This window comes from Mastigoproctus giganteus, chromosome 5 (assembly GCF_048544385.1).
Source record: "Mastigoproctus giganteus isolate SK-2022 chromosome 5, ASM4854438v1, whole genome shotgun sequence".
Lineage (NCBI taxonomy): Eukaryota > Metazoa > Arthropoda > Arachnida > Uropygi > Thelyphonidae > Mastigoproctus > Mastigoproctus giganteus.
Genome location: NC_143579.1, coordinates 204894645 through 205168584, shown reverse-complemented (window position 1 = coordinate 205168584; position 273940 = coordinate 204894645). Strand labels below are relative to the sequence as shown.

The 273940-nt window shown below is 37.3% G+C and overlaps 1 protein-coding gene across 1 annotated transcript; it reads left to right on the top strand.

Annotated features, from left to right (window-relative positions):
- The first annotated feature begins 48907 nt into the window (after positions 1 to 48907).
- LOC150086026 (ankyrin repeat domain-containing protein 13D-like) lies at positions 48908 to 253455 on the top strand. The gene is made up of 16 exons (XM_090373656.1): positions 48908 to 49056; positions 62809 to 62944; positions 79463 to 79587; positions 100544 to 100589; positions 111558 to 111611; positions 136857 to 136946; positions 149266 to 149455; positions 167148 to 167214; positions 179576 to 179734; positions 199447 to 199614; positions 207443 to 207545; positions 222170 to 222331; positions 232923 to 233053; positions 242936 to 243084; positions 245749 to 245823; positions 253426 to 253455. The coding sequence occupies exons 1-15, from the start codon at positions 48961 to 48963 to the stop codon at positions 245768 to 245770; spliced, it is 1698 nt and encodes a 565-aa protein (XP_090229782.1). The 5' UTR covers positions 48908 to 48960; the 3' UTR covers positions 245771 to 245823; positions 253426 to 253455.
- Positions 253456 to 273940: the final 20485 nt, after the last annotated feature.

Here is a 273940-nt window from a genome sequence, read left to right as displayed (position 1 = left end):
CAAAGAAAAGTTCAAGTTGAGCAGCAGAAAATACCTGCCGCATAAATATCGTTTACATGGTAAGTATTTTCTACGCAGTGAATACATCGTTTGTCTTCATTACAGCACAAAACTAATTTGTCGTTACTGCGACTACTGAACGTTTGTATAGCAAAAAAAAAAAAAAAAATGAAACAGCAGCAGAGATTCTTCAAAACAAACTGTTATGTCTTCTGATACTGCTTTCAAACTTACATCTATTATGCGCTATCCTGTCAAGAATTATCACGTCTTCTCTCTTAAATTTCAACTTCGCTAATCACTTTTCGGTGTAGATATTTTTTATTTGCAGTATTTCCTATATTGTGGATAAATGTGGCATTGACTCAATGAAAGACAAGTTTTTTTGTTTTTTTTAAATTTCCTTTAAAATTATAATTTCGAATAAGAACTCCAGGAGTATTATCCTTACTGGATTAATTTAAATAGTGAACGTAGCGTTACTGTTATGTGGTTCCTGTGGTTCCTCACAAATCTGTGTTATATACTCTGCGAACATCATAAAGCCAGTCGATGCGCGTTGTGTGAGTAGTGTGCTGTTTGACTGGCCTCTTCTTTACTGGAAGGTGCAATCACCAGGAAGGAGCCACCCAGCATCCGTCCACTGGCACGAGGAGCCGGAACAGGGAGTAGAAAAACATCTGAAGGGCCGTCCACATTCTTTCAGGAGCGAGAGTAGGAAGAGGCCAAGGAAAGAGCAGAGAAGAGACAGGAAAATTGGACAGAGACTTCGGGGATGGCAGAGTGTAGGCATCCCCCAGGCGAAAAGCAGCAGGAATAGTGTAGGTGCAGTTGGGGAAGTCCTGGAGAAGGACTGTGAGTAGGGAGAAGAGAACAGGTAAAGTTCAAATTAAAGAGTCAGAGATTGCCACAATGGCGAATCACGGAGCGGCGTCGGCGGGACACCTAGTTGGGTGGCCCCTAAAGATCATCCCGCCCAGGGGTACGCCCTGGGCCCGCAGTAAGAGTGAGTTAGGAGCCCAATTCGCAGTTTTATGACTGGGAGTTTCCCGTGCTAGGTATCAGTTGCTGTGTGGAGGGTTTTTTTTATGAAAACCCCAAACACGAAAGGTATCAAAACCTATAGTACTTAGTATCATGCATGGGTTGAAGGAGAAGTATGGGGGGAGGGGGATGCCGGAAACTTTGCTCTAGAGACTAAACAGGGGTTTCATCGCTTCAAGCCTCCAATAAGCAAAGTGGTGGTATTTCACCGGTTGAGTTGGTCCAGGAGTAGTGTTAGGAAGTTGCAGGTGATGCCAGCGACGACGAAAGACCTCGTTGGCATAACTGGTCAGTGCACGGAAGGCATCGTTAGACTCCAATAATGTCCGCTTAACGCTTTAGCAGAAACCAAGAACTCAAATTCAGCAACCAAATGGCGTGCCAGATAACTATATTCTGCAGAAATATCCCAGCAAACAGTTAAGATTTCTCGATAAATTGCAGTTAACTAAGTGATAAAATATTACATTAACAAAGAAAATCTGTCACCGCATGAACATTAACCATTACAAACCGAGAAAACCACCACAGAGAATTAATATTCCTGTTGTAAGAATCCTCCATAACGACAGACTAGACTAGACTAAATAATTAGTGATTCTTAGCGACCTGTTCTGTGCGCCCTTAACACCTTTTTCTTTAAAGTAGCACACGAAACTTCTGTTATTTAGTTTCTTATTCAGTATATTCATAAAATTATCATTTCCTCTCCGTGTCCTTTTAAAGCTATTGAACTGAGATGTATCTACATTCCTCCAAAGATATTCATTATGCGGGGCAATAAACCGAATGTTTTTCACTACGCAGTGATAACAACGTTGTCAAGTGTGGAAGAGCTGGCAACGTTTTCGGATTTCCCGTTCATACGTACGTAATGAATGGCTAAACATCCATCATCTTAACTAATCTTCAAGATGTTTCTGGATGTTTTGCCAAGTCAGGGGCGGTGTTGATGGGACTCCAAAAAAAAAAAAAAAAAAAGTTAATGAAGGACTCCGCATTTCTTCCTTTAAAAACCAGCATTTCTTCCAACAAGATACTTGTTTATTATAAGGTAGGTCCTCGCTCAAGGATACCACTAAGAAGAAATAAAATGTAGTTTGGCGAGTCCATATTCAGTCAAGAGAAGTCAAATTTCTCTTGGTAGATTCGAATGCTAAACAAATTATGAAGAAACTGTTCTGTTCTGTCCTGTCCAATGATATTTTGCAATCTGCGTCATCGTCTGTGCGCCTGTAGCACAGTGGTATAGTCACCATCCTCCCCACACCTGGTGAAAAAAGGCCTGGGTTCGAATCCCGCCGATGATGCGAGGAACTTTATGGGATTTTTTCACTCCCTGGCTAAGTTAGTCGGTCTCAGGCGTAGATAGCAAGGTTCCCCCACCCCAGAAAAGTGGGGGGTTTCGTCCAGTAGGCAAATCGACCAGAGAACACACGCAATTTACAGACACAATACACTTGGTTAGTTGAAATCAAATTTCCAGGTGACCCTAATAAAATAGTTTAGATATTTTACATCATGTTAAACCGCTGGTCCTGGAACTTTTATAATGGTCTCCAACTTTTTACTACAGATCATCGGCTGCCACCCCAGCATATTATTTTTTATTATTATATCCATTTATTTATAACAATGTTCTCGATTATTCTAATCCACAGGTACATTTTATTTCCCTGTTTCAAATCACCCACTTTTCTCAACTTCCTTATCTCTAAAGTCATTTGGTATTTAGTTTCTATGTCAATCTATAGTTTTTATATGGGAAACCTAAAGTTTCTATATGTGTTCAACACTAAAACTAAATCTTCAGACGTAAAGGTTTATCTTTATGTCACAATATAGTTAATATTAGGACATTATCATTGCACACAATTAATAGGCTCACATATACTACAGACATCGAACAGCATTTGGAATGATTTAAGAGCTGCTCTAAATTACTTCACGATCGTTTCGTTATATTTTTAATAAATACAATTTGGCAAAAACAGTAACATTAGACCTTGAATTAAACTGTTTAAAGGATTATTTTACTTTATTTCACTTAATTTCGTTTTATAACATGATTTACCCGTCACCTTTATTTTTAAATGTGTCAGTAGCTGCCAAATACTGAACGATCACTAATTCAAATTCATTAATAATTTGCCATTATTTAAAATTGATATTGTCTCCATTACACTTTACACTGGTCACTTTAACTGCATATCAATAAGTTTTATATAGTAACCACCAATGTCAACTGAAGGGTCAGCGTATTGTGTCCATAAACTGCGTGTGCACTGAGTGGACAGAAATCATGGGATACCTACCTAGTAACGGGCAGGCCCAACTTTCGCCCGGATAAGGGCAGTCACATGGCGAGGCATTGAATCCACCAGTTCACGAAAGCGTTCCACAGGTATTTCCATCAATGCTCGCTGCACCGCTGTCCATAATTCCGTCGCATTCCTGGGTGGAGGATCCAAAGCTCGAACGGACCTTTCCACAACGTGCTCCACCCACAGGGTTCATGTCCGAGGAACGGGGAGGCCATTCCATGGTGGTAAAATCTGTGGAATGCTCTTCGAACCATGTTCTAGTCACCACGGCTCTGTGCGGAGGCGCACTGTCCTGCTGGAAGAATCCATTGCCCTATGAGTGCACGATGACCATGAAGAGATGCAGATGGTCCGCAAGGATGGACACGTAACTTGAAACGTTCAGAGAGGCGTTTAGAGGTACCAGAGGTCCCAACGTGTGCCAGTTGAACAAGCCCCACACCATTACCCACCATCCATTGCCTGAACAGTTCCTTGTTGACATGTGTGTGTATAGCTTCATGCGGTTACGCACCCTCCCGTCCGCTAGAAATGGGACTCATCCCATTTCTAGGAAACGGGACTCATCGGACCAGGAGACCCGTCTCCAGTCATCCAAGGCCTAATGTGAATGTTCTTTCGCTTAGTTGAGGAGTCCTGAGTCGTGGTGTTAGCAATGGGACTCTGGTGGGTCGGCGACTCCCATAACCTATTGTCGCTAATGATCGTCTGATGGTCTTGGTAGAAACGTTTCTAACACCTCCCTCGTTGAAGTTGGCGGTGATTTGTGCCACTGTCGATCTCTAATTAGCTGAAATAATGCGAGACAGACGTCGATGTCCATGTTCATCCACCACCTTTTTCTGCCCACAGAGCTGCACACGATGAGATGTTATTCCGGAAATGCCGTATTCCCAATACACTCTTGATACTGTCGAACGGGGATAGTGAAATTTCTGTAACACCTCCGCGATAAAGTGACCCGTGCGTCGGGCACCCACTATCATCCCTCTTTCGAAGTCGGTTAACTCACGATGTTTATCCATACATACTGACATCGAATTATCATCTACGTGAATTCAGTGATGCACTGTACTTATATACCTGCCAAGCGGTGGGTTCGTCCGCTAGCGAGAGGGGTGACAGCGTCGCACTGCCCAGGAACCAGGTATTTCCATGAATTCTGTCATTTCGGTGTATTCTATGGTCGATTTGCCTGCTTGCTGGACGAAAAACCTGAACTCACGGGAGATAACACATGCTGTCCTAGCCTGAAACCGATTACGTTACGATTACGTTAAGAGTACGTTAAGATTTTTTCCAGAGTATAATTATATCTATACTTTAATTTTACTCATTCATTATTTCAAATGATTACGATAGCTATTGGGTTATTTATACAGGGTGAATTTTAAAACGAGAATCCATGAAAATGCGAATAAAAAAGTATTGTAAAATGAGTGCTGCAACTTAAAAATAGAAATGCATGTTCATGGTGGAACTTTACCTCAAACCTGAGTTTTAAAACTGCTCAACATAAATTCTGTATGCAATTTCGATGTGATATCAAAATCTGCGATATGGAAGCTTTTGTAAATGTCAGGGAGACTAGGAATGTGAATGTTGTGAGTCGTATTCGCTTATCGTCTAGTGTTACTGAGGAAAGTTTAGCACGGGTTAGAGAAAGCCTGTCAGTAAGTCCACGCAAGTCACTACTGATGTTTGCACAACAAAATGGAAATTTATTTATGCAGTTGTCGTGCAGCGTGAGGAAGTAAAAAGTGCATGTCATGCAGCAACTTTTGCCACCAGACTGTGGAAAGAGAAGCCATTACTGTGATTGGTTAACGGAAAAAAGTGGCTGAAGATCCTCAGATGTCAGACTGTGCTTTCTTCTTCAATGAGTCCTGGTTTCATCTGACTGGGTATGTAAAATATTTGAATGTCCGTTTCTGGTAGAAATCAAATCTCTCACCGATACACTGACCTAGCCCACGAATTCTTGCGAGGAGAGAGTTAAAAGTTTCGACAAGATAATGCAACAAGTCACACTTCACGTTGTCTATTGCTAAGCTATCCCTCTTGTTTGTATGTAATTTATAGTACATACAGTAATATTAAATAAAATAACTACAGCGACTCACTTTATTATGTGGTGAAATCCGGAAAGGTAATAAGACATAATTTTAGGCTGAATCTAACAGATTTCATGATGAACTCAACTTAAAAGTAAGCACAACAAAGGGTACTGTATGTGACAAAAGAAAAAAAATTACATTTGTCACAGGCTTGCTACGTCTTGAAAGTAATCAAAAAAAAAAAAAAAAAAAAAAGAGAAGAGGCTCCAGCTTTTTGGTGAAATTTTCAAGAAGGAATGAAGCAGGAAAATGCCAATCTTAGATAATCTTTTTTGGGTGAATGTTCAACAAATCTAAAAATGATTAAAAAAATAAACATTTTTCTACCAGTAGCTCTTATTTTTTATCAAATCAATTGAGGAAGTAATATAAATTTTATTCACGATTTTGTTATTTAACAAAATCAACCTTTAACCAAATCAACCAAATCAATGTGTTTAACCTTTTTCTCAAGTCCATCATTTTGAGGAAAGCAAGACCATGCACCATTCTTTACAGAAGCGTAACGATGGGGAAGCAAGAATAATCCAATCTCTCCCTACGCAAAGCTAAACAGTAGCTAGGAGGAGGGAACTCAAAATTACCTTTCGTCATCAAATTTCTGCTGAAAATAAGAAAAGGGTCGTAAAAATTAACATTCGCATCCGGGTGCTGTGTCCCCTCGCTATATCATTAGTTCTTTACTTGTCATTATGGCAAGCTTAATTTTATAAGTTACTTAAAGTTTCTGTAGTAGCAGATTGTACCACAGCCCAATCTCATACCCTGCAGGAGACAAGGCAGGGATTCTTTCCACTGGTCAATGGTTTCCGTGACTAAGAAGTATTTCAAATTAAGTATCCCACAAGTGCAATTTGGTTTGCTTTCTCCCGTATGAAATGCCCACTGAGAGCAACGTTTTCTTCTCTCATCTGCTAGAACCACTGCACTAATCATTTTCTAATTCATACAAAAATTTTTAATATTCTTTTCCTATGTTTGCTTCTTTTCCACGTTTTCGGCGCTTTTCTTATTGTCTGTAATTAGAGCAGGACAATCTTTCCTGAGTTTCGTTCAAGCCACGTTTTAAATGTTGAGTGGAAGCACAGAAAGAACGCAGTACTTTGTCATTTATTATCTGTATTTTTAAAACAATTTTTCTGAAATGTGTATTGGAACAGCATCGTTCTTCAATAATGTATTTGCCAAAAAAAAAAAGGAAACTTCTGAACTGCACTTTCTAAACCGCAACATTATACCTAAAATGCAGGGAAAAAACTTTATACGATTTAATTTCTTCGATTGGAAACCGTAACATTAAATCGAGGAAAATAATACATTACTTATATTTACTTATATGAGACCACAAAGTCCGGTACATGAAAATGTATTTGAAATGCAAGGAAACCTTAAATCGGTGCTTCGGCTGATGCAGCCACATTAACTTTTAAATCACATTATAGAAAATGTCATAACAAACCATTCAAGTATGTATTCTGCAATTAAAAGACTATCCATACATTACGTTACGCATCAATAGATAAGAGGCTACCCATATACTATCGCCTCAATTTGCGTAATTTTTGAACCCTCCCTCTTCATATATACTGTGCGATCACTGAATTAAAACCACCCCATAAGTAATGGACTGTTACCGCATAGCTCTCAGCATAAAAAAAAAAGCCAAACAGCTTCTTATGCTAGAGCAGTGGTAATTTGCATCTGGTCGTACAAATCAAAGTGATAAAGTAGCGGTTATGGGAAGCAGTAAAAATTTCATGAAGTTTTAAAAGAGCACGATTGTGGGAGCTCATGCGTCAGGTGCTTCCACATCGGAAATGGCACGTCTTGTCGGTTTCTCACAGCCCGCTGTGGTTAAAGTGTACAAAGAATAGTGTCGAACGAGTCAAACCACCACCTGCCAACAGAACTATAAAGGAAGGTGGATGTTCGTGGTAAGCAAAAGGTGTAGAGCATTGTACTGGCTCAACGACACAACATTATCGTGCGACAGATGACATCGCAATACAATATCCCAAATGACGATGCGCTGCACACTCAGACGTATGGGGTTCCACAGCAGACGACCCAAAAGACATCCTCTCCTCACCTCTGATTATCGTCGACGGTGAATGCTGTGGTGACGATAACAGTCTAGTTGGACACTGGAGGACTGGAAACGAATGTGCTGGTCAGATTACTCCAAATACGCGGTGCAACACGCCAACAGACGCCTTCGTGTGTGTCGCAAGCAACACGAGTCCATGGACCCAGTGGGCATGGTGCCCAATATACACGCAGGTGGAGGTGGTTGCTTTAACATGGGGCATGTTTTGTCGGCAAGAACTACGGTCCCTGGTGTGTATGGTCCAAAGCTTCATTGGTGAGGTCTACCGGCAGCTCTTTAGACCATGTGCACCCTGCCACGTTGCATTTTTTTCCGAGATAAAAACGAGATCTACCACGACGATAATGCTCCTTGTCATCGGGCTCGCACTGTGCAGGACTGGTTCAAGGAACACAGTGAAGATATATCACCCATTATGATTGGCCTCCAAATTCGCCACACCTCAATCCAATTGGACACCTGTGGGATGTTCTGGAACGGGAACTCTATTCAGAAAGCCTTGCCGGCAGTATGTCTGCAAATCCCTACGGATGTCTTTTCAGACATCTAGTGAAGTGAATGCCTAAGCGAATAGTGGCTATTATCCGAGCAAACGGTAGCCCAATACGGTATTAGGTAGGTGGTCATGATTCAGTGATCATTGAGTGTATTATCATAAAATCTGAAACCTCCATATAATTATGTCATATTTGAGCATCCTACCCTTTCACAGTTCTATAAAAAATAGAAATGGATATTGAAAGAAATATTTCTAAAAAAAAAAACAAACTAAACACTGTTTTTTGGAAACAAAAATTTTTTTCATTATTTCAAAAATAACGCTCGTATAGTCTAAGCTGTCAGACATTATTGTATATGTATTTCAACTGGTACCTAATGACTCCAAACAAGACATTAAAGATAGCTGACAGTCTACATCTCTGAAGCATGCACATAAGGTGCATTACCTGGATTTTTTATTTTTTAAAATTTTTTTTTATTTTGCAACATTCCGTTCACTACCAATGTGACGCATAAAAAAAAGTATTGTTCAGACCAGCATCCTTTTTACGTACTCTCGATAAATGTATGAGGGCTCTTCAATAAAAAATAACCAAAATTTTTTTTATGAATATCCGTACTTCTTGCTATTTTATAAGCTGCGGAATTTAAGACCATACCAGCCTTCATCACACAGCAAACGCATCACATGAACTCGTGCACACGGTATAATCTTGGCGATCGGTCAAGTTTATGCCTCTTCAGTTTCACAACTGACATGACACGCGCAGAACAGTATGCTGCTCTCAAATTTTGTTTCCGTCTCAAGAAAACATCAGCTGAAGCATATGAAATGTTAAAAGAAGCTTATGGTGAATCTACGCTTCCATATGGCACGGCTGACTCAGAATGTTTAAAGATAGACGTGTTTCAATCACAAAAATCGGCAGACCTGGAGCTCCAACCACTGCTGTCACCACAGAAACCATAAACACTGCTTCTGTAATCGCGAGAGAAGATCATATAACAGCATAAGACGACTGGCACGGATGTAAATAAAGCTCTGTTTGGAAGTCTACGACATCGACATTAGAACACCGAAAGAAGTAAAAGTTGTGGCTTCTGCAGGAAAGGTTATGATCATCTCATTTTTTTTTTTTTTTTTTACATTCAAGGAATGGTTTACCAGCATTTTATGCCATATCATACGACTGTTACGGGACCTTGTTACAGAACTGTACTAAAGGATAAAAAAAAAACTTTGAGAGATCACATTCGTCGCAAACGACCACAACTGCACGCAGGTGGGTGGATGTTGCATCACGACAATGCGAGGCCTCACACTGCTCATACTGTCATCGAGTACTTAGCCAGCATTAATGTCAAATGTGTTCCTCCTCCGCCCTAAAACCCTGACCTTGCACCATGGAATTTTTTTTTTATTTCCAAAGTTAAAGAAGCAGCTGCGAGGAAAAAGTTTCCAGTTGTCAGAAAGTGTAAAGACATCAGAGGCGATTCTCAAACGCATTTAATAGAAAATGACTTCCACCAATGTTTCTGAAGAATGGCAGAAACGTTGGAGCAAGTGCATTTAATTTTTTGGCAAAACGTAAGTGGCAATTATGGTGGTGTAAGGTCAGCTAAGAGTGTTCACCTGTACTGGTTGCAATTATATCTCAATTGTGAAAGGTAAATTGAAATATCTCGCAAGAAATAGGCCCTGGCCGCCCGGCAGGTGTCTTCACTTTCACCTGCCTACTGGCATACACAGTAAACTTTTCATTCATCTCTGGTCCACTTTGTTTTCCACCACAAGCGATGAGATGGTTGGTTGATTGTCTCGGCCTCAGTTGTCAATTTATGTAAGCCTCCACAGCAGCTCAGGAACCTCACACCTGTTTCGGCGACGTGAAAAAGAGGGGTGGCTCAGCTGAAATTTTATTAGGCGGTTCGCTCTGCACCACTGTGACGGGCTATCGTACACTGAGTGGACAAAAATCATGGGATACCTAGGAATTGAGTCCACTAGTTCATTAAAGCGTTCCACAGGCATTTCTGTCCATGCTTGCTGCACCGTTGTCTATAATTGCGTCGTCCACAGCATGCTCCACAAGGTTCATGTCCGGTGAACTGGGAGGCCATTCCATGGTGGTAAATCTGTGGAATGCTCTTCGAACCATGTTCTAATCACCACGGCTCTGTGCGGAGGCGCACTGTCCTGCTGGAAGAGTCTATTGCCCTATGAGTGCACGATGACCATGAAGGGATGCAGATGGTCTGCAAGGATGTACACATAACCTGAACCGTTCAGAGAACCAGAGATCCCAATGTGTGCCAGCTGAACACGCCCCAGACCATTACTGACCGTCCACTTGCCTGAACAGTTCCTGGTTGACATGACGGGTGCACAGCTTCGTGCGGTTTCCGCCAGATACGCACTTTCCCGCTCGCTTGAAATAACTGGGAACGGGACTCATCGGACCAGGAGACCCATTTTTAATCATCCAAAGTCCAGTGCCGATGTTCTTTCGCCCAGTTGAGGCGTAGAGTCCTGTGTCTTGGTGTTAGCAATGGGACTCTGGTGGGTCGGCGGATCCCATAACCTATTGCCGCTAATGATCGCCTGATGGTCTTGATAGAAACCTTTCTGGCACCTCCCTCGTTGAAGTCAGCGGTGATTTGTGCCACTGGCGATCTCCGGTTGGCTGAAACAATGCGAGACAGACGTGGACATCCACGTTCATTCACCACCTTTCTCCGCCCACAGATCTGCCCACAATGAGATGTTATTCCGGAAATGCCGTATTCCCGATACATCCTTGATACTGTCGAACGGGGACAGTGCTATTTCTGTACAACCTCGGCGATAGAGTGACCCATGCGTCGGGCACCCACTATCTCCCTCTTTCAAAGTCGGTTAATTCACGACGTTTATCCATACTGACATCGAATTACCGTCTTCGCGAATGCAGTGATGCAGTGTACCTATATACCTGCCAAGCGGCGAGTTCGTCCACTAGCGAGAGTAGTGACAGCCAGTGCTGTAGTCGTAAAATTAGCAGAAGGTATACTCTATGAATGTTACGAAAAGCAGATTATACTGTGCATATTAATCGAATTCCAGAGGGTATACGGCGTATACCGTATACGCCGTATTTCAGTCTTTGAAAATCCAGAAGGTTTACGCTATTCACCTTAAAAAAATTAAGAGGGTATACGGCGTATACCCGCATATATCCTCCACTACATGGTGACAGCGTCGCTTTGCTCAGGAACCAGGTATCCCATGAATTCTATACTTTCAGTGTATTTCAATGGAAATGGGATATTGTAGAGCCCACACCTATAAAAGACAAAACTTGTAGTGCGGGTTCAAAGAAGGGCACCCAGACTGGTAATGAATGCCAATCGATGCACACGAGAAGAATGGCTCAAGTGTGGATTGCAAAGTTTGACAACTGGAAAACTGATTGTAATGTCTAAGGCAGTAAAGGAATTTAATGAAATGAACGAGGCGGGTCTGTTCTCATAGGTGAGTCAAGAACCAGGGGATACAAACATAAAATCTCAGGGAATAACCGAAGACTGCATCTCATGAAATCACTTATGAAGAACGGGTTTTCGAAGACTGGAATGAGTGCCTCCCGACGTGGTGGAGGCAATGAGTTAAAATTCTTTAGATAAATTCAAAGCAAAAGTGGATGGAGTTACCTTGTGAGAATAAGAATAGAAATAAATCCTTGAATTTATTTAAGCTATCAACAATCCACAAAGAAAGATGGAAGTTTGTTCCAGCAATTAACCACCCGCTGGCTATAGGCAAATTTCCGCACATCTATTCTACAACTGTCTTTCCTCAATTTGAATTTATGCCCTCTTCGGTTGGTAATCTGAGGAAGTGGAAGAATCCCATCAGAATTCAGCGTGCTCAACCCACTCAAGGCCATATACACCTCAATCAGATCACCTCGCAGGTGCCTAGTCTCCAGCCGCTGCAATTTACAGAACTTAAGCCTCTCTTGGTATGAGGATCCCTTCATTCCCCTCACCAATCTTGTTGTTCTTCCCTGTACACGCTCAAACAAATCTACATCCTTCCTAAAATGAGGCATCGAGATCTGTATACAGTACTCAAGGCGTGGCCTGACCATAGCCTTATACAAAAGGATAATCATCTCCTTTTCCCTGCTAGCAAAATTCCTGTATATCATTGACAAAACCCCATTACCTGCACTTCCAGCCTGTCTGCATTGCTCAGAAAACTTCATATCTCACTGCACAATTACTCGCAGGTCTTTTTCATTTTCTACCACCTTAAGTGTAGTACCACACAGTTGGTACGTTCCTCTGGGGTTACTTATACCCATATGCAGTACTTTGCATTTCTCAATGTTAAACTTCAGTTGCCACTTCTCAGCCCATTTGCCCAAATTTTCTAGATCCTGTTGCAGTAGTACACTGCCATTACTGTCATTAATAACCCTGCCAACCTTTGTATCATCTGCAAACTTCGACACTAAGCCTGATATACCTTCGTCAATATCATTAATAAATATACAGAACAACAGTGGGCCCAACACCGAACCCTGTGGAACTCCACTAATAATATTAGTCCACGAAGAGCAGCGTCCATTGATTACCACCCTCTGTCTTCTTCCACTCAACCACCCTTTTATCTATTGTGGCAACTTACCTTTCATACCATTCTGCTCCAATTTGTACAGTAGTCGTCCATGCGCAACAGTGTCAAAAGCTTTCCTGAAATCCAAGTATATGATATTAAAATTATTTTTTGCATCCAGTTCCTTTGTAACCACATCACAGTAACCAATTTGTAACCAATCAAATTTGTCAGACAAGACTTTCCCTTAACAAACCCATGCCGTCTGAATTTTTGCTCCAGTCTTGTCTAGATGATCCTGCAATGCATCTTTAACCAGTGACTCCATTATTTTACCCGTTACAGAAGTTAAACTAACTGGTCTGTAATTACTCATGTCATCCTTCGATCCCCTTTGTGAATTGGGGATACATTTGCACATCTTCAGTCTGTGGGGACCTCACCTGAGTCCAAAGATGCTCTCATAATTATGGCCAAGGGTTTTCTTAGTTCCTTTGCCGCCTCCTTTAATATAACTGGATAGATCCCATCCACCACAGGTGCCTTCCTTATGTTTAACATCAACAATTTCTCCTCCACTTTTCTCTCAGTTATTACAAAATCATTAAGCACCCTGCTACAATTTGATAAACTTCTGGCATTTTCAAACCTTAATAACTCATGTGTAAATGTAGATGCAAAATACTCATTCAGTTTGTTTGCTATCTGAGCAGGATCATCGACAGTCGAACCATCGATATCAAGTGGACCAATCAGATTCATCCCCTTCCTTTTAGAGTTTATATATAAGTAAAGAAATACTTGCTGTTTTTCTTAGCATCCTTTGCCAAAAATTTCTCGTAGTCTGCCTTCGTTTGCCTAATCTCCTTTGTGACTTGATTACAGACTAGCTTATATCTGCCAGAGGGTTCTGGGTCGCCTGATAATTTATATGCATCCCATGCATTTTTCTTCTCTGCCATGAGTCTCATTAGTTCATTTGACAACCATTTAGGCCTAAATCTTGAACAATATTTCTTAATAGGTATGAAACGTCTAGTAACTTCCACGATTAATTCCTTGAATGCTTCCCACTTAGAATTTGCTTTTGGTAACATCATCAGTTGGTCCCACTGTACAGAATTTAAAAACTGTCTGAGGCCACTGTAGTCACCTTTACGAAAGCAAAAATCCTTCCCTTTACCTCTGATGGTAGTTAGATCCTTAAGTAAATCCCACATCAGTACACTGTGATCACTGACACCCGGTGGTTCCTTTATCTGCAAATTCTTAATACACGAATGATCACTGCTGATAACCAGATCAAGAGTATTACCCTTTCTGGTTGACTCTCGAACATGCTGCTGCAGAAAACAATCATCCAATAAATCCACAAAAGTCTTACTAGTGTGCGAGTAACCAACCCACAAGTTCCAGCCAATATCTGGGAAGTTAAAATCCCCCATTATAAGACATTCTGATTTATTAGTCCACTCTATTTCTCTGTACAATTGTTCGTTGTACTCATTCGATTCATTAGGCTTATAACACACTGCTACTCTTATTTTTGCTTTCGCAGTGCTTATATCACACCAAACTGACTCAACAGTGCACTGTCCATCTATATCAACTGGATACACAGACCAGGTTGAAAAAACTTCTACCCCATGAGCCTTGCACAATCTCTACAGGGTCCAATTGATTGACAAGGCTCTCATCATGTACTCCCTCCTATCGTGTCTTGGCAGAATTGCAGACACTTTCAAATTTAACCCTAACTCACGACTTTTTTTCAACATTGACCTGTACTTTCAATATCATTATTATCATTATCATTATTAGCCATATGGTGCAAGGAAGCCTGAGGCTTTTGCTGCACCAGGCAAAAAAAATTCTGAGTTACCCTGAAAGAGAGAGAGAATCACCAAGAAAGAGAAGAAAACTTGTTAAGTAAATCTGCAGATCTCTTTCTCTTAATGTCATTGGTACCAATGACATTAAGAGAACTGTACAACAATATCTCCCTTTGGGCCATTAAAAGATGATATCTGCTTTACAACATCATCAACTTTTGCCTCTGGCAGACATACCCTGGTCCTGTTCCATCTATCCTTTTTACACAATATGGTCAAGTTCTAAAATCTGACCATGAGAGACTAAACGATATTATTATACCGAGAAACTCTACCTCTGTCTGAGGCGGTTTGGTTTCTCCAGTAATTAGACAACGATCTACATATTTTAAATCTTTCTTACTTAAAAGTATTCCACGTAATGTCCTCGAGTTTAATTAATAACTGAAAAAGCGTTTCGATTTTAGTAATAGAGAATTCACTATCCCATTTACAAACTATTCCTCATTTGAATCCTAAATAATATATTACCGAAAAAATGTCGCTAAATCAATTTCCAAATTTACTTGACTTTCCAACAGTTTCCAAATTTCACTGACTTCGTTATTTTTTGGATCAAGTGAATGATGCCATCTCATGTTTTACTTCAAACCTGTAGTTTGTTGTTTTGTTAGTTTGCTTTTGTGTTAAAAAGAACTTAGGTCATTGAGCGTACCTGCATTGTGTTTGTAAATTTCATAAATTTTATGTTCGATTGCCTGCTCTTTTCTGGATTAAAAACTTGAATTTCCAGGAAGAAGAACCATGCCGCCTTCTCCAGAAACCGACTAACTCGGCCAATGTGTGGAAAAATCTAACATCACAATCGATCCAAGAAACAATATAAACCAAGAAAAGAAGCAAGTGCTTCAAAACCTCTACCAAGTGTGGCAAAACCTCTACCAAGTGTGGCAAACCTCTACCAAGTGTGGTCAATTCCTCTTATCTTAACGGAATTCGAACTCGGGACGTTCCCACACAGTGTGGAAGGACAGCAATCTTAACCACTGTGACGCAAGGGCTAAATGTGCGGAACCTGATATATTCCTTCATCAGGATAGAACCTTTAAGTATATATAATTTTTATACCAGTGTGCAAGCACTCTGTGAGGAATTTCATATAATTTAAAGGCGGGGTCTAAAAGAAGAACGAATCTATCCTCTTGGCTTCACTGTGTAACGTAGGAGCTATCCAGACAAACGTGTACTAAATCAAATAAGAAGGGCGCGGAATCATTCAAGAAGGGTGGGACTCTTAGGAAATAATAAAAGAAATAAATTTGAATTTTTATTACAAGTTTTTTAAGAAAAAATATGCAAAACTTTTTAAATTCTAAACTATATGTAAACAACAGCAAACCAATTTCGTATATAACAAGCAAATATTTATACTTTATATGAATAAATAAATATTTATTAATAAATAAATAAGTATAAATATTTATACTTTATTTGAGGTTGTCACAGACATTCTCTCAGATATGACAGACAAGCTGTTCTTGCTACCTGGGAGTCTAAAACGCTGATGGAACTGATATTCGGGTGACACTCAAGTCAAGTGGACCCAATTTCGGCGAAGTCCGGACGGTCTATGACAGCCAAATCCTCTACTTGCACCTTCACGATGGTGGGACTGTTAGTAATCCTGGGTATAACCTTCATGCACAAGTACATGGTGGGTGACCACCCAGGTGGGAACCAACGTAAGCAGGGGTCGAGGTGTGGGGCCCACACCACATGGAGAAACGCCGCCCCTCTTATATCTCTAATAATAATAATAAAATTTTAAAAATTAAAAAAAAAAAAAGATTAGGCTTACTAGAAATGTAAACGTAACTTTTGTAACAAAGTTAATACCAGAAATTCCTTCAACGAAAATCAAAATTCAATAATGGTTTTTGTAGGAAATCCTTGCTACTGTTCTAAGTCAAGTCAAGTTTATAACAAGTCAATAAATTGTTGTTTTTTCCTTAATGTAAAATTCTTTGACAGTAGCTTGATATGGGTTTCTTATCCATCTATACAGGGTGAATTTTTTATTCATCAAACCATTTTAGTTGCATATGTTTTTTTTAAACCCTGGGGTCCCGAAACAGAAAAATTTATATTAAATTCTTTAAGTTGGACACTTTGGAACTTGGCCATTTTAACACTACACATTACAAAAGCCTACTGTATGCGGCATAAAATTTTTACTGTGAAAGGGTTTGAATCTTTTATCGCTAAACTAGAGAGAAAATTATGTGTCGAGTCTGGTTTTATTACTAAAACCAAACTGGATACACAAAGAAAAAGTTTGGTATTTAGTAAGCAATTTGAAGAATCCGGTTCTTTTTGAATTACCAATAACCAATTTTTTGTCGGATAAAAATGATTTACATTTATTGAATCCTGCAGGAGCGCATACACGACCCCAACCCCTTCCGACTATTGCTCCTTTCAAAGAGAAACTATGTAGGAGAAGAAACTATGCTAAGGAAAGCTTTAGTAAGGAAACACCAGGTAGGGACACTAATGGTCGTCTCTCTCCTATTCTAGACTTGACACGATATCCACAAGGATTTCGAAACGTCGTCAAAAACAGGCATATAAAATAGTTTACTGGAATTTTTTGTAATTTATTGTTTTTCATCTATTTTCGATATGCTTAATCATTTCTTCCAGACACTTAGGTAGACGCGTTAGCACTTATGCATAAATGCGTCTATTGTCTTCATCATGTCAGTCCGTCTGTCTGTCCTTAACTTCCAGTAAGCGGATTTTCATTAAATTTTATTTTTAAACTTTCTAAGAAGGTTTTTCAATTTTCATTAAAATCAGACTAACAGAAATTCGGAAATTAATGTTTTCCCCCGTCCGTATGTAATAACTAGACTTCCAGTGAATAGATTTTCATGAAATTTTATTTTTTGGGCTTTTTTGAAAGATTTGTCAACCTCTCCCAAATTCCATTAAAATCGGACCAATAGAAATCCGAAAATTATTATTTATATATTTTCATACATATCACATAGGCTAGCCATACTATATAGATATAGGCATGAAAAAGATAAAGAATGCGAAAATCCTTTTTGTTATAATGAATTAAGCAAAATTATAGGCCAAACTGAAAAGGCAGTTAGACAGAAGGTAACTATAACGCAAAAAATGATTAAATTAAAATAAGCAGCGATAGCCAGCATCAGATAACGGTGAGTAATTTTGGTTATAGGTCCAAAAAAAGGGTAGGGCAAATATAAAATTCAAATCTGATGTTAGCTAAAAGTAAAAATTGATATGAGATCAGGTACTTCATCAGGGGACTACACCCGATTATGTATCAAGGACTGCGTTTCTATACTTGTCCATACCTGTGGAGGATAAGGAAATTTAAGAATAAAACTCAGTGAGGTCAAAAGAGGGGTAAAGTAGTATAACTCTCACAAAATTGGGACAAGGTAGTCCCAATGCAGTGTATAAAAAATGATATATGCTTTATAGCAAAATAGATTAAGGTGAATTAAGAAGTATAGTGGTAATAACATTAAAATAGAAAACCAAAAAAATAAAAAAAGTGTTTATAATGCAACAAGATGCAAAAATAAGTGGTTATAAGCGAATTACGCAATTTAGAATAAATTCAATGAGAATATGTAATTTAAGGATAATTATGTATATAAAATTTAGGATTTAAAATTTAGTGCAAGCAAATGGTATAAAGCAAAGGAGTGAATTGAGGATAGGGAAGGAATAAAAGTGTAAATAAAAATAAAAGGTAGGTGTGTTTTTTTTTTATTTACACTTTTCATACACACGCAATATATATATATATATATATATATATATATATATAAGCTAAATTAAAGTAGGATATTTGCCAGTAGCATGGCAAACCAGTGGAGTGAAAAAGAACTTAGCCAAATAAAATAACATAAAAATATATAGGGGGGGGGGATTAAAGAAGAAGAGGGTAGTGTTGAAGCTGTTGTTAGGTTGGTTTTTAGGAGAATTAACAACTAAGGCCATATTGCCCCAGGGATATGCAGTGGTCATTCCCTGACCTTTCCGCATCCTCAGTATTTGGTGGTTACGGGCTCGAACCCCGGTCTAATCAAGAAGCGTGTGCACGCACTGCTGCTCCTGCCCACCTGGCTACGGAAGCGCCAGTGTTGAAGCAGCGTTCCTAAAATAATTTAGAAAATTAAGCCAATTAAAAGAAATTTAGAGGCGCCCCCTTGATGGCACCCGTTTCCGAATTATGTGAAATCTCATTTATTAATTATTATTTTCAATTTATTTGGTCATGTAATGTTGTTAATCTACGTTTTCACCTTAGTGAGATTTCACATAATTCGGAAACGGGTGCCATCAAGGGGGCGCCGCTAAATTTATTTTAATTGGCTTAATTTTCTAAATTATTTTAAGAATGTTGCTTCAACACTACAATCTTCTTCTTCTTTATCCCCCACCCTATATATTTTTCTGTTATTGTTATGTTATTTTATTTGGCTAAGTTCTTTTTTACTCTACTGGTTTGCCATGCTACTGGCAAATATCCTATTTTAATTTACCTTATTATAAGCAACATGTAGTGGATTGTGCTTTTCTGCTGCCACTGATGTTAGCTTTCCTACTATTTTTTCTTATTTACTTTTAATATATATTTTTATTAATTTCTATTTTTCTATTTAATTTTGGATTAATTGGAATATATATATATATAGTTTATAGTTTGAGGGGGGGAAAATCTAGAATATAGGTACGAATAACCAAGATTTGCATCATAAAAGTCTTATTACCTTTTGTAATTATTTTGTAATTTGTAAAGGATTATGGCACAAATTACTCTGCTTCTGGTTTAGATCAACGCTGATTAGCATTCTATATATATATATATATATATACTGGTGTTCAAAGAAAGTGCATCATCCCTTAAAATTGTAATTGTCGTCGGAATAACGTAAGTACAATATATGGCAATATTTTTTACAGATTGCATCAGATAAGATTGACACACGTAGGTGATGACGTAATATTCCGTCAGCTGTTACTTTCAGCTAAATAAGTACGCTCTGCAAGAGTTGCAGTCATTCTTTGCTTGTATCACGATGGCGAGTTACGTGCAGTTGACGCCACGAAGAAAGAGTGCAATTTTGCTTTACGTGAGGAAGGATGTCCTTCCCGTCATATTGCTTATAGAGTGTCTTGTAATCAGTCGACATGAGTAGATTCCTTTCCAAACTCAAGAATACTGGTTTTGCTTATAGGAAAAAAAAAAAAGGAACGGGACGCAAACGGGTCTCTACGCCAAAACAGGACAGCGTTTTGAAGCGCTTATGCCTTAAAAACCGTAAAGCTTCTTCGTCTGAGCTGAAAATGGAATGGGAAAAACATACAGAAGTGGTAAAAAGTGAGGTAACAGTCAGAAGATGCCTCTTCAAAAATGGACTTGTAACCCCTCATCCTAAGAAGAAGCCCTTCCTCACACACAAAATGAAAAAGGCCCGATTAATTGATGTAAGGAGCATGTCAAATGGACCCCCGAGCAATGGAAGTCTGTTATTTTCTCGGATGAGAAGAGATTCAACCTGCATGGCTCTGATGGGAGACAAACGATTCGCCGTAGATGTGGTGAAGAATACCATCCAGACTTTATGGTGTCTACAGTGAAATTCCCTAGCAGCCAAATGATATGGGGATACATTTTGTATCTCGGAGTAGGTCACCTGCAGTTTATAAAAGGTTCCGTAAAAGCCAATGGATACCTGTCTATATTGGAAGGCAAATTGCTGCCAACCATTAGAGACCATTTCAACTTGCCAACCATTAGAGACCATTTCAACCTGCCAAGTAACTGCATCTTTCAGGACGACTTTGCTCCTTGTCATCAGGCAAAAAGTGTAAGTTGGCACTTCTGTAGTTACTTTAGCTTCATTTCTGCATTAGAGGTTCGACAGTAATGTGTTTACATTTGTTACAAGTGAAAAAATGGTTGGAAGAACGGTCCATTACAACTGTTAGCTGGCCAGGAAACAGCCCGGACCTGAATCCTATAGAGAACTGTTGGCATCGTGTGGAATCTGCAGTTGCCAGAAAGAAACCAAAGACCCTTCGTGAACTTCAGGAAGCCAAAATTCATGTTTGGAACCACGAACTATCAGTTGATTATCGTCAGAAATTGATCTTTTCAATGCCTCGACAGTGTGCTGCTGTCATCAGGGACAGAGGCGGTTCAACTAATATTAGTTTGCACCTGGTGCACTTTTCATTTTGTTTTTCATTTAAAATGATAAACTGAAGCAAACTGAGGGCTTCTTATAACATTTCAGCCATAAATTTACCAAATTTATGGTTTTACCAAAACTGTTTTATAAAGGTTGCAAATGCTCATTGAATATTTTGAGAGCACCTGTCCAATATTACTTAGCTTTGCCTTAACTATTAATAAATATCTTTTGTTTATATTTCTATTTGTGATGCTAGTCATTAATGTAACATACAATCGCGAAGATGGGTTAGAAATGTGAAATTCCTAGTTGATGCACTTTCTTTGAACACCAGTGTTTGTGTATATATATATATAATAAATAAATACATAATATAGTTATATATATTTTTAAGTAAAGGCGTGTACTACCTTTATTTGACATTTCTTTAGAATAAGCAGTCAACTTAGGCAAGCATAATTCTAAAAGGATTGCTTAATTAAACAGCTAAACCAATGGGCAGTATAACACATAAAAAATAATATTTTCAATATAATTAGTTGCAACCGAGAAGCTTTTTTGAAGAGACTTCATTCTCACAAGCTTTTCGACATATCGCTAAAATGTTCATCTTAATGGCGCCGACTGTAATATAGTTGGCGCCATTAATTAAAACAGTGTAAAAAACCATTGAATGAAACAACACCATATTTTAATACTTGAAATATCATAATTATATATTATTACGGAATGCAACTACCAAGAACCACAATTCCTAGGCTATCCATAAAAGGCTTATTATTGAGAGTTATGGCAAATATCGCTTGGCTTCTATCTAAGCAAACATCTAATTAGTATTTAGGTGAGTTACGCTTCTGCATTTTAATTTTCATTTAAGTGAGACTTACCTTTATCTGACGCTACAGTCAACAATTCAATTACATTGAAATGGCTTAGTTGAACATCAAATCGATTAACAAAATACCACATAAAAAAGAAAAATCAGTCTTTCAACATAACTGAATTACAGCGCTTTGCACCTACACTCACACAACTATTTCAATAACCACTAAAATGTTTTAGCATATGGCACCGACTACGAAAAAAAATAAGTATGGTGTGAGATTTAAAATATGATTATGTAACTTAAAAATACAAACACTGTATTGAAACTTTAAAAACACAGAAACAATAATATATAATCTACATTGCTAATAACCTATATTATTAAATAAGAAAAAAGTAGTTATCACTAAATAATTTACATAAAAAATACTGTTACCTCATAGGTTTAACTGTGCCAACGCATATTATAAAAATAATAACAATAATTAATTAATATATGCATTTTAAAATACAACTGACCGAATCTTTTAACCTCTAATTAAAAGAGACAAAGAGAAAACAGAAAGCAGTAACTGGTTGAAGTTTTAATAAACCATGAGAGGCGTGTAAAAAGAAAAAAAAAAAAAAAAAAGAGTTGCGCCCTAAGAATTAAAATGACTGTTCTCAAATGAAACGTTTCTTCCTTAACATTCTCCCTATGTATATATAAGATAGTTGGTTCCTGGTTCTGAGACACACAAGAAATAAAGGCCAAAACAGTGTTGCAGGAGTTATCAACATTTACTTTTCATCCAACTCTTGCAATGATGATCTTGGAAAATCTCTTCTTACAATAAGAAACACTTTCCACTCGACGTCCCCTCACCCAAATAGTTTACTAACAGAAATAGATTAGAAGAACCCTGGAAAACCGCTTTGTTGTTGTACTGTTTTAGGCGCATCAGCAACTTAAGACATATTGCACTGTATATATGTCTGCAAACTGTGTGTGTTCTGTGTTAGATTTGCTGTTTTCTGTAAAAAAACCAGAGTTTCTAGGAGAAAAAAAATCACACTGTCCTTGCGTGAGATCGACTAACTCAGCCACATTGTGAAAAAGGCCCATAAAAGTTCCTCGCGTCATTGACGAGATTCGAACTCAGGTCTTTTCCACCCAGTGTGGGGTGGACTGTGATTATACCAACTGTGCTGCCCACGAGGGTACCAAAAATCGTGATGCCAAGAAGTCTCCAGGTCCCAGTGACATAATTATCTCCACTTGTTCTTAAAACCTGTATTCCGAAGTTAGTAGTATCATTATTGTCGGCCGTACAATGCATAGAAGTCAGGGGCTTTTGCTGCACCAGAAAAAAAAATAAATAATAAACAAATAATAAGTAAATAAATTAATTACTGGCCTGTGTATATTTATTTACCTTTATCTGTAGACCCGTTGTTGCCTACAGGAAAAGGGAAATATGTGGTATTTTTATAAGACCTTTGAATTTCCCCAAATCATCGGTACCAACCACTCATGGAAGCAACTTCTTCCAATGATCCACAATTCGCTGTCTCAAAGAAAGCTTTATGCAGTCTGGTCTATAATTTTTCCTCCTTAGTTTTAATTTATACCTCATGATCCTAATATCTTTCAATACACTGAAAATTTCACTCTATTGAAGAATACTTATTGATTTTACTGTCCCATCTGAGAGTCTTATAAACTTCAATTATATTCCTTCTACAATGTCTGTTTATCAGGTTCTGTAATCCACATTTTCGAAGTCTCTCACATAGAGATGCCTCTTTAATCAGTCTCACCAAGCGCATTGTCCGTCTTTGGACCTTTTCAAGCCTCAATTTTTATATACTTTTTTTTTTAAAGTCGTGGCCTCCATACCTGGACTCTGCTTTGGTTTCGTCTTTTAATGCCATCTTATTTCACTATTTTTTTCCCCTTCTTCAGGAGAACAAATAGTGAAATTTACCCAATCTTAAGAACGGTGGCAAATCTTTATCTTCCAATTTTCGTCATATTGTGCTTATCTCAACCCATTCCAAATTAATGAAGAAATCCATCAATTCCCACCTCTCACTATCTTGAAAGCTTTCTTAATAATGGCCAATATGGATTCCATGAGGAGAAGCTGGATAGCTTACTACTGTCCATTTTTTATATATATTCAGTATATAGAAGAGAATCTTGCGGTTCACAGCTTTGCCATTCATTAATTTGCTTATCAGCATATGTTCTTGAGACCTTGTTTTCTAAATCATGTACAGTGTGGTGATATCGTGGCATATGTTACGAATATACACTGGTGTGCATAACTTAAGGACCAGTCAGGTTTTCACCTGTAGCGTCTCATAGGAGTGGCCTGAATATGGGAAAAGCATACCAAAGGAATCTCGTGAGGTACCGAAATGATGAAGGAAACAACACAGACACAACAATTGAAACAAAACCGTACAGAGGGACTTTATTCAAAAATGGCAACGTAGCACTGGCTGCCATGATACACATGCATCACTGCCAAAGATGGAACAAAGGGAAAAGGTGGTCCCAGTAGGAGATATGGCCACCACCAATTTGTGGTTGCAGGCTTTGCACCTCCTGTCCATAGAACAATGTTGTTGATAAGTTCTTGCGGTAACATCGACCATTCCTCTGTCAGCGCCATCTTCAGCTGGTGAACATTTTCTGGTGGGTGTGGACGTGCCGCTAGGCATCTCCGCAGAGGGTCCCATATGTGTTTGAAAGGATTTAGATCCATGGAACGGGCAGGCCAATCCATACGAACAATGTCCTCACTTTCCAAAAACATATCAACAGCGGCAGTATGATGGGGTGTGGCGTTATCATCCATAAACACGAACTCGGGGTCAATGGCACCTAGGAACAGACTCACATGGGGAAGAATTACCTCAGTACAGTAGCGTGCACCGGTTACAGCGTCGCCTTCCAGTATATGGAGTTATGTACGTCTATCCAAGATAACTAAAAAAAAACAAAACTATTATTTTTAAGGTCACCCGAATAATTAAATTCATCTGCCGTACTGTGTACTGTGTGTCATATGTCTGTTAATTGCGTGTGTTCTATGGTCGATTTGTCTGTTTTGCTGGACGAAAATCCCCAGAATCTGTGGGAAAAACTTTGCTATCTACGCCTGAGACCGAGTAACTCAGCCACTGAAAAAAGTCCATTAAAATTCCTAGCGTCATCGACGGGATTCGAACCCGGGCCTTTTCCACCCGGTGTGGGGAGGACGGTGACGATACCACCGTGCTACCCACGCAGACCCATCCAAGATAACGCCTCCACAGACGAGAACACCTCGACCGCCATATCGATCCCTTTTATTGAAGTTTGCGGTGTGATACCGTGTGCCAACCTCCAGCCAGATTAGCTGACGTCCAGAATCGCTGCTGAGACTGAATCTATTCTCGTCAGTAAAGAGTACCTTACCCCATTGCGCTGCTGTCCAGTCCTTGTGTTCGATGCACCACTGTAAACAGTGTCTCCGATGGACAAGTGTTATAGGGACACAGCGTACTGGCCGTCGGGCAAACAGTCCAGTTTTGTGGAGTCGCCTGGCCATAGTAAACCGCGATATTCTGCGTCCTGTGTTCCCGTGCAGCTGATTTGCAATGAATCCCGCTGTCTGGTGTTGGTCCCTCTTGGCCTGTAAGAGTATATAGCGGTCATCATTAGGCGTTGTTGTTTTTCGTGGACGACCATCAGTGGTCCTTTGTAGCACTATATGAAACCAATCGAACGTCTTTAACAATCGTGCTCACATTCTGTAATTTGCACATAACTGCTGAACTGCTGCTTTTATCTGCTTATGTGAGGCCTCTCATCACCATTCACATTTTTGCATGTGCACCAGCTTTCTACTGAACGGCCAGAGTTATGTAAATCGCCACAGGATGTTTCGTTTGATTTTGTGGTTGTAACCTTTAGAAATAGTGTTGGTCCTTAAGTTTTGCACACCAGTGTAGTTGGGGAAGGACGTTACGTGGTTGTTTTCCATTAAGATTATTACTATATTTAATATCACTGATATACCACGTGAAATTAATAATACAATTTATTAAGCTATTCGCCTAAACTATTATTAATTAAGGTGACGTTTCGGGCATCTTACCAAAAACCATCATTAGACCATGCTGTTAGGGAAACAAAAAATATAAAGGGTTACAAATTTGAATATTTTACAATATTACAATTACAAATATATTTTCTAAGGATATTTTTTATAGATTCTGAGGTTAATTAAGTTAATTATTGTAACAGTAATTCAAACTTAATTAAATTTGAATTACTGTTACAATAGAAATCAGATATTAAATTAGATAAATCTTAAGTAAATACAATGAGATTAAATTCTTACCTGCTGACAGACTCCTCTTCCAATGCTCCCGGGGACTTGATGTGCATACAGGCAAGAGGTGCTGCCAGCAGTTAATTAATAAGTGAGGAATTAAGTCCAATAGCCAATAGAATCTCTTTGTATTTACTAGGATTTGCCTAATTTAATATCTGCTTTCTATTGTAAGAGTAATTCAAACTTGATACCTTAGAATCGTATATTTGTAATTGTAACGTTAATTGTAATTGTAATACTGTATTTGTAATTGTAATGTAATATATCCAAATTTGTAACCCTTTCTATTTTCTGTTCCCCAACAGCATGGTCTGATGATGGATATTGGTAAGATACTTGAAACGCTACTTTAATGTATAGTAGTTTAGGCGAATAGCTTAATAAACTATATTATTAATTTCACATAACAAATGAATGGTATTAAATATAGTAATAATCTTTATGTTACTCAACTGTGAAAAAATTCCTTGGTCGCTGAGACATGTCGCAGACATTCTTCAAGGTATAACCGGTTAAACGCTTGTTGCCTTACATTCTAAAACGCCAAGAGAACTGATATTCGGTTCCCACTCGCGATTCAAGTGAATTGGACCGAATTTCATGAAGTCCGGTTGTTCTGAAATAACCAAATCGTCTGCTTGCACCTTCACGATGGTGGGATTATTAGTAACTCTGGATATGTCTCACGTGCAAGACGTGAAACACTGCACCTAGTACACTGGAGGTGTGAACCAACGTAAGCAGAGGTCTAGGTATGGCGTCGATGTCACACAGAGAAATGCTGCCCCCTCTATATCGCCAGGCAACAAGTAGGTAGTAGATGACTCTCATCGTCCAGTACAACAAGTAGGTAGTAGATGACTCTCATCGTCCAGTGCAACACGGCCACTTTGCTTATTGGAGACTTGAAGTGGTGAAACTCATGTTTTATTACTGCAGAGCAAGCTCCAGCAACATCTCTTCGATCATGCAATATAAATGATGTCTTTTGAGGTTATTATGGGCAGCATTGCGAGATCCATTATTCCTTACATTTCAAAGGTAGAGTGTAACACGATATTCTCAGGCCGGCTATTAGATAGTCCAACGGTCTAACCGTTGGACTATCTAATATCCGGCCTCAGGCTTCCTTGCACCTCACGCTAATAATAATAATAATAATAATGTCTGTCAACTGCGAGTATCCTATGGTCACTTTGCCTATTACTATGGATGAAAAACCCAAGTTTCCGACGGAGGGGGGAGTTAGGTTTAGAGGGAATCTTTCAATCCTTGCCTGAAGCGAACTAACTCAATTACGGAGTGGGAAAAAAAAAAAACAAAATCCTAAATACGATTCGTACAATACTGGAGGACAACATATTCCAATGATCATTTGTACTTAAGCTTACCACAAAAAAAAAAAAAAAAAACGAAATAAAAATATATGCATATATAAAACAATCATTTAAATTTTTATTAGAAATCAGAAAGTTTAAAAATATGCATTGGAGCTTTTTTTTTTCAGTTCATATAAATACATGTAAATTTCCGAAAATTAAAAAATAAAGTTGAATGAATATATTAATTGTAGTTATATTTTATAAGAATAATTTGTTTATTTTAATTTTCGTTTGAATATAAATTAATGAATCACTGAATGTGATATATTGACATTTGGTATAACCTCGTGTAATCAGACGACAGACACATTACACAACAAACGATCCGATTGTCCTGACATCTATCGACCACGCGCGTTTTACTTCGAGGAGACGACAACAGATGTCGGTATTGACAATAAAAAGATCATGCACTCGCGAACACATCATTTAGGGATAGCTATATTATTATTATTGATATTCTGTTAAAGTTCTTTTTATAGTACGATACAATCCTCAGGGATCAAAGAAATTCACAGTTTAATTACAGTTGTATGTGGTAACTGATAAACTAGCCCACAGTTTGATAGAGAAGGTCGTGCGTTATTATTACTTTTCTTTTCTTTTCATAGCAGCATATGGATTCGATCGCACAATATGCTCATTAGATAATAATCACGGACTTGGCTTCAGGACCATGTCCAGCTGCTACAGTGACAACTACATACATATGCCGATCATACTTTACAGTTCAACCAATTGAACCGTTTCCTGATATACTCTTTCATGTATACACTAGGTACGTTACCCTACCAAAGGTATTCGGCCACCCCTGTGGTGTAGCCAACGAAATGCATGCAAATCAGAAAAAGTACGTAAAAAGGTTTAAAGTACGTAGATGTCACAGAGATGCTCAATCGTCGGATGGCCATAAGAAAGTTCGGAGGAGGTGGGCATCATGTATTACGACTGCTTCTCGTGTTTCGGACTCGGACCGTTAGTTACAGTGCCAAAGCATCCATGCTGAGTTGTACACTGACGCCATGGACAATTCCATAGTGTCAGAGCGTGGATTCTGTGCTCTGTGTTCCTAGGATGGTAATGCTCCATTCCTGCAAGCAGTTGGAACACCTGGTTTGAGAAAAACGAAACCCAACAACTCGCCTTGCCTGCCCAGAGTATAGACTTGAATCCAATCAAACACATTTAATTGTTCGGATTGAGAGGAATGTATTGTCCGGGACGGGATGCAACCAATGCGCCCACAGCTGAACCAAAGGAGAAATGGACACAAATTTTTCCTGTCTGCTACATGAGCTCTAGAAATATATCCTCTTAACATTGCAGTTCGTTTTCTAAGTGTATTAATAAATCCAACAAACATCTTAGATTTAAACTGTTTAAATAAAAATTGAAACGTTTTATGCCTAGTTAACCGGTCTCAGGAGAGGGGCGCATGGTTTTACATACCGGAAACTCTGGTTTTTGTTCAGCAAACAAGAAACTGAACGAGAATATACACAATTACAGACACAGTACGCTGACACCTCATAGCCTTAGTTTCTTTAGCGCTTAATACACACTTTAGATTTACCAGTAGCCAAAATTGCAGGTTCCACATTATCTTCAGATTGAGAATACTGTATATTCAAATATTAAAGTTAAAATAATAAATTTAATGATGTTAAGCATAAAAGGTTAATACAAATGTATAGTTGATTTTTAGGTTCATCTCATTAAGCCAGCTTTAACATATTAAAAACCATTCAGTTTTCATTAAAAAAAACGTTGACAGAATAATTTCAAAGAAAATCAAAACTACGAATCTGATGTAACTGAAAAAGTTAAAAAATGAAACGAAATTAATACGTATATGGGTGATTAGCGAGGGAAAATGCCTGTGTTTTTGAATCAATAACACTAAGAATCACAATGTCATTAAAAAGAAATTAAGTGCAAGTAATCTGAAACTTAAGCCAGAAAGTTATCTATACCGCCACTTCAATCTGAAATGCAAATGCCTTTGCTTGCAGGCTGTCACACGAAATAAGAAAACTAAGCACTGTCTGAAAATTTAATCAGGACATTGGTCTTGAAATAAATCTGAGCTCAAGAGCAAACCTAGAATTCCATGAATCAATCCGATCATTGCAATCATTTTCAGATTTCACAGTACACTCATCTTTTATAGACAGTTGTAAATAAATGTTTGAATAATGCTGGGGAAAGAAGTTGTTATTTTACTTTTTAAAATAATGCACTGGATATGGAAAACAAATCTCGTGGAAAAAATTAGATTAAGTTCAGGAATTTCAGAAACAAGGGGAAAGCATAAGAAAACTACCAGGAAAAGATAAAACCCTGATTTACTTTAGAAGAATACTGAAGGAAGGATAGCATAGATCTCCTGAAAGTATGAAATGTGGGAGGGCGTTATGCAAAGAGGGACCCTAATGCTCATAGTGTAGGTTTACCAAGCGTTGGTTTCCGGAACAGTCCCTGGACTCAAGTCCATGGACTTGAGTCCACTGTTCCGGATGTGGCCTCGAACCGCAGAAAACAAACTTTGCTTTCTTAACGAGTTGTCCTGGTATTGCACTGTTTTCAAATACATTTATTTTAGACTAGTGGGTACATTAACCACTTAGAACTGATATTACATAGGCAGAAAGTTAATCTTCAATTGTTCATTCTTTTAAGTGTCAGATTGATATTTTTGTGGTCGTTTGTTTGAAAGTGGTGCAATGCCAGCCCAACTTTGCCTTTAAGGCAAAGTTTGTTCTTCTGTCAGCATTAAGATCACTGTATTAACCAAAAACTTTAAATCCTGTTGGCTGCCGAATTTAAATAATAAATAATAAATAATAATAATAAAATAGCATGGCATTCACTAAAAAAAAGCTGAAAGGGATTGTCATACCCAAATAAACACGGGGGGGGGGGAATACATGTATTTTTATATTATCCTCTTGACAACAACTAAAGTGTGTAAGAAAATTACATTCTAAAAATAAAACTGGAAAAAAAAGTAAAATGCATGTGGTAGGCTCAAAATTAAATTTAAAATCTCCAAGTGTATTACGTTTCTAATACAAAATATTTAATCTCATGAAGTTTCAAGCTGAATAAGTTACAGCTCATCATCAGTGAAAATAACACTAGACAAATAAATAGCTGGAACAGACAAAATAAATGATCATATCCCATGAAAAGCGCCTTCCTAGAGCTGGTTTGATTGTTTTGTAAAGAAAAATTCAGGGAGAATGGTGGCTAAACATTTTCATTAAATGATAAATTAATCTTTGGTATTCGGCGTTTTATGAATGTTCTTTATGAACTATTGTTATTCTTTGGGCAATTACATTTCTCAGATAATTTGAACAGCCTCTTTCAACAGAGTAAGGAACAAAATGGAGGTCAAGAACAGATTGAGACCATAAAATAATCAGAAATGTTCTGAAAATAGGTAGCGACAAGCGAATCAGATAAAATGGACTCCGTGATAGAAAGAATAAAGGTTAGTGCAGTGATTTTTCTCTTTCTGACTATAAGGGTCGATCGATTGTTTGGTTTGCAGATAAGCCTTTATTTCTCCTTGATTCGTTAATGTTTCTTATTCAAAAATAAACGTGCTTAAATATACCACATTATCAGGAGGTTTCTAAATCACCAGAGTCTGATATAACTAAAGGTTAGATTCAAGAGCAATAATGAAGTTTATTAATACATGTGCATTCATCACGGAAACTTTTTTTGTATAAAGTAAAGACATAATTTTAAAGCTTTTCTACGTTCTAAATACTCAACCCTTTTAAGTTCAACATATATGTTCAATATTTAAAACAAAATGGATATCAGATGAACTAATGAGGTTGGTGGCAGAGAAGAAAGATGTATAGCATAATTATAAATTACCATGAGATATAGATTTCTACAGTAGGTATAAAGCAGTCTGTAATTAAGTTACTTGGACAGAGGGAGTAGACATATTAAGGCAGAGTTTGAGAAGTCTTTAACTCAGAATGCAAAGAAAATTAGAAAGGAACTCTTGGCACGTTAACTCTAAAATGAAAGGGATGAATCACATTGGCCCACTGAATAGAAATGGCATAGCATTCATAATCCTGTACAAATTACTGATAAATTGAATAAATAAATATTTTGCATCTACTTGTAATCGTAATATTGATAATTGTAATTTTAATATTGGTAATTGTATTCAAATTTGTAACCCTTTCAATTTTTGTTCCCCCAACAGCACGGTCGGATGATGGGTATCGGTAAGATACTTGAAATGTTACTTTAATGTATAGTAGTTTAGGCGAATAGCTTAATAAACTATATTATTAATTTCACGTGGTATTATATTTAGTAATAATCTTAATGGATAACATTTTTGTAAACTAACTATGTTGCCAAAAGTATCAAAACATTAAAAGAAAATGCAATAATGATTTACAGATGGGATTTTAACATAGTGCAAGGCGTCTTTGGCCACTAATAAATTACTTCACGTTTGTGGAGCATATTCCACACGGTAATAGAAATAATTTTTCATTCTTTAGCGGTTGGGTAGGTGATGTTGCACTTCACAAATCTTTCCAATTGGTCGAGTTTTATCAGGGCTCTGAGCGGGATTCCCTGCACATGTGTCACATTATTCTCTGTAAACCAAGTTGTTACGCACTGAACTTTGTGGTGGGGGAGGGGCATTGTCCCAAGGTCATAAAATTAAGTGTGTTTTGGTAAAACACCTGCAGTTCCTGCAGTGGAGCCGTTTTTGAAGATGTCTTAATATCCAATCTTCAAAAATGACTCCTTAATATCGATATTACGCAAAACTTCATAGTTCAAAAATCGTGGCGTTATGCCGCTCCGACATAATACCACAAAATCAAGCATCACCTTGCTTCACAGTTTGGACAGTGTAGTACTTTTCAAATCATTCTTCCGGTTGCTGCCACTTCCAAATTCTTTCAACAGATAAAAACAGTATAAGTCTCTGCAGAAAGTTATTTTTCACTCCCGTACCATTTCCTCCAAAACATGACACCAACGGTGTAGCTATCACTGCACATTAACGTTCGTGACAGAAAGTTTGTTGCTGGTAGTTTGTTGCTGGTAGTTTGTTACTTGAAATCCCTGTCTTTTCAACGCTCTGTGTACAGAACACATACTGATAACTGCTACTACAGCTAAAACACATCCATTTATTCGAATACTTTTTGTCAAAAATAAGACATTCGAAGAAGACCTATTTGTAAGTGGTGGTGGTGGTTCTGCCCTTGGAACCATTGTCTGTGCAATGATCTGAGTAGAGTATGCATACTGATAGGCTAGTGTACAGTAAAAGCGTTACATACGTATTGACACATATTGAAACAACGATAATTGTTTGCATATCTCTTGGCGAACAATTGGACATCCTGCTCAATATTCAACTTTAGCTTGGCGAACTCCTTTCCACTTGCACCCAATGTTTCAGATGGAGCTCTTCAGAACGTTCAGCAGATTTTGATTCTGTTATACGTTAAAGGAATGCCTTATGGCATTTCATTGTTCACATTAAAATTTGCCGAGATCATTTCTATGTAGTGTGTGATCGCAAATTGCTTAACGGCTCTCGTTCGCGAGATGACAGTAACTGGGCTAAATCACTATATATACAGATGGTCCTCGCGGGTAGCAAACTGGCCATAATCACTGACCTCCCAATTTCAGTTTAAAATGCCCGGTTTCTAATTCAGGAAAAGGCGAGAAATTTTCATGGGCATTTTTAACTTCGTGGCCGAGTTACTCGGTATAAATCAAGGACAGCAATTTTTCTTTTTCGTGGTAAAACGACTACATTACGTAGTCGTTTCTCACCAGAGACCTAAAGTAACTAATATCGTTTTTAATCGAAAACAACACTCAGTATTTTTATTTATTAAACTCTTGCAGCCACTTTTGTGACTGGCTTTCAAAAATATTTGGTTCTATCATCAGAATACTGTTTATTCACAACTCGACACAAGGCTCTTGTTGTCTGATGATGGAACCAAATAGTTCCGAAACTGCTACGATTTTAGTATGTGCAGTCATTTCTTGTTAAATGATTATTTTTTAAAACTTTAACGAGTGAAGATTAAAAATTATAAATTTTAATTCTTTTTCTTTTATAGTACACACCAGCCGTTTCACTTGTTCTGTGCCAGAAGACCCATGACAATCCAGATCTGCAGGAAAAAAACCGCTCGTGTGTGGCCGCCTGTGAGCTTTAATCATTATGATCCAAAACTAAATTATGATAATAGGGTCCCCTATAAATGATTAAGTCCACCCATATATTTATTATGTCTGTAAATTACGTGTGTTCTCTGGTCGATTTGCCTGTTTGCTGGACGAAAAAAAACCCAGTTTCTGGGGCGGAAAACCTTGCTATCTACACCTGAGACCGACTAATTCAGCCACGGAGTGAAAAAAGCCCATTAAAGTTCCTCGCGTCACCGACTAGATTCGAACCCAGGCCTTTTCCACGCGGTGTGGTGAGGACGGTGACGATACCACTGTGCTACACGCACAGACTGATCATCATGATCGTCATGCAACAGTAATAATTCTCATTATTTCAATTTTAAATCATAGGAGAGCTATAGCCCCTTTTTAAAAGCTTCAAACTGTAACCACCGCCACCACTGTGTGCAACCGGTATACATAGTTCATTTTGAAGCAAAATGGCCTATTTCTGATTATTAAATGATCAGTAAATTTTGAAATCTCCCCTGCGCTCCCTCATAATGTCATTAAGGAAGATTAGAAACGGGAGTGCCCCAATATCGATCTCTGAGGGACTCCACTTCCTATGCCAGTCCAGCCTGAGGAATATTCACTTATGGCTATAGTAGAAAGAGACTTTCTTTAGTCAGGTCTAGGCATTCAGTAACTATTCTGCAAAGTACTCAAGCTACAATTTTACCCCATCTCATCGAGAAATTGGTACTACGAATTAAGTGTGTAAAAGGCCTGCACGGACAACACAGTCGTTATAATCGCCTTCCTCCCCACACCGAGTTCGAATCCCGTCAATGACGCGAGGAAATTTCATGGATTGTTTGCATTCCTTGGCTAAGTTAGTCGAGATCAGGCATGAATAACAGGTTTACCCCGACACTCGGGTTTTCGTCCAGCAAAACAGGCAAATCGACCAGAAATCACATGCAATTTATGGATGTATATATGAAAAGATGAGATCTTTCTCTGTTGGCTCTAATTATGGCAGTTTTTTCATGTGAGTGAAAGGTGTACGAAATGAGAGAGAGAGAGAGAGAGAGTGTGTGTTAAGCAAAGGCAACTAAGGCGTCAAGTAAATTGCGTCTGTAAATTGCGTATGTTCTATGTTGACTTGCTGTTCTGCTGGACGAAAAGCCCAGTTTCTGGAAAATAAACCTTGAACTCTCGCCTGAGACTGACCAACTCAACCACATAGTGAAAAAAGAAAAAAAAAATCATAAAAATTTCCTCGCGTCATTGACGGGATTCTAACACAGGTCTTTTCTACTCGGAAAGGGGACGACTCTATTTAATCCTCTGTGCTATCTGAGGGGACAGAAAGAGGAGCAGCTAGCGAATAATCTTCAACTGCCTGCTGAGACTTTCTTCTCTGTACTGTCTACCTCCTACCTTTTAGCTAGCCTTTGATCCAAGTAAAGATCTCATCAGTAATCACAATTTATATAACAGCCTTTGGTGGAGAACAATATCAAAAGCTTTACTGAAATTGTTTCTTACATCCAGCTGTTTTATGACTTCGTTATAATACCAAATTAGAATGTGCAGGAAAAATGTCTTCACAACCAGATGCTGTGATCCAAAAAAGGCACCATTCCTATTGCGATGATTCGATATCACATTCTTAACCATAGACTACATAATCTTACACACTACCGAAGTCAATGGTCTGAAGTTTCCGAGTTTCTGATCATGATTTTCGCGCCCTCGTGGGTAGTAGTTGTTGTCGCTGTTGGACTTGAGGAGCATCGACAACTAAGGCCATGTTGCTCCGTGTATATTGTCTTTAAATTTCGTGTATTCTGAGGTCGATATTTTGCTTGCTGGATGAAAAACAAGAGTTTCCAGAAGAAAAAAACGTGCGATCCTCTCATGAAATCGACTAACTCACCACGTTGTGAAAAAGACCCATAAAAATTCCTCTCGTCATCGACGGGATCCGAACTCAGGTCTTTTCCAAACGGTGTGGAGAAGAGAACAATCCTACCAACTGTACTACAGGCAAGAGCTTGTGAGTAGTATAGTTGGTATAATTACTGTCCACCACACCGGGTGGAAAACACCCGAATTCGAATCCTGTCAATGATGCAAGGAGGTTTTATGTGTATTTTTTCAAAGCGTTGCTGAGTTAGTCGATCTCAAGAGAGGGAAACCCGTTTTTTTTTTGTCTAGCAACGGAAATCGACAACAGAATACACGCAATTTACAGACGCATTATGTACTGCGCAATGTAGTCTAAGTCGCTGATGTGCCCAAACCCCTATAAAAACCAATCAACCATGTCTTTCACCTTCTTTGTTGTTTTAGGGAGACATCTCTAGGAGATCATCTTGGAAACCAATGATGACCTGATTAATATGCTTTAGGAGGTGATGCACTCAGCTGCAGCCTTTTTAATATAACAGGATGTATATAGTGCACCCATGGAACCTTCCTTTTCCTCAGCTTCAGTAATTTATCAATTAGATTCTTCTCCACGTTCATTTTATCCCTTATTTTACAGAAGTCCAACTCCATGTCAAAGTTGAATAAAGAGTTTGCGAAGTATCCATTCAACTCGTCTACCACTTCTGTCGGGTATTCTACGATTCTGCCCCTTTGATCAAATAAGGAACTCGTCTAATTTAATCTCTTCTTTTTTTTTTTTTTTTTTTTTTTCAATTTAGTTATGAGCAGAAATCCTTGCCTCCATCTGAGTTCTCCTACTGCACTGTATTATTCATTGGGTTTGCATCAGATTGAAAATTTGATTCCGTATTCACTAGCAGTAAAGAAATAGACAGTCAATTTTGTGTTAAGGTGAGTTTATAGGGAATCCAGAAGCATCCTATGCATTTGTTTGATTATGAAATGTTGAATGCTCATTTATTGAATTTTCTCTATTGAGAATTGCTGTTATTATGTTGGTTGTGCTTGGTGAAGCACTTAGAGAAGTTATCAGCTTGTCAAGAGCACGATTCAAGACTGGCTAACTCAGCCACGACACTTGAGACCGACTAACTCAGCTACGGAGTGAAAATATCTCATAAAAGTTCCTAGCGTCATTGACGGGATACGAACACGAGCCTTTTCCATCCAGTGGGAGTAGGACGGTGACGATACCACTGCACTAATCGCGCAGAAGACTACATCAGAAGTCAAAAACATTTAGTATGAGAAAGATACATCGTGGAACATATTTTATTAGTTTTTATTCATTCTAGAAACCGATCATTTCTCGCTACATTATGCTTTTCTAAAGTTATCATTCAGCCATTTTAGCAAGTATGATAATAAAGTCAACAACCATAGCCTTCGAATGTTTGGAATTTTTTTCTGTAAACCTGGGCGCTCTCTCTCTCTCTCTCTCGGCTCATAAATTCTGATGGTTTATTTGATGTTCGTCCACATCTCGCCAACTTACCATACTCAATTTACTTAAGCGATATAAACTATATGTACTACAACCTGATGACCTTGTCCACTTCAGTTTTTTTTTTTTTTTGAAACGAGCCAACTGTAAATCTTTCTACTCGTTTTCTAGCAATGCTGGCTCTTAGTCCAATGAACCGACTCCCTCCATTATTAGTGCAGTGGTTATGATCACTGTTCTTCAACATACTTTAGTAAATAACCCCAGGGGCTCACATCTGGTGAGTATGGGTTTGCCACACCCAGGGTCCTGAGCTGAATATCATCATTCTTCTCTTTCTTGGTGATTTCTCTCTCTCTCTCTCTCTCTCTCTCTCTCTCTCTCTCTCTCTCTCTCTCTCTCTCTCTCTCAGGGTAATTTAGATATTTTTTTTTGGCTGTTCAGCATAAGCCTCAGGCTTCCTTGCACAACAACAACATTAATAATAATAAATAGGGTGGGATGGCCCAGTGGTTAAGACACTGGACTACCAGCCTGATGGACCCGGGTTCGAATCCCATCTTGGTGGACGCGAGCACTGCTCTATTACGTTGGAAGCCCGATATAATAATAATTAAAAAAAAAAAAAAAACATCGCGAAAGTTACTCCATTGGACTTAACTTCCCCAAGGGCGGAGTGACGGCTCAGGTAGATAGTGTCGCCATCTGGTGTCACCCACGAAAACTAAAAATAAAATAAAAATTAAAAACGCTACTGAACATAAGCCGAAGCTAAACAAGGTCACCTTCATAGATGAATGATGTTGCAGAGAAATATTATTCATACTGTATCGAGTGTGGCACAGAATAAAGTCACTCACGTTCAGGCCTTAGGCAGAGGGGTCAGTTCGAAAAGTTGGAGAGAGTCTTCCGAGCAAGACAGTGGAGCAAGTGGCGCTGTCCTCCATAAGGCTACCACAAGAGAAGGGCAAGACCATCCAGCCCCACCAACTAGAAGTGCTTCCTCTGCAACTGCGCTAGTGATCAGCCAGGAAGGAAAAACACGCCAACGCATGAAGTGGAGCATTGAAATGAATACAGTACATACATCAAGCGAGCATATTATGAAATAACAAGGCTAGAGAACGAAATGACAATGTAAAGGTCGCGACTACATACTGGGTGGTTGGAACGATACCCGGATATTCAGGTCACTGACCAGCGATTATCGGACCTAAGAAGGACCATCGTCACGAAGAACCTAATAGCTCCTGCCATCTTGGAAAAAATCAAACAGAATCTAAGCAATCAACTTAGATTCTGTTTCTACAACCCAGAATACAACCCAGAGAAGCTGAAGTGGAAAGAGACGAAGTCATGATATCCAGAACAGAAGAGGAATGAATAACAGAATTCGAAGGGATGGACCCCACAAGAACTCATGTGATACCTAAGCAGAGGGTGTAACGCTGGAGGCTATCCACACAGCTGTATACCGTGCTGCCATAGCAGTTACCAGGATTAATGGAAAAGAAACGAGGGTCCAGCAGCAGAAGAACCGAAAACAAAAGGAACCGCCAGCTTGGGAAAGAAAACTTGAGCAGAAGATAGAAGAATTAAGAGTCAAGATAGGTCAGTTGACCCAGTACCAACAGGATAATAGAAGTAAGAAATTGATTGGAAAGGTGAAGAGCATCCTCAACAGAGACAGCATCCACAGCAAACATGAGACTAGAAATCAGAGAATAGGAGAATACTTGGACACACTGAAACGGAACCTCCTTGCACTCAGCAAGAGACTACACCGATATAAAGAGAGCTCCCAAAGGAAAATAAACAACCGAATCTTCGATGAGGACCAAACAGCCTTCTACAGAAAAACTGGTGAAGATGACAAAGCAGGAAACGGACCATCCGAGAAGAACACGATCGAGGAGTTCTGGGGAAATATCTGGAGTAGTGAAGTAAGACCTAACAGCAGAGCACCTTGGATAGAAATGGAACGGAAGAAACCCAAGGACATACAAGAGATGAGAGAGTGGGAGATCTGAGAAGAAGAAGTAAAAGAGTCGATGAGGAACCCCCACAACTGGCAAACCCCAGGAATTGATAACATCCAAAACTACTGGTACAAGAAGCTCACATGCTCACCACAAGCACCTAGCAGAGCAGTTCACTCGAAAGATAAGGCACCGAAGACAATCACGAAGTTTCTCAACGAAGGAGTCACATATCTGAAGTGAATTTCTGGTATCTTCGGCTTTAGACGAAGATACAAGAAACCCGGCGAAATACAGGCCAATCACCTGTCTCCCAACGATATACAAGATCCTGACTAGCTGCATAACCAAGAAGATATCAGACAACTGAGAGAGTCAGAACATAATGGCCAAACAGCAGAAAGGATGCAAGCGGAGGAGCAAATAATGCAAGGAGTAATTAACCATAGATGCCGCAGTTATGGAGCAAGCCTACAAGAAGAACCGCAACTTATATACGGCCTACATCGATTACCGCAAGGCCTTCGACTCCGTACCTCATAGATGGCTAATAGAGACCTTGAAGATCTACAAGGTCAATCCGATAGTGAAAAACTTCCTAGGAGCAACAAAGGCGAAAGAGAGTACCACCATTAAGGTCGAGATCATCACCACCAGACCAATCCCCATTAGAAGAGGAATCTTTCTAATGGGGAAGGAGCTACTCTGAGCTCACTGTTGTTCTGTCTAGCACTCAACCCGCTATCCACCATGCTTAACGGCAGGAAGTATGGATATAATCTCAAAGAAGGAAGAAAGAACTGTACACCCTCACCCACCTGATGAACATGGATGACATCAAGCTCTACGCGGTAACCGAGAAGCAACTACTCCGGCACCGAAGAATTCAACAAGGACATCAGGATGGAATTTGGTCTAGACAAATGCAAGACCCACACACTGCACTAGGGAAAATTAGTTGGCCAAAACTACCAGCTACTGACTGCTAAAGAGATCGAAGCTATGACAAGAAGGAGAGACCTAGAAATACCTAGGGATGACGCAGGCTCAACAGTTGGAGCACAAGGAAATCAAGAATTGCCTGACCGAAAACTATCATCAGAGACTCAGAAGCCTGCTTAAAGCAAAATAGAACGGAGAGAACACAGTAAAAGCCATAAACACCTATGCAGCTCCAGTACTAACGTACACCTTCGGGGTCATAGATTGGACTAACACAGAGCTAGAAGATATCATGCAAAAGAAGAGGACAATGATGACCAAGAGCCGCCTACACAACCCGAAGTCAGCAGTAGAGAGAATAACAATAGCTCGAAAAGAGGGAGGAAGTGGCCTGATAGTCCCGATAGAGCAACAGAAAATAGCGAGAGTTAACCTGAAGGATTACTTCGAGAACAACACAGCACCATTCCATAAGGAAGATAGATAAGTGGTATATCCCACTCAACTGAAGCGAGGAATCCCCTCACGCACAAAGGGCACAAGGAACGAAGTTAGAAAGATGGGCAAAGAAGACACTCCACAGCAGACACTACAATGACCTCTATCAAGATCACATCGATATCGTGCATTGATTCCAATGCACGGCTCACAAGCGGGACGCTCTTCCCCGAGACTAAAGGATTCATGCTGGCCATCCAAGACCAGGTAATCAACACCAGAAACTATAGAAAATACATCGCAAAGGAGCCTGGAATGTTAGATGACACATGTCGACGATGCCACCTGGCCTCAGAAACGATCCAACACATCACCGCGGGTTGCAAGGTGACTGAGTACACTCATAGACACGACCTGGTGGCCAGGATAATACATCAGAAACTAGCGAGGAAATACCAGTTGACCAAAGAAAGTGTACCATACTAGAAGTACGAACGCCAGTACTAGAGACCCGAACCCACGAGCTGTACTGGGACTGCGCCATAATAACGGATAAGACCATCCCGCACAACAGACCGGAAGTACACGAACCTGAGACATGAGGTCAAGGAGATGTGATATATCCAAGAAGTATCAACCATCCCGATCACCGTGTCAACCACCGGTATGGTACCAAAGATTTTACATAGCAGCCTAGCAGCAATAGAACTCCCAGAGGATACCTACAAGGAACTCCAGAAAGGCGCAATCCTGGACATCTGTAGGATAGTCAGAGATTTCCTCGACGAACAGTAACACCAGATATTACAACCACCCTGTGTACTTAGTAGCAATACCCGTCACGGAGTGGAATCCCCCAATCAGGGAGAAATAATATAAGAGCAACAACAATAATAATAAAGTGCATGAAGTGGAGCATCGAAATGAATACGGTACACTTTCTTTGGTCATCATGCAAGCATACTACGAAATAACGAAGCTGGAGACCGATATGACAACTTACAGGGCGAGACTACATACCAGGTGGTTGGAACGATTCCCTGATATTCAGGTCACCGAAGAGCGAATAGCGGACCAGAGAAGGGCCATCGTTACGAAGAACCTGATAGCTCCTGCAATCTTGGAAAAAATCAAGCAGTACATGAGCGATCAACTACAAAGTATAAAAATACGAAACCAGAGGACGAAGAACATGCCACCACCGAAGCAAAGGAGGAACAGCAAGAAGAAATACAACCCACAGCAGCTGAAGTGGAAAGAGATAAGGACTTGATATCCAGAATAGAGGACGAGTGGAAGAAGGCCCTAATATAATTCGAAGGAATGGACACTACAAAGATTCACGTGATACCTCTGCTTCGGTATCACGTGATAGACCACTTTAGTCGGCACATAATACCGCATTACCTCGACAGCAATGGTGCAACACTGGATGCCATCCACACAGCCATGTATTGTGCTGCGATAGCAGCCACGCGGATTAATGAAGAGAAACGAGAGGCCAGCAGCAGAAAAACCAAAATAGAAGAAACTGCCGGCTTGGGAAAGAAGGCTTCAGCAGAAGATAGAACAATTAAGAGTCAAGATAGGCCGATTGACCCAGTAGCAACGGGGCAATAGGAGTAAGAAATTAAATGCAAAATTGAAGAGCACCCTCAAGAGAGACAGCGGCCGCAGCAAACATGAGACAAAAAATCATTGAATAGGACAGTACCTGGACAAATTGAAGCAGAACCTCCTTGCACTCATCAAGAGACTATGCCGATACAAAGAGAGCTCGCAGAGGAAAATAAACAACCGAATCTTCAATGAGGACCAAAGAGGCTTCTACAGGAATCTCGTAGAAGACGGGAAAGAAGGGAACGGACGACTCGAGCACAAGACGATTGCGGAGTTCTGGGGAAACATATAAAGCAGTAAAGTAAAACATAACAGCCGAGCTCCATGAACAGAATTAGAACACTAGAAAACCAAGGACGTACAAGAAATGAGAGAGTGGGAGATTCGATAAGAAGAAGCACGACAGGAGTCTCTGAGAAGATGGGAAAGAAGGGAACGGAACACCCGAGCACAAGACGATTCAGGAGTTCTGGGGAAACATTTGGAGCAGAGAAGTAAAACATAACAGCCGAGCTCCATGGACAGAACTAGAACACAAGAAAACCAAGGACGTACAAGAAATGAGAGAGTGGGAGATTCGGGAAGAAGTAAAACAGATGGTCAAGAACTTTAAAAACTAGAGAACTCCAGGAATAAATAACGTTCACAACTACTGGTACAAGAAGCTCACTTGCACCAAGCACCTGGCAGAACAGTTTACTCGAATGATAAGGCACCCAGAGACAAACCCGAAGTTTTTCACTCAAGGAATCACATATCTGAAGCCTAAAGACGAAGATACAAGAAACCCGACGAAATATAGGCCAATCACCTACCTCCCAGCAATATACAAAATCCTGACCAATTGCATAACCACGAAGATATCAGACCACTTGGAGAGCCAGAACATAATGACCGAACAGCAGAAAGGACTCAGGCGGCTGAGAAAAGAATGCAAGGAGCAATTAACCATAGGTGCCGCAGTTATGGAACAAGCTTCCAAGAAGCGCCGCAAAATGTACACAACCTACATCGATTAGCGGAAAGCCTTCGACTCTGTGCCTCATTGGCTAATAGAGGCGCTGAACATCTATAAAGTCAATCCGATAGTGATAAACCTCCTGGAAGTAACGATGGCGATATGGAGTACCACCATTAAGGCCAATCCCCATCAGGAGACAAATTTTTCAGGCAGATACCCTGAGCCCATCATGGTTCTGGCTAGCAGTTGACCCCTATCTACCATGCTCAACAGTAGGAAGTACAGATATAACCTCAAACAAGGAAGGAAGAACCTGTACACCCTCACCCACCTGACGTACATGGATGACATCAAGCGCTACGCGGGAACCGAGAAGCAGCTCCAGGAACTACTCCAGATCACCAAAGAATTCAACAATGATATTAGGATGGAATTTGGTCTAGACAAATGAAAGGCCCACGGATTGCACCAGGGAAAATTAGTCAACCGAAACTACCAGATGGAGACTGATAAAGAAATCGACGCCATAGCAGAGGGAGGGGCCTAAAAATACTTAGAGATGATGGAGACTCAGCAGTTACAGCACAAGGAAATCAGGGCCTGCCTGACCGAAAAATACCATCAGACTCAGAAGCCTGCTGAAAGCAAAGCTGAATGGAGAGAAGACAGTTAAAGCCATAAACACCTATGCAGTCCCAGTGGTAACATAGTCCTTCGGGGTCATAGATTGGTCTAACACCGAGCTGGAGGATATCATGAGAAAGACAAGGACAATGATATTCAAGAGCCGCCTACATCAACCGAAGTCAGCCTTGGAGACACTGACAATTGCTCGGAAAGAAGGAGGAAGCGGCCTGATAGACCTCATCGATCAACAGAAAACAGCGATTGCTTACTTGAAGGATTACTTCCAGAAACTCAGCAGCACTCCACCAGGCCATAAGGAAGACAGACGAGCGGTATACCCCACTCAACCTAAGCAAGGAGCCCTCCCCAACCGGGAGGCACAAACGAAGCTAGAAAGGCGGGCATAGAAAACACTCCATGGCAGACACTACAATGATCTCCATCAAGATCACATAGATAGAATTGTTTCCAATGCATTGCTCACGAGTGGGACGCTCTTGTTCGAGACAGAAGGATTCATGCTCGCCATCCAAGACCAGGTAATCAACACTAAAAACTATAGAAAATGCAACGCCAAGGAACCCGATATATCCGATGACACATATCGACGATGCCACCTGGCATCAGAAACGATCCAACGCATCACTGCAGGATGCAAGGTGATCCCTCAAACTGAGTACACTCAGAGACACAACCAGGTAGCCAGGATAATATATCAGAAACTAGCAAGGAAGTACCAGTTGATCGAAGAAAATGTATCGTACTGCAGGTATTTACCCCAGGGAGTTCTGGAGATTCCAACCCACAGGCTGTACTGGGACCGCGGCATAATAACGGACAAGGAAATCCTGCACAACAGACCGGACGTAACCCTTGTGGACAAGAAGGAAAAGGCTACCTATCTGATTGACATAGCGGTACCCAACACTGGCAACCTGCAGAAAACTCATGGGGAAAAATCAGGAAGTACACGAACCTAAGACAGGAGATCAAAGAGACGTGGCATATGGAACAAGTAATGACCATCCCGATCATCGTGTCAACCGCAGGTATGGTGCCAAAGACCCTACATAACAGCCTAGCACCAATAGGTCTCCCAGCGAACACCTGCAAGGAACTCCAGAAAGTCACAATCCTGAACACCTGTAGGACAGTCAGAGAGTTTCTCGACCAACAGTAACACATAACAACAACCACCTTATGTACTTGGTAGCAATACCAGACACGAGGTGGAACCCCCAATTAGAGAGAAATAATATAAGAATAATAATAAAAAAAGGAAAAGGTTATCACGCACTATGAAGGGAAAGCTGAGCACTGAAAAGGCCTAAGTCAAAATTCTGACTTCTCGGAAGAACTATTATCAGTTTTTTTAAGCGACTTATCTGAGTTAATCGGTCTTGTGAAAGTTTTTTTTTTTTTTTTACTGAAATTCTGATATTTCTTTCAACAGATTGGGAAACGAACCGAAGAATGTATGCTTTTATAGACACAGCTCATTGATGCTTAATGGATATCGTTGCCTTTACATTTAGCACACATCGTTGTCTCCTTAAAAACCATGTGAACAAAGCCGGATTCAAATCTCATCGAGAAGAAACAGCTGTAATGAGGTTTTTTTTTTTTTTTTTTCGCACCGTGATTGAGTTAGTTGGTAGTCAGCGAGAGTTAAACAAAAAAAAAAAAAAAACCTGGCACATGGGACCACCCGAGAATTACTTCATCTATCCGTGTGTATTAAATTCTTATATTGTGTATATTCTGAGGTTGGTTTACCTGTTTTGCTGTACGAATACGGGAGTTTCTTGTTTTCCTTGCTGTACTCGTCTGAGCGACTGACTCAGCCATGCAATAAAAAAGCTTATAAAAGTTCCTAGGGTTATTGACAGGATTCGAACCGGGGCATTTTCTACTCGGTTGGGAAGAACAGTGATTATAACCACTGTTTTAGCCACGCAGACGAGAGTTGCACAGTGTTCTCGGAAACTTGAGACCTCGTGGGTAGCACAGCTGGCAGAATCTCCATTCTCCCCACACCAGGTGGAAAAGACCTGAGTTCGAGTCCCTCCATGACGTGGGAAATTTTTATGGGCCTTTTTCACAAAGTGGCTGGGTTAGTTTGTCTCCGGTGATGGTATCATGGTTTTTCCTCCAGGAAACTTGGGTTTTTTCGTCCGGAAAACAGAAAATTGACCCCAGAACACACGCAATTTACAGACAGTAAAGACAAGCAATATGGCCTTAGTTGTCGGTGCTCCTAAAAGCCTACATCAACAACAACAGAAACTCAGGCTTTTCCTTTTGCAAAGTAGGCAAATGGACTGTAGAAGTTACACAACGTTCCGGCACAATATGCCGAAGTCACATATAGCCGTAGTATTAATAGTTTCAAATGATGCAAGAAAGCAAGCGCTTATACAGCATTATTTGAAAAGGAAAGTACACTTCCCGCATCAGGTGTCCATTCCTTTAATAATAATTTGTGTAGTTCTTCCTTAAATTTATTCGAACTTTCCACTCCGACAACACCAGAAGGAAATTTTTCCAAAAATCAATTACCCGCTCTCTGAAAACAAACTTCTGCACATCTATCCTACAGACATCGTTTCTCAATTTGAATTAATGCACCCTCATGTGTGTAGTCTGTTTTACGGCACACATACGAACAAGTCTGAACAGAAGGAAGAATGACATCAGTATTGAGCTTGACGTATCCATTCAAAGTCATAAACATCTCACAGGTGCTTAGTCTCCAAACTGTGCAATTTGTGGTTCGGCAGTCTTTCTAAGTCTGAAGTCTTTCTGAGTAAGTCTGAAGTCTTTCTTCCTAATCTTGTTGCTCTTCTCCGCACCCGTTCCAAGAAATCCACATCCTTTCAAAAATGAAGCTTGCAGAACCAAAGACATGGCCTAACTATTGCCTTATATAATTTCTTTAGTGAAAAAATTAAACTAGAACAAGGATCAGGAAATGACAGATCTCTGATTTGGGACGTTTGGCAGTGAGGAGTAAACATGGCCAATCTACTTTTCTTGGATCAATCATTTCACTGAGGAACCTAAGTACGCCAAGGATAAAATGGCCATTACTCCATGCTCTTTCAGCTACACATGAGGACGTAGATCTAAATTTAGTGCTTGATGTACAACCAATTCCCATGTAGAGGGAATTTGTTTGTTCGATGGGACTAGATTCTGCTTCCTCCAAAAGTAAACATTTCTCATTATTGCATTATGGTAAATTGCACACTCGTTAGAAAAACATCATTTTCCTTCACGTAATCGTTGCAAAATTCCAGGAAGCATTCAAATATCTGTATCACTTAATTCTTTAATAAATTAAGGGTGATGTTGTTTCTCACGGAAATTGTGGTTGTGTTCGGCGCCAAGCAACTCAGGCTGAAAAAAGGTATTTTATCAAACGTTAAAACAATTGCCTCTACGGAGAGGCAGTGTGTTATTTTTTTAATAGTATGTGTGTGTGTGTTCTTCGGTCGTCTTAATCTGAGCTTCCAAGCCTATGACTGATAAATCTCCGTTGTTGTGAAAAAAGCTTATAAAAGTTTCTCCCATTGAGACTGGATTCAAACCCTGGCTTTTCCACACGGTTTGGAAGGGCATGTTCGTAACCTCTGTACTAACCACTGGGCTTCACACAGAGATTTTTGGTGATTAATTTCTCTAATAGTGGACACAGTGACTTTATTTTTCTGTGGCGGAAGTTTTTTTTTTTTTATTTTTTTTTGTGTTAATGACTTAAGAGTTATTCACACCGGCACATTTATAATCTCATTACACCAACTAGCATCTGTTCTTAATAGAACAGTGGTTTTTTTTTTTTTTTTTTTTTGTTCAGTTCTTGGGTTTGGGCGGCCCAAGTCTGGACAGCTGGCACTCAATAGTATTGCACTTCCTCTGTTGAGTGTTGAATTGTGCTTCGGCGCTCCAGCTTTTAAATATAGTACCAGGTCCGGCTCCTCGTGCCAGGGACGAGTATCAGATTGCAGTTGAAAAGTCCAGCTGCTTTCTGCTTTCTAATGGCAAAGTGACCTGACATAAACAACATACTACACTCACAAACATATCTCTCTTATATATACTTTTATTCTTTCCTATACAAAAATCATTTATACACTTGACTTAGCTTACGAACTTAACTTAACTTAAAAAAAAAATTTTTTTTTCCCTCCCATTCCTCTTCAAAATGTTTTGTCTTCTTATTTCTTAGCTATCTTTTTATTTATCAGGTCCACTTTACAGATTTTCTGTTTAAAATGATTTAGGTGGAGATGGGCTTTTGCCTGGGAACCACCCTGACACACACACACACACACACACACACATGTTCTTAATGGAACTAATATTTTGAAATATCCTCTTCTCCGAGAGTAATTCCATATTTTTTGGTGGTGGTTAGTACTGCTTTATTGAATCTTGTTTTGAAATTGAATCTTTTTGCTTTAATGGTATTTCGCTTCTCATTATCCCCTTATGCTTCATTACTGCTTTTACATCAAGAGCATTTAACAGTGGACAGCAATTGCTAAAACGATTTTTAAATACATTCATATGCCTCTCATAGGCCATATGTAACCTCCTCGCAACTTCCGATAGAATGTTGTAAGTGCTGCAACACAATTAGATAAGCAGACAAACAACATCTAGATTTATCACGAATTAATTTTTCTGATGTATAATAGTAAATTCCGAATACCTTATACACGAAGTTTTTCATATTATGGTCCGCGGACCCGGTGAGGTATGTAGAGTTACTTAAGGGGCCCGCGCGAAGAATGCAGAAATTTGTTATCAATATTTAAAAACTAAAATGATAAATTCGATCATAGAAAGAAATATTCTTTCTATGATATTGCTAAACGTGATATTGTTAATCATGTGGATTTGCGAAAACATTTTCAAATTTAACCCCAGGGGCTCACATCTGGGCTTAGCAAACCCAGGGTTCTGAGTTGGATATCAGAACCCTGGGTTTGATATCCAGTTCAGAACCTTCACTATAGAATTACTTCTCTCTCTCAGGGTAACTCAGGAATTTTTTTTTTTTTTTTTTTTTTGGCTGGTGCATCATAAGCCTCAGGCTTCCTTGTACCATATGGCTGATAATAATAATAATAATAAAAAGTTAAAATGGGATCCTCGCGTAACTGAAGTTTTAGATCGACTGTTTCTCATTATCTTATGTTTATCCTTTACTATAGAGTTATTGATTTTATCCGAGAGAGGGCGATGGATGGTGTATTAACATATGTCGTACGAGACGGTGATTTTGTTTTGTATTTAGTTTGAGAAGAGCCGATAGAGAAATCTTGAGTTGGGATGAAACGTGATAAAATATCTCATATGTTTCTGTTGCTCGAGTTATACGGTTTCTTTATTCATATGACTTTACAGTTTTTGGAAAAGTAAAAGGGATTGCAATTGAGCATGTCACCGGTCAGGTTTGAAACAGAGTTTCCATTACATTGGCTAATTTGGCAAAACAACTACAAAGAACTTGATACAGTATTAAAAAAGAAGGAGGTAAGACAAGGAAATTAATAACCGAATAAAATGGTATACTGCTGAGAAATGGCTTCAGAACCAATGGTGAAGGTTGTCTCCCTTAGGGATCATATGTAAAAACCACACATAAAACACTGTTGAATCCCCCCACCACATGCAGAAGTAGCGCATGCATATGTAAAATAAGCGCGCACTTGGGAAAGGGAGGAATGACCGCTTAGCTTTTCCCACACTTAGTATAAACAAAAAAAAAAAAATAATAAATATATAAATGATAAAATAATTTTCTTTAGGTTAAGTGGTTCTGATCTTCAAACCTCAACCCCTAAGGAAAAAACCGAGTGCTGTAGTAGTGCGAAATGCATCGCAAAAAGCTTTTTTTTTTTTTTTTTTTTTTTGTCCAATAATACAAACTGATCTATAAGCCTAGTAAAACTCAACAGTGGTGCAACTAAGTTTTTTTGGTAAAACTTTAGTATCCAGTACTCCTTAACCGTGGCCACCTACTGGTTTTTGCTTATTATTATTATTAGCTATATAGTGCAAGGAAGCCTGAGGCTTTTGCTGCACCAGCCAAAAGAAGAAAAAAAAATTACTGAGTTACTCAGAGAGAGAGAGAGAGAGAGAGAGAGATCAGAAGTAGAAGGGAGTCACCAAAAAAGAGAAGAATGATGTCCAGCTCAGGACCCTGAGTGTACTAAGCCCATACTCACCAGATGTGAGCCCCCGGGCATTTTTCACTAAACAAAAATGAAAGTCGAGGGGCTCACATCTGGTTAGTATGGGCTTGGCACACCCAGGGTCCTGAACTGGATATCATTATTCTTCTCGTGGTGATTCCCTTCTACTTCTGACTCTCTCGTCAGGGTAACTCAGAAATTATATATATATTTTGGCCGGTGTAGCAAAAGCCTCAGGTTTCCTTGCACCATATGGCTAATAATAATAATAAAACACGATCCACCCCCTTACAAGTGTTTTTTTTTTTTTTTCATTCTAATTACAACAATTTTTCTCAGTTCACAACCTTCACGCAACCTTCTGTCCATCACGTATCGTTACACGAGGGGTACCGATACTAAATTTTAGCCATTTTTTTTTTCCCCTTGGTGAAGGGGGGTTGCAACAGAAAATATTCATATGTTACAAAAAAAAAACTACTTGAATCCAATTTTATTTTTTGTTTGAGAAGCATATGCACCCTTGACAACCCCCTCACCCTTCCCAAATACATCATTTATATAACAAAAGGGCACTATAATTAGCAATAAACTCAGAAATCTTTTATCAGCAAATTTTGGAAAAAGTATATTTTAGGAAACACAAGATTATTTTTACTTCACTCCGTGGTGAAGGTTAAATTCACTTGTCACTTAAAAAAAAATTGTATTACATTACAGTATTCTTAATATAAAAGTTAACATTAATACAGGGTGTTTCAAAAATGATGGTCAAAAATTTAAAGGTGAAAAGTACAAACTAAAATAAGCAAAAAGTCCCAGTGAACATCGAGCTGCAAATGAACTGTTTTCAAGATAATGCACATTTTCTGTTAAGATCTGCCACTGACTATGGGAGGACTAGTTTAGCAAAAAGCTCTGAATCGGTGGTTTTATTAAACATAAGATATATACATTTTTAATTTTTGGTTTCAACACCACAGGATTTTAGAGATGTTACATGATGTTCTTTTTAACACCCTTTCCTCAACATCAGGTGTTATGCTTCTGGGCCTACCTGCTTGTATTCCATGTGCAAAGCACCCATGTTCTCTGATGAATGTGTGCCTGTTGGGCTGCCTTCGCACGGGAAATGCTTCTTGGTACAAACATGCAGCCTCGAGTGCACTGCCATTGGCTTTACCATACATGAAGCGCATGTCCGCATACTCTTCGTTGCTGTAACCTCTTTTCATGTTGACTATCCTTTGACAAGTACTAGTATGCCTGCTACATCTTAGAGCATTGATAGAGGGAGAAACGGAGAGAATGAGCATAACCTAACCTAAACAAACAAGTCAGTGGTGGATCCCAATTAGAAATGTGCAGTATCTCAAAAACGATTCACTTAAGGACCCATGTTTATTAGGCTTTTTTTTACATATTGTAGTCTGTACAGTTCACCTTTAAATTATTGACCATCACTTTTGAAACACCCTGTATATTAGGAGGTTTGCAGGGTCATCGAGAGCTAGCATGGGCCCTTGGGCAAATAGCGTCACTGGGCTTTATCTGTAGAGGACCTGGACTCCAATTGTGGATCCCCACAATGTGCATATGCAGAGCAACTTAGCTCCCTTTCCAGTTCCCTTGGGTGTTGGAGTTTAAATAATTGAGACATCTGGATATTTTACTGTAGCAATAGCAAAATATTAAGAGATGTCCTGGATATTCCTGTGTCAAACAAGTTAATTGAATGGTTTATTTGTGGGAAAATAGGTAGAAATCCCGGGCAGGAAATAAATAGAAACTTCTATCTTTGATGTTTTTAAAAGGTGCCATGTATTTTGCTAGTCATTAATAAGAAAGAAGGCATTTCTCAATGCAAAGCACAAATAACTTTATAAAAAAAAAAAATTTCGGTAAGACGCCTAACTAGAATCATAAAAAAAATTGGTAAAAGTATCTTACTGGAGACCTCAGTATTTCATGTACTTTTTCAGATAACGTCACGCTATGTTATAAGCTTGAAATTATAATCTTTAATTAGCCCTGCATGTAACTGGTACCCATCTGTGAGCAGGTATTTATTTTCTGCCCTCTGTCCTAGAATGTTTTGACTCGTCAGACTCATCAGAGTTTTGCAAATTACAGTGTCTGGAGACTAGGCACCAGCAAGGTGATCTGATAGAGGTGTATAAAGCCTTGAATGGTTTGAGCATGCTCAATGCTGATGGGATTCTTCCTCTAGCTCAGAATAATCACCTGAGAGGGCATAAATTCAAATTGAGGAAAGACAGATGTAGGATAGACGTGCGGACATTTGCCTTTAGCCAGCGGGTGGTTGGTTGGTGGAACAGACTTCCATCCCTTGTGGTGGAGGTTGATAGCCTAAATAAGTTTAAGGCTCAGCTGGACAGGTATTTTGAACGAACAGAGGGGTGAAGTGGAAGTGGGTTTTTTTTTTTTTTTTTTTTTGGCTGATGCTGCATAAGCTTGCTTTCTTGCATCAAATGCCTCTACTAATGCTAATGCTAATAAATAATGCTCCTCTAGTAGAGGAGACTACTGCTATTTATTCTCAGTGGACACCAACCACCCAGATGGCCATTTCAAAGCTAGTTGACTTCATCATCACCCATATCATATTATGCCTTGCACATTTAATCTTCAAATACTGTATCATTCTGTACACCATTTGGCATCTCTCATATTGTGGAATGACTTTGCAACTGTGATGGCATGTTGCATTATCAGGGTAGCTGCCTGCCCACCGATGATGAAGCCAACTAGCTTCGAAATGGCTGTCTGGGTGGTGGTGCCCACTGAGAATAAATAACAGTAGTCTCCTCTATTAGAGGAGTATTATTTATTCGAAGTAGTGCAATACCTGGTATCCTGTTTCATTGTTTAATTTTATCTCACAATGTGAGATAAAATTAAACAATGCCTTTACACTACGTATGTAGTTAAAGTTATGGGTAAACTATGGTGTATCTACACCCATATCATATTATGCCTTGCGCATTTAATCTTCAAATACTGTAATTTTGTATCTGTATTTAACCTCTTCAACATCATGATCCAAGTTTTCTCTTTTCCTTGTAGCCTCTTCATACTACATCTTCTTAGGCCCTGCTCAGCATTTCTTCATTTCTAATCCTGTCTGTCCATTTCCCCCTCCAGACCTTTTCCACACCAATAACTCAAATCTTCAATTCTTCTAATAAGTGTTAACTGACAGTGGGGTTGCCATTGGTTGGCTGGGACCGCTTTAAGTAATAAATATCAAATAATATCAACCCCCCTCCTTCATATTCAGTCCCATAAAGCATGATTCTCCATACAAAACATTTAACTAATCTCTTCCTTAACTCATCCATTCTTCCTCTAAATATTTGTTTACTCTTCTCTAATGCTATCTTACCCATTGCAGTTCTAGTTCTGATTTCCTTACCACCTCTACCATTGCTTATTAGCATAGTGCCAAGATACCTGTAATTTATCCACTTGTAATAAATATCCTCTTATCCATTTTAATAGTTATTTCATCTTCACCATCATAACCTTATTCTTTTAAAAATTTGTTCTCATCCTGTATTCTTCACGACTTTCCTTAGGTCTTCCCTACAAAATCTATAATCTCTCTTTTCTACCATATCATCTGAAAATCTCCCTGCCTTTGCAGATTTCCTCTCTATCTTTATACCCTCCCTTGCATCTCTCCTTCAGTTTTCATCACCTCTTTTATTATTGACTCTACAAATATATTGAACATCATTGGGGGAAACAACACTTTTATCTCAACCCTCTACTTATATCTAAATTTCCTTGTATTCCCATATCCATTGACATTTTTCCAATTTACCCCATCAGAATTCATTATTGGTGTTCTTCCAAGGGCAGATCCAGGCATGCATTCACCACTTCTCCTTATCTTCAGCCCTCCTCTTCATCTCCCTATATCCACCATATTCATTTAGTTCATCTATCATAGTTTTCCTTAATCTCCTTCTGGGATCCCTTCTGCTGAAACTTTCCCTCCATCACATCCTTCGTCAATTTGCCTTACAACACATGTCCAGTCCAGTCCAGTCCCTCTTCTGCCTTCTTATTTCAGTCAAATATCTCTTCTCATTCTAAAAACCTCCTCATTTCTCACTTTTTGAACCCATCTTATCTTTTCCATTCTCAAAACTTTCAAATCTTTTAATAGTTTCCATTCTCAATGTCCATAAAGTACCACACTGTATACCAGATATTGAACCAATATTTTTCTTAAACCAATTCCTAACCTCCCATATAATATTATTTTTGCTTCTCAAAGCTTTTTTACCTATGATATTCTTATTTCTCTGCTTCTCTTTGCTTCTTCTACTGGGTGCACTATGATCTCCTCAATGTGCCAGTAAAAACCAAAACAACAACAACAGCTTGTACCATTAGGCTTCCCAAATACCTATACTTACTCACCCACCTGTTCTATTCTCTCTCCTCCTACTTCAGTAATTTAACTCACATCTTTTTCTTCCCACTCTCATAATCTTTGTCTTCCCAGTTTTCATTCTTATCACAAACCTATCACAACTTTCTTTTTGCCTATTAAATAATTTCTGCAATCCTTCCTCATAACCTGGCATCAGTGCTATATCATCAGCAACTCTAACACTCTCAAAAACCTTTTCCCCATCTTTACACCATATAGTTCTCCCTATCCATGTTTCTGTTATTAGATGCCTCTTTAACCATTTCTTCTACCTATATATTAAAGTCAGGGTCCGATAAAACTTGTCTCTCACGTTTTCTCTCTGCACTTTCACCTTGTCCTACCCTAACTAATAATTTTTGTCCCTACTATAAATCTGCTGATTATTCTTCTGTCCTTTCCAATATATTCAGTAATTTAATCCACTCTGCAAATCTATAAAACATATATATACATTTTTGTTCACTTCCTAGGTATCTTTCTGTCTACATTCTCCAATTGTATCCCTTGTCCCCCCCTCTTGAAATGAAACTCTCCTCCCATAATTTCTCCATCCTTATCATCCTTCTATTTAATATGCTTAGCATTATCTGTGCTGCATGCAGTGCCAGATTTCTAGTTCTAAAATATTCACTTCACTGAATGGCTTTTCTTTTCTATCAGAATCATTACTCTGATCTTCTGGCCCTTGCTCATGCATTAACTACATAATTCTGTTAATTATCTTAAGGCCACTTTCCCTATTAATTTTATAAACTACTGGAATTCCATTAATACCAGCTGCTTTATTTCCTTTTCCCTGTGATTACCTCCTACTTTTATCTGATGATATGGCTCAAAGTAATGCTTGTACTCACCTCATGAATTCTTGTTTGTTGCCACAACAGTCGATGTTGATAAGATGTTCTGAGGGTAGCAATGTTTCAAATGAGAGAGAAACATGGGATACAAACCTAATTAACTTCAAGGGGTGTTTCAGGGTGTTTCAAACTATAGAACATAGACTAAACATAGACTAAAGAACATAGACATAAACTTTCAAACTATAGACAAACTATAGAACAAAGACTAATAGATTAACAGTAGCCACTGGCAGAGGTGAAAGTGATTCTTGCACTGCTTCTATTGGAATGAGCAGAAGCCTGAAAAACAAGGTGCAGGATATTTCAGAGACTGCTGGGAGTCATTCTTAGCTACCCAAACACATGGGTTGTGTTAGGGTAGCTAAGAATAGAAACAGGTGCATGTATACTTGCGTGTACACCAATGCTAGGAGTTTGGTAAATAAATTTGATGAATTTGAGGTATTGCTCAAAAGCATCAAAGGCGGATATTGTTGGAATATCAGAGACGTGGTGTCACACAGATATAAGGAATGCAGAACTGGAATTTGGGGAATACAACGTCTACAGAAAGGATAGACAGGATAGGAAGGGAGGAGGGGTTATGCTATTAGTTAAGAAACACATAAAATCCAAGGAAGTGAAGCCAGTGGACATCGCTGGACAGTGCAGTGTTGAGTCAGTTTGGTATGTAATAAGCAATGGGAGATCAAAATTGAGTGTAGGAGTGTGCTATAGGCCTAATGACTCTGATGAGTATATCTATTTTTTTTTATGAAAACCCCAAACACGAAAGGTATCAAAACCTATAGTACTTAGTACCGTGCATGGGTTGAAGAAGAAGTATGGGGGAGGGGGGATGCCGGAAACTTTGCTCTAGAGACTAAACATGGATTTCACCACTTCAAGCCTCCATTAAGCGAAGTGGTGGTATTTCACCGGTTGATAAAAGTCATCTACCACCTGGGCACAATTAGAAACTCTACAGGGAAATAGAGTGGGCCAGTACATCAGAGAGTCTTATAATGGGGGGTTTTAATTTCCCAGATATTGACTGGAATTTGTGGGTTGGTCACTCACACACTAGCAAGGCTTTTGTGGATTTATTGGATGATTGTTTTCTACATCAGCATGTTCGGGAGGCAACTAGAAGGAGTAATACTCTTGATTTGGTTAACATTAGTGATTCTTCATGCATTAAGAATCTGCAGATAAAGGAACCATGAAGAATCACTACTGATAATCAAATCAAGAGTATTACTTCCTCTAGTTGCCTCCCGAACATGTTGATGTAGAAAACAATCATCCAATTAATCCACAAAAGCCTTGCTAGTGTATGAGTGACCAACCCACAAATTTTAGTCAATATCTGGGAAATTAAAATCCCCCATTATAAGACTCTGATTTACTGGCCCACTCTATTTCCCTGTACAGTTTCTTATTATACTCAACAGAGTCATTAGGCCTATAGCACACTCCTACTCTCAATTTTGATCTCCCAATGCTTATGTCACACCAAACTGACTCGACACTACGCTGTCCAGTGATGTCGACTGGCTTCACTTCCTTGGATTTTATGTATTTCTTAACTAATAGCATAACCCCTCCTCCCTTCCTATCGTGTCTATCCTTTCTGTAGATATTGTACTCCCCAAATTCCAGTTCTGCATTCCTTATATTTGTGTGACACCATGTCTCTGAAATCCCAACAATATCTGCCTTTGATGCTTTGAGCAATACCTCAAATTCATCAAATTTATTTACCAAACTCCTAGCATTGGTGTACACGCAAGTATACATGCACCTGTTCTTTTTCTTAGCTACCCTAACACAACCAATGTGTTTACTTGTACCCCAATGATTCCCAGCAGTCTCTGAAATATCCTGCATCTTATTTTCCAGGCTGCTGCTCATTCCAATAGAAGCAGTTATGAAAGTTAGTGGATTGGGAGAGAAAGTGTGTTGATTTAAGGGAGTGGGTAATGTATTGAAAACTAAATGAGTTTTTTCAACTTTCCGGTATTCCTTCTGTGAGAGGCTAGAAACTTTTCAACCTCCCCTCATGTAGTTTATCCTTCGCTTTATATAGTGGGATTATCACTTCTTTGCCCCTACTGGCAAAGGAACTTTGCCAGTAGGGGCAAAGAAGTGATAGAAGCCTCTCTTGCATTTTTAAGAGAACTTCATGTCAGACTGTACAGTTATCCCTAGATATCTTTCATTATCATCTGCTTTGCTTGGTGTTATTGAAGTTGTATGTTATTTTGGTATTACTGTTATCCAAATGCAGTACCTTTCCACCCCAGGTGGAAAATACCTGAGTTATAAATGTGGCAATGATGCAAGGAATTTTTATGGGTATTTTTCACAGTGTGACTGAGTTAGTCGGTCTCATTGGTAATATGGTTTTCCTTGTGGAAACTTGGGGTTTTTTATCCAGCAAACAGCAAATTCACCACAGAACACACAGTTTATAGATATATTATATATGGTGCAGTATGACCTAAGTTGCTGATGTGCCTAAAACCCTACAACTACAGCAGTACCCTGCATTTATCAATGTTAAACCTCAGTTTTCTTGAAGTACCATACCCTGGTTAATGTTATTAATCATCCTTACACACCCTTGTACCAATAACAAATTCAGATATCAAACTTGAAATACCTACATCAATAACATTAATAAATATTAAAAACAGTCCAATGTTGCACCCTGTGGTAACTGACTCATGACATTATCCCAAGAACAGCAGAAGCCATTTGCAGGGTTAGCTCCCAACAATTTGGCTACATCTGAATTACTTATCGTGTCATGACTGTTAGTTATTGATGACCCAAATTTACTGTTGGCCCCAGTGGACATCACCACAAAGATACTTAGGTCAGTCTGTCCTTGGCTTATAACAATTTTTTGTTTCATACCACTTAATGATATAGACAGGTGATGAAGCGACAGTGGCATATTGTATCTCTCTATGTTTGTTGGTCAACTCTCCACTGACTATATGTGATTGTTTTGCACTGCATGAAATATACCTGTGCTATGATTCGATTGCTCAAGTCTGATGATACTTGCAATTAAGCAAGTATCGTCATTCCAGATCTAGATACTTCATTCCATGTGGGGCATAGAGGCTCCGCCACTACCTTTCACTGAATTCTGCTGCTGCTACTTCTTCCTTAATCACAACCCATGATTTTCCTGTGTTCTTCATCTCTTTCTTTACTGTTTTTTTTTATATTATCTTAGATTTTTCTCATCCCTGTAGGTTCCACTACCTATTATTATAGTCAGCAGTGCAGCACTGAAGTTGAACATATAGGTGTGAGTGGAATGGGAAAAATACTGTAAATGAAGAAAAAAATTGTTGACTCTATTTCTGATGAGGTTATACAGCATTTGTGCATAATTTTTCTAGATTATATGATAATGTGTCATATATCGTGTTATTTGATGTAAATATTGGCTTGCCTTCCTCCAACCCATATTATTATGTAACAATTTTTCATTCTGTTGCTCAAGACACTCCCACCTTTAATACATCATAGCATTTCATCTGACTATCCTTCCTTATTTTGATCTTTATAAACAATATTAATAGTAATAATATTTTGTTTAATTTAGAGCCATTCACGCATTACATAGCATGGTTTTTTTGTAATATATGAAAGCTGAAATATGGATATACTAAATTATTTGTTAAATGAAAAACACTTTACACTACTTTTGTGATAAAACTTTATTGAAAGCTAAATTTTGGGAAATTTAAATTTGCCTAGCAATAGTTTCCCAAAGTGTAATATCAAAAATGTCACCTGCAGATTAATTATTTTAAGCATTATATAATTATTTAATTTTATTTTAATTATTATTTAATTATTTATTTTGAATGTACATATGGGATTTAGCTTTTAAATTGTAACTGTAATTTTCCAGCATTTAGCGTTCAGTAAACTAAGTTTTATCACAAACATGGTGTAAGGTGTTTTTCATGTCACAAATAATTTAATGATTTTTTAACTTTTTGACCCACCACATTACATTTGTAACAATGGCTTTGATCCCTATTATAAATTTTTAAAACATTGTTTATACTAAGGCCACCAGAGGAGTTCAGAATTTTATTGTGAGCTGTTTTGTTGTAGCTCATATAGAACACAGTTAACAACACCTCAGCAACCTCTCCTTATTTTGATTTTGATAAACATTAAATGAAAATATTTTGTTAGATTCAGAGGCCATCACACATTATGTAATGATTTTTTAAACATTTTGAGCCATCTTTATGATTCGGTACCTCTAAACATCTTCATGCTTCTTCAGCCTTTTAAAAAACATGCAACTGAAGTGCTTCTCAACGTTTTCTATCTGCCATTCTGTAAGAACTCTTTATCGTATACACATGGCACATTTGTATGCAATAAAGACATACACAACACCCTTTACAGCTACAAGCCAGTGGTTTACAAATATCTGCGTGCCTTTTATGTCACCCAAACTCATTAAGTTGAATTGTAACTTTACTCACTTTGTATTTTTACTTTCATAGCACCATTTTGTTATCTCTCCACTTTGTTATTAAATCAACCCCAGGGGCTAACATCTGGTGAGTATGGGCTTGGCACACCCAGGATCCTGAGCTGGATATCATCATTCTTCTTTTTCTTGGTGATTTCCTTCTACTTCTCTCTCTCTCTCTCTCTCAGGGTAACTCAGAAATTTTTTTTTTTTTAGCTGGTACAGCATAAGCCTCAGGCTTCCTTGCACCATATGGCTAATAATAATAATAATAATATTACTATTATTATATAATAATACCGAAGCAGAGGACAAATAGAACCTTGTGGAGAGTCACAGACCACCTGAATCGGTACATAATACCGTATTACCTCGACAGCAATGGTGCAACACTGGAGGCCATCCACACAGCCGTATATTGTGCTGCAGTAGGAGCCACGAGGATTAACGGGAGAGAAGTGAGAGACCAGCAGCAGAAGAACCGAAAACAAAACAAAATGAACCACTAGCTTGGGAAAGAAGACTTCAGCAGAAGATAGAAGAATTAAGAGTCAAGATAGACCAATTGACCCAGTACCAATGGGGCAATAGGAGTAAGAAATTAATTGGAAAAGTGAAGAGCATCCTCAAGAGAGACAGCATCCACAGCAAACATGAGACAAAAAATCAGAGAATAGGAGAGTACTTGGACACATTCAAGCAGAACCTCCTTGCACTCAGCAAGAGAACTGTGCCGATACAAAGAGAGCTCCCAGAGGAAAATAAACAACCGAATCTTCATTGAGGACCAAAGAGGCTTCTACAGGAATCTTGGAGAAGACAAAAAGATATGTGGGTTACACAGTCTTGTCATCCATCAACCAGACATAATTTGTCACAGTTGAATGAATTATATGAGCCCCTGAGCGAAGAATAACAAAATGAATGGCCATGGAATTCTATCACAATAATTAGACACAAAAATTTGAGAAAACTAATAGAGTGGACCACGGAAAGTTTACATGTGGACAGCGTGTTGCTTACCACTGGAATAAACTGCATTCCTAAGTGATCAAAGTTGAGATTCTGGGTAAATTAAAGGAACATCTGGACTAGTACCTTCTGAACTTGCTAAAAATGGATAATAGTTGTAGGGACAGGTTTTTTTTTGTGTGTGTCTTTACTAATAATAATTCATTTGACTAAAATTCAGTGGATGCTGATACCCGGTCAACAGGAGTTACATCAATGAGTTTACACAAATTATTTTAGAGCTTAGATGAGGTTGTAAACAAGTTGTCAGTGTCAATGAAATCAGGCTGTTCTGAAAGAAGCCTAATGGAACTTTCATCGTGAAGGAAAGAACTTGTTCGAGCATAAATCATCTATGAATCAACTTCCTCCTTCTGGGGAGCATTGTCACTTAGAATCTCAAGTTTGAAACTGATACTTTTTTACCACTATGAGAACCAAAGAGCATTGAAAAACTTTGGTTTCCTGTGGTTTTTAAGTTCAAAAAAAGAAAGGCTTCCTGGACCTTATTCCGTGTGTGGTTCTCTCATCAGTTCTTTACTGCAGCAAAGATTTATCTCAGTAAGAATGACATTAGAGAAGGCACTGCAGATGGTCAGCAGTGCTACATGCTACCCAGGCAACCTTGATGAAATCAGTTTGTGATGGGATGTTGAAAATGGAATAAAAAAGGCCATATTCTTTTCCCCAATACAAAATAAATCTTGAGGTCCATGGATCAGAATGTAATTACTAATCCAAGCAATGCCACTGTGTGAGCCCATTCATTAAATGCTTAGATACCACAAATGGAGAAAAGACCCATCTTAAAACAATGTTGAAAGCAGTTGAATGCCAAGAATATAATAGAGAACATTACAGTTGCCTATGATGAAATAATTTCCCGCTACATGATAGCAGTAGTAGTAGTAGTAGTAGTGGCGGCATTTGATGCAAGAAAGCAAGTGTATGAGCTTGCGATGGAAGTTATGGTTTGAATGTATCATCAATTTCCCTGGATTCCAAGAGGAAACATGCACAAAAGTTTAGGAAAGGATTGTTCAGTTTGGAATTAGAGCCATATGATATTGAAGAACTATTGATGCCACTGCTGAAAAGTTCAACATTTCACACCTGGTTCAATTGAATGAATTTAAGGCCTCAGAGGAGTTACTTGATGAAAAGACAGAGAATAATAAACCAAGAACTTCGACATTGTTGGATTTCTTCAAGCATGGGAGGCAAAGAAGGAGCTTGTTATGATTCCTGATGCAGAGAGAGTGAAATAGATATTCTCAATGAACTTGGACAATATCCCAATTGCATAGAGCTCTTTCTTGTAGCCAGTGCTTGGAATGGAAAATTTTACAAAATGGAATGCTCATCAGGATAATAGATGCAGAAGGCAATTAATGCATATATATATACGTGACATTAGGGCTCACATCTGGTGAGTATGGGCTTTGGCACACCCAGAGTCCTGAGCTGGATATCATCATTCTTCTCTTTCTCTCAGGGTAACTCAGAAATATTTTTTCTGGTTTGTAGATCAAGAGGGAATCAGCTTTCACTGAGTAAACTGTTATGTGTATTTTAGGTTTAAATCAAAAAAATTATTATTATTTAGTTTTTATTGCTGTTATATTTATTCATAAAATGGGTTTATTGCCCAAGCTTATGATTTCCTTAGAGCTAATTATCACTATATACATGCAAGCCAATTGCATCTTATCCATTACACTTTTAATTAACCAATTAACAACTGACATTGAGAGCCTACTATATTGGGTTTTTGAATTAAAAGCATTTTTTGTGCCTGTGTGAGAAAGAAATTTTTTAGTAATGTACTGTAAATTGTATTTCAAACAAGTTTTATCATTAGCAAGATATATTCTTGCTGTATCTGTGATCTACATTCAGTCTTAATTTAATCATTCTCTTTATCAGAAAGATAATTCTTAGAGCTCTCCAGAAGTGTGTAGCGAGTTTTTCTTGATGACATAGTTATTAAAGGGCTATTTTCAAGTTAAACCCAAATAAACAAACTTATTCTGGAATAAAAAATTATAACTTTGCATTTTTAAATATGAAAGAAGCATAACTTAGATCAACTCTAATAATAATCATCATATGGCATGACTCTGGTAATTAGACCTTTATAGCAAAGTGCAATATTGCAGTATTCTTGTTCATATTAAAACTATAATTGTAAGTTTGTAATTTTTATTATGAATTGTGTGGATGTTATTTGATTTTGATTACTGTTATTGTTAGCATGATATTGAAAAACAAGATAGTCGGGGTAGAACTCCCTTGATGTTGGCTGTAACTCTGAACCACATGGAATCTGCTCGTATACTTTTACATCACGGAGCAGATGTTATGGTAGAAAATAGAGAAGGCTATACAGGTAATAAAATTTATCGAACTTTTCTTCTTGTGTTTTTTTTTTTTTTTTTTTTTTTTCAAATAATTTTGGAAATTGCTTTTCAAGATCTGCTTGTATGATCTGTAAAGAATTAAGAGGACAAAAGAACTGAATTTTTAATTTGTTTGTAATCACACAAAAACTCATAGGTATTGTTAAACATTTTGATCATGTTTGACAAAGATTTCTCAAATTTTTGTTAGAGAAAACAAGGAGATATAGGCCTACTTTTTTGGAAAAGTATTGCGATATGTGAAAAGTATCATTGCATCTGAATAGGCTGAGTGGTTTTGGATTAAAAAAATTCTGTAAAAATTAAAATAATTTCCTACACAAGTGTTCATCAGGTTTGCCATAACCATTCTTCCAGTGATGTTAGTGAAAGTCTAAAATGCTGATGCAGATGATACTCAGGTTTCATTTGAAAGTTAAGTGTGGAAAAAATTGGTAAATGGTCATTTTGCCATAGATAAATCTTCTGCTTACACTTTCACTCTGGTTTAGCTATTTTAGTAACCTGGTTTAGTAACCCTGAGTATATCTGCCATGTGTATATTCCCTAATACTGTGAATACCCAGTATATTGGAAGTAACCACCCAGACACAAACAAAAGTTAGATGGTTTTGAGGTGGAGTCCAGATTAAATGGAGGAATGGCCAATCCTCTGTGACACCATGCAGTCCTAGTTGTTAGAATTCTCATCACTTGGTATAATATTACTAATTGCTTAATGGAGGAGTAAATAGACCAAACCACTTTGGGTCTCCAGAGCAAAGCTTCAGCTTTTCCTTGTCTCTTTTGTCATGCAGTATCCTCTTGGGATTATGACGGGCATTATGGCAAGACTCAACAGTATTTACATATCATGGCATAGCTTTAAAATAATTTTTCAGGCTGACTGTTATGTTGCCCACTAGACAATCTATTGATAATGCTTTAAAAGCAGAGCTCAGAATGAACTGGAGTGCATTGGAACGCTGTTCGGGTTCATCACACATACTTCAGTGATAGTGTACATATTTGATTATTAAATATTAACAAGAATTCAATTTTGTAAAATTTTTCATTTGACCTCTGTCAAGAGGCATCTGGATCAGCTAGTGAATAATTTACTGTCTCTGCTCTGCCAGCTGTGATTGTAGGGAATCTGAATAGTGTGCATGCAGGACCACTACCAAAACCCTTGGTTTTGTGATATGCCAGTGACTTTGCTCTTGGTTTCATATTTGCAAGATTTTAATTATATGTTGTTTGGTTATGTTGGTTAATGTTGCTGAAGAAATTTAGAATTTAAAATACTATAAAACTTTTTTTTTTTTTTTTTTTTTCTAAAATGATTCCATGTACCTGGTCTAAAAGAAAATCTTATTGTATCAGATATATAAATATCTTCTTCTTCTTCTTCTTCTTCTTCTTTGGTCCTTACCTGGCAGCTGGGGGAGGCGGTTGGCCACGCAACCAGTATGCTGCTGTAGGTGCCGCAGGGTTTCGGACTTGCTCTGTGATGTTCTTCCATACCTTACGATCCATGGCTTCAGTTCTGGCCTGGTTAAGGTCGAGACGTCGGCTCTTCAAGTCATCTTCCACTTGCTTGGCCCACGTTTTCCTAGGCGCGGTCCGTTGGATGCTCCATTGGGTGGGTCGTTGTCTCCAAAGGAGTGTGGATGGTATTCTGTTCGTGCCCATTCTATATACGTAGCCAAACCATCTGAGCCTTCGCTTCTGGATTTGGTCGGCAATGGTTGGTTGCTGTTGGCATCTGGCGCGGATGGTATCATTAGTGATGCGGTCGCGAAGAGAGATGCCCAAGATCTGCCGCAGGCATCGCATTTGGAATACCTCGAGTTTGTTCAAATCTAACTTGAGACAAATCCATGTTTCCGATCCGTAAAGAAGAATGGGCAGGATCAAAGTCCGGAAGAGTCGGATTTTAGTCTTTGTGGAAATGTTGGTCCTCTTCCACAGACACCATTTGAGCGAGGCGAACGCAGTGGCCGCCTGTCCAATTCTGCTGTGGATTTCCATGGTGGATGCAACTTTCTTCTCCTGGACCAGCGACCCAAGGTATTTAAAGTCCTGCACTTGCTCGATCTGGACGCCTTCAAGATAGATGGTGGCTTGCGACCCATCTGTTGTCAGGGCCTTTGTCTTACCAGCATTGATCTTCAAACCGTATGGCCGGGCAATGCGGGCAATGTCGTAGAGGATGTCCATGGCTTCAGCGTCGTTACTGGCAAGGATAGCACTATCATCAGCAAACATCAGGTCAGTCACATAGTGATCCTTGTCATATTGTATGCCCTGTCTGTTTCTGAATGCTTGCCTCATAATGGCGTCGACCACGATGTTGAAAAGCAACGGGGAGGCTACATCCCCTTGGCGGACTCCAGTTTGGATGGTAAATTCCTCAGATAAATCGTTCTGGATGCGCACCTGGCTGGTTAAACCGTTGTATGCAGTTTGGAGGAGTGTGATGACTTTTCGAGGTACATGTTCAACCTCTAGTAGTTTCCATAAGGCAGGCCGGTGGACACAGTCGAAAGCAGACTTAAAGTCAATGAAAACAATGACGGTTCGCTGTCCACACCGGATCCTCTCCTCCATCAGCTGACGAATGGCAAAGATTTGATCACAGCATCCTCGCCCGGGTCTAAATCCTGCCTGTTCTTCTCGACTGGTTTGCTCGCGATGTTTTTGCAGTCTTGACTGGATGATCTTCATAAAGACCTTTCCGATGATGGAAAGGAGGCTGATGCCACGGTAGTTCTTGCAGTCCCGGTTATCACCTTTCTTGTGGATCGGTACGATAATGGCTTTCCTCCATGTTAACGGAATTTGTTCAGTGCACCAGATGGTTTTGAGGAGTGAGTGTAGTCGGCGAAGCAGTACATCTCCCCCGGCTTTGATCGCTTCTGTGGTGACTTGGTCCACTCCTGGTACCCTGCCATTCTTCAGGGATTGTATGGCTGCTTTCACTTCTTCTACTGTAGGCTCAACATCGACCATGGAGACCTCAGGGGGGTCGATCGAGAGTGCTGTTGCTGGCGGTCCCTGAGGTGGGTCGTGATTATACAAAGCTTTGAAGAATTCACTCCACCGTTGCAGGCGTTCGGATGGTGATCGCACGAAGGTCCCATCAGCATTCTTGATGTTGTCACTAGTCAATTTGGTCTTTCCACTCAGACATCTGAGGGTGCGGTAGAGAGTGCGGTACTCGTTTTTGGACGCCGCCACTTCAAGATCGTCTGCCACTTGGTTCCAGTATGCTTCTCTTTCTGCTGTCATTCTTTGTCGGACTTCTCGGTTTAGCTGCCGGTACCGTTCAAAGTCGACCAACTTTGCCTGTTTCCGTTTGTCCACGAGGTCGAGGCACTCGTCTAATATCCATGGTTGCGTTCGACGTCGGGCAGGTGGACATAGGGGCTTGGCACATTCCAGGATGGCATCAGAGATCTGCTTTTCTTCTTCATTTATATCCTCGGGCACAGCCAGCATCTCGAAGCGGTTGGATAGGGCGATCTGATATGCCTGTTTGTTGGCAGCATTCATTAGCTGCCTCCAGTCCAGCTTGGCTGACCGAGATGATCTTTTTGCATGCCGTAATTTGAGCTGCACCTTAGCCCGGATGAGGTAGTGATCAGATCCGCAATCAGGTCCCCTCATGGCACGAACGTCCATGAGTGATGAGCAAAATCTGGCATTGATCAAAATGTAGTCCAGGATTGCTGAGTCCTTGCCAGATGGATTTCGCCATGTAAGTTGATGTTTTTGAGGGTGCTGGAAATGGCTGTTTCCAATGATCAGGTTGTTAGATGCGGCAAAGGACAACAAACGTAAGCCGTTGTCATTGATCTTCCCATGGCCAAACTTGCCCATTGTTGTTTCCCAACCAGATCTGTCCACGCCAATATGGGCATTAAAGTCCCCTGCGAGGATGATCACTTCTGTCTGCGGAATTGAATCCAGCGTATGTTGGAGCTGGTTGTAGAAGTCATTCTTGGTCGGGTCCAGGCTAGTCTCAGTTGGCGCATAGGCGGAGATAATATGGGTCTTGATGGTGCCCTTGACAGTAAGGACTGCCAGGTGGTCCGATATTGGTTGGAAAGTGATCACACTACTGGTGGCCTGAGCATCGACCATAAAGCCCACTCCTGCTTCTCGTTTCTCACCACCAGAGTAGAATAGCATAACCACTTCATTAGGTGCTGGTGGTTGGATGATCATCGTTCCAGACCCGGTGAGTCTTAATTCGGATAATGCCGCGATTGATATCTTGCACCTAAGTAGTTCTTGGGCAATGATTTCCTTTTGTCCAACGTGGTGCCCCGTTCGAACATTCCATTCGCCAATGTTAATTGTCCTTTTCGGCGTAGTAAGCTTATTGCTGTGGCCAGTGAGCTGGCGCATCGGCTACCCCGGATGCGGTAACATTGTTATAACAGCTTGTTCTGTGGCCAGTGGTCCACTTCACACCAGTACCCTGGGTCCCCAGTGCTGGCGCATCGGCTACCCCGGATGCGGTAACATTGTTGTAAGAGCTTGTTCCGAATTTCATGCGGTTTCTTGCCTAGTTTCCCGGTTCTGGTCATTTCGGCAGGATGACCACCCTCCTCCTCCTTTTAAATATTAATAAATAATATATAAATATATTATTTATTAATAGTACAATTAATTATTCTATTAATAGTGCTACTGTAGATTCCTTCTTGTATGTTCTTTCATAGCTATAAATGGTACACATGCTTCAAATAAGATGAGAATTTTATTTTTTAAAAGATAGATTTTAAAAAAAAATTGTGCAGTCTTCCCTTTTTAGATTTTTGCAGTGATATGTCCTGCATCTATTTTTTTATGGCATAGACCAAAAGAAGCACACTCTAATGAAAACCACTGATCTCTCAAATTGTAAGGTTACCACCATGGGTTGTCCCATGTTATACTACTGATAAACAACACTTTTCTAAAAGAGATGTTACTTATTAATAATGAGATTCCATCCTCCCAGATGGCCATTTCGGTGCTTATTGGCACCTTATTTGTGGGAAGTCATGCACCTAATCATTAGAGCAGTGTTTCTCAACCTGTGTGGTACGGTACATTAGTGTGCCACAAGTATGCTTCAGGTGTGCTGCGGAAAATGCAAATAAAAAAAAAATTAATAAATCCAAGTTTTATAATAAAAATTAATTCAAATAAAAAATTCATTTATTTATGCTGCACTGATCTCAGCCCCTTCCAGTGGTTAATGTGACGTCACATTTTGATTCCTGGTACTAGATCTGTTCACCTTTAATCCTTTATTCACCTTTTGATTCCTAGTAGTTGATCTTTTCACTTTTATTCGGCCATTCTTATCACTTGAGAGATCTCCCATGCACTCTGCAGTTGTATAAGCACAACTTGTAAGTCCCCGGGTGCCAAGCGATCTTCCCTGCGACTTCTACTGCGATTATATTAGAGAGATAAGTTTTCCCCTTTGAGTTCACACTTGTTTTCTTCTGTTATTCAAATATATAATAAGAGTTTTCTTTCTTAAAGCATAAGGAAGAAGTTTCAGAAAGGAAAGTAACCTTTCTTAATTTTTCTGTGTACTAACCTTCTACTTTACTCGCTTGGTCACGTGGTGGCACTACTCCTGCCTCCCCATGGCGGGGCTGGACCTGGGTGAAAAGACACCACCAAGGACTAAAAGGAGTTTAAAATGGACCAAAAAACTGACAACACAAGATTGGAGAAAGTTAACTCCAACAAATCTGCTGACTTACAACCGAACGTGTCTCAGGCTAAGCGAATGAAAATCAACAGCTCTCGGCCTACTGTTCCTTTCATTTTGGTGATTCATTCGTTATCAACACAACCCATTGGGAAATTATCCCCATTCTTAGTCAGAAGAGTATAGAGTTCATGGTTGGATGATAAAACGATTACAATTGGGTGATCTCTTAGTAGAAACCTCACTAAGTCATCAATCTGAGAAATTGTTAAAAACAAAAACTTTTGCAGGACTGCCAGCTGAAATTACTCCCCATAATTCCCTGAATACATCAAAAGGTGTTATTACCGAATGGGACCTTTTGACTGTTTCAGAGGAAGAATTACTGCACGAGCTAACAGAACAACAAGTGATACATGTTAGGAGGATAATGATGAAGAAAGATGGAATTCTCACTCCAACCCTATCAGTTATTCTCACCTTTACCAAACCTTCTCTTCCCCACTCAGTTAAAGCAGGATATTTAAATTGCAAAATCCCACCATATATACCGAATCCAATAAGGTATTACAACTTTCAGTGATACAGACACTCTCAGGCAACATGTCGTAGTGATCCCATCTGTCCACTCTGTGAATCGAAAGAACACAATCAAGCAAACTGCACATCCTCTACACCACTCTGTACAAACTGTTGTGGAAATCACCCTGCTTTTTCAAAGACATGCGAAATGTGGATATTGGGAAAACAAATTCAAAAATACAAAGTAGAAAATAAAGTGTCTTATCCAGAAGCAAGAAAACAGATACTTGCAACCAAACCTGCTTCATCAGTGAAACGACAGCAAACTATAGCCACTCAAACAGAGGTTGCAATACCTCTAAATCAAATTATAGACTGGAGTAAAGTAATATTAATGACAAAAACAGCTTCACAAGAAACATCCAGTGCTAAAGAGCAGGATACTTCCATGCCTGGAAAGCAGAAATCAGAAGTAACATCTTCAAAAACAAGCAAACAGCATCTAGTAAACCGTGTGAACAGAAACAAACAAACATAGACGAAATGGATACGGATGAACAGAGAGAGAGAGAGAGAACATACTAGAACTACACCCTGCAGAATATATTGATACACCTCGTCCTAATTTTCCAAAGAAAGACAGACCCAAATATGATAAACGAAAAAACTCAAAAGTGCAGTCAGATTCAACAAATAGTTTTGAGACCTACATAATGCAGTATATCATTATACAACGAAATTGTCATGATTTACATGGAAAATTGGATGAAATAAAAGATATTATTCAGCAGTATAAACTGGTCTGCATTTGCCTTCAGGAGACCCATCTAACACTTCAATCTTCACCCACATTTCAAAACTATACACTTTTCAGGAGAGACAGAAATGATAACAGAACTGCCAAAGAAGGAGTGGCAATTTTGGTGAATACTAATATACCAGCTAAGCAAACAACATTAAAAACCAACTTAGAAGCAGTAGCAGTGAGAATAGCCATCGGAATTTCTATCACAATCTCATCCCTTTATCTTCCACCAAATATTCCTATCTCCAGATGGAATTAAACGATCTTACTATGCAGCTTCAACCTTCCTATTGCCTTATGGGGGATATGAATGCCCATCATCATCTGTGGGGATCACACTTATATCAGTTTTGCTACAGGTATCACTTCTGCAATAGACTTAACAATATGTTCTCCATCAATTTATCCCAGTATAGAATGGTTCGTATTAAGTGATCCTTACAACAGTGATCATTTTCCGATAGCATGTTCCATACAGACACAATCGACTCTTACAGAAGAAACTAGAACAGTATGGAATTTTAAAAAAGCTAATTGGAGTAAATATATGCAATTAATCAAGCTGGATAAGCAATTAATAGAAACGTTGCCAATAGATGATGCTGTCATATATATCAACGATCAACTGCTAGAAGCTTTGAAAGCTACAATACCGCAAATAAGTAGGACAGGGCAGGCACGGTACAACTCTTAGTGGAATGCAGAATGTGTGACGGCAAAAACAAAACAAAATCGTACATGGAATAGATTCCGGAATATCCAACTACCCTCAATTTGATTGCATATAAAAAAGCCAAAGCCGAAGCGAGGAGAATTCAGAAGGCAAAGAAAAATTCTTGGATCATGTTTGCCTCCACACTTACTAGGAACTCGAGTCCCAGTTTAGTGTGGAAGAAAATTCGGATTTTAAGTGGAAGATATCCAAGCATACAATCTCCAATCTTCCATTGGAAAGGGCAGGACGTTTCTACAACAGACGAGATATCAGAAATTCTGGCTGAATCTTTTGCTTCTACATCAGCAGTTACAAGCTACAGCACTGACTTTCAAAAATGTAAAGAGTAAGCTGAACGGAGTAAGTTGAATTTCTCTACCAAGACATCTCATTACTAAAAGAGTAATTACTTAAAACCATTACAAAATTGCCTAATAGTGCACCAGGTCCCAATGGAATTTATTATACTATGATACAACACCTAAATTCTGATTGTCTGGATATCCTACTAGCTCTATATAATAAATTTTTCTGAACAACCTGTATCCATCTATATGGCGGCATGCAATTGTCCTTGTATTTCCCAAACCCAGAAAACCCACAGAATTCCAATTATCAGTATTATCACGAATGCAATAAGATCGAGTTTACTACCCATTTATAATTAGATGCACTAACAGAAAAGCCCAATAAACCGGAAAGTGCAAATGTTTTTATTGTTTTATGGTCATCACCTCCAGAAACGTGCTTTAGAAAAATATAAAGGCATTCAAAATTGATTCTTATAACAAGAACGTATGATAATGATGAAAATGTAGTCCAACTTCCATTATAAAAATGACCTTTTAGAGAGATAAATAGCTTAGTTATATAGCAAAAGTTTCAACTTTTCCTGCTCAAGTAGCTAACAAACTAAATGAATATTTTACATCTACATTCACATATGAGGAGTTATTCCGTGAGGGGAATTCTAGAGGTGTATTAAACTTTGGCAGTAAGCTAGATAATCTTGTAATAACTGAGAGTAAAGTGGAGGAGAAATTGTTGAAGATAAACATAAGAAAGGCACCTGGGGTGGATGGAATCTATCCAGTTATATTAAAGAAGGCAGCAAAGGAAGTAAGCAAACCCTTAGCCATAATTATGAGAGCTTCCCTGGAATCAGGGGAGGTACCCATGGACTGGAGATGTGCAAATGTGACCCCAGTCCACAAAGGAGGATCAAAGGGAGACACGGGTAATTACAGACCTGTTAGTTTAACTTCTGTTCCAGGGAAATTAATGGAGGCACTGGTTAAAGAAGCATTGCAGGATCATCTAGACAAGACTTCAGTTATAGCTCGGACACATCATGGGTTTGTTAAGGGCAAGTCTTGTCTGACCAATTTGATTGGATACTATGATGCAGTCACAAAGAAACTGGATGCAAAGAATAACTTTGATATCATATATTTGGATCTTAGAAAGGCCTTTGATACTGTTGCACATGGAAAACTGCTGCACAAATTGGAGCAGTGTGGCATTGGAGGCAAATTGCTGGTATGGATAAAGGGATGGTTGAGTGGGAGAAGACAGAGAGTGGTAATCAATGGACACTGCTCTTCGTGGACTAATGTTATTAGTTAGTGAAGTCCCTCAGGGTTCATTGTTGGGTCCATTGTTGTTTTCTGTATTTATAAATGATATTGATGATGGTATATCAGGCTTAATGTCCAAGTTTGCAGACGATATGAAGGTTGGCAGGGTTGTTAATGACAATAATGACAGTACGCTGCTGCAACAGGATCTAGAAAAGTTGAGCAGATTGACTGAGAGGTGGCAAATGAAGTTTAACTTTGACATATGTAAAGTACTACATATGGGAAGCAGTAACCCCAGAGTAATGTATCAACTCTGCGGTACTACACTGACAGTGGTAGAAAATGAAAAGGACCTGGGGGTAATTGTGCAGGCAGATATGAAGTTTTCTGAGCAGTGCAGATGGTCTGCAAGAGTAGCTCATGATGTCTTGTCAATATTATACAGGAATTTTTGTAGCAGGGATAAGGAGGTGATTATCCCCTTGTATAAGGCAATGGTCAGGCCATACCTTGAGTACTGTATACAGGCCTGGAGGCCTCATTTTAAAAAAAGATGTAGAGCTGTTGGAACGAGTACAGAGAAGGGTGACAAGATTAGAGAATGGAACAAAGGGTTGCTCTTACGAAGAGAGGCTTAAGTTTTGCAAATTACAGTTTCTAGAGACTAGACACCTGCGAGGTGATCTGATTGAGGTGTATAAAGCCTTGAATGGTTTGAACATGCTCAATGCTGATGGAATTCTTCCTCTTGCTCAGAATAATTGCCTGAGAGGGTATAAATTCAAATTGAGGAAAGGTGGTTGTAGGATTGATGTGCAGAATTTTGCCTTTAGCCAGTGGGTGGTTGATTGCTGGAACAATATATCTGTGCGGTGTCACACAAATATAAGGAATGCTGAACTGGAATTTGGGGAGTATAATGGGTTCAGAAAGGATAGACAGGATAGAAAGGGAGGAGGTGTTATGCTGTTAATTAAGAAAAACATAAAATCAAAAGAAGTGCATCCAGTTGATATAGATGAACAGTGCACTGTTGAGTCAGTTTGGTGTGACATAAGCACTGCGAAAGCAAATATAAGAGTAGGAGTGTGTTATAGGCCCAATGACTTGAATGAGTACAATGAACAATTGTACAGAGAAATAGAGTGGGCTAGTAAATCGGAATGTCTTATAATGGGAGATTTTAACTTCCCAGATATTGACTGGAACTTGTGGGTTGGTCACTCACACACTAGTCAGACTTTTGTGGATTTATTGGATGATTGTTTTCTGCAGCAGCATGTTCGAGAGGCAACCAGAAAAAGTAATACTCTTGATCTGGTTATCAGCAGTGATCATTCGTGTATTAAGAATTTCCAGATAAAGGAATCACTAGGTGGCAGTGATCACAGTTTACTGATGTGGGATTTACTTAAAGATTTAATTACCATCGGGTTTTGCTTCTGTAAGGGTGAGTACGGTGGTCTCCGACAGTTTTTAAATTCTGTACAGTTTGATCAACTGACGATGTTACCAACAGTACATTCTAAGTGGGAAGCATTCAAGGAATTAATAGTGGAAGCTACTAAAAGTTTCATACCTATTAAGAAATATTGTTCATGATTTAGGCCAAAATGGTTATCTAATGAGACTCATAACAGAGAAGAAAAAATGCATGAGATGCATATAAATTATCAAGTGACTCAGAAGCCTATGGCAAATATAAGCTAGTCTGTAATCAGGTCACAAAAGAGGTTAGTCAGGTGAAGGCAGATTACGAGAAATCCTTGGAAAAAGATGCTAAGAAAAACAGGAAGGATTTCTTTACTTATATAAACTCTAAAAGAAAGAGGATGAATCTGATTGGTCCACTTGACATCGATGGTTCGACTGTTGATGATCCTGCTCAGACAGCAAACAAACTGAATGAGTATTTTGCATCTACATTCACACATGAGGAATTATTAAGGTTTGAAAATGGCAGATGGTTATCAAATTGTAGCAGGATACTTAATTATTTTGTAATAACTGAGAGCAAAGTGGAGGAGAAATTGTTGAAGTTAAACATAAGAAAAGTACCTGGGTGGATGGGATCTATCCAGTTATATTAAAGGAGACGGCAAAGCAACTAAGCAAACCCTTAGCCATAATTATGAGAGCATCATTGGACTCGGGAGGTTCCCACGGACTGGAGATGTGCAAATGTTTCCCCAATTCACAAAGAATGGATCGAAGGGTGACACGAGTAATTACAGACCATTAGTTTAACTTCTGTTCCAGGTAAAATAATGGAGTCACTGGTTAAAGATGCATTGCAGGATCATCTAGACAAGACTGCAGCAATAATTCAGACACAGCGTGGGTTTGCTAAGGGAAAGTCTTGTCTGACAAATTTGATAGGATATTATGATGTGGTTACAAAAGAACTGGATGCAAAAAATAATTTTGATATCATATATTTGGATTTCAGGAAAGCTTTTGACACTGTTGCGCATGGAAGACTATTATACAAATTGGAGCAGAATGGTATTAAGGGTAAGTTGCTACAATGGATAAAAGGATGGTTAAGTGGGAGAACACAGAGGGTGGTAATCAATGGGTGCTGCTCTTCGTGGACTAATGTTATTAGTGGAGTCCCACAGGGTTCGGTGTTGGGTCCACTGTTGTTTTGTATATTTATCAATGATATTGATGAAGGTATATCAGGCTTAATGTCGAAGTTTTCAGATGATACAAAGGTTGACAGGGTTGTTAATGACAGTAATGGCAGTGTGCTACTGCAACAGGATCTAGATAATTTGGGCAGATGGTCTAAGAAGTGGCAACTGAAGTTTAACCTTGAAAAATGCAAAGTACTGCATATGGGTAGAAGTAACCCCAGAGAAACATACCAACTGTGTGGTACTACACTTAAGGTGGTAGAAAATGAAAAAGACCTGGGAGTAATTGTGCAGTCAGATATGAAGATTTCTGAGCAATGCAGACAGGCTGCCAGGGCAGGTCATGGGGTTTTGTCAGTGATATATAGGAATTTTGCTAGCAGGGAGAAGGAGGTGATTGTCCCTCTGTATAAGGCAATGGTCAGGCCACGACTTGAGTACTGCGTACAGGTCTGGAGGCCTCATTTTAGGAAGGATGTTGATTTGCTTGAGCGTGTACAGAGAAGGGCAACAAGATTGGTGAGGGGAATGAAGGGATCCTCTTACCAAGAGAGGCTTAAGTTCTGCAAATTGCAGTGGCTGGAGACTAGGCACCTGCACGGTGATCTGATTGAGGTGTATAAGGCCTTGAATGGGTTGAGCACGCTGAATTCTGATGGGATCCCTCCACTTGTTCAGATTACGAACCTAAGGGGGCATAAATTCAAATTAAGAAAGGACAGATATAGAATAGATATGCAGAAATTTGCCTTTAGCCAGCGGGTGGTTAATTGCTGGAACAAACTTCCATCTGTCATTGTGGAAGTTGATAGGTTGAATAAATTTAAGGAGGAACTGGACAGGCATTTGGAGGGAATGGTGTGATTTTTTTTTTTTTTTGGCTGATGCTGCATAAGCTCATACACTTGCTTTCGTGCATCACATGCCACTACTACTACTACTACTACAAACTTCTGTCTGTTGTTGTAGAAGTTGATAGCTTAAATAGATTCAAAGCAGAACTTGAGAAACATTTGGAGCAAATGGATGGGTGAAATAAGGGGGGGTTTGGCTGATGCTATATAATAAGCTTGTTGTCTTGTATCATGTGCCTTTGCTAATGCTAAACTTCCAAGGACTTGGAACGAATTACAAAAAAAAAAAAAAAAAAAAACACACAATTTGTTGATGGGGTCACATTACGATATTTTCATGATACCTCCATTTTCTACGGGATGCTTCCATGATTTTTTTAAGTTTGCACAGGCCGGCAAAAACTTACATAAAATCGAATTTCTGTAAGTCGAGTATTGCAGAAGTCGGGGAGTTCCTGTATATAACTTTTTTTTATTTTGATAAAGTGTAACTATTTTTACATAGAAAGAGAAAACTGTGAAACTGAGTTACATGATGCTTTTATTTCAAAATTAAAATGCATGTCAAAATATGCTTTTAATAAACTTTAATAAAGTGATAATAAGTCATAATTATGTTAATAAATTAACAAGATTGAAATTTTTAATTGGAGACAAAAAGAACTAGCAGAAAACCATATGTAGTTTTAAATAAACTAAGTAATATGAAATATTCTTTATGAAGTAGATTTTAACTCCTTGTAAGTGCTGACACCCATGACTGCCTGACAATTCATTAGGAAATACATATCTGTACCCACTGCTTCATGCCCCATCCCCTTTTCCATATAGCTTAACCTTCTTTTAGCTATAATTCATTATTTCAATTACCCAGCTGAGATGCTGGGTAATTGAAAGGAATTAACATTGAAAAAATGGTATAAATAAAAGTGCTGTAAAACTACTGTATAGTTAGAAATATAACTATAGTGAAAGGAAAGCTGCAGAACTTTTAGAATAAGCAAGAGAAACAATATTGTCAGCTATATCAAAAAAAAAAAAAAAAAAAAAAAAAAAATGTCACTGAGTGGAATAAGATAAGTTATGCAGAAAGGGAAGAAAAACCAACAGTAAAAAAATTAATAAAGCAATGTCACTTTGTTTCCACAACATGTGAGTATTAAGAGTGTGCCATTGTCAATTCTCTTATTCAAGAAGTAGCATTCTAGTTTGCCAAAAAATTTAAAGTGAAAGATTTTCAAGCCTCATCTGAAACAGATAGTTTTAACCTATTGCTGATTGCTTAGGATCATTTTGACACTCCCCCTTCTTTCTTTCTTTTTTTTAATCCCCTGATTTGATAAGAAACTTTTCACTTTGATGTAAGGCTAGGCAGCCACTGGTAACTTTTGTTGAGCAATTATTTAATTCCTTGAAATGCACTGCTTTATGTGAGTGTGCAATGCACTGGTTTTTTTTTTTTTTTTTTTTTGTGACAATTGAAAAGTGATTTCATTTTCTTTTAATACTAGATGAATGGTACATTAGAAGACAAAAAAACAAAAAATAGAAGAGTGTAAGAAATGATATTCATTTCTTACACTCCTAGACTTAGACTGGGGTTCGAGCCCGTCACCATGCACGGTACTAAGTACTGTAGGTTTTGATACCTTTTGTGTTTGGGGGTTTCATAAAAAAAAAATCATAGCATGGATTTGGCAAGGAGCAGTCTTGTCTAACCAATTTAATAGGTTACTATGATGTGGTGACCAAGGAACTGGATGCAAAAGTAATTTTGGTATCACATACTTGGATTTCAGGAAGGCTTCTGATACTGTTGCACATAAAAGACTGCTGTACAAACTGGAGTAATGTGGCATTAAGGACAATTTATAGCTATGGATAAAGGAATGGTTAAGTGGAAGAAGACAGAATGGTTATCAATGGGCACTGCTCTTTGTGGACTAATTTTATTAGTGGAGTTCCATAGAGTTCAGTGCTAGGTCCATTATTGTTTTCAATATTTATCAATGATATTAATGAAAGTATATCAGGCTTAATGTCAAAGTTGGAAGGTGATACAAAGGTTGGTAGGGTGGTTAATGACAGTCATTGGAGTGAGCTACTGCAACAAGATCTAGGAAAATTGGGTTGATGGGCTGAGATATGGCAGTTTAAGTTTAATTGACAAATGCAAGGTACCACACCTTGGTAACAGTAACCCCCAGAGTAACTTATGAACTGTATGGTACTACACTCAGGGTAGTAAAGAATGAAAAAGACTTGGGGGATAATTGTGCAATCAGACATGAAAATCTCTGAGCAGTGCAGACATGCTGCCCAGATAGCTCATGGGGTTTTGCCTGTGATATACATAAATTTTGCTAGCATACATAAGGAGGTGATTATCCATTTGTATAAGGCCATGGTTAACCTGCATTTTGAGTACTGTATATAGTTCTGGAGGCCTCACTTTATTAAGAATATAGATCTGCTGGAACAGGTACAGAGAAAGGCAACCAGATTGGTGAATGGAACAAAAGGGTGCTGTTACCTAGAAAGGCTTCAGTTCTGTAAAAAATTGCATCATCTTGAGACTAGGCATCTGTGGGGATATCTGATTGAGGTGTTTAAATGAATGGATTGAGTTAAGCTGAATGTTAATGGTACTCTTTCACTTGCTGAGACTACACACACAAGGGAGCATAAATTCAAGTTGAGGAAGGATGATTGCAGGATAGGTGTGTGCAGGAGTTCACCCAGCAGGTGGTCAACTGTTGGAACATGTTTCCATCTGTTGTTGTGGAAGTGGATGAGTTGAATAAATTCAAGGGACTAGACTTACGGATGAGCAAACTGTGGGGTTTTTTTTTTTGTTAATGCTATATAAGCTTGCTTTCTTACATCATTTGCCACTACTACTACTATTTGGGTCCAGGCACTACTCCAAGATTTAGATATCATGGTAGACAAGGTTACCCAAACAACCTGAATTTTGAGAATTTATGATTGGTTAAATTTTTTGTTCAAAAAGCAGATAAAATCCAAACACAATCAATCTCCCTATCCCAAAGTTTATACATTTCATATACTACACCATTATGGCTAAATCAGCAAATGCCAGAATAATAGGGCTATCAGACACATGGTGTTATTCTAATATTATGGATGAAGAATTAAATTATAGTAAGGGCAGTGTGTACATGAAAGACTTACAGAAAGGGAAGATAGGTTATGATTCTGATCAGATACAGTAGAGCACTAGAAGAGTGTATCCATTGGATTAGGATCATCAGAACATTGAATCAAAGTGTGTAGCAACAAAATTGATTAACAATGACAACAAATGTTTTTATATCCTGATACTGTTCCAAGGCTAGTGGAATTTACAACTTAATTGTAACTGTTTTTGACAAACAGTATACTAGCACCACAGTATCAACGGGCTGTGCACTTTTTTTTTGGATTTTCATGGACTCGATCTTATTATGTGTGTATTTGCATCCTCGTAAATTACCTCAGGACGCTATCAAGATAAATATTTTGCTTTGATATTTGTTGAATTTTCTAATTTTTAATGATTGCTATTGAAACAATGACTAAACTTTTTATTATAAAAAATGATGTTTTAAAAGTATTTTAAATTTTTGTTATTAATTAGAATTTACATTTATTATATTTTTTAATTATAGTTGTCCACGAAGCTGTGAGTACTGAGAATGCTGATCTCTTACAAGAAATTCTAGAGAAAAGAGACTTCCAAAGATACAGCAATAGGGCTGTTGGAATTCCTGATCTACTGAAAAAAATACAAGATGTAGGACTCTAATTTCTTCATTTTACTCCACATGTTCATTAGAGAAATTAAGATTTGTATATTATCTAGTAAATGAGCAAATACTACCACAGATATATACAGCATGACCCAGGATAAAGCAGTGCACGAAAAAAAATTATTTTATTTAATATGATTACAAATACACTGTAATTGTATCTTAGAATTTGCTCTGGTCTTTTTTTTTTTTTTTATCTTCAAAGTATGTTTTAAAACATTTTTTGAAAGTGGGTAGAACATGTTAAATTTTACTACACATCTTTCATAGCTCTTGGTACAGGAACACAAAACTCTCTCTCTCTCTCTCTCTCTCTCTCTCTCTCTCTCTCTCTCTCTCTCTCTCTCTCTCAGTCCCCCATAGTAAGCACCTAGTGGTAGTGATGTTAAACAATATACTGACATGTGTATTGTTTATAGTTTCTCTCTACATATATAAAATCCATGTAACTATAAGTGCAAAATGTTCAGACACTAAGCATGAGATGGATATCTAGCTGCAATAATCTAACAACTTTTGTGGCATTTCAAATAGGCAATATTGGGGCATCCTGCTTTTTCCTTGGATCTGGCACCTAGCAGTTGGCATCTTTTTCTGGTAATTGGAAGTCACGAGTTTCAAAGTGATGATGATATAGAAAACATCAGTGAGAAAGTGGCTGATTGAAAAGGATATGGACTGCTATCAACAGGAAATTAAAAAACTTTTTCCACAGTTTGTATCTCGATAATTGCAGAGACTGTTAAAAAGTAGTGAAAAAATGATGGTCCAGCCACAAATCAGGTTTCTTGGTCATTGGTGGTGGCTGTGATGTTGATGTTGGATTTCCCTGTAGCACTACAGTAGGTGGTATATTGACTTTGTTGTGGATGGTTATGTTCCGAGTGGAGATCGGGTCCACAACCAAAAGACCTCTGGAGTGAGTCCAGAACTGGCGACTGCCAGAGGGTGGATTTGGCATTTACATCTGAGGTGATGATAACTGCATTGGACCCTAAGGAGTCCGGTGCGAGATCTAGGTAGTTGAGTGATGCCTCAATGTCTTGGGATGGCGGGCAGTATAAAGACATGAGATAAAATGAACGTGAGGCATACATTACCTGAATATAGGTTGCATACTTCGTACACAGACCATGGATCACTAGAATGTCCAGCTCTTTATTCATTACTATAATGCAGGTTTTTGGGTCACCCAGGGTGGGTTGGATGACCCGATGGTGAATAGAGAAGCACATAATCTTTGAAGTGTTTCCCTTCTGAGGTCTTGAACCATACATTTCCTGTGTAGAGATGATGTATATTGAGTTTTCCTCTGCTGCACGTCTAATTTCATCTGCTATTGCCCTAGATCAGTGTCCATTGATCTGCATGACTGTTAACTGACTAGTAGAGGTATAGCAATGCCTGCAGGACTCAAGGGAAGTTGAGGGCTGGAGGTTCTATCTCTGGGATTGGGAAACTGGAAGGAGGCTTTTTTTGGTGTTTATTCATCAGCGGTCCTTAGTCTTGCCTGGTCTAAAGCTCATTGATATTCTGGACATGCACTGTCCCTCACAGAATGGCTGTGTTCCCTTTTCCCCCTTTTGCAGTTAGCACAACTAGGTGCCTCATCCTTATTGGGGTATTCAGCATGAACATGGCCACTGCAAGCCCAGTATCTGCAGGTAGTAGATTTGTGGGAGTGTGTCTAAACCTTAGGCAGAGGTCAACACTGTGAATGGTCTGAACCGGTGTGCACTGCACCCCAGATAGATCCGTCCAAAGACATGACCATCTTGAAGAGATTTGGGGTGAGTGTGATTACCTGATGCGAAGTAGAGATGGAGTTGGCTTTAGTGGGAAATCTAATGGTAATTTGCTTTTTAACTTCTTCAAAAGAGAATCCATGTCCCATGAGTTTCTTGTGGAATAGGTCATCCAGGAAGTCCTTGTTAGTAGTATTTTTTGGACATCGTATATTAGGATGGAGGGGTTAGCCTGCCTGGGTGGGTTTGCTGTTACTCCTGCATTTTGGAGATTTGAGGCAATTGATATAGATTCCAGATCGTCCTTGGAGGCCATTTCAAGTAAAACCCTTATTGCAGATTGCTCTTGATGACCTGTCTTGAAATCACTTTTATTGGTGTATTTTCACCAATTCCTTGACATCCCCACTGGTCTTGAGATCGGACTCATCCATTGCTCTCAATAAAAGGATGTTCTGTTTCTTCTGGAGATTAGGCTCAGCTGGCAGGGGCCGGGGAGATGGAGAGGTGATTTTTTTTTTTTTTTTTTTTTTTTTTATGAAAACCCCAAACACGAGAGGTATTAGAACCCATAGTACTTAGTACTGTGCTTGGGTTGGAGGTTGCGAAGACGAAAGAAGATATTTGTTGACATTAGACTTGAACTTCTGTAGACTGTAATTTTCAGGAAATACGTATGAAGTTTGTTCCAGAAAATGGCAATCGAATGAATAAACGAGGAAGATGAAAAGTTGGTTCCGTGAGTTTGAAGTTGGACAGTAAATGGATGTTGGCTGGTGGCAGCATGTGTCCAGACTGTTTTGAAAGAGAGAGCAGGAATTATAAAAGCTAATTCAGAAGAACAGTGCCCATGGAAGTATCTGTAGAAAAGGCATGCAGCATAAATAGTACGTCTATGAGAGACAGAGTGGAGAGACTCTGTTAGAGAGGAGTCATTAATTAACCTAACTGCCCTCTTCTGAATGGAATCTAGAAGCCTGAGAGAGGTTTTGGGGGCGGTTCCCCCAAAACCTCTCTCAGGCTTCTAGATTGCTCTGGTAGGACCATCCCCACTGAGGACATTGGCATATGATCTAGGAACTGATTTGTAAGGTCTCTCAGCCTGCTGATACTCTGCTCTGGAGGTCTCTGGCATAGCAGGTGGGTATTTGGAAATGGTGTCCAAGACCATTTCTAGGATGCTAGCATGAGATTTGAGTTCTCATTGGTGGTCTTCACCTTTCATTATCAACGAGGAGAGCAGTGGTAATTGTCTCCAAACTGTCCCACAACTTCTGGATGTAGTTTGCCACAGATCTGGTGAATCTATTGGACTCCTGGTTCAGGAATTCAGCGAGACTCTTATGGTAAATGGTGAAGTTGCATTTGAGACATCAGTTACAGAAGATGAATAAGAATCAGGAATGGCAAGTCTTCTTGAGGCCGGAAGGCCCGCCTCACCTGTCTTGTCCAGTGCTGAGGGTAAGTTTGGAGCATTGGGTGCTGCAATTGAGGCAGAAGGGGTGGTTAGAACTAATGGGGTAGGAGCAGGAGCATCTGCTGGTGGAGCTGATCCTGGATCAGCTCCACCTGAAGATGAGGTTACATCAGAACGGCTACTGGGAGCAGATGGGGTTAAGCCTGGTTGTTTAGAAGATGGGAGCTGCAAAGTTGGATTGAGAGGTGTAGAAGCTGGGGTAAGAAGAGTTGGAGGAGCCATTGCAAGAGACTCCAGGATGGATGCTGCCACTGGAGTGTAGATGCCGAAGCCAAGTTTAGCTGGAACAGAAAGATTTGGGCCAGCAGAAAGGATTCTGGTGTTATCATCACTTGACGATGGATTGTTAGAGAAGGATAGGGGACAAGCCCGAGACCTTTTCTTGGTCTTCCTCTTTTTCCCTCCTTGGTTTCCCCCCTGATTTTGGGGGGAGGGGTAGGAGCTCAGAATCATAGGGCTCCTCAGATGAGGAGCTCGATTCATCGCGAGAACTTATAACTAGACGAGAACTAGACATACATCTAATACAAAAACTCATATTAGCATGTACGCCTCCTAAATTGTCTCTTCAGAAAAAACTGAATCTTCCAAAAATCAAGTTTCACTGAACTGTCACCAGATGGTGCTGTGGGTAGGGCAGAAAATAAATGCTGTGGGTCACGTGCCGTGTAGATGCAAGGTACGGTTATGCCCACATGTGAGTGTATCACACATTAATAAAATTCACTATAGTTCAATTTAAGTCAATCAAGTAATATTAAGTAATCACTATAATTCGATATTGTTGGTGATGCCATCATCATCAATAACTCATATTATTTATTTATTTATTTTTTTTTTTTTTACAATAATCACTGGATTAATTGAAATCAGCTGTCTGGATAGGCAAGTTTATACGTCGGCCAGTCAGATCTCATTCACATGGTGAAGTAGTTCAAACAAAGGCCTTTGTTCCCCTGACTGGGGAGAAGCAATGGCTACTATTGTTAAAGTTATTTTCCATTGATGTCACTGCCATGTTCTGTTACTTGTAGTTTAAAGCAATGAGTTTAAAGCAAGACATATAATGGAGACAAAATAAATACTCTGTTTGTTTCTCATAGTTTATAACTAATAATAATCAAGCATGATAGACAGAAAAAAAAATACAAAATAAAACTATAGCACTACACAGCGGCCAGGGCTATATATAGCAGCCTTGCTGTAGCCAGTGAAATGCAACTCGGCAATCCAGAATTTTCGGTATAAACATATCTTTTCAAATCCTTATGGATCAGAACAAAAATTACATCAATCAACTCACCAACACCCAGGGAATCTGGGATGCACAAATTTAATCCAAAAATATCAATTCGAATAACAGAACTTAACACAATACATGGAGCACTGAATGATGTGACCACACTCTATCAACAGATAATTCTGGTTACCTATCGATCGTCGCTGATCAGTTACACCCATACATGTTGACCGTGTTCCCTGGGGGCAATAGTATCTATCAGCAAGACAATGCACCATGCCATGTTACTAGAATTGTCCGTGAGTGGTTTGAGGAGCATGACGAAGACTTCAAGCTACTCCCTTGGCCACCGAATACCTCGGATCTTAACCCAGTTGAAAATCTATGGGACTATCTCGATCAACACATCAGACAGATGGATCCTCCACCAAGGGACCTATAGGAACTCCAGGGTGCACTGCAGTCTGCATGGTTACAGATACCCATAGCAACCTTCTGCAGACTTATTGAGTCCCTCCCACAGTGGCTGTCTGCGGTGCATGCTGCCAAAGGCACATATTCTGGATACTAGGTAGGTGGTCATAATAATGTGACTGGACCCTGTATATAATGCATTCTTAATGGGATATATATATATATCCCATTAAGGATTACCATATCGTCTCACTACTAACCATATAAAATAGATTTAAAATGTTAATTAAATATACAAGAAAATGAAAAAAATAGAAAATAATAGAAAGCAGATTAGTGCAACATTAGTAATGCTGCACTCAGACTGCCATCTATAGCCTAATTTTTTTTGTATATATTCTAATTTAACAGTGACTTTGTCAGTGGTATGGTGTTGCCATGTGAGTGCTCGGATCTGTTCTATTATAATTTTTCACTGCATAAGGGCCACCATTATTCAGGTCCATTGCATTTGCTGTTCAATCAGTTCATCGGTTCAATGATGCATGGATTTGTCTAATGTCTGAAATGCAGTAATCCCTGACCATTATTAGCCCTATGGTCCTCTGTCGAGATGGGGCATAATGGTCAGTAGTTTATTTATTTTCATTTTGTTGGTCAAGTGTTGTAGTTTGTTTTTTCGTCTCTGATTTTAGTGTATTTCACAGAATTTGGACCTAGTGCTATTTTCCGGACGCCACTAAATTTCAACTAATTGGCATATTGTAAAATTTTTGTTATTTGGTATTGTATAAATTAGCTTTTTCTAAATTATTTTAGGAGCGTTCCTTCTGCAATACCCATTATCTTGATTCCCCCTTTCCCCCCTCCTCTTTGCTTTTTCATGTATGGGTTTATTTTTACTTTTCACTGTACTGGTTTGCCATGCTACTAACATTTGTTCCATTTATTTTTACTTTACTATTATAAATAGCATGTGGCAGATATGCACTGCAATCACTAATGTTTGTCTGTACTAATCTTCTTTCTATTCTTTTTCTATTTTTTCTGTTTTTTTTTATATTCTTGTATATTTAGTTAAAGTTTTCAATCTATCAAAACATACATATATATAAAACATGTATATAATCCAATGAAATATTGCACCTAAAGTCCAATATTTCATTGCATTGTATATATATTTATCTAATTAATATGACTTTTTAACAAGGAAAGATGACGTGGGGGTGATGGGAATGTGTAGGTACATTCCCCATTCCATTATAAGTATATCTCCTAAAAATGCATGTTTTTAGGACCAAATTCTGTTTTAATACAGGTAAGATTTTAAAAATTTATACTATTATTTTATACTTTTAAAATGCATTTTAATTGTGAATGAAAAGAATTAAATTGCATCAGTACTTCTTGTATATCATCATCATTGACATACCTTATGTATAGTTTAATATACATAATTTAAGTTTTAATTTTTAATTTTAGCTCTAAGTTTTTAAATTTGGAAGCTCATAGGCAGCCCAGAAATCTCCCAGTAAGTATGTGAGTTATGGTTAAAAAAATTAGCTTGAAATAAAAATTATATAAGTTTTACAACTATGGTAGGAGTTTTTTAAAGGTAGTATCTTGTAATAAAATCTCCTCCAATTTTATCATGGTTTATTCTGTATGTAATGAAACCACATCATACAAAGCCAGGTGATTCTGCTGTAACTCATTGGATACATGTGTATGCTTCATAAACATTTTAGCTGTTTGCAATTCAGAAAGTTGAAAATTTAACTAATAAAGAAATAATGTTTCTCTCTTGGTTAAATTTCATGCCTCTCTTCCAGTGAAAGATGAGATGCCTAAAAATGCTGATGATTTTATGAGAAATGATAGATCATATGGGTTTATGTGTTTTTGTAATAAATAAGGCATTACTAAATTTCATATGCCAATTTGTTACAAAATATGGAGATTCATTTTATATATATATATATTTTTTAAATTTGCATAGAAATACTTCTACTTTGTTCTAAATGGAGGAAATACTTAAAAAATTATTATTATTATTTTTTTTTTATGAAATCCCCAAAAACGAAAGGTATCAAAACATATCATATTTGGTACCGTGCATGGGTTGTAGGAGAAGTATGGGGGGGGGGGTTTGCCGGAAACTTTGCTTGTCTGTATGTTCCCAAATCTTGCACTTAAATCCATTCATGTAAGACCCTCGTATCAGCAGGGGATATGTCGTAAATGAGCAACAAGAACCAGCATTATAAGTCATCATTGGGAGATTAGTGTACCTATTATCTTGCAATCCCCGCTGGCTTCAGCGGGGATTGCAAGATATTTTTTTGGACAGCTCAAAAAAAAAAAAAGAAAAAAAAAAGAGACCAAAGGTTTCATTTAGTGTGTCACACCCACAAAAGGACAAATTTTATTTCGTTATTTATGTCAGGGGTGTCAGAATTTTTTTTTTTTTTTATATAAAAACTATTTATTTATTTTTTATTATTTTTTTTGTTTAGAAATCACAAAAATGATAGGCAAACGCAAGAGTTGTGCTTTCAAATTAAACAAAAACTTGAAATTATTCAAAAGTTTGAAAATGGTGCATCCGTTAAATCTCTAAAGAACCATTATAATGTTGGTGACCGAACCATACACGACATTGTAAAAAAATAAAGGGAAACGTCATATTGGACACACGAATAGTACGTGTTAAGTTTTCTTTTTTTTTTTTTTTTCCCCATGGTTAACCATGCATAACTGAATCAGTGGATATGGGGGCACAACTGTATCTTGATTTATCTAAAATAACTTTTTTTTATCCCCTTTATTTACTTCTTGAGTAACTATTTCCTTATTTTTTATAAGTTTTTTAATTGTATTTTGTTGAGACACACTAAAATTGGATTTAACATTATGGTTTATGTTAAGTGTTTTCAATTCATGTATAATGCAAAATCTATCAGGATGGATCCCAAGTTTGATTTACAATTATACAATTGCATCTTTAAGTGGATAATATCTTGCATATAATGCAGAAACCATATCATATATTTTAGCTGTTCTAATTTGGCAGCAGAAAAATTTTGGGAACATAAGTTTATTATAGAGAGTGGGGGCTGATTCAGGCTGTATCATTTGGACAGAAATTGATTCTGGCCAAATGATAGTTCATTATTTTTGCTGTTGTTGTTTGGGTTTTAGGAGCATTAGTAACTAAGGTCATATTTCTCCTCAGATGTGCGGTGGTCATTCCCTGACCTTTCCGCATCCTCCGTATTTGGTGGTCATGGGCTCGAACCCCGGTCTAATCAAGAAGCGTGTGCTATGCACTGCTGCTCCTGCCCACCTGGCTATGGAGGCGCATTATTTTTGCAGGAAGTAATCATTAAGAAGATATTAAAGAGCACTATGATGGGATGTAGATGTTAGTCTGTCAATGATGTTTAAAGTAAGTCTGGCATTCAAGTCTCTGTCTACTACTAAAGAGTGATGGATCTGCAGTTTTATGTTTCTTTCATTTATTTGGTTCTTCCATCTGCATAATGATACAGCTGGAATTTGAGCAAACCTCAAATTTAGTATGTAGTTCCTGCTTTAGTATGTAGTTCCTGATTATCTTTGGATTCACTGTAGGCAGGGATGACTACTTTTATGTGCAGTCAGTAATGGTGCAGTTTTCTGCTGTAGTCATCTAAACCAGGTAGTGTGAGTTGTTTTTGTTGGGATAATAAAGCTATCCTAATATGAGTCTATGGTTGTGTTGAGATGTTATTTTGGTGAGCATGGCCTCTTTGCAGTCTATAACAGTGGTTCCCAAACTGGGGTCTGCCGACCCCTGGGGGTCCATAGAACAGTTCCAGGGGGGTCCATGAAATGACCCTCTGGAACTGGTCAAATTATTTGACACATATATATATATATATATACACACACACACACTCACACACATATATATAGGGGATCTGCGAACCCTTTTTTCATTTTTGAAGTGGTCTGTAGATCTCAGTAGTTTGGGAACCACTGGTCTATAGAATCCTGATCATCCTTGAACAGGTGTCACTTTTTTCTAGCCACAGTTGCTTGTTTTATCAGTCAGGAGCTGAGAAAACAAGCAGTTCTTGCCTGCTGTTCTACTTTTGTTTTAGAAAGCTGCTCTTACAATAATATTGTCATTTATCCTCTGGTGGTTTTCTGTGACAGTATAATGGGCTTGCTGCTTATCACCTGGGAGAGGTTTAGTTTCAAATCCCATCAGAAACTGGAGGAAGTCTTAAAGGGCTTTTTCAGTTTAGACTATTTAGCCAATCTAAAATGAAAGAAGTTAGGTTTACTGAATGAGTTATTCTGGATTTTTCAGCCTGCGCGACATGCAGCTCCACTCCTGAATACACATTTGTACAGACATAATATAAAATAAACCACAGTAGTCAGTGTCTCAGATACTTTCTCAGAAGATGTTAGCCATTTTGTACACTGCAGATGTGTGACATGTAGAACTCTGTGTGATTTCTTTATGGGGAATAGAAATTCCCAATCAGTTGTTCACTGAGTATACTTGATTTCTTCAGATACTAGCCATCTTTGATTCTCTTTGGTCCATTCAGTTAGAAAGTTAACTTTATCCTTCAGCACTATGTGTATACAGTGGTAGTCGGACATAAGTAATCTCATCAACTGAATGGTGTAAGGGAGTCACAACAGGGATGCCCAGTTTATTGATCCTGCACCTTCAAGAATTACCAAATGAGAGTGGCAGTCATAGTAGCAAATATATAAAATAGTACAGATATTACTGTTTATTGTGCTAAGTAGGAAAAATTTTATGAAAGAAAAACTGAGAGATGAAAATATTGATTTGTTGCCCTAAAGAAGGATTGATGACTGAAGAAATGGTAAAAGAGTGGTTTGAGAAAATTTGGAATTGATAATTAAAGTCGCTTTTACATCATAGAGGAATGCTAATTTAAATTATTTTCATGTGACTGACATTAACTGTCTTCTAGTCGCTCATTCATGCTGGAAATTAGTAGTAGGACTGGACAGCTACAATTTTGTGGTTGTTATGAATAAGTCTTAAGGATATACAGATGCACACATGTACACACACATATGCATGTGCACATGCACACATGCAGTTATCCTTCAAGTTTGCAGCTTTGGTTTTTTCATTAGAGCAGGAGCTGCCCACCCCTTTCACTTTCCAAAATGTTTTTTCAAGAGAGGAAAAACTCTTCATTATAGGAAAAGTAATAATAACAGGCTAGGTTGCCATCACATTCAATATCCCCACAAAGTTTTTACATACTTGCCACACTTAAAACTAATGCCACTATAACTTTCCATAGTAGAAATAATTTGGATCATTATGCAAGGGTTGGGTTTTATTTTTACAGCTGTATCAAATGAGTAAAATAAATAAATAAAATGTTAAAATACAGCTGTATCAAATAAGTAAAATTGCACATTATGTGGAAAAGGGGTGGAGTGGGGGTAATTCAGAGTATAGGCATTTATTTGTACTCTACTCATGATTTGTGTGTACTTTACTGTGAAACTCATCGCAGGTGGTGTTTAAGAGGAAACCTTGTGGAATATCACTGTGTCACTTTTTGTTAGGTGGTTAAATTTCTAGAGAAATTACTAATGTGGAATGAAATTGAAATTAAGGCTGCAAAAAATATTTATTGAACAGAATTAATTCTTTAGGAAATTTGCAAATCATGAAATTATATATTTCTTAGTTGTTTCTTATTCTGTCTGCATAACAGTTCACTTGAAGTAACATCTTAATATTTACTTCTCCTCCCACTTTCACAAGTGAGCTATAAATATCCTTTTCAGAATGCTTGTGTGGATGTGCTGTTAATTAATTATTGGCAAATGTTTGCAATTATGGGTAAAAAAACAGTGCATAAAATAGTTTATTCTTAATTAACTGCAGTTTTGTACCTCCAACATGTCAATAAATTTGACTTTTCAGAATAAAACAGAAATGTTAATCCTGAAAACTTGATATTAGCTTAATTGCAGGGTTGATTTAAAATAATTGCAATATAGTATGTAAATATCTCTTGAGCAATGTCTTAAAAAAGCTTTAAAAATTTTAGTTGAACTGATTATAAATTCTTGTTCTCAGTGAAATAAAATTAATAGGGATGATGATGGAACATAATTATGATTCCACGAGCCTTGATATTTATTTACATAACTGTTGACTTTTCCATTATTCGCATATCTTTTATGGATTTTCAGGACAAATTTACTTTTCTCCCGGTAGTAACTTTAAACCTTCAAGTTACTACCAGGTGGCTCTGCTCATGTTGGAAAAGGTGGAGAATATCAATCATATGCTTTCAATTTCTCTGGCATGGACAATAGCAGTGTTGGCTGGCAAACTTTCTCTTATTTTTTTCAGTTGTAAATAGTTTATTCTTCTAATAATTTGCTTAAAAATATTTTCGGAATCATGCAGTCAGTCGTCATCCTTCCTGTAATTAAATCTCTGACTTTTTCCTTTGACCATCAAAATTTCTTTGAATATTATCCATATTAGCATTAGCAAAGGCACATGATGCAAGAAAGCAAGCTTATATAGCATCAGCCAAATAAAAACCTTATTTCACCCATCCACTCGCTCTAATGAATCTATTTAAGCTATCAACTTCTACAATAACAACAGATGGAAGTTTGTTCCAGCAATCAACCACCCGCTAACTAAAGGCAAACTTCCGCACATCTATCCTACAACCGTCTTTCCTCAATTTGAATTTATGCCCTCTCAGGTGATTATTCTGAGCAAGAGGAAGAATCCCATCTGCATTGAGCATGCTCAAACCATTTAAGGCTTTATTCACCTCAATCAGATCACCTCGCATGTGCCTAGTCTCCAGACACTGTAATTTGCAAAACTTAAGCCTTTCTTCTTAAGAGCAGCCTGTTGTTCCATTCACTAATCTTGTTGCCCTTCTCTGTACTCGTTCCAACAGTTTCTTTATTAACGAAGGATTGTACGTGTTAAGTTTTCTTAACACGTACAATTGAACATAATAGAGAACACATTCTCTATTATGTTAAATGCATTTTGGGCATCTTTTTTAGATAGCAGTGTGCGCGCTTTTTCACTGTCACTGGTAACAAAAACATCATCGTTTTGTTTGGTACCCAGCAGCTCTTCTGATGTTGCCGTTGCAGTGGTAACAACTTCATCCACCTTCACAAACTCTTCAAATTTGCAAACAAATCCATATACTCCCTCAAATTCCTCCATTCCTCACTGTTGCTATCACATTCGTCTGCTGGACCATGTTTTTTGATGATGTTCTCTCCAGAGCCACTCTTTCTGAAGTAGTTGATTATTACACTTGATGTAATACTTTCCCAAGCAATAACAAGATTACAGATAGCATCCAAGACATTCCAATTTGGCTGCAAATTGTTCCCTCCTTCTATGTTGCAGATCAAGTACCTTATCAGGTGGGCTCTATATGCTCTCTCTTGAGGTTATAAATAATACTTTGATCACTGGTGGATTTGGGGGGGGGGTAAACAATAGCTGTATATTTGACAGCTTAAGTGTCTCGGCAGAATGTGCTGTAAACGGTCTAGAATCATCAAAATGTTCCTTTTTTTCTGAAGCCATTCTTCTGTCCAATTTTAATAACCAAGACTGAAAAATTTTGACCATAAGCCAAGCACTTCTATTGGCCTATAATCACAGGGAAGTTGGTTAACAGCTTTAAAACATCTTGGCTTGGAAAACTTACCAATCACAAGTGGGCGTAGTTTTGTACTGCCATCTGAATTGCAGCATAACAGTGAGTCTTTGTTTACTTAATTTTCCACCAGGCCCCGAGTGCCAAGCGATAGTGACAAGCGATTTTCTCAGTGATTTATAGAGTGCCCTTATTAAAGAAAAAGTTTTATTTGATTTCTAGTGTCTTTTTCTATTTAATTTATTTCCAGTTGTTCTGTGCTTAAAGTATTAAGTAAGAACACAGAAAGGAAAACAACCTTTCTTTATTTAGTATATATATTTTACTAATAACAAACAACTGACTTCTACAACTGCTTGGTCACTGGTGGCACCGCTCCTGCCTCCACGTGGCGGGGTCGGTAACCTGGGGGATAAGACAACCCCCGGGGCTAAAAGGAGCAGAGATGGAAACAAGTGATTTTCCACGCTTAGAGCCGAAGAGCTCTCAATTAAATGAGACACACGACACTGACCATGACTCCTCTATCTCAAAGAGAATGAAGAAAGACAGTGGCAGACAGGAATTACCAGCCTTCCTGATTATACATTCTCTGTCAACGCAACCTGTCGGCAAGCTCTCCCCCTTCACCATTCAGAGATGCCTAGAACGTGCTGCAGGTTCACCGAAAATGGTGAAAAGTCTTCAATCTGGAGATTTGTTAATAGAGACCACCAATTCTGGACATTCTGAGCTACTACTACGTCTGACATCCTTGAGTGGAATCCCAGTTCAAATCACACCACACACCACCCTCAATTCTTCAAAGGGAGTGATCACTGAATGGGATTTATTGAACGTCTCCGAAGATGAAATAGTTCAAGAACTTAAAGAACAAAACGTCACTCAAGCAAAAAGGATCATGATCCGAAAAGATGGCAATTTAGTCCCTACCCGGAGTATAATTTTAACATTCAGTTCTCCAAATCTACCATCTTCAGTTAAGGCAGGATATTTAAACTGTCGCGTTCGGCCCTATATCCCGAACCCTCTAAGATGTTTTAAATGCCAGAAATTTGGCCATTCCCAGATAGCATACCGTGGAGATGCAACTTGTGCAAACTGTGGGTGTAAAACACATACACAAACAGAATTTAAGGCACCAACTCCACAGTGTCCGAATTGTAAAGGCAACCATCCCATTTATTCCAAAGACTGCGACCTCTGGAAGTTGGGGGAAAAAATACAAAAATATAAAATTGAAAATAAGGTTTCCTATCAAGAGGCAAGAAAACAAGTAAAATTAAGTATGCCAAAACACACCTATGCTACTGCTACACACAGTCACCAATCAGTAGCATATCAGACTGAAGTGACCATTCCTCCAGACACATCGATCTTCAGCTGGGCTCGGTTAGTCCTATCTATTGAATATCCATCTCCACCAAACGTAGTAGACCAATGCAGTAATACACCACTAACAGTCCCATCCCAAAGACCTCCCCGTTGTCAAGCAGTAGATAATTTACAGAAATCAAATCCTGTTGAGGCAAAGCAATCTCATATATCAAGCATGGACACTGATGACATAACTAATCAGGATCTTCTTGAAATACATGCAGATGGAGATATGGAAGAAAGCAATGACTCAGAACGCCCTAATTTTTTAAGAAAAGAAAAATCAAAACTCGAAAGAGGTAAACAAGCCACCCACAAAAAACAGACAGACTCAACTTCCACCCACAGAACTAAATAATGGAACAGATCATACAGTGGAATTGCAGAGGTTTTCGCAGCAGTATTGATGATATTTATGAATTAATTCACCATTTCAAACCCGCTGCTATGTGCTTACAAGAAACAAATTTAACACCAAAAATCTCCATTTCAGTCAAAAATTATACCATCTTCAGAAAAGATCGATCTGAAACTAACAGTCCTCATGGAGGAGTAGCTGTACTTGTGGAATCAAGAGTCCCTTCCAGGCACATCCCTTTGAAGACACCATTAGAAGCTGTTGCAACGCGGATAGTTATCGGTATCACATTGACAGTGATCTCGATATATCTTCTGCCAAACCATCCATGCACATTTCAGGATCTGGAAAACCTTATTTCTCAATTACCATCTCCGATCTGTCTATTAGGCAATTTTAATTGACATCATCCATTGTGGGGTTCACTGGTCTCAGATGGACGTGGCGAACTTATTGAAATGCTACTTGATAGAGAGAATCTGACACTGTTGAACACTGGCTTACCCACCTACATCCATTTTCCTACTGGGTCAAGCACTGCTATCGATCTCTCAATCTGCTCTCCGATCCTGTTCCCAACCATAGAGTGGACAGTACACGACAATCCTCTAAACAGCGATCACTTTCCGCTGATTTGTAGCATTCAGTCCATCCATTTCAAACAAACACAAACAAAAACACAATGGAAATTTTCCAAAGCAAACTGGACAAAATTTACCAATCATGTATCTTTTGATGAGGATATCATTACATCTTTTCCTATTGACGCTGCCACCGAATATATTACAAAGCAGATACTAACAGCTGCATCAGCAGCCATCCCAAAGTCTCAAATAAGAAACCATCGGCATACCAATCACTGGTGGAATGGTGATTGCAATAAAGCGAAAAAGGAAAAAAATGCAGCATGGAATACCTTCCGCAAATATCCCACCACTGCCAACCTTATTAACTACATGAAACTGAGAGCCAAAGCTCGTTTCATCCGGCGAAAGGCCAAAAAAGATTCATGGGTAAAATTCGCCTCCTCAATCAACAAAGATACTGATACCCGAATAATCTGGGAAAAAATAAAGAAGCTAAGTGGAAAATATCATGTACCACCTTCTCCTATTATTAACTGGAATGGGAAGGAGATCTCCTCTCCTGGAGAGATTGCCAATGCCTTAGGAACTGTGTTCTGTGAATTATCTGCCTCAAGTGCATATCAACAGTCTTTCCAAAAAATTAAAGCCGGAATAGAGAAAAGGAAACTGAACTTCAAAGCTAACTGCCATTTACCCTATAACCAACCATTAACAATTTCTGAACTGAAAGAAGTTATGTATACCTCAAGAAACAGTGCCCCTGGCCCTGACGGAATTTACTATATAATGCTTCAACATCTCAATTAGAAATCACTATCTTTATTGCTTAAACTTTACAATCGGATATTCTCAGAACATATATTCCCGACCTCCTGGCAACATTCTTATATAATAGCTATACCGAAACCTGGAAAAGATCACTCGATTCCGCACAATTATAGACCAATTTCTCTTACCAGCTGCTTGAGTAAGACTTTGGAAAAAATGGTTCACCATCGTCTCACATGGTATCTTGAATCCCAAAACATAATCAGTAATAATCAATTTGGTTTCCAAAAGAATAGATCATCCCTAGACCTCATGACCAAAGCCGAATCCAACATAAGAAATGCATTCATCAGAAATCAACATCTCGTCGTGATATGCCTTGATATAGAGAAGGCTTTCGATACCACATGGCGATATGGCATCCTAAGAGATCTCCATTCTATTCATATGAGAGGGCACTTACCATATTTTATTCAAAGCTTTCTTCGACACAGGTCTTTCCAAGTTAAGTACCGGCAGGTTTTATCTCAAACATATATACAAGAAGAAGGAGTCCCACAGGGGTCTGTTCTTAGTGCCACTCTGTTCTCACTACAAATAAACAATATTACAAACTGCATTCCAAACACCGTTGACTCATATCTCTATGCGGATGACCTTACCATATCCTGCCATTCCCAGAATATGAACTATATCAAGAGGCATCTACAAATATCCATAAACAACATTGAATTATGGATGGCACAAAATGGATACAGACTGTCAAGCCACAAATCAACAGCCATACATTTCTGCACAAAGCACAGAATGCATCCTGAACCTGAGTTGCACTTGGCCAATCACCCTATACCAATCGTGAACAGTATTCGGCTCCTAGGGCTAATTTTTGATAAGAAATTAAATTTCCAGGAGCACATAAAATATCTAAGAACCTCTTGCGCAAGGAAAATGAATATACTCCGAGTAATCTCCAGTACATCTTGGGGTGCAGATCGCTGTACCCTGCTCCACTTGTATAAGTCCCTAATTAGATCTCGGCTAGACTACGGGGCACCTGTTTATGACTCAGCTAGGGAAAGCACCTTAGCGCGTCTTGCGCCCATCTAACATTCGTCTCTTAGGATAGCCCTAGGTGCATACAGAACATCACCGGTTCAAAGTCTTTACGTTGAAGCTCACGAACCTCCACTTAGCATCAGAAGAAAAATGTTACTGATGAATTACTCAGCTAAAATTAAAAGCCTCCCTACTCATCCTGTTTGGCCACTCCTGCATGATCCTCTGTGGAAAACTCACTGTAGAAATAAACCCAGAACAATTCAGCCTGCTGGTATCAGACTGCAGATTCTAGCAGAAAGCTGGAACATCCAATTCGATAATATCCTCAGAGAATCAAAAGATCCAGATCCCCCATGGTCTACTCTCATATTTTCTTCTCATGAATACCTTGAGCAATGGGGTAAAAGTTCCATAGCAAATATTAACATCCAACAACTACATTATGCTCATACACAAAAGTACCCCGGATTCACCAAGATCTATACTGATGGTTCCAAGTCTGACAATCAAGTGGGTGCAGCTGCTGTCTTCCCTAATTCAACTATCTCATTTTCACTTCCAGTCGAATGTAGCAGTTATACCACTGAGCTTCATGCCATTAAGCTTGCTCTTGAAAATATCTCACTGCTGTCAATAAATAAAAGTATAGTATATACCGATTCACAAAGTGCTATTTTAGCTTTGAAAGGTATTTCCTCACCTACCAATCCTTTATTAAAACTCATAAAACATAAGCTGATGCAGCTTCATGAGCATAAACACACTGTTATCTTTTCTTGGGTCCCAGGCCACAGTGGAATTCCAGGAAATGAATGTGCAGATGATGCTGCAAAGCATCCTTCTAATATAGCCTCAACAAATGATCTAGTCCCATATCCTGATTACAGACACAAAATTCAGAAAACATGCATGGAACAATGGACACTTCTGTGGAAAATGCAAACAAATAACAAGCTATTTCAAATAAAATCTGAACCACAATTATGGACTTCTAGCCTTCGTAAAAATAGAAAAGAAGAAGTAATCTTAGCCAGAATCCGAATAGGTCACACTCACCTCACACATCTCTATCTGCTTACAGGGAATGATCCTCCTCAATGTGCAAACTGCTCACAGCCACTTACAGTAAAACATATACTTGTCGAATGTAGCTTGTTTAACAAAGCCCGACGAATGACTTTTAGTTCCATCTCAGATCTGCAACAATCTCTGTCTCTCAATAGCCTCATAGGTAAAGAAGCAAATCTCTCTGAATTATTTCTCTATTTAAAACAAATTAAAGTGTATGATCGTTTTTAACTGCTGTACAAGCAGTTCCCGTATGTAAAGTCAATTGATTTGGGAGGTGCAATATGGCCTAAGTTGCCCTTGCACCAAAAAACACCACAACAACAACATTTTCCACCACGAATACATTTGTCGACTAATGTATGCTGTGCATTTGAAGTCGCTAAACCCGTGTTGCTGAACTAGATAATTTGCCTTTTCTTGCAAAATCAGACCTGATATTGGCAAATTAGATGCATGCATTTGTTGGTACCACTCGAAAAGTTTTTTTCAAGCTCCTCATGTTTTGCATCATGAATTCGTTTCCTGTTTTTCATTGCTGCTCCAGTGTCATGCACTTCTTCAAGTCTTTTTTGGTTTTTCAGTATTGTAGATAAAAGGAAGTTATATTCCTTTGCAATGTCCGTTTTGCTTCTTTCCATCCTATCAGCCTCTTGTATAAATTTTAGTTTAATTTCCAGACTTAATTCTGTCCATCTACATTTTGTCGCCATAACACTGCTAGGTAAGATTTAATATAAACAAATTTTAAATTAATTTAAAGACACAAGTTCCTAAAAAGACATCAGCTCAGATAAAATGGCAAAAAAAATAGATTGCTGTATATGATAGCAGAAGACTCTTTGAACTGGGGTAACAATTGCAACTGACTTTATTCCCCTGGAGAGCAAGGGAGTGCATGTAAACAACTTAGAAAAACTTTTTATTTTTTTGTTAATTTAACAACTCATCCTTCAGAAAGATGTTTTTCAGAGTGCACTTGACGTTGTAGCTACCATAAACTGCTTTTGTTTACACAAAACTAATTTCTAACAAGTCAGTGCCATCCTTTGGGAAGTAGGGAGCCAGGTGGCTGGGGCCAATAATCAGATTGCTCTTCAAAGATTTGTATTAAACATACAAAATGACAATATTTATTTCTCACAGAGTGAAAAAGAACTTTGTAATACATATTAACCGAATTTTGTAATAAATGAATATATTTACATAGAAAAGCCTATCCTTTCACAGGGGAATGGTATGTGCTTCATATAAACGAGTACTTTTTATACACTGAGTTTTGTATTAACGAGATTTTACTGTAGTAATAACTCTACTTAAGAAGCCAAGAAATACCCAAGTCAGTCATAGTCATCCTTCCTGTAATTAAATCCCTGACTTTTTCCTTTGACCATCAAAATTTCTTTGAATATTATCCATATTTTACGACATGATCAATCCCCACTATCTGTTCCTGAACTGTCATGTTTTGATACTGTTTGGATCCTTGGTGAGAACTAGGTCAAGGTTATTTGACCCCTTATTCCTTTCTCTAATGTGTTGAAGTAAATAGCACTCATCTGGTTGATTCAAGAAGTTACTCCTGCTTTGTATACTGCTTGTTCATGATTTCCAATCTGTAAGAGGGGAATTAGTCTCCCATAATGATGTGCTCACTCTTGCTTATCCACTCAAGTTGCCTAAAGGGATTTTTATCATACTCTTTAGAATTGCTTGGCATGTAACACCCCCCCACTATCATATGAGTGACAAGGTCTACTACTGATAAAATATGAGTTTGAATTTTTTTCAGTTTTATATGTGGAGAAACTGTTATTTATTTTTTGTTGTTCTTCTTCACCATTTAGAATTTAATGCACTGCAAATAGTTGTGTTAATTAATACTAATATTTAATAACAGTTGGTTTTCACACAAAATGTGATGGCTTTGCTTATTCTTTTCTTGAGGAGAGAGAATTTGTATGATTTCTTGAGGAATGAGAATTTGTATGATCCATTGCTTATTTATTTATTATTATTTTATTTTTAATTCAGAAGCTTTCAATGCCAGATACATTTTGTTTATAAGCCTTACTTTTCAAATGCTCATGTATTAAACTGAAGTGCATGAGTATGTACATGTATGGGTATCCACTGTTATGGCTTTTTATCAGCTGCAGTAATATTAATCAGTTTCTTCAACAGATTTAATTTTATCAATCTCAAATAACTACATTCATGTAACAGCAATTAAATGATCTATATTTCCAATTGTTTTTAAATTTCTCTCTCTCTTGGTGTAACTTTCCAAAATTGACCTAATAAATGCTCTAAGCCTGTCTTTCAATAACAGTTTAGCTGGTAGGACTTACATCTTTCTTTTATAACACAGCCAAGAAAAAAATTGCTGTTTAATGAAAAACATTAACTGCCCTCTTGCTCAAATTATGAACCTGAGGAAGCATGAATTTAAATTGAGAAAAGACAGTTGTAGAATAGATGTGTGGAAATTTGCCTTTAGCCAGCAGATAGTTGATTGCTAGAACAAACTTCCATCTGTCATTGTGGAAGTTGATAGTTTAAATAAATTCAAGGAAGAACTGGACAAACTTTTAGAGGGAATGGATATGTGAATTGTTTTTTTTTTTTTTTTTTTTTTTTTTTTTATTGCTAATGCTGCATAAGCTTGCTTTCTTGCATTATATGCCTCTGCTACTACTATTAGATCTGACTTTTGCAATTCTTATTAAAATGCACTTTATGCTTTTTCTAGTTTCTAAAGTTGCATATTTATACTATATAACTACTTAAAAATACTATATAACTATTTAAAAAATTATACATTGCTGTTTTTATAGGTTAGAGTGATGCTTTTTAACCTGCATTAATTACACACTAAAAATTTTAACTGATGTTTAAACAGGTGGTATATTTGTATGCTGTTGTGTTGTCATTGATCTCATTTTATAAGCATGATTTTGTTACAGTTATGATTTTCTCCTACTTATTATATGCAACCAGCAGATGCTCAAATTAATAATTAACATTTTTCTTTGCTAACTGTATTTGATTCTCTTTGCTTTTCTTGATAACCAACAATGTAATTAATCCTGGTTTTTTTTTTTTTTTTCTCTCTCTCCCTTTCTTCTCCTTCAGACTCCAGATTTTTATGTTGAGATCAAATGGGAATTCACTAGCTGGGGTAAGATAAACTTTTTTATTTTATCATAACCATGCCACTCCTAGTATTGCTCATCATATTTATTACAGCACTCCCCCAACTTTTAATCAATTAATTTTCTCTCAAGTTTGATTAAATTTAATAAGCTTTTAAATGTTTGATGAAACACATTTTTGATTGTTCTGATTGCTTTATTCACTCTCTTCCTAATTAGAGATTTTTTAGGATAGAAAGTGTTCTTCAGGAACTCTGTAAATTGTTTTCTCTCTACCTTTTTGAATGAAGGGAATGCAAAGATAGAAAATTTCTTGAAAAATTTCTTTAATTTATTTAGATACCAGCAAAACTTTTCAGTTATTAAAGATAACTAATACTTTGGTACTGTATTCAAAATGCATCATAATTCAGAAATATAAGAATGAACAGCATAATCCAGCCGTATAAGAAAGTTGTGAAACTGGCCTGTTTTTGCTGCCAGTGAGATACCAGGAACCTTGAAAGCTCTGAAGTACCATGCATTTTCAGTTAATTTTAGATTATTACTTTATTACAAATTGCTTTAATTTATTTTAACCATAGTTTTTTTAGATAGGCTAGTGAGATAACTGAAAACTATTATGATAACTGAAAATTAAATAATTTCTCAGTCAACACAAGAGCCTCTTAAAACATCCATTAAATGACATAACTCTTCTCTTTGAAAACTTTTGAATGAAGTATTAGATATTACAGCAAACCTTTTATTATCTATATTTCTCAAAAAACCTCCTATTTTGTTTTAACTAATAGATAACAGAGCTGCAATGGCTCAATACGTTCTACATTATATCAGTTAGTTAAGAAAAGGAGGATTACCTATATGATGTCTTGTAGAACACTTCGGTGCTGATACTCTCCATTGTTGAAACAACTACACAAATAGTTTACATGTATTCCACACCCTCGTAAGGAAAATCAATGATCCAATGCACCACGGAATCGGAGGCCCGTGAACCACAAGCCTGGCTCCAAAATACATTGAATCATCAACCCTAATCCTTGAGTGAGAGAATACAATGCGTATTTTAAAAAAATAAATGTTTTGAAACCAAATAAATAATGAATCCATACTTTTTTAAACTTTGAAAACAAATATTAAAACATAAAAATATTAACAATCATCTGAAACATTAAGAAACTAAGGAATTTCGTTACTTCCCTGAAGTGGACGGGGCTTTTCAACCAGGGTCATGATCACAGGAAAGTGAAACCGCTGGTATTGCGACGGAATTTTATAGCATGAGGATTAGTTGCAATCTTGGTGCATGCGCGTGAAGGACCATGAATCTGAGATGGGGTAGGGGCGACGTACGTTGACTGAATTTTGATGTAATTTAATTTCAGGCATCTCCGAGATTAATAGTGTGCTGTAATTGTGTTGGATGCTGAGAATTTTTGCTTCGTTGAAGAGAAAGGTGTGGCTTTCACTGATTGCATGGAATTGAAGTTCCGAAGCCGAGGAGCTGGATGAAAGGACGGATGTTGAATGTTGCTTCATTCTCGCATTGAGTGTACAATGAGTAGATCTGTGGTATGAGGAGTTGCAATCCTTGCAAGACACGTTGTAGACTAAATCATTTAATTGGAACACATGGAAGAGGATTGAACTTCGTGGTTTTTAAGGGCCACATGTAGTTTCGTTGGGGGTTTGGCTATGATTTTGAATTGTGTTTCTTTGATAATACTATTTAGCTGTTTGAACCATTGTTCAATATATGGTAAAGCAATAAAATATTATTTTATATTACTATTGTTGATAACTGGTATTATGTAATCTGTTTTGTGCTTGTAACCTTATTTTGTTTATAATGGGTGGGGGTAACCTCTATTTTTAAATCTGTTTCTTAGTGTTTGTATTTCTGTGTTTAGGTCTGATTCAGATGTTGAGTATTTGTAGGCACTGTGAAATTGATTTAGGATAATGGACCTTTTATAGGTGAAGGGGTGGTAGCTATTGTAATGAAGGAACATTCCAGTGTTGGTGGCCTTTCTGTATATGCTAAATTGAATTTTGTTCATAACCTGTGTGAGAGCGAAATTTAAAAAATTTAATGATTTTGTTTCGGTATTTTCAGATTCTAGTGAAAAGTTTAATCTTGCATGGATATTTTTCAGGTTCTGTAGAATGTCCTGTATGGTCCCTGCATCTGTAATGCAGAGTATATCATCAAAGTATCAACCATAGTAGGTGACTCATGGAAGAAAGGATGTTATGTGTATTATTTCAATAGTGGTAAGGTATATTTCTGCATATTGAAATAATACACACAGCACCCTTTCCTCCACGAGTAACAGGGAAGTAATGAAATTCCTTAGTTTCTTAATGTTTCAGAGGATTGTTAATGTTTTTAGGTTTTAATATTTGCTTTCAAAGTGTTAAAAAAGTATAGATTCATTATTTATTTGGTTTCAAAACATTTAATTTTTTAAAATACTTAGGATTGTATTCTCTCACTCAAGGATTGGTTGATGATTCAATGTATTTTGGGATTTGTGGGCCTCCAATTCCATGGTGCATTGGATCATTGATTTTGTCTACGAGGGTGTGGAATACATGTAAACCATTTGTGTAGTTGTTTCAACAATGGAGAGTATCAGCACCGAAGTGTTCTACAAGACATCACAGAGGTAATCCTCCTTTTCTTAACTATTTTGTTTTAACAAATTAAAAAAAAAAAAAAAAAAAAATATTAGCTTCAACTTTCCAGCAGACATATTTAAAATTTTTAAATATACAGATGTGTAGCATGTTTTGTACATCATTCAGTATTTTTAAAATAGGAAAGAAATACTTTTAAATTGCACTTTGTATTGTAATTCTTTATTTTAACGTTATAATGGGAACACCTGCAAATAACATTTTTTAAATTACAAGTACATATTTTTAAATAAATTTTAGAACAAAATTGTATACTGGCGTACTTTTTTCTTGAAACAAAAAATACACCAATTTTCATGGCCATATTGCATAAACCCTTCAAGCAAATATAATGGAAAAATTTAATGCAAGATTAATACATAGAATCTGGATAAGAAATTCCCATATATTCTGGATAAGAAGTTTTCCCCTGTATTAAGTTAGTTTGTTAAGTCCCAATTTCAACTCTATATATTGTAATGTATTATTTTCCTGCGTAGTAAGAAGTTTCCGTGAAGTTTTCCCGCATAAAATGTTTGTGATAAAGAATATACAGTGTATTATTATAACAAAGTTTTCCCTCTTAATATGTTTTTTAAATATAGAAATTCTTTATTTTCTTTATTTCCATATTTATTTCTTCACGTGTTGACCACGTGAAGCACAGTGAAGGTTTGCCCTTAAGTTCTCACGATTCTGAATTACTTAGTGGATTGTTGCAGTGTTTTATTGTAATCATGACCTTTTAAGATATGTTAAAAGGTGAACTTATAATACTGTACTTTATTTATTTATGTAGATTACCATTAGTATTTTTGGTAATTCTTTAGAGAATAACCATATTATTGTCCATCTGCCGTATTGGCTCTAATTATTCGTCCCTCCTTGGCAGTTTTATTTTAACGCTACAAATATTAATTATTAATTATAATGATTATACTAATTATATTATAATTTTCTAATTTGTAAGGATGAACTCCAAAGGAATAAAAAGAAAGGCTTTGACATTAAAAGAAAAACTTGATGTATAATAACAGTGGAATCAAATCCCTTTTGCACATGAGTCAAGGTGGCAAAAAAACTTAATATGGCAGTTTCTACAGTAAATGGAATTATGTCATGAAAAGAAGTATTGAACTCAAATGCCCTTAATGTTTCATGTAAAGTAAAAGGAGACGAACTGGAAAATATGGAGATGTGGAGAAGGCATTAGCAGTTTGGTTCAAGCAGATATCTGCTACAAATTGCTGATAGGCTTGGAGTGGATTTCATTCCTTCCAATGGGTGGATTGATAGATTTAAGAAGAAATATGGTTTAGTTTACAAAGTAATTTGTGGAGAATCTTCTAGTGTGAATATGTTACAAGTTGATTATTGGAGGAAAAGGAAACTACATGTTTTGATCAAACAATATAGAAGGTGCGATATTTTTAATGTTGATGAATTAGGACTCTTTTATAATCTACTTCCTAATAAGATTTATGCATTCAAAGGACAGAATTGCCATGGTGGTAACCTGAGTAAGGAGAGAATTACAGTGCTAATGGGGGCTAATATGGATGGCTCAGAGAAACTACCATTGCTTGTAATAGGAAAACCCAAGAAACCACGCTGTTTCAAGAATGCAAAAACACTTCCATGTAAATACAGGAACAATAAAACAGCATGGATGACCTGTGCTCTTTTTGATGAGTATTTAAGAGCTCTAGATTCAAAGATGGCAGGAGAGAGAATAGAAAAATTCTTTTATTCGTCGATAACTGCCCTGCTCATCCTAAAAACAATTAGCACTTAAACAATGTCCATTGTAGAGTTCTTCCCTGGGGATTCCCGTCAGTTGTGCAATCAATGGATCAGGGAGTAATCATAGTTTCAAAAATGCATTTTCTTAAATACCTTGTATATAAATCGCTTACCCATGGAAAACTGAATGGAAAAACTGAAAAGTTCAAAATTTCTTTGTTAGATGCAATGCCTTATTTAGAAGCATCATGGGATACACTAAGCTCCACTGTTATAATTAATTCCTTAAAAAAGGCTGGGTATTATAATGATATAGAAGAAAATGTTGATAGCATTGAAAGTGATGAACAAGAAGGGATGAATTGGATTTCCAACAGAGTAGTTTGGAATTTACAGTAATTTTTTATGATTATGTGACTAGGCACCTACGAGGTGAGACTAGGCACCTGCGAGGTGATCTGATTGAGGTGTATAATGCCTTGAATGGTTTGAGCATGCTGAATGCTGATGGGATTCTTCCTCTTGCTCAGAATAATTGCCTGAGAGGGTATAAATTCAAATTGAGGAAAGATGGTTGTAGGATAGATGTGTGGAAGTTTGCCTTTAGCCACCAGGTGGTTGATTGCTGGAACAAACTTCCATCTGTTGTTGTAGAGGTTGATAGCTTAAATAGATTCAAGGCAGAACTAGGCAAACTTTGGAGTGAATGGATAAGAAATAAGGGTTTTTTTTTTTTTTTTTTTTCCCCTTGGCTGATGCTATATAAACTTGCTTTCTTGCATCATGTGCCTTTGCTAATGCTAATGTTGATGTAGACAATGATGTTATCGCATGTAAATTGCAAAGTATTGAAGATATTTTCAATGAAGATCAAAACATGACTTTTATCATTCTCATTACCTTTCTTCTCATTGCATCCTTGTTATAATTTTGAAATCTTATTAAATCATGACTAATAAATATTGTTTTGCATTAAATGACAATTTTTTTTCTTGATAATTTTCCTACAATTCACATGATCATCCACATGTATGTGTATCTTTTCATTTTTATTCGTTTAGTTAATATTTCATACCCTTAGGTCATTTTCCCTTCTAAGAAGATTTCCCTCGTAAGAAGTTCTAAACCTCTGGTCCCTTGGAAAACTTCTTATCTGGGTTCTACTGTGTTTTTTTTTTTTTTTTTCATCTGTAGATTTCATTAGAATGACAAAGTATATTTAGTGTAGGTTATGTCAATGTCAACAGCAGGAATATAGTGGTGTCTAATATTTCAATGGCCTTACTCCAGCTTTAATACTGCTACAATCAGTAGAACAGATTGAAAGTCAGAACCATACTTGAGGAATACTAAAATTCATGTTAATATCACTGTAATGGATATTTCTAATATAAAATTTTTGCTTGAAGAAAATTTTTTCTTCAATACCCTAAGATTCTTTCCCCTTGTGTATCTTAATTATACAAAAGATTATTTAGTTACATTATACAAAATACTGATTTCTCCTTTAGCCCTGATTACAAAACTATTACTGAAAATATTCCATCAGCAACCCCAGAAGTGCAAGCCCAAAAAGGAAAGCAGCATATGTAATTTTCATCAGTCCCAAAGACAATTGCTTTCACTTTAGCTGAAATTGTGATCTGATTTCATGTTAAAGATTTAAATGTACTCTTGTTAGTAGTAGATGACTTGAAATGGAGTAAGGCATGACTGCAGGAATTGGGCAGGGGGCAGCTAATAATGAGGCTGGCATGTGAAGTTTAAGCTCTTTTTTTTTTTTTTTTGTGCAAGGAGCATAGTTACAAGGTTGTGCTATGCATTTTACCCTAGCCAAGTTGAAACATAGATCCCACATCTTGAAGAAAAGTGTACGCAAGGTTAATAGGTTGGTGAAGAAGTAATGTCACAGTGTGTCCTATACCTTAGAGCAGGATGTCAGCTAAAGTTCGTCAGCATTGTACATGCTGGTACAAACGGGTTGAGGGTGAGTCCATGGTAACCCACAGATTATCAGTAACTAGTCAGTTGGCAGGATGTCAGTGTAATGCAATTTGTATACCCTAACAGTGATAGTCACCTAGGGAAGGGCATCTTGAAACAGAAACTGATCACAGTGTGGTAAGAACCCTGCAGAACCAGTGCACAGGAGGAAAGCCGATTGGGGGGGAGATGGTAGTGGGAAGGGGGAACTTCAACACGATAAGTACAGAGAGAGCAGATAAAAAGAGAAAATTATAGGTGCCAATGGAGAGTCAAGGTGACTGACATAAGAATTAGTGAGATGCAGTAGAAGTTGGAAGGGGGGAAAGACTGCAGAATTAATTGTGTGAGGGCAACCTCTGCAAGGAGATGGCTTGTTCTGCTTGGAAGGTGAATGAGGAATTTTCAGTCAGTCATGATTGGAATTATGGGATTAGTTGGTCTGGTATCATGATTATTCTTCTGTGACCTTGAATATTTTGCCTGTTCTTAATTTTTTTAGCACAAATGTTCAAAATACAGTGGAATACTATGACTTATAAAGAGCTATATGTTTCAAAAAGACTGCCAAAACTTTAATGTCTGACTGCCAGTACAGTCAGACATCATTATAATGAAATTGAAGTGGCTAATACAAAAATTCACTACTCTACAATATATAGTCTCATTATATGTCAGTACATGTCACCTTTAAATTTTAAATTTCTGTTAAAGATAAATGTATCCTTGTTAGTAGGAATTGGGGGGGGGCTGCAGTTACACTCAAAAAATGCATGTTGTATACAGATGGAATCATGGGGAATTTACATAGCTGTAACTTGCACTATGACTGCAGAAATAATTGTATATTTAAAAACACCATAACCATTTTGCTCACACCACTGAAACCAAAAATGCGCCGCAATCACTAATGATGCAAAATGTGTGATTTCTCATAATCATACATTTCGTATTGTTTTTAAATAAAACATATGCAGGTACTGCACACATCACCACATTAGTATTAGTAAAGGAAGTTGTTTGCTTCCCCATTATTCATTGTTTCATTAATTCGTCACTGCTTGTCTCTCAACTACAAACTACAGTCCATGATAGGATCATATTGCTATTAAATCAATTTGCTTTGTGTATTTATTTCACAAAATTCCTTATAAATTTCATGGGAACCATAATGCTGTACATGAAGTGAGAGTGGAGTTGAGCTGCCATTTGTGTTTCAGTTTAGTAATATTTTCATGCTTTATTAAAATGATAAATGTGATCTTTAAGAACATCTGTGCTTTTTATGCATGTAACTAAAATTTTTTTCATGCAATTCATTTCATAGTCAAGTGAATACACATAGAGGCTGATTGATCCTGTTCTTTCATTTTTATAGGAATGTAACCTGTGACGAACAAAGGACTTTCTGTATTGGTATTGGCAATATGATGCAGGGAAGAAAGGCTTATACAACACTAGCCAAAAAATAAATAAATAATAAATAAAAAAAATCATTGCCCATCCCTTCATATAATTTGTATAAATCTTCCTTAAATTTTGAAACTCCTCATCTCCACACTGCTAGATAGAAGTTTATTCCAACAGTTGATTGCTCTTTGACTGAATGCAAATTTATGCACATCTGTTTTGCAGCTATCCTTTTCCAATTTAAATTTATGTCCTTGTGCATTTCATCTCAGAAAGAGTAAAAGATGCCATCAGCATTTAGTTCACTTAGTCCTTTTAAAGCCTTATGTACTTCAATTAGATCACTTTGCAATGCCTAGTTTCCAGATACTGCACTTAATAGAACTCCAGTATTTTTTGTTAAGTATAGCCAGACACAAAGTTCTCTGATCATTGTGGACAGGTTGCAAGGAAAGCCCATGGTGTCCTATCGATGATTTAACGGACATTTTCTAGTAGAGATAAGGATGTCATAATCCCATTTTATAAGGCTATTGTTAGACCACGCCTAAAAAAAGACGAGCTTCTTGAAAGGGTCCAAAGATAAGTAACTCACCTGGTGGGATCAGCATAAGGACTTTCTCCATATGAGGAAAGACTTCAAATATGTGGGTTGCCCAGCTTAGAAACTAGGCACCTTAGAGGAGACTTGATTGAGGTATTTAAGGCTCTGAGAGGCAAAGGTAAAATGAATGAGGATGAAATTTTCATGGTTATAAATGATTCTAGAACTAGGGGCCATAAATTCAAGTTACGGGGGGGGGATGTTTAGACTGGATTGCAGGAAGTTTTATTTTCGCCAGCGAGTTATAAATTACTGGAATAAATTACCTACGTGGGTGATTGAGGCTGACTGTTTGGGGAAATTCATAGGTCAGCTGGATAGGGAAATGATAAGTTGTTTGTTTTGTTGTTTATTATTATTTATTAATTATTTATTTTATTTAGTTTTATTATTATTATTATTATTATTATTTTGCTCCTTTTTTTTTTTTTTTTTGGCTGGTTCAGCATAAGCATTAGGCTTCCATGCATCATATGGTCATTCTTAATACCAATACTAAAATTTCACAGTGCGTGTATGTAATGTGAAATTTTACCTTGGTCGTGTGGAATATAAAAAAAAAAAAATTTGTGCACATAAATAATTTGCTATTTATGGGAGAGATTAATCTTGGAAACTGGTTCAGAATCATTCCTCTTGTTTGCAATTTATTACATTGCTAAGTCAAAGTAGTAAACTGCAAACAAGTGAAAGATTTAACACTTTATCATATATACCTTCACATTTGAATTGTCCAATTCAAATATCTTGCAAATTGGCATATATATATATATATTAATGCTTTATTTTAGTTAACTAGGCTGTTCTGAGTGATACTAAACTGGTCACCAGCTCTCACAGGTGCCATATGACCAGTTTACGTAGCTGTAATTGGTAGGAGCAGTTCATACTAAGTTACAGTATTTCCTGAATAAGTAATAACACTAAATGAGAGAGATGCTACTCTTTTTTGTATGGATTACAAATATTAAACAGCATAAAAAAGCGAGAGAGAGAGAGAGTACCTAATATACTGTCTCTCTTTAACAGATATGTGAAGTTAAACATGATATACAGGGTGATTCACTACCAGTGCGACAAACTTGCAGAAGGTGTAGGGGGCACAAAGACGAATCGGAATCACATAGCATTGCAGGGTCCGAAATGCCTTCGTCATGCGGTAGAGGACGTTGAACGGGAGGTCGTGTGAACAGCAATCCCGCTGGAAGTCAGCATTTGTGAACCGTTTCTGTTGAAGAAACCAAGTAGCAAAAGTCCTCCAGAGTGGATAATCCACAGGCTCCAATGATTGGACGCATTGCAGATGGTATGAACTCATTTGGTTTGACAGTATCCTCCATACAGTGGATTGGGAAATACCCAATCGTTGGCCTATCGCTCTAGTACTCATACTCGGATTGCCTTCTGCAAGACGTAGCACATTCTCCTCATTGTCTGGCATCCTCGTCGTTCGCTCTAGATTCATGGTACCTCTTGTGAAACAACCAGTCTCACGTAACCTTCTGTGCACACATGCGAAAATCGTATGATGAGGTGCACGCCTGTGCGGGAAACGTTCCTAGTACAAGCGCAGAGCAGCGCGCCCGTTACAGTCCGCAGCTCCATACGTGAGGTGCATGTCAGCCAGTTCAACGTTTGAATACTCGTCCATCCTACTGCCTCGGGAACCGGTTCGCAAATGCTGACTTCCAGTGGGATCGCTGTTCACGCGACCTCCCGTTCAACGTCCTCTACCGCATGACGAAGGCATTTCGGACCCTGCAATGCTATGTGATTCCGATTCGTCTTTGTGCCCCCTACACCTCCTGCAAGTTTGTCGCACTTGTAGTGAATCACCCTGTATATACAACCTCAGGATTATTTTAATGTGCAGCCCATCAGCTCATATATGTTGAGTTGCATGTCTGGTTATAATGACAAGTTGAAACTTAGCAAGCTTCTTTATTACTTGCAAGAAATTAATTGAATGTCACTACAATACAGTTCCAGATGTGGAACTGTACTGCGGTGACATTTGCATATAGGCTAAATTAACCTGTTAATTGTCTATCCATAGACATGTATACCAAAATGAAACTGAATTATTCTTAACATTTTAAATGAGAGAAATCTGAAATTTCATTGTAGTATTATTACAACATATGACTTTAAAAATATCTCTTGATTAATATTGATATGTTTTAATCTTATTCAGATACTTCAAACCAATTTAAATTGAGATGGACATATTTTGCCCTTTGAACTTGGAATTAACCAGGTTCTGCTGCATTTATAAAGCTTTTTGACTGTTTTATAATATTTTAACTTAATTGAAAAGTCAAAAATGGAGCAATCATACTTCTTCAGAAATTTCTGTTTACCATAAGAATAATTTATAGTTAAAAGAAATTGTGTTTTAGATAATGGCAAAATTACTTAGAGCTCTGCAGAACTGTAAAGAGCATACAATTATTTTGATAGTAAGCAGTATAGAATCTGATGCTTATATTCTTTGATCTACTTTTAAAAATATTTAAAAATTTTTAAATCTTATCTTGTTCTTGGAATAAGTTATATTTTTCTGTTCTCATAGTACCTTTGGTAGCTCGAATGTGCCCAAGTGATACATATAAAGTGTATAAAAGTGGTATGTATCATGATTATTTTTAAAATTTTACAGCTTTGTAATTATCCTTGCATAACAGATAAACTGAATTTGCTTCAGAATTCAGTATTTTTGTTTATATATCAAGTCATAATTAATGCTGCTTATTTCCCCTTTTTAAATAAAAATGCAACTATATTGTATATTGAATCAAGTATTAATCAGATATACATATAACTTTGTTCACTATGGCTTTGAAGCAATGAAAGCAGTATTCGACATCCAAAATGATCTTAATACCAATAATAGCAGGGATGTGAAATTTTTCCAAACCAAGCTCTGTATTTTATCAATGCATGATCTCAGCAGTACAAGGATACACATTGTTCAAATGAAACATTACACCCTTGTGATTGATCAGAGAAGACAGTTTTTTCTTGCAGTGCAACATTCCAACTTTATAGCTGTTGGCTGTGATGGTTTTGTTGGTCTGCAACAGTTCATAACAAACTCTGCCCTGAATATCGTACCAAATGCATGGCAAAACATTTTGGGGTTACTATTACGGACAAGAAGATTCTCAAGTACTAACTCACTTTCAACAAAGTGTAACATTGTGATAAAGCACTCATTTTGCTTTAAAAAAATAATCACTTATTCAAAGTAATTATCACGTATTCAAAAACAGTGCTTGAAATTTAAGAAAAGGCAGTGAAGAAAAAATCTTATCTCTAAGGTTGTATGGTAACTATGTGTGTGTGTGTGTGTGTGTGTGGAACCCACTTTCCAGGGTTCTGACATCTTTTAACAGCCAATGCAAGCAATAGTGAATGGTGGAATGGGTCAAATTGAATTTCTGAGCAAGTTCTGTAATGGCCACAGCAAAATTTTCAAGTGTGGCTACTATCAGTATGTCGTTATTAAACTTGAATAGGTTGGTCCAAATCTTAGCTAAATTGTAGTCACCAAGCCTGAACTTCTGGAACAACCATTGGCATTTCGTGACATTTACAGCTTCTTCATAATATGCATCTTAAATATTTTTGGTGGCCATACACATTATTTCTTAAATTCATAAAGCGTGTATATGCCTTTTGTGTTCTTTTGTCATTCCTATCTAGTTTTTAATATTTGAAAAACAGCATTATTAGCTTGAATATACTGATTGACATCTACACAAATTAGCACAGAAGTGTTCCATTTAATGAGCACAGAAACAGGTATAAATGTGATGCAAGTTTGGTAATGTGAAAAAGTGATTACTTATGGGAAGACTTACTATGGACAAAAAAAATATACACTGAGTAGCCACTTTGTAGGTACATCTGTCCTTTTCATGAAATGGATTGTTCCTTCAGTAACAGCATCACATACCATGTAATATAAAGAAGATGAAAGAAAGGTGCAGGGTAATGTATGTGTGCAATTTGGTGTAAGAATGGAAAAATTTAAGATTGAAAAATTGAAAGATTTAAGTGACATGATAGTCAGAGCCAGATGTGCCAGTATGAGTATCTCAGAAACTGCAAACCTGCAGGGTTTGTATATGACTGTGTCTCAGGTATATTAATCCAATAAACAAATAACATCCAACCAACAGTTCATTAGTGCAAGAAGCCAACAGAGGCTGACAAGATTTGTGCAGGATAACCAGAAAGGCTAATCAGTTGGATAACAACCCAGTATAACAGTTTCAATCTAGGAAGCATTTGAGAACACACAACTCATTGTACCTTGTCATGGGTGGGACATCACAGCTGACAACTGAGGCAGGTTCCACTGCGGTTGGCAAAAACAAGAAGTTACAGTTACGACGGATTCAGCAACTCCAGTACGGGACAGTGAAGGTCTGGAAAAATGTTTCCTGGTCTGACAAATCCTGGTTCCTGCTGTTTCATACAATGGATGGACCAGAGTTTGGTAAAACAAGAGTCCATGGACCCATCCTGCCAAGTGTTAACAGTTCAAGTTGGTGGTGTTGTAATGGTCTGGGGGTGGGTATTTTTGTAGTGCACATTGGGCCCCCTTGATACCAGTGGATCAGCATTTGAATTATTCTACAGGTTATCTTGAAATTATTTCTAACCAGACATGCCCCTTCATGGCTGCAGTGTATCCATCTGTGAATGGGTTCTTCCAAAAGGATAATGTTCCTTGTTACAAAGCCAGAATTGTGTAGAACTAGTTCCACACAATTCAGCCACTGTGGTAGCTTCTCCAGTTTGCCAGATGTTAATCTAATTGAACATCTGTGGGATGAGGTGGAATAAGTTCTTCAGAGTAGAGATTCACAACCGTCCAGTTTGCAACAATTGTGGGAAGCAATTGAGTTAGCCTGAACCAGCATCCTGTGCCATACTTTCGACACCTCACTTCATTAGTGGCATGCCAAATTTAAAGGGATAAGCTACTTGCTATTAGGTTGGTGTACCCACTTAGTATATATACACTGAAAGGATAGACTTCACGAGATACCTGGTTCCTTGGCATTGAAACGCTGTCACCCTCCTCTCGCTAGTGGACAAACCCACCGCATGGCAGGCATATAGGTACACTGCGTTCACATAGATGGTAATCCGATGTCAGTATGGATAAACGTTGTGAATTAACCAACTATGAAAAAGGGATGATAGTGGGTGCCTGAAGCATGGGTCACTCTGTCGCAGAGGTGGTACAGAAATTGCACTATCCCCATTCAACAGTATCAAGAGTGTATCAGGAATATACCACTTCTGGAGTAACATCTCATCATGGACAGTGCTGTGAGCAGAGAAAGGTGGTGGATGAACGTGGCCGTCGACTTCTGTCTTGCATTGTTTCAGCCAACCAGAGCACAACAGTGGCACAAATCACAGCCGACTTCAACAAGGAAGGTGCCAGAAACGTTTCCACCAAGACCATCAGGCAGTCATTAGCTGCAATAGGGTGTAAGGTGTAAGGTGTATTTAGTGTCAGACGGCACCAGGGGTTTCCCCCATCTCCGTGTTGCTTTCATTGTGGGTGTACCAGTTCACTGGGAAATGCCAGAGATTTAAAAGTGTGTGGGCTTTGTATCTGTGTGATGTCGTGTACCGTTGTTCATCTGGTCGTTTAGCCGCTGGACCCCTGCTGAGGCCCAACGTTGCCCCACCTTCGCCCCGTGGAGGCAGACCAGGAACCCAGTAGTTTTAGTTTCACTCTGGCAGGTCCTGCCACCTAATTTCCTGAGATTTCAGAGGCTAGGACCTAAAAAAAAAAAAAACGTGCGCTCTTTTATATGCACGTACGTACAGACAGAGACATATATATCCATCATCGTCGGTTTGATGATCGTTAAGTGAGGGGGATAATGCTTGCATAACAAAGGCCGAAAGAATGGGCGAACGGGAATTTTGACTTAAGTTTTTGTGTGTGGGACATTCGCTAGCATAAAGATAGAGTGGGTGGGAGACTGAAGGCTGGGGGGGTTAAGGCAGAAATATGGGGATGATAGAGTAGGCAACCCCAGAAGTCAGTGAGGCATGCCCATGCCTCACCAGGAGAAAGTAGGGGCGCCGGGGGGGGGACTGTCCCACCACCGGCGCAGGGGAGGGGGTGGAAAGGCACCAGGCAAGGGAGCCCGGTGAGCTGAAGAACAGATGTTCTCTGGTTATAATGGTAGTGGGTTGTGGGCTGCGGCCATTTGGTTTCTCCTCGTCCTCCTCCTCGTGAACAGTGCCTGTGCATAATCCGAGAAGGCTTGCTACTCCTCCTTTGTGTCTAGGAGGTGATGTTCTTGTCCCTGTGGTAAATAGTGGATTCTGGTGAGTAAAACACCACGTAGGTCTTCATAGAGCCTGCAGTCATACATTAGGTGCTGCCAGCTCTCCAGCCCCCCGCAAGTGCAAGTTGGATCAACCTGAATCCCAAGTAGAGACAGTTTGGCATTAATAGCTCCGTGTCCAGTTAAGAGGTACGTTGCTTGTAGACCTGGGGAGAACCAGTTGGGTGAGGTTGGGTAGTTTTGTACAATATTGGGTAGAAATTTCTTTGTGATCTCTCCCTTTTGAGAGTTGCTCCACCTTTCCTGCCATGCCTGCTGCAGGTGAGTTTGTATCCTCTTCTTTTCCACATTTCTGTTGCTGGTTAGGTCAATAGTGAACCCCAGAAAAGTCTGTGGGGTGCCTTTGTCTAGGTAGTATAGTAGGCCGCGTTGTATGATTTCTAGGTCCAGCGGGAGAGTGCCTGCAAGCACTTGCAGGGCGTGGGTGCTCACCGTGCGGCAAGCGCGAGTAATGGTTAGGAGGATGGATCTGTGAATTTGGTCCGTGATACGTCTGTTTACTGCTGTTGTAGTTTTTTGAAACCATGCACCGGATGCGTAGGTGACGATCGGAGTGAAGATAGCTTTGTAGAACAGTTTGAGGACTCGCTTTTTCAAGCCCCATTCTTTACGCGTGACCCTGGCAACCATGGCTGCGTAGCGTCTTATTTTTTTACGGAGATATTTCAGATGGTCCTGAAATGACAGTTTTTGGTCCAATATCACGCCTAGGTATTTCAGTTGGTTGGAGAATTTGATTGTTTCCTGCCCAATTTTTATTTGCGGAGGCCGCCTGAGATCAAGGCGTCCCTTTAGTAGGATCGAGTTTGTTTTTGTGAGCTGCAATAGGGTATGGGAGCCACCGACCCACCAGAGTCCCATTGCTAACACTATGACACAGGACTCTACACCTCAACTGGACAAAAGAACATCAGCGCTGAACCTTGGATGATTGGAAACGGATCTCCTGGTCTGATGAGTCCCATTTTCAGTTATTTTGAGTGGATGGGAGGCTGCATATCTGGCGGAAACTGCATGAAGCTATGCACCCGTCATGTCAACAAGGAACTGTTCAGGCAGGTGGATGGTCGGTAATGGTCTGGGGCATGTTTAGCTGGCACGCGTTGGGACCTCTGGTATGTCTAGATGCATCTCTGAACTGTCCAGGTTATGTGTCCATCTGCATCCCTTCATGATTATCATGCACCCACAGGGCAATGGACTCTTCCAGCAGGACAATGTGCCTCCCCACAGCTGTGGTGACTAGAAAATGGTTCGAAAAACATTCCACAGAATTTTACCACCATGGAATGGCCTCCCTGTCCACCAGACATGAACCTTGTGGAGCATCTTTGGGATGTTGTGGAAAGATCCATTTGAGCTGTAGATCCTCCACCCAGGAATGCAACAGAATTATGGACAGCGGTGCAACAAGCATGGATGGAAATACCTGTGGAATGCTTTCGTGAACTAGTAGACTCAATGCCTCAACGTGTGACAGCCCTTATCTGGGCAAAAAGTGGGCCTGCCTGTTACTAGGTAGGTATCCCGTGATTTCTGTCCACTCAGTGTATACTGTAATTTATATAGGCTGATTTAAAAAGAAGTAAACCGTTTTAAAAAATCGTGGAAATGAAAGCTGGCATTTATTACTTTACAGACATATATGGATGGATAGAGAAAATCGGAATGATCCCCACAGGTCACATGGCAGATATCAGTTTAGTAGTCCATTCCATCCCAGACCATTGCTAGTGTGTCTGTGGTAATTGATACTACTAGTCTGGTGATTTTACATTTCAGTTCAGGAATGTCTCATGACTATGGCAACATAAACACATTGTCTTTTACATACCCACACAAATTGAAATCATATGGTGTTAGGCTTGGGGACCTTAAAGTAGGAGAGCACGACATCTATAATGCCTCATTCCATCCATCATTGAGGTAAAGTGTTATTGAGGTATTCATGCATGTCTACATGAAAGTGAGATCTTTGTGAAGTTGAAGGATAAGCCAGTTCGCCATGTTAGAGTAAATGCTTCCATTGATCGTCTTTTCCTGAAAAAAGGGCCAAAATTTCTTGCTGTGAAATGACACAAAACAAATTTGTTTTGGAGTCCCATTATGTTTTATAATTTGGTGAGGATTTTTCAGTCCACACATCCAAATATTAGGGCTGTTAACTTTCCCACTCAGGTGAAAAGTGGCTTTGTCAGTGAAAACAAGCTGTGCTGTCACACCATCCACTTTCACTTTAATGATTAAAAGCCACAGCAAAATCCATATCACTTGTGTTTGTCATTCAGTTCTAACTCCTGTACTAACTTCAGTTTGTATGATTTTGAAAGTAAGTGCTTCTGAAGAATAACACCAGGCTATTTTTTTGAGGCAGATTCAACTCATGGTAATGTCTACAAGTGGACTTTTGTCAGCTTTGCAAAAAAAAAAAAAAAAAAAAAAATTTTTTTTTTTTTTTTTTTTTTTCACTATTTTTCTGAATGTGTGTAAAACTAAAATTATGGTGATAATCCCGATTCCAGTAAAGTAAAGGTTAATGAGCAAGATATCGAAGAAGTTGATGAATTTGTTTACTTAGGGTCAAGAATAAATAAAAATAGTGACTGCTCAAACAATGTAAAGAACGACAGGCAATTGCTAAAACGTTGGTCACTGATCTGATAAAATTATGGAGAGATCATGTTCTGCCCCTAAAGATGGAGCTGAGAATCATTGATTCGTTAATTTTTCCAGTTGCCACTTAGGGATGTGAAGGATGGAATCTGAAAAGAGTTGACAGGAAAAAAATTGAGGCATTTGAAATGTCGTGTTACAGGAGAATACTCCATATTTCTTACTTGAATCGAAGAACAGATGAGTGGGTATTGAATAAAATTGGCAGACCTAAAATTCTTCTTCATAGCATCAACAAAAGAAAACTCAAGTTTTTTGGTCATTATAGTAAGAAGAAGAATATAATGGAAGGAAAAACCGAGGGGAAGAGGTGCAGAGGAAGGCCTGCAACTATGTGGAAGGATGGATCAGAGAACTTCTGGGCATGACACTTTGCGATGCTGCTCGTATAGCACACGATCGATGCAGTTGGAGGAATTTGTTGCTGGCCACAACAGCTCCTCGGGGAGCTATGTGACTGGAAAAAGAAGATGGTTAGAGTGTTGGAATGGTCAAATGGTACAGGAAAGCCATTGTATGCACTGCACTTTATTTTCTATATTTTGTATATACAGAAAGTATATTTTGTATGTACAATAATCTCTGCAAGTTGACATTTGCAGTTTTGCAAAAAAACATTTTTTTTTTTTTTATGAAACCCCCAACCATGAGAGGTATTAGAACCTATAGTACTTAGTACCGTACTTGGGTTGGAGGTTGAGAAGACGAAAGAAGATATTTGTTGACATTAGACTTGAACTTCTGTAGACTAATTTTCAGGAAATATGTATGAACAAAGGTTGTTCCAGAAAACGGCAGTTGAATAAATAAATGAGGAAGATGAAAAGTTGGTTCTTTGAGTTTTAAGGTGAACAGTAAATGGATGGTGTGGTGGCACGTGGTCGGACTGTTTTGAAAGAGAGAGCGGGAATTATAGAAGCCAATTCAGAAGAACAGTGCCCATGGAAGTATCTGTAGAAAAGGCATGCAGCAGAAACAGTACGTCTATGAGACAACAAGTGCAAAGACTCTGTTAGAGATGAGTCATTAATTAACCTAACTGCTCTTTTCTGAATGGAATCTAGAAGCCTGAGAGAGGTTTTGAGGGACACCACTCCAGATGTGGGAACAATATATCATGGTAGGGCAGATTTGCGATTTGTACAGAGTGAACAGCTGTTTGGAAGAAAAGTAATGCCGAGAATGAAAGAAAAAACCAAGTTTTTTAGATGCAGAGGAAGCAATATTTGTAATGTGCTTGTGCCAAGAGAGATTAGAAGTCATGGTAATCCCCAAAAGGGATATATCATTTTGCCTAGAAATCGGAGTGTCACCAAAGATAAGCATAGGAGCAGAAGAATTCTTTTTTGCAAGATATAAGACAAGACTGAGTTTTAGAAGGATTGAAATCAACTAAGTTGTCTTTGCCCCACTGGAGGATTACCTGGAGATCGGCATTTAAAGAATTGATAGTGGATATTCGAGAAGTTGAAGCTAATTGAGCAGGGCAAGGTTTCTCAAAATGGATAGTGGAATACAATGTGCTATCATCAGCAAAATTATGGATAGGATTTCCAGTCAATGGAAGAAGGTTATTAATATACAAGAGGAAAAGAGTAGTAGTAGTAGTGGCATGTGATGAAAGAAAGCAATTATATGAGTTTCTGCAGCATCAGCCAAAAAAAAAAAAAAAAATCGCACCATTCCCTCCAAATGCCTGTCCAGTTGCTCCTTAAATTTTATTAACCTATCAACTTCCACAAAGACAGATGGAAATTTTTTCCAGCAATTAACCACCCGCTGGCTAAAGGCAAATTTCTGCACATCTATTCTACATCTGTCTTTTCTTAATTTGAATTTATGCCCCCTTAGGTTCGTAATCTGAACAAGTGGAAGGATCCCATCAGAATTCAGCATGCTCAACCCATTCAAGGCCTTATACACCTCAATCAGATCACCACACAGGTGCCTAGTCTCCAGCCACTGCAATTTGCAGAACTTAAGCCTCTCTCTTGGTAAGAGGATCCCTTCATTCCCCTCACCAAGCTTGTTGCCCTTCTCTGTACACGCTCAAGCAAATCTTCATCTTTCCTAAAATTAAGCCTCCAGACATGTACGCAGTACTCAAGGCGTGGGCTGACCATTGCCTTATACAGAGGGACAGTCACCTCCTTTTCCCTGCTAGCAAAATTCCTATATATCATTGACAAACCCACATGACCTGCCTTGGCAGCCTGTCTGCATTGCTCAGAAAACTTCATATCTGAATGCACAATTACTCCCAGGTTTTTCTCATTTTCTACCACCTTAAGTGTAGTACCACACAGTTGGTACTTTTCTCTGGGGGTTACTTCTACCCATATGCAGTACTTTGCATTTGTCAAGGTTAAACTTCAGTTGCCACTTCTTAGCCCATCTGCCCAAATTTTCTAGATCCTGTTGCAGTAGCACGCTGCCATTACTGTCATTAACAACCCTGCCAACCTTTGTATCATCTGCAAAATTCGACACTAAGCCTGATATACCTTCATCAATATCATTGATAAATATACAAAACAACAGTGGACCCAACACCGAACCATGTGGGACTCCACTAATAACATTAGTCCAAGAAGAGCAGCACCCATTGATTACCACCCTCTGTCTTCTCCCACTTAACCATCCTTTTATCCATTGTAGCAACTTACCTTTAGTACCATTCTGCTCTAATTTGTACAGTAATCTTTCCATGCGCAACAGTGTCAAAAGCTTTCCTGAAATCCAAGTATATGATATCAAAATTATTTTTTACATCCAGTTCCTTTGTAACCACATCATAATATCCAATCAAATTTATCAGACAAGACTTTCCCTTAACAAACCCATGCTGTGTCTGAATTATTGGTACAGTCTTGTCTAGATGATCCTGCAATGCATCTTTAACAAGTGACTCCATTATTTTATTTTACCCGGAACAGAAGTTAAACTAACTGGTTTGTAATTATTCGTGTCACCCTTCGATCCCTCTTTGTGAATTGGGGATACATTTGCACATCTCCAGCCCGTGGGGACCTCCCCTGAGTCCAAGAATGCTCTCATAATTATGGCTAAGGGTTTGCTCAGTTGCTTTGCCACCTCCTGGATATATCTGGATAGATCCCATCGACACGAGGTGCCTTTCTTATGTTTAACTTCAACAATTTCTCCTCCACTTTGCTCTCAGTTATTACAAAATCATTAAGCACCCTGCTACAATTTGATAACCATCTGCTATTTTCAAACCTTAATAACTCCTCATGTGTGAATATAGATGCAGAATATTCATTCAGTTTGTTTGCTATCTGAGCAGGATCATCAACAGTCAAACCATCAATATCAAGTGGACCAATCAGATTCATCCCCTTCCTTTTAGAGTTTATATAAGTAAAGAATTCCTTTCTGTTTTTCTTAGCATCCTTTACCAAAGATTTCTCGTAATCTGCCTTGGCCTGCCTAACCTCCTTTGTGACCTGATTATAGTCTAGCTTATATCTGCCATAGGCTTCTGAGTCGCTTGATAATTTATATGCATCCCATGCATTTTTCTTATCTGTCATGAGTCTCATTATTTCATTTGATAACCATTTAGGCCTAAACCTTGAACAGTGTTTCTTAATAGGTATGAAACTTTTAGTAGTTTCCATTAATTCCTTGAATGCTTCCCACTTAGAATTTACTGTTGGTAAATCATCAGTTGATCCCACCGTACAGAATTTAAAAACTGTCTGAAACCACTGTGCTCACCTTTACGGAAGCAAAAACCCTTTCCTTTTACCCATGATGGTAATTATATCTTTAAGTAAATCCCACATCAGTACACTGTGATCACTGCCACCTAGTGGTTCCTTTATCTGCAAATTCTTAATACGTGAATGATCACTGCTGATAACGAGATCAAGAGTATTACCCTCTCTGGTTGCCTCTCAAACATGCTGCTGCAGAAAACAATCATCCAATAAATGCACAAAAGTCTTACTAGTCTTGTGAGTAACCAACCCAGAAGTTCCAGCCAATATCTGGGAAGTTAAAATCCCCCATTATAAGACATTCTGATTTACTAGCCCACTCTATTTCTCTGTACAATTGTTCATTGTACTCATTCAAGTCATTAGGCCTATAACACACTCCTACTCTTATTTTTGCTTTCGCAGTGCTTATGTCACACCAAACTGACTCAACAGTGCACTGTTCATCTATATCAACTGGATGCACTTCTTTTGATTTTATGTTTTTCTTAATTAACAGCATGACACCTCCTCCCCTATCCTGTCTATCCTTTCTGTACACACTGTACTCCCCAAATTCCAATTCTGCATTCTTAATATCAGTGTGACACCACGTCTCTGATATCCCAACAATATCCGCCTTTGATGTCCTGAATATCACCAGTGGATCGACACTGACGATTGTTGATCAAACGGAAGGTTTCTAAGTAATTTAAGAGTTGACGGTTAATTGATTTCTACATTACTTTGGAAAGAGTTGGAAACTAATTGCAATGGGACGATAATTGGATGGGAGGGATTTGTCACCCTTTTTAGGAACTGGCTGGATATGGGCAAATTTCCAAGCAGAAGGAAAAACACCTCTGGAAAAAGAAAGTGAAAAAAGGCGGCAAAGAACAGTAGTAAGTTCAGGAGCGCAGGTTTTGAGAACAAGTGGAGAAATACCATCAGAACCTTGAGCTTTCTTAGCATCAAGATTCGTCAATATCCTTCTGACATCCTTTTGACGGAAGACTACAGGAGGCTTTGAATGGAGCGTGTTGGGAATGGTGGGAGGTGTTTTACCAAGATCATTAATACATGAGTTGGAATTAAAATGGGATGCAAGCAGGTCTGCCTAATCCTTGGCTGAAGTGACAGCAGAACCATCTGGTTGTGACAGAGGTGGGAGCAGAAATGGCACAAGTTGCAACCAATAGCTTTGGTAAGAGACCAGAACGCTCAGCTACCATTAGGCAAGAAGCAAGTTTTCTACTCTTAGCCTGTTCAAAATCTAGTTTGAACTGATTAATAACTGCTTTACAATTGTTGCAAGCTTTGGTGTAGGCAGAAAATGAAACTGAAGAATTGGAAACAAGCCAATTATGTTATGCAACATTCTTCTCCTGAACGGCCTTAGCACATTTATTGGAAAACCAAGGTTTAGATAAAGGACAATATTTTAAAGTGGAGTGTGGGATAAAGGATTCCATTTCTACAAGAATAATTTTACTGACACGATCTGAGCAAACATTGATATCAGAAGTTTTGAAACAGTAGTCCGACCAAGCAAAAGAAGAAAACAAATCTCACAGGTCATCCCATTTTGCATCCTTGTAATGCCAAACAACACGAGGTTGGGAATAACCATGAGATAAAGGCTCCATTGGAGAAGAGACAATCACCAAGTTGTGATCTGAGGTGCCTAAAGGACTACTCACTTTGACTGTGTACTTAGAAGGGTTGTTTGTGAGAAAAAGATCAATCATGTTGGCTGTATGGTTAGGATTGTCTGGTATTCTTGTAGGTAAATGAACAATCTCTGCAAGGTGATTAGTACAGCCAGGCCTCGCATAACGCAAGTTCGATTAACGCGATTTTCAGTTAACGCTATTTGAAAAATTATACCACTTTTCACTTTACACGATGCAAATTTCCAGTTAACGCGATCTTTTTTTTTTTTTTTTTTTTTTTTTATGCTATAGTTGAAAAAGATTTGAATTGCGCGTTAAGCTTACCGCAAGTCATATGGTCAATAAACAAACGTTTGCCTGCTGGCCGCCTCGGTGTATTCCATCAACCATTGGAAGAAGACGTGTTACTTGTTTGTCTCCTGCTAATAAAGTCAATGCACACTTGCATAAAAATTAAAATTTTTAAATGAGCCAGATGAAAACGTTACCGCGAAGGAGATAACAGTAAAAGAACTAGATGAAATCTTTCGTATCGCAGAGAACCTCAAGCAAAAGGTTTGAGGTTCTCTGCGATATTTATTTCGCCAGGGCCCAGAGAAGATTGTTGTCGGCTATCGGAAATTGATTGATGAAAAGAGAAAGTCAACACTGTTCAAATATTTCCACAACAGTCATTTCTTCATTGTGTATTTTATGTCAGAAGTTCCCAAATTTTCTCTGTTCACAGCGCCATTAGTGTCTCAGTAATTTTTCAAGGCACACCCAGACCAAAAGAAATACTTAACAGTTCGTTTAGTAGTTAGGTCCAAACAACTTAATAAGAAATGCTGAAACTCTGAACTACCTCGAGCTAGTAGTTCACGCGGTGTTTGACACGTGTCGAGTATCGCTGTGTTTCCCTCGAAAATTTAAAATATTCCACGATGCGCAGTTTGGGAACCACTGTTTTATGCAATAAACATTTAATTCCATAATTATTTTCATTATCTTTTACATTGTATACAGTTAAAAAGTTATTTAAAAGGTATTTTTAAAATTTTTTATGGTCATTCCAGAAGGTCAAGGACCAATTATAATTTTTCCTATTGATTATTAGATTGATTATTCTATTGATTATTAATGCGTTTCTGTTTTGCGCGATGCGCTCGTGGGACGAATTAATCACGTTAATCAAGGCCAGCCTGTAATTGCAAAAGCCTCAGCATCTTGACCAGCTGGGTCGGTGTGACTAGAAAACGGAAGCCAGCTGGAGTTGTGAACATTAAAATCACCAAGGAAAATTACCTCACTGTTAGGAAAGTTGGACTGGAGAAAGTCAAGTTGAAGAGCTCCACGTGATGTGGAGGTGGGAGAATGGTAGAGACAACAGATGAATTTGACAGATTTTAAGCCAGAGAAGATCGAAAAGAGGAGATTTCCAATTACCAAGTCTCTGACAGGGAATATAGTAATAGTAATCGTGGCATGTGATGCAAGAAAGCAAGCGTATGAGCTTATGTAGCATCAGCCAAAAAAAAAAAAAAAAATTTCACACAACCATTCCCTCTAAATGTTTGTCCAGTTCCTCCTTAAATTTATTTAGCCTATCAACTTCCACAACTACAGATGGAAGTTTGTTCCAGCAATTAATCACCCGCTGGCTAAAGGAAAATTTCCGCACATCTATTCTACCGCTGTCTTTCCTCAATTTGAATTTATGCCCCCTTCGGTTCGTAATCTGAACAAGTGGAAGAATCCCATTAGAATTCAGTGTGCTCAACCAATTCAAGGCCTTATACACCTTAATCAGATCACCTCGCAAGTGCCTAGTCTCCTACTGCTGCAATTTTCAGAACTTAAACCTCTCTTGGTAAGAGGATCTCTTCATTCCCCTCACCAGTCTTGTTGCCCTTCTCTGTACACACTCAAACAAATCTACATCCTTCCTAAAATGAGGCCTCCCGACCTGTACGCTGTACTCAAGGCATAGCCTGACCATTGCCTTATACAGAGGGACAATCACCTCCTTTTCCCTGCTAGAAAAATTCCTGTATATCATTGACAAAACCCCATTGACCTACTCTGGCAGCCTGTCTGCATTGCTCAGAAAACTTTGTATCTGATTGCACAATTACTCCCAGGTCTTTTTCATTTTCTACCACCCTAAGTGTAGTACCACACAGTTGGAACATTCCTCTGGGGTTACTTCTACCCATATGCAGTACTTTGCATTTGTCAATGTTAAACTTTAATTGCCACTTCTCAGCCTATCTTCCCAAATTTTCTAGATTCTGTTGCAGTAGAACACTGCCATTACTGTCATTAACAACCCTGCCAACTTTTGTGTCATCTGCAAACTTCAACATTAAGCCTGATATACCTTCATCAATATCATTGATAAATATACAAAACAGTATCATTGATAAATATACAAAACATCAGTGGAACCAACACTGGACCCTGTAGGACTCCACTAATAACATTAGTCCACGAAGAGCAGCGCCCATTGATTACCACCCTCTGTCTTCTCCCACTCAACCATCCTTTTATCCATTGTAGCAACTTACCTTTAGTACCATTCTGCTCTAATTTGTACAGTAATCTTTCCATGCGCAACAGTGTCAAAAGCTTTCCTGAAATCCAAGTATATGATATCAAAATTATTTTTTACATCCAGTTCCTTTGTAACCACATCATAATATCCAATCAAATTTGTCAGACAAGACTTTCCCTTAACAAACCCATGTTGTGTCTGAATTATTGGTACAGTCTTGTCTAGATGATCCTGCAATGCATCTTTAACAAGTGACTCCATTATTTTATTTTACCCGGAACAGAAGTTAAACTAACTGGTTTGTAATTATTTGTGTCACCCTTCGATCCCTCTTTGTGAATTGGGGATACATTTTCACATCTTCAGTCTGTGGGGACCTCTCCTGAGTCCAAGGATGCTCTCATAATTATGGCCAAGGGTTTGCTTACTTTCTCGGAACGAACATATGCACAAGTACCACATTTGAGGCGAAAGGAATCATACAGCGAATAATTTGGGCAACTGAGATGAGCAGTACTTGAATCAACCGATAACTGAGATTCTGTCAGAAAAAGTACATGGGGTTTGGCAGACTAGAAGTGGAAATCGACATCATTGAGATTAGAATTGAGACCACGTATATTTGTGAAATCAACTAGGAAGTGTTTGGGGAGGTTTAGATCTTTTTTGCAGATAAGCTGACTCTATTAGTTTGACAATTCATGGTGTATTCAATAGTAAGAAAAAGTCGGGGGGACATGATTTGGATATGGCGTACACATGGTAAGAATATACCCATATCCTTGACATAATGTGGCCTCGACGATGCCCCCCCCCACATACACACTACTCGGACTCCCTCCAGTCATTGTCTGTCAGAGTAGAGGTAGCAAGATTATACCCTAGCTGATCCGGAAGCCTCCTAAAGAGTTACCAATCGGTTCAGTCCGGTGTACTAACTAGCAGCCAATCTGCGAACAGCGTTTTAGATCTGTATCCTTGAAATGTAAGGAAGATTGGATCTCTCCATGATGTCCATCATAACCTCAAAAGCAATCAGTCATACTGCAATGGAAGAGATGGGGAAAGGTTGACTGGAACTTAGCCCTGGAGACTAAACATGGGTTCCACCACTTAAATCATCCAATAAGCAAAGTGGTGATATTGCACCAGTTGATGAGAGTCATCTACCACCTAGAACAGCATGGTTATAATATTAGAATGGCCAAATGGCACAAGGAAGCCATTGCCTATATTTTATGTATTTTGTATATACAAAAGTCTTATAATAAAAACAAAGTGCAGTATACCGCTATATTATGTTGTATAAAAGCTAAGGCAGTATAAGTGTTGATAACATTTCAACCCAAAATCAGACCCAAAGTTCTCTGATTTAAGAGTTTGTTCTGTATTTATTTATTTTAAATGTATTCTTTGCTGAAAGTTGTACTATATACATGATAAATATCAGAAAAGCATTTTTTTGCTATGCAGAGCCAGTGGAATGATGTGACATGAAACCCTTGCTTGTGGCATTGTGCTGAAATGATTGTATATACATTGTTAAATAATACAAAATAAATTTTAGTGTCATTATTATTTGTAACCTTGCAAATTTTCATGCTGTTATCTAGTTCATGCAAATTAAAAGTTTATGTCAGCCCTAATTTTACAAAACTCTGCTGTACTGTATATGTCTATATAATACTGGATAAATACATAAATGGTGAACATATTTTGGTCTCATTTATTTTACTTTCAAAAGTTGACATAATATGCAGTTGTTGATGTTGAGCAAAAGTTTGTAAGATCTGATGTTCATAAATCGGATATTTGTAAATTGGAAGATTACTGTATAAAATTTACCTTGCAGTGTAAACAGGTGGCCAGGAAGGCACATGGTTTCCTCTCACTGATTTAGCAAACCTTTGCAAGTAGGGAGAAGGATGTCATTATTTTTCTATATATGATAATGGTGAGACCATATTTGGAATATTGTATACAGGTCTGGAGGCCAAATCCCAAAAACAAGTTAGTGATTGTACACAGTGTGTTACATTTCAGGCACATTCAAAATTTTTTTCTTTTTCTGTGATTAATAGAAGTGAAAAGTGAATATAGTTATCCCCTGTAAATTAATTACGAAGATTATAAAAGTTAATAAAATTCTATAGTTTTCTCTAAACTTAGCTGTTCAGTTTAATTACAATGTAATATTTATTACTCCCTTCCTGTATATTTTTTTGTCTCTTTCCTCTCTATTTATATGTATCTCTTCACAAGTGATACCACATTCACAAGTCTTACATAATAATACACGTGAAATGTGCTGCAAGTGCTGCTTAAAGCTAACAATACTGCATTAAAATTACATCTTATGTATGATTTTTTTTTTTTTTTACTACATACAGATTGTATGAAAAAGAAATAATAATAGCCAGATTTGAACTGGCTAGACATATTTTTAAAAGGCCTAATTTCATGAAAATTTGTCTTCTGGGAGTTGAGTTGTTATATGCAGACAGATGGACAGACATGGTGAAGACAATAGGTGTGTGTGTGTGTGTGTGTGTGTGTGTGTGTGTGTGTGTGTGTGTGTGTGTGTGTGTGTGTGTGTGTCCTTGCAAGGAGTGGCATGGAAGTTGCAGACTGCAAAGCTTTGCAACTTTACACCTTTTGGGAGACTAATTGAGGTGTATGAAGCTGTTTGTTTGTTATTTGGTTTTTAGGAACATTAGCAGCTAAAACCATATTGCTCCAGGGGGAGGATATGCGGTAGTCATTCCCTGACCTTTCAGTATTTGGTGGGCATGGGCTTGAACCCCAGTCTAATCAAGAAGCATGTGCTACGCACTGCCGCTCCTTCCCACCTGGCTACGGAGGCGCCTGGTGTATGAAGCCTTGAAGGAGAAGGAATAGAAAGCTGTATTTTCATTGGTAAAGGAAACCAGTACAAGGAGACATAAAATATTAGGGAGCAACAGAAGGCTGGATCTTGTGAAGCTTACCCTTAGACTGAATGTTTTAAGCATTGAATTAAGTTACTCCCAAGATGGCCGAGTTCAAGGTTTTGGTTGGTTGATTTAGAGATTTCTTAGGTGCATTGGCAACTATGACCATAGTGTGCCAGCTGAGTTCAAGGAGAACTGGATAATGGCTCTTTTCATGTCCACTTGTCTTCACAGTTACAGTTTTCACCCCCTTCTTATCAACAGTTCTGTTACTTAGGACATAAAATTGAAGGGGGACTTCTTCCATATTGGCGCCTCCGTAGCCAAGTGGGCAGGAGCAGCAGCGCGTAGCACATTTCTTGATTAGACCGGGGTTCGAGCCCATGAGCCACCAAATATGGAGGATACAGAAAGGTCAGGGACTGACCACTGCATATCCCTGGAGCAATATGGCCTTAGTTGCTAATGCTCCTAAAAACCAAATAACAACAACAACATCGTCCATATTTGCAATCTGTCCCAACTCAAACTGATGTGTCGTCCGACATTGAATGACAAAACGATGAAATTCAAGGACCTTCTGCTTATAGCTTTCAGGCATCGTTTGGGCAAGTCTGGTGCGTGTACACATGCTTAGTCCATTCTTTCATGAACCTGAAGTACCAGTTGTGTCCTCCTTTGAAATTAGTAACTTCTTTTTCATCAGCAATTCTTCTTGCCTCATGCTGAACCATCTTTGTGGGCACAAGAATTCCAATTGCCCTTTGCTCTTCAATCCATATCTTCAATTCCCTCTCTAAATCAGGCCATTTTGCTGACTTGCCTCTCATGGCTTTCTTCTGCCGTGGTGTTTTCAGTAGGATTTCTTCTTCCCGTAGCCAGTCTCGGATTGTTTTCTCAATTGGAGGAGGACCAAACTTACGTTCAGCAGCACAATTTCCATTCACTTTTGCAAACTGGATCACTTTTAACTTGAATTCAGCACTGTACAAAAATCTTTTCTGAGCCATTTCTGCGCAGAACGTGGCAAAACGTAACCTAATATATTGGTAACAAGTGCGAAATAATGAGCGCAAAGACAACAAGCACGAAAATGCGGGAAATGCAAGTAAAAAAATCTACAACCACTGTATAAGACGCACCCAGTTTTTAGAACCCAAATTTTTCGAAAAAGGCTGCGTCTTATACATGGGGGAATACGGTAATTTCAAATCTTCTAAAACTCAGTCCTGTCATATATTTTGCAAAAAAAGGGTTCTTCTGCTCTTGTGCTTGTTTTTGGTGACACTCAGATTTCTAGACAAGATCACATGTCTCTATTAGGGATTACCCAGGCTTCTAATCTCCTTTGGCATAAGCACATCACAAATTTTGCTTCCTCTGCATCTATAAAACTGGGTTTGCACTTTGCTGGTGGCATTACTTTTCTTCCAAATGGATACTCACTCCATACAAATCTCAAAAACATGGAATATTGTTCCTACATATGGGGCTGTGCCCCCATAACTTCTCTCAGGCTTTTAGATTCCATTCAGAAGAAGACAGTTAGGTTAATTAATGATCCATCTCTTACAAAGTCTTTCCACTTCCTGTCTCTTAGATGTTCTGTTTCTGCTATATGCCTTTTCTATAGATACTTCCTTGGGCACCGTTCTTCTAAATTGGCTTCTATTAACCCCCCACCTCTCTCTTCTAAACCAGTCCTAACAGGTGTGGCACCGTCAACATCCATCTACTGTTCAACTTCAAACTCACAGAACCAACTTTTCTTTTTCCTCATTTATTCCTTCATCATCTTTTTTCTGGAACAACCTCCCTTCCCGTATATTTCTTGAAAATTACAATCTGCAGAAATTCAAGTCTAATGTCTAGTACCTTCTTTCATCATCTTAACCTTCAACCCACACATGGTACTACTACTCACTGTTCACAACTGGAAGGTACTTGAGGGTATGGCTGAGTAAGCATTTCTATTCTCTGAAATAGCGGTCAGGAAATAAAAGAGAGCGTAGAGCTAGTCAAATGAATAACACATTTTAGTAGTTATTTATTTTTATAGCTATATTATTATATTGGATTACTGTGAAAATATAATAATAATATTCAGAAATAATTGTTGACATGTTAATATTTAATAAATACAAATAACATAATTAAAACCTTACATTAATCACCCTCTCAATTTTGTTGCCATTGCTGTCTCACTTTAGCTATCATTTTCATTTGTAGTAAACATTAAAGACTTGGTAAATCCTTCAATAATACAGTTTTCCAATACTTCTGCTCAATCTTGAAGATGTAACAGCAAATTTTGTAACAGCAAATTTTCCATCTTTCTTGATTTATGCTAGCTATTTGTTGTTTTGTGTATTCCATTAGATGTGTTGTATTTAGACCTTGAATATTTTTATTTCAAATAAAATTTTTCAGTTCAGCCCATATTAATTCAATAGCGTTTAAATAACGATGGTATGGCAGTAATCTTCAGGCAGTGTTTCCATAGTCGTGGTGTATTTTATCCACTGTGTATGTTTTAAATGGCTAATAAATTCACATTTATGCATACTAGGCTGAAATGATAGAGTGTGTGTCACCAACTAGTCTATAATATCTTGCTTCCATGATGAAGTGTTTGGAAGCAGGTCAAACTCTACGATATGGTGTGCTATCAAAAATTATAACAGAACCTGCCTGAATATTTGGCAGTAGTTGCTGCTTTAGCCAAGTTTAAAAATTTATTTGGCCATGGTAGTCAGCAGATGTGTTTTCAGTTTTGTATATAAGCATATAGTTTGGAATAAAACCATTTATATTTCCTGTGCTCATTATAATTACACCTCAATTAGATCACCTCGAAGGTGTCTAGTCTCTAGACACTGCACTTTGCAGAACTTAAGTCTTTGTACGAGCAACCCTTTGTTCCATTCCTAAAATGAGGCCTCCAGACCTGAATACAGTACTCAAGGTGTGGCCTGACCATTGCCTTATACAAGGAGATAATCACCTCCTTTTCCCTGCTAGAAAAATTCCTGTATATCACTGACAACACCTCATTACCTACTCTGGAAGCATGTCTGCACTTCTCAGAATACTTCCTATCCGACTGCACAATTACCCCCAGGTCTTTTTTATTCTCCACTACCCTGAGTGTGGTACCACATAGTTGATACGTTACTCTGGGGTAATTGTTGTTGTTATTTGGTTTTTAGGAGCACTAGCAACTAAGGCCATATTGCTCCGGGGATATGCAGTGGTCATTCCCTGACCTTTCCGCATCCTCCGCATTTGGTGTTGACGGGCTCAAACACCGGTCTAATCAAGAAGCGTGTGCTATGCACTGCTCTCCTTTCCACCTGGCTACGGAGGTGCCTCTGGGGTAATGTATTAATTAATACAGTTACTTTGTATTAATAGAAGGTATTAAATTTCAATATTAGCATTAGCATTAGTAGAGGCATATGATGCAAGAAAGCAAGCTTATATAGCATCAGCCGGGAAAAAAAAAAATCTTCCCATTTCACCCATCCATTCATTCCTAATGTTTGTTTAGTTCTGTCCTGAACAAGTTTTCTACCTCCACTACTTCCGATTGAAATTTGTTCCAACTATCAACCATCTGCCGGCTAAACGCAAATTCTCCACATCTATTATACAATTGTCTTTTCTCAATTTGAATTTATGCCCTCTCAGGTGAGTAATCTGAGGAAGAATCCTATCAGCATTGAACTTGCTCAAACCATTCAAGGCCTTATACACCTCAATTAGATCACCTCACAAGTGCCTAGTCTCCAGATGCTGCAATTTTCAGAACTTAAGTCTTTCTTGGTAACCGCAAACCTTTGTTCCACTCACCAGTCTAGTTGCCCTTCTCTGTACTCAATTAGGTGCCTCCGTAGCCAGGTGAGAAGGAGCAGCATTGCATAGCACACGCTTCCTGATTAGACCGGGGTTCAAGCCCGTCACCACCAAATATGGAGGATGCGGAAAGGTCAGGGAATGACCACCGCATATCCCGGAGCAATATGGCCTTAGTTGCTAATGCTCCTAAAAAAAATCAAAATAACAATAACTTGTACTCAATCCAGCAACCCTACATCCTTCCTAAATGAGGCCTCCAGACCTGTATGCAGTACTCAAGGTGTGGCCGGACCATTTACTTATACAAGGGACAATCACTTCCTTATCCCTACTAGCAAAATTTCTGTATATCATTGACAAGACATGATGAGCTACTCTAGCAGCCTGTCTGCACTGCACAGAAAACTTCATATCTGACTGCACAATTATCCCCAGGTCCTTTTCATTCTCTACTACCCTGAGTGTAGTAGAGAATGAAAGGGAATAATCCCCAGAATAATGTATCACACAGTTGGTACAGTACCCTGGGGTTACTACTACTACCCATATGCAGTACTTTACATTTATCAGTGTTAAACTTCAGTTGCCACCTCTCAGCCCATCTACTCAACTTTTCTAGATCCTGTTGCAGTAGTGTACTGTCATTAACAACTCTGCCAAACTGTATCGTCTGCAAACTTAGACATTAAGCCTTATATACTTTCATCAACATCATTGTTAAATACAGAAAACAATAAAGGGCCCAACACCGAACCCTTTTGGACTCCACTAATAACGTTAGTCCATGAAGAGCGGTGGCATTGATTTCCACACTCTGTCTTCTCCCACTCAAACGTCCTTTTATCTATTATAGCAACTTGCTCTTAATGCCATACTGCTTCAATTTGTACAGTAGTCTTCCATGTGCAACAGTATCAAAAGCTTTCCTAAAATCCAAGTATATGATATCAAAATTATTTTTTGCATCCAGTTTCTTTCTGACTACAACATAGTATCCAATCAACTTTGTCACTTCCCTTTAACATATGCATGCTGTGTCTGAACTATAACTGCAGTCTTGTCAAAATGATCCTGCACTGTTTCTTTAACCAATGACTCCATTATTTTCCCTGGAACAGAAATTAAACTAACAGGTCTGTAATTACTCGTGTTACCCTTTGATCCCCCCCCTTTGTGAATTGGGTATACATTTGCACATCTCCTGTCCGTGAAGACCTCCCCTTAGTGCAAGGAAGCTTTCATAATTATGGCTGAGGGTTTGTTTATTTCCTTTGCTGCCTCCTTTAATATAACTGGATAGATCCTATCCACCCCAGGTGCCTTTCCTAAGTTCAATTTCAACAATTTGTCCTCCACTTTGCTCTCAGTTATTACAAAATCATTTAGCTGCCTGCTAGAGTTTCATAAGCTTCTGGCCTCCACCTTCCTACAGAATTCCTTGTGTGTGAATGTAGATGCAAAATACTCATTCAGTTTGTTAGCTACCTCGACAGGTTCATCAACAATCGAACCATTGATATCGAGTGGACCAATCTGATTCTTCCCCTTCCTTCTAGAGTTTACATAAGTAAAGAAGTCTTTGCTGTTTTTCTTTGCATCCTTTTCCAAAAATTTCTCATAATCTGCTTTCACTTGCCTAACCTCCTTTGTGACTTGATTACAGACTAGCTTATATCTACCATAGTCTTCTGTGTCACCTGATAAGTTATACGCATCCCATGCACTTTTCTTCTCTGTCACGTCTCATTAGTTCATCTGCCATCCATTTAGGCCTAAATCTTGAACAGTATTTCTTAATCGGTATGAAAAGCCTAGTAGCCTCCACAATTAATTCCTTGAATGCTTTCCGTTTAGAATTTGCTGTTGGTAACATCGCCAATTGATCCCATTGTATAGAATTTAAAAACTGTCTGAGACCACTGTAATCACCTTTACAAAAGCAAAAACCCTTCCCTTTACCCCTGATGGTTGTTACATCTTTAAGTAAATCCCAAATCAGCACACTGTGATCATTACCACCTAGTGGTTCCTTTATCTGCAGATTCTTAATGCTTGAAGAATCACTGCTGATAATCAGATCAAGAGTGTTACTTCCTCTAGTAGCCACTTTAACATGCTGCTGTAGAAAACAATAATCCAATAAATCCACAAAAGCCTTGTTAGTGTATGAGTGACCAACCCACAAGTTTCATTCAATATCTGGAAATGAAATTCCCCCATTATAAGACAGCCAGATTTACTGGCCCACTCTATTTCTCTATATAGTTGTTCACTGTACACACAGGCCTGTAACACCCTCCTACTCTCAATTTTGCTTTCCCAGTGCTTAAATCATACCGAACTGACTCAACATTGCACTGTCCACCCATGTCAGCTGGATGCACTTCCTGAGATTTTATGTATTTCTTAATAAACAGCATAACCCCTCTTCCCTTCCTATCCTTTCTATACACATTGTTCTCCCCAGATTCAAATTTCTACATTCCTTATATCTGTGTGACACTATGTCTCTGATATTCCAACAGTATGTGCCTTTGATGTCTTGAACAGCATCTCAAATTCATCAAATTTATTTACTAAACTCCTAGCATTGGTGTATATGCAAGTATACATGCAGATTCTTACTCTTAGTTATCCTAACACAGCCCATGTATTTACTTGTTCCGTGATAACTCCCAGCAGTCCTGGAAATCCCCAGCACCTTGCTTTCAAGGCTGCTGCTCATTCCAATAGAAGCAGTGCAAGAATCACTTTCACCTCTGCCTGTGGCTACTGTTAATCTATTAGTCTGTGAATTCCCCCCAAGCTAGCAGTTTTCCGACCCACTAACACTGCCTCAATAGCATCAGCAAATATTCTTGCACTCTTTCTATTTAAGTGTATCCCATCCCTATAAAAACGGTCTCTCCTGTTAATAATGTTAACAGGAGAGATCATTTGTCAATGTTAAACTTGAGTTGCCACCTCTCTGCCCATCTGCTCAACTTTTCTAGATTCTGTTCAGTAGGGTACTGTCATTAATGTCATTAACAATCATGCCAACCTTCATTCGTCTGGAAACTTGAACATTGTTACTTATGTACCTTCATCAATATCATTGATAAATACAGAAAACAACAATGGTCCCAATATCGAACCCTGGGGGACTCCACTAATAACATTAGCCCACAAAGAGTAGTGTCCATTGATTACCACTCCGTCTTCTCCCACTCAACCATCCCTTTATCTATAGCAGCTATTTGCCCTTAATGCTAAACTGCTCCAATTTTTACAGTAGTCCTCTGTGTGCAACAGTGTCAAAAGCTTTCCTAAAATCCGAGTATATGATATCAAAATTATTTTTTGCATCCAGTTCCTTTTATGACCACATCGTAGTATCCAATCAGATTGGTCAGACAAGACTTCTCCTTAACAAATGCATGCTGTGTCTGAACTATAACTGCAGTCTTGTCTAGGTGATCCTGCAATGCTTATTTAACCAGTGCCTCCATTAATTTCCCCAAATTCTAAAAAATTCTTGAATAGTGGGGTGAATAATGCATCTATCAAAATCATCTATCTGTTCAACTGTTTTCCTACTCACCAATTTTTCTTCTTATGTGGAAATTTTACTTTATCTTTTGGGTACAATAGGAATGAACATTCTTTTCTAATTTATTTATTGAATTGTTATTGAACTTGAAACAAGTTGTTTCAAGTTTACAGATCAAAATAAAATAAAGAAATTTAATTAAAGTTATTCAATATTTTAGTATTTTTATTTGTTAGAAAAACAGATACTTCAGTATCTGCTGTATTAGCGTGTCCACAATTGATGCACAACTCACTTTTTGAATATTACTCATGGACCTTAACTCATAATGAGAGACTGTTCAGCATTGATTTAGTTTGGAAATATAGTGAGGTTAAATAGTTGTGGTGGGTATTTTCTGTCTTCTTTTTTTTTTTTTTTTTTTACCTGGGCATTTCCAAAATTGTTGGGTGCATAATTTAAAATTGTTTATATCCAGACATTCCCTTGTTATGATAGCACAGCATAACTATTCTGTGTAAATATGCATTTTTCATACATTTTATTTTCGCTATTTATATTTAGGTTCTAGTGTTAGAATAGACACTACACTTTTGGGTTTCTACCAATCCAAATGGCAAAGAGGAAACAGAAGTTATGTCTTTAAAGGTCAGGGTAAGTAAAAGATATATTTTGTTTATACCCTGATGAAATACTTGACCATCTAGCAATATTTTCTTTAGCTAATATCAGATTCTGCATATTTTCCTTACCTGTATTCGACCTTTATCTAAATATGGTCCCCCCATATCTGATGACAGCTCTACCACTTTTTATTTTATTTGTATTATATTTTACCTTATTATTAATAATTTTACTTTACAGTTCACTTACTTCCTATTGGCTTTGTAATTCAGCCCATAATTTTCTTAATTCATCATAACTTTTAACTTTTAGGATATTAACATTCTTTCACCCTTTACATATCTACTATACTTCTTTTTCTACTATCCTTACCCTTCCAGTCACTGGCACTTTGCGTAATTTTCACCTCCATCTATGCATACTTTATTTAATATATCTATTCATACATTCTTATACAGGAAGTTCCCGCTTTACAAGTTCCCGGGTTCATGAGTTTTTTTTTTTTTTTCTCAAGTATCAACAAAATCGAAAATATGAACATTAATTGCAAAAAAATGAATGTTAAACATTCATAAATACCACATTTCAAACCACGCTCATAGCTATACAATACAGTGTACCCCCACTACGATATTAATCCGTTCCAGAGGCACCATTGTATTGTGAAAATATCGTAATGTGAACCCAATAACACATTGTTTTTTGGTAATTCATTCCAAGACCTCAGAAGTTGAAATTTTCGCCATATAACTAAGCTATTTATCTCTCTAAAAGCTCATTTTTGTAATGAAAATTGTATTAGTTACCAAATAAAATCATTGAAATGCACTACACTTTCATTGTTATCATATATTCTGTTATAAGAATCAATTTTGAATGCCTTTGTGTTATTTCTATAAAACACATTTCTGGAGGTCACGACCATAAAACAATAAAACCAATTTGCACTTTCCGGTTTATTGAGCTTTTCTGTTAGTGCAATCAATTATAAACGGGTAGTAAACTCCATCTTATTGCATTTACGAAAATACCAATGGCTGGAATTGTGTGGGTTTTTACATTAATATGGTGAAATGGGTTTTCCCTTCATTGAAATCTTCAATCATATAAAACACATAAATAAATTTTCAGAATTTTCTCTTCATTCCTTTATTCCAAGTTTGGTTTTCACATCACTTTGTGCCTGAAGAAAAACAATATTGTGAAGATAAAAATATTCCTTTTCGGGTGATTCTGATTTTAGATAATGCACCTGGCCACCCACCATTTCTGCAACATCACCACCCTACTGTTAAAATAAATTTTTTGCCACCAAATGTGACACCACTTTTTCAGCCAGTGGACCAAAGCGTTATTTAAATGTTTAAAGCATATTATCTTTGGGAGACATTTGACATGCTAATTAATGCAACGGATAAGGAGGGAGGTCCAACTGTTAAAGAATTTTGGAAAGAATTCCATATTTTAGATGCAATTAAAACAATAGAATGAACCTGGAACAAAATTACGGAGAACTTGAAGGGTGTTTGGAATAACCTGTGTCCTCAATTTATTGATAATTTTGAAGGATTTCAAGAACTAGCAGAGATCATACAAAATGAAACTGAAGCAGATTGCTAACCAATTGCAGCTTGACGTTTCTTCAACTGTTGTCATTGATCTGTTTCAAGCACACAGTGGAGCGCTCATAAATGAAGACCTCTTTGAAATAGCAAAATGTGAAGAAGCTGAGGAAGAAGAAGATTTAACAGCTAAAACTGCTGCTCATTCCTTCACTCTCAAGGGACTAGACAAAGCTTTTCAACACATAGAAAAAAGCTATTGAGATTTTCGACTCACAAGATTCAAATTTGGAGCATACTAGGAAAGTTGCTATAGATTTAAAAACTGCTTATGCATGCTATCATGAAATTTATAAAGAAAAGAGAAGACTATCTTGGAAACAAACGCCTCGACGCATATCTGAAGAAGATGACTCCTTGTGCCTCCAACAGACCAACAACGAGTGCCAAGACAACAATAAGTGATCAACGAGTGTGCATTTAGTTGATGATGATGAAGAATAACATTCTTTAACATTTCTAAGTCCTAAATAATTTCTTTATTATTATGATTTGCTTGATTTTACAAGCTGTGTTTTTATTTCTTTGGATAAATCAATCATTGTTTAAGCATAAACTAATTAACTAAATTTCATTGTTAAGAACTTAACCCTTGATTTTAACATTACATGTATGGGGAAAAAATTCCCGCTTTATGAGTTTTTGCTTTACAAGCGCACTCTAGGAACGAATTAACTCATAAAGTTGGGAACTACCTATATATACTTTTGTATCTTTTAATGCTGCTTTGTACTTTTAGGTGCGTCTGTCATACATGACATTAATTTTTCAATAACTGAAACCTTTTTTTCATCCATTGAAACTTTTATTTTAAAATTACATTTAATATACAGTGGAACTTCTCAATTACGAACTTCTATTTAACGAATTTCTCTATATTACGAATTTTTTTGCAAAACGTTGCACATTGAAACCAAATTACATGTAAAATTAACCCCATATAGCGAAGTGTTAGTCTCTCTATAACAAATTTTTTAAAAAATTAGTAAAAGCATTTTTGAAGATTTTCAAGCATTTACTGCTAAACAGCCGCTCAAATATACGGCCCCCTTCCCTCCGAATTGCCCATTAGCATCTGGAATTAAATAATCATCCTTTTAGTGAACATATGTGGCCATTGATGCCCGTAGGAGGTCTTTGTTTCATTTTTGTTACAGTTATTAAACCAAATGGGTTTTCTTAAAAGTGGTCGTAAACTTTACAATAAATAGGGTAGATTTGTAAATTGATGTTGGCTCAGGGGAAAACGAAATTCGCTGCGGTAAACTTTTAGCCTGCTGCATCGGCAATACATAGAATGCTACCATATTCGGTTTTTAGTAACGCCTACTGAGTGATATTCGCTTCTCACCTCAACTGTACCACATGACCTTTCTGTCAATGATTATATGATATGTCCGTTCTCATCTAACTGGGCACCTCCATAGCCAGGTGGGAAGGAGCAGCAGTGCGTAGCACACGCTTCTTGATTAGACCGGGGTTCGAGCCCGTCACCACCAAATACGGAGGATGCGGAAAGGTCAGGGAATGACCACCGCATATTCCTGGAGCAGTATGGCCTTAGTTGCTAATGCTCCTAAAAACCAAATAACAACAACAACATCTCATCTAACTGGACTCCCGGTAGATGGTTTTCATGAATTTTTTATATATTTTTTTTTATTTCGTTCGTCATCAGTCACATAGGCTATATGCTCTTGTATTTTTTTTTTTCTGAAAAGTAACATACAGCATACATTAATCATAAATTTTCTTTTGTGTTATATATGAATGAAAGCAGAATAAAAGAAATTCACAAAGTCGTATATTTCTTCAAAGTGATTGATAGGAAAGGTCATGTGATACTGTTGAATTGGCAAGCGAACGTCATTGAGTAGGTGGTACTAACAATTCACTATATGGCCAGCGCAGCGAAGTTTGCAGTGTATGTATCGGCATGAGCTGCAGTCCAGTAATTTTTACAATTGCGGAAACAATGTCGAAGAGAAAGTGTTTAAGTATTAATGATAAAGCAAAGATTGTTATGATATTGACCAGGGTTTTAAGAAAAATATATGTTGCGGAGAAATATGGCATACCTGCAAGCAGTTTATCTATGATTTTAAAAAAATCGAGAATTAATTTTAAATGCAATTGAAGGAGGAGCAGACAAGAAGCGAATTAAGTTGTGTATCTATGAAGAAGTTAATAAAGCTGTTCTAAAATGGGTGCAAATGATATGTGAAAATAATATACCAATATCACGCCTAATAATTAAGCAATGCTCTGAAATTTGCACAGTCCCTTGGACATACAGAATTTAATGTGATCACTGGGTGGCTAGATAAATTTAAGAAGCTCCACAGAATTGTGGAAAAGGTTATTTATGGAGAAAGTGTTAATGTAAGCAAAGAAGATTGCAACAGTTGGAGGAACAATACCTTAAAGAAGATTTTGGAAGAATATGAGCGTAAGGATGTTTTTAATGCTGACGAAATGGATTTATTCTTTAAATGTTTACCGAATAGAACACTTGTTTTTATGGATGATAAATGTTTTGGCGGAAAGCAAAGAAAGAATCACTGTGCTAGTTGGAGCAAATATGACAGGAAGTGAAAAATTAAGACTTTTAGTCATCGGAATATCAAAAAACCCAAGATGTTTTAGAGGCACAAAATCTTTGGAAGTTGACTACACCTTTAATAAAAAAGCATGGATGACAAGTGATATTTTTGAAGAATGGATATTAAAACTAGACAAGCGTATAACAAAAGAAAAAAGGAAAATTGTGTTGGTAACTGACAACTGTCCGGCACATCCTGCCAGTATTTCTGCCAAACTTAAAAGTGCAAAGTTGTTGTTTTTACCACCAAACATGACATCAAAACTCCAGCCAATGGACCAAGGCATTATTAAAAATTTTAAATTTCATTATCGAAAGAGAATAATAATGAAGATTGTCAATGCATTATCAGAAAATAGAAGCTTGGAAGTTACAATTAACCTTAGAAATTGCATTTCTGAACTGGCAAAAGTTTGGACAAACGATGTCACTGAATACACTACTCAAAATTGTTTTTCGAAAGCAGGATTTGCATTGAATGCAGAAGTTGAACATCAACTGGATGAACTACAAAAAATACAGAAGTCGAACAACAACTTTCACAACTGAAAAACTTTTGGACATTATTATAATCGTCCGGAAACATCGAAAATGAAATAACACTGGATAGTTATTGTTTATGTAGATCAAGATCTGACTACAACAGAACATCCAAATGAAGATGAAATACTGCTGAACAGTGTTAGACGCGACCGTGATCACAAAGAAATTAACGATGACGTTGAAGGCGCATCAGAACAACCCATAGAAAAGCCAACTCGCGAAGAAATGATTAACGCTTTTAAAACGGTTCGTATGGGTCTACAGTTCTGTGAAAATGTTCCTGATAACGTTTTTAATGCAAATAAGTGTTTTTGAAATAAAATACATTAAAAATAAATGTAGATTCGTTTTCATTTTCTAATTAGATAATAATTTCTAATAAAAAAGATATTCTCTGTATAACGAAATTTCTCTATAACGAATTTTTTCGCTGGATTTATCGAATTCGTTAAAGGGAAGTTCGGCTGTATATATATATATATATATGTATGTATCCATAAACAGTATTCAGTTATGATTTTACATAAAAAAATAAAATAGAAATAAAATACAGGCATTAATGTAATATTAATGCCTGTAAACATCTTATTTTTCTGCTGGTTTTGTGGTTGGAAAATATATGCATGTTGGTTGAGCAGGAAATTTTTCTTTCAATTAAATCACCTTAAAAACATCTTATAGAATGATATTTTCCAGTTCCAAATAAATTCAAAAAAATAAAATTGCAAAATCCATATTCTCTGGAAGTACCAGAACACATAATAATCAAATGTCACCTTAAAATAAATTGGAGATCTTAAGTTATCCACAAGAAATTTTTACAGACATGTGCAGTGGAATTAAAAAAAGAAATACTCCATTTAAGTCAAGGATTGAACTTTTAAAAACAAAAATGCAAAATTTAGTTTTTTACCAAATAAAATAATCTGCTTGAAATCAGTCATAATTTTCGTTATATGGGGAACTCCAGAAGTGAAAGTGAGAATGCTATTTACACAAATTTATATCACTTAAAATTACTGATGTTGATCTTACTATGATCTTTCATATTTCTAGTTACTCCAAATGGCATTGTTTACAACTCCATTAAAAGTATTAGAAATACCAGTTTTCTTGAGTTTTCATCAGTTTTCATCCTACCCTCACACTTATATTAAAAATAAGTGTGAAAAAGCAGTTCCTACTGAATTGCTTCTTCACATGAATTCCTACTAAAAATGAAGTGGAAATATGAGTGAAATTTCTGAAATGAATAAAATTTGCTACTCTTAAAAGTAGAAAATTAAAATTTTTAATGCACTCACAATGCATAAACTGAAAATCAGCAAAAGATATTACAATGCTAAACAGAGGGAAGGGAAATTATGTGCTTTTCTATATTAACCCTTTTGCAGGCAAGTTTCTGGGCTGTATATATTCATATACCCTAGATTGAATGTTTTTGAGCAATTTTGGAAGTGTGTAAAAATTGAAAAACTATGTACATAAATGCTTTTATCTACATAGTTTTTTTTTTTTCCTCCTATTTTTAACTTTATGACCAAACATTACTGGGATTATTGTCAGAAATAAAATAAAAATAAAAATCTCATTAAAAAAATTGTAAAAAAAATCATGTTTCATTAGCTTATGGGTCCTAATTCCAGAGAACTTCAATTTTGATTTGTGTAATCTCACATTGTATTGAATGTTCTTGAAAAGGTACACCATCCTATGCTGAATTTTGAAACTATCCTAAATATAAAAATGGCTGCAATTATTTGTAATCACAACTGATAGATGGCAGCAGATTTCTACAGCGTTTTCAACAGAATCTGCATACACAGGCATAATTTGTTGATACAGTCTTGAAAGGCTTCAAGATGTATTTATACTTGCAAATATTAATGAACATATTTATTGATTTCACATTATGGTTATTGTGGTGCCTAATGTTTAAATATACTATATTAATGCACATATTCATTGACATAATGTGATGTCAATGAATATGTGCATTAATATAGTATGTTTATTCAATATAATTCCTTAGTTTAGTTAAGTAAATAAGTATTTTGGAACATGTTGGTTATTACAGTGTCGTTTCCTGAAACCACTATCTCCTTATTTCAGATACAATGATGTCATTCCTAGTAGTCAGGCCCTTCATTTTTCAATTTTGAGGAATTTAGACCTTTAGGCCTTTTTACTTGTAAGGAGGTTAGCCTATTCCAAGATATAATTCTTTCTAGAACCATCTTTTTTGCAAAAAATTGTTTCCTAGTTTTTGCCAATTGAAGGTTCATCATCCTCTTTATTTGCTCATACGACTGCCATTATATTGTATTCAATGCGTATACAAGAAGAAAGACATTCTAATTAACTATCTAACAAGTGTGCCATGGTATCTCCTAGCAGCCAAAAAAAAAAAAAAAAAAAAAAAACACATTAAAATATCTATTAAAGTTATGTGGGTAGTAATTTTAGTATTCTTCTAGTATGGTCCTTGATTCCAATCTGCCTTATTGATTATTTTTAATTGTAGATGTATAATTAGAAGAAAATTCTTTACAGCTCAGTGTTTTTGTAAAAAGTGATGCAACTACTAGGTAGTTAACCAGATTCAGTTAAATGGACCAGATCTGACATAACTATTCCAAGACATTATGTAAGCACAAATTTAGCATTAATAGTAATTAAAACAAATTACACAATGGTTACAAAGCAGTAGTTGAATTTTCACTGGCTGTTTCAGAAATAGTTATACATTTCCATCCTCAAGTGACTGGAGGATGTTCTGAGTTGTAACCTGCCTTTATATTGTTACTGTAATAACAGCACAGTAACACAACTTCTCTGGAAAAACATGTGACATAGAACACTAAGAATTCAGTATAAACAAAGTATCTTTTTAGAGTGGTACAAAAAATCCCTCTCTTATCAGGTTGGGAGCAAAAGTAAGAACTATGTAATGAGAGACTTGAGATGATTTTGTGGCACAGAACTCAAAGTGAATGGTGGGACTCTGAAAAGATACAACATTCCCTTTGGGAGGATAAATTGCTAGCAATGACTACAAAAAGCCCCTTGTAAAAAAAATAAAGGACAAGTGATATCAGGCGTACTGAACAAACATTCAATTAAGTAATAGTACTTATTATAATTATTTTGATGAAATTGTTAAGTCAACCAAATGAAAATTGAAATAAAAATAATGTTATTAAAGGCATTAAAAGTAATTTCAAGCAAAATATTTTTTTCTTCAGCCATCCTTAGATTGAATGAGCAAAGTAATAATAAATGTGATAATAATGATGACATTAGTTAAAAGAAATAATAAAAATAATGATTTCGACTACAGTCAACATAAATAAAATTAACATGTGCTCTTAATTTATTTGATATACATCTACTACTCAATACATTTGCCTCACACTAATATTGACACCTATAATATCAACCTGGAACTAATTAATGTTTTTCATAAAAAAGCAAATTAAATTTTTGTGATAAGTTCATTAAGAGAGGACACATTGATTTAGCAGTAACAGACACTAGCAGAAGTTACTCTCTCAGGGAGAATAGAATTAAATTCAAAATTGAAGAGGTAACTGTTAAAATTAGAATTAAGAATTTAGCATAAGAAAAAATATATATATTTATTCATCCTTTAAAGAAAGTAAAATGAAATAAATAAATAAATTAATTAATTATGCTGATATTAATAGACTAATGGCTGTAAGTTACTGTGTCTTATTGATCTAATATTAAAAATAGCAAGAGCTTAAGTAAGAGGTGAGTTACTTAAAAAGAGGCTCTTGCTGTTTTTGATATTCGATTAATTATTTTTTCTTAATTTCTTCTTTTGCTATAAAGATTAAAGAGGTGGTAGATGACTTTCATCAACCGGTGAAATACCACCACTTTGCTTATTGGAGGCTTGAAGTGGTGGAACCCATGTTTAGTCTACTAGAGCAAAGTTTCCGGCATCCCCCTCCCATACTTCTCCTTCAACCCATGCATGGTACTAAGTACTATAGGTTTTGATACCTTTCGTGTTTGGGGTTTTCATAAAAAAAAAAAAAAAAAAAAAAAAAGAATAGCAAAATTCTGCAACACCTTTGCTCCTTTAATTAATCAGTTATTAATTAATTGATAAAATTGTGTATTTCTAAGGTTCCATCTGAGGTCTCATATTACATAATCTTTAGCTCCCTCCTAACAGAGCGATTTTTGTACAACTTTGAAAACATAGTTCATATTGAATTCTTGGTGTTCTGCATTACGTATTTCTCGGGTGAAGTTGTGATGTCATCCTTATTATGGTAACAATATAAAGGCAGGTTGCAACCCGGAATACCTTTCAATCACCTTGAGGGTAAAAATGTGTAGCAATTTCTAGAATTTCTTGAAAATTAAACTATTGCTTTTTTAACAATGTAGTTTGTGTTAATTACTATTAATGCTAATTAAATGAGCTAATTGTCTCACATATTATGTACCAATTTTTAATTGGTATACAATATCTGAAACTGGTATCACCATTCATTTTTAAAATTTTTGTGCTGTACGTAGCATACATTTTTAATTGCTTGTGCAATCTCTATATATAAAACGCTTAGGTATGCCCAATCGCTAATTGTTGCCAGCACCCATTCATGCAATTCACCTTGCATGACCACCTTACCAGGCATTCTTTATTAATTTTTGTACTGTTTTTCGACTGAAGAAAGGTAACCTATGCCCGAAAGCTATTGATGTATGTTTATTTTATCTGTCTTCAATTTTAATAAACTGTTCTAAGTTTTAGGAAGTGCAGAAATGCTAATGAAACATTAGAGGAGAGATCTAATAGACTAAGAGACCGAAACATGACTTTACAACTACGAAGACAGATAGAAAACACTGAAGAAAGAGAAGCAAGATTGGAAATGAGAAGACGGGTGAAATGCCATAGGACTAATCAAATAAAAGTAGCAGATGCAAATAATCAACAGGCAGGGCTGTGCAAAAAAGGGGGGGGGGTGCATTGGATGTGCTGCACCAGGGCCCACGATCTAGGGGGGGCCCAATCGAGAGGGTAATCAAAGTCTCAACATAAATGAACGAGGCCCCTTAAGCCCTTTTGCATCCGGGCTCCCCAAGTACCTTTGCACGGCCCTGTCAACAATCTATAATTAATGTGGAAGAGCATGACATAGGAAATATGTGTTACAACTGTGAGTATTGCAATGCAAGATATTGGGGGACATGAGTAAAACACATCAAATAAATACACTAAATGCTGTCATGATGGAAAGGTTTCTCATAATAGAGTAGGTGGCTCAGATAGTGATCTGAGACATCTACTCTGTTACGAGAACTGCTTGCAAGGGATACACGTGAAGCAAATAACTACAGAGAACATATATGAGAGTACAACTCAGCAATGGCATTCACATCAGTGGACGCAGAAATTAAATCACCACCTGGAAATGGTCCATACTGTTTTAAAATACACAGCCAGATTTACCATTTGGTCTCACCACTATATCCAAACGAAGGAAATAAGCCAGGATATGGACAACTTTATATTTTCGATTCTGCTGAAGCAACAACTGGACGAGATACAGCAACAAGTTAACCTATTTGCTGAATCATATAAACAAATGCATCAAATAACCTAGGCCAATCAAACAATGAATGTGTGCATAGCACTTATAGAAGACCTGGACTTAGATAAGAGATGATATAATGCACCTACATCCAAAATTGAGGTTGCTGCAATATTTGTTGGAGAAGACGGTGAACCACCTGCAAATAGAGACATATGCATATATCCCACAGGACTGCTGTAGAATTATATCACCACTAAACAAGAATGGTGAAGACTAAAGGATCTAGATTAAACTATTTATGCCATAATCAGAAAGATGCTGGGTACAACTAGTTACAGATATTCTACTGTACTCTATTCTACTATTCTGCGGGCAAGAAAAAACTGGAATGACAGTTACTCACAGCACTCTGCTCATCATGCAGCAGTAATTTCTGAATACCTTTCCAAATATCTGATCATCTTATAACATCTCCCTTATTCACCTGACATGGCATCAGGTGCTCTGTTTTTTCCCCCAAATTAAAGAATTTATTAAAGGGATGTCAGTTTTCTGACGAAGCAAAAATTGCAACAGTTAATGACAAATTAATCAAGAAACTTTCAGAAAAGGACTTTGAAGGAGTATTTTTGCAATTGTACAGTTATAACCAGTGGGGAAAATTAAATAGCCAAGTTTATTATTTTAAAAAATTTTGTGTGTAATTATCTGTAATACAGCTGAAGCTCTTTAAAGCAACCTTCTTTTTAACATCCCAACATGTTATAATGTCCTATGTGGTTGGTCCTGGCTAATTTCTCATTAATCTAATGCTATTTTGTATTCCGTATAATGAAAATAAAAATAAAAGGATATCTCTATAATAACCATAACTTTCTACTCCTTAAGCTGAAATTTTACTTTTTTATTACAATATTCACATTTAAAAATGATAGAACACTTCAAATATATTGAAGTAATTGATGAGCTTACCGCCTGACCATGAGAAATCATTTCTTAAGATTTCCCATTCTCTTTTATCACAGTGCTGTAATGAAATAAACATTGGCTGAAGTTCATTTCATTAGTTAGAGTATATGTTTATTGGTATGGCTCCAAGAAAGCAGATAACTTTGCAATCGCAGATAAAATTAGGATTTTTCAATCTGTAGATAATGGTATGCATTCTAAGACTGACATCGCCAAACAGCGATATCAGTCTTAGAATGTACAAATACATCAGCAGATGTATTTGTACAAGATACAGAATCGACATCACTTGAATAGAATTCTATTTCAGTATCAGATGACATATTATAAAGGAACTGATTCATTGTCATCAGCTTCAGCATACTATCTGTCTCTGTTCCTTGTCAGTCCTGATGTCCCAGGCTGTGGGTCCATTATAACAACCCTTTAGGGTAAAATTTTATAGGAAAACATTTTTTACACAAAATTTTATTAGTAGACACATTACGGATGATGTTTTGTTTTTCACGAACTAAAGAAATGAGAATTTCAGCAAGCATAATCTTAAAAAATTTTACCATTTCTTCTTGTAGAAAATACTAAACTGGATAAAATAACTTCAACATAAGCAAAGAACATATGAAACTGTGAACCAAGTATACAGCTTTTATAGTGCTCTCTAGATAGTGTGATTGACACTAAACAAAATCTCAGCTGTAATGCAATGGCCCGTAGTTCGGTCAGTGTGCCGATATTGCTCAATTGTTCATTTTGTGTGCTTTTCCTTTTACAGTGCTCATTTATTGACCGCACTTGAATGGATGCATATTTGGACTGAGGCACAAAAATTGCAGTTTGTTTTGATGCAAGTTTGCATTCAGGTAGCAAACTTGTTAAGTAAATTTGTTTATTTTATACTTATATTTTATTTATACTATATTTGTTTAAATATAATTAACATTATATTTGTTTAAATAAAAGTTCAGTCCTGGAACTTTTAATCCTGCCTGTAGTTAATGTTGATAATTTATATTAGATATGGAGTTATTTTGTTCCAGATGATGGTGCAGTTATCTTGGAAGTGAACCATGACGTTGGAAAAGTATTTGTAGAGCACATTAGAGCTTTGCCTGCTCAGATGATGGGAATGGTGGTAACAATTTCTCCTAGTTCAGAAGCTATATCTGCTCGCTTTGCTACACCTATTGTTACAACATATGTAGAAACTGATAAAATAAAGTTTGAGAGGTAAAGTAGAAATGAATCACTTAATAGAATACTTATGGGATGCTGTGTAGCACTGTCAGTTTTTTTATTTAATTTGTGAGTTGTTATTTTCTTTCTTCTACTAGTGCCCAGTTTAATCTCCAAATTTGAAAGATCTGGATTTTGGATATTTTTATGGTAATCATTAAAAATAAAATTTGCCTGCTCGCCCCATCAATGAATTTGTTACAGATATGCTTATTATTGTCATGTGAAATTGCATCTTGTGATAATTGGTAACTGTCCCATGCTCTCTTGACATCCATTATAGCACTTTTCTTTTGTGATACTTCTACAGGTATAGGTATCACTGGATTTCAGTTCTTTTTTTTTTTTTTTAAATAGAAAAAGAACTGCAATCCAGTGATACCTATAAACCCAATACATCATCATACAACATCATTACCAAGGAAATATTGGCTTTAAATAAAATTCTGAAACTTTACGTCAATAATTTCAACTTCCCGTATGTTTACTTCATACCTAAATTCCATAAAACACCTGTTAGTTTCAGGTTCATCACCTCATGTAAAAATAGCTATGCCCAGGTTCCTGGTAATTATATTTATTTAGAACAACTGATAAAAACCAATAATGAACATTATTCCTAATAACCATATTATTTGCAATAATCTACCGGTCTTAGATAAGCTAAAAACATGTCACACTACAGTAGTAGTAGTAGTAGTAGTAATGGAAGCATGTGATTGCAAGAAAGCAAGCATATGAGCTTATGTAGCATCAGCCAAAAAAAAAAAAAAAAAAAAAAAAAAACAATTTTACACATTCATTCCCTCTAAAAGTTTGTCCAGTTCCTCCTTGAATTTATTTAAGCTATCAACTTCCACAATGACAGATGGAAGTTTGTTCCACCAATTAACCACCCTCTGGCTAAAGGCAAATTTCCACACATCTATTCTACAACTGTCTTTCCTCAATTTGAATATATGCCCCCTCAAGTTCGTAATCTGAGAAAGCAGAAGAATCCCATCAGAATTCAGCATGCTCAACCCATTCAAGGCCTTATATACCTCAATCAGATCACCTTGCAGGTGCCTAGTCTCCAGCCGCTGCAATTTGCAGAACAAACATTTTACTTCCATAGCTTGTTCATAGCATTAATTTAGATAATCTTTATAAGGTTCTTCAAAACATCTATCAGGAATATCAAATATTTGTAGAATAGATGTGTGGAAGTTTGCCTTTAGCCAGTGGGTTGTTGATTGCTGGAACAGACTTCCATCTGTTGTTGTGGAAGTTGACAGCTTAAATAAATTTAAGGCTGAACTAGACAAATGTTTGGAGTGATTGGATGGGTGAAATGAGAAGGGGTTTTTTTTTTTTTTTTTTTTGGCTGATTCTGTATAAGCTTGTTTTCTTGCATCATATGCCTCTACTAATGCTAATGTTATACCTCCTATTGGAATAATCTGGTCAAACTATGTATCTTTGTTTTTGATAAACATACTATACAAAGTATATGGGCAGTGCTGCTTCCTGTATTATAACCAATCTTTACCTTTATTGGTATGAATATTAATTTTTTAATGATATCACATTTTTCAGATATGTAGATGACATGTACATGTTGGACTACTTAATTTTCTCAGTGTATCTGGTCACCGATATCCCCAAGAACTGTTATTAGAATAAACCAGTTCCTGCAACTTTGCACCGACCGGGCTAGCCAGGTGGGTAAAGTGCCTGCCTGGCAACCCAAAGGTCGCGGGTTCGAATCCCGCCTCGGGCTTGGATCAAAGTACTGCAAAAACTTTGGGAGGTGCACTATGGCCACAGAAGCCAATGCGCCAATAACTACAAAAAAAAAAAACAAAAAAAAACCTGCAACTTTGCAGCCAATTATTTGAACTTGGATATAAATGTAGATAATGGGTCCGCTGTTATTGACATTAATAACAAATGGAATACATTTAATTTAAATGTGATTAATTTTACCCACTGGAAAATTGTTAACTAACTAACCCATCAGTGTCCTTGACTACTTTTCTTGTCCCTTTTGTTTGGGTATATATGCATGTACATATTGGCATGTAGTTGCTATGGTTTTATACATGTATGATCAACAGTGTAGCCCTATCTTCTGGGTGTCCACTATATTTTTATTTTTATTGTTATTTATTTTTTCTCTTTTGGTATGTCATCTTTTCAATGTGATTTTTCACACAATACGGCCCCGGTACTTACTGAGCACCTTTCAAAATTATTTTTTATTAATTTTTTCACCTTTTGCCACAGAGGTCACTAGTGTACACATCGTGTATCGGTTTACCTTCATTCCTATACTGATCTTATCCTATTTGATCATGTTGTATTCGTATAATCGTCTCATATTGGGCGAGTTCATGTTTAGTTAGTCTTAATATTCCATTTTGCTTTATTTCCTTGGTCGTACTTTTTTTTTTTGTCCAATACTATACTGTACTTTGAAGTAATGCTATTTTGCCATGGTATATACTTTATGTTAGAAACAGAGGACACATTATTGTTGTCTTGTCCCTGACAATTCTGGTAGTTGACACTTGAAAACAACACCAGGATTGTGAATATACAACAATATATTCATGTATATATAAATTATAATATTATTAACTTATTTCTTTATATGTATTAATTTTTCCCTTCTTTTCTTTCTTCTTTCTTCTTTCTCACTTTTTGCTTACTTCCTATCTCTACCATCAAGGCTAAAGGGAAGGGCTTTTGCTTTCGTAAAGGTGACCACAAGGGTCTCAGACAGTTTTTAAATTCTGTACAGTGGGATCAACTGAATATGTTACCAACATTGAATTCTAAATGGGAAGACTTCAGGGACTTAATTATGGAGGCTACTAGGCTTTTCATTCCAACCAAGAAATACTGTTCAAGGTTTAGGCCTAAATGGATGTCAGATGAATTAATAAGGCTCGTGGCAGAGAAGAAAAATGTATGGGATGTATATAAAGTATCAGGTGACACAGAAGCCTATGGCAGATATAAACTAGTCTGTAATCAAGTCACAAAGGGCAGGCGCCTCCGTAGCTAGGTGGGAAGGAGCAGCACTGCGTAGCACACGCTTCTTGATTAGACTGGGGTTCGAGCCTGTCACCACCAAATACATAGGATGCGGAAAGGTCAGGGAATGACCACCGCATATCCCGGAGCAGTATGGCCTTAGTTGCTAATGCTCCTAAAAACCAAATAACAAACAAACAAGGTTGTTCCAGTAGTTGGTATTGCAGGTTATATTCTCTCTATATTTTGCATATATATCTTTGAGTACTGTTTTTAGCTTTGTTTGGTTAATACTTGTAAATAAGCTGTGAAAGTCAAAAGTTTGTACACTGGAAATGTTGTTATTGTGTAAGGATTTTAATACTGGTAGGTTGTTGCCTATAATTCTGCTATTTGGCATGATGTTCAACAAGGGTTGTAGTAGACGTTCAAGAATTTTGCCCGGTTTGTGAACATAACTATTCTTGCATGAGGTTATAAATCTGAATGCTATGGGTTTTTTATGGAATTTTGGAATGAAGTGTATATATATGGCAGACTGTAATTGTTAATGTTCAGTTTTAATTTTTGTTAAAGGCTATAAGTTTCTTTGTAATAATATTTGCAGGAACTGAATGTGTTTCTGGAGTTAAGTTCATTTCTCAAAGTGTGCATAAAATGTTTTGCAAATAAAAGCATAGTTATTTGATGCTTTATCTACTGGTGTAATAATGAAGTCTTTATGTATCTCTAGCAGTTTTGTTTTAGTTTAGCTAGGTTATAGTAGCTGAATTTGTACTGACTATATCTATTTGAACTTAGTGTTGTAAATTTATGTTTTAATAGAGTGAATGTATTGCTAATCCACATGGCATGCCTCTATTGGCACAATTTATTAGACCTTATTCTTGCTGCAAAATTTCAAAATTTCAAATTTTGTTCTTAATACGTGTCTACAGCACACGTTTGGTTTTTTTTTATTTTATTTTTTTGGTTTTTGGGAGCATTAGCAACTAAGGCCATATTGCTCCGAGGATATGTGGTCATTCCCTGACCTTTCCGCATCCTCCGTATTTGGTGGTCACGGGCTCGAACCCCGGTCTAATCAAGAAGCGTGTGCTACGCACTGCCACTCCTGCCCACCTGGCTACGGAGGCGCCTACAGCACACGTGCACCATAGCATACAGAACATGTCGGAAACAGAAGCGAGAACATTGCCGTCTTATTATCAGGTGATACAATAGCCTATGGTATACATATATTAGTCTGTAATCAATTCAAAAAGAAGGTTAGGTAAGCTAAGGCAGATTACAAGAAGTTTCTGGCAAAGAATGCAAAGGATAGTAGAAAATATTTCTTTATTCATATTAACAGCAGAAGGAAGGAGTTGAATTACTTTTGTCCAATTGATGTCGATGGTTTAACTGTTGATGACCCTGCTCAGGTTGCTGACAAATTAAATAGGTATTTTATATCTACATTCACACATGAGGAATTCTTTAGCGAAGGGGTTGCCAGAAGTTTATCAAACTCTAACAGGGAGCTAAATGATTTTGTGATAACAGAGAGGAAAATGGAATTAAAATAGTTGAAGTTAAACATTAAAATGGCACCTGGGGTGGATGGGATCTAGCCAGTTATTAAGAGAGGGAACTGACATTGAATTTGTTAGTTTAATGTATGTTCCCAGGAAAATAATGAAGTCACTTGTTAAAGAAGTAATTCAGGATCGTCTAGACAGCATGCAATTATACTGCAGTCACAGCAGTATAATTGCATACTTTTTGAGGGGGGGGGTGTCCTTGTCTAACCAATCTGATTGGATAATATGATGTAGTCACAAAGGAACTGAATACAAAAAATAATTTTGATATCGTATACTTGGATTTCAGGAAGGCTTTTGATGCTGTTGCACATGACTGCTGTACAAACTGGAACAAGGTGGCAAGTTACTGCTATGGATAAAGGGATGTTTAAATGGGAAAAGACTGAGAGTTGTTATCAATGGGCACTGCTGTTCGTGGCCCCGAGTGTGAAGCGATAGTGACAAGCGATTTTTCTCTGCCACTCATAAAGTGATCTTTGAAAGTGATATAGTTCTATTTTTGTTGTGCGATTTTCTTCTGTTTTGTTCACTTAAAGTGGTTCTTTGTTTAAAAAGTCTTATGTAAGAACCCAGAAAGGGAACTCACCTTTCTTCTTTAGTATTTATATTAAATACTAACTCACTCTACTAACCTTAATAACCACTTGGTCACTGGTGGCACCGCTCCTGCCTCCACATGGCGGGGCCGGTAATCTGGGAGAAGAAAGTCCTTCTCCCAGGGCTAAAAGGAGTAAACATGGACACTAATGATTTCCCACGATTAGAGCCAAAGGGCTCTCAACATGACAACCACGAAACCGATCATGACTTCTCACTGTCGAAAAGACTAAAAAAGGATGCAAACAAGCAAGAACCTCCAGCTTTCCTGATTATCCATTCTCTGTCTTCACAACCTGTCAGCAAGCTCTCCCCTGTCATCATACAACGATGCATTGTAAATGCAGCAGCATCTCCAAAAATGGTGAAACGTCTTCAGTCTGATGACTTGCTAATAGAGACCTCTCACCCAAGACACTCTGACCTCCTGTTAAAACTTACATCTTTAAGTGGAATTCCAATTCAAGTCACTCCACATAACACCCTGAATTCTTCCAAGGAAGTGATCAGTGAATGGGACCTATTGAACGTTTCCGAGGAAGAAATAATCCAGGAACTAAAGGATCAAAATGTCACTCAGGCCAAGAGAATTATGATACGAAAAGACGGCACCTTAGTCCCAACACATAGCATAATTTTAACCTTTAGTTCACTGAATCTACCATCCTCAGTGAAAGCAGGCTATTTAAACTGTCATGTTCGGCCCTTTATCCCAAACCCTCTGAGATGCTACAAATATCAGAAATTTGGCCACTCCCAGACAACATGCCATGGAGATGCAACATGTCCAAACTGCGGTTGCAAAACTCATACTCAATCTGAATGCAAGGCCCAAACTCCGCAGTGTCCTAATTGCAAGGGCAATCATCCAGCTTACTCCAAAGATTGTGATCTCTGGAAGTTAGGAAAAAAAATACAGAAATACAAGACTGAAAATAAAGTATCTTTTCAAGAAGCTAGAAGACAAGTAAAATTAAGTATCCCAAAAACCACTTACACCTCGGCTACCCATAGTTTCAAATCAGTAGCATGTCAGACAGAAGTGTCAGTCTCTTCCGACAAATCGATCGCCGACTGGGCTCGATCAGTATTATCAACTCAACCTACATCTGAATCACAGTTAGTGGACCAAAGTAATAATGCGCCACTCACAGTTCCAATTCAAAACATAACCCACAGCACAATGGCAGAAAAATTGCATAAATCAGATCCTGTGGAGGTGAAACAACCAACAAGCATGGATACTGATGATATGCCCAACCAAGAAGATTTTCTTGAATTACACGCAGATGGAGATATGGATGATAAAAATGATTCAGGACGCCCTAATTTTCCCAGAAAAGAAAAATCTAAATCCGACCGTTACAAACAACCCACGCATAAAAAGCAGACAGATTCATCTTCCTCTTACAAAACCAAATAATGGAACATATTATCCAATGGAACTGTAGAGGTCTTCGCAGTAACTTAGATGATATACATGAATTAATTCATCACTAAACAAACTAAATACAAAAATTAATTCATCAAAAATTAATTCATAAACCTCTTGCAATATGCTTGCAAGAAACTAATTTGACATCTCTGGTCTTAGTTTTAATCAAAAATTACACTGTATTGGCAAGACAGGGCTGACTCCAATAACGCTCATGGAGGAGTAGCGATACTCGTGGATTCAAGCATCCCCGCCAGGCGTATTCCATTACAAACATTCTTAGAAGCCGTTGCCACACGTGTTGTTAATGGTATTACTCTGACATTGGTTTCGATTTATCTTCCACCTAATCATCAATATACTATTCAGGAACTTGAAGATCTTGTTATGCAGTTACCATCACCGTTTTGTTTACTAGGAGACTTTATTGCACATCACCCATTATGGGGTTCCCCCACCTCAGACAGATGAGGTAAGCTTATCAAAATGCTGATCGATAGGCAGAATTTAACATTACTGAATACTGGGTCTCCTACATATGTGCATCTCCCTACGGGCTCAACATCTGCCATAGACCTTTCCATCTATTTCCCCAATCCTCTTTCCAAGTATAGATTGGATATCTCTGAGTGATCCTTATAGCAGCGACCATTTTCCATTAATCTGCAAAATTCAAACATCCTATTCCTTTCCAACAGAAAGTCCAATTAAATGGAAATTTTCAAAGGCTGACTGGGCAAAATACAGATCGCCCATCTCATTTGACAACAATATCATTCAGTCCGGTTCCATCAATAGTGTTACGGAGCACATCACAAATCAAATGCTGGCAGCCACATCCGTCGCAATTCCTCAATATCAAGCAAGAAATAGACGAATTACTGGTGGAATGAACATTGCAATAATGCAAAAAAAGAGAAAAACAAAGCATGGAATATTTTCCGCAAATATCCTACCACCTCCAATCTTATTAACTATAAATGTCTCAGAGCTAAAGCTCGCTATATCAGACGCAAAGCAAGAAAAGAAACTTGGATTAAATTCGCCTCGTCAGTTAATAAAAATACCGATATCAGATTAATCTGGAGAAAAATAAAATGTTTGAACAATAAATTTCCACCTCTATCCACCCCGCTACTAAACTGGAATGGACAAGAACTCTCTAATCCCACAGAAATATCAAATGCACTGGGAATTGTATTTTCTCTGTTGTCTTCTTGTAATGCTTATGATCAATCATTCCAAAAACGTAAAACAGTTGCAGAGAAATCCAGACTGAATTACACTGACAATTCTGCTTTATTTTATAATCAACCATTTACCATATTTGAGCTACAGCAATCTCTTACAAACTCAAGAAACAGTGCTGCTGGCCCTGATGGGATATATTATGTAATGCTCCGAAATCTGGATCAAAGATCACTCTCTTTGCTGCTCATATTTTATAATCGAATTTTTTCTGAACATACCTTCCCAAGCTCCTGGAGTCATTAATATGTACTACCGATTGCAAAACCCGGTAAAGATCATTCTGCTCCTCAAAATTACAGACCGATATCCCTTCCCAGCTATCTCAGCAAAATTCTCGAGAAAATGATACATCGCCGTCTCACTTGGTTCCTCGAGTCTCAAAACTTGAGACTCGAGGAACCAAGTCAAAAATAACAACCAATTCGGTTTCCGGAAAACCCGATCCTCATTGGATCTCATGATCAAAGCCGAGTCAAATATCAGAAATGCTTTCATCAAAAAGGAACATCTCGTCGTGGTCTGTCTTGACGTTGAGAAAGCCTTTGACACTACGTGGCGTTTTGGCATCTTAAAGGATCTACATTTTCTTGGCCTGAGAGGTAATTTTAATTTACCATATTTTATCCAAAATTTCCTTCACCGGAGATCCTTTCAAGTTCGTTATCGGGGAACCCTCTCTGAAATCTTTATCCAAGAAGAAGGAATTCCACAAGGGTCTGTTCTCAGTGCTACCTTGTTTGCAATGAGAATGAATCATATAATTGAACTCATTCTGAAAACTGTGGATTCATACCTTTTCGCAGAAGATCTCTCAATTTCTTGTCATTCTCAAAACATGCATTACATTGAACACCAACTTCAAATATCAATGAATCGCATCCTGACATGGATGACACAAAATGGTTATAGACAATCCATCCAGAAATCTACTGCCATTCGCTTCTGCTCCAGATGCAATATGCATCCGGAACACGAGCTGCACTTGAATAACCATCCTCTTCCCATAACTAATTGTATTCATCTACTAGGATTGTTCTTTGACAATAAGTTAAATTTCCAAAAGCACATTGAACATCTCCGGACTACTTGTCAAAAAAAACTGAACATACTCAAAGTCTTATCAACCACAGCATAGGGAGCAGATCGTTACAGCCTGCTACATTTATATAGAACCATAATCAGATCACAACTGGACTACGGCGCACATGTCCCCAACTCTGCCAGGGAGAGTGCTTTATCTCGCCTCAACCCTATTCAACATTCAGCTCTCAGAACAGCACTAGGTGCGTTTAGAACATCTCCAGTGCAAAGTTTGTATGTTGAAGCTCATGAACCGCCCCTAAATATCAGGAGAAAGATGCTGCTGCTGTTGCTGAACTATGCAACCAAGATCCAAAGCCAGATGACCCATCCTAATTGGTCAATACTTTATAATCCACAGTTTACAACCTTCTATAGAAACAAACCACAGTCAGTTCGGCCTGCTGGTATTAGGCTAAAACAACTAGCAGAAGATTGGGATATACACTTCAATAAAATCTTACAAGATCCTATAGATCCCGACCCTCCATGGTCTGTCATCATGCCATCTTGTGACAATTATTTCCAACAATGGGGTAAACACTCCCAATCAGATATTAACATCCAACGGCTACACATAGCGCATACTCAACATTATCCCGACTTCATTAAAATTTATACAGATGGATCGAAGTCTGAGAGTGGAACAGGTGCAGCAGTAGTACTCCCTGATACTATCATTTCTCTATCTCTCCCAACAGAGTGCAGTAGTTACACGACTGAATTATATGCCATAAAGCTTGCTATAGAACATATTTTCCATATGTCAATTCAAAAGAGCTTAATATACACAGACTCACGGAGTTCCTTATTAGCCTTGCAAAACAATTCTCCGTCTAATCACCCTCTAATAAAGCTCATTAGAACAGAGTTGATACATCTGAGAGAGCATCAACAAAAGGTTATTTTCTGCTGGATACCTGGCCATACTGGAATACCAGGAAATTAAATTGCGGATGATGCTGCCAAACATCCATCGAGAGCAGCCCCAACAAATTCCTTAGTACCGTTCATAGATTATAAAATTATGATCCGAAGCATATGTAAGTCGATGGACTCTGCAATAGCAAGCGCAAATTCATAATAAACTCTTTCAAATTAAACCTGTACCAAAATTATGGGCTTCCAGCCCCATTGCAAACAGACAAGAAGAAGTAATTCTGGCCAGAGCCAGAATCGGCCATACTCATTTAACTCATTTGTTCCTCCTGTCAGGAAATGACCCTCCTCAGTGTAACCATTGCCATACACCACTCACAGTCAAACACATACTTCTGGAATGTACTCTGTATAATAATGCTCGACTAGTGTCATTCATTTCTCTGGCAAGCTTAAAGGAACCTTTGTCACTTAGCCATATCATAGGCAAAAAATCAAATCTCGCAGAATTGTTCTCCTTCCTAAAACAAATAGGACTGTATAGCCATTTCTAACTGATTCTACATGAACCAACACAGGCAGTATGAACCACTTTTCTATGTGCAATATGGCCTAAGTAGCCATTGCACTTAAAAACCCCATCAACAACAAAGGCGCCTCCGTAGCCAGGTGGGAAGGAGCAGCAGTGCGTAGCACACGCTTCATGATTAGACCGGGGTTCGAGCCCGCCACCACCAAATACGGAGAATGCGGAAAGGTCAGGAAATGACCACCGTATATCCTGGAGCAATATGGCTTTAGTTGCTAATGCTCCTAAAAAAAACAAAATAACAACAACAACAACTGCTGTTAGTGGACTAATGTTATTAGTGGAGTCGCCCAGGGTTCAGTGCTGGGCCCATTGTTGTTTTCAATATTAATGATATTGATGAAGGTATATCAGCCTTAATGGTGATACAAAGGGTAAGCTTCAACAAGATCCAGGAAAATTTGTCATGTGTTGAGAAATAGTAGTTGAAGTTTAACATTTACAAATACAAAACTGCATATGGGAAGGAGTAATCTTGGATTACTCCTTCCCATATGCAGTTTTTCACTATTAACATACCAATTGGTATGCATTATTAACATATCAACTGTGTGGTATGTTAATAATGCAACTGTATGGGAAGTGGAAAATGAAAAAGACCTCGGGGTAATTGAGCAGATATATATGATTTGCTCTGAGCAGTGCAGACAGAGGCTGCCTGAACAGCCCATGAGTTTTTTGTCAATGATATGCAGAAACTTTGCTAGCAAGGATAAGGGGGTGATTATCCCTTTGTACAAGGCCATGGTTAGGCCATATATTGATTACTGTATACAGGTCTGGAGGCTTCACTTTAGGAAGGAAGTAGATCTGCTGGAATGGGTGCAGAGAACGTCATCCAGATTGAAGGGAACAAAATGGTGCTCTTACTAAGAAAGGCTCCCTGCAAGTGCCTAGTCTCCAGCCATATAAATTGCTCTGTCTGGAGACTAGGCACTTGCTTGGAGATCTGATTGAGGTGTTCAAGGCCTTAAATGGGTTGAGTAAGTCAAATGTTGAAGGCATTCTTCCTCTTTCTGAGACTACACACACATGAAGGGGCCAGGGCCTAACTTGAGGATATGCAGACATTAGGCAAAAGTAATTTTTGGGGCCCCTGTAAAAATGTTTATTATGAATTGACATTTAATGTTTTTGGATTAATAATAATGATAAATGGATGGGTTTTGGTGCTGTTTTATGAAGTCATGGCACCAATGGTGCATTCAAAAAATCATCTTGTCAATAATTCTATCATGAAACTGCTTTTTAAATTACTGATATTATACTATTCTGCTCTAAGATGAGGCAGCTATTTGTTCAATACCATACAGTTGAATGCTTGTTATTTGATACAGATGAATATATTTCATAAAACAAAAATTAATTTGCGGAATATCAAACACAGAAAGGTGACTAATTAGGAGAGTATATTAGTTACTTAGAGACTCAGTTACATTGCAAAATAAGATGTTTATTCAATTATTCTCAATGATTTGAAACAACTAATACTCTACAAAACAAAATCAAAATTAAGACACAAATAAAATATAAAAATTCAGTACAAAAAATGACAAAATGAAAATATGCCATCTATGTAAAACAGAGGTCCCCAACCCATGGGACCCGATCCCATTGGGGGTCGCGGAAGAGGTTCAAGGGGTTGTGAGGAAGTGAGAAATAAGACCTAAACATAATACTTTTATCATACCGCTTGACATTGTAGTTACTAAAATGTCGACAATGTAATTGGCAACACTTCTTCAAGACCTCTTGAATTTACAATGTTGTGCATTACGATTTTGGTTGTGTCCATTGCCATTTATGGACACTCTCAAAGTACAGGCACTAGGCACATGCCTAGTTTGCCTAGGCCTGAGGTAGGCCTGAAAGGAGCATAAATTGAAGTTGAGGAAGGATGGTCGCAAGATAGATGTGCAGAAGTTTGCCTTCGGTCAGCAGGTGGCTGATTGTTGGAACAAACTTCCATCTGTTGTTGAGGAAGTGGGTGGTTTGAATAAATACAAGGAAGAACTAGACAAATTCTTAGTGGCTCTGGATGGGTGAAGCTTTATAAGCTTTTTTTGACTGATGCTTTATAAGCTTGCTTTCTTGCGTCATTTGCCTCTGCTAATGGCGCCTCTGTAGCCAGATGGGCAGGAGCAGCAGTGCATAGCACACGCTTCTTGATTAGACCGGGGTTCGAGCCCGTGCTCACCAAATACGGAGGATGCGAAAGGTCAGGGAATGACCACCGCATACCCCCGTAGCAATATGGCCTTAGTTGCTAATGCTCCTAAAAACCAAACAAACAAACAGCCTATGCTAATAATAATACTACACAATATTTTGCTGGAAGGATGATTACAATTAGATCAAAATGCACTAAAACACCTTATAGAATCCATACTGTGCCACACACTTGTTGTTATTTGAAATGAATGTGGCTCATTTCGAAACTGAATAAAGGTTCTTATTTTTTTCTTTTTGGCCAGTGTGTATATGTTTGTCTGTGTGTGTTTAGGGGGGGGGGAGAGAGAGAGAGAGAGAGAAATAAGAATTTTTTATTTTTATAATCCATAATTTTTAGAATCCAGAATTTTAAAAATTTATTGGTTCAAGAGGTAGAAAAATTATTGTTTTAGTACAGTGAGGCACCAATGCACCTGCCTTAGTGTAAAGAACCATGGGGTTGAGGTTGGCAAAGCTTATGAGCGCTTTTTATGAAATTGGGAAAGCAAAAGTATGGCTAACACATGGAACAGTTTCAAAAATATGGTGAATACGTACAATGTATAGGACCTTCACTCCGACAAGCACTAAGCAGCTATAACCACATGGTTTTTGTTAAGGGGAAGGTTTTGTTAATTATGGTTTTGTTAAGGGGAAGTCTTGCCTGACCAATTTGATTGGATACTATGATGCAGTCAAAAAAGAACTGGATGCAGGGAATAACTTTGATATTATATACTTGGATCTTAGAAAGGCTTTTGATATTGTTGCACATGGAAGACTGCTGCACAAATTGGAGCAGTGTGGCATTGGAGGCAAATTGCTGCTATGGATAAAGGGGTGGTTGAGGGGGAGAAGACAGAGAGTGGTAGTCAATGGACACTGCTCATCTTGGACTAATGTTATTAGTGGAGTCCCTCAGGGTTCAGTGTTGGGTCCATTATTGTTTTCTGTATTTATAAATGATATTGATGATGGGATATCAAGCTTAATGTTTCAGACGATACAAAGGTTGGCAGGGTTGTTAAGGACACTACCGATGCTATGCTGCTGCAACAGGATCTGGAAAGGTTGAGCAGATGGGCTGAGAGGTGGCAAATGAAGTTTAACGTTAACAAATGTAAAGTACTACATATGGGAAACAGCAACCCCGGAGCGACGTATCAACTCTGTGGTACTACACTGACAGTGGTAGAGAATGAAAAGGACCTGGGGTAATTGTGCAGGCAAATATGAAGTTCTCTGAGCAGTGCAGACGGGCTGCAAGAGTAGTTCATGGTGTCTTGTCAATGATATACAGGAATTTTTCTAGCAGGGATAAGGAGGTGATTATTCCCTTGTGGTCTGGCCACACCTTGAGTACTGTATATAGGTCTGGAGGCCTCATTTCAAGAAGGATGTAGAGCTGCTGGAATGAGTACAGAGAAGGGCAACAAGATTAGGGAATGAAACAAAGGGTTGCTCTTACAAAGAAAGGCTTAAGTTTTGCAAATTACAGTGTCTGGAGACTAGGCACCGGCGAAGTGATCTGAAAGAGGTGTATAAAGCCTTGAATGGTTTGAGCATGCTCAATGCTGATAAGATTCTTCCTCTTGCTCAGAATAATCACCTGAGAGGGCATAAATTCAAATTGAGGAAAGACAGATATAGGATAGATGTGCGGAAATTTGCCTTTAGCCAGCGGGTAGTTGGTTGATGGAACAGACTTCCATCCCTTGTTGTGGAAGGTGATAGCCTAAATAAATTTAAGGCTCAGCTGGACAGGTATTTCGAACGAGGTTTTTTTTTTTTTTGTTTGGCTGATGCTGCATAAGTTTGCTTTCTTGCATCATATGCCTATGGTAATGCTAACCATGTGGGGGTAGTAGTATAATAAATATAACATACACTTTTAGAGCATAAACAATTTTTAATTAATAAATAAATGGCTTTTTTTTGTATAAGGTGCAGTGAGTTAATTAAAGATTGATGTAATAATAGTATGCAATAGTATGAAGTTAAACAAATTACAACTAATAGCACCGAAAAGATAGAAAGAATATATAAATAAATAAATTATCATAAACCAAGGTACATATTATCTTATCAAGAAGCCACAACATGACCATGGTGTGTGTGTGTGTGTAAAGCAATATAAAAAAATTAAGTTAAAGAAAGTTGAGGGAAACAGAGTGAAGATAACTAATAAAATATGCATAATAAGAAATATATAATTATAAAATTGATGAAATAAGGATGTTGCCGCATAACTTACAAAACCAGCCTCCCATCAGGTGCAAACAGGAAGGACTGCAAGAAAAATAGTAACATATGTCTCCATTTTTTATGTAAACCACAAGTTTACATCAGAAAAGCATAAACATAACTAAAAGTGAGAATAAAATTTTAGTTGCCAAAATAAATAAAAATGAAAATAAAATTTAGTTAACAAAATAAAAATTATAAGAATTGAAAAGGGGTATTTTTATAGAAAATGGCTTGCGAACTTTACAGTTTACACTGTGTCAACTGAACTAGACTACTTCCCCATTTTTTTACATTCTTATTTCTGCCTTTTTGTTATTCTGTTCAACTATATAACGTACACACACACACATACAGTTGGTCGTCGACTTACAACCGACTTCCGTTCTGACTGACAGGTCGTAAGTCGATCTGGTCGTATGTCGGCCATATATTTATTAACAGTATTTTTTAACCTTTCTAATCTTTTTATCATCTTTATGATTTATTTTTATAATCTTTTATTTTTCATTTTAAATACAGTAATGTTTTTATCTTTTACTTAGCGATACTGAATATACCTTCGTTTCTACGCCTAGGCTATCTCTCTCTCTATGAGGTTAAATTCAAACGTTCTCTATATTTTAATTGGTTTATTATTCATACTGTTTATAAAAAAACAAAACTACAATCTATAATTATATTGTACATAATGTACTGTAAACACAAAAATAGAATCTAAAATTAATGTAAAAATTAATACAAATGAAATTTACAAAATCAATTTTCAATCTTTGCTTGTGCTGAGTTGTGCATCGTCAGGGCCAAGTTCTTGGGTTGAGGTAGGAGATGTTTATTTATAGAGATATTATGCAAAGAAAATCTTTTTTTAAAAACGCTTAAACCACCCAGTACTAGCCTGAAAATTTTCTGTGTAATCGTCTCCGGCGCGTGATTTTAAACTGAAACAAACTTCTAGCCTTTGCTTGCACTGTGTGAAGGCTCATGGGTGTATTTTTTTGTATTAAATCTTCCATACACATAAACAACAATTTCTCCATTTCATGGATGGGTTCCTGTCGTTGTTTGGTTAAAATTGTAGACTTAATAAGTGCAGAACCTTTCACAGCTTCCCGAATTCTTTCTTTGTCCTTAAGTATCATCAATACCGTGGAATGTGATAACTTCAAGTCACATGCTATCGTATTCACTTTCTTTCCGCCTTCATACTGCTGGATAATTTTCATTTTACACTCTAAATCAATAGTTTTCCTTGACTTTTTAGCTGGCGTATATGTAGATGAAGTCATTTTCCTTTTACTAAACATTTTATGCATATTTCAGTAGAATTTTAATTAATACACCACACGCAACAGATGCTTGAAAGCGACTGGGTGTATGTGAGAGAGAGTGACTGGGTGTATGTGCCTGGTGCTGTCTTCAGGCCTCCCGTCATCGATGTGCCTCCTCACCTGGGTTGTGGGTGTCACCAGTAGTGATTTCCTGATTTATTATTAATTTATTTATTTATTATTATTTTTTTTTGTGGTCGTAAGTGCGGCCGGTCGTAAGTCGACGACCAAGTGTATATATATATTTGCTAATTATTATTTGGATGTATTGAATGGTGCTAGCCCTTGATAACTTACCATTAATTGTTGCCTATTATAATAATTAGCAATCATTTCAGTAATAATAATTTAGTTAATTTAGTTATTTTATTAATTTTTTTAAGGACTTCCCTTTTGGTTATAGCTCAGGGCAAATATACCTTTTCTTTTGGTATTAACTAGTCTATTTTTCACTTTTCTTTCTAATGTTCATGCATAGCTTTACTTCCCTTTTTTTTTTTTTAATATCTATAATTCTCCATATATTTTATTATTTAACATTTCAGTCTAATCTAATAGTGGTAGTAATGGAGGCATGTGATGCAAGAAAGCAAGCTTATATAGCATCAGCCAAAAAAAAAAAAAATTTCACACATCCATTCCCTTTAAAAGTTTGTCCAGTTCCTCCTTGAATTTATTTAACCTATCAACTTCCACAACGACAGATGGAAGTTTGTTTCAACAATTAACCACCTGCTGGTTAAAGGCAAATTTCCGCACATCTATTCTACAACTGTCTTTCCTCAATTTGAATTTATGCCCCATCAGAATTCAGCGTGCTCAACCCATTCAAGGCCTTATACACCTCATTCAGATCACCTCGCAGGTGCTTAGTCTCTAGCTGCTGCAATTTGCAGAACTTAATCTTTTCTTTGTAAGAGGACCCCTTCATTCCCCTAACCAATCTTGTTGTTCTTCTCTGTACATGCTCAAGCAACTCTATATCCTTCCTAAAATGAGGCCTCCAGACCTGTATGCAGTACTCAAGGTTTGGCCTGACCATTGCCTTATACACAGGGATAATCACCTCCTTTTCCCTACTAGCAAAATTCCTGTATATCATTGACAATACCCAATGACCTGCTATGGCAGCCTGTCTTCATTGCTCAGAAAAGTTCATATATGACTGCACAATCACTCCCAGATCTTTTTCATTTTATATCACCATAGATAAATGTTTAATCATTTATTCTATGACATTAATGAGTTCTGTTAAATTTGATTTGCATAATATCATACTTCATTTATATGCTTTTACTTTATAACTTGAACTGTTTGTTCAGCATTTGTTTCAATTATATACATGCATATATATATACAGTCACACAACTGGTGTTATTTAATTTAATGCATATTGTGTGTTTAATATAATGATGCAATTATTTAATATATTTGTTGAAATTAATTGTTTTTGCTGAAATAGGGTCAGATCTGGTTTATTCGGGAGAAGAAATACTAAAAGTGCAATTGTAAATGGATATGAATGCAAAGTAGGTTTAAAAGCAGTTTTTATAAAGAGATAATTAATAGTGTTTTGTACTAATCCATTTGTTGTCTTTTAAATAAAGTAATTAGTTCTGTACAGTAATCATTGAACAAAAAACAATACAGAAGATAATTGATAATACAGTACTGTGATTCTGTAATATTTATTAACTTTAATTGAAGAACATTAACTTTTTATTTTAAATTGAGTTAATCTGGTGAAAATTATTTACCAATGTAGTACATATAGGAGAACAATGGTTTTCAGAACTCCATGGAGATTTATCACTGCTAAATTTTACTTGGTTTTTCAACCAAGTAAAATTTTAGCAATTAATTATTCTTTCCTATTTTTTGTTTATGATGACCCCAAACACAAAATATTGTTAAAATCTTTGGAACTGCGATACCATGGATCAGAACTCTATAAATTTACTGAATTGGAATTATCCCTCCCCACTGTATTCTTGTTAATATTGAACCTGGGATTATGCTGTATAGATTAGGATTCTTTAAATTTTCTGTTAACTATAATGGTCTATATCAGTGGTATCCAACCTATGGCCCACAGGCCATATCCAGCCCACAAATAATTTTTATACATCCTGTACAGAAAGTAAACTAAAACAGCATTTTAAATTTTATTAATTATTTCAAAAACCGTGTACATTCAACACTAAAATAAGTGGAAATAAACAAATTTAAAAGACTGTGGCGCTTGTTGTGCCGAATATGTGAGATTGTTGAAATTACAGAGCCACATGTTAGTGTCACGAATTCTGTAATACATTGTAATGTTTGGTACCAAATATGCGCATGCCGACCAGAAGCGTGTGTATATATGAGGTGCTATCAAAATGTTCCGGTACTCCAATTATGGCACCTTCTGCTTGACCTTGGTGGCTGCACAAAAGCGTATGTGCAGTACACTTCATTGAAAATGTAACACACTAATTTTTCTCAAATCACTCAGTGCAGCCTGCAAAACAAATGTAACTTTGAATATGACCCCTGTTCGGGAAATGTTGAACTTCCATCCATCAAATTTCTGTACCCTCCCCCCAATTCGTTAGAAATTAGAATTTAATATGACATGTAACCTCAGCATCAGGACTCATTTGAAGCAGAGATTTGTTTTACACTGTAGAGTTTTGTTTGATTTAAATGCATAATTGTTTGTTTGCTTGACTCTCTTTTACATGCGTCTACTGCTGAACCTATTCCTAAGTTTTCAACTGTCAAGTAAACAATGTTTAAACTAGAACTAAATAATGGTGTATTTTGGTTTCCCTTTTTCCTCTTTATCAACACACTGATTCAGATTGAAATGGCACTCTAGTTTAGTTAGTCTTTGTAATTAACATTCTTGAAATCATTTGGACAAACAAAGTTCATTAAGCATCAGTGTATTATTCACATGCATAAAATACCATATAAATACAATATCAAGTTATAGCAATAAGTCAAATCAATATCAAGTTTGAAAAATTAGTTACCAGATTAACTTCTTCTTCACACAAGTTATTTTACTTGTAAGTTTCTCTCATCAATTAGCTAAACTAGGAGATCTATCCTGCAATTTAAATCTGGTTATTTTCTAAAAAGCATTCCATTTAAAAATATCTTTGCCATTAAAGAGAGGATCTGACAAATAAATAATTATGCATTTATATCAAACACAACTCTATGTTTTAATATTAAAAGAAATTTTAAAAGGAAATACAGTCAGTAGCATAATCTCACTCTTCACAACAACTTCTATTTCCCCTCCATGCAGCACAAATGAACAGATCACTAAATTAATTAGGGATCATGTCTGAATCTCTGAGGAAAATATTGCCAACCTTTGATTAGAGGAATATCCTTTTCAGAACCAAGAAGTAGGTCAGCAATGAAAACAACAATAACCTACTGGCTTCTTCTTCTGTACAAGATGCCGGCCTCCCTGTCCTCAGAATACAAACATGAGAGAGAGAGAGAGAGATCTACTAAGAGAAATGATAGGTGGAATAGGACCAGGGTATCTCTGCCAGGGGCAAAAGTTGATGACATTATAGAGCAGATATCATCTTTTAAGGGCACAAAAGGTGATATCGTTATACACATTGGAACTAATGACATTAAGTGTAGGAGATCTGCGGATTTACTAAGCAAGTACAGGTCAATACTGAAAAAAAGTTGCAATTAGAGATAAATTTGAAAGTGTCTGCAATCCTGCCCAGACAGGATAGGAGAAGAATATGATGAGAGCTTTGTCAATCAATTTGTTCCTGGAGAGATTGTGCAGGGCACGTGGGGTAGGATTTTTCTCAGCATGGTCTGTGCTTGTTAACAGGAGAGATTGCTTCTACAGGGATGGGATACACTTAAATAGAAAGGGTGCAAGAATATTTACTGATGCTATTGAGGCAATGTTAGGCAGGTCAGAAAACTGATAGCTTGGGGGGAGATTCGCAGACTAATAGGTTAACAGTAGCTGCAGGCAATGGTGGAAATGATTCTTGCACTGCTTCTATTGGAATGAACAGCAGCCCAGAAAGCCAGTTGCTGGAGATTTCAGGAACTGCTGGGAGTCATGAAACAAGTAAATACATGGGCTGTATTAGAGTAACTAAGACTAAGAACAGCTGCATGTATACTTGCATGTACACCAATGCTAGGAGTATAGTAAACAAAGTTGATGAATTTGAAGTGCTGGTTAAGACATCCAAGGTGGATATTGTTGGGATATCAGAGATGTGGTGCCACTCAGATATAAGGGATACAGAATTGAATTTGAGGAGAACAATGTGTACAGAAAGAATAGACAGGATAGGAAGGGAGGAGGGATTATGCTGTTAGTTAAGAAACATATAAAATCTAAGGAAGTGCATCCAGTGGACATAGATGGACAGTGCAATGTTGAGCAGTCTGGTGTGACATAATCACTGGGAAAGAAAAAATAAGGGTAGGAGTTTGTTTTAGGCCTAATGACTCTGATGAGTACAATGAACAATTATACAGAGAAATAGAGTGGGCCAGTAAATCAGAATATCTTATAATGGGGGATTTTAACTTCCCAGATATAGACTGGAACTTGTGGGTTGGCCACTTGCACATGATCATCTACAGTCAATGGTTTGACTGTAGATGATCATTCTCAGATAGCTGCCAAATTAAATGAGTATTTTGCATTAAGGATGCAAGGGCCAGATGTTTATAAAACTCTAACAGGGAATTAAATGATTTTGTAATAATTGAGAGCAAAGTGGAAGAGAAATTGTTGAAGTTAAAAATAAGAAAGGCACTTCGGGTGGATGGGTATCTATCCAGTTATATTAAAGGAGGCAGAAAAGGAAGTAAGCAGACCCTTAGCCATAATTATGAGAGCATCCTTGGACTTGGGGGAACTCCCCACAGATTGGAGATGTGCAAATGTATTTCCAATTCACAAAGCGGGATCAAAGGGTGACTTGAGTAATTACAGACCTGTTAGTTTGACTTCTGTTCCAGGGAAAATAATGGAGTCACTGGTTATAGAAGCATGGCAGGATCATTTAGACAAGACAGCAGAGATAATTCAGACACAGCATGTTAAGGGGAAGTCTTGTGTGACAAATTTGATTGGATACTATGATGTGGTCACAGAGGAACTGGATTGAAAAAATAATTTTGATATCATATACTTGGATTTCAGGAAGGCTTTTGATACTATTGCACATGGAAGACTACTGTACAAAAGGAGCAGTATAACATTAAGGGTAAGTTGCTACAATGGATAAGAGGATGGTTGAGTGGGAGAAGGCAGAGAGGGGTTATCAATGGTTACTGCCCTACATGAACTAATGTTATTAGTGATGTCCCTCAGGATTTGGTGCTGGGCCCATTGTCGTTTTGTATATTTATCAAAGATATTGATGAAGGTATATCAGGGTTAATATCAAAGTTTGCAGATGATACAAAGGTTAAGGATCAACTAGTACATAATCTTGCTACCTCTACTCTGCCAGATAGTAACTGGAGGGGGTCCGAGTAGTGTGTATGCAGAGGGCATTTTTGAGGCCACATTATGTCAAGGATCTGGGTATTCTTACCATGTGTATTCCATATCCAAAAATTTCATTACTTCATACAGCATGTCCCCTGCCCACTTTTTCTTACTATTGAATACATCATGAATTGTCAAACTAATAGAATAAGCTTATCTGCGAAAAGATCTAAACCTCCCAAACACTTTCTAGTTCATTTCACATTATACATGGTTGCAATTCTAATCTCAACAAAGTCCATTTCCACTTGCAGTCTGCCAAACCCCATGTACTATTTCTGACAGAATCTCAGTTTTCGGTTGATTCAACTACTGCTCATCTCCATTGCCCAAATTATTCGCTGTATGATTCTTTTTGCCTCAAAGGTGGTACTTGTGCATATATCCATTCCAATATTCCCTGTCAGAGACTTGGTAATTTGGAATCTCCTCTTTTCGATCATCTCTGGCTTAAAATCTCTCTACCCTCATTATGTCAAAATTTATCTGTTGTCTACCATTTTCCCAACCCCACTAATCACTTGGAGCTCTTTGACTTCCTCTCTTTGCAACTTGACTTTTTCCAGTCTAACTTTCCTAACAGTGAGGTAATTTTCCTTGGTGATTTTAATGTTCACAACTCCAGATTGCTTCCATTTTCTAGTCACACCGACCCAGCTGGTTGAGATGCTGAGGCTTTTGCAATTACTAATGACCTTGCACAGATTGTTCATTTACCTGCAAGAATACCGGACAATCCTAACCATACAGCCAACACGCTTGATCTTTTTCTCACAAACAACCCTTCTAAGTACACAGACGAAATGAGTGGTCCTTTAGGCACCTCAGATCACAACTTGGTGATTGTCTCTTCTCCAATGGAGCCTTTATCTCATGGCTATTCCCTACCTCATATTGTTTGGCATTACAAGAATGGAAAATGGGATGACCTGCAAGATTTCTTTTCTTCTTTTTCTTGGTCGCATTATTGTTTCAAAACTTCTGATGACAACGTTTCCTCAGATCATGTCAGTGAAATTATTCTTGTAGGAATGGAATCCTTTATTCCACACTCCACTTTAAAATATTGTCCTTTATCGAAACCTTGGTTTTCCAATAAATGTGGTAAGGCTGTTCAAGAGAAGAATGTTGCATATCATAATTGGCTTGTTTCCAGTTCTTCAGTTTCATTTTCTGTCTTCAATTGTTGCTCTACAATTGTTTTCTTTACAATTGTTGCAAAAGCTCGCAACAATTGTAAAGCAGTTATTAATCTGTTCAAACTAGATTTTGAACAGGCTAAGAGTAGAAAACTTGCTTCTTGCCCTAATGGTAGCTGAACATTCTGGTCTCTTGCCAAAGCTATTGGCCATAACTTTTGCCCATCTCTGCTCCCACCTCTGTCCAAACCAGATGGTTCTGTTGTCACTTCAGCCAAGGATAAAGCTGACCTGCTAGCATCCCAATTTTCTTCCAACTTAGGTATTAATGATCTTGGTAAAACACCTCCCACCATTCCCAACATGCTCCATTCAATGCCTCTTGTGGTCTTCCGTCAAAAGGATGTCAGAAGGACTTTGACGAATCTTTATGCTAAGAAAGCTCCAGGTCCCGATGGTATTTCTCCACTTGTTCTCAAAACCTGTGCTCCTGAACTTACTCCTGTTTTTTGCTGCCTTTTTTCGCTTTCTTATTCCAAAGGTGTTTTTCCTTCTGCTTGAAAATTTGCTCATATCCAGCCAGTTCCTAAAAAAGGGTGACAAATCCCTCCCATCCAATTATTCTCCCATTGCAATTAATTCTACTCTTTCTAAAGTAATGGAGAAATCAATTAACTACCAACTCCTAAACTACCTAGAAACCTTCCATCTAATCAACAATTGCCAGTTTGGATTCCATGAGTGTCGATCCACTAGTGATATTCTGGCTTGTGTTACTCATTTATGGACTAATTCAATGGAAAAGCTCTGTGAAACACAAGCAGTTGCTCTTGACATCTCCAAGGCTTTAGATCTTGTTTGGCATAAACAAGATCATAAACAAGGTCTTCGAAACAAGCTTCCATCATATGGTTTGCCCACTGTTTTTCGTAACTGATTATCCAATTTTCTCTCTGATCGCTCACTGAGAGTGATGGTAGATGGCTCTCTGTCTTTTAACTTCTCCACTAATGTTGGTGTCCCCCAAGGATCTGTTCTTTCCCCCACTCTTTTCCTCTTGTATATTAATGACCTTCTTCCATTGACTGGTAATCCTATCCATAATTTTGCTGATCATAGCATATTGCATTCCACTTTCCAATTTGAGAAACTTTGCCCTGCTTAATCAGCTTCAACATCTCGAATATCTGCTTCCAATTCCTTAAATGCTGATCTCCAGGTAATTCTCCAGTGTGCAAAGACAACTTAGTTGATTTCAATCTGTCTGAAACTGAGTGTTGTCTTATATCTCTCAAAAAGGATTCTTTTACTCCTATACTTATCTTTGGTGACACTCCAATTGCTAGGCATTAGCATTAGTAGAGGCATATGATGCAAGAAAGCAAGCTTATTCAGCATCAGCCAAAAAAAAAAAAAAAACACACACCACTCCCATTTCACCCCTCCGTCCGTTCGAAATACCTGTCCAGTTGAGCTTTAAATTTGTTTAGGCTATCAACTTCAACAACAAGTGATGGAAGTCGGTTCCACCAACCAACCACCCGCTGGCCAAAGGCAAATTTCCGCACATCTATCCGACATCCGTCCTTCCTCAATTTGAATTTATGCCCTCTGAGGTGATTATTCTGAGCAAGATGAAGAATCCTATTGGCATTGAGCATGCTCAAACCATTCAAAGCCTTATACACCTCTATCAGATCACCTCGCCGGTGCCTGGTCTCCAGACTCTGTAATTTGCAAAACTTAAACCTTTCTTCGTAAGAGCAACCCTTTGTTCCATTCACTAATCTTGTTGCCCTTCTCTGTACCCGTTCCAGCAGCTCTACATCCTTCTTGAAATGAGGCCTCCAGACCTGTATACAGTACTCAAGATGTGGCCTAACCATTGCCTTATACAAGGGAATAATCACCTCCTTACCCCTGCTAGAAAAATTCCTGTATATCATTGACAAGACACCATGAGCTACTCTTGCAGCTCGTCTGCACTGCTCAGAGAACTTCATATCTGCCTGCACAATTACCCCCAGGTCCTTTTCATTCTCCACCACTGTCAATGTAGTACCACAGAGTTGATACGTTGCTCTGGGGTTACTGTTTCCCATATGTAGTACTTTATATTTGTCAATGTTAAACTTCATTTGCCACCTCTCAGCCCATCTGTTCAACTTTTCCAGATCCTGTTGCAGCAGCATAGCGTCAGTAGTGTCCTTAACAACCCTGCCAACCTTTGTATCATCTGCAAACTTGGACATTAAACTTGATATCCCATCATCAATATCATTCATAAACACCGAAAACAACAACGGACCCAACACTGAACCCTGAGGAACTCCACTAATAACATTAGTCCACGTTGAGCAGTGTCTATTGATTACCACTCTCTGTCTTCTGCCACTCAACCATCCCCTTATCCATAGCAGCAATTTGCCTCCAATGCCACACTGCTCCAATTTGTGCAGCAGTCTTCCATGGGCAACAGTATCAAAAGCCTTTCTAAGGTCCAAGTATATAATATCAAAGTTATTCCCTGCATCCAGTTCTTTTGTGACTACATCATAGTATCCAATCAAATTGGTCAGGCAAGACCTGCCCTTAACAAAACCATGCTGCGTCTGAGCTATAACTGAATTCTTGTCTAGATGATCCTGCAGAGATCCCTCACTTCCACCTCTGCCAGTGGCTACTGTTAATGTATTAGTCCTTGTATCCCCCCCCAACTAGCAGTTTTCTGACCCACCTAACTCTGCCTCAACAGCATCAGCAAAAATTCTTGCACCCTTTCTATTTAAGTGTATCCCATCCCTGTAGAAGCAATCTCTCCTGTTAACAAGTACAGTCCAGGCTGAAAAAAATTCTACCCCTTGAGCCTTGCACAATCCCTCCAGGGCCGAGTTGATCGACAAGGCTCTCATCATATACTCCCTCCTATCGTGTCTGGGCAGAATTGCAGACACTTTCAAATTCAACCCTAATTCACGGCTTTTTTTCAACAGTGACCTGTACTTGCTAAGTAATTCCGCTGGTCTCCTACTCTTAATATCATTAGTGCCAACGTGTACAACTATATCACCTTTTGTGCCCTTAAAAGATGATATCCGCTCTACAACGTCATCAACCTTTGCCCCTGGCAGACATACCCTGGTCCTATTCCACCTATCCTTTTTACAAAGCATGTTCCCCGTTTCCCTGACAATAGAGTCACCAACAACTACTAGTTCCTGTAGGACCAGCGCATTCTGCCTAGGGGGCTGCCTCTGTGTGACACCACGTCTCTGATATCCCAACAATATCTGCCTTTGATGTTTTGAGCAATACCTCAAATTCATCAAATTTATTTACCAAACTCCTTGCATTGGTGTACACGCAGGTATACATGCACCTGTTTCTATTCTTAGCTACCCTAACACTACCCATGTGTTTACTTGTACCGCAATGACTCCCAGCAGTCTCCGAAATATCCTGCATCTTGTTTTTCAGGCTTCTGCTCATTTCAATAGAAGCAGTGCAAAAATCACTTGCACCTCTGCAAAATGATATATCTTTCTTGGGGATTACCCTGACTTCTAATCTCTCTTGGCACAAGCACATTACAAATATTGCTTCCTCTGCATCTAAAAAACTTGGTTTTCTCTTTTGCTCTCAGCACTGTACAAATTTGTACAAATTTGCGCTCTGTACAAATCGCAAATCCACCCTACCATGGAATATTGTTACCATAACCTGGGCCAGAACCTCTCTCAGGCTTCTAGATTCCATTCAGAAGAGGGCAGTTACACCAATGGAAACAGTGAAAAGAGTGAAGGTGGAGTTGGCGTTTTGGTCCATAAAGATAAAAAAAAAACATTTTTGAATTCAAAAGTACATCACCAAGGATGTCAAGAATACTACTCAGGATTTCTAAGAGGTACAAACATCGAAATTGATAGACATCTAGATGAACAAAAAACTCACTACACCATCATTATGGGGGACTTCAATGCTAAGGTTGGAAAGAGACAAAACAGCACAGAAAGGGAAACTATAGGAAATTTTGGAATTGGTGAAAGACTTGTGGAATTAGGTACCTCCGTAGCCGAGTGGTCAGGAGCGGGAGTGTAGTAGCACACGCTCTTTGAGTAGACCGGGGTTCAAACCCCTGACTGCTGAATACGGTCGATCTGCCAACCCGCACTGGACCGGCGTGGCAGATTACGGTCCATTTCCCTCAGCATGAATTGTCGAGGAGGCATCCATCCTGCAGTGGGTTGATAATGGCTGCACTTTACCTTTTTTTTTTTTTTTTTACCTTTTGTGGAATTTGCAGATTCTCGAGGAATTTCAGTAATGAACACTTTTTTTCAAGAAAAGGGTGAACAGAAAGTGGACATGGAAGAGCCCAAATGGATTAACAACTAATGAAATCAACTTCATCCTCGCTAACAAAAGATATGTGAATGATGTTACCGTCCTGAACAAGGTAAATGTTGGAAGTGATCACAGAATGGTAAGATGCACACTTGATATAGATGTAAGAAAAGAAAGGAAAAAACTGACTCGAGTAAATAATACGAAAGTCTTTGTGATTACAGAAGTGAAGAAAAGCAATATCTACTGTAACTTAAGAAAGTTTGAGCTTCTGCAGACTGCTCAGAACCAAGATATTGATGAGGAGTATTACAACTTTCTGAAAGTGATAAAGCCCAAGAAACCTATAGGTAAAAAGAAATCCAAAGAATAAAAAATTAGGCAAGAAACACTTGTGATGATGAACCGAAAACGACAAATGAAGAGCAAGATACACTGACAAGGAGAAAATTTAATATACTGAGTTATGCAAAGCCATTAGAAAGAGACTCAGAGAGGACATAAGAAGATTTAACACAAGAAAAGTAGAACAAGCATTAAGGGAAAACAAAGGACTTAAATCAGCAGCCATGAGCAGTAATACAGAAAGACAAATGATACTGAAACTGAAGAATAGCGATGGTGTACTTGTAAATAGCAGAGAAGGCATAATTCAAATAGCAGAAGACTGCTATAGAGAATTTTACAAGGAGCGAGGAAATGATTCCAGCAGTAGGGAAGATGGATCGCAAATTAATATCACATATGACATACCCTATATTCTTTCTGATAAGTTAGGACATGCGTTGAAGAAAATTACGAAGAAAATTATGGGAGAAGATGAAGTTACTGTAGAGTTGTTAAAATTGGGAGGAAGAGACATGGCACAAAAACTGGCAAGACTCTTCACAAAATGCATTAGAAAAGGTGTGATGCCTAAGGAGTGGAATAATGCAATCATAGTTTTGCTGCATAAGAAAGGAGATGACTAATTAGCTTGTTATCCCACATCTACAAGTTGTTCACAAGGGTCATTACTAACAGATTAGAAAGAATACTTGATGAGAATCAACCAAAAGAGCAAGGTGGCTTTAGGAAAGGATTCTCAACTATGGATCACCTTCACTTAATATGACAGCTAATGGAGAAAGCAAATGAATATAAAACACCATTATGCCTGGCATTTGTGGATTGTGAAAAGGCATTTGACTCCATACAGCATACGGCAATGTTTCAGGCACTGGAAAGACAAGACATAGATACCTCATATATTATGACTTTGAAGAAAATATATGAGAACACTACCTCCTTTATTAGACTAGACAAAGACAGTAGCAAATTTAAAATTGAAAAGTAGTTCGACAAGTAGACACAATATCTCTGAATTTGTTTACTGCCGCCCTTAAGGAAGCTTTCAGAAGATTAGACTGGTCGCAGAAAGGAGTCAATGTGAATGTAGAGTACCTAAACCATTTATGATTTGCAGATGACATTGTGGTATAAGCTACGATCGCAAAGAATTAGAGGAAAATCTTAGTCAGTTATGCAGAGTTAGTAAGGATTTTGGACTAAAGATGAATATGGCTAAAACAAAAGTAATGATGAATAAGTATGCCACAGAAAAGGATATAATGATTGAAGGAGCAGTAATTGAAAAGGTGAAGTCATATACTTATCTGGGACAAATCATTGGCTGTAATAATGATAAATGGCTGGAAGTCAGGAGAAGAATAAATTTTGGATGGATAGCATTCAGGAAATATAGTCACATACTGAGGAGCAATATCCCAATTTGTCTGAAACGTAAAATAATGAACCAATGTATACTCCCCCACCATGACTTACAGAAGTGAAACTTGGGCACTCACCAAAAGAATGGAAGCGAAGCTGAGAACTACACAGCGAAGAATGGAACAAATTATATTGGGAATCAGACTGTTAGATAAGAAGAGAAACACATGGATCAGGCAGCAAACTCAAGTAAAGGACATTTTATCAAAACTGAAGAACTAAAATGGTCTTGGGTAGGACACTTAGCTTGAAGACATGATGACAGATGGACTAAGAGAATAACAGAATGGTACCCAAGAGGAGCTAGAAGAAAACCTGGAAGATAGCGATGGAGATGGACAGATGAAATTCGTGAGTTTGTGGGTAGAAATGGATGGCCATTGCACAAAACAGAAGGAACTGGAAAGTTGCTGGAGAGGCCTTCATCCTGCAGTGGATTGAAAATGGCTGATGATGATGATGAATATGATGAATACAAACTTAGTTGAGGCTAGTCAATTCGGAAAGAAATTCTGTTTCACATAATCTATCACATTAACAGAACTTTCAACTTGTATACAAAATTAAAAACAGTAATGTACTTGTTTTATAGTTGTCTGCAAATTAGACATTTAATAATTATTTGGTATTATAACTAACCACACAAGAAGTGGTTAGTTATCCCTTTGGATTAGCAGTATCATAATTATCAATAAAATATTCTGTTCTGAAATACTGCATATCATAAATAATTAATGTACTGAATATTAACAAAGGGATAACTAACCACTCAAGGATTAACTAATTAAATATCAAGATTATGCAAGTTACATGAATAATATTTTTTCATGTAGTTTCAATTACTACACTTGAGAAGTATCAGGCTTGTTGTTTATCATACAGTAAAATAAAATTAAATTAAAATGTGTACCAGAATGTATGCATATTTCTTAGCACTATTATTTTTCTTAGTTGTATTCTAATAAATAAATCAAAGATTTTATTTATGACTATGAGAGGTTGTAATGGTGAAACTTGAAATATCTAAATTCAGAATTCAACCTCTCATTAAAGTATAATCTGATATGTGCTGTTATATATTTATAGATATATACTGCTAGTAATGTAGAACTTGTAACTAAAACAAGGACAGAACATCTATCAGAAGCAAAGAAGAAAAGGTACAAAGCTTCTCGTTCAGCTTTACAGTCTTTTCTGGGAATTATGGAAGTAGATGAAAGGCACACCTCACGAACAGATTTTGGGGTAAGTTTTGTTTAGAATATCAGACTTCATGATATATGTAAAGTTTTTTTTTTTTTTTTGTATTTGTAGATGTGCAAGGATTTAATCATCACATTAAGATATCTCTGTAATCACAATTGGTATGTCTTCTATATAATTACCTTATGATTATACTAAATTACTACCTGCCAAATTAATATATGAGTATGTAGTGTATTACTGGGCTACAGAAGATTTTTAATAAACAAGATATTCTTCTAATTCATTCCCATATAATGGAGGAATTCTAATTCAATCCCATATCATGCTGTTCAAAAATTGAAATAGTACACTCATGACCCTATTAAACTTCAATCACAGTTAATTACAGTTTTCCATATATTAATGAATGAGTAATCAATTATACTAATTCATTCCCACATCATGACGCCCAAAAATTAAGAAACTATTATTGCAACCTTATAAAATCACATCTGTTTGATGCAGTCTAAATATTTCCACACTTAGTAGTTTATACCAAATGAACACAATCTGAGCACCTGGTTTAGTTGGCAGTGTGCAAGAACAATAGAGAATGCTAAACCGTACGCACAACCAATGTAGCTATTATGCCTAGCTCTATGTCATATTAGCATTAGTAGAGGCATATGATGCAAGAAAGCAAGCTTATGCAGCATTAGCCAAAAAAAAAAAAAAAAAAAAACTCCGATTTCACCCCTCCGTTCGTTCCAAATACCTGTCCAGCTCAGCCTTAAATTTATTTAGGCTATCAACTTCCACAACAAAAGATGCAAGTCTGTTCCACCAGTTGAAGAAAGACAGTTCTAGCCTACAACTGTCTTTCCTCAATTTGAATTTATGCCCTCCCAGGTGATTATTCTGAGCAAGAGGAAGAATCCCATCAGCATTGAGCATGCTCAAACCATTCAAGGCTTTATACACCTCTATCAGATCACCTCGCAGGTGCCTAGTCTCCGAACACTGTAATTTGCAAAACTTTAGCCTTTCTTAGCTTCTAAGATTAATTCTTTGAATGCTTCCCATTTTGAATTTGTTGTTGGTAACATCATCAGTTGGTCCCACCGTATAAAATTTAAATACTCTCTCAGACCTCAGTACTCGCCTTTACGAAAGCAAAAACTCTTCCCTTTACCCTTGATTGTAGTTACCTTTTTGAGTAAATCCCACTTCAGCAGGCTGTGATCACTGCCACCTAGTGGTTCCTTTATCTGCAGATTGTTAATGCATGAAGAATCACTACTGATAATCAGATCAAGAGTATTACTCCCTCTAGTTGCCTCCCAATCAAAAAACAATCATAGTTTTTTTCTCCTCCTCCTCAGACCAGATCTCCTCCATAACCTCTTGCAGGTGCCTCCGTAGCCAGGTGGAAAGGAGCAGCAGTGCGTAGCACACACTTCTTGATTAGACCGGGGTTCGAGCCCGTGACCACCAAATACGGAGGATGCGGAAAGGTCAGGGAATGACCACCACATATCCCAGAGCAATGTGGCCTTAATTGCTAATGCTCCTAAAAACCAAATAACAAACAAACATAACCTCTTGCTGTTGCTCGCGATGCAGATCCATCAGTTTGTCGGTGGTAAACTCCTGGCCATGTTCCTCCACCAGCTCTTGAATGTCGTCCTTATTCACCTCCAGTCCCATGGTCTTCCCCAAGGACACAATTTCATCGACAACTGGCAGCTCCTATTCATGAGCAAACCCCTTGACACAATCAAACCACAATTTTCTCCAAGCAGAATTGAGGGTTCTCTTGGTGACCCCATCCCAGGCTTTATCGATGATCTTGAGGCAGTTTACAATGTGGAAATGATTTTTCCAAAACTCTCGGAGGGTAAGGTTAGTTCCTTCGGTCACCTCGAAGCATCACTGAAATAGTGCTTTGTTGTAAAGCTTTTTAAAGTTCGAAATGACCTTCTGATCCATGAGCTGGAGTAATGGAGTAGTGTTGGGAGGAAGGAACTTGACCTTAATGAACTTGAATTCTTCCAGTAAGTCATCCTCAAGGCCTGGAGGATGAGCAGAAGCATTATCCATAACCAGCAAGACTTTGAGTGGCAATTTTTTTTTCTAAAAGGTATTTCTTCACTGCAGGACCGAAGACCTCATTGATCCACTCAATGAACAAGATACGAGTGACCCAAGCCTTGCTGTTGGACCTCCACATAACATTTAACTGGCACTTCTGCACCTTGCATTTCTTGAAGGCTCGTGGATTCTCAGAATGATACACGAGCAGGGGCTTGACTTTGAAATCACTGCTTGCATTAGCACATGGCAAGAGGGTGAGACGGTCTTTCATGGGCTTGTGACCGAGCATTGCATTCTCTTCTGCTGTAATGTAGGTCCTCTTTGGCATCTTTTTCCAAAAATGTCCCGTCTCATCGCAATTAAAAACTTGCTGCGGCAGGTAACACTCGGAAACCATGAGCTTCTGGAACTTGGCAAGGAACGCCTCAGCTGCCTTAGCATCTGAACTCGCAGCCTCTCCGTGCCTCACAACACTATGGATGCCACTTCTCCTCTTAAAGTTATCAAACCATCCTCTGCTCACCTTGAAGCCTTCTTCGTTTTCTGTAGATGTACTTGGCAGTTTACTTACGAGGTCGGCGTACAAGGCCTTTCCCTTCTCACAGTATCACCTGCTAGTTGCTTCTCATTTATCCACACCAAAAGCAACTTTTCTACATCTTCCAGAATACGTGGCCATTGCTTTGATACTCTCGTTACTCCTTTTGCTACATCTAGCCCCCTTAGTTCTTCTTTCTTCTTTAATACTGTGCAAATCGTTGACGTAGACTTCTTATAAAATCTTGCGATGGCGGCCACTTGCATACCTTGTTCGTGCTTCCCGATGATTTCCTTCTTAACTTCTACCATAATCATCTCCTTCTTCTTACCGCCTTCCTTTTCAACCCTTTTCTTCATTGGGGCCATTGTCGTAGTACAGTTAATAAAGAACAGTCACTACATTTGGACACAAAATAAAAAAATGCTTTACGCACATGCACGTGGTCACAACGCTAGCACGAATGTTGACTATACGAATGAGGTATGCTGACTGAGACCGAGCATGCGAGACGATTACCCACAATCCCGAGCAGCTTGTGATCACATGATGCTCGGCAGACAAAGCGCATAGGTAATACTCGTATTGCAAGACCTCACTCGTTTATCAAGTTAAAATTTATTAAAAACTTTTGCTCATCTTGCAAAACACTCGCAGACCAAGTTACTCACAATCTAAGGTACCACTGTATTTGCAAACAAATAAGTATAATCACGGTGTGCAGTGCATATAAACAAATATAGATGTTGCATTTCATGGTGACGATGATGTCATAGAACATAATCTTCCTCTGAATTGTGCTGATCAGGTAGGCGTATTGTTCAGAAATATGTTTCACTGATAGTGTAAAACCAGAAAAATAGGGTTATGGAAGGACAAAAACAACAGGCACTGTTAATGAAATTGCAGAAATAGGGAAAGAAGTACAGTAAAAAGTACGATATTGTCAGATATGGTTCTGAAAAATTGGTCATTTTTAACCACAAAGATTGCAGTAATCAAATTGATTCCAACCTATATCCCATTGTGGTGACTTTCTATAATAAAAAAAAAAATTAAAAATAAATAAATAAAATAAAATTGAAAGCTGCTTGCTCTGTGCTGGAAAGTGACTCTGCAAGGTACAAAATTGGAAGGTATCTTCTGAACAACCTAAAAATGTGGGATTCCTTCAAAACAATAGTCTTGCAATACCCCTGTTATAGTAGACTTACAAACTGGAGAGCAAAGATATTAAAAGAGGATATTGAATACTTGGTGGTGATAAGCTATCCTTGTCATCTTATATTAATTTGTGTGCTGGAAAGAAGCTATATGCCTTTTTGTGGAAGTGGATGAATACTTGGTGGAAATTTACTACTATCTAGAAGTACTAAAAGGAATAATAGATTTAAATGATTTCAACTGGTGCATGCCACTGAAGTAAAAAAGATTTTCAAGCATGTGTCTACATATTGGTTGTCTTTGGTTAAATGTGTAACTGGACTGGGGGAAACAGTAGCAAGTTTGTTTAAAATCTGTTTAAAGAAGAGCTTAGAAGTGGTGAGAAAAGCAATATGAACATGTTTCAGAGTTACAAAACTAAAAAGCAACAAGCAATCTTTAGTGAGTGGCACCGACTTATGTTCAAATCCAATTCACGGGCCCCGGGTGCCAATCATTCCGTGGCCAAGCGATCTCAGTGCGTTTTCCAAAGCGAGCTATCTAAAGAGCTTTTGCCATTGTATATATTCTGTTTGTTTCTGAATACCGTTTTTTTCTCATTTTATATTTAAGTAGCTCTTTTGTTCTACAAGAAGTAGGCAAAGGCCCAGAAAGGAAAGAAACCTTTCTGTTTTGTTTTCTTTATTACTAACACAACTAATAGCCGCTTGGTCACCTCGTGGCACTGCTCCTGCCTCCCCGTGGCGGGGCCGGTAACCTGGGTGGTAAAGACAAACCCCCAGGGCCAAAAGGAGCCAACATGGATATAAGTAACTATCCACTGTTAGAGCCCTCGAGCTCAAGGTCAGAAATTCCTGACATTTGACCATGACTCCAATCGTCCAAAGCGACTAAGGACGGAAAATCAGAATAAAGACATGCCGGCATTTCTTATAATGCACTCGTTATCCACGCAACCTGTTGGCAAATTATCGCCTTTTCTTATACAGAAATGTTTGGAATCGGTTTGTGAATCTCCTAAAATGGTTAAGCATCTCCAATCTGGAGACCTTCTAATTGAAACTTCTAAGACAACTCACTCAGAGAAGCTGTTAAAGTTAACATCATTTAACAGTATTCCAGTGTCAGTTATGCCCCATAACACCCTTAACACCTCTAGAGGCGTTATCAGCCAATGGGACTTGCTATCTGTGTCAGAAGAAGAGATAATACAAGAACTCAGGGAACAAAAAGTGACTCATGCGCGGAGAGTAATGACCAAAAAAGATGGCAACCTACTACCAACCAGGTCCATCATTTTGACATTTAGCACTCCGACTCTTCCATCTTCTGTTAAAGCAGGTTATTTAAACTGCAAGATTCAGCCCTACATCCCAAATCCCATTCGCTGCTTTAAGTGCCAAAAGGTATGGCCATTCTCAGTCGGCATGCCGAAGCGATGCTGTGTGTCCTATTTGTGGCTCTAAGGAGCATTCCCAAGGTGACTGTACAGCTACCACTCCTACTTGCCCTAACTGTAAAGGAAGCCATCCTGCCTTTTCTAAAGCATGTGACCTTTGGAAAACAGGCAAACAAATCCAGAAATATAAGGTGGAGCATAAAGTCACATACCCAGAAGCAAATTCTGTTAACCATGCCTAGCCGGTCATACACATCGGTCACTAAAAATAGCCCGTCAATTTCAATTCAAACAGATGTCTCCATAGAACCAAACATTTCATTTGCCACCTGGGCCAAAACTTTGCTAACGTACAATAAAAAATCTACAGTTAATGAAACTAGCAACACACCAATCAGTATCCCAACTGATGCCATCTCAACCTTGCCCGAAAGAACAAAATCTGTTAGTGTTGAAAATAAAAAGACAACGAAACCACGCCATAGCAACATGGAAATGGAGGTTCAGTCAGAGGATGAAGACACAGTACTAGAACTACATGCCAATGATAACATGGACACAGGACGCCCAACCTTTCCCAGAAATGAAAAATCAAAACAAAATAGACAGAAACCTCAAAAAAAACAGTCAGATCAATCTTCCTCAAATAAACCCAATCAATGAACAAATTCCTTCAATGGAACTGCAGAGGACTACGCAGTAATATAGATGACCTGAATGATTTACTCATACGAACTAACCCATTAGGAGTATGCTTACAGGAAACATTTTTATCACCAAAAGTTTCACTCAAATTCAAAAACTATACTATGTTTAGGCAAGACAGGGATTCTGACTCTTCTCGTGGAGGGGTAGGTATTCTTGTGAAAACTACCATGCCATCAAGACATCTCCAACTAGTAACCTCCCTAGAAGTTGTAGCAGTTCGGATAGCAATGGGAATATCATTAACTCTTGCATCTGTTTATATACCACCTAATTATCCTTGTTCCCAGACTGAACTTGACAGCCTTTTAACACAACTACCACCCCCTGTCTGTTTACTCGGTGATTTCAACGGTCACCATCCATTGTGGGGATCCTCCACTATGGATAAGAGAGGCCAATTAATTAAAACATTCCTAGATAATCATAATCTGACTGTATTAAACACTGGCTCTCCAACTCATATTCAATTACCTACAGGTACAACATCTGCCATAGACTTATCTATCTGTTCAGCATCTCTTTTTCCAAGTATGGAATGGTTTGTGTTGAATGATCCATTCCACAGTGACCATTTTCTCATCATCAGCTCAATTCAAACACAGGTCGTATCATGCCCGAAAGCCCATTTATCTTGGAATTTCCACAAAGCAGACTGGAAAAACTACTCTACTTGTGTCCTACTAAACAAACAGTATGTACAGCAACAACATATTGATAACGTAACCGAACACATTACCAGCCATATATTATCAGCAGCCGAAATTTCTATTCCAAGATCCAAACAGAACAAGCAGGTACACCAAAACCATTGGTGGAATCAAGATTGTACCATAGCGAAAGTAGAAAAAAATCGTGCTTGGAACCAATTTCACAAATTCCCCACTACCGCCAACCTTATAGTTTTCAAAAAACTAAGAGCCAAAGCAAGACAAATTAGGAAAAAAGTAAAACGTGACTCCTGGATTAAATTCGCCTCAACTATTAACAAAAATACTGACACTCGGATTATCTGGAAAAAAAATACAAGCTCTGAATGGAAAATTTCTACCGTTACAGTCTCCAATAATACAGTGGAATGGGCAGGACCTATCCTCTCCTACTGACATCACAAATGCTTTTGCAGAATCCTTCTATAATACTTCCGCCTCTACCACTCATGTGACTACTTTTCAGAGAATTAAAACTAATGAAGAATGAAAAAAATTAAATTTTTCCACTAATCTCCCACTCCCATATAACCAGCCTTTTATTATAGCTGAACTCAAAGAATCCTTGAGTAAATCTCCAAATAGTGCAGCAGGATCAGACGGCATTCACTACAGAATGCTTAAACATCTGTATGAAGCTGATCTGTACACACTATTGCTATTTTATAACAGGATCTTCTCAGAAAACACATATCCTCTCTCATAGCGTCATTCATATATTTGTGCAATACCAAAACCAGGAAAAGATACTTCTCAAGTTCAAATTACAGACCAATATCATTGACAAGCTGTTTGGGCAAGATCTTCGAAAGGATGGTGCATAAGAGACTCACCTGGATTCTAGACTCCCAAAATCTGCTTTCTGACCACCAATATGGCTTCTGAAAAAACAGGTCCACCCTAGATTTACTTGTCAAAATTGAATCTAACATACGTAACGCCTTCATCAGGAGACAACATTTAGTTATGGTCAACCTGGATATTCAGAAAGCATTCGACCCCACATGGCGTCATGGTATTATCAAGGATATGCATCAATTAGGGTTGAGAGGCTATCTACCTCAATTTATTCAGAACTTTTTAAAGTTACGTACCTTTCAAGTCAGATATCAAAACTTCCTATCAATTTCTCATATACAAGAAGAGGGTGTCCCACAGGGTTCCATACTGAGTCCAACGCTATTTGCAATTAGGGTCAACAATATATTGGAAGATCTTCCAAAAACTATTGAAGTATATATGTATGCAGATGACCTCACCATATCGTGCCAATCACAAAATATGAATTCTATCGAAAGACAGTTACAAATTTCTCTAAACAGAATAGAATCGTGGACTTTACGCAATGGATACCATCTTGCTGAACAGAAATCCACTACCACTCATTTCTGCAAACTCCGGTCATTTCATCCTGATCCTGAGTTAAAGATAAAAAATATGTCAGTTCCTCTGGTAAACACTGTCCGCTTTCTTGGCCTGATACTAGATAGAAAACTGAACTTTCAAGCACATGTGGCCTATCTCCGAACCATCTGCTTGAAGAAATTGAATATCCTTTGGTGTGTGTCACCTATGTCATGGGGCGCTGATCGGCATACTCTTATCCATATTTATAGAGCTCTCATCAGCTCCCGCTTGGACTACGGTTCTCCAGTGTATGACTCTGCAAGGAAGAGTACCATAGAGCGATTAAATACCATCCAGCACAGTGCCCTTCGAGTTTCTCTAGGGGCTTTCAGAACCTCTCCAGTCCAGAGTCTTTACATTGAAGCCCATGAACCTCCCTTAAATCTTCGGAGGAAAACATTGCTTTTGATATATGCCGCAAAAATCCGCAGTCTTCCCTCTCACCCGAATTAGAGATGTCTTTACAATACCGAATGGGACTCATTTTACAACAGTAAACCAAATGAAAACAGACCTGCTGCACTTAGACTTAAAGAACTAACTCAAACGTGGAATATTGAGATCGGCAATATATATCAGGACATAACACCGCCTGATCCACTGTGGACAAATATCCCTGCAATTTACGATGACTATTTCCAACAGTGGGGAAAGAACACCTTGTGTCCCTTCAATATTGCACAATTACATGAAACTCACTCTGCTTCCAATTCACAGGCCTGTAAGATCTATACAGACGGATCAAAAACTGAGACCCAAGTAGGCGCTGCAGCTGTCTTTCCATCATTCACCGCTTCTGTCTCATTACCCATAGGATGCAGTATCTTCACTGCTGAGCTTTATGCTATTAACTTGGCTCTAGGTCACATTACTCAACTTCTAATTTCGTCTGCATTAATATACACTGACTCACTCAGTGCTGTCTCTGCCATAAATAGTAATACCAACTCCTCTCACCCTGCAATAAAACAAATCCATTCTAAATTACTTGTGTGTAATGAGTCAAACCAAACTGTCACTTTCTGCTGGATTCCAGGTCATTCTGGGATAGCAGGAAATGAAAGAGCAGATCTTGCAGCCAAACTCTTCTGCAAACTTTTCAAATTCCATATACTGATTATAAACATATTATCCGTAAAGCATGTTATAATAGCTGGTCATTAATCTGGAAAGGCCATCCAGGAAATAAATTGTACCAAATAAAACCAGAACCAAAGCTGTGGCAATCCAGCTTACAGAAAAGCAGACGAGAAGAAACAATTTTAGTAAGGCTCAGGATTGGGCATACTCATCTCACTCACCTCTATCTATTAACTAATGACAGCGCTCCACAATGTACATCATGTCAAGTACAACTGACCATTTGCCATTTGTTATTGGACTGTCCCCGATTTCAAAACATCCGCTTAGACACTTTTAAATCAATTACTAATATTCAGAGATCAATAAATTTAATGCAGATTCTGGGAGATGATCTTAATAAAAAAGAACTATTTACTTTCCTAAATCAGATAGGAATATATCATAAAATATAGTTATTATTGAATATTCACCATTAGAAAGGCACAATATGGCCCAAGTAACCTTTGTGTCGTTAAACACAACAACAACAACAACAATCCAATTCACGAACCAAAATTTTTGAAAGAAAACAAATTGATGAACTGAAGAAAACGAACTTATGAATTGCAAACTTCTAGTATAAGCAATCCTAAACAGGCAAGCTCATAATTCTAGGCATGGTATCCTCACTCGTGCAGCAAGTCTATGTTTATTCTGGCTTGAATAAAGCCATTAGCATTAGTAGAGGCATTTGATGCAAGAAAGCAAGCTTATGCAGAATCAGCCAAAAAAAAAAAAAAAAAAACCCACTTCCACTTCACCCCTCTGTTCGTTCAAAATACCTGTCCAGCTGAGCCTTAAACTTATTTAGGCTATCAACCTCCACCACAAGGGATGGAAGTCTGTTCCACCAACCAACCACCCACTGGCTAAAGGCAAATTTCCGCACGTCTATCCTACATCTGTCTTTCCTCAATTTGAATTTATACCCTCTCAGGTGATTTTTTTGAGCTAGAGGAAGAATCCCATCAGCATTGAGCATGCTTAAACCATTCAAGGCTTTATACACCTCTATCAGATCACCTCGCTGGTGCCTAGTCTCCAGACACTGTAATTTGCAAAACTTAAGCCTTTCTTCATAAGAGCACCCCTTTGTTCCATTCACTAATCTTGTTGCCCTTCTCTGTACTCGTTCCAGCAGCTCTACATCCTTCTTGAAATGAGGCCTCCAGACCTGTATACAGTACTCTAGGTGTGGCCTGACCATTGCCTTATACAATGGAATAATCACCTCCTTATCCCTGCTGGAAAAATTCCTGTATATCATTGACAATACTCCATGAGCTACTCTTGCAGCCCGCTGCACTGCTCAGAGAACTTCATATCTGCCTGCACAACCACCCCCAAGTCCCTTTCATTCTCTACCACTGTCAGTGTAGTACCACAGAGTTGATACGTTGCTCTGGGGTTGCTGTTTCCCATATGTAGTACTTTACATTTGTCAATGTTAAACTTCATTTGCCACCTCTCAGCCCATCTGCTCAACCTTTCCAGATCCTGTTGCAGCAGCATAGTGTCAGTAGTGTCCTTGACAACCCTGCCAACCTTTGTATCGTCTGCAAACTTAGACATTAAGCTTGATATACCATCATCAATATCATTTATAAATACAGAAAACAATAATGGACCCAACACTGAGCCCTGAGGGACTCCACTAATAACATTAGTCCACGATGAGCAGTGTCCATTGATTACCACTCTCTGTCTTCTCCCCCTCAACCACCCCTTTATCCATAGCAGCAATTTGCCTCCAATGTCACACTGCTCCAATTTGTGTAGCAGTCTTCCATGTGCAACAGTATCAAAAGCCTTTCTAAGATCCAAGTATATAATATCAAAGTTATTCCCTGCATCCAGTTCTTTTGTGACTGCATCATAGTATCCAATCAAGTTGGTCAGGCAAGACTTCCCCTTAACAAAACCATGCTGTGTCTGAGCTATAACTGAAGTCTTGTCTAAATGATCCTGCAGTGCTTCTTTAACCAGTGCCTCCATTAATTTTCCTGGAACAGAAGTTAAGCTCACAGGTCTATAATTACTTGTGTCAGCCTTTGATCCTCCTTTGTGAATTGATGTCACATTTGCACATTTCCAGTCTATGGGTACCTCCCCTGAGTCCAAGGAAGCTCTCATAATTATGGCTAAGGGTTTGCTTACTTCCTTTGCTGCCTCCTTTAATATAACTGGATAGATCCCATCCACCCCTGGTGCCTTTCTTATCTTCAATAGTTTCTCCTCCACTTTACTCCCAGTTATTTCAAGATTCTGTAGCTTACTGCTAGAGTTGAATACACCTCTGGCATTCCCCTTGCTGAATAACTCCTCATGTGTGAATGTCGATGCAAAATATTCATTTAGTTTGTTAGCTACCTGAGCAGGATCATCAACAGTTGACCCATCAATATCAAGTGGACCAATCTGATTCATCCCCTTCCTTCTAGAGTTTACATAAGTAAAGAACTCTTTGCTGTTTTTCTTTGCATCCCTTGCCGAGGATTTCTCGTAATCTGCCTTCGCCTGCCTAACCTCCTTTGTAACTTGGTTGCATATCAACTTGTATCTATCATAGGCTTCTGTGTCATGTGTTAATTTGTAAGTATCCCATGCATTTTTCTTCTCTGCCATATGCCTCATTAGTTCATCTGACATCCATTTTGGCCTAAACCTTGAACAATATTTCTTAGTTGGTATGTAAAGCCTAGTAGCTTCCAAGATAAGTTCTTTGAATGCTTCCCATTTTGAATTTGCTGTTGGTAACATCATCAGTTGGTCCCACTGTATAGAATTTAAATACTGTCTCAGTCCATCGTAGTCGCCTTTACGGAAGCAATAACCCTTCCCTTTACCCCTAATGGTAGTTACCTCTTTGAGTAAATCCCATTTCAGCACACTGTGATCACTGCCACCTAGTGGTTCATTTATCTGCAGATTCTTAATGCATGAAGAATCACTGCTGATAATCAAATCAAGAGTATTACTCCCTCTAGTTGCCTCCCGAACATGCTGATGTAGAAAACAATCATCCAATAAATCCACAAAAGCCCTGCTAGTGTGTGAGTAACCAGCCCCCAAATTCCAGTCAATATCTGGGAAATTAAAATCTCCCATTATAAGACTCTCTGATTTACTGGCCCACTCTATTTCCCTGTACAGTTCCTTATTATACTCATCAGAGTCATTAGGCCTATAGCACACTCCAACTCTCAATTTTGATCTCCCAATGCTTATGTCACACCAAACTGACTCAACACTGCACTCTCCAGCGATGCCGACTGGCTTCACTTCCTTGGTTTTTATGTGTTTCTTAACTAATAGCATAACCCCTCCCCCCTTCCTATCCTGTCTATCCTTTCTGTAGACGTTGTACTCCCCAAATTGCAGTTCTGCATCCCTTATATCTGTGTGACACCACGTCTCTGATATCCCAACAATATCTGCCTTTGATGTTTTGAGCAATACCTCAAATTCATCAAATTTATTTACTAAACTCCTAGCATTGGTGTACATTTGCTTGTTCCTTTTGCATGTTATGCTAACATTTGATAATCCAAAAATAGCTCTTCAATTCAGTATACTTCACATTCATGTACTGAAGTCATTACTCCTAAATATGTTGAAGTCTGTTATGTGTAAATTTATTTTGCTACATTTTAAAATCTTCCACTTCCATTATGGAAATTGATTACCATAGCAGACTAAACCAGATGGATGATTCTGATTAGTCATAAGCATTTCTACAGCCAAGGTTGTGAGTTGTGTTTAAAACGAGAGGAGATTTTATAATTTTTCTCAGTGTGGAAGTACTTTGTGGCTGCATGTGACTATATGCCATATACGTTCCTATTGAAAAATGATGTTCTTATAATTGCTAAAATAGAACAAATTCATCAGTTGGCAATGCATCATTTTGAAATTTGTTACGGAAAAGTTTCCAGTATTTCTTAATGTTGCTAAAGATAAAGAACCGATGATGTGTGAGACCCTACAAGATTCTATTATGAAAAACAGAAGAATTGATTTACAGTGCTCCTTGGTTGGGGAACTGACAAGTGCACAAGGAAGCTTGAAATGTAACAAATTATTCCAAGTCATGCTTGGCATTTTAACAGTTCCTCATAACAATGCTAAGTGAGAGAATATTCAGCAAGGTTAGAAAAAGAAAAACTGAGTTCAGATCTCTTTTTTTGTGAAACTTTTTAGAAATGCTCCTTGCAGTTAAGTCTAGACAGCATTGCATTATTATGATCAAAACTTTGACTCAGTGTTTTTGAAGAGAGCAGAGTCTGCAACAGTTTCTTTCTTAAACAAGTAAAATCATTTGATGTCTAATAGAATATCCAAACAGAAATCTACAGATTGAAAAATGTTAGATAAGCTGTACTGATAAATAATCCTATAGCTGTATTTTATTATAAAATGTGCATGTAGTACATTCAAAAAGCTCCCAGAAATGCATGCTGATATTTAAATGGTTTTCACCATAAGGTATCATAATTGTTGAGGCGTTGACCTTGACACTCATGCGTGCCAAGTGGGAACTGGCTTGACCACTTCACACGTGTGTCACAGCTGATTGATTGGGGAATGTCACTTGATTGATTGTGCGGTTTGAACAGCATGCTAACATCGAGTTCTTTTTAAACTTTGGAAAAGTGATAGTTAGTTAGTTATTTGGTTTTTAGGAGCATTAGCAACTAAGGCCATATTGCTCCAGGATATGCGGTGGTCATTCCCTGACCTTTCCGCATCCTCTGTATTTGGTGGTGACGGGCTTGAACCCCGGTCTAATCAAGAAGCGTGTGCTACGCACTGCTGCTCCTTCCCACCTGGCTACGGAGGCGCCTGGAAAAGTGATATAGAGACACTTCAAGCATTACAGAAAGTTTATGGAGATGACGTTTTGAAGAAAACAGCAGTTTACAAGTGGCTTAATTGATTAAAAAAATGGGGACGAAACACTGTGAGATGAACCTTGCAGTGGATACCCTTTGACATAAGACACAGATATCATTTTTGCATGAGTTCCTTTACTTTTGTGAAGGAACTCATGCAAAATAATAGGCAAATGACTTGAGATTGTTCATGAAATTGACTGGACCATCTTTAGGCTCAGTACACAAAATCCGGAAGCAAGATTTTGGGATATGTCATGGATTTGTTGTACACTTGCTATCGGACAATTAAATGGACTGCAGGAAAGCCATCATAGGTGATTTATTCAAAAAATCTATGCAGGATCCATGCTTCCTAAGAAAAGTGGTCACTGGGAATGAAAGTTTTTGGTTTTTTCTTATGACTCTGAGATCAAGGTGGAATTATCTGAATGGCACACTAAAATGCCCCCACAACCAAGAAGTCTTGTGCAACAAAATCCAACATCAAAGTCGTGCCGATTGCTTTTTTTGATAATGAGAGCATAGTACACCAAGAATTTGTGCTTAGAGGAGAAGCATCGATGCTGCTTACTATGTTGAGGTTTAGACATGCTTTTTGTGAGAATGTGTTACGACCTCAAAAATCGAAGGATGGCTGGATCCTGCATCCTAACAATGGGCCCAGTCGCATGGCGATTGCAATTCAGCAGTTGGTTAATGTTTAAAGCAGGTACCCCTGCCGTCAATTTTTCCACAGGTGTGACATGATGTTGTGTGACAAGCATCACCTGTCCTAACTGGACACGTGATGTCACATGACAGAGAACTGACTGAAGTGTGCCTTGCCTTCACAAGCTGGTCACGTGACATATGTACCGAGAGAACTGCCTAGACCAGTGGTTTGCGTTATAGTGAATGCTGTCCTTCCACCAACTAAAGCTAGCAAGTTTGCATTAGTGTATGGAAACACAAGGTACCCTTTTCTGAAGATGCGAACGAATGCAAAGAGAGTGAATGCCATCTTGCACTGGTTTAAAATCGGGAAATGAGTTAACTATTTTCCTGATTTTAAACCAGCACCAGGCAGGGGGGGGGACTCGCTTGCCGATTTAAAAACAGTGCCAAGACGGCATTGACTCTCTCTACATTCGCTCATATCTTCAAAATGTTCAGAAAAGGGTACCCCATGTTTCCCTATAGTCTAATGCATTGATCTCACATGACTAGCTTGTGAAGGAGGCAAGGTGCAGTCTAGGCAATTCTCTTGGCATAAGTATCATGTGACCAGCTTTTGAAACTTTAATCAGTTCTCTTGACATACATCTTGTACACAGTCGGTGGAAAGATGACATTCATTGTAATGCCACTTCCCTATCATTCTTCACATGTGTAGAAGTAGAAGAGGGTACCCCTATTCTCTTGGACAGCTAGTTGTCATGATCCGAGAAAAGCACTGGCATGGCACCATTGATGTCGTGTGACCAGCTTACGAAGGCAAGGTAAGTTCTCTTGGCACATATGCCATGGCATCACACCACACCTTCAGAAAAATCCATGGTAGGGATACCCGCTTATAAACATTAACCAGTAGTTCTTGGCTGTGAAAAAAATCACAGTCATGCAGCAGCCAAATGCCAAAGCAGCCCTATGTGCACTAAAAAACACAAAAAAAAATACAGTGTATATATATATATATATTTATTATTTATTTTTATTTTATTTATTTATTTTTTTTTTTTTTGCCTGTTTTGGCCTAAAAACCTGTTTCCCCTCCTGACCAGCAAGTCTCAAGTTCAGCTGTGCATTTGGGAAATTGTAAATTATAAATAACATTCTTCCCCCTCCTGTTATTTCAGCTCCCCCCTTTAACAGGACATGATCAGATGGCACCTTTGTTCATGCTTTTTATTAAAATTACCAATCCTTTTCTTTTAAAAGCATTAAACATATATACAGTATCCATCAAAAAAAATGGAGCACATTTATAAACAGCCGTGTACCAAAAATTATTAGTTGAAAGGAGATTTAGACTAAAAATTTCACTAAATTTTTAGTGCTCCACACTAAAAATTTAGTGAAAGTTCTGTTCAAGTATTTAATGTATCTGCTCTTGCTGGATGATACTAGTAAATAATCTGCTCAAAATTAAACAGATTATTTGGAAATTATCTTGAATTGAAACAGATTATTTTGAAATTATCTTGAAATTAAACATATTATTTTGAAATTAGCTTGAAATTAAGCTGATTATTTGAAATTTTTTATGGATAAGTTTCCAGTATTTCTTAATGTTGCTAAAGATAAAAAAATAAATGTAGTAGATGCCTTGCAGCATCAGTTCTGTCAGTTTCGGTGTGAGACCCTACCAGATTCTATTATGAAAAACAGGAAGAATTGATGTACTCGGTTGAGGGGCTGACATGTGTACAAGGAAGCTTGAAATGTAACAAACAAGTCATGCTTGGCATTTTAACAATTCCTCATAGCAATGCTGAATGTGAGAGAATATTCAGCCAGATTAGAAAAAGAAAAACTGAGGTCAGATCTCTTTTTAATATAATATAGTTTATAATATTATAAATTATAATAATATAGTTTATAAATTTATAAATTCAAGCTTATGTAGACATAATATGCAGTAGTGCAGTATTGCCTGAGTGCTTATGCATTCTAAAGTCACCAACAGCAACAAAAAATCAAAAGAAAATATAGTTCATCCAGACAGGACTAAAGCAAGTGATATAATTAATATAAATGTACTTGTGCAGCTGCTTAAAACATACTCTATTAATAAAGTAATTAGACTGGGCACTTCCCCTTCTGATTTCAGTGTGCCTGTTCCATGTGGTGTTTGCTAGTCTGAAACAGGTTTAGGTGCATAGTGAAGTGGCTGTGATCAATAGATGCATTAACAATCAGTATAAATTATCATTGTAGATATATGGAGTTTGAAATAGGTATGATAACTGGATGCTATATCAGTAGTTTTATTGTGCAGTCCACACCTGTTTGTTTAAATATCCCAAAGTGAGTGATGTAGTGAATTGCCAGAAGATTGTTGTTGATCCAGGTGTACTTAAACATTTCAGTAGGTGAAATTTGTGTAACGGGCCCATCCTTGAGAAGGGCAGTTTAGCTTGTTGAAGTGCTGCTGATGCACCAATGAAACTGAACTTTCAATCAGTTTGTTGAGGTCATCTGTGCAAAAAGTGCAATTTCATGTGCAGTTTTTTTTTTTTTATGAAAATCCCAAACACGAGAGGTATTAGAACCTATAGTACTTAGTACCGTGCTTGGGTTGGAGGTTGAGAAGACGAGAGAAGATATTTGTTGATATTTGACTTGAACTTCTGTAGACTGTAATTTTCAGGAAAGACATATGAAGGAAGGGTGTTCCAGAAAACGGCAGTTGAATGAATAAACGAGGAAGATGAAAAGCTGGTTCTGTGAGTTTGAAGTTGGACAGTAAATGGATGTTGGCTGGTGGCGGCATGTATTCAGACTGTTTTGAAAGAGAAAGCAGGAATTATAGAAGCCAATTCAGAAGAACAGTGCCCATGGAAGTATCTGTAGAAAAGGCATGCAGCAGAAATAGTACGTCTATGAGACAACAAGTGCAGAGACTCTGTTAGAGATGAGTCATTAATTAACCTAACTGCTCTTTTCTGAATGGAATCTAGAAGCCTGAGAGAGGTTTTGGGGGCACCGCCCCAGATGTGGGAACAATATTCCATGGTAGGGCGGATTTGCGATTTGTACAGAGTGAACAGCTGGAAGAAAAGTAACGTTGAGAGCAAAAGTGAAAACCAAGTTTTTCAGATGCAAAGGAAGCAATATTTGTAATGTGCTTGTGCAAAGAGAGATTAGAAGTCAGGGTAATCCCCAACAGAGATATATCAACTTGCCTAGAAATCGGAGTGTCACCAAAGATAAGCATAGGAGCAGAATAACCCTTTTTGCGAGATATAAGACAAGACTGAGTTTTAGAAAGATTGAAATCAGTTATTCACATGTGTGATGGTATGTCCACTATTTGTCTCCTAACTGCATGGCCATGGTTTCTTTGGTTTGGTTAAAGACATTAACCTTACACATAAGTAACACACGAACCCACCACAATATGGTAGTTCAATGCAATGCAGAAATGTCATCAGAATGCTGTCTACTACCTTGTGTTCCAACTGTGAAGCAAGGCCTTGGTTTTCATCACTGAACTTCTAGAGTCACACCATGGAAAGCCAGTCATTGCTTAGCCTGATGCAGAACTCATTATTCCTAGGCTTTGGAAGAATGGAAATAGGTTGTACAGAGTGACAAATCATGTTACACAATGGCCTGATTTACCAGTTGTGTGTGGAAAATGTCAGGAGAATGCTATCCACCATCTTGCATTGTTCCAGCAGTGGAGTTTGGAGAAGGGAATGTTATGTTATGGTATTGGAGTTGCTTTTTGTGGTTTGGATTTGGTCCTTATTTGATGTGCCTGGAACTGCCAATGCTATGACAGCATTATGGATATGGCTTGTGCAGCTTCCATTGTGATAAAGCAGAATCCAAAAAAAACAGTTTGTATCCTCATGGTTTGCAGAGGACAAAGTGGTTGAAAAGGACTGGCCAATACACAGCATCCCAACCTTAACCCTATTGAATATCTTTGGGACAAACTGGAATATCTAATTAGTGCACAATCAAAATGCTTCTTTTCCACCATGTAACTGATATTGACCCTCCAAGAGGAGGAGCATTGCAATATTAATACTACAAAATCTTGAAAGTGTGCCTGAAGGATTGATACTTTCATTAAGGGAAAAGGTAAGCATACACGTTACTAGGATTGTAAATAAATGAACATTGTATAAAAATTTAAGATGCTTGGTGACTTCTGATAATATAATATATTAAGATATTATTATAAAATTCCTAATAAAAAACACTGATATTCTATCAGTCAATACAAATAAAACAAATCAAAGCATATAACAAACATAGGGGGGGTGGGTTTCATAATATCAGTTCTTTTTATTGCCAGCTTTAAACCACTTTTTATAGATTTATTTGAACAGAATCAGTGACTTGCCAGTTGGGTGCAGATAATGCTTTCCCATTATACATTGTTCTAACTTTCATTCTTTCTTGATAGGTGTGATGACAGGATTCACCCTGGAATCTAGAAACATTTACCAAATTGTTAAGTAGCTGTACGCTGTGGGAGTTTCAGTGCTTACTTATAATAAAGTAGAAACTGTTGTATAAAATAAAATTTGCCTTTATAACTATAACATTTTGTATGATTTAGTGTTATTCATACTTCATATCAAGTCTTAAAATTAATTAAAAAATTAATGCCTAGAATCTTTTAATAGTTTTAAAGTAACTTTTTCCTTGCAGAACAGTGCTTGTTTCATTTAAGATTCTCATTCAATCCATGAAAATATCATGTGAGCTGCAAATGAGCTCCAATCTGCCCTCCCCAACACACCCACCCACCCACAATTAGGCACAATTACTATATACAGGCATTTCTCTTTAAAGGTTAATACTCCACTTTTTTAATATAAACTAAATTTTTTTAATATAAACTTTTTTTTTTTTTTGCTGATGCTGTATTAGCTTGCTTTCTTGCATCATATGCCTCAACTAATGCCAATGCTATTTTCTACATTTAAAGAGTATTTTACCATTTTTCTCATTTACACATAGTTATATATAAGTTTTTGTTATACATAAATTTGTTTTGAAGAAAAAAAATTGCATTAAAGGAAAACCGTGGAAATCCTTGCCATATTACTCCAGAGGAATACTTTGATTCCAGTATTGATCTGAAAGGACGAGATATAGGACGCCCAAGGGAAGTTACTACAAAAATTCAAAAATTTAAGGGTACATTATGGCTATCTGAGAATTATCCCATATCATTACAAGAACAGGTTAGTTTTTGCAAATGGTTTTATTACAAATTGTTTTCAACATCTTTTATTTTTTATGATTCATGTAGTTTTACTATTAAAAAAACAATCCATTATTATAATGCCTATTTACTGAAAAAACGGAATTGGTGATTTCATTAATTTGGTTTTAATAGATATTATTCTGAAGTATTTTAATTTTATTGCTATTAAAATAAAATAAAATACTTAAAAATAGCCAATTTTTAAGTATTTTTAATTTTTAATTAAAATACTTCAAGTATTTTAATATTGCTATTAGGTGAGACTTTGTATTATAAATTCAGCTGCCAATTATGAAATTGCCAAATGACTTGTTATTTAAAAGCCGCAAAGTAATATTAAAAATGGCTCTTTTGTAGGAACTGAATGGTGATATTATTGCTGCATGGGGCTACAAGCCTGAAGCATTTAAACATTTATTGATGGCCATTATTAAATATTTCTCCCCTTTTTTAAATTAGTGATGCTATGTGGACACAATGTAAATATGAAGATATAATATTTTTAGTGGTTATTTAAAAAATATATGTGTGTGAACCTTAAATGGCTGATTTGTAGTACTTTTTGAAACGTTCTTCTTATTTCTTTTCTTTTCTTTTTTTAAAATTTAATTGAGTGATTTACATTTACATTTTATTAAGTGATTTACAATACCATTATTCCCCGCTATAGGGGAGTTCATTCATCATTGGTTCTATATACAGTAAACCCCCGCTATTCGCGGGGGGTTACGTTCCTGAGAAATATCGCGAATACTGAGTTATGGCTCCCATAGTAATAAAGGGATTCCGTTCCAAAGTATGAAATATATAAGAAAAACTAGTCTAAAATTTTGTCTATGTATGTATTATATGTACTTTCATAATATGACTATGTACATAGACAGTACATAGTGAAATGCAAGCATATGGCATCGAAATGAAAATAAGAAACAATTTAATATTAAATGTAATATTTATTAGAAATTTGAAACAAATCTTTCAAACCAGCGCCTTTGCTAGCAAAAAAACCTATCCTGCCAGTGCTATCACCAGTTTCGCTAAAATAAAGGAGTTTTGCCTTTTCACGAATGATGAGTGAACTTAAGGGAATTTTATTTTGAGTTCAGTCTTCTATCCACAGATTTAAAGCCTTTTCCATTTTTTCTAATTTAACATCACGAGTTACAGAGCAAATTTTTGAAGCAATTAGCGCGTTTTCACGGACACTGTGGTGGATTTTTTCTTCCGATTTTTTGATTGATCATACCATTGACTAATTGATTTTATAATGTTTTGCCACTGAGGAGACACTTTCACCATTAGAAATTTTATCTAATAACTCAATTTTATTCGCTAATGTCATCACCTTCTTTGATATTTTCACATTTCTCTTGTTATTCGTAGCCATATTTTTGTAGAGGTTAGAAAGAACTTATCCACAATAAAGTCACTTTCTTCCGTTAACATACTCGAAAAAGTCTGTTTTACACTGCAAAACAGTAGATTTATCATTTTTGTAAGCATATCAATTTATAAATTGATAAATTTATTCAATTTATAAGCATATAAATTAAAAGCAAACAACGAAACCTTCCATGACAAGCGCATAACACATACTGAACAAGGATTAGCGAGAAACATTCACGATCGCGATTTTGTCACCCCTCTTCCCCCACCCACTGAGTGCTGTTTTGACCGGGAAAGATAATTTTAGCCACACCCATGTTTTTTTATGGCGGAAAATATTCACGGCACTTTAAAATTCACATTTTTTAGGCTTCATTTTATATTAAATCGGCGATCGCGAATACAGATACCGCAAATAGCTGGGGTTTACTGTAGTTCATGAGTACTTAGCAACATTCACACCCAACTTTATACATTTTTGGACCCTTAATTATTCCAGAGTTTGGATTGTATAATTCCAAAGTTTGAAACTACCCTTTCCAGTGAAACAGAGTTAGCATGACATGACATGAGCTGACTCTGATCACAAGTTCAATAAGTTTAGAAGGGAACATTCTTTAAATCCTTCACATTTAGAAATTCCTTTCCTCATGTCACAGATTTATAGATTTTGCACCAGCATTGAAATAGGAAATAATGCTTCATATTCAGAAGAGGAAACAGTCATAATGCTTCATAGTCAGAAGAGGAAACAGTCCCTGACCTCTTCTTGAGTGCTTGTAGAAATTCCTTTTGCCTGTTTGTTAATTCTTTGCCCATATGTTTGGGATGCAACATGTGTAAGCTAAATGTTGGAGTGGACTTGGGATTTGCTTCATTCTTCTTTGCAAATCTTCAGTATGTGGTTGAAGTGAGCTTTCTTGCAAGAGACAAAGCCACATAAAACATGCATCACCAAGTGTAGCTGCATCTTATTGAAGAACATCCAATTTTAAGAGAAATTTGATTAAGATGTAATGGCAGAACTTTACACTTGTATAATTTGTAATCATTAATAAGACAAGCAATTTCAGCGTCATCTTCGTGGTTTCCCACAACCCTTTGAAACAAGGTTCTATTATGTGTTAAGTATCAGTGCAAGTGAGCTGACTCTGATCACAGAACTATGTTCCATGTTATATAGTTCCACTAAAAGTTTGTAACCTATTGATTCCAAATTTTGTTTTTAATATTAACAAGTTTAATCAATAATTAATTGTGTGCTATAATTATTGGGGCATGAATGAAGTTGTAAACACCTTATCCATATTTATAGCTTTCCCACATAGTTATAATTATTACCCAATCAGCTATTGTCTTCCTTGCTAGTTATAGCAATATGGTATGTTCTGGTCATTTGACTGGTTTTCAAAGCAGGTGGCTGGCCAGCCTTTAAGAAGTTCTGCTAAGTTTATCGTGTGGAATGTATTGTGCAAGTTAAAAAAAAACATCTGAATAAATCACATAAATGAATATTTGCTTTGAGTGCAGAGTTAACTGGTGTGTCAGATTTTACTATTAAAAAATATGAAGACTAACCATCAGAAGTACAGGTCATTCTCAGTACCCAGAAAGAAGCAACCAGAAAGAAAGAAGCAACCAGAAAGAAAGAACCATCAAAGGCTGGAACCCAGACAAGAAAGCAAAGGTACAATGATTTTACACTGACAACTATTATTAATAACAGTATCTTTCTTAAAACAGTCATAATTAGTTGACCTACAACAGGCAATCCATACAAGAAAAATCTTAAGTAAGCTAATGTTTGAAAGCATACTGTACTGGCCAACTATCTTATGGCTGTGTTTTAATATAAAATGCATATGTTGTTAAGAGCAATTTAATTTCGAATCCAGTGTTTAAACTATAATTTAAAAAAAAAAAAAAAATCTCCTTTTCAAAAAAGTTCTGTTTTCCCACTGTTTTGACCTAAAAATTTCTTGCTTTCATCCTTCTTACATTCTCCCTACCTTTTCTAAAGTCAAAAGTTGGCAGTTACGAGTTCATTTATCTACTTCTCAATAGTTTACTTTCAGTCCACCTATGGCTCATAGAACACACATTTTAAAAAATTACAAAGCGACTAACTTTTAAATGTGGTTCATTGCATTTCTGATCACATATGTAATTTTCCTGTTAAGCTATATAAAAATAATTAACTAATTTTTATTATTAATTTAGAAGAAACATTCTAGAACACTATTTCAGGTGAAAGATGGTTCTGTAGTAAAAGTTTTCTGGATTCTTATTTTTATAGGTTAGTAGGTTATAATTCTTTAAAAAGAAGTTACAAAAATTTAACCAATGGTGTGTGTATATATATATATATATATAGTGCCCTAGCATTGATATTCAGCCTCCATATCTACAAATAACCTTTATTTACAGGAAAACTAATAATATGTACTGAAATCTTTAGCCTCTATGATGGCCTCTAGTTTCCATGGAACACCCCCCCCTCCACCAGTTTTTTGTAAATGTCCTCTAATATTTTCCGCCATTTGGCCTTCAAAGCGGTGACAGTTCAGCTGCTTTTTGGATATTCTTTCCTTATGTGCACCCAATTTGAGGATACAAGCAACTTTTCAATGCTTGTATCCTTAAACTAGTGTGTCACAGTGAAAGTAGTATGACATGAAGCATTGTCCTGCACCTACAGGTCGGGGACTTCTTCAGTATGCTGCCACAACATAGGATGTCTAGATAGACCTCAGCATTCATGGTTTTGTCATAAACAACCAATGGTCCCAGGCCAAACCATGAAAAACAGCCCCAAAACAATCATGCTGCCTCCGCCAAGCTTCATTGTCAGGATTATATGGTCCAGCAGGTAACTTTCTCTGTGCATCTGTCATACCTAGGCACAACTGGCAGACTATGTACCCGACTCATTCACTCTAAAGTACAGCTTTCCGTAAGTCTACAGTCCAAGAATGGTGGGCATAACATCAAGCTAGACAGATCTGACATTAATTGGGATGATTAGTGGCTTGTGAATGGCTCAAGACCATGGTAGTCCATAACATGCAGCTTCCTGCTCACTGCACATTGTGCTGACATATCTCCTAGTCATCTCACTGAGGACATGTGTGTGTGTGCATGCGTGCTCTGACAATGTCGATCTGCATTCCAAGTTAACAATTCTTTGCAGAGCTCTCCTGTCACATTCTGTCAGCTTCAGAGGTTTTCCGGGTTGTTTCGTAATAGTTTCAGCACCAGTCCACTTTCATTTGCAGATCACATCACCAATTACTGATCTAGGGATCTTCAGTGGTGTTGAAATCCACACACAGACCAATTTCTTATTTGGTACCCTATTATTTTTCTGCACTGGAAGTCTGTTAACTTCCAGCATGGAAAACTTTATCAATCACAGCATCTGGCACTCACAATCTCTGTTGTATCTTTGAAGGCTTACGAGTGGATTTATAGTTGTATCTGACACATAGTGCTTGTGTGGAACCTGACCAACTATTAACAGAAAGGTGTCTGGATATTAAGGGTGTATATAGGGGATGGACAAAATAATGGAAACACCTGATATGAAAGTAATAGTCTTTGTAATAGCTATATCACGTATTTATGAACATGAACATGCAGATGATTTTTTTTTCTTGCAGGTAGTTTTGTGAAGGAAAGATGGTAAAGGATGATGTTTATTTAGAAGTGAAGTAAAAAGGTATGTGAAGAAAATGACCTGCCTGTCCAAATTCCAGAGGTCAAATTGTTGGTGCACATTTAGCAGGGGCATCAGTGACTAAAACTGCTCATGTTTTTTAATGTATCCAGAACAACTGTATTGAAAGTGATGTCTCTATTCTCCAGGTATGGAAAAACAAAATATTATAGGACGAATTGTGGCAGAAAATTGAAGATGATTGTAAAAGACCGTCTGACACTGAAAAGGATTGTAGCCCAAAAACATAAAACTACTGTCTCAAAAATAATTGCAGAACTTAATGCAAATCTCAGAAATCTTTCTAGCAAACAGTTCAGTAAGAACTTCATAAAGCTGGAATTTATGGCAGAGCTGTTATTGCAATCCACTCATTAGTGATTGCAATGCTAGAAAGAGGATGCAATGGTGTAAGAAACACAAAAACTTGACACTTGATGATTGGAAATGTGTTATTTTTAGATGAATTATCATTTACACTTTTTTCTGATAGGGAGAGTTTACGTTTGGCAAATGCCAAAGGAAGCACATCATCCTGACTGTCTTGTGCCAACTGTAAAAATGGAGGCGGATCAGCAATGGCTTGGGCAGCAGAACCTTGGTATTCTTTAGGTCCTGTGGTGCAAGCATTGTTTACCATAAACAATGCTAGGTTTCAGGATGATAATGCTCCAGTGCACAGCCAGATATGTGCGTGTGTGCTTTCTTGGTTTGAGAAGCATGAAACTGAGGCTAAGAAGCCCCTTCCATGGCCTCCACAATCACCAGCCTTAAATGTTATTGAGCCACTGTGGGCATATTTGGAGAAGTGAGTGAGAAGCAGATTTCCTCCACCTTTATCACCCAAGGAGCTTGAAACATTCCTCCATGAAGAATGGTCTAGTATTCTTCTTAAGACAGTTCAAAATTTATTTGAATTTATTCCATATAGAATACAAGCTGTTTTAAAAGCAAAGAGTGGGATAACACCGTATTAGTGTATACCTGTATTTCTTATCACAGATGTTTCCATTATTTTGTCTACCCTTGTATATATGTATATATATATATATATATATATATATATAATTATGAATAAAAATTAAAATTAAGTAAAGAAAGAAAATGGATTTGAATTTGAATAGAGATAAAATGGAATATCAATAATATGAATTATGGATCAGGGACACTGCAAGAGCAAAGGTACCCTACAACCATAATGTATATATAGAAAATTATTTTAATGTTATGTGCAAATCTTTAATTTAACTTATGCTAATAATGAAAATACCGTGTACCCTGGGAGCGATGTATGTTGAATAAAGGGGGGAAGAACGGAAAAGAGTAACGTTATAAACAAAGTGCGAATTTTGAAAAATGCAAAATTTGAAAAGAACGAAAATAGAAATAGCAGATTATTGAAAAGAACGACCAAAGTAGAAATAGCATTGCAGTATCTTTCATAATTTCTGTGTCTTCTTCAGAGGTCATCCACCTAAATTATGAAAAAGAACAGCAATACTCTTACTTCTGTTTCTGACATGTTCTGTATGTCAAAAAACACGTGTACGCGGACACGTTGTAAAAAATAATTTAGAATATAAATTTTGAAAAAATAAAATGCAAGTTAAGCAAAAATATTATGCCGAAGTATAACATGCAGAACATGGATGACCTTACAGAAGCAAGTAACCCGCCAAAAAGAGAAGACAAAGGAAGCGAGTGTCCGAATGACAAGAATGACAAGAATGTCAATAACTTACCGCTACGTGACCGGTCGACAAAAAAGAAAGAGCCGGAGGCTAAATAGTGTATATATGTGAAGAAACGCTAGCGGCACCTAGCGTTAGACGAATTTTGGTGTATGTATATTTTGTAATTTACGTAAGTGGTGGAGCTACGCTAGGTTCAAGTTAAGTACATGATACTCAAACTTTCGGGATAGCAAAGAAATATATATCCATGTTCTGCATGTTATACTTCGGCATAATATTTTTGCTTAACTTGCATTTTATTTTTTCAAAATTTATATTCTAAATTATTTTTTACAACGTGTCCGCGTACACGTGTTTTTTGACATAGAGAACATGTCAGAAACAGAAGTAAGAGTATTGCTGTTCTTTTTCATAATTTAGGTGGATGACCTCTGAAGAAGACACAGAAATTATGAAAGATACTGCAATGCTATTTCTACTTTGGTCGTTCTTTTCAATAATCTGCTATTTCTATTTTCGTTCTTTTCAAATTTTGCATTTTTCAAAATTCGCACTTTGTTTATAACGTTACTCTTTTCCGTTCTTCCCCCCTTTATTCAACATACATCGCTCCCAGGGTACACGGTATTTTCATTATTAGCATAAGTTAAATTAAAGATTTGCACATAACATTAAAATAATTTTCTATATATATATATATATATATATATATACACACACACACGTGTGCATGCACATGCATGCACACACATGCACACACAAAATAAATAAAAAATATGTCATATAGCTATTAAATTGAAAACAAACATAATTGCAGATGAGTAACAAGTATACTGTAGAGTTTAACAACAATAAAAGAAATTATGGATAATTTTATCAAGTAACTTCTCATTTTTATAGCTGTTGGAAAAGAATGGCCCTGAACTCAACATCAGTTGAGTTATTAATTTTAAAAAAAGTCTCATTTATATGTTTGCATTGGCTGTAATTATTCTTGTTTTCTTTTTTAGCTGCTGCCAATCATTGATTTAATGGCAATGAGCAATAGACATTTTGCTAAACTAAGAGACTTCATCAGTAAGCAGTTGCCTTCAGGATTTCCTGTAAAAATTGGTATTTATTTTTTAGATGGAAAAATTTTGCTTAATTAAATTGTTGTGATAAAATCATGGACAAATTCAGAATTGAATCTTTTTTAAACATTAAATAAATGCACTAATTGCTACTATTCTTTTATTTCTAAAATCATAAACATTATTGTGAATTTTCATTATATGGCTGTAAATATTTTATAATCTTACTGTAGCTAATCCAGATCTAGAGTTAGATTGGAAAAAATGTTTTATATACACTGAATATCCATCATAATGCAAATTATAAAAATATAATTTACGTCCAAATTAATCATTAGAGACATTCCTTGGATCTTTTACCATCATTTGTCACTCGTGGGATATCAAAATAATGTAATACTTTTGTCTTTCTTGTATATTGTAAAAAAAGATATAATGTAGGTAAAATAAATCTGCAGATGTCAAAGAAATACATTGATAAAAATTTTTGCAGCTCCAGCAAATGCTAAGTTTTCATTTATATTTAGTCGTTTTATTGACTTAATTGTTATACTAAATTATTTTCTATAAGTAGCTTTATAGTTATAGCCAAGCTCCATGGTTTATTTTTGAATTTAGAAAGCGGTTTTGAAAGTTAATGCTTAGTGTCCGTAGATTTCGCATTCGTAACTTGCTGCCATTGTTATACTGTACAGAATAGCGTAAGGTTTAACGTAAAACTAGATAGTGAAAAATATAGCACTGTATTAGAAATCTGTTAGATTAGTACAATATTATCAATTGATCAGTAAAATTTATTAATCTTATTAAAGTTCATTATTAATTAAATTATACTTAACGAAATCATGACCCAGACTATAGCAGCAAAGCAGCATTCACAGAATAACTAGAGTGCTGTGGCTCCTGGGACAAACGAAGGGGGCAATCCTCTAATGCATCACATTCTAGAACAGGACATGATTTAGCTGAGGAGGGTGTGTGTGTGCGCGTGTGCGCGCGTGCGTGCGCGCGCAGAGACTGTAAAGAAATTAGACACCAACTCAGTGTTCTAATGGGCATCTATGAGAGTTTGAGGTGTGTAGGGTAAATGCCCTCGAAGAAATTAATATGAGGGGCCCGTCAAACTCTCAGCTGCCCAACTCAATGCCATAGCTCACTCCTGTGCATCAGGCAACACAGCGGCAATCTCCAAGGCAGAATTCGCTGGTCCCACAGGACCTAGTTATTGTTGGTGACTCTATTGTCAGGGAGATGGGGAATATATTATGCAAAAATGATTGGCAGAATAGGACCAGGATATGTCTGCCAGGGACAAAAGTTGATGACGTTATAGGACAGATATTTAAGGGCACAAAAGGTGATACTGTTGTACACGTTGGCATTAATGACCTTAAGAGTAAGAGATCTGCAGATTTACTTAACAAGTACAGGTCAATTCTGGAAAAAAGTCGCGAGTTAGGGTTAAATATGAAAGTGTCTGCAATTCTGCCCAGACATGATAGGAGGGAGTATATGATGAGAGCCTTGTCAATCAATTCGACCCTGGAGAGATTGTGCAAGGCTCACGGGGTAAAATTTTTTTCAGCGTGGTCTTTGCTTGCTAACAGGAGAGACTGCTTCTACAGGGATGGGATACACTTAAATAGAAAGGGTGCAAGAATATTTGCTGATGCTATCAAGGCAGTGTAAGGTGGGTCAGAAAACTGCTAGATTAGGGGATTCACAGACTAAAAGACTAATGGTAGCAGCAGGCAGAGGCAAAAGTGATTCTTGCACTGCTTCTATTGTAATGAGTAGCAGCCTAGAGAGTAAATTGCTGGGAATTCAAGAGCTGCTGGGAGTCATCATGAAACAAGTAAATACATGGGCTGTGTTAGGGTAACTAAGAGTAAGAACAAGTGCATGTATACTTGCATGTACCCTAATGATAGAAGTATAGTAAATAAAATTGATGAATTTGAAGTGCTGATAAGACAGCAAAGACACGTAACTCACCATCCTCACACCTCCCTCACACAGATATAAGCAGTGAAGAATTGGAATTTGGGGAGTACAATGTGTACACAAAGGACAGATAGGATAGGAAGGGAGGAGAGGTTATGCTCTTTGTTAAGAAACACATAAACTCTAAGCAAGTGCATCCAGTTGACACGGGTGGACAGTGCAATGTTGAGGCTGTTTGGTGTGACATAACCACTGGGAAAGTGAAAATGAGAGTTGGAGTATCTTATAGGCCTAATGACTATGATGAGTACAATGAACAGTTGTGCAGTGAAATAGAGTGGGCCAGGCACCTCCGTAGCCAGGTGGGAAGGAGCAGCAGTGCGTAGCACACGCTTCTTGATTAGACCGGGGTTCAAGCCCGTCACCACCAAATACGGAGGATGCGGAAAGGTCAGGGAATGACCACTGCATATTCCCGGAGCAATATGGCCTTAGTTGCTAATGCTCCTAAAAACCAAATAACAAACAACAAATATAGAATGGGCCAATAAATCAGAATGTCTTGTAATGGGGAATTTTAACTTTCCAGATATTGACTGGAACTTGTGGGTTGGTCACTCGCATGCTAGCAAGACTTTTGTGGATTTATTGGAGAATTGTTTTCTACAGCAACATGTTTGAGGGACAACCAGACAGAGCAATACCCTTGATCTGATTATCATCAGTGATTATTCACGCATTAAGAATTTGCAGATAAAGGAACCACTAGGTGACAGTGATCACGGAGTACTGATGTAGAATTTACTTAAAGATGTAACTACCATTAAGGGTAAAGGGAAGGGTTTTTGTTTTTGCAAAGTTGACTACAGTAGTCTCAGATAGTTTTTAAATTCTATATAGTGAGATCAACTGATGATGTTACCAATGGTGAACTCTAAATGGGAAGTCTTCAGGGATTTAATCTTGGGGGCTAATAGGCTTTTCATACCAACTAAGAAATACTGTTCAAGGTTCAGGCCTAAATGGATGTCGAATGAATTAATGAAGGTCGTGGCAGAGAAGGAAAATGCATAGGATGCATATAAATTATCAGGTGACACACAAGCCTATGGCAGATATAAGCTGGTCTGTAATCAAGTCACAAAGGAGGTTAGACAGGCAAAGGCAGGTTACAAGAAATCTTTGGCAAAGGATGCAAAGAAAAACAGCAAAGATTTCATTACTTATATAAACTCTAAACGGAAGGGTACTTAACCAGATTAGTCCACTTGATATCAATGGTTTGACTGTAGATCATTTTCAGGTAACTGCTGAATTAAATGAGTATTTTGCATCTACATTCACACATAAGAAGTTATTCAAGGAACAGACGGCCAGATGTTTATCAAACTCTAACAGGGAGTTAAATGATTTTGTAATAACAGAGTAAAGTGGAGGAAAAATTGTTGAAATTAAACATAAAAAAGACACCTAGGGCAGATGGAATCTATCCAGTTATAATGAAGGAGGCATCAATGGAAATAAGAAAACCCTTAGCCATAATTATGTGAGCATCCTTAGAGTCAGGGGATGTCCTCATGGACTGGAGATGTGCAAGTGTATCCCCAATTCACAAAGGGGGATCGAAGGGTGACACAAATAATTATAGATCTGTTAGTTTAACTTCTTTTCTGGGTAAAATAATGTAGTCACTGGTTAAAGATGCATTTCAGGATCATCTAGACAAGACTGCAGCATTAATTCAGATACAGCATGGGTTTGTTAAGGGAAAGTCTTGTCCAACAAATTTGATTGGATACTATGATGTGGTTACAAAAGAACTGGACGCAAAAAATTATTTTGATATCATATACTTGGATTTCAAGAAAGCTTTTTACACTGTTACGCATGGAAGACTATTGTACAAATTGGAGCAGAATGGTATTAAGGGTAAGTTGCTACAATGGATAAAAGGATGGCTGAGTGGGAGAGGACAGAAGGTGGTAATCAATGGGTGCTGCTGTTCGTGGACTAATGTTATTAGTGGAGTCCCACAGGGTTCGGTGTTGGGTCCACTGTGTTTTGTATATTTATCAATGATATTGATGAAGGTATATCAGGCTTAGTGTCGAAGCTTGCAGATGATACAAAGATTGGCAGGGATGTTAATGACAGTAATGGCAATGGGTTACTGCAACAGGATCTACAAAATTTGGGCAGATGGGCTGAGAAGTGGCAACTGAAGTTTAACATTGACAAATGCAAAGTACTGCATATGGGTTGAAGTAACCCGAGAGAAACATACCAACTGTGTGGTACTACACTTAAGGTGACAGAAAATGAAAAAGACCTGGGAATAATTGTGCAGTCAGATATGAAGTTTTCTGAGCAATGCAGACAGGCTGCCAGAGCAGGTCATGGGGTTTTGTCAATGATATACAGGAAAATTTTGCTAGCAGGGAAAAGGAAGTGATTGGCCCTCTGTATAAGGCAGTGGTCAGGCCACACCTTGAGTACTGTGTACAGGTGTGGAGACCTCGTTTTATGCAGGATGTAGATTTGCTTGAACGTGTACAGAGGACAACAAGATTCATGAGGGAAATTAAGGGATTCTCTTACCAAGAGAGGCATAAGTTCTGCAAATTGCAGCAGCTGGAGACTAGGCACCTTGTGAGGTGATCTGATTAAGGTGTATAAGGCCTTGAATGGGTTGAGCGCACCGAATTCTGATGGGATTCTTTCACTTGTTCCGATTATGAAAGTAAGGGGGCATAATTCAAATTATTGAGGAAAGACAGATGTAGACTAGATGTGCAGAAATTTTTCCTTTAGCCAGCGGGTGGTTAATTGCTGGAATGAACTTCCATCTGTCATTGTGGAATTTGATAGGTTAAATAAATTTAAGGAGGAACTGGACAAACATTTAGAGGGAATTGTGTAAATTTTTTTTTTATTATTATTTTTTATTTATTTATTTTTTTTTTTGTGGCTGATGGTGCATAAGCTTATACACTTGCTTTCTTGCATCACATGCCACTACTACTACTACTGCTACTATTAATGAAAGAAGACTTGTCACAACAGTCAAAATCATGACCAATCTCATCTCTTCCCCTCCTTCTGGGAAAACTGTGCATAGAGGATCCCAGTGGCACATCTACAAGCAATCCCCCAGTTATGTCCTCTGCAAAGACACCTTCATCTGTCGGACCGGTTTCTTCCTCAGCAGATGCTCTCTCGAGTCCAGGACTTATATGTCGACTTCAACAAGTTCTGTCAATATCAACAATATTAGAAAGAAATACTTAGTGGTGTGGCCAAAGCTACTACAATTATAATTTGAGTCTTGAGTAATGTATATTCTTAACCCAAACAACTATGTACATATTTATGCACTTCAATGTATATCCTTATAGTATGTATTTTGAAACAAATGGTTGTACATTCACTTAATGTTCTATATATGTAGTATACTCAAGTTATTTCTCCATTTTCTTGTACATTATTTTACTTATTTATCATTCTTTAGAATGATAAATAAGTTAGAATGAGCAGAAGCCTGAAAAACAAGATGCATGGTATTTCAGAGACTGCTGGGAGCCATTGCGGTACAAGTAAACACATGGGTTGTGTTAGGGTAGCTAAGAATAGAAACAGGTGGAGGTATACTTGCGTGTACACCAATGCTAGGAGTTTAGTAAATAAATTTGATGAATTTGAGGTATTGCTCAAAACATCAAAGGCAGATATTGTTGGGATATCAGAGACGTGGTGTCACACAGATATAAGGGATGCAGAACTGCAATTTGGGGAGTACAACGTCTACAGAAAGGATAGACAGGATAGGAAGGGGGAAGGGGTTATGCTATTAGTTAAGAAACACATAAAAACCAAGGAAGTGAAGCCAGTCGACATCGCTGGACAGTGCAGTGTTGAGTCAGTTTGGTGTGACATAAGCATTGGAAGATCAAAATTGAGAGTAGGAGTGTGCTATAGGCCTAATGACTCTGATGAGTATAATAAGGAACTGTACAGGGAAATAGAGTGGGCCAGTAAATCAGAGAGTCTTATAATGGGAGATTTTAATTTCCCAGATATTGACTGGAATTTGGGGGCTGGTTACTCACACACTAGCAGGGCTTTTGTGGATTTATTGGATGATTGTTTTCTACATCAGCATGTTCGGGAGGCAACTAGAGGGAGTAATACTCTTGATTTGATTATCAGCAGTGATTCTTCATGCATTAAGAATCTGCAGATAAATGAACCACTAGGTGGCAGTGATCACAGTGTGCTGAAGTGGGATTTACTGAAAGAGGTAACTACCATTAGGGATAAAGGGAAGGGTTATTGCTTCCGTAAAGCCGACTACGATGGACTGAGACAGTATTTAAATTCTATACAGTGGGACCAACTGATGATGTTACCAACAGCAAATTCAAAATGGGAAGCATTCAAAGAACTTATCTTGGAAGCTACTAGGCTTTACATACCAACTAAGAAATATTGTTCAAGGTTTAGGCCAAAATGGATGTCAGATGAACTAATGAGGCATATGGCAGAGAAGAAAAATGCGTGGGATACTTACAAATTAACACATGACACAGAAGCCTATGATAGATACAAGTTGATATGCAACCAAGTTACAAAGGAGGTTAGGCAGGCAAAGGCAGATTACGAGAAATCCTTGGCAAGGGATGCAAAGAAAAACAGCAAAGAGTTCTTTACTTATGTAAACTCTAGAAGGAAGGGGATGAATCAGATTGGTCCACTTGATATTGATGGGTCAACTGTTGATGATCCTGCTCAGGTAGCTAACAAACTAAATGAATATTTTGCATCGACATTCACACATGAGGAGTTATTCACCAAGGGGAATGCCAGAGGTGTATTCAACTCTAGCAGTAAGCTACAGAATCTTGAAATAACTGGGAGTAAAGTGGAGGAGAAACTGTTGAAGATAAACACAAGAAAGGCACCCGGGGTGGATGGGATCTATCCAGTTATATTAAAGGAGGCAGCAAAGGAAGTAAGCAAACCCTTAGTCATAGTTATGAGAGCTTCCTTGGACTCAGGGGAGGTACCCATGGACTGGAAATGTGCAAATGTGACCCCAATTCACAAAGGAGGATCAAAGGCTGAAACAAGTAATTATAGACCTGTGAGCTTAACTTCTGTTCCAGGAAAATTAATGGAGGCACTGGTTAAAGAAGCACTGCAGGATCATTTAGACAAGACTTCAGTTATAGCTCAGACACAGCATGGTTTTGTTAAGGGGAAGTCTTGCCTGACCAACTTGATTGGATACTATGGTGCAGTCACAAAAGAGCTGGATGCAGGGAATAACTTTGATATTATATACTTGGATCTTAGAAAGGCTTTTGATACTGTTGCACGTGGAAGACTGCTACACAAATTGGAGCAGTGTGACATTGGAGGCAAATTGCTGCTATGGATAAAGGGGTGGTTGAAGGGGAGAAGACAGAGAGTGGTAATCAATGGACACTGCTCATCGTGGACTGATGTTATTAGTGGAGTCCCTCAGGGCTCAGTGTTGGGTCCATTGTTGTTTTCTGTATTTATAAATGATATTGATGATGGTATATCAAGCTTAATGTCCAAGTTTGCAGATGATACAAAGGTTGGCAGGGTTGTCAAGGACACTACTGACACTATGCTGCTGCAACAGGATCTGGAAAGGTTGAGCAGATGGGCTGAGAGGTGGCAAATGAAGTTTAACATTGACAAATGTAAAGTACTACATATGGGAAACAGCAACCCCAGAGCAACGTATCAACTCTGTGGTACTACACTGACAGTGGTAGAGAATGAAAGGGACTTGGGGGTGGTTGTGCAGGCAGATATGAAGTTCTCTGAGCAGTGCAGACGGGCTGCAAGAGTAGCTCATGGAGTATTGTCAATGATATACAGGAATTTTTCCAGCAGGGATAAGGAGGTGATTGTTCCATTGTATAAGGCAATGGTCAGGCCACACCTAGAGTACTGTATACAGGTCTGGAGGCCTCATTTCAAGAAGGATGTAGAGCTGCTGGAACGAGTACAGAGAAGGGCAACAAGATTAGTGAATGGAACAAAGGGGTGCTCTTACGAAGAAAGGCTTAAGTTTTGCAAATTACAGTGTCTGGAGACTAGGCACCAGCGAGGTGATCTGATAGAGGTGTATAAAGCCTTGAATGGTTTAAGCATGCTCAATGCTGATGGGATTCTTCCTCTAGCTCAGAAAAATCACCTGAGAGGGCATAAATTCAAATTGAGGAAAGACAGATGTAGGATAGACGTGCGGAAATTTGCCTTTAGCCAGCGGGTGGTTGGTTGGTGGAACAGACTGCCATCGCTTGTGGTGGAGGTTGATAGCCTAAATAAGTTTAAGGCTCAGCTGGACAGGTATTTTGAACGAACAGAGGGGTGAAGTGGAAGTGGGTTTTTTTTTTTTTTTTTTTTTTTGGCTGATGCTGCATAAGCTTGCTTTCTTGCATCAAATGCCTCTACTAATGCTAATGCTAATTCTGTTATTTATTTACGTATTTTGGCTTTTGAAGCAATAATGTCTCTGTAGTACATTGTTAACCCTGGCCACTGTGCCGTGACCGGCCTTTGCAACTACTATTATGTAAATTATCATTCTAACCGTTGCAATAAAGATTCTTCTTCTTCTTAACATGAAAAGCTTTCATAAAGTCATGCTGTTTTTGGTGATGGTCATATTCAAAACTTTTGGGTTCTTTTATTTTGAATCTATGATTTTCATTAATTGTATGGTAGGCTATATCACTTTCATTAATATTCACTTTGGTAGTGTGATGTACATGCCTATTGATTCTTGGCTGCAGTTTGTGGAGATGATTTGCCCAATGTAAAATCAAGATAATAGACTACATCTTTTGGGGAGGGGCCAGAGGAATGGAGAAGTTTCTTTAGTTTTTTTTTTTTTTTCTTGTAAGAAGTGCCTCCTGGCACATTTTACAAGCAAAATTTGTTTCCATCCAAGAATAGGAGATACTGTAGCTGGCTTGGATTTTATTTGTTAGGGAGTTATGGAATGTGTTGTTTATGGCTGTTAATAATTCTCTCTGGATATTTGTTGTTGATCAGAATATTTCTGATGGTATTTACAAGCTGTTCTTGTTTAAGGCTATCAGGGAAACATATCCTCAGTACCTTTGAGGACCATACCCTTTATAATACCATCTTTTACAGATGAGGGATGATTCCAGTTGAAATTCAGCATTAACATGGTATACATTGGTTTTCTGTATACTGATGTATTTAATCTGTTATAGAAAACAACATTCATTTTACAATTAATACAATTTTTTTATGCAGAGATGTATCCTTAATATTAATTATTCACACTTATCATGCCAATAATTACTCCCAAGCTATATTCAACTTCAGTTGAATATAGCTTGGGAGTTAATTATTCAACTTCAGTTGAATAATTAAATATACTATTCTTTTGAATATTTGGCATTCCATCTTTTCAAGCATAGATGGTGAATTATTGTGCACATGGGTAATATCCTCATAATTTGCTTCAGTATTGCACATTCACATTAAATAGAAGGCACTTCTTCATGGGGTTTGTTAAGGAACAATTATTATAATAATGAAATATTTTTACATGATCCAGTCCAGTCCTAGAATATGGTCTGTTTTTCCTAAAAGGACATAACTGTGATATATACATTGCCCAACTAAAATATTAGAAACCCTTCTCTATTTACATTGACCTAGTGCAAAGGAAATACAGTAGAATCAAGGAATGATACAATATGATCAATGTTAACCTAGGTACCTTGAATATTGTCAGCATAGCCAGCAGCCAAAACTCAACATTAAAATGGACAGAACACATTATATAACTGTTCTCAGAAAGGACTATCTATTTGTTTTTCAGCCCTGGGACAGCTGCAGGCAGGCAGAACAGAACAAAATTACATTTTTTTATCTAAATAAATTAAAATGCATACACATTGCACTTCTGTTACAGTATAGTGGTTTAGCCACTGCCACTTGTTTGGAGAAGTATGGGTTTCATTCCCATCTATGACTTCCCTTAAGCCAAGGTTGTAGTTATCCGATCTCAGGTATTTGTGTTTGTATTAGCCACATAGTATGAGGCCACAGACTTTTACTGCATCAGCCAAAAAAAAAAAGGTGGAGGGAGTAGGATTCCCCCATGAGTTATTCGATGCCTTTCAGTCTGCACAACATGCAAATCAGCACATGATTACACACTTTTGCAGGTGCAATATAGCCTAATCCATTGGTGCATCTAAAACTAAATAACAAAACTGAACTAAAATAAAACTAAAATTGAACTTATAAATATCTCCCAATAGTCTTTCATCTTATCATGATAAGATGAAAGACTATTGAGAGAGATTTATTATAAGAGACACTGTTTCTACAGTGTCACTACTGCAAGTATATATTAAAGGGAATTTTATGAACAAGGTACTGATTAGAGAGCTTCAGCTGGACTTAAGTTTCCAATGCCTTCTTTGTAAGTGTAGAGGCGATCTATTGTACAAGCTGTGGAAAGTAGATTAATTGTGTAGTGAATATTCCCATGGTATGGATTTGGTCCGGAAATATGTCTGAATGGATAATAAAAGGCTTTCACATATTTAAATTTTATCATCTTGAAAAATGGCTGTCTCCACTTTCAAGATGATAATGCTATAATTCATCACTGGATATGTGCATGAGTGTGGTCTAAATGATGGTGAGTTGAGTCATCTCATTTCTTCCTCAACTCCACCCAATCTCCAGATCTGAACAGCTTGTTGGCTATGTCCCTGTATATTTTATAGACAGAAATGCAGTCCACTACCTTCGTCACTCAAGTAACTTGAAAATTTATCACTATTACAGTATCTAAAAATTACACTATAGATATTTTTCAGCCACATTTTGAAACTATGCCACATCAAATTTGAGCTGTAATTCAGGAATGTAGAATTCCTACAAGATACTGAGGTTCATTTCTAATGTTTTGGCAAGACAGTGTATATTACATTTTAAGAAGTTCTACCATATTAATAATAATTCACTAACATTTTCAGTGAAGCTTGGATAATTTTTAATTGCTAAATTCAAAATATTCGTTATTTGAATTATTTTTTGCTCCCTGAACCTCCTGTTCCATATAATAAAAAAAAAAATTATCATTGATTTAGTGTTTTGTTGGATAATTGGAAGTCAGCAGGTGGTTATTTGCACTACCAATAGTTTTTATTAAAGAATAGCACAATTCTTAAATTTTCACTGAAAACAAGAGTTAAAATATTTGCTGCTCATAATCAGACTTGCCAGTGACAGAATTAGAATGGGGCAGCCAGGGCATTGTCCCGGGGTCCAAACTTCACAGGGAACCCACCAAGTGAACAAAACGTTAAACCCCAGCATTGTTGCTGTTATGGGCATTGAATCAGGCATCCATGTAACTAGTCACTGATTGCAATAAAGATATCATTCATTCAAAAGTGTGAGAGTGATGAATAGTAAGTTATTGCACCAAAATTATTATTTTTATAACTGAATTATTTTACTAGAGTGAAGTTAATAGTTATAATAAAGGTAATGATATGTATATTTATGGAAGTTTTATCACATTTCCAAGTGGTTAGTTCATTATTACGAGTCATATATCCTCACTGAACTTGCTAGCCTCAGCTGCTAACGTGCCAATAATCTGCTGTAAAATATAGGAAAAATACTTTTTATAAGGGGGAGTTGCATGAGTGCAATGCATCTCCAGGCCATGGCCTAGAGGCGCCTCCGTAGCCAGGTGGGAAGGAGCAGCAGTGTGTAGCACACACTTCTTGATTAAACCGGGATTCGAGCCCGTCACCACCAAATACAGAGGATGCGGAAAGGTCAGGGAATGCCACTGCATATCCCGGAGCAATATAGCCTTAGTTGCTAATGCTCCTAAAAACCAAATAACAAACAACAAACAGTCATGGCCTATAAAGGGGCTCCAATGCAATCAGAATCCTCCTTGATGTCCTTTTTTCACAACATTAATTCTTGCAACTTCATGAACTCTAGTATCAGCCATGCTTTTTATTACTGAATTTCTAAAAAATTCTTGAATTTTGATAAATTTTATTGTAGATTGGATATCACATTTTATGTAGTACAAATTATGAATGGGTTCTGTCTAAAAATCTTGTTCATTAAGTTGATTGTTCTAAATGCATTTCATAGAAACAGTGTTATAAATAGTGTCAGTAACCCTCAAAAGCCTGTTTAATGTACAGTATTTTAGCTGTATTATACAGCTAAAATACTGTACATTTGCCATGAAAAATGCAGAAATCGATATTAATGTGATTAACAAAACAAACAGCCATAAAAATGGATAAGAAATATATGCACTGTTATATACATGTTTTGTAATTTCCTTGAATCTGGTACATGGGCCCAAAATGGAAAATTTTTTGAAACAAGATGCTTGTTAATAAAATATCTTATTTTTAATAATCTCATGTATATGGTACGACTGATGCATATGATGAACTGGAACAGCATTTTAGTACCCTCCGGTCCGTTCTGAGCCCTGATTTCAGAGCCATAAAAGTTCATACTGTGCATCCAGACAACCTTTCTTGCCCCAGAGTAGGGTCCATCTATTTGTTCCATTCTGAGCTTACAAGTATTTTTTCTTCATAATGTGAATCAAACTATAGTAAAAAAGTTTATTTATTCTACTCTATTCAATACTTGCACCCCTTCTGACATATCACCAAACTCATTAAAAACAAAGTATGGATTTCTCATGAGCACCACCACCAAAAACAGAGTAGAAACTTTACAGTACTTAATGTAAACACTAACAGAATTTGAACTCAGGTCTTTTTCTTCCAGTGTGGGAGGATGGTGATTCTTACCACTGTGCTACCCTGTGAGGGCATGTGTGTGTGATATGTTTGTTCATATAATCTTCAGGGGAAGGAGAAGAAGCTGAAGATTGATGATAGGGGCTTCTTTGCCAGTGACAGTTGCCTTCCAGCCAGGCACATAACTTCCGTGTGGTGGTATCTTGGGATAGAATTTACTCCCTCAGGGAGAGTGTTGGCCAGGGTCTCCTTGGTTGAAATGTTGGAGCGGTTGAGGAAAGCTCCACTCGAACCGCAACAAAGGTTATTTATCCTCAGGGCCTATGTCATGTCTAGTTGTTTTACATTCTGGTCCTGGGGAGAGTAACGGCTAGCCGACTTAATAGCTTGTATTCCCAAATGAGGTCCGCAGTCAAACAATGGCTCCGTCTGCCACACGACACTGTCACGGCTTACATTCATGCCATCATTCCAGAGGGAGGTTTAGGAATCCCATCTTATCGGTGGACTATCCCTCTGTTGAAGAAGAATAGGCTGTAGAAGCTCCAGTACTCATCATATTGCTAACTTACCTTATGCCAAGTCAGAGATGGGAAAAATACAGAAGCTACAGTTGAATGGATCTGTATGCTTGGACTCAAAGTTGTCTATGAAGGGGTGGTGGACCAGCCTCTCGCACAAACCCTTTGATGGTCAGGGCTTAAAGTAATCAGCAAAGGTCCACTCTCAGCACTGGTGGGTGAGTGATGGAACCAAATTCTTGTCCAGACATGCATATACAGACCTCATAAGAACAAGGATAAAGCTCTCCCTACCCTCTCAAGGACATCTAGAGGATGTAGTGTGGAGAGGATATGCAGAGCTGGATGCAATGCAGTCAAGTCGCTTGCCCACATATCACAATGGTGCATAAGAACTCATGGCTTGACAGTGCAACGTCATGATGCTGTTGTAGATATTGTGATGAATAGGCTCCGACAGAAGGGCTGGCAGGTTCATAAATAACCACGTTTTAGCACTACGGAACGGCTACGTAAGCCAAACCTTCTGTGTGTAAGGGGTGGGTCCCTGTTTCTTTTCAACGGACAAATCGTAGGAACAGGTGATGATCTGGAGGTATTGCATAGACGAAAGAAAAATTATTATAATGATAATATTAGTTTGAAGAATGCAATAGCCTTGGAATATAATAATATTCAACCTGTGGTGTCATCTATTACTATCTCCTATAAGGGGGTTTGGTGCCACACTTTTGTGGACTAATTCTGTCTTATGGGAATCACCACAGCAGACTTAAAAATTCTGCCAATTCGAGCCTTGCAGGGGATGCTGAGCTGCTGGGGGCTCATCAGCGAATGACGACAAGGTGGCATAGAAATGTGTAAAGACTTGTTTGATGTACCCAACATACAGTATGAAATGTGAGTATTGTGTTGGCTTAACCTTTGCCTAAACAAATAAAGGGAAATGTGTAAATAAAAATAAAAAATAAACACTAACAGGATTTAAACCCAGGTCTTTTTCTCCCAGTGTAGGAGGATGGTGATTCTTACCACTGTGCTACCCTGTGAGGGCATGTGTGTGATATGTTTGTTCATATAATTGTGTTCATATAACCAGCACAAAAAAAAAATGCAATTTAAAAGAGGCAGTAGATTACAACAAATGTAAGTTTTTCTTTGCTAATATTGTGTTTCCAACAGAAATATTTGTAAACTTAGTTAGAAATCACATATTCATTTCAGATTCTTAATACAAAAAATAATAATTCAAATAAATAAATTAATTAAAAATGGATAATTCTGAATAATTTTGATGCCACTTTAGCATCAAATTATCCAAGCTTTACTGTGTTACTTTGTTACCCTCTTAGAAATTCCTCTTTTCCGTGTTCTTCTTGCCCACATTACTCTTAACAATGTCTTTGCTATGGATAATCACGTCACAGGAGTATCGCCCATGCAGGCTGATGACTATTTATCATGTGCTGTGGATGATTCCTGTTTTGAAGTTCCAGCAGACTATAAGATAATAGGTAATATTTTGTTATATTGAATTTTTCATGAATACAAAAATTTTCTATATGTACATTGACATTGAGGGACATTATCTCTCACACAGGTATAATTGACTAATGAGATAACACTGCTCCGCATACTCTCTTAATAAATACATTTATTTGTGAATTTGGTTAATGTTTACAAGTGGGTACCCCTTCCAATTGATTGTTGTGAGTAGCAGTGATTGACATGCCTAGCCTGCTATGGTTAGTCTTAGTTGGGGTATTTATCTTCCGCCCCCCCACCACTGTTTTAAAATCGGAAAATGAGTTCCCAGTTTTAAAACAGCGGCAAAGGTGGATTGATAACACCATAACAAAGACTAACCAAAGCGGGCTAGGCGTGTCAATGACTGCTACTCACAACAATCAATCGGAAGGTTAATTCTTACCCTCGTGTAAACATTAACCGTGAATTTAGATGATAAAATAACCTTATTTGTATTTCCTAGAAATATTTGAGTTAGGGATTTGCAACTTGACTAGCAATCTTATCCTTCTTCAAGTCGTTACCTGCTAGAGATACACCTTTTTCCCATCACTGGATAAACTCTTTAGCTTTAGCATTATTAGAGAAATATGCAAGAAGGCAAGCTTATAGCATCAGCCAAAAAAAAAAAAAAAAAAAAAAAAAAATTGTCTAGTTCAGCCTTGAATTTATTTAAGCTTTTTAATTATTTATTTATTTATGAATTTATTTATTTATCCACGACAGATGGAAATTTGTTCCAGCAATCAAAAGCAAAAGCAAATTTCCACACATCTATTCTACAACTGTCTTTCCTCAGTTTGAATTTATGTCCCCTCAGGCGATTAATCTGGGCAAGAGGAAGAATCCCATCAGCATTGAGCCTGCTCAAACTATTCAGCCTTATATACCTCAATCAGATCACCTCACAGGTGCCTAGTCTCCAGATGCTACAATTTTCAGAACTTAAGCCTATCTTGGTAACAGCAACCCTTTGTTCCACTCATTAATCTTGTTGCCCTTCTCTGTACTAGTTCTAGTAGCTCAACATCTTTCCTAAAATGAGGCCTCCAGATCTGTATGCAGTACTCAAGGTTTGGCCTGACCATTGCCTTATACAAGGGGATAATCACCTCCTTATCCCTGCTAGCAAAGTTCCTGTATATTATTGACAAGACCCCATCAGTTATTCTTTCAGCCTGTCTGCACTGCTCAGAAAACTTCATATCTGACTGCACAATTACCCCCAGGTCCTTTTCATCCTCTACTACTCTGAGTGTAGTACAGAATGAAAGGGTTTAATTCCCAGAATAACATACCACATAGTTGGTACATTACTCTGGGGTTACTGACATTGAGCCTGATATACCTTCATTATCATTGATAAATACAGAAAACAATAATGGGCTCAACATCGAACCCTGGGGGACTCCACTAAAACATTAGTCCACGAAGAGCAGTGTCCACCGATTTTCACTCTATGTCTTCTCCCACTCAAACATTCTCAAACATCAAAGAAACTTTGTCGGTAGAGATACAGGTGATTGTTTCATCTCTAATCTTCAAAATTGCATACAGGCTTGGAGACTCCATTTTGGGAAAGATTTTGACATGTTATAGAGAGGATGCAGAAAAGAATGAGCAGATCGGTTAAGGGCACCGAGAGGTATTCTTATCAAGAGAGACTGCGACTTGAGTTTTGTAAACTATAGTGTTTTGAAATCGGGCATTCATAGGGGTGAACTGATGTGTTTGATTAAACTAAATGCTGAGGAAATTTTTACACTTAGTCACATGGTGTACACAAGGAGACATAAATTTAAATTGAGAGGGGATAATTGTAAACTAGAGTTCAAAAATTTTCCTTCAGTCAGAGAGCAATTGGACTTTTGGAATAAACTTCTGCCTACTCTTGTGGAATTTAAAGTTTATATAAATTTAAGGAGAAATTGGTTAAATACTTGATAAATGTGGTAAATAAAATGAGGGAAGGTAACAGTGATTACCTTATTTTATTTTAATTTTGCTTGTACTACATAAGCTAGTTTCCTTGCATCATTTTGCCATTATTAATATTGCACAATTTTTAGGTATATAGATTGCTAATCATCATGCTGTTTCCTTTCTTATAGGTTTTTGGTAGTTTTTTTGCACTTAGGTGTCAGATTTTTTCTAAATTTTGGACTTGGGGAATAATTTTAACATTGGATTTCAGCAAAGCATTTGACTCAGTCCGACATGAGTGGTTGCTTTATAAGCTGGAACAGGTTGGAATCACAGAGAAAATCCTTAGATGGATAGCCAGATGGCTTCAGGGCAGAAGGCAGAGGGTTGTGATAAATGGTTATTCCTCAGGTTGGGTTGATGTAAGAAGTGGGGTTCCGCAAGGATCGGTATTAGGACCACTGTTGTTTTTGATTTTCATAAATGACACTGGTGAAGAGATAGAGGGCATGATGTCTAAATTTGCAGACGATGTAAAGATTGTTAGAGTAGTTAATGATCACCGCCAAACAGGGTTTCTTCAGAATGACCTAGATAGACTTCAGGGATGGTCAGAAAAATGGCAGCTATGCTTTAATCCAGCAAAGTGTAAGGTATTGCATGTGCAGGACAGTAATCCCAAAATAACTTATACGCTTGGCAGAGTTGAACTAAAGTCAGTAGTGGAATGGAAGAAAGAGACTTTGGAGTTACAATACGGTCAGACACAAAGTTCTCTGAGCATTGTGGTCAGGTTGTAAGGAAGGCCTATCGATGATTTATCAAACAGTTGCTAGTAGAGATAAGGACGCCATAATCCCATTATATAAGGCTGTTGTTAGACCACACTTGGAATACTGTGCTCAAGTATGGAGACCATACCTAAAGAAAAACATTGGGCTTCTTGAAACGGTCGAAAGACAAGTAAATCACCTGGTGAAATAGGCGCTTCCATAGCCAGGTGGAAGGAGCAGCAGTGCATAACACACGCTTCTTGATTGGACCGGGGTTCGAGCCCATCACCACTAAATACGGAGGATGTGGAAAGGTCAGGGAATGACCACCGCATATCCTTGAGCAATATGGCCTTAGTTGCTAATGCTCCTAAAAACCAAATAACAAACAAACCTGGTGAAATCAGCACAAGGGTGTCCATATGAGGAAAGACTGAATATGTGGGTTGCAGGGCTTGGAAACTAGGCACCTTAGAGGAGACTTGTTTGAGGTGTTTAAGGTTCTGAGAGGCATAAGCAAAATGAATAAGGATGGAATTTTCATGGTTATACATATTCTAGAACAAGGGATCATAATTTCAAGTTATGGGGAAAGATGTTAGCATTAGCATTAGTAGAGGCATATGATGCAAGAAAGCAAGCTTATTCAGCATCAGCCAAAAAAAAAAAAAAAACACACCACTCCCATTTCACCCCTCCGTTTGCTCGAAATACCTGTCCAGTTGAGCCTTAAATTTGTTTAGGCTATCAACTTCAACAACAAGTGATGGAAGTCGGTTCCACCAACCAACCACCTGCTGGCCAAAGGAAAATTTCCGCACATCTATCCAACATCCGTCCTTCCTCAATTTGAATTTATGCCCTCTGAGCTGATTATTCTGAGCAAGATGAAGAATCCCATTGGCATTGAGCATGCTCAAACCATTCAAAGCCTTATACACCTCTATCAGATCACCTCGCCGGTGCCTAGTCTCCAGACTCTGTAATTTGCAAAACTTAGCAAATGTTTAGACTGGTTTCAGGTTTTATTTTAACCAGCAAGTTATAAATTACTGGAATAAGTTACCTACTATTATTAATTAATTTTTATTCTAATTATTTTATTTTATTTATTTTTTTGTTATTTTTTTTTGTTTTATTTTATTTTATTCTTATTTATTTATTATTTATTGTATTTTATTATTATTATTATTTTTTTGGCTGGTGCTGCACCTTTCCTTGTTGAAACACCATTTTCTTTAATTATGTCATCTCAAGGATATTTCGTGTTGACTTTATTCAGCATGCCAGTGTGACTTTGGGTTTCTATAAATGGTGGGGCAAACAGTTTTTCTCTTTTTTATTTATATATATATTTTTAAAAATTACCATGAAATTTTCAAGATAATTTGTCTATTATAAAACCAGACTTTTAAGATTATTTTCACTAAATCTCATGGATAAACTATTGCTAGAAGAATTGGCTTAAGATAAAGCAAATAAAATATCAATGAAAAGGAACACATTGTTTTTGGAAAATTATTCTTAGTAGTAGTAATAGTAGTGGAGGCACGTGATGCAAGAAAGCAAGCTTATGTACCATCAGCCAAAAAAAAAACCATTTCACACATTCATTCCCTCTAAAAGTTTGTCCAGTTGTTCCTTGAATTTTTTAAGCTATCCACTTCCACAATGACAGATGGAAGTTTTTATATTTTTTTTTAACATTAGCCATATGGTGCAAGGAAATCTGAGGCTTTTTTTGCAACAGCCAAAAAAATATTTCTGAGTTACCCTGAGAGAGAGAGAGAGAGAGAGAGAGAGAGAGAGAGAGAGAGAGAGAGAGAGAGAGAGAGAGAGAGAGAGAGAGGAAGGAAGGGGGAGAAAACAAGAGTCAGAAATAGAAGGGAATCACTAAGGAAGAGAAGAATGATGATATCCAGCACAGGACCCTGTGTGTGTGTGTGCCAAGCCCATACTCACCAGATGTGAGCCCTTTCTATTCCAGCAATCAACTACCCGCTGGTTAAAGACAAATTTCTGCAACTCTTTCCTCAGTTTGAATTTATGCCCCCTCAGGTTCGTAATCTGAGCAAGAGGAAGAATCCCATCAGAATTGAACCTGCTCAAACCCATTCAGGGCCTTATACACCCTAGGCACCTGCAAGGAGACTAGGCACTTCACAGGTACCTAGTCTCCAGATGCTGCAATTTGCAGAACATAAGGCTTTCTTGATAAGAGGACCCCTTCATTTCCCCTCACCAATCTTGTTGTTCTTCTCTGTACATGCTCAAGCAACTCTACACCTTCCTAAAATGAGGCCTCCAGACCTGTATGCAGTACTCAAGGTGTGGCCTGACCATTGCCTTATACATAGGGATAATCACCACCTTTTCCCTACTAGCAAAATTCCTGTACCTGACTGTACAATTAATCGCAGGTATTTTTCATTTTCTACCACCCCACACAGTTGGTACATTTCTCTGGGGATACTTCTCCCCATATGCAGTATTTTGCATTTGTCAATGTTAAACTCAGTTGACATTTCTCAGCCCATCTGCTCAACTTTTCTACATCCTGTTGCAGTAGTACACAGCGATTACTGTCATTAGCAACCCTGCCAACCTTTGTATCATACCTGGACATTAAGCCTGTTATTTCTTCATCAATATCATTGATAAATATACGAAACAACAGTGGATGCAACACCGAACCTTGGGGGACTCCACTAATAACATTAGTCCACGAAGAACACCATCCATTGATTGCCATTCTCTGTCTTCTCCCACTCAATCACCGTTTTATCCATTGTAGCAACTTGCCCTTAATGCCATACTGCTCCAATTTATACAGTAGTCATCCATGCACAACAGTATCAAAAACTTTCCTGAAATCCAAGTAAATGATATCAAAATTATTTTTTCCATCAAGTTCCTTTGTAACCACATCATAGTATCCAATCAGATTTGTCAGATAAGACTTTCCCTTAATAAACCCATGCTGTGTGTGAATTATTGCTGCAGTCTTGTCTAGATGATCCTGCAATGCACTAGTGACTCCATTATTTTCCCCTGAACAGAAGTTAAACTAACAGGTCTGTAATTACTCATGCCACCCTTTGACCCCCTTTGTGAATTGGTGATACATTTGCACATCTCCAATCCATGGGGACTTCCCCTGAGTCTAAGGACGCTCTCATAATTATGGCTTAATGTTTGCTTACTTCCTTTTCTGCCTCCTTTAATATAACGATAAATCCCATCCACCCCATGTGCCTTTCTTGTGTTTAACTTCAACAATTTCTCCTCTACTTTGCTCTCAGTTATTAGAAATTGATTAAGCTCCCTTTGAGAGTGTAATATGCTTCTGTCCTCCACTTCCCTACTGAATTCCTCATGTGTGAATGTAGCTGCAAAATATTCATTCACTTTGTCAGCTATCAGAGCAGAATCATCAACAGTCGAACCATCGATATCAAGTGGACCAATCTGATTCATCCCCTTCCTTTTAGAGTTCATATAAGTAAAGAAGTTTTGCTGTTTTTCATAGCATCCTTTGCCAAAGATTTCTTGTAATCTGCCTTCGCTTGCCTAATCTCCTTTGTGACTTGATTACAGACTAGCTTATACCTACCATAGGCCCTTGTGTCACCTGATAATTTATATGCATCCCATGCATTTTTTTTTCTCTGCCACAAGTCTCATTAGTTCATCTGCCATTCATTTAGGCCTAAACCTTGAACAGTATTTCTTAATTGGTATGAAAAGCCTAATAGTTTCACCATTTTTTTTTTTTTTTTTTTTGGCTGATGCTGCATAAGCTCATTCACTTGCTTTCTTGCATCACATGCCACTACTACTACTATTAATTCCTTGAATGCTTTCAATTTAGCATTTCCTGTCGGTAACATCATCAGTTGGTCTCACTGTATAGAATTTAAAAACTGTCTGAGACCACTGTTTACATAAGCAAAAACCCTTCCGTTTACCTCTTATGGTAGGTATATCTTTAAGTAAATCCCACATTAGTACACTGTGATCACTGCCACTTAGTGGTTCCTTTATCTGCAAATTCTTAATGCACGAATAATCATTGCTGATAACCAGATCAAGAGTATTATTCTCTTTGGTACCTCTCGAACATGCTTCCAGAAAACCATGATCCAATAAATCCACAAAAGTCTTCCTAGTGTGTGAGTGCCAATGCACATGTTCTAGTCAATATTTGGGAAGTTAAAATCTCCCATTGTAAGACATTCTCATATACTGGCCCACTCCCTTTCTCTATACAATTGTTCATTGTACTCATTAGAGTCATTAGGCCTATAATGCACTCCTACTCTCGTTTTTGCTTTCCTAGTGCTTATGTCACACCAAACTGACTCGACGTTGTCCATCTATGTCAACTGGATGCACTTCCTTAGATTTTATGTGTTTCTTAATTAACAGCATAACCCCTCCTCCCTTCCTATCCTGTCTATCCTTTCTGTATACGTTGTACTCCCCAAATTCCAATCCTACACTGGTTATATCTGTGTGGCACCACATCCCTGATATCCCAACAATATCCGCTTTTGATGTCTTGACCAGCACTTCAAATTCATCAAATTTATTTACTATACTCTTAGCATTGGTATGCCTGCAAGTATACATGCACCTGTTCTTATTCTTAGGTAGCCTAACACAGTCCATGTGTTTATTTGTTCCATGATGACTCCCACTAGTCCCTGAAACTCCCACCCTCCAGGCCACTGCTCATTATTATAGAAGCAGTGCAAGAATCACTTTCATCTCTGCCTGTTGCTATTGTTAATCTTTTAGTCTGTGAATCCCCCAAGCTTGCAGTTTACTGACCCACCTAACACTGCCTCTATAGCATCAATAAATGCTCTTGCACCCCTCCTATTTAATTGTATCCCATCCCATCCCTGTGGAAGCAGTCTCTCCTGTTAACAAGCACAGACCACACCGAGAAAAATTCTATCCCAGAGCCTTACACAATCTCTCCAGAGCCCAATTGATTGACAAGGCCCTAATCATGTACTCCCTCCTATCATGTCTGGGCAGAGTTGCAGACACTTTCAAATTTAACTCTAACTCATGACTTTTTTTTTTTTTCAACAAATTACCTGTACTTGTTAAGTAAATCTGCAGATCTTCTACTCTTAATGTCATTAGTGCCAACGTGTAAAATAGTATCACCCTTTGTGCTCTTAAAAGATGATATCTGCTCTGTAATGTCACCAACTTTTTCTCCTGGCAAACATACCCTAGTCCTATTCCACCTATCCTTTTTTGCACAATATATTACTGTCTCCCTGACAATGGAGTCACCAACAATAACTACCTCCTGCAGAACCAGTGCATTCTGCCTTGAAGATTGCCGCTGTGTTTCATGATACACAAGAGTGAGCTCTGGTGTTGAGTTGGACAGCTGAGAGCTTGATGGGTCCTCCACTTTAATACCTTTGAGGGCATCTACCCAACTCTTCAAACTCATATAGGTGCCCATTAGAACACTGAGTTGGCGCCTAATTTCTTGACACTCTCTGCACCTAGCACACACAGAGACATCATCCTTTGCTAGATCATGTCCTGTTCCTGAAAGGTCTGCAAACATTTCACAAGTCACCCATTTTTTTGACTGTGGCTTTGGAGAATCGTCCCCCTCAATTCTTTCTTTTCTTCAGCATGGATATTAGTTTTACAAAGCTTTATTCTTGGTTCAAGTTACAAGTTTTTTATCTGTTATAATTCACATTAATTGAAGTCCTTGTACAGAACAGTATATTTGAAAATTAACCTGTACTTCAGTTTTTGTTCTGCATCTTGGTAATGTTATTTCAAGGTAAATATTGACTGAAGTCTCAGAATGAATAGAGCACCTTGCATTAACCCTTCAGGATATGTGATGCTGTATTGTAGTTCTGCTTTTCATTATGCATTTTTTACCAGGTCACAATACATAAGTACTGATGCAAGAGATTAAAGAATCTATGTGCCAAAAAGTAACCCTGCTATTTATTTGCACTCCATTGCCTTTTGTTCTGTTTGTACACCAACTGATATCTACTGATACCACTTGTTTACAAAAACTTAAATCTTCTGCACTCTTTTCTACAAAGACTTAATAATTACTGCAAACAAGCAAGAAAAGCTGTTTTTATATGTTTGTCACAAGCCAGGCTTTCAGTGGCAGCTCTGTGGAAGTGAAAATAAATAAAGTTTCTAAAAAGTTTAATTGGCATGAACTTAGAAAAAATCTTTAAAAAATAACTATTGCAGTTGTAAACATGAAATGTCACATTTGCAATGACAACATTATTAGGGATTTTTTTCCAAAAAAAAAAAAAAATTAATGAAGAATATTAATACATGGCCTTATTATAAACATTTGATAAACCGTGTTTTCAAAAGTTCATAAAAAATGTATTGTAATTATAAATATGATGTTTTTTTTATTTTCATAAAACTTATAGTAGCATTGCCCAAAAAAATAAAAAATAATAGCAAAAAAGGTGTACTTCTGGCCATGCTACACCACATAAAAAAAAGAAAAAAATCCAAAACTGCCACTTAAATTCACAAACTGTTTTTTTAAAAAACAACTGCTAATGTTATAAATGTGATATTTTGCATTTAAAATATATTAAAAAAAATAGAGAGAAGCATTCAACAATGGTTGAATATTTATTCAAACTTAGTTTGTGTAGTTTGTATTGTGGGACTAGTCATCAGGACTTTCCTCTCTGCTCATCACATAATTAGCTACTCCCTAAGAAGCATGTTGCTACAGTTAAGCTCATTTATAGCAAAGTCACATATAGGAAGTTTATGGATATAACAAATAAGTTTGAATCTCCTTCCTCTTTATTAGAGCTTAAAATGTATGAAAATTTCCATGCTCATAAAAAAGCCATTATCACTGGAGATTGATTTGTATTTTTTCCAGGAAAGTGTTATATCTCAAAAACATAAAGTTTTAAGTTTGGCTGAAAAGGCAAAAATAACAAGAAATATGATATAAGTCAGAAAACTGATTTTGGAAAAAGAATATGAAACCCCACCTAGCTTCTTATTAACAATAATTAAACAGTGCTCAAAATGATGCTGAAAAGAGAAAAAGATTTGCTCTCTGTTATATCATGATGTTGAAGAGGCTTCTTGCAGCAGTTCGCAGAAGCTAGAAGCCTATGAGTGGGTTATTAGTCCACACTAAGCCTATTAGTGTGGACTAATGCAAATAGGTGATTCAAGAATCCTCTATCACTTCTTCCAGAAGATTCTTGAGCCGTTTTTAAGCATTCAGGGAAACTGTTATCTGGGAGGGCTAAATTGATCAAATCTCAGCTGTTATGAGTATAATGTAACAGACACTGAGTAATACCTTTTATAATTATTATTTGCTTCAAAACAAGCTATAATAGCATTATATTTGGATCCGGTATTGCAATTAATGAAGATACTTCCATTGTTTCGGGTGTTGCTTACTTGTAATGCATTTATTTGTTTGACTGAGGTTCATTTCAGTCTTCCACAAAAGCACATCCTTGAAGAGAATGTGTTTTGTGCAAGAGTCAAATGAGCAAAATCAATAACTCACTCACTCACACTCACTCACTCACTCTCTCTCTCTCTCTCTCTCTCTCTCTCTCTCTCTCTCTCTCTCTCTCTCTCTCTCTCTCTCTCTCTCGTAAAAATTGGCATGTGGGTGCATATGATTTCAAAATCACAACTGCCATTCTCTTGAGAGGCATTCCAGAATTTTAGTAGACTAAAAGCCAACTTAAAAGTGTAATAAAATTAAATAGAATATAAAAAGAATTCATAAATTAGTTCTATGCTTACATATATTTGTGTTTAAAGATATGGCAATTATTCAACTGGAAAATGAATTTTTCAGGAGGCCAGACTCAAAAAAGGGCAGCAGTTAAGAGACAGCCAAAGACAGAAGAGGAAATACAGGAGCAAAGAGAAAGGAAAAAACAAGAATTACTTGCCAAATATACTAGTCGAGGGCATCACCAATCTCTCGTAATAATAATAATATCTTTAGTTCTGCACTTTTTACTTCAGGAAATTTAATAAGACTAAATAGCAGTTATGTAATTTTGCCAATCCTTTTATTAAATTAATCTTTAAAAGATCCTTTAGTTAGGTTGTATAATTTCCAAAGTGATTGGGCTTCCTTAATAATCCAAAAACTTTAGTCCCTCAATAAACTTGTATAGATGTGCTATTTATATATAATGCAATAACTGTGACACTATATTTTTACTAAAAAAAAATGAAGAAAGAAAGAGAAACTTTTAAATATTAAATAAGATATCTCAAAATTTGTGTATTTTTCACTTATCTTCATAACAAGTTAATCCAGATCATTAATTTTTACTAGAGTGCATAGCTAACCCTAATTTAATAGCAATGTAATTTCTAGTACAGTGTATAGTACAGTACCCTCCCCTTTTCATGAAATAATTCCAATCACAGAAAATCTCAAAAAATACCATCCACCCAAAATTTATACAAACAAAACACTGTTTATAAAATCAAACTATTTTAGAGCTTGATTTTATAAACATGCATAATATATGAGGAAAAAAAATAATCATATAATTTTTTAATTATTTGTTTGCCTTAAGTTGCATCCAACATTTTGATGGTCCTTTTTGAAATATCCTAACATTGTTGCCAAATATGGGTAATAAAAAGCATTCTTTGAATGCAGATTCTTCTTATTTATTGCATCAAAGTGATGTAAAAGGTAGAATCAGAGAGTTCCAGAACTAATTGTTTTTATTTTTCAACAAATTTAATGATGATTTAGAAATAATTACAAATCAAATTTTTCAAAATGATGACCTTGGATATATACATATTTTCCCCATTGTTTATGTAATTACATAAACACTGTGGATTCTGTAGATTAAGTACATGATAAAAACATTCTTGCACCATGTAAATAATTTTTCATAAGTGGTTTATTAATATTTAAACTAATTTGGAAAAATTATTCACATAATATAAATGTTTTTATTACATATTTAATATAGAGATGATCATCGTATAAAGTCCTTCCCAAATTACATTTTTCAGAGTCCTTTTTAGAAATTTCTTTGGTTGCATTTGACATAGCTTCCACAAATTCTGCTTTACCAGAAAATTGGCTTCTATTTTAATGAGTTTTTTAGTTTGGCAAAAATATAAAAATCATATAATACAAGGTCAGGTGAATCAGGAGGATGTTGTAAAATAGTTACAGAGTGTCTGAGGTAATCAGAAATTATTATTACATGATGAGCAGGAGAATCACCACGGAATAATATAAAAATTTTCCTTGTTCACATATCATGGTCCTTGAGGTTGTCACAGACATTATCTCAGATATGCCAGACAAGCTGTACTTGCTACCTGGGAGTCTAAAATGCTGATGGAATTGATATTCATGTGAAACTCAAGTCAAGTGGATCCAATTTCGGCCAAGTCCGGACAGTCTGTGACAACCAAATCCTCTGCTTGCACCTTCATGATGGTGGGACTGTTAGTAATCCTGTGTATAACCTCCATGCACAAGCACACGGTGGGTGACCACCCAGGTGTGAACCAATTTAAGCAGGAGTCGAGGTGTGGTGCCCACACCACATGGAGGATTGCCACCCCTCTGTGCCACCAGGCAGTACTAGGTGGTAGATGACTCTCATCAACCAGTGCAATACCACCAATTTGCTTATTGAAGGCTTGAAGTGGTGGAACCCATGTTTAGTCTCCGGAGCCAAGTTCCGGCCAACCCTTCCCCATCTCTTCCATCATGCAGTATGATTGATGACTTTTGAGGTTATGATGAACATCGTGGCGAGATCCAATCTTCCTTACATTTTGAGGGTACAGCTCTAAAATGGTGTTCGCAGGCCGCCCGCTAGTTAGTACACCGGACCAAATCTATTGGTAACTCTCTAGGAGGCTTCTGGATCAGCTAATGCAGTGGTTCCCAAAACCGGTGGTTCGTGAACCCCCAAGGGTTCGTGAAAGTGTTCCAGGGGGTTCGCAGTAAAAGATTATGTAATGACATCTGCTTAGATTTACATAAGTATATTATTGTAAACTACAAAATATAACTAATAATAAACAATAAAGTAAATTAAAATTAAATAAAAAGTAAAAATTGCCCAAGAAAGAAACCACATCTCCCATAATTCCTTATAATTAGTTTACTATATTACAGTATATCAAGTTAAATAAATATGTTTTCCATGCTAAATTTTTTTTTTTCATTCTCAAGGATCATTATATACAGGCCCTTTCTTTTTTTTTTTTTTTTTCCCAACCCATTCACGACACTAAGTACTATAGGTACTATAGTACCTGACGTAGCCGAGTGGTCAGAATCGAGAGTGCATGGCACGCGTTCGTTGAGGGGACCGGGGTTCAAGCCCGTGTCTTGCATCTCTCAAGCACTTAATGATTTCATCCTTTAGACTTGTCAGTCCAGATTTTTTATTCCCTAGAAGATTTTGGAGATTTCCATTCAGAAAATTGATGTTTTGTCTTTTGAATGTAAAGATAACAGTTTTTTTCATCCATCTCCTATAACGATTGTTTCAGATTTGCAAATTTCAGCCAGTTCTTCTGAAAGTTTAACTCTACTCTCCATTTGATATGCTGTTAAAAACTTGAAGAACATAAGAAGTTACACAATGACTTGGCAACTACCCATATAATATTCCAACTTGAGAGGCTGTGTCTTCAATTCATATTTGACTGTTGACTGAAATAATGCTTCTGATGACAAAGAGAGAGAAGTTCATCATTTGGTTATATGGAAAATCTCCCATACTTTGCATCATCTATTCATCTTTGAAGTGCTACCATTTTTGAAGAGGTACCATTCAAATTTTCTACTTCTTGATAAAAAGACTTTGCATCATGTGCTTTAACAATCATTTCTACAATTTTGGAGGCTGATTTGTCAAACAAAAAGCAAAACTTTATATACTTTTGGTTCAAATTGTGAAAAAGGTTTTAACCAAATTTTGTATTGTTGTTTTTTCATATTTTGGAAAAGTCACAATACACACATACCAATTTGAGTAATGATGGAGATTGTTAAAATAATAATTATTGTTATTATTATATGGCAAATCCATGTGAAAACATTTCATTCTCTATGATATAAATTTAGGTTTTCAGGCCAACAACAGGGGAAAAAAAGGTTGGTTTTAGTATTAGTAGTGACAAATGATGCAAAGAAGCAAGCTTATACAACATCAGTCAAAAAAATCTCGCCTCACCAGTCCATCTCCTCTAATAATTTGCCTAATGCTCCTTAAATTTCTTCAGCCTATCTACTTTCAGAACACCAGATGGAAGTTTGTTCCATCAATCAACTGTATCTGGCTGAAAGCAAATTTCTATGCATCTGTCCTACAACCATCCTTCCTCAATTTTATGTCCCTGAGCAAAGATGCCATTAACAGTAAGCTTACTCAATCCATTCAAAGCCTTTAACACCACAATCACATCTCCTCCCAAGTGCCATTACAGCCACTGCAGTTTGCAGAACTGAAGTCTTTCTTGGTAAGAGTACCCTTTTGTTCCCCACACTATCTTGTTGTTCTTCTCTGCATCCACATCCTTCCTAAAATGAGACTTCCAGACCTATATGCAGTACTCAAGATATTTCCTAATCACTGCCTTATACAGTGGAATAATTACTCTTTATCATTGATGGCAAAATTTCTGTAAAAAGGAAGGTTATATGTGAGATTGTCACGTGATCAAAAATTTTTCAGCTATAGCATTATCATTGACAAAACTCCATGAGCTGTCCTAACAGCCCATCTGCACTGCTCCAAGAACGTCAGGTCTGACTGCATAATTATCTCCAAGTCTGTTTTATTCTCTCCTATCTGAAGTGTTTTACCACAGAGTTGGTATGTTAATGTGGGATTACTGCTACCTATACGCAGTACCTTGCATTTTTTAATGTTAAATTTCATTTGCCACTTCTTAGCCCATCTCTCTAAATCTGGCTGCTATAGAGTACCCGAATTACTGTCATCTGCAGGCTCAGACATTAAGCCTTATATGCCTTCATCAGTATCATTAATAAATATTGAAAACAACAGTGGGCCCAACACTGAACCATAGGGAACTCCACTAATAACACTAGTCCAAAGAGCAGTGTCCATTGATAACCACTCTGTCTTCTCCCCCTCAAATCTTTATCCATAGCAGTAACTTGCCCCTAATGCCACACTGCTTCAATTTGTACAACAGTCTCTTTTTCTGGACTCTAGTATATGATATCAAAATTATTTTTTGCATCCAGTTCCTTTGTTATTGCATCATAGTATCCAATCATATTTATCAGACGGGATCATCACTTAAGAAATCTATGCTGTGATTGCCATATGAGTGCATTCTTGTCTAGATGGTTTTACATTACTTTTTTAACCAGTGATTTCATTATTTTCCCTGGAACAGAAGTCAAGCTTATAGGTCTATAATTAATCACTTTACCCCTTGACTTCCTCGTTGTGAACTGGAGAGATATTTGCACATTGCTAATTCATAGGGACCTCCCCTGAATCCAAGAATGCTCTCATAATTATGGTTAATGGTTTGCTTACCTCTTTTGCTGCCTCTCTTAATATAATTGGATAGATTCCATCCATCCCTAGTGTCTTATTTACTTTAGCTTCAACAATTTATCTTGCACTTCTCATTGCAAAAACATTTAGCTCTCTGTTAACATTTTATATACTTCTGGCTTCCCCCATCTCTAAAATATTTCTCTTGTGTGATTTTTGATGCAAAATATATATTCAGTTTGTCAGCAATCTGAAGGGGATCATCAGCAATTGATATCTAGTGGACTAATGTGATTCATCCCTCTCCTATTTTTAACATAAGTAAAGAAATCTTTACTACTTTGCTTTGCATTCTTTGCCAGAGACTTCTGTTAATCAGCTTGTGCTTGCTTAAAACCCTCTTCATGACTTGATTGCAGACTAGTTTATACTTACTGTAGGTTTCTATATCCCTTGATAATTTGTATGCATTTCATATATTATTTTTTTTCTGCCACTAGTCTTATTTAGTTCATCTGGTGCTAGTTCATCTGGCATCCAATTAGGCCTAAGCCTTTAACAGTATCTCTTCGCCTAGTAGATCTACTGTTACAAAAGCAAAAATCCCACCTCTTTAGCTTTAAGGAGATCCCAAATCACTAAAATGTGATCACTGCCACTTAGTCATTTCCATATCCGGATATTCTTAATGCATTAAGCATCACTGCTGATAGTCAGATCAAGAGAACTGCTTTCTCTTGCTGTGTCTCTAACATGGTGGTGTAGAAAACAATCATCCAATAATTCCAGAAAAGTCTTTCTACTGTGTGAATGATCATCCAATATCTGGAAAATGAAAATTCCCCACTGTAAGGTATTCGATTTACTGGCCTCTCTGTCTGTATAATTGTTTGTTATACCCATCACAGTCATTTGGCCTGTAATACACTCCTCTCATTTTTGTTTTCCCAGTGTATATCACTGGGAAAACAAAAATTACTCAGCGTTTCACCGGTGATGCATGTTTACTGCATGCACTACCTTAGATTCTATGTGCTCCTTAACCAAGAGCATAATCCACCTCACCCCCTCCTGCCCTTTCTGTATGCACTGTACTCGCCACATTTAAATTTCGCATTCCTTATGTCTGAGTGACACAGTGTATCTGATACCCTACAATGTCTCTGTTTATCTGATACCCTACAATGTCATTGACCTAACCAGTACTTAAAATCCATCATATTTGTTTACTAAACTCCTAGCGTTAATGTACACACAAGTATACAAGCATCTGTTTTTGCCCTTAGTAACCCCAACACAACCCATGTATTTGTTTCTCCCATAAGGATTCTCAGTCCATGTTATCCCCAATACCTTGCTTTCCTGGCTGCTGCTTGCCCCAGTAGAAGCAGTACAAGAATCACTTACACCTCTGCCTGTAGCTGCTGTTACTCTATTAGATTATGTATCTCCCAGGCTAACAGCTTTCCGACTCACCTAACACTGCCTCAATAGCATCAGCAAATATTTTTGTACCCTCTTCTATTTCAGTATACCCCATTCCTGTAAAAACGATCTCTCCTGTTCACAAGGAAAGACCATGCTGAGAAACGTTGAGCTTTGCACAATCATTTTTTCAAAATATTTTTCCCATTTCCGATTTAATAGCTACTTCCTGTGGGACGAGTGCTTTCTGCTGTAGAGTATTTCATTGTGCCATTTAATGCATGTGTAGTTTCTAGCTTTGTGCTGGGTCTGAGTGCTTGATGGGTCCGTCTTTTTAGTTTTTTTGAGGATATCACCCTTTGTCCTCAGGCCCTCTTATAAATCCATCAGAATATTCAATTCAGATGGGTTTATTCCCTTTGGTTGTATCATGGCTTACTACAGATAACTCTGCAAAAAAAGGGGACAAGCACAGTGTATATAGTTCTGGTTTGCCAAAGAACTGCCATTGACAATTCTTGTCCAAGCCAAAGCTTTCTCTCCTGCTACTTCGAGGGTTTCCCCCCCCCTTTTGTTGCCATTGTTTGAGGCATGAATTTTGGTCTAAATTTAGTTTAAAAATACTACATGAACTAAAAGTGCAATAATGCTACATTGTTTCCAGTTTACATGACATACTGTTGAACTGTATGTCATGTAATCATACTGTGCTATTATGTTTCTTAATAACCCTATTGACTTTCTAAATGCTTAACTGAATGCAAACATAGGCTCTTCTATATGATTAGGACCTCTGAACTATTTATTTACTATAATTTTAAACACTGCAGTTCACTACTACAATATACTAGACTAAATTGAATAGTTACAACGTAAGATAGAAAAGACAGGATAGGAAGGGAGGAGGGGTTATGCTATTAGTTAAGAAGCACATAAAATCTAAGGAAGTTCATTAGGTTGACATAGGTGGGACAATGCAATGCTGAGTCAGTTTGGTATGACATAAGCACTGGAAAGCAAAATTGAGATTAGGAGTGTGTTATAGATCTAATGACTCTGAGGAGTACAACAACTGTACATAGAAATATAGTGGGCCAGTAAATTAGATTATCTTATAATGGGAGATTTTAACTTCCCATATATTGACTGGAACTTGTGAGTTTGTCACAAGTTCCAGTCACATGCACACTAGCAAGGCTTTTGTGGTTTTGTTGGATGATTGTTTTGTACAGCAGCATGTTCAAGATGCAACTAGAGGAGTAATTCTCTTGATCTGATTATCAGCAGTGATTCTTCATGCATTAAGAATCTGCAGATAAAGAAACCACTAGGTGGCAGTGATCACAGTGTGCTGATGTGGGATTTACTTAAGGATGTAACTACCATCAGAGGTAAAGGGAAGGATTTTTGCTTTCAAAAAGGTGACTACTGTGGTCTCGGACTCTTTTTAAATTCTATACAATGGGGTCAACTAATGATGTTACCAACAGCAAATTCTAAATGGGAAGGATTCAAGGAAATAATCTTCGAAGCTACTAGGCTTTTTGTCCAAACTAAGAAATACTGTTTAAGGTTTAGGCCTAAATGGATGGCAGATGAACTAATGAGACTCATGACAGAGAAGAAAATGCATGGGTTGCATATAAATTATCAGGTGACACAGAAGACTATGGTAGATATAAGCTAGTCTATAATAAAGTCACAAAGGAGGTTATGCAAGCGAAGGCAGAATATGAGAAATCTTTGGCAAAGGATGCAAAGGCTTCTTTACTTATGTAAACTCTAGAAGGAAGGGGATGAATCAGATTGGTCCACTTGATATCAACGGTTCAGTCATTGATGAATGTGCTCAGATAGCTAACAGACTAAGTGAGTTCTTTGCATCTACATTCACACATGAGGAAGTCTGTAGGGAAGTAGAGAACAGAAGCTTATCAAACTAGCTAAATGATTTTGTAATAACTGAGAGAAAAGTTGAGGAGAAATTGTTGAAATTGAACATAACAAAGGCACCTGGGGTGGATGGGATCTATTAGTTATATTAAAGAAGGTGGCAGAGGAAGTAAACAAATAATTATGAAAGCTTCCTTGGACTAAGGGGAGGTCTCCATGGACTGGAGATGTCCAAATGTGTCCCCAATTCACAAAGAGTGAGATGAGTAATTACAGACCTGTTAATTTAACTTCTGTTCCAGGGAAAATAATGGAGTCACTGGTTAAGGAAGCAATGCAGGATCATCTAGACGTGACTGCAGTTATAGTTCAGACACAGCATGGGTTTGTTAAGGGGAAGTTTTGTGTGACAAATTTGATTGGATACTATGATGTGGTCACAAAGGAACTGGATGCAAAAAATAATTTTGATATCATATACTTGGATTTTAGGAAAGCTTTTGATACTATTGCACATGGAAGTCTACTGTACAAATTGGAGCAGTATGACATTAAGGGCAAGTTTCTACAATGGATAAAAGGATGGTTGAGTGGCAGAAGACAGAGAGTGGTAATCAATGGACAATGCTCTTTGTGGACTAATGTTATTAGTGGTGACACCCATGGTTGTTTTATGTATTTATCAGTGTTAATGATAACGGTATGTCAGGGTTAATGTCTCAGTTTGCAGACAATACGAAGGTTGGCAGTGTTGTTAATGATAGTACACTACTGCAACAGGATCTAGAAAAGTTGAGCAGATGTGCTGAGCAATGGCAACTGAAGTTTAACATTGACAAATGTAAAGTATTGCTTATGTGTAGCAGTAATCTCAGAGTAACGTACCAATTGTGTGGTACTACACTCAGGGTAGTAGAGAATGAAAAGCACCTGTGGATAATTGTGCAGTCAGATATGAAGTTTTCTGAGCAGTGCAGATGGGCTGCAAGAATAGCTCATGGTGTCTTATCAATGGTATACAGGAATTTTGGAAGCAGGGATAAGGGAGTGATTGTCCCCTTATATAAGGAAATGGTCAGGCCACACCTTGAGTACAGGTATGGAGGCTTTATTTTAGGAAGGATGTAGAACTGCTGGAACGAGTGCAGAGAAGAGTAACGAGATTGATGGGTTTAACAAATTGTTGCTGTTACCGAGAATGGCTTAAATTCTGCAAGTTGCAGCCTTATACATCTCAATTAGATCACCTGCGAGGTGATTTAATTGAGATGTATAAGGCCTTGAATGGTTTGAGCAAGCTCATTGCTGATGGGATTCTTTCTCTTGCTCAGATTACTCATTTGAGGGGGCATAAATTCAAATTGAAGAAAGGCAATTGTAGAATAGATGTGTGGAAATTGGTCTTTAGCCAGCAGGTGGTTGATAGTTGGAACCAACTTCCATCTGTCGTAGAGGAGGTCAAAAACTTAAATAAGTTCAAGGCAGGACTAGACAAGCATTTGGAGTGAATGGGTAGATGAAATGGGAAGGTGTTTTTTTTTTTTTTTTTTTTGGCTGATGCTCTATAAGGTTGCTTTATTGCATCTTATGCCTCTACTAATGCTAATGGTAAGATTTTCATGCCAAAATCACCAATAATTGTTCAACTTGTTATTCAACTATTCTAGATTTCACTGGTGATGCATATTGACTGTGTGTGTGTGTGTGTGTGTGTGTGTGTGTGTGTGTGTGTGTGTGTGTGTGTGTGTGTGTGTGTGTGTGTGTGTGTGTGTGTGTGTGTGTGTGTGTGTGTGTGCCGGCTTATATTCTATTTGCTTCTTATAATAAGTTTGATTGTCTGCCTAGGCCTATAGCTGACCTATTGGCCTATAGCTACATGAAATAACATTATCTTACATACATTTGCTTCTTTTCTCTTTTTTCACTATTTTTATTTTTATTAACATTGTGGAACATTTTAATACTTTTATAGTGTTTTTGATATGTAATAATTATTTTTTATACTTAGGAAATACCTAGTCCTGGGACTAGTTCAGCAGGCAGCCCATCTTCCCCCACTACCACCACTACAACTACTGCTGGGCCAGTAGCCAGTACTTCTACCTCTTCAGATCCATCCGCTACTCATTCCTGGAGACATGTGGCCAGAAGAATTAGGTTATTTCTAGCATTTCTGATTATTTTAATATTAAAAAAATTATCCTTTACTTCTTTTGATATGGTTTAGTGAATATTTTTAGTGCCTTTATCTTTTATTATCCAAATTGATTCATAGTTATGAATTTAATATTGAAATATCAAATTTAAATATTAAATTTGAATAGCCTTGAAAATTTCATATATATTTTTTTTTTTTTTTTTTTTTTATGTGAACCCCAAACACGAGAGGTATTAGAACCTATAGTACTTAGTACCGTGCTGGGGTTGGAGGTTGAGAAGACAAAAGAAGATATTTGTTGACATTGGACTTGAACTTCTGTACATTGTCATTTTCAGGAAATACATATGAAGGAAGGTTGTTCCAGAAAACGGCAGTTGAATGAATAAATGAGGAAGATGAAAAGTTGGTTCTGTGAGTTCGAAGTTGGACAGTAAATGGATGTTGGCTGGTGGCGGCACGTGTTCGGACCGTTTTGAAAGAGAGAGTGGGAATTATAGAAGCCAATTCAGAAGAACAGTGCCCATGGAAGTATCTGTAGAAGAGGCATGTAGCAGAAACAGTACGTCTATGAGAAAGCGAGTGGAGAGACTCTGTTAGATATGAATCATTAATTAACCTAACTGCCCTCTTCTGAATGGAATCAAGAAGCCTGAGAGAGGTTTTGGGGGCACAACCCCAGATGTGGGAACAATATTCCATGGTAGGGCGGATTTGTGATGTATACAGAGTGAGCAGCTGTTTGGAAGAAAAGTAACACTGAGAGCGAAAGAGAAAATCAATTTTTTTAGATGCAGAGGAAGCAATATTTGTAATGTGCTTGTGCCAAGAGAGATTAAAAGTCAGGGTAATCCCCAAAAGAGATATATCATTTTGCCTAGAAATTGGAGTGTCACTAAAGATAAGCATAGGAGCAGAAGAATCCTTTTTGCGAGATATAAGACAAGACTGAGTTTTAGAAGGGTTGAAATCAACTAAGTTTTCTTTGCCCCACTGGAGAATTACCTGAAGATCGGCATTTAAGGAATTGGTAGCAGAGTTTCGAGAAGTTGAAGCTGATTGAGCAGGACAAGATTTCTCAAAATGGAAAGTGGAATGCAATGTGCTATCATCAGCAAAACTATGGATAGGATTTCTAGTCAATGGAAGAAGGTCATAAGTTCCTGCGGGACCAGCGCATTCTGCCTTGGTGGTTGCCGCTGTGTTGCGTGATGACCAAGTGCAAGCTCTGGCTTTGATGTGGGCAGCTGAGAGCTTGATGGGTCCCCTCAATTTAGATCCTTCGTGGGCATCCGCCCATCTCATATAGGTCCGTAACAACGCTGAGTTGTCGCCTGATTTCCTTACATTCCTTACATCGCACACACACACACAAACATCCCCCCCCCATAGCAATATCATGTTCCGTTCCAGAGAATTTGGCAAACATTTCACAAGTTGCACATTTTTTTAGGCTGTGATGCGTTGAAGAATCGCCCCCTCAGTTCTCCCCCCGACTCACAGCACTCCTGCCACTTTGCGCCCCGTTGCTTTGCTGCTCTAGTTTGGTTTAAGTGATCTTAATTGTTCTTAAGTGATCCTCTACAACTATTACACACAAAGATCCCAGCAATGTCAACATCAGGAAATGCAGTGTGCATCAATGGTATATCTTTAGCAGCTGGTTTCTTTGTGTAATTTTCGAACCTCAGTCACAATTGCAAATGTAGCATACAGAGCAGAAATCATTTTTCATAAATATCCTTTCAAACTCTCAATGCGCATTCTCGTGTAAATAGTAGTCAGTGTAAGGAAAAGGAGCTTGATCATTTAAACTCATCTGCTCCGCAATTGGAGAAGTGTTCCATTGTGCACAATTAATACTCACTTCGGGTACATCATTGTTAGATGGAGCGGCATTACTGGTTGAAGGCACTGCTAAATCCTACGCTTGATTTTTCTGTTTGTCTTTTTATGCAATCTTGACAGTCTTTGTCATTCTTGCTCACTGATTGCTACCTCTGTCTTTATTTTCTTAGGTTGGCTTGCTTGATACTCTCAATAACGCTCAGCATTTGACTTCAACGTCATTGAACACAAGGGCTATAGCAGTGTGGCATTCAGTAACTAATCAGAAAATTATTTATGTGAAAACATCTATAGTGGCACCTAACAGTGGAATGTAACAAAAATGCAGATTGCAACAATACAAATACTTGTATTGTTGCAATCATACTGTTCAGCAAATGGCTACAATCATATGTGTAATTAGGTTATTGGCTTGGATTTCACTAACCTCTTACAAATGTTGATTTGGTAGAGTAAGTAGGTGGCGTGAGCATAAAACATTACATCATTCATACTAAATATTTAGGATTGAAGTATGACACTAATGTCATTAACGTTGATTCGGTAGAGTAAGTACCGGGCATGAGAAATGTTACTTCATTCATAACTTCGGTTCTAGCTGTTCAGTTTTAAAATGGTTCTGATTTTCGTCAAAGATGTTTTCACATAAAACATCTTTCGTGCATACAAGGCGCACACACACACACTTTTTTTTATGCTGTATAAGCATTGTCACTACTAATACTAATGTTGCTGAATTCATGATGTTCTGCTGTATCTTTTTGTTTTTCTTTTTTAACTAGGCCATTGTAGTCACTGTTTTGCAATCATTTCAGGTCAATATTTGGAAAACATTGACATCTGTGGACTTCCATAAGCACTGCCTTTAATGAATCATCCATTATTCTGAGGTATGTCATGATAGATAATTACAGAATCAAGTGTTATTTTTAGATTTTTTGCTGTTACTTCTTTCTCTGTTGTTATTCCATTTTTTTTTTTTTTTTAACTACCTTACGATGACCTTGTCACTTGAAACTATTTATGGCCTGAGTAAGTGAGTCACCAAAAATTACCAAGTACAACAATAAGATTGTTATCAAGATATGTAATTTCAGATATGTTCTAGACATCTAAAATTTCATAAATTAGATAAGTTGAATCTAATGTATTCAAGGATCTCACATTTACAAGGTTTGACTGCTAAAGACATTGCCTCACCTGCCGTTACATTGGACTTGATAAAATAGAGAGGAATGCAATTATACTGCAGTACTGGCATGGATTTGTTAAGGGGTAATCTTGTCTAACCAATTTGATTGTATACTGTTATGCAGTAATAAAGGAACTGGATGCAAAAAATATTCTTGATATCCTATACTTGGATTTCCGGAAAGCTTTTGATACTGTTATACATAAAAGACTGCTGTATAAACTGGAGCAATATAGCATTAAGGGCAAGTTACTGCTATTGATAAAGGGATGTTAAGTAGAAGAAGACAGAGTGGTTATCAATGGGCACTGTTCTTTGTGGACTAATGTTATCAGTGGAACTCCCCAGGGTTCAGTGCTGGGCCAATTGTTGTTTTAAATTTTTATTAATGATATTGATGAAGGTATTATCAGGCTTAATATCTAAGTTTTCAGTTGATACAAAGGTTGGCAGGGTAATCAAGGTAAGCTACACCAAAATGATCTAAATATTTTAGGCAGATGGGCTAAAAAATGGCATTTGAAGTTTAACATTGACAAATGCAAGGCACTGCATATGGGTAATCAGGATTAACGTACCAACTGTGTCGTACTACTCTCAGTGTAGTGGAAAATCAAAAAGACCTGGGGGTAATTTGTGCAGTTGGATATGAAGCTCTCTGAGCAATGCAGACAGGTAGACTGCCAAGACAGCTCATGGGGTTTTGTTAATGATATACAGGAACTTTGCTAGCAAGGATAAGGAGGTGATTATCCTATTGTACACAGGTCTGGAGGCCTCATTTTAGGAAGGATGTAAATCTGCTGGAAAGGATGCAGAGAAGGGCAACAAGGTTAGTGAAGAGAATGAAAGGATGGTCTTATTAAGAAAGGCTTGAATTCTGAAAATTGCAGTATCTGGATTATTGGCATCTGCGAGATGATCCGATTGAAGTGTATAAGGTGTTGAATGATTGAGCAAGCTCAGTACTGATGGCATTCTTACTCTTGCTATGACCACACACACATGAGGGGGCATAAATTCAAATTGAGGAAGGATGGTTGGAGGATATATATGTGGAGGGTTGCCTTCAGTTAGCAGGTGGCTGATTGTTGGAACAAACTTTCATCTGTTGTTTTTATTCCTGGATACTAGGAATTTACATTGTGTTAGCACAAAGTAAAAAGATTGAATTGGATAGCTTGAGGCAATATTAAAGGATACAGTATTAGAGAACAAGAATAATTACATTTAGTAATTTAAAGATGCCCTATATTTAACTACTTTGATCAATCAAAGTAGTTAAATATAGGGCATCGTGGGGGTTACCTACAAGATAAATTTATTCATAAAGAACATATGTGTCCTTAGCCATCATGCTATAAGGTTGCTTAAATCAGAAATTAGTTCATTCACTTTTACATGAATCTGGTATTGCTGAAGCATTATCTGCAGGTGAGAGGGGAAGGGATTGAGCAGGTTGCTTCTATACTGTTTAATGATGGCATATTTCAAGACAACATTGGTGCTCTGTAGTTTATTATCATTATTATTATTATGATTATTAGCCATATGGTGCAAGGAAGCCTGAGGTTTTTGCTGCACCAGCCAAAAAAAAAAAAATTCCTGAGTTACACTGAGAGAGAGAGAGAGAGAGTTTGGCCAGCATTTTGTTGGGCATTAATCAGTCTACAATAAATAAAGTCTCATCATACCTGCACTGATTGCCAACTGGCAATCAGTTCAGGTATGATGAGACCATTGTTGAAACCTATAATGCATTAGTACTGTACATGAATTTTGAGTTGGGAAGCACTGAATGAAAAAAGAAGTTTACATTACAGAGTGGCTATGTATATGTTAAGTGCAATAGCATCATTAATACACAGCCATTTCTGAATAAACAGAATATTTGTAAGGTGGCATTGTTTTAAGGTATATCTCATATTGTGAATACCTTCATAACGAGTTGCCATGATATTGCACTACTTCGAATAAGTAACGCTTCACCTAAGGAGAAGACTAATGTTACTTATTCTCAGATAGGTACCACCACCCAGACGGCACCATTTCAGGACTATTTTATATTTGTGTGGGATAATAACTCGACTATCCAGTTGTCCCTATTAGACTTAGAAAAGCAAAAAGGTAGAGGGAAAGTAATAGTAGGAGTGGAAGAGGAAAAGAAATGGTGTAGAAGAATGAAAGGGACAGTAACTCCTTCAACTCACACCACTCAAAAACTCAAACTCCTCGAATAGGCAACGCTTCCCCAGTGGAGAAGGCTGTTGTTACCTATTCTTGGAAACTCCGGACATCAGGCTCCCCCTGGTGCCGTTACAGGGCTATTTTGTATATGTGTGGGATAATAACTCAACTATCCACTTGTCCCTATTAGACTTAGAAAAGCAAAAAGGTAGAGGGGAAAGTAATAGTAGGAGTGGAAGAGGAAAAGAAACGGTGTAGAAGAATGAAAGGGACAGTAACTCCTTCAATTCACACCACTCAAAAACTCATAAACTCCTCAAATAGGCAACGCTTCCCCAGTGGAGAAGGCTGTTCTTACCTATTCTTGGAAACTCCGGACATCAGGCTCCCCCTGGTGCCGTTACAGGGCTATTTTGTATATGTGTGGGATAATAACTCAACTATCCACTTGTCCCTATTAGACTTAGAAAAGCAAAAAGGTAGAGGGGAAAGTAATAGTAGGAGTGGAAGAGGAAAAGAAACGGTGTAGAAGAATGAAAGGGACAGTAACTCCTTCAATTCACACCACTCAAAAACTCATAAACTCCTCAAATAGGCAACGCTTCCCCAGTGGAGAAGGCTGTTCTTACCTATTCTTGGAAACTCTGGACATCATCAGGCTCCCCCCCCCCCCCGGTACCGTTACAGGACTATTTGCCCCTTCTTCAATGGGTGGGTGGGTGGGTGGGTGGGTGGGTGGGTAGGTACCCAAGTGATACAATGATGGCAAAACAGTTATGAAGTATAACTCCACAATATGAGAGATGCCTGATGGTATATGATGTATTTAGACTAAGATGCATTTAGGTCTAAAGCCTCAAGCTGCGAGCAAATTTAGACTATGTATATATTAAGTGCAATAGCATCATTAATACACAGCCATTTCTGAATAAACAGAATATTTGTAAGGCGGCATCGTTTTAAGTTATATCGCATATTGTGAATACCTCCACAATGAGTTGCCATGATATTGCACTACTTCGAATAAGTAACGCTTCACCTAAGGAGAAGACTAATGTTACTACTTATTCTCAGATAGATACCACCACCCAGACTGCACCGTTTCAGGGCTATTTGGCCCTTCTTCGGTGGGTGGGTAGGTACCCAAGTGATGCAATGATGGCAAAACAGGCTGTGTATTAATGATGCTATTGCACTTAATATATACATAGGCTAAATTTGCTCGCAGCTTGAGGCTTTAGCCCTAAATGCATCTTAGTCTAAATTACAGAGTGGCATATTCTATTTGACATCGGTTTTTGCAATTTATAATGCTGCTAACAGATGAATTTCCTTGAAATTTGCTTAATAGATACAATGCACACTGAAGAAAGAATGTATAAATTGTATCGTTTTTTATTATTATTTAAAAAAGAAAATCTAGTTGTGAGGAGTCTGCACTTTTTCTTCAGGGGCAAATAAAAGTGGCTTTGGAGATTTCAATTTGATACCAGTTATCAGAAGTTTGTAATGCAGATTCCAATAGAGATTTTTTATTGAAATTTTGTGGTAAGGTCGAATAGACATCCAGGAAAGGGACTGTATAAATCTAATTTCCAGAAAACAATTCTATGTAAGTTACACAAACTTCTTTTTTAATCCAGCGAGCATAATGGTGTTTTCTATTTGACAACAGTTTTGAAAATTATAATGCAGCTACCAATAGATGAATTTCCTTAATTTTGTTAATAGATGCAATATACACTGAAGAAAGGGCATATAATAATTTTTTTCAAAAAACAATTTATTGTGAAAAGCAAGCACTTTTTTTTTTCCTTTGTGTACAAATGAAAGTGGTTTTGAAGATTTCAATTTGACAACAGTTTTCAGAAGCTTATAATGTGCTCATCCAATCAAATAAAGCCTGTTTATTTTTTTTTTTTTTTTTGTCACAAGATCAATTACACATCTAGGAAAGATGCTTTAGTATTCTAATTAAAAGTAATATTTTTCAGAAAGCAATTTATGTAACACAAACTTTCCTTTATCCAGTATGAAAAGTGATGTTTTCTATCTATTTGACACCAGTTTTTTCAGTTTATGATGATGCTTCCAATTTCAAAAAAATAGATGAATTTTTTGAAATTTTGTTAGTAAATACAATACACACTGAAGAAAGAATGTATAATTATTGCCGACCGGGCTAGTCGAGTGGGTAAAGTACCTGCCCGGCAACCCAAAGGTCGCGGGTTCGATTCCCGCCTCGGGCTTGGATCAAAGTACTGCAAAAACCTTGGGAGGTGCAATATGGCCACAGAAGCCGATGCGCCAACAACTACCAAATCAAAAAAAAAAAATATATATATATATATATATAATTATTAAAAAATAATAATAATAATAAAAATTTGTTGTAAAGAGTGTGCAGGTTGTTTCTTTGTGCACAAAGAAGCAGTTAGGCATAGTAGCATTTCATTCCTGTGTTTTTGCTGTTTACATGAAAACTAACCGAAATTTCTGAAATTTTTCAATAGAGAAATCAAAATTTTTTTTTTTTTTTTTTTTTTTTTGTTGTGTTTGTTTGAAAGCTGGTGTCACAGAGACCTCACATGCCCAGCTCAGGGTTAAAGAACAACCTTGCTTTCTTTTTTTTTTTTTTTCAGGTTTAAGTGCACAGCCTTGAATTGAATAAGCGAAATCATGATTTTATTAACTGATATTGATTATTATGAGTGAATGTTATTAGTACAGTCGGTCCTCGTATAACACGTGTTTGCATTACACGAATTCGCTTATACACGATTCGCCTTTGTGTTTACAAGAAATGGCAGTCGAATGCGGAATCACCCCAACTGAACGCAACACGATAGGAATGAAGAGAAGATTCTGAAAATGTATTTATGTGTTTTATATCAGTGCAGGAGAAACACATTTCACCATAATAACGTAAAAACCAACAATTCCAGCTATCGATATAATCGCAAATGCAATTAGATGGAGTTTACTACCAGTTTATAACAGATTCCACTAGCAGAAACGCAACTGGAAATTGTTTTTATTGTTTTATGGTAGTAACCCCCAGAAATGTGCTTTAGTAAAATGTGAGGTGTTAATAGTGTATCTCGGCCTTTACGGTGTTGTTTATTCAGTTGCTACACGCGCGCAGCTTTGTTTCTGTGTATCAAGCGTGCCACCTCGTTTGTAATTGTTCTTTATTCCCTAAAAATTAGTAAAATACTTAAAAGGTGTGAAAAGGAAGCGTCCTGGCTAAGACACTGCAGATTCAGAGAGAAAAAAAAAAGAAGCAATATCGATAAACAGAGGCGGACTGGATCAAAAATTCTTACCCGGGAAAATTTGTAGTGGCCTCATACTACGGTTTATGGCCAAAATCACACCAGCCTCCGGCCCACCGTGGTTTCCCCCGTAAGGCTTATGGCCAGTCCGCTTCTGTCGATAGAGAAAAAATATGAAATTGTGAAACGCTTTGAGCGAAATGAAAGACCATGTGATATTGCACGTGCTACAGACCTAAATGAGGCAACGCGGAGAATTACAAAGAATGCAGAGAAAATAAAAACAACTTTCATAGCGGGAACAACTCAAAGTGTAATTAAAATCCATTAGATTAAGACACAAAGAAATTGGAAGAGATGGAACGGCTGTCATCTCTTTGGATAGAAAATCAAACAAAAAGCAAGTTTGCTTACGATAGAAGCAAAAGCATTAGCAATATTTTATTACGACTTACGTATTATAAAATACGTAAGTATTTTATTACGACTATTTTATTTAATATAATAAATTTTTTACGAATAAAATACGTATTTTATCCGTAAAAAATACTTTTTTAGTATTAAAAAATACTAAAATACTTTATTATAATATAATATTATTTTTATTACGTATTTTAATCGTTATAAAATATGTAAGTATTTTATAACGATTAAAATTACCCGATTATTTATTGTGTTTGGTAATGTTTTGGTTCCAAATGTGTGTTCAATCTTGGGTGGTCGGCACCTAACCCTACTTTTCCCATAGGGCCTGTTGTTTATATTGCACGATTTTGCATTGCACGAGGGTTTCTAGGAACGCAACTATCGTGCTATACGAGGACAGACTGTATTGCATTTTTGAAAAGAGTATTTCCTTATTTCGTAATTAATAAACAAGTGTAAAAATTTAAGTGAGTGGAGTTAAAAATCTATAATCATAATAGACTTTTACTATTATGATTATAATTGATATAGTCACTATAGTCACTCATAATAGACTTTTCTTTTACCAGATTTTTTACGCCAGAACTGCTGATTTGCTTGTAAAAAAATTTTCTGTTTTTATTTATGCTGTTTCCCTATCTACATTATATTTTGTAAATAAACTAAGATGACGATGACCTTTTTACCAGTGAAAGACATTTATCTTTTACCTTTTGGCTTTCTTAGCCAATTACCTAAACTTCATATACTCAGTCAAATTTTAATCCATCACAATCACGTTAACTATTTAAAATCCTTGAATTTGCATAGATAAGTTTAAAATGATACTTTTAGTTTTTATCCTTATACATTCTACCTTACATAAATACCTTTTTGACTTAGTGGCCTATTTCATACCAAAAAGTCATAATTTTATTCAAAAGGTTTTTTTTTGTTTTTTTTTTGGTTTGGTTTTTTTTTTCATATTTTCTAATAAATATCCTGGTCATTTATTACTGCATATAATTAACATCATAGTTATCAATCCCATGAAGTCTGGGTTGTGGATTTTAATTGCCACTAGGTATATCTAAGTTTATAAAACATGCATATATTTTATTATTATTATTATTATTAAATTTCTCCATATGATAGCTATAAGGATCATCTATTGTAATGCCAAATATATTTTAGGGAAGTTTTTATGTCATTAATGTTTAGCTGTTATTTGTTGAATATAAGGTATGTGTGAGGCACATTATAGCCTTAGCAGCTTATGTGCCATTAAACCTCCAGAGCAACAACAACAATAAGGTATGTTTTATATTTTATGTCATTCTATATTGCTATGCTGTGTCACTTCTGTTGTAGATGTATAATAAAGGATTACATTTAAGTGCAAAACTCAAAAATTTTTGATTGTTTATTTTTAGTGTTGAAGATAACTTTTCTTCTCCAAGTAGTCCAGTTATAATCACCTTAACTGATCATCATTTATCATGGAAAAGAAATGCAAGCATTAAGTTCTTTTTTGCCTTCTAGGGACATTATACAATGAACTTTGTACATTGATGATTTTTTGATCAAAACAACTGTTATGAATAAAATAATCACCATACTCCTTCAAGTTGGTACTACGAAACAAATCACATTTGTTTTTGTCTCACATACCTTGTACATAAATGCATGTATAGTACATATATGCGTATGGTGTGTATTTATCATTGATATATAAAAAAAGAGATTTCATCATTTTTATATAAGATTATCATATAATGTTATGTTTTCAATAAATAACAATTCATTGACGTAATATTTTCCTTAAACATAAAATATAGGTATTCAAACATTTCATGTTGTAAGCTATGTTAAAAGTAAAAGAAATGGAATGGACCAAGTCATTCAGAAAAGATAACAAAAATTCTTGATTGTGAAATACAGCATTGACTTCGAGTTGAATTACCCAGTAACACTTTCAGGGTAAAGTAATTATTAAGTATTCATAATACAGTTAAGTATTATGTAGAAAATAAGCCTAGGTGGAAAACCATTTTTTGGAGGTTCTTTATTGCCAACCATTTTTAATCATATGCTTTTTTTTTTTTTTTTAAGGTTTTTCTTTTCATTCTTTATAGGATAATTTACACCATGAATTAAAATGTAATTTTTAAATTTTTTTCCCCCAATTTAAGAATAATTGGGCTTACAGGTTACATTATACTTACCCATATAAGTTCTTATTTCTGTAGTCCTATAAAGAGATTTCAGTTAAATAACATTGTATGTATACCTATAAGACCTAGGTATTAGTAAATAGATACCTGCAATAGAAAAATACTGTACGTGTTTATTCTGTGGTAATTTATACTGTTAATATTCGGTTAACTCTCTCTCTCTCTCTCTCTCTCTCTCTCTCTCTCTCTCTCTCTCTCTCTCTCTCTCTCTCTCTCCCCAATCTTATGCAATCAGTGGCAAACATCATTTTTCTGAACTATGCAGAATCATTACAATCATTCCTCTGCACCATTTCAATTGGAATAAACTAGAATTAGATTTATATGAATGGACACATTAAGACGAAATCCAATTTATCAGATCATAGAAGATGGAGAAAAGTTCTGCAGCACTTTTCCATAAAGGTACTTCGGTATTTCTTGGAAACAACCGTTAGAAAATCAAATTTTTAGTAAGGGATCCTTCTGCACTGTGCTTGAGCAATTTTACCTTTCTCATACTGGTTGGTTACTCACAGAAATAGCACAATTATTTGTTGGGAGATGCAAATGGGTAGAGAAAATCTTTCCTTTTGAGATGTTGATAGACACATAACTCTTAACTGAGAAAATCAACTCCCATCAGTATAAATAATAGCGTTCCAAATTGTAATAAATACCTTGTGTTCACTGCTGCTTCTAGTTTGTATTTCATAGAATTAATACTTGCTTCCTCTTGTCATTTACAATTGTAAAGGCTTTTACTTCATGCTTATAGATATAACCATATTATTTTTAATGAACTCTTCAAACTGATATTCGCAAAATTAACAAAGATAATTAAAATGTGCCTATTCTTGATATGCACAATAACATTTATCATGTTCGAAAAATTATAAGGAATACCTTTTGTGATATATTTATTAAAATCTTAAATATCCAGCAAACAATGCTAAAAATTATATAATAATTAGGAAAGAATGGTTTTATTTTCCATGGTAGCTTTTACTTCTCATAATTTTTTAAGAAAATAGGGTGGAATACTGTATTTTTGATTACTATTTAAGATTATTGTTGAAAATATTGTGTAGTAAGACAGTATTTTTAAAATTAAAGTACAAGTTGTCCATATTTTTTGTTTCCCATTTAACTGGAAACATTTACTTTCTATGATCAGGACTCTAATTTTAAACACTCAGAGTGTTTAAACTCCTCTCATTTTTGTTTTTCCAATGACTGTTTTCCCTAGTATGACTCAGTATTATACTGGCAACCCATGACTATTGGTTGTACTGTTTAGAAGCTGTGTGCTTCTTAATTCATATTCAAATTCTGTGTCAGAATGATACCATGTTTCAAATATTGATATCTGATGTCACAGTCCATATAATTTTATGTCCTGTGGTGACTCCCAAGTATACACTCACTCGCTTGCACATCCCAAATAAAGCAATGCAAGAAGCATTCCCCCTCACTTTTGGCTACAATTAAACTGTCAATATGTGTTAATACATTAACATACATAACTCTCCCACCCAAATTTGTTTTTCAAGCCACTGAACACTTCCTTGATAACCTCAATAAATATTCTTTCACTCCTTCCATGCAAGTATACCTCACTTCTGTAAAAACAGTTTAGTAACAATCCCCTCAAAGCTGAATTGTTTGACATTACTGTTATTATGAACCTATTATGCCTTAACAAAATTGCAGACACTTTCAAATTCAGCCCTAACTCATTGATTTTTCTCAGCATCAGTTCATAATTTTGAAGTAAAGCTTCATATTGTCTGTGCTCAATATTATTAGTATCTACATGTATAACAGTATCAAATATGTTATACCTACATATATAAATAATGTTATACCTACATGTATAACATTTTTGCCGGACGCCTCCGTAGCCAGGTGGGAAGGAGCAGCAGTGCCTAGCACACGCTTCTTGATTAGACCGGGGTTCGAGCCCGTCACCACCAAATACGGAGGATGCGGAAAGGTCAGGGAATGACCACCGCATATTCCCTTAGCAATATGGCCTTAGTTGCTAATGCTCCAAAAAACAACAACAACAAAAACATTTTTGCTTTGCCAAATATAGTTTCTGGACTGTTTCACTTATCCTAATTGCATATTGTATTCCTGTCTCCTTGATAGTAGAGTTACCAGGAATAACTACTTTCTGTGGGAGAGGTCCTTTTCTCTGTGATCCCATTATGTAACCAGATGTATGAGTAAGCCCTAGAATTAAGTTGGACAATTTAGTACTTCTTGAGTCCCCAGATTTAATTCCCTTGAGGGCATTTATTCTATTCCTCATGAAGCACTCAATTTCATTCATCAGAATGCCAAATTGCAACATTAATTTCCTCACTTTTGTTGCATTATTGACAATACAAATTTTGGATTCATAGGAGAATTTCTTTTAATAACACTCCATCCTGCTCAAGTATGAAACATAATTTAGGTTAAAAAAATTAAATTAGAACTACAGCACTATACATCAGTAAAAAAGGTAAAGTGCAGCCATTATCAACCCACTGCAGGATGGAAGCCTCCTCAACAATTCATGCTGAGGGAACTACCACAGTAATATTATATAATATATATAAGTACAATAATAATAGTGCATCAGGGATCCCTCATCTGAGGTGGTGTCCCCAAAGTTTCTGGATTCGTTCAAAAGAGGGCAGCCAGGCTAATTAATGAGCCTTGTCTTAAAAAGTCTCTCCACTCTCTGTCTCACAGGTGTCCGATTTCTCCTTGTCTTTTTCTGTTGACTTCCATGGGCATTGTTCTTCTGAATTATGATCATCAATGATATTGATGAAGGTATATCATGCTTAATGTTGAAGTTTTTAGATGATACAAAGGTTGGCACGGCTGTTAATGACAGTATGCTACTGCAACAGGATCTAGAAAGTTGGGGCAGATGGGCTGAGAAGTGGCAACTGAAGTTTAACATTGACAGATGCAAAGTATTGCACATGAGTAGCAGTAACCCCAGAGAAATGTACCAATTGTGTGGTACTACATTCAGGTTTTTTTTTTTTCTTTTGTTAGTTGTTGGCGCATCAGCTTCTGTGGCCATAATGCACCTCCCAAGGTTTTTGCATTTTACTGGGATCCAAGCCCGAGGTGGCATTCAAACCTTCGACTTTTGCATTGCCAGGCAGGCACTTTACCCACCTTGTTAGCCCAGTCGGCACATTCAGGGTAGTGGAGAATGAAAAAGACTTGGGGATAATTGTACAGTCAGATATGAAGTTTTCTGAGCAATGTAGACAGGCTGCCAGATCAGGTCATGAGGTCTTGTCAGTGATATATAGGAATTTTGCTAGAAGGGATAAGGTGGTGATTATCCCTTTGTATAAGGCAGTGATCAGGCCACACCTCGAGTACTGTGTACAGGTCTACAGGCCTCATTTTAGGAAGGATGTAGAGTTGCCAGAATGAGTACAGAGAAGGGCAACAAGATTGATGAGGGGAACAAAGGGGTGCTCTTACCAAGAAAGGTTTAAGTTCTGCAAATTGCAGCATCTGGAGACTAGCCACCTGCAAGGTGACCTGCTTGAGATGTATAAGGCCTTGAATGGTTTGAGCAGGTTCAATGCTGATGGGATTCTTCCTCTTACTCAGATTACGAACCTGAAGGGCATGAACTCAAATGGAGGAAAAATAGTTGTAGGATAGATGTGTAAAAATTTGCCTTTAGCCAGTGGGTAGTTAATTGCTGGAACAAACTTCCGTCTATCATTGTGGAAGTTGATAGCTTAAATAAATTCAAGGAAGAAGTGGACAAACTTTTGAAATGGATGGGTGAAATGGGAAGGGTTTTTTTTTTTTTTTTTTTTTGGCTAATGCTATATAAGCTTGCTTTCTTGCATCATATGCCTCTACTAATGCTAATTATCATTAGTAACGGCAAATGATGCAAAAAGCTTATACAGCAACAGTAAATATAAATATATATATATATATATGACACCTCCAATTTCACCTATTCATCCCCTCCAATAGTTTTTCACCCATTTCACCTATTCATCCCCTCCAATAGCTATCTACTTCCACAACATCAGTTACAGATGCCAATTCTGAAGAATCATAATTTTCCCACTCTTTCAAACCAGTGTGAACGTGTGCCACAACCAGTCAGCTATATATATATCCCTTCGCTATATATATATATATAATGTTAAATTTATAATATAACTTATAATATTAATTATACACCTGCAGAAGAATTACACCCTAAAAATATTAAATAATGATTCATATTTTCAATATTGTTTGATACCCCAGAATGGGGCCAATATTTTCTGCTTCTTTCAATGTGTCAAAAATTACTCACCTATTTTAAAAATAAATACACTTGCTTAATCAGAACAATGCAAGCCCTAACTTCATCACAAATTGAAAACAAAAAGATATTGAAAACCATTAAACTTTTCACAAAAGTAATCCAATTTAGCACTAAAATCTTGGCCACCACCAATGCAGTTAGCACTTGAATACTCTTTGTATTTAATATTTGGAATGAATTAATAAATTAAGATAAAATTAAATAAAGTAGTCCTCTATTTATAACATTTTTATATGTTCATTGTTTTCTTACAATGATTAATATTTTATAATGGTTTTCTGTGAGTCACAATTTGAAGGATGTGCCAGAATTGTTTTTATCTGCACATGATACTTTAAAATGAATACAGAAATCTACACGGAATTGCATATGGAGTAGTCATACACAAATACTGTACTCTGTAATTACACATTGAAATAATAATATACAACTTTTGTTTCCAAGTTGTATTGCTTCAAACCTTACAAGTTTGCATAATAAATGGATGGAAAGTCAACTTATGCCAGTAAAGAAAATAGCATGATAGGGTCTATCACGTGCTGACAGAATAAAAAAGAGAGTTGAGGTTATGGACAATATTTAGAAACTATTAAGAGCATGGATTGAAGATAAAAACCCTGTATGAAAACTGTTTAATTCCAGAATTAGATAATTTCATATTCCTCTATGTTGGTTAAGGATTACTGTATGAAAAACTTGAGCAAAGTTGTGCTTATTCTGGATATCTAGTTAACTTAGAGAATCTAGTTGTTTATAGTTGGGTTATATTTTGCCACCGGACAATTTCAGAATTAAATCAGTGGATCAGTGCGATTGCCATGTTAAAGGCTTATTACCACCACTGCATTGTAAATGAGTTGAATACTAGTACAGACAGTGATTTAACTAGGGATAGAATACCCATGATAAAACCTCCCTGATGCAAGTTTACATCCATGCAAATATAAATTGTGGGTAGGAATGCCCAGAAATCTTATTGGTTTGTGACATTTTAACACGCAAATCTCTCTACTGTCATATCATTTGCACAAATGGTAAAAATAAACTAACAATACGTTGAATTATGGATAAGTAGCATAGGATGACTAGAAGGAATGCATCCTTTATTTATATCAATTATTTCAGTGGAGAGAATTTAAGTAATACTTTCTAAGAATGCAACCTTGTCATAAATCATCATCATCATCAGCCATTTTCAATCCATTGCAGGATGAAGGCCTCTCCAGCAACTTTCCAGTTCCTTCTGTTCCTTCTCTGCCTTTGTCTTCCAGGTTTTCTTCTAGCTCCTCTTGGGTACCATTCTGTTATTTTCTTAGTCCATCTGTCATCATGTCTTCGAGCTATGTGTCCTGCCCAAGACCATTTTAGTTCTTTAGTTTTGATAAGAATGTCCTTTACTTGAGTTTGCTGCCTAATCCATGTGTTTCTCTTCTTATCTAATAGTCTGATTCCCAATATAATTCGTTCCATTCTTCGCTGTGTAGTTCTCAGCTTCTCTTCCATTCTTTTGGTGAGTGCCCAAGTTTCACTTCTGTAAGTCATGGTGGGGAGTATACATTGGTTCATTATTTTACATTTCAGACAAATTGGAATATTGCTCCTCAGTATGTGACTATATTTCCTGAATGCTATCCATCCAAAATTTATTCTTCTCCTGACTTCCAGCCATTTATCATTATTACAGCCAATGATTTGCCCCAGATAAGTATATGACTCCACCTTTTCAATTACTGCTCCTTCAATCATTATATCCTTTTTTGTGGCATACTTGTTCATCATTACTTTTGTTTTAGCCATATTCATCTTTAGTCCAAAATCCTTACTAACTGTGCATAACTAATTAAGATTTTCCTCTAATTCTTTAGGATCGTGGCTTATGACCACAGTGTCATCTGCAAATCATAAATGGTTTAGGTACTCTCCGTTTACATTGACTCCTTTCTGCGACCAGTCTAATATTCTGAAATTGTCATAAATAGTGGACTACTTGGTTAAATTTAAGAAGAAAATACATATAGAAAATTCTCACAAATTTATTCAAATTATGTAAAACTCTTTTATCACAAGATCCTTCTGACATTTTCCCATATGGCAGTTTATTGGTATTCTTTTGTAATCTTTATGATAATTAAATTCCAAGTTTGCCATTAAATTCTAAGTTTGGTTTAGCATAGGGTGTTCAGCCCATAGCATATATGCTTTTGTTGGGAATCCATCTTTCAGAAGTGGCACATCGTCATAGTTACAGAGGCACCTTGTGCTTGATGTAGAGTGATGTGAAATATAGAAGTGTGAAAAGTGAATTATGTATTCTATGATTAGTTTCTATGATTATTTTATCAATAATAATAGGATTGGTATTTTATATTGATGATAATACTGTGCCCATAAAAATTTGTTTAAATTTGATTTATTTTTATCATATTCTGTACTAACTCATTCTTAAAATTATCATACTTTCCTTTTTATAAGATGCACTTTTGTGACAAAAAACATCTAAAGCTATGCTACATAATATAGAACATGAAAGAGCCCTATCCAGAATTTGAAGTTCATCGTGTTGGTAAGTGGGTGCTTACTGCAATTAATACAAACCAATTGTAATCTGTGTAAGCAGCAGTTGATTATACAATGAAAACTGGGAGGCTAGATATAGCAAAGTGGAGATAGAAAATGGAGCCTGTATATAGCATTATACAGGCTCCATTTTCTTTTTAGCTTATACAATTAATCTCCCCTTCACCGGTGTTACAAATGTGATATTATGTAATAAGGTAGATAAAGTTGTAAATAAGTGGATAAATGTGAATAATAATAGAATAAGTTAAATAAAGCTTCATGTTGCAGATCTGTATGATCAATAAAATAAAATTGTGTTAAAAAAATGAGACATCCATATGATAAGAGGAAAGTTAACATAGGCTGTGTATTTTGGAGAACAGCTTACCAAGTCAACACTGCCATACTGCTTCAAATGGTTTTTGAACTATGAACCAACTGAAGCATTATAAATTTATACAAATTTTTGACATTGTACAGGTGTGACAGGTGTGAGTTAAAATGTAAAACTTTCATTGTATTCTCTCTCTCTCTCTCTAACAACATGTATATATTAATGAACTATCAGGGAGAGAGAATAACCAAAAGCATAAATACAAGTTTTTTTTTGTTTTTATATAGCTAATGTGTGTCATCTTAGTTTTAAGGAGTTTACACATAGTAAGTCTAGGGCAAAAGCTTCAAGCTATGAAAGCTATTAGTCATTCTACATGTCGGGCATAGCTTCTTTATTTACATAGCTGTGAAAAAACTGGGCTTGCTACTCAAATGCATTAATCTCATATATTGTGAAGGCACTTTCCCATGAGTTGCCTGGGAATTGCACTACCCTAAATAAAAGGTACTGTTCCAATGGGGAAGTCTGTACTTCACCATCTCTGGATTGCTCAGGTCTTCATAATGCCTTCCTCTCCACTGATGAGACTCTAATCAGAGTTGAAACCTGGATCTGGATAGTGGAATACACTTTAAATAAAAAGCAATATACTTCTTCATTGAAGAAGTGGCTTTTATTTAGAGTAGTGTAATACCAAAGAAACTTGTGACACACATAGCACAATTAGGCCAACATCATCATCATAAAAAACTTGTGTCATTGACAAAAGTGGCATCTTATAAATTAGAAATGTGAAACATTCTTGGTTAAATTTTTAAAGAATGTTTTAAATAATTTTCATATTTCTCATTGTTCTGTTGAGATCTGAAAAATATCAAGGATTGTCAAGTTCCAGTATCCTTGTGAGAAGTGGGGAAGATATGAATAAGAATGTTGACTTATTGCTTCCTGATACCACTTGTGCTTCCATATTACCTTCTTATGTCACATATGTCTTCATAGATGATAGCCTCCTGATGGTTTTCTAATTTGCTTTTAATACTGATGATCCAAAAAATGTATATTTTGTAGGAATTAATTTTAAGCTTTTTATTTCAATCATGCATTTTATTTTGGCAACTAATTAGTATAAGGTGTTCCAGATAAGTTCTGATATAATAGGTTTAATACCATCTATCTGGTCTAATTAATTAGTGGAATTGTGTATCATGACCAATTAGTTTAAAACTTTATTCAGAACAGAACTTGCAATAATTTTATACAAATATAAATGGTTTTCTGTAACTACTTTATAATATTAGGAGATTGAATCTATTTTTATTATTTTTTTTTATTATTATTATTATTATCCAAAAAAACAGTATTTAATTGACAATTTGTTATGTGGGCAAACTTTGCCAGGATTGTTGTACTTAAAAACAGACAATTACCAGTGAATCCATTATTATCTATGAATGTTTGTTATGGTTAGTTTGATTTCCCATCAAAATTTTTAACTGTCATCTAATGATTTTAGTGCATACAAATTTATATTTGCATATTTGGTAGAAAATTATATGAAGGAGTTATACAAATATCTCATTTCAAAGGGGGAAAAACATATCAGCGGAAGCATGTAAAATACCATATAGGATCTTGGTTTTTGTCATTGCTAAATAAAATTTTTCCACTTAAAAAAATCTTTCTCTCTTTGTTAAAAATATAATTTGAAAGTAAGTGGCAACAACTAGAGAATAATATCTCACATATGAGTTATACAAATTATGATTTCTAATCACTTCATTTTCTGATACTTTATTTATTGGCTATAAAGTTACATAACTTTTGTTATTATATTTTCGTATATTCTTTTTACCTTATTATAATTTTTTCCAACCATTTCTTGGCAGCTAATTTGATTATTTAAGCAATTATGGGTTAGGGAAACTAATCCTTTATTGTGATATTTTTGTAATTGTTACCATTTTTTTTTACCATAAATTAATTATAAATGCATTTAAAAATATTTTATTGTAGTATAGTATATTGTAGTAGGGATACAATGAATGAGGGCTTCCTCTTCTACAGAGTTCATTATAATCTGAATGAGGTGTTCAGCTCAACTCAATGAAAAATACGAACAGAAATTGTGTTTCACAAAAAAGGATTTTTAAATAATGTAATCTTCAGTGAATATTTCGTATGACCAGAGTCTTTCATTTTGCTTTGGATATTTTTGCTAGTCATTAGTAATCAAAACTTACTCATCATTCTCCATAAGTTTTTTTATATTTTGCAATTAGGTATTTTTTTGGTTGTTGTTTTGTGCACATATATGCTAATGCAATATTATACATATGTTTTTGATAATATGATGTTCATAAATTCCTGTCCTTTGCAACAGAATCTTAGTACATAGATTGTGATATAATGCAGTTATTACCGAACATCACTGTTCTTCATCGAAACTTGTTATTATGTATAGAAATAATAGAAATTTTAAAAAAATATTTAGGATAATACACGATAAGAAATATGTTTTAACTTTTTACATCTGTTGCAATTTCTGAAGGATTGAATTGCATTTTTGCCAATCATTTATGTGATGTTTTTACAGAATTTATGTTGCAAAAAAAAAAAAAAAATCAACAGTTATAAAAGTACAAAAATTTTTTCTGAAATGTTAGCTTTATCATAAATGCAAACTGTTACTTATGTTGTGTTGAATAAGTATCAATTAATTTAAATAATTCATATTGGAATTTTTATCTTCGCTCAGTTTTAAGTACAGTTCCAAATCAGTAGGAACTATGTTATTTTTATTGTTTTCGTATATGAGTAAAAGTGCTCTTAAGATAAACTTTTGTACTGATTTTTCTATTAAATTGTTATAATCTGTCATAAACTGTTTATATTATTTGATATACTACATAATATTTTAAAAAACAGACAATTTTATATTTTAGCACATTGATGTGCAAAAGTTAAGGTATCTAGTTTATCATTCTGAAATAGACACCTTTATGCACTAATGCAAGTGAACATGTGCACTTTGCTCATTTTGATTCTGCATAAATATCAAGCATTTCTGAGTGATGTTTCATGGTTTGTTGGCTTATAGGCACCATATGAGTGTTCTGTTACTCTATAGGGCATGCAGCAGGATGGAAGTAGTTGAGTCACAGACAGCTAGCAATGGCTGTGATGACACCTTTGTGGAAATAAGAGAAATATCCAAAGTTAACCAAAGGTCACATCACTGACATATGACTGATATCTGGTCCAAACTACCAGATTACAGAGCAATGGCACTATTGTACCTCTACAAGATTACAAAGAGATGACAGTATGGTACCTCTATTCCAAATGTGATTATTTTGTAGGGCAGAATATCTCTCACTAAATTGTATCCTGTAGGCTGTTGGGGGAAGGAACAGAAAGAGAAGTTTGTGTGCAAGACAGCCCATAATTTGTGTTACACTCACCCAAATACAGAGACCCCTGTTTGCCTGATTTTTGGAACATGTCAGTTGTACCTGAGAGCAGTAGCCCAATATAATGCTTGCAGATGAATCCATATTCATTCCACAGTTCAATTTTTGATGTATCCTTGTCTGGATGGGGAGTAATCCAAAATCAGTCTATAAACATCAATAAGTGGTCTGATGGTTCAGGCATAATGTGTAATGTATGTATAATGCTACACTTCTTTGAGAGAGAGAGAGAGAGGGGGATTATTACTCTAAAATATAGAGATAAAACATTTGATGAACCCTGTGCATGACTTTCTAAGGGTACAGAAGACCACCAGTTTCTTCTAATGGGGCATAATGCCTCCCCATATAGTGCAATTTGTGGGGAAATTTTATTTTTTTTCAGTGAGGATATTTCCCTAGTACATCCTCAAGTTATACAGTACTCAAGTTAGCTTGATATGGGATGCTCTTGAAAAACAAATTTACATCAATGATTTCTGCTCTCCTGGAAAAGTGTATTTCAGTGCTGCAAGAATTCTTAAATGCTCATTAACAGCATGGTGTTGCCTTGCTGTCATGGTAATCATACCTGCATTAAGGGCTACAGCTTCCTCTGTTGGACTCATTTTTCAGATAAGCTAATTTGCATATTTGAGAAATGTTATTTTTTATCCATAAGCTTACACACACATACACAAATTATGCAAGTTCTCTTACATAATGATTATACCAATTATTTTGCAAAAGTACAATGAAATATAATTTTATATAGGTTGCTTTACACACAAACAAAATAGCAGGGTCAGTCTTGTTCTGTACATTGAGAACCATTTGATCAAGTTATGAAGAAATTGTTCACTACCTCAGCACCATACAAAATAGAAAAAAATGTGAGGGTAGGTAAAATGAAAACAAGACTTATCCTTGCTGGATCTTTAAAATGTAATCCCACACAGCTTTGCTGGTAATAAAGTGCAGATCTTCAGCTACTGCTACTGTAGAAAGACTAGTATTCCTGACAGAGCAGCAAAGCAATGTTGGCAGTACCACAATTATAGCATATCATTCTCTCTGGGAAACTTTCCCATCATCACATTCTAACTGGCGCACTATGGCCATAGTTGCCGATGCCCCTAATAAATCGTTAAACCAACAACAACATCACATTCTAAGTCTAAAGTTAAAAAAGAAATATTCAAAAAAATATGTATATACAAAAAAAAAAAAACACACACTGCTGTAATCATGGGAAACTATTGTAGCTTCATAAAGCAGTGCATTTCCTGATAATAGTCAAATATGCTATATTCATTGAAGTATATGCTGATCATACAGCATACTTTTAATTGATAATTCATTGCTAGTCAAACTTGATAATCTTGCTCTCTCTCTCACACACACACACACACACTGATTAACCCTGCCATCTAGTGGTTCCTATATCTGCAGATTCTTAATGACTTTAGAAAGGTCTAGCTTTTCAAATCTTATAAATAATTCCATAAAATTATTCGACCTTTTCAATCAAAGCTTAATCACAGAAAGAGATGAGGGATATTCATTTTGAAGACAGAAAAGCCAACCTAAGAACACTTATTGATATTATTGATATTAAGCAACTCCACATTATTATTATTGCTCTTATATTATTTCTCCCTGATTGGGGAGTTCCACCTCGTGATGGATATTGCTACCAAGTACACAGGGTGGTTGTTATGTCTGGTGCTACTGTTGGTTGAGGAACTCTGACTATCCTACAGGCATTCAGCATTGCGACTTTCTGGAGTTCCTTGTAGGTGTTCGCTGGGGGAGACATTTCTGCTAGGCTGTTATGTAGGGTCTTTGGCACCATACCTGTGGTTAACATGATGATCGTTACTTGTTGCATATCCCACATCTCTAATCTGTCTTAGGTTTGTGTACTTCCTGATTTTTTCCCCATGTGTTTTCTGCAGGTTACCAGTGTTGGGTACCGCTATGTCAATCAGATAGGTAGCCTTTTCCTTCTTGTCCACAAGGGTTATGTCTGGTCTGTTGTGCAGGATTGTCCTATCCGTTATTATGGTACGGTCTCAGTACAGCTTGTGGGTTGGGGTCTCTAGTACTGCCTAGGGTTCATACTTGTAATACGGTACACTTTCTTCGATCAACTGGTATTTCCTTGCTAGCTTCTGATTTATTATCCTGGCTACCTGGTGGTGTATGAGCGTACTCAGTCTGCATGATCACTTTGCATCCCGCGGTGATGTGTTGGATCGTTTCTGAGGCCAGGTGGCATCGTCGACATGTCATCGGACACTCCGGGCTCCTTGGCGATGTATTTTCTGTAGTTCGTGGTGTTGATTACCTGGTCTTGGATGGCGAGCATAAATCCTTCAGTCTCAGGGAAGAGCATCCCACTTGTGACCCATGCATTGGATGCAATTTTATCTATGTGATCTTGATGGAGATCATTGTAGTGTCTGCCATGGAGTGTCTTCTCTGCCCACCTTTCTAGCTTCGTTTGTGCCTCCTGGTTGGGAGGGGACTCCTCACGTAGGTTGAGTGGGGTATACTCCTTGTCTATTTTCCTTATGGCCTGGTGGAGTGCTGCTGTGTGTTTCTGGAAGTAATCCTTCAGGTTAGCAATTGCTGTCTTCTGTTGCTCAATGAGGTCTATCAGGCCCCTTCCTCCTTTCCAGGCAGTTGTCAGTCTCTCCACGGCAGTTTTCGGGTGGTGGTGGCGGCGGCGGCTCTTGGTCATCATCGTCCTTGTCTTACTCATGATATCCTCCAGCTCGGTGTTAGTCCAATCTATGACCCTGAAGGAGTATGTTAGCACTGGGACTACAATTGGATATACTGCAGCCCTATGTTTATGGCTTTAACTGTTCGCTCCGTTCAGCTTTGCTTTCAGCAGGCTTCTGAGTCTCTGATGGTATTTTTCGGTCAGGCAGACCTTAATTTCCTTGTGCTGTAACTGCTGAGCCTGCATCATCCCCAAGTATTTGTAGGCCTCTGCCATGGCTTCGATCTCTTTATCAGTCTTCAGCTGGTAGTTTCGGTTGACTAATTTTCCTTGGTGCAATCCATGGGTTTTGCATTTATCTAGATCAAATTCCATCCTAATATTGCTGAATATCATTGATTATTATTATTATTAGCGGCTGTATGGTGCAAGGAAGCCTGAGGCTTATGCTGCACCAGCCAAAAAAAATTTCCAAGTGGCGCTGAGAGAGAAGTAGAAAAAAATCATCAAGAAAGAAGAATGATGATATCCAGGTCAGGATATCATTTTTTATTTTAAAAGCGCTGCTCCAAACGGAGATGTCACAGGTCCTAGCATTCTTTTGCTTTGTGAAAAATGACATGTCCGTAGAGTTCATCTAGGGCTGCAGTATATCCAATTGTAAATAGCTTATTTCAATAGGATAATATCTCGTGACAAGGCCATAATTTTATAGAAATGGTTTCAGGTATGAGTGAATTCAGCCTACTGTGGTTGCCTCCCCTAGTCACTAATCAAATCCAATTCAGCAGCTGTCCAATGAGGTGTAATGATCTTTTCGGGCAGAGATCCACAACCACCTAATTTGCAACAAATACTAGAAGAATTTGTGTCTACATTGACCAGCATTCCTGTTGCATGCTTTCAACACCTGGTGGAGTTCATAACAATGCACCAGACTATTTGGAGGGCAAAAGGGAGAGCTGCTCGCTATAGGTAGGTGTACCTAACAAAGTGGCCACCTAGTATACATATTTCTTTTGAGTTTCGTGGGCAATTGGATTTAATGGACACACTATCCCTATACAGTCAAGTTGGGGTTTTACTTTATTTGGATTCTGACAGCAGAGCAAGCGTACAGTGCAGGAAGAGTATCAGTTGGAATTAAGTCAGCCAATGGGAATTGTTATGGGGCTTCACTTTTTCGTACCATTATTGAGTATTTGGGAGTTGGAAAGAAAAACACAAAAATAAAACTGCGTATCTGGGAATTGAAACTAGCGAGTTTCAATTACCGGATACTCGGGCTTTCTTTTTTTTTTTTCTTTCGGCGAATAAGCAAAAATATTAGTCCATATAATTCTTTACCTATGCATGTGTATACAGGGCTGGACTAAAGTATTCCCACGCCCCTAGCAGAAAGATTATTTTGATGGTTGTTGATTGCTGGAACAAACTTCAATCTGTAGTTGTGGAAGTTGATAGCTTAAATAAATTCAAGGAAGAACTGGACAAACTTTTAGAGCGAATGGTTGTATGAAATGGGAAGGTTTTTTTTTTATGGCTGATGCTGTATAAGCTTGCTTTCTTACATCATATGCCTCTACCAATGCCAATATGCTAGAAATATACATAAGCTTTTGTAAAAAAAAATCCTTCCCTTGCTCTTCAGCTTCTGGCGCCCTGGGTGGCTGCTCTGCTAACCCGTACCTTAATCTGGCACTTAATCTAGTCCTAAACACCATTCCAATTGATATTTCACGTTTTAAAATTAAGCTTAAATTGTTACACAATTTATGAATGAATGGCATAATAATAAGAAATTTTCGCAAACAAATGACAATACAAATGAAACTACTAATAGATAACATCAAAGGCGGCACTTAAATATGGTAACGAAGTATGGACAGTTGGGAAGAGGAATAAACAACGCCTGGAAACAGCCAGATGAAATTTCTCAGATCACAATTTGGGATTAACTCTTGTTAATCCCAAATTGTGATCTGAGAAATTACCAAAGAGTAGTAAGATACACAAGATTACAATGGCGGACAAAAAAACTGCATCACTTGTGAATTTTGCAAATAATGTGTTTTGTGCTGCATTGTGGGTTGAGATATATGTCCCATCTAGCAAATGCATTTATTAGATGGGATATATATCTGTGAATGAAATCCAATAAAAAGACTCCACCTGATATACCTAATTGCCATAAATATCTTCCCAAAGGGTAAAATGCGTAATTAATGGAAATAAGAGAAATCATGCAAATAGCAATCATGAAACCAAACATACATTTTATTGCATTTACATGTACAAACTGAAATGACAAGTTAACGTAATAGTAATATGTACTGTAAATAAGCAAAATAAGTCCTAATATTTTGTTGTTCCTCCTCGAGCTGCAATTACAGCCTTGCAACGATCTGGCATAGAGTTAATCAACTTCTGGATATACGGTTGCCTAATTTCGTGATACCACACCCTTACAATGCTCTCCTGCTGCTGCTGAATCTTACTTGTTGGCATCTTCTGAGCAATTTTATACGACATTATGTACTAGCAATTTTCAATAGGATTCGAATCTGCACTGTTGTCGGGCCAGTCCAGACCACACTGTAATGCCAGCATTTCTGAGGTATGACTGCACCTTAAGGGAGAAAAACGAGGGAAAACATTGGTGTAGTATTGTTTAAGCCTTGTGAGACAAGAAGACAAAGTCATCATTAAATCTAAATAGCATAAAACTAAAACTTAACAATTTTGTTGTGTGGCAATATGCTGAGTGCTGTTGAAAAATGCAGTTTTGGACGTCTGTATGATAATCCCTAATAACGGCTTTCGGGCACTCCTCCAAGATAGCAGTGTAGGTTTCTGCATTCATCGTTCCATTAATATACTTAATTCATCCTACCCCTTTGCTAATTATTCATCCCCAGACCATCTGACCGGAGGCGAACTTTACAGACCGTATTATGCACTCAGGATGGTATGCCTCCAATTTACATCTTCTTACATATCGCTTCCCATCCGAGCCATGCAGGTTGAATTTCGATTTGTCAGAAAAGATGACGGTGTCCCTTTGCTCTTTTGTCCATGAAACGCGTTTTAGCTCAAGCAAGTCGCTTCTTCCTCATTTGCTGGGTTAACAAAGGCTTCTTCTTGGGCCAATAGGCATGCAGACCACATTCCGAAAGCTGTTTTTGGATAGTTCGTGCACTTTTTTCAAAACCAGAGGCTATCTCAAACTCCAGTTTTAGATCAGGAGCACTAGCGCCATGCTATGCTTCGTAATCGCCATGATTACGAAGGCATAGCCGTGTCAAACATTGATCTTGGGAAGGCATAGACACTCTCTTACGGCCTGGTCCAGGTCTTTTCTTCGCATCACCGGTTTCACGCTTTAATTTCAGCACCCTGGATCCTGTTGACTGGTGGCAACCTATTTTAGCAGCGTTAGCACGCGTAGAAAGCCCTTCCTGGGACAGAGCAATAGCTACACTTTTTTTCTTGGTGTCAACTGAACATATGGAGTTATGCTTACACCTCCGCAAAACAGGATACTAATGAGCACAGAGTAGTATCTTACTTCTCTGTGCTAATGAGTGTGTATACCCTTCTAACAGCGTATTTATAGAAACGGCTGATGCAATACCTTGTAATTACTGTCTGATGCAATAGAAGCATTATCTTGCGAATACCTTTGCTTTGCGACAAACAAAATGACTGTAATCAAACAATACCTTATACGTTTCACTGCAAATGTTACTTTTTTTAAGGTGATGTAGTTTTTTTGTCCGCCACTGTAGATCACCAAAGAAACACAGATAATAGAAGAAATAGAAGAAAAAAACAAAATTATCAGTTAAAATGGAAAGAACATGTAGAGAGAATGAGTAGGAAGAGATTATTAACTGGTCTAATGAGACTTTTGTGCATTCTTAATTTTAAATGTTTGTTCAAGAGAAAGAGTAAACACCTCCGACGTAATAGAAGAAAAAAAAAACAAAATTATCAGTTAAAATGGAAAGAACATGTAGAGAGAATGAGTAGGGAGAGACTATTAACTGGTCTAATGAGACTGTTTCCACTCAGAATACGTGACTTAATTTCAGGGGTGGGCAGAAGGTGCATATTCCCCCCTTAACCAAAATTTTGAAATTGAAGAAAAACGATGCAGGAGGCGTTCTAAAAAAAAAACTCAAAAACTTGATCGCCATGCCCACTACGATGATACCTGGACTTGGTCGCCCCCCCCCCCCTGGATGACACCTGGATACGCCACTGCCTAATTTCATTAGTAATAGAGTTGGACTGGTTTATCTTTCTTCCAACGTTTGCCACTATTAATGCTAATACTAACTCAGTCATATTATAAAAAAAAAAAAAAAAAAAATTCTGTACCAGGTACATAATGTGTCCTGCCGCTAGCATATTTAACGTGTTTTACATTTAAGAGTCATCGGCAGGTGTTAAAAACGTTTTAATTTTCAGATATTAATAAAATTAATGGATAATAATATACTGTTTTTATTTTATTAATAATAATTACATATCGGTTACTGAAAGTATTGGTCTGTGATGACTAAAGTAGGATATATAATTTTTACATTAAAAAGATTTTAGTTCACGACTAAATACACCATCCATAGGTTTTCCATTACGTGTAGTATTTATCGAAAGGTCTGAGGACATGTCCAAGTTTAAGAATGTTTTCATAAATGTGTGCGCAGAACTCTTTTTCAGCCTCAGAGTTTAATTGTAAAGAAAAAAAATTACATTCAATCTGAAAACACCATGTGACTTAAAACCAGATGCGTTTTCGAATTAACGCATTTCCCAGTTTCCGAAAGTTTTTTTGCATCTTAAAACCTTAATATGTACTTCTGTTTCTAAATTCCTTAGCTTTCCAACGATATGGTATATTCCACATTATCCTGTTTATTACGTAAGAAAATTTCCTTGGTTACATGTTCACATTTTCCACTATCCTGGAAAACTACTGCAATTTTCAGAGCTTTGAAAGTTTTTCGTCTAGTATAGAGCTAAGATGAAACTCCGTGCAAAATTTCAATAAATTTGGTCCAGTAGAAGATAAATTAAACTGGAATAAATTTTCGTAACGCTTTTCGCATAACCGTTTTTCGTTACAGAATTTTTTGAATAACGCCAATAAAAAGGTTTTTAACGGTAAAAGCCCATAATAAATTCTTGCGTCATCGGAGAGATTCAGTACAGCCACTCCCCTACTTACGTAAATTCGACTTTACGTAAGTTTTTGCCCGCCAGCACAAACTCAAAAAAATCATGGAAACGTATTTTTCATCCCGTAGGAATAAATGGAGGTATCGTGAAAATATCGTAATGTGAACCCAATAATATATTGTTTTTTTTTCCAAGATCTTGGAAGTTGAAATTTTCGCTATACATTTAATTTTATAATGGAAATTACACTATACTTTTTTCGTTATCATATGTTCCATTATAACAATCAATTTTGAACGCCTTTGTGATATTTTTCTAAAACACATTTCTGGAGATCACCACGATAAAACAATAAAAATAATTTGCTCTGTACTTTCCGGTTTATTGAGCTTTACTGCTGGCGCAATTTATTATGAACGGGTAGTAAACTCGATCTTATTGCATTTGCAATAATACCGATAACTGGAATTCTGTGGGTTCCCCCTTCACTGAAATCTCCAATCATATAAAAAACATAAATAAATTTTCAGAATCTTCTCTTCATTCCTATTTACTTATTACAATGGCGAAGGGAAAGGGACCAATGGAAAGTGTAAGTGCTGGCAGTGCTAGGAAACGAAACAAAATTGATTTAGAAATGAAGATGATTATTTAAGAATTACGGAGCAGGACAAAGTTTGTCATCTATTGCACGGAATTAGGTCTCACTGCTTCAACAGTGAATGCTATTTTAAGGGCAGTGCGCATATAAAAGAACATGTTAAAGGATCAACGCATTTAAGATCAACAGTGATCACAAAACAGAGTTCAGGTGCTATATGATCATTATTGTAAGGCTCATAGGTACACGCAAGTACGCTAACTTTACAAACTCTTCACGGCACTAACCCCCTGGCTAAAATAGCTTCAACAGTGAATGCTATTTTAAGGGCAGTGCGCATATAAAAGAACATGTTAAAGGGTCAACGCATTTAAGATCAACAGTGATCACAAAACAGAGTTCAGGTGCTATATGATCTTTATTGTAAGGCTCATAGGTACACGCAAGTATGCCAACTTTACAAACTCTTCACGGCACTAAGCCAGGGGGGGTTAGTGCCGTGAAGCTATTA

Excerpts from the sequence above, each read along its gene's own strand:
- LOC150086026 (XM_090373656.1), top strand. The coding sequence starts at position 48,961 with ATGTCACCGGTCAGGTTTGAAACAGAGTTTCCATTACATTGGCTAATT. Across the intron at positions 100,590-111,557 it reads ATGGGAATTCACTAGCTGGG|TACCTTTGGTAGCTCGAATG; the intron begins GTAAGATAAACT and ends CTGTTCTCATAG. Across the intron at positions 149,456-167,147 it reads GATAAAATAAAGTTTGAGAG|GGTCAGATCTGGTTTATTCG; the intron begins GTAAAGTAGAAA and ends TTGCTGAAATAG.